The sequence below is a fragment of the Aquarana catesbeiana genome, linkage group LG04, assembly GCF_042186555.1.
Source record: "Aquarana catesbeiana isolate 2022-GZ linkage group LG04, ASM4218655v1, whole genome shotgun sequence".
Taxonomy (NCBI): Eukaryota; Metazoa; Chordata; class Amphibia; order Anura; family Ranidae; genus Aquarana; species Aquarana catesbeiana.
In genome coordinates this window covers 489,917,819-490,206,176 of record NC_133327.1, presented here as the reverse complement: position 1 = coordinate 490,206,176, position 288,358 = coordinate 489,917,819, and the positions used below count along the sequence as shown (strand labels likewise).

The window sequence follows — 288,358 nt, the reverse complement described above, 5'->3', positions numbered from 1 at the left end:
AGGGGGCACCAGGAGTCACTCAGCACAGGTGAGAGAGGTGAACCATATTCTAGCTTGGGCAGAAAGGAATATTCCGTGCCTATCGGCAGTCTTCATTCTGGGAATAGAGAATTGGCAGGCGGACTACTTAAGTTGCCAGCAGTTATTTCCAGGGGAATGGTCTCTGCACCCCAACATTTTTCGGGCTATTTGCCAAAGATGGGGGACTCCGGATGTAGATCTTCTAGCGTCCAGATTCAACATGAAGTTAGTCAACTTTGTGTCCAAGACAAGGGATCCACTCGCATGCGGAACAGATGCGTTGATGACTCCGTGGGGTCAGTTCTCACTGATCTATGCATTCCCCCCTATTCAGTTGCTGCCACGACTTCTTTGCAGGATCAAGCTGGAAAGAAAACCAGTAATTCTGTTAGCACCACCATGGCCCAGAAGGTCATGGTATGCAGAAATCCTAAAGATGGCAGTGGCGGATCCATGGTCCCTTCCACTAAGGCCAGACCTGCTCTCACAGGGACCGATATTCCATCCTACTTTATGAATGCTAATTTTAACAGCCTGGCTATTGAAACCCACATTCTGAAGAAAGGTGGGCTTTCCGGGTCAGTTATATCTACTTTGATTAATGCAAGGAAGCCAGCGTCCAGAGCTATATATTATAGAGTCTGGAAGGCTTATGTTTCTTGGTGTGAATCCAAGGGTTGGCACCCTCGGAGATATATCATAGGCAGAATTCTTGCCTTTCTACAATTAGGTGTAGAGATGAAATTGGCCGTGAGCACTATTAAGGGCCAAGTCTCAGCCTTATCGATTTTATTTCAAAGACTGCTTGCTACGCATTCTTTAGTCCGGGGTTTTATGCAAGGGGTGATGTGTTAGGAAATGTAGATGGTCTAGGGTTATATTTAGACCCTCGATACCTCTGCATAAGGTGTACCTTACAATCCCCACAGGCCTGTGAGATTAGCCCATCGAGACAATTATAAAAAACAATGACAAGGTCTCTCCAAGCAAATCTAAATCTTTATTCTTTCTCTGTGAATATAAAGGGTGTATTATCAGAAAGTGCAACCCCCTGAACGTCATTACAAATTATCCAATCAAACAGAAGCAAAGCCTGTGACAAAACTGAATCTAAGCAAAAGCGTAATTTCTGGGAAATCACGTGCTTTACACGAAATTGGAAGATAACTTATGAGAAACGAATCTAGAAAGAAAGATAACAGGAACAATGAACAGTACATGCACACAGCTGTTTGTGAAATGGAGTACAGGAAAAAGCACAAAATGGAAACCGATTATTGTAAAATAGATGCAGTTAATCTAAATATCCCTTCAATCCCCTCTTAGATAATATAAGATGATCTCTACATTATATCCAGTGTTCTAGTACTTCTTTGGGATTGTGGCATAGATTGCCTGATGTTTCTTCACGTATGTCATGTAGGACAGAACCTTATCATCAGGAGATTGAAGGCGTGCAATTATGCAGGTACAACACTTAAAACAGAGGTAAAGAATCAGAACAAGGATAAATATCATAACAATGACAAGGACAATGTCTTTTAACCATGAAAATACACCTCCAAGCTCAAATCCTGCATTGTCAAATGGGCTCCATGTTTTAGCAATGTCCCTAGCTTCCTGAGTTAGCCTACTTCTTTTCGGTGTTGTGCAATAATATCATAGTAGTCAGGCACCTTGGCACTTGTGTTAGAGATCCAAGTACAGCATTCGTAGTCCTCAGTCATTTCACATAAACCTGTGAGAGCTGCACTCATGCTTTCTATAGCCAACTCATGTAGTTCTAGCTGTTTTCTAATTGCTCTAGTTTCTATGTTTAACATAGCAATGTCTTCTGAATTCCTCTCCATTATCTCATCCAATATACTTGAATAATTGTTCAACGTTTTCTTCATGTCTATACCCCATCCTGTCCAAGAAGGAAACCATGCCCAGGCCATATCTTGTTTATAGAACAATTCCCTTTTGTCGCGTTGTTTGAGGGGGTATCTGGGGTGTATACTGGCCTCCTAGGGGATATCCCCTTTTATCATCCCCTACCACTCCCATTACAGGTACCAAGGATGCAAAATAAGACCATCCCTTAACATGGAGGGGCACCCAGGGATAACACACTTTCCCACAAAATACATAGATACTTTGTCGTGAATTAAAGAGCAGGGAAAATGGGATTATCGCGGTGCCATAAACAAATTAGAACACAGTTACTATAAAATTGTATTTTTATTAATATAGAAAGCTAAAAAGTATATATAATTCATACATATACATCATAAACAAAAAAAAATCGGGGGGGGGCGAAATACACTATACAATTTCAGATATTGACCGTCACCAGAGATGTTGAAAGGTGATCAGTAGTCAATTCATCCCAACTAGTTTCGCCAATACATTGGCTTCATCAGGGGAATAAACAAAATAATGCAGGGAGATAAAAACACTAAAGAGAAAAAAATAGAGAGAAAATATATTATTTATAGAATCCAAATATCATAGCATAATTCAAGTGAGCAGTCATGTCATAGAGTAATCACAGTTTTGTCCAGCCTAGACCACCAGCACCCAGCTCCCACATCAAGGACATACCTTGCAAAACTCCCAAGACACGGAGTGAACACCACCAAGCGGCTGGGGACAGTGGTCACACCCAACCCTGTAATTGGCTACGGGGGACCCAGAAGGGTGCCTAAAAAAAGCTAGAAATGAACATATTGGTAATGAGTATTTAATTATTTATTGATTAATCATATGGGCGAAGCCTCAATTACATACCCTGTTTGAAGACAGAAGAAGCACTCGAAAATGCACTGGGTAGATAGCAATACGATGCCTGAATGTAGAAATCAGGGAATATATATATATATATATATATATATATAACCAAGCAAACTAAAAGTAACATAGTGCATAATGATGGTATTAATGGGATAATCGTGGTGTTTTAAATAAAAAACATGTTATTAACGAACGCAAATTATAAAGAGTTGACTATTTAAGTGTATATAAACGCTTACCATAAAGATGCAAACACCAATGATGGTAATAGGATGCACACTATGCATAGGGTCCCGCCGTTAGGAAAGCTGAACACGGGAACCTCACCAAGATAGCCTCCAAATCAGTTCAGCAGACTTGGTTATCTAAGTATGAATTCAACATATATATATAATGTCAGCATAGGAACTTCCAAGCGATATGTAACTAAACATCAGTAGAGGAGACAAAAGCTCCCAAATAATGTAAAGGAAAAAACGGGAAGTTTTTAGTTTTACCTTAATCAGACACCGCCGGGCCACAGCGCATATCCAGCAACAAGTGAATGAAAAGATGAAGAGATGTGGCAGCCTTATAAGTACCCCACCCGATCGGCATAATCAATCGGGAGCGGACAAAGAGCGGTCGGGGCGCATGCGCAGTGACCTGAGTCAGCCGTCTACAATGCCCAGAATGCCGTGTGCGGCCATATCACGTGGTGAAATTACCAGTGATACGGTCTAGATGGTGTGATAGAGGCATCGGACCTAGCAGAGGAAGGGGGGAGGGAGGATCGAAACCACTCCGCCCATCCAATGAGGGAGGAAAAAGAGGCAGAAGTGATGACAAGCGGATACACTGCGAAGGCCCCAGCCGAAGGGGTGGGCTGACTAATAAGTCAGCCCTTGGGTGTCCATGCAGCCAAAGGCTGTAGTAGGACAAATTCCCCAGGTAGCATGAAAGCACAACTCCGATGACACCTGGGTCGGCTAGGCAGACCAGAAATGGGAACAGGGAATACAAGGAGGCATAGAGGAGGACGAGCAATCCAGTGGACATATGTTACCATGACCACCAGAAGGTGACTGCTTAGACATGACACTCACAATGAATAGGAAAAATGAATTAAAATGAAAAAAAAACTATACAGTGTTATTGTATGATTCAACATGTTACATTGAAACTCATATTATACTGTATGTAAATAACAAATATTGTGACAAGGTACATTACAATCAACAATGGTGATACAAAATACCGGTAACACCGTGAAAAGAATATAAAATAGGATAAATAAAGCAATTCATCATCTTATCATATGAAATACGTCCCTGGTTGAAGAGACAATATAGCAGTGGGTACTAGGTGGAGGCAGGAAATGAGGACAAGATGGAAGCAAGATTCTGAAAGCCTGAATGACAAAAGACGATCAAGCAATAAGGAGACATAAAAGGGGTAGACTGGTCGGACAAAAAGGAATTGATTAAAAGTAATCAAATTTCCAATTTTAAAGAAAGGAGTAAAAGCTAATATATTCATTTAACCCAGGAAATTTCACAGCGTCCAACAGGTGTATCCATTTAGTCTCCATTTGGAGCAAAATATTGTCAATGTTGCCACCTCAAGCATGTGGAGGAACATGCTCCAGAGCAGCAAAGCGAATGACATCAGGGTCGTAATTGTGTTCCTGAGCAATATGTCTTTTCAGAGCAGTGGTGGTTAGATGTTTATATAGGGGTGCAATATGGTCCTTGATACGTTTAAGGAACGGGCGCTTAGTCTTCCCCACATAAAAGCAACCGCATAAGCATGAAGCCAAATATACTACTCCAATTGTCTTGCAAGTAACTCTGTGTCTCAAACGGTGAGTCCTGCCATTAGGGAGAGCAATATCCCTATAATTGAGAATGAAAGGGCAAATGTCACAAGCACCACATGGGAAGGTGCCCACATTGGAATAATCCACCGGATATCGAACCATGTGGTGGCTGTGAACTAGAAGATCCCTCATAGAAGGGGCACGTCTGTATGTAATTTCAGGATATGGTTTCAGAAATTTTTTAATGGTGTTGTCGGCCGTCAGAAGTGGCCAATAATTCTGAAAAATACCTCTCATTTGGCTATGTTGTTTGGAAAACTGAGTAATGATCCTGACTGATGAGTTTGATTTCAAAGATTTGGTTGAATGAATAAGATCGTGTCTATTTCGTTTCGTGACTCTATTGAAGAACCAAACATAAACACGTTTCTAGTCAAGATGAACTCAAGCAGCCGAAGGACAAACTGGTTATAGCTATCAAATGAGGGTCCCCGCTCCTGAAGATGGGTACGGATGACTTTGGTACCTTTAGTATGTGGGATTGAGTTATATAAACTCTCAACGTCTAAGGCCACCAGCCAAGTATTGGGAGGGACCTGTTTTCCGTCTATGTGACGAAGCAAGTCAATCGTATCCTGAATGTAGGAAAAAAGGGCAGTTACATGAGGTATTAAATATTTGTCCACCAGAGCGCTAGCATTCTCTGTTAAACTTTGGCAGCCAGAAACGATTGACCAATTTTTTATATAACTCAATCCCACATACTAAAGGTATTGAAGTCAACCGTACCCATCTTCAGGAGCGGGGACCCTCATTTGATAGCTATAGCCGGTTTGTCCTTCAGCTGCTTGAGTTCATCTTGACTAGAAACGTGTTTATGTTTGGTTCCTCCCACTTCCTCCAGGTGCAGGGGGTGGCTATGGGGACCAATTGTGCCCCCTCTTATGCCAACCTGTACCTGGGGGGGTGGGAGAGGGACCTGTTTTCCCAAGAATCTCTATCAGGGCTGCTTTCACACTTTGTAGCCTGGTATAGGTACATCGATGATGTTTTCATTTTGTGGTCGGGTAGTCCAGATGAACTCTCTCGGCTGATGGACTCACTGGCTATAAATGTCTACAACTTAAGTTTCACAATGGAATGTAGTCAATCCAAAATAAGCTTTTTGGTTTTGAAAATACATGTGGGTAAGGATGGTGTCTTGCACTCATCTTTGTACCGCAAGCCCTCTTCTGGTAACACGATACTACATGCGGCCAGTGCACACCCCCAGCCCTTGCTAGATAGCATACCCTATAGTCAATTTTTGAGACTTAGGAGGAACTGTACTCAGGACTTGGACTTTCACTTGGCAGCTAATGACCTATATGGCAGACTTCTCCAGCGGGGATATAGTCGTTCCCTGCTGAAGAGGTCCTTCAATAGAGTCACGAAACAAAATAGACACGATCTTATTCATTCAACCAAATCTGTGAAATCAAACTCATCGGTCAGGATCATTACTCAGTTTTCCAAACAACATAGCCAAATGAGAGGTATTTTTCAGAAATATTGGCCACTTCTGACGGCCGACAACACCATTAAAAAATTTCTGAAACCATATGCTGAAATTACATACAGACGTGCCCCTTCTATGAGGGATCTTCTAGTTCACAGCCACCACATGATTCGATATCCGGTGGATTATTCCAATGCGGGCACCTTCCCATGTGGTGCTTGTGACATTTGCCCTTTCATTCTCAATTATAGGGATATTGCTCTCCCTAATGGCAGGACTCACCGTTTGAGACACAGAGTTACTTGCAAGACAATTGGAGTAGTATATTTGGCTTCATGCTTATGCGGTTGCTTTTATGTGGGGAAGACTAAGCGCCCGTTCCTTAAACGTATCAAGGACCATATTGCACCCCTATATAAACATCTAACCACCACTGCTCTGAATAGACATATTGCTCAGGAACACAATTACGACCCTGATGTCGTTCGCTTTGCTGCCATGGAGCATGTTCCTCCACATGTTCGAGGTGGCAACATTGACAATATTTTGCTCCAAATATAGACTAGATGGATACACTTGTTGGGCGCTGTGAAATTTCCTGGGTTAAATGAATATATTAGCTTTAAATCCTTTCTTTAAAATTGGAAATTTGATTACCTTTAATCAATTCCTTTTTGTCCGACCAGTCTACCCGTTTTATGTCTCCTTATTGCTTGATCGTCTTTTGTCATTCAGGCTTTCAGAATCTTGCTTCCATCTTGTCCTCATTTCCTGCCTCCACCTAGTACCCACTGCTATATTGTCTCTTCAACCAGGGACGTATTTCATATGATAAGATGATGAATTGCTTTATTTATCCTATTTTATATTCTTTTCACGGTGTTACCGGTATTTTGTATCACCATTGTTGATTGTAATGTACCTTGTCACAATATTTGTTATTTACATACAGTATAATATGAGTTTCAATGTAACATGTTGAATCATACAATAACACTGTATAGTTTTTTTAATTTTAATTCATTTTTCCTATTCATTGTGAGTGTCATGTCTAAGCTGTCACCTTCTGGTGGTCATGGTAACATATGTCCACTGGATTGCTCATCCTCCTCTATGCCTCCTTGTATTCCCTGTTCCCATTTCTGGTCTGCCTAGCCGGCCCAGGTGTCATCGGAGTTGCGCCTTCATGTTACCTTGGGAATTTGTCCTACTACAGCCTTTGGCTGCATGGACACCCAAGGGCTGACTTATTAGTCAGCCCGCCCCTTCGGCCAGGGCCTTCGCAGTGTATCCACTTGTCATCACTTCTGCCTCTTTTTCCTCCCTCATTGGATGGGCGGAGTGGTTTCGATCCTCCCTCCCCCCTTCCTCTGCTAGGTCCGATGCCTCTATCACACCATCTAGACCATATCACTGGTAATTTCACCACGTGATATGGCTGCACACGGCATTCTGGGCATTGTAGGCGGCTGACTCAGGTCACTGCGCATGCGCCCCGACCGCTCTTTGTCCGCTCCCGATTGGTTATGCCGATCGGGTGGGGGACTTATAAGGCTGCCACATCTCTTCATCTTTTCATTCACTTGTTGCTGGATATGCGCTGTGGCCCGGCGATGTCTGATTAAGGTAAAACTAAAAACTTCCCCTTTTTTCCTTTACATTATTTGGGAGCTTTTGTCTCCTCTACTGATGTTTAGTTACATATCGCTTGGAAGTTCCTATGCTGACATTATATATATATGTTGAATTCATACTTAGATAACCAAGTCTGCTGAACTGATTTGGAGGCTATCTTGGTGAGGTTCCCGTGTTCAGCTTTCCTAACGGCGGGACCCTATGCATAGTGTGCATCCTATTACCATCATTGGTGTTTGCATCTTTATGGTAAGCGTTTATATACACTTAAATAGTCAACTCTTTATAATTTGCGTTTGTTAATAACATGTTTTTTATTTAAAACACCACGATTATCCCATTAATACCATCATTATGCACTATGTTACTTTTAGTTTGCTTGGTTATATATATATATATATATATATATATATATATATTCCCTGATTTCTACATTCAAGCATCGTATTGCTATCTACCCAGTGCATTTTCGTGTGCTTCTTCTGTCTTCAACCAGGGTATGTAATTGAGGCTTCGCTCATATGATTAATCAATAAATAATTAAATACTCATTACCAATATGTTAATTTCTAGCTTTTTTTAGGCACCCTTCTGTGTCCCCTGTAGCCAATTACAGGGTTGAGTGTGACCACTGTCCCCAGCCGCTTGGTGGTGTTCACTCTGTGTCTTGGGAGTTTTGCACGGTATGTCCTTGATGTGGGAGCTGGGGGCTGGTGGTCTAGGCTGGACAAAACTGTGATTCCTCTATGACATGACTGCTCACTTGAATTATGCTATGATATTTGGATTCTATAAATAATATATTTTCTCTCTATTTTTTTCTCTTTAGTGTTTTTATCTCCCTGCATTATTTTGTTTATTTCCCTGATATAGCCAATGTATTGGCGAAACTAGTTGGGATGAATTGACTACTGATCACCTTTCAACATCTCTGGTGACGGTCAATATCTGAAATTGTATAGTGTATTTTCCCCTCCGATTTTTTTTTTGTTTATGATGTATATGTATGAATTATATATACTTTTTAGCTTTCTATATTAATAAAAATACAATTTTATAGTAACTGTGTTCTAATTTGTTTATGGCACCGCGATAATCCAATTTTCCCTACTCTTTAAATCATTACTTCTCAGGGATGAGGTGCCGTATCTACCAGGACATTCCACCTACCACCTGTTTATAGATAGTTTGTCCTAATGCAAAAGGTCTCTTAGCGACAATCTCATGAGTGTACTTGTCCTGTGTTGTGATTATAAATTGGTGGAATATATCACGTACATTATCAGAGAAGGAGGAAAAGTTATGCAAAGCACGGTTTAGCTTTGGGTCAGATACTTAAAACAGTGAGCAGGCAGGGGCAGAGCCTTTGGATTTGCACATGGAAATATTAAATATTGACCTGCTGCAAGTGGAGGCGTTAGTTTGTGTCTCATTCCCTAAATTAAAACACCAATCAGGGGAATGACTTTTACCTGCTATTGAAAAGGTAACAGTGTTGTTTATGTACAGAGTGGATATGTTAGTTAAGAAGACAGGAGGAGTCTCATTGAGGAAGGAGGAAATATTTAAAGAGGAATTCTGGCAGTACTAGGATGTAATTTGCTACATATTCAACATTATTCATACCCTGATTTTTGAGCATAAGCATACTTAAATTTTAGCAACAACATCTTATCAGTAAAACTATCTCCAATTTCTCTCTTTGTTCTAGCTTGTGTCACTGTAGTGTTCTCTTGTGTGTGTGTGTTCCCACAGATACTTTTAATTGCACCCAAATCTTCAGGGTGGTAGATACAGTTAGTGATGATCCAGGTGGGTAGGAACACTATCAGAGAGATCAGGATCAGGAGGCAAAATGCCTTGCCAGAAGTCTGTGGTGAAATAAGCGAGGTCATCTTCTCTGGCCAGACCTGGTTTCCCAGGAACTCCTCCTTCGTCTGCTTGGACTTCTGCTTGAGGGTCTCCTGTATCCAAGATCTCCTTCCTGCTCTTGGGGCTTTGGGCAACCTTTTTCACTCAACTGGCATGGATCCAGGACTGGCAATTTTCCACCAGGATAGCTGTTCTGGTCACTGCAGCCACCGTAGTAGGAGGTCCAAAGGGATACTCTTGCTTCTTATTTCTGTTCAGCTGTTGGACCCCCACAGTGTCTCCCACCTTGAAAGGGTGAGTAGCTTCCTGTGAAGAAAAAGGAGAGGTGCGAGCAACATTTCTTTCAACTGTATCCAATGTTTCGACCAGCTTTCTTACATATTCTTCCTGTATTAAGTCTAAATCTTCCTTTTCTACCATCAGGGGTGCTCTGGCCCATGGGATGGGGAAAGGTCTACCCATAAAAACTTCAAAAGGTGAATACCCTGTTGTTTTGGAAGGGGTCATTCTTATTTCTGCCAGGACTGCTGAGAGGACCTTCTTCCAATTGGCAAAGGTTCCTCCTGTCGCCTTTCTTATTTTGTCTTTTATTGTTCTGTTCATTCTTTCTACTATCCCTGAGCTTTGAGGGTGGTAGGGAATGTGAAACTTCCATTCTATCTTGAGAGTTTTTACCAGGTCCTGGCAGACTCTGGCCATGAAAGCTGGACCATTGTCTGATTTTATTGGAAGTGGGCATCCCCATGGAGGAATGATTTCCTAAGTGAGGAGCTCCTCACTACTGTTTGTGCATCTTCTTTTGTAGTTACAAAAAGTTCAACCCATCTTGAGAACATGTCCACAATTACCAAAAGATATTCCTGTCGTTTGCCTAGTTTGGGCATGTGTGTGACGTCAATCTGCAAATGTGTAAAAGGAGTTGTTGGATATATCAGGTGTTCATGTTTGGCCTTGTGTGTGATGTTTGGATTGTTCCTAATACATCTAATGCATCTTGATACATAATCCTTTACCAGCAAGATGCATTCTGTGATATAAAAATCTCTACTCAGAAGATCAGCATGACCTATATACCTGCGTGGCCTATTCTGTGGTACTGTGAGATGAAGAGTGATGCACTTGCCGCTGGTATACACGGTTTCCACTCTTTGCAGAGAAGTCCAGTTTTTGGATCTTTCTGCACACCCTTTTTATCCAAGTCCCTTAACTCATAATTTGATGCATAATCCTGAAGATCTGCAAGTGACTGTTCAAATGGGGATAGGTCAGGTATCAGCATAGCCATTTGGATATCTGCTGTCTGTGAGATAGCAGCTTGTTTAGCAGCAAGGTCAGCCAGAGCATTTCCCTTGGCTATCTCTGTTGGCCTGTGTGTGCTCTACAGTGTACTATAGCCAGTGTTTTAGGTAGCTGGATAGCTTTTACCAGTGACAAGAAGAATGTGAAATGTTCTTTCCATCTGCTGCCATGAAACTATGCCTGCTCCATATCACACCGAAGTTGTGTACCACACCGTACCCATACTTCGAGTCAGTGTAAATGTTTACATCCTGACCTTCAAAGAGCTGGCATGCTCTAGTGAGTGCAATTAATTCAGCAGCCTGTGCTGATTGATATGGGATAGGCTTAGCCTCAAGTATAACATCCGGAAGCTGCACAACTGCATACCCTGCATGGTATGTGTGATCATTTGGCCTACAACAAGAACCATCTACAAAAACATTCTGTGTGTCTGGCAGTGCTGTGGAAGATAAATCAGACCTGAGTGATGTGTCTTGGTGAATGAGGTTTATGCAGTCATGTTGTGGCCAACCTCATCCTGCTCTCCTTTTAATCCTAAAAGGGCGTTTAAGATTGGCGCTGGGCCTGCAGTGGGAGAAGCATATTTGATGTGCAATTTTGGATTGGACAGCAAGATCACCTCATAGCTGCTCAACCTCTGAGCAGACATGTGCTGTGTATGTACATTTTTCAACAGGATTGATACATTGTGGGTGGTGTGAAGTGTGGTGTCGTGTCCCAGAGTAAAAGAAATGGCCATCTCAACCACCATCACACAGGATGCTAGAGCTCTGAGACACGCGGGCATGCCTTGCACCTGTACTGGAATATATAAAAACGAAAAAGTGCAGCGCTAAATATAAAGTATATAGGATCTCTACCAATATGTGATCCTACCATGTGACTTGACATACATTAGTGAGCAAAATATCAAATAACAAAAAAAAAATGTATCCAATAATACAACAAACAGCATGTATTGTGAAAAAAAAGAAAGGTCTGAAGAAAATCCAAGCAGGGATAATTAATCCGTAGGTAGATACAACAAAGCACCCATCCAAGGAAAATGTGAAGAAAAAACATCAATAGATGATCCACCACGAAGTGAGTATATAGATTCTGCTTACCGGACGGCGATGACTGCTAATGGCAGTCTCGCCCAGCATAGGGATTAGGGTCTCCCAAAACCAAGGATGCAATACAGGACCAGCAGCTTTAGCAATCGGTCATTACCGGAAATATAACACAAAATACTCCCATACCGTAAAACCGTATGATAAAAGGGGATTTATTAAGATAAAAGGAATCGCACTTACAATGTTTGTGGAAAACGTACAGCGTAAGGGATATCATATAAGCAGCGGTGCCTCCGTGTGCAGCGATTCACTTCCTATACTCGTAAGCCCATCCAAGAACGTGATGACGTCACCGTCGTAGGCTCCTCCCTACGCGTTTCGTCATGATAGGACGTCGTCTTGGCCAAGCGACGAGTCATCACGTTTGGGCATATAAATACATTGTAAGCGCCATTTTGACTACTGGCAGTATGTAATAGGTAATGGCATGTAATAGGAGTGAGCACAGATGAGCCATATTAACTTCTGGCAGTCTATAATAGGCTTATGTGCAATCAGGAAGTGAGGAAGAAAGATCGCCATCTTGTGGCAATAAAGGATATTTGTGGATGGAACTCTGTATAGGAAGGGAAAAGGGGCACAGCAGACGCACTTAACATAAACAAAAATTACATAGGTCACATCTATATAAAAAAAATGGTTTTATACGTAGATATGACGTCTCACCATAAACCAAAAAGTTTTCTCTTTGTATATAGTAAGTTATTGAAACATAGATAAAAAATTATTATAACATATTACATAAGAATTGAAAATGAAAGTAAAAATGAAAATAAAATAAAAATTAAAAACAAACGCAGAGGAGGCTGTATTCATGCATTGTTTTATAAAACAGTTTATATCCCACTCAACGTTTAACCCTTGTGGTCTGGAGGATACCATGTCAAAGATCCATCTGGTCTCAAGTCTGGAGATGGATCTGACCATATTATTACCTCTCCAGTGGGGACGTATTCTATCAATAGCTAGAAAGAGAGTGCCTTTTAATTTTTTATTGTGGTACTTAGCATAGTGCCTAGAAAGGTTGTGTTTAGTAAATCCTCGCTTGATGTTAGCGACGTGTTCAGAGAGACGCACGTGTAGTTCGCGTTTGGTGCGTCCAATATACTGTTTTGAACAAGGACATTGGATAAGATAAACAACATACTGGGTGGAGCATGTAATGAAGGACTCAATGTTGTACATCTTATTTGTGACTGTTGAACTGAAGGTTTCACACTTCCTACCTCTGAAGGAATTGATCTGGCAGATTTTGCACCTGCAGCAGGGAAAAAAACCTTTCATATTTTGAAAGAAAGAGATGGTTCTCAGGGGATCAACAACATTAGAAGCCACACTGTGTCTTAGGGAGGGGGCCCCCCTATAAATCAAAACAGGTTTATCTGGAATAACAGTGCTAAGTATTGTATCATTCTTAAGGATGTTCCAATGTCTACGGAAATTTTTTTTGATAGAGTAATATTGATTGGAATAGCCCGTAATCATGGACCACTCAAATTTATTAGTAGGCCTTAGATTACATTCTCTTTCTCTGTGTAACATCAGGGATCTGTCCATATTGGCAACTTTGTTAATAGTAATGTCAATATCTCTCCCTAGATAGCCTTTATCCAAAAAACGTTGTTTTAGTAATGAAGTTTGTGAGTAGTAGTCTGAAATATCAGTACAATTGCGTCTAATGCGCTGGAACTGACTTTGAGGGACGGCACCTAACCATGATGGGTGGTGACAACTAGAGAGTGGTATATATGCGTTCCGATCCGTCTCTTTAAAATGTGTATTAGTAGTTAAATGACCATTGACAACCATAATGTTTAGGTCAAGAAAATGAATCTTGGATTGACTGGCTTCAAACTGCAAAGATATACCCCTGTTGTTAGAATTGAGTTTAGAGAAGAAATTGTGGAGAGAGGGTGTATCTCCGTCCCACACAAGAAGGACATCATCGATATATCTTCTCCATAAGCGCAATTCTTTGGGGGGATTGGTGTCTGACTTCTATCTCCCATCTGGCCATAAATAAATTGGCCAGACTGGGCGCGAACTTCGCGCCCATAGCCACACCGCATGTTTGCAAGAAGAAATCCCCACCAAACCAGAAATAGTTATGGCTTGTAGCGAAGTTTAGAAGTGCCATAATAAACTGTTTCTGTAATAATGACAATGAGAGATCTTGGTCTAAGCAGTAATTGACTGCTTCAAAACCCTGTTGGTGGGAAATAATAGTATAGAGAGAGGCCACATCCGCCGTAGCTTAGATGTAGCCGTCTCTCCATTCAAAACCCCCAAATAAGTTTATAACCTGAGTTGTATCCTTCAGATATGAGGGAGTGGAAACTACTAGGGGTTGAAGGAAATTATCCACATACCTGCCAATTCTTGCTGTAATAGAGTCTATGCCACTAATGATCGGGCGGCCTGGTGGTTGGGTCAGGTTCTTATGTATTTTTGGTAGATAATACATGACTGGGACCCTCGGAGCTGAGGGGACAAGGTATGTCTTTTCCTTCTTATTTAAAATTCCTTGTTGACATCCCCCTGTCAACAAGGCTCTGTAGCTCTTTTTTAAACTTAGTTGTGGGATTAGACGCTAAAGGGGAATAAGTAGTTCGATCGGATAAGAGTCTATTCATTTCTTCTAGATAACTGGATTTATCTAGAATGACCACCCCTCCACCCTTATCTGCGGGGCGTATTACTATCTCATTTCGCTCGCAGATTTGTTTGAGGTGATGTTGGAGATCATTATTGGTGTTGCTCCTGGGGATGTTAAGTGCCATCAAATCCTTAATGACCATCTCCTTAAAGACCTGTACTGATGGAGCGACAGGGCCTGGGGGGTTGAATAATAAGGCATTTGAAAAATTTGTGTGTCTGATAGGGTTGTTATTCACATTTGTAATGGTATTAGAACTGGTATGATTAGTTGCAGAAGAGGATATATTGGTAGATAAGATCTGACTCCTATTGCCAATAGGGTTAAGGATAAAATGTCTTTTAATATTAATCTTCCTTATGAATTTATGTATATCGATAAAAGTCTCAAATTTATTCAGCCGGTGGGGGGGTGCAAACTTGAGACCTAGACTGAGGACTTTCTGTTCACCCTCAGATAGTTGAACTTGACTCAAGTTGAAAACACCACTAATATCTACTGTTTTCTTTTTTTGGACCTGATCCTCCTTCCCCCTCTGGTACCTCTCTTTCGTCGTAACCCCTTTTGGTTTTGTGGTTGCCCTGGGGAAAAAAACGAGTCTGATTAGCCTCCATGTAATTTTGGGGAGAGTTTTGATACTCGTCTCTAGGAGGACCTTTAAATTGGTTAGGGTGCCTGGAGATAATAGGATTATCCTCAAAATAAGGATCTGGGTGGTAGGAGAGAGGAGCAAATCTATTTTGCAGAGGGATCTGTCTCTCTTGGGGGTAATAGATTTGTGACGTGGATGGAGAGTTTGCATAAGTCACCCTATCGTCATAAGGTCTTTGATAATAATCCCTGGGGTCATCCTGATATTCCCGTTGTTCCTGTCGTGGGTGATTAACCTTGGGATTTCTTTTAGGAGGGTAATTACCCCGGTTATTATTCCTGAAGGATGATCTTTTTTGTTGGAATCCCTCAGGAATACCCTGGGAAGGGATTTTATGAGAAATCGATCTGTCATTATTTCTAGAAGTTTTGGGTCTGACAGTGGGTTGTCTTCGTGGATTGGCCCGGGGAGAAGAAATAGAGGAAACTCTCACTCTATTATCACTAAATGGAGGTGGGGGCCATGTGTCTCCGTCAGAGATAGATAGAGGAGGTTGTGATGGAAAAGACTGGTGATTAGCCGTCATTAAACCACCTGTAGATTCCTCTACAAAAATTTGCCATTTAAAAACTGCTTTATTAGAATAGTCCGCAAGGTCGCGATTATACTTTTTCTTTTTTTTCTTTTTTTGATCGCTATCCTCTTTCTCAAGGAATTGTCTCAAATGGTCAGACTTCTGCTTGTACGCTTCATGGTCCTTGTAAATCAAGAGTTTATCTCGGACAGAAGAAATCTCATCATTCAAGTTTTTTAATTTATTCCGTTTTTTATCTAATAAAAAAACAAGAAATTTTATACCAGTGTCGTTAAAATAAACGAACCAGCCCTCTAGATCTGTTTCCCCTTTCTGGGGATTGACCTCCCATCTAAGGCTGCGGGGTACCATCTTTTGAGCGACATATTGTTCTAAGTAGGCCACATCCCAACTGGTATGTAATTCCGATGTTAGCAAGTTTTTAAGTCTAAGGAACAGACCGCTAAGTTCATCAGTCTGTTCAACATGACCATTAAAGACCCCCTCAGTATTGATACTGTATTGCGATCTATAGTCAAAAATATCCATGATAATTATCCAGCAGCAACTTCTTGATACAAAAAATGGTATATATAGAGAAACCCAGGGGGGTAAAACCTGTACTGGAACCACCTTTGAGAAAAAAACTACAGGGCGCAGTCTCCCACCATGTTCCTAGGTCAGTACTCCCGTCATGGTTCTACAATTTTCCCTGGCAAAATTTTCCATTGGCGGCAGTAACCAATCATTCCAAGAAAGATGAGCATGTCTTTCTTTGTAAGTGGGCGAGGCAGACCCACTAGAGCCACAGCTCTTTTGTGACTGACTTTCCTAACTCCCGGAAACAACACAAACCCTAGATACTCAGCCTCCTGTTTACACCATTTCAACTTTTTCTTAGATACTTAGTGACTACATACATGTAACCATTTCAATAAGGATAGGCTATCAGCTTGGCAGTCCTCCTCTGAAGAACTACAAATCCAAAGATCATCAACATATTGCAACAGTACAGAACCATGAGGGGCAGTCCAAGGCCCGAGGGTGGCTTGGAGTACAATAGAATAGACCACAGGTGAGTCTATGTAACCCTGGGGCATTCTACACCAGGTAAACTGACGATTGTGTTGGTCAATCGACACAGTAAAAGCAAAGAGTGGCCGCGTCTCCTCGTCTACAAGGACGGAGAAAAAAACATTCTTTAAATCAATCACAGTAAAATATTCTGCATTGTATGATATGGCGGTAAGTATTGATGGCACATCAGGCACTATTAGGGCAATCGGTACCACTAGGCTATTGATGGCCCTTAGGTCTTGTACGAACCTATAGTCACCATTTGCCTTCTTTACCGGGTTAATGGGAGTATTGTAGGGTGAGACAATTTCCCTTAAGATTCCTTTTCTTAAGAAATCCTCGACTATTGGCTGTAAGCCATCCTCTTTTTCTCTAGCTATGGGGTATTGTCTGTGATATACAGGTTGGGCCCCTTGTTTAAGGTGGCTTTGTAAGGTGTACAAGGGATAAATCCTACATCCAGTAAATTTTCTACCCAAACTGCCTCCTCTATTCCTCCCTCAATCACATCTTCTGTCAAGGAGATGGATGGAAAAAGGGGGAGGATGTTTATCCTATCAGATTCTACATATAAACCTCCTTGCTTTGTGACTTTGATTGTAATTCCCAGTTTTCCTAGTAAATCTCTGCCCAAAAGATTCACCAGACAGCCAGGTATTATTCTGAAACAGTGTTGAATCACTGATCCCGTTCCAGTCTGGTCAATGATTGAAAGGGGTGGTGTTTTAAAAGAGACTGTGCATGTTATCCTGAACACTAAGTTCCGCCTCTTGTGTCCAAATTTCTAGAAATCTTTTCCAAAATTCTAATACAGATTCTGCTGGCTTTTGTTTGCAAGCTGGTAGGGAAGATTTGTTGCTGCGTGTCCTCATGTGATGAGGTCCTTATCTGGTTGTGGAATATAAGGGGGAGGAGGCGGGGCACATGATACAGGCATAGAGAAGGTTGATTTAACCCTTAAATTTACCATCCCATGACTCTGCTAAACCCATCATGGACAATGTTTGGGCTAGGATGCTATAGGGAGCCTCGGTCCAGCCGGGGATCTCCACAGCATGCATTTTTATTTTTCTTTCTAAACATTCTGATTAGATTATTGTAGATACTGAGTTTTTTTTTTCTTGGCAAAATGCCAATAAGCACTCCTTATGGCCAGAGGTTCCCCTGATCATAAGCAAGCTTTGTACGTTATTACTTTTCTCTTTTTTATAACCAAAGAATTTTTATTAATATTTCAAATTTTTTGGCAGAGTGCCAATAGGTTCAAACAGTGCCTTCAATTGCGGTAGTACTAATGCCGCAAACAATTCCCCACTATCTATTACGGTCAGTGAGATATTGAACCCTGTTGGCAAAAAGCCAAATATCCAAATTTTGCACCTGACTTCCCTTGCGCAAGAGATGTCAGTAGCAAAAAGAATTTTTCAAATAGCATGTTTTGATCAAAAGTTAGCCTCAGAATATCCTGCCGACTACAATACGATACAGGTTATATCTTATACTTTAGAGTCAAAGCATTCATATGTAAATCATTAAGCATCAATACATCACCGGATATTGAAGCATCACTCTATGTTTCGATTGGGAGACTTCCATCAATCACAAAAAGGAGCCGGGAGTTCACCGTAAGATGCGTCTGTCGCCTTTTAAGTCCCGTTATAAGACAGTGCAGTGGAAGGCGTCGTCTTACCTTACGACGCTTGACAAATTCCACACAGACAGATTACAAAGTATCTTAACTTCTACGGCAATAGGAAGATAAGCAAAGAGATCGGGTTTTGTCCGGCATACCTTATCAGACTTTTTCTTATAATTACTGTGTAAATCATAGTTTTCTCAGAATTTACGGACTTCACAGAGCCCTTTAAAACTCTCCCAGAGTTTCTCGCTGTTCACCCAGAACAGGTGCTACTTCTCAGAGTAGTCTTATTTTATGGACTTCTCAGAATCCTTAAAGCCCTCCCAGGGCTTATCTCGCTGTTAACTCAGAACAGCCTTTATTACTGCTTCTCAGAGCAGTTAAACTTATCGAGGTCTAAAAACGAATTACAAGTCCCTTTAAAAGAATCAATCTCTAAATAAAAATCAGGGCAAGAGAAAATAGATATAAATCTAACTCACCAGACTTATTATGATCGATCACGGACGAGCACCCAACTGTTAGGAAATGTACATGGTCTAGGGGTATATTTAGACCCTCGATACCTCTGCATAAGGTGTACCTTACAATTCCCACAGGCCTGTGAGATTAGCCCATCGAGATAATGATAAAAAACAATGACAAGGTCTCTCCGAGCAAATCTAAATCTTTATTCTTTCTCTGTGAATATAAAGGGGGTATTATCAGAAAGTACAGCCCCCTGAACGTCATTACAAATGATCCAATCAAACAGAAGCAAAACCTGTGACAAAACCGAATCTAAGCAAAAGCGTAATTTCTGGGAAATCACGTGCTTTACAAGAAATTGGAAGATAACTTATGAGAAATGAATCTAGAAAGAAAGATAACAGGAACAATGAACAGTACGTGCACACAGCTGTTTGTGAAATGGAGTACAGGAAAAAGCACAAAATGGATCTGATTATCATAAAATAGATGCAGTTAATCTAAATATCCCTTCAGTGATGTGGATTAATCAGCCAGTTAAATCACCTTTGAGCCCTTGGGACTTGAACTTAGTTTTGTCAGTGTTACAAAAACAGCCGTTTGAACCGATACAGCATATTCCCTTAGTCCTTCTGACAAGGAAGCTGGTATTTTTGGTTGCTATATCCTCAGCAAGGAGGGTTTCGGAATTGGCTGCTCTTTCTTGTAAAGAGCCATATTTGATTTTTCATGAGGGCGGGGTGGTGTTACGCCCCCGTCCAGGTTTTTTTTACCAAAAGTAGTCTCAGGTTTCCACCTGAACCAAGATATTGTCCTGCCATCGTTTTTTCCAAAACCATGTTCCAGGGAAGAAAAGTCACTACATTGTCTTGATGTGGTGAGAGCAGTGAAAATCTATATAAAGGCAAATGCTTAGATTCGTAAGACTGATGTCTTATTTATTCTGCCAGAGGGTCCTAAGAAAGGACAGGCAGTGTCGAAATCCACTGTCGCTAAGTGGATTCGGCAAGTTATAATTCAAATGTATTATTTAAGGGGTAAGATTCCCCCTTTTCAAGTTAAGGCGCACTCTACCAGGTCGGTTAATGCTTCTTGGGCAGTGCGTCACCAGGCCTCCATGGCTCAGATCTGCAAGGCCGCAACTTGGTCTTCAGTACATACATTCACAAAATTTTATCAGGTGGATGTAAGGAGGTATGAGGATATCGCCTTTGGGCACAGTGTGCTGCAAGCAGCAGTATAAGTCCTCAGGTCTGGGGGTGCCCTACAGGTTGTCTCTCCCTCCCCTCAAATAGCATTGCTATGGGACCTCCCATTAAGTTATTACTTAGGCTCTGTGTCCCATGATGTACGATAAAGAAAATAGGATTTTTATAACAGCTTACCTGTAAAATCCTTTTCTTGGAGTACATCATGGGACACAGAGGTCCCTCCCCTCTTTTATGGGGTTTAAGTATATTGCTTTGCTACAAAAACTGAGGTACTCCTGGAAGGAGGAGGGGTTATATAGGGAGTGAACTTCCTGGATTGGGTACACCAGTGTCCATCACCTGAAGGTGGCCCATAACCCATTAAGTTATTACTTAGGTTCTGTGTCCCATGATGTACTCCAAGAAAAGGATTTTACAGGTAAGCTGTTATAAAAATCCTATTTTTAACCACTTCAGCCCTGGAAGATTTGGATCCGGATGCATTTCAGGTGCTTTTCTGCATAAGCGATTTTGATGCGTTCCAGTGCATTTTTGATGCAGTCCAGTGCTTTTTCCCCCCCTCCTTCGGCTGTCGTTGAGGTGCAAGAACCGCAGGGCTCTCGTATAGTTCAGAGAGCCAATACAAGTGCACGTGGCACCGTGCGATCTAATTGCCGGGGCTTCCCTCAACAGCTTGTAGAATCCCGACTTAGACGGGGGGAGAGAGCCTGCTTGAAGTGTAATAATTTGTTAGCAGTGAAGTAGAGGGATTCACGGAATGTTTTCGTTCTGTCCTCCCTTCACACAGATACGACAGTCCAAATTTCTACGGCGACTGGTGTTGTGGAGAAACCCCTCTGTGTCCACGAATACAACCTTAATATGGGAAGGGTGGACCTCAACGACCAGTTGTTGGCGCTGTACCTAATTGCCCGTAAGGCCAGACGCTGGTACACTAAAGTGTCTGTATACTTATTTCAATTGGCTCTGCTGAACGCTTTTGTGCTATACAAAGCTTCAGGACGGACTGGATCCTTCCTCAAATTCCAGGAAGAGATCATCACAGCCATTCTGTTTCCAGACGGTGCTATGGCCTACCTTCCCAACACAAATGCAGTGAGCCTTCTGCATGAGAGGCATTTTCCGTATGTCCTCCCTGGTACCCCTACCCAAAGAACACCCCAAAGAAGATGTCATGTCTGCAGAAAACGCGGATTTAGGCGTGACACCTGCTTTTATTGTCCCTCCTGTCCTGACCAACTTGGTCTCTGCATCGGTGACTGTTTCAAATGCTACCACACACTAGTGGAGTATTAGCCTAGGGTACAGCACTACACAGTCCTAGGGCACACTAACACAGGGTCTCGAAAGATGTGATGGCCATCACATTTTGAGAGACCCTAATCTGCAACGATCAGTTTACAGTTTTTTTACAGTTTTTGTAAAAGTGAAAAAAGTGAAAAAAAAACAAAAAAACACCACACACACAAAAAATTAAAAAAAAAAAAGCCAAAAATAGTTGTGGTTTAATTTTTCTTCTCTATCTCTATTGTTCTCTCTCTTATTTTCACTCTCTACTGTCTGCTCTATTGTTCGCTCTCCATTGTTCTCTCTCCATTGTTCTCTCTCTGTTTTATTTTTACTATGTTTTATTGTATTTGCTTTGCAGGTATGGTATGTCTTACTGTTATACTGTAATGTCACTTTGTTTTATTGTTAACCATCCTTTGCTTAGCAGGTACGCCATTCAGCTGCAGCACTGATTTATTTATCCTGACAGCAACAGCGTTTGCTCCCACGATACGTAAATCAGCTACACCAGCGCTGTAGGAGGTTATTTCACCACCACAGTTAAAAAATAATGGTGCATGTATGCCCATCATTAGAAGTGGGTGGATGAAGGGCGGTATTCTAATGGTGGGCATACCCACTGATCAATCTTTTTCGTTCAGCCCACAGGCTGCATGAAAAAAGAACATTACAATGTATGCCCAACAAGGACCAGCAACGTACTGGTGTGTTCCTGGACTTTGAGTGGTTATACCAGAATGATGCCTGCAGGTTCAGGTATCATCTTGGTATCATTCTTTTCAGCCAGCGGTTTGTTCATGTAAAAGCAATCCTAGCAGCTAATTGGCCTCTAGACTGCTTTTACAAGCAGTGAGAGGGAATGTCCCCTCCCACGGTCTTTTATGGTTTTCTCGGGCTCTCCTGTCTCAACAGGGAACCCAAGAATGCAGCCGGTGGTTCCGCCAGCTGACCGTAGAGCTGATCAGAGACCAGAATGGCTCCAATCATCTCTATAGCCTAAGAAATCATAAGCTATGAGCATTTTATGACTTTGGTTTCACCAGATATAAACAGCACTATTGGGAAATTGGGAAAGCATTTTATCACACCGACCTAGGTGTGGTCAGATGCTTTGAGGGCAGAGGAGAGATCTAGAGTCTAATAGACCCCAATTTTTTCAAAAAAGAGTACCTGTCACTAACTATTGCTACCATAGTGGATATTTACATTCCCTGAGATAACTATAAAAAAAAAAAAACGAAAGGAACAGTTTAAAAATAAAAGAAAAAAGCAAAATAAATAATTAAAAAAAAGCACCCCTGCCCCCCCGTGCAAGCGTCGGTCCGGTGTCATATGTAAAGAGCAATTGCACCATGCATATGAGGTATCACCGCAAAGGTCAGATCGAAGGCAGTAATTTTAGCAATAGATCTCCTCTGTAAATCTAAAGTGGTAACTGTAGTGATATAGTATAGTGGGTAGATAATTAGTAGTTATTATAATCTTCTGCAGCAACCCAGTTCTTCCAGAGAGATGCACTTTATTGACTTCCAACACAGAACAAAGTCTTGCAACAGATGACAAAATCCAACAGAGTAAATGTGACAACGAATACTAGCCTTCGGAGTCCCATGTTTCCTAGACCTTTGCCTTCATAATCACACAGAGTGAATAGACTGAACGCCAGGTTGTATAACCTATACACTGAATGGCTGAGCAATTTGATTGGCTGTTTCCATTAGGCCTTTGATCTGCTTCTGTCTTTCAGAGTGACAGGCAATGACCCCTAGCCATAAATAGCTACAGTCATAAACTGCCCTAATTTGCATTCTTGCATATTAACATTAACATAGCCCAGAGTCACTATCCTTCCCCTTTGATATGTGGAGTAAATCTTGCTTGGCCACTTCCCCTTTGATCAACAAGTCCCCTTTGATATGTGTAATTAAGTTGGCTCGGACAACTCAACCATTGTCAACTGAAATCTGGCCTTGTCAATCTTGTACTGTATGTGTACATATAAATAATAATAATAATATTAAATCCTACATAAATCTACCAACATATTACAACATATACCCCCACTTGGGTCGGTTCTAACTACTAGAACTGACCCATAAATCAAACAACAAAAAAATATCATTATGATTTAAGGTACTGAATGCTTTACAATGGCTCATATAAAATATGAAGTTGAAACTGGTTACATCTCTCTTCACCAGAGTCTAAAATATCCCCATGAAACAGTTATTAGATAATATAACTTTTAGACAATGACTGGAAAAGGATTTGGTAAACATCAGTGGCCCATATAGCTGTTAGGCCCTATTATATCACATCAAGATCTTGAATATTGTGCAAAGACGAGCTGGTGTCACAGTCCATTCTTCGGTCTGACTTCACATCTCTCACCATCTCACTGAAAGTAAACTTGGTATACTCTGGGAGCTCCAATCCACATAAGTCCAGGATTCTCTCATCTCCAGGCTCAAGCTTTTCATTTTTAAAGATGCTTTTACACATGCATTCTACTTTCATCTTTATAATAAGAACCATCAATGTACCAGCACTCACTTTCAAGGTCAAAAGGTTTGGATAGTAAAAACTCTGTGCTGCAAACTATTTCCTTGCACTTGACATTCATGAGCTTAAAGCTGTAGTCCATCTTGCAAGCATTTTACAATTCACATCTGCTTATTTCCATTTCCTATTTGAGCAATGATGACCTGTTGTGTACCTGTCAAGTACCAGAACTTGTTGATTGCCAGCCACAATTTGCTTTTGTAATTTGCTGTAGGCTGACCCCACATTGCCTTCAATAGAGCAGTTACTTGGATCATTCAGTCCATAATTCCACCTGAATGGGACCACAAGATGGTTTAGATAGTATCAGCTTCACATCCGTGTTTATCAGATCATGTGTCCAGACAAGGCGGCAGTGGAAATTCATCCATATACAGTGGGGACGGAAAGTATTCAGACCCCCTTAAATTTTTCACTCTTTGTTATATTGCAGCCATTTGCTAAAATCTTTTAAGTTAATTTTTTTCCTCATTAATGTACACAAAGTGCCCCATATTGACAGAAAAACACAGAATTGTTGACATGTTTGCAGATTTATTAAAAAAGAAATATCACACTAAGTATTCAGACCCTTTGCTGTGACACTCATATATTTAACGCAGATGCTGTCCATTTCTTCTGATCATCCTTGAGATGGTTCTACACCTTCCAGTCCAGCTGTGTTTGATTATACTGATTGGACCAGGGGCGGATGCAGAGTCTAGTCTCTGGAGGGGCACTGCCAGAAAATAAGGCTACTTTCACACTGGGGCGGGTGTCGGCGGTAAAGCGGCGCTATTTTTAGCGCTGTTTTAGTGCCGCTATTTTGCCGCTGCGGGGTGGTTTTATCCCATTTATTTCTACTGAGACACACAGCCACTATATCCCAATATGACATGCTGGTGCGGGTCCTTGAATAAACCCTGCCTGCATTCTGGGATCCGCACGCATGACATATTGGGATATAGCGGCTGTGTGTCTCAGTAGAAATAAATGGGATGCTTGTATTGGGATGCATGTAACACTTTATGCATCCCTAAGCCAGTAAAAGACAGCCTTGCATGTTAGGCGCATGTCTGCTGCACGCCCTGTGTGACTGAAGCCTAAAGATGAATTTTTCTGTCATTCTATATCATCATTATTATCATGATAATCACACAATACAGGTGCTGTGGCTCAACGCACCTGTACTGTGTGGTTATCATGATGATAATGATGATGATTGGTAATTGTAATATGACACATGGAGGGGGTTGATGTACTCACTGATGTATTACTGACCAGTGGCAATTAATTAACCCCTTTGTGCTGCATTAGTGGCACTAGTGGCAGTGTTTATAAACCCCTTCATGCTGTAGCATAAAGGGGTTAATTAACATTGATGGTGCCACTGTCATTAATGCTGCACAAAGGGGTTAATTGCCACTGGTCAGTAATACATCAGTGAGTACATTAACCCCCTCCATGTGCCATATTACAATTACCATTGTAAATTATTTAACCCCCCTCCCCTTCCCCAAAGCGTTAACCTCTTCACAAGGTGTTAACTCATTAACATAAGAATGCCCACCGTAGCTCATTACATAACAATGCCCACCATAACTAATTAACATAACAATTCCTTAGCTAAGTGCTCACTCACTTGCAATGCACTGAGCTCTGGCTACAAGTCCATCTTGTCTTCAATCCTGCGCGCCTCTGAATCGTGACGTCACACCAGCCGGGACCAGGAAGCTCCTGTCGGGTGGAGATCACTCCGCCTGACAGGGAAGTGAAGTGACACTCGCACCGCTGTGCTACAAATCTGCCAGCATGTAGCAGCGGCCCCAGTGTCACATCGCTTCCAGACCCCCATAGTGATGCCATTGGCCCCCTCTAAATGAACTGATGGGGCCCAGGGAATATATTTTAGGCCACCTGGGACTTTGGTAGAGCCAGGGGAAGCTGAAATAAAGTCCCTGCAGCTGCATTTAGAAGCCTCGTAACGCAAATCTGGTGAAGTGGCGCAGGGAGAAAGCCTTGGAGTCAGTACTATTTTCTGGGGGGGGGCAATTGCCCCGTTGACCCCCACCCCGGATCCGCCCCTGGATTGGACTTGATTAGGAAAGCCACACACCTGTCTATATAAGACCTTACAGCTCACAGTGCATTTCAGAGCAAATGAGAATTAATTGGGTCAAAGGAACTGCCTGAAGAGCTCAGAGACATAATTCTGGCAAGGCACAGATCTGGCCAAGGTTACAAAAAAATTTCTGCTGCACTTAAGGTTACTAAGAGCACAGTGGCCTCCATAATCCTTAAATGGAAGATGTTTGGGATGACCAGAACCCTTCCTAGAGCTGGCCGTCTGGCCAAATTGAGCTATCGGGGGAGAAGAGCCTTGGTGAGAGAGGTAAAGAAGAACCCAAAGATCACTGTGGTTGAGCTCCAGAGATGCGGACGGGAGATGGGAGAAAGTTGTAGAAAGTCAACCATCACTGCAGCCCTCCACCAGTCAGGACTTTATGGATGAGTGGCCCGACGGAAGCCTCTCCTCAGTGCAAGACACATGAAAGCCTGCATGGAGTTTGCTAAAAAAATACCTGAAGGACTCCAAGCTGGTGAGAAATAAGATTCATTGGTCTGATGAGACCAAGATAGAACTTTTTGGCCTTAATTCTAAGCGGTATGTGTGGAGAAAAGGCACTGCTCATCCCCTGTCCACTACAGTCCCAACAGTGAAGCATGGTGGTGGCAGCATCATGCTGTGGGGGTGTTTTTCAGCTGCAGGGACAGGACGACTGGTTGCAATCTTCCATTAAAAAGAAAAGAAAAAAAATAAAAAAAGAAATTTGAATGTCCCAAAAAAATAAATCCATTGCTTGATGAATATTGAGAGAGTCCATGAATTCTTTATAATTCCTTGTATAGTGGTATATTGTCTATTCAGCGTTTCTCACTAGCCAGCAATGTCAGATACTTCTAGTGCTTCTGCTATTCACATGAAAATGAGCATCTCCGGCAATATCTGAAAGACAAAAACGCATTAGCAAATTCATTCCTTAAATGTTGTTTGAAGTTAAAACAAAGCACTATTTACATGTTTACAGTTTGAAGCTAATTCACCCCCACTGCTACAGAAGTGTCATTTGCATTCAAAAACAGATCTGGAGAATGTACATCTTCTGCATTTATGACACCCTGTACCCCCTTCAACTGCTCTAATAATGTATCACGTTCCCCTCTCATCTTGTCCTACTCAATCTTCAGGTGGTCATATTTCTGTTTTAACTAAGAAAACGGTATCCAGGTCTTGGACCTTTTCTTCTTATTATTTTGGTCAGCTCTGTTTTTCATATTAATATCACCTATATTTCTGTGGAGGAATCCCAATCTGCCCCAATTATTCACCTTTGAAGATCCAGTGGTCTGGACCAAATTTGGGATTAAAAAGCTTGGTGATGTCTCCACAGATGGGCGACTGAAAACCTTTGACGAACTGAAGTCTCTCTACCACTTACCAAACACCCATTTTTTCCGCTATATACAGTTAAGACATGCATACCAGAAGCAATTTAAACAGGTCACCGCTCCCTTTTCTGAGTCTGTCATAGAATCCATGTTGAGGGATGATGACCTTCAAAAACCCTTATCTAACATTTACAAATCCCTCTTCCCTGAGACTAATCGCTTGTTAGCTAGGTGTAAATCTAAATGGGAGTTGGTGGTTCCTGATCTGGACGCGGAGGACTGGGAGGATGTCTGGGATGCACCCTTTACCAGGCTAATCTCAGCTCACGACCAGCTAATACACTATAAATTTCTGCACAGGGTGTACCTGACCCCAGCGAAGATAGCCAGAATTTATGATTCAGTCGCCTCTACTTGCTGGCGATGTTCCACAAGTGGAGCTGATTTTATGCATGTCTTCTGGGATTGTCCTGGTATTCAGAACAATTGGAGGGCAGTTTTGCAGTGTGTACAGGAGGTGACCACCATTCCTTTAAATCCTTCTGTAAAACACTGCCTGCTCAGGTTGGTGGACGACCTGGCCCCTACTACGGCTATACGAACCCTACGCACCTTATTATTTTTCCATGCTAGGAAACTCATAGTTTTGTCTTGGAGGGGTACTACGCCCCCATCAGTAGAGTCCTGGAAGGCTTCTGTGAATAAGAATCTGCCATTTTATCAAGCTACATATTTGAACAGGGGGGCCCTTCTTAAATTTGATAAAATCTGGGGGGGATGGATGGCCTCACCTCTCACTGTAACAGATTAAATTGTATAATTGTTTGAAGTTATCCTTTCTCCCTTACTAGCAGGTGAGATATGCATATTATCCATGAAGGAGCGGATATGTGGTTCTCCTGTGTTAAAAGTTTTGTGGGTTTGATATCTTGTAGCCTCTTGATGGAACAGGTGGAGGTTTTTTTTTTTTTTGTTTTCACATGAAGCATTATATTTTGGTTAAAGTATGTAAATGCGGGGTTGAGAGGTGGTGTAGGTTGAGTAGACAAACTTCACGGGCAATGTTAGTAGTGGCATCTTAATGTAATGCACCTTGTTTTCTGTTTTCTTTTCATTCTTTATTTTTAGGACGGCTCACTGTATTATAGTGAATGGTCTTTATTGTTTGTTGTATATTGTAATTTCCTTGTACACACGGTCGGATTTTCCGACGGAAAATGTGCGATCGGAGCTTGTTATCGTAAATTCCGACCGTGTGTGGGCTCCATCGGACTTTTTCCATCGGATTTTCCGACACACAAAGTTTGAGAGCAGGCTATAAAATTTTCTGACAACAAAATCCGATTGCGTCAATTCCGACCGTGTGTGGACAGTTCCGACGCACAGTGCCACGCATGCTCAGAATAAAATCCGAGACGGAACTGCTCGGTCTGGTAAAATTAGCGTTCGCAATGGATATAGCACTTTCGTCACGCTGCAATGTTTTAAATTGTTTAATGCAGCGCACTCTCTTCTTCTTTATAATGCTAGAAGAATGAAGTTGTTTTGCTGCTCATATTCACACAGACTTCTCACAAACTTCTTTCTTTATTATTTATCGTGATTTCATCAATATATTATTTTTATTTGTCACATCAACCAAAATAAAATTTTTTGTTATGTTTTTAGATTTAAATTTTGTCGTTATGATTTTTTTAAATCCTGATCTTTTTTTTTTTATAACTCCAGAATAGTTTTGTGTGTCAAGTTACCACAACACCATTATTATCTTGTATTATTTAATCTCAAGGAGGTTGCTTGGTGTTGGTGTCTCTTGTTAATCTGACATTGTATTTTTGAAATGTACCTGCCTCCTCAAAAACAAACTGTCCTTTTTGAAGGAAAACACACATAGGCGAGTATAATAAAAAAAAATACCTTTATTAAGGGGTCATAACCAAACAAAGAGGGTGGCAACGCTGGATAAACTGCAGAAATTGGCGAAGCCTTTAGCCCCCAGGGCACACATCAACTATTTGACTGCAAAATTAGTGGCCTGAGGAGTCCATATATAAGGGAGTACAATCTGGTCCAGAAGTCCAAGAGATTATGAACAGCTGCAGATGACATGTATGTCCCCAGGCTGTGGTCATACAAGAGCCTGCATCTTTTTTTTAGGTGATCGTGATGTTGTGGATGAAGGTCATTTCACCAGTGAAAGTGCCCAGATCCTGATCGGGGAGATCATGGGGTGTAATAGGGACTTGGAAAACATCAAGCAAAACATCAATGATGTTCAAAACAAAATGAAGAACATCACTGATGCTTTAGGGAGAGTTTAAAACCCCTCGAAATCCCTACCTTATTTCTGCTTTGTTTTTCAGACAATTTTTTTAACATTTTTTGACATATTATAGAAAAGCCAAATTTTAAAGATGCACACAGTGTGTCAACATGTGCCATCTGCCATCACGGGAGATCAATGTACGCATTTTGGGGGTGCAACCCCTTCCTCAATAATAAAGTAGCTGAGAGGAAGGGGTTGCACCCACAAAACACGTCCTTTGATCCCCCATGATGGCAGCTAGCACATATTGACATTCAGCAATTTGTGTGCATCTTCAAAATTTTAGCTTTTCCAGGGGTGACTTTACCCCATCTGCTGAACGCAATATCAAACACAGTTTATAAATACTCATGTCTGATATTGCCTTCACTTTCTACAAAAGTTGAACTTTGTAAGTTCCAGAGTTGTGTATTTCTTGTTGGTTTGAAACATGCCTGTTTTACCTTGAAAGGAAATGTCTACTTTTATTGTGACCTAAAAAATTGTTATACAGCAAACATGTTGGTTTATTTTAAAAACCTTTTATAAATGCACATGTGATTGTGCTTTGATTAATAAGATTGAGAATCAACAATGTGTGGCTTCTTCTTTCAATGCTCAAAAGCATTTTTTTGTTGGAAAGTTGGTGTTTTCAGTGACAATGGGTGTTTTTTACTAAAGGCAAATCCACTTTGCACTACAAGTGCAGTTTCAGTGCAGTCTCAAGTGCACTTGTAGTGCAAAGTGTATTTTCCTTTAGTAAATAACACCCAACAGTGCTTTCTATTTTTATACAATCACGCCATTTTCAGGACTCCCCAAATTTCAGTCAAGGTCAGCTAAAAGAAAGACAAGCAGTAAATCTAAGCAAATATTTGTTCAGTTTAAAATATTTTTTTATTTAAAAAATGTCTCAGACATTGTCTGGCATATCGATGGCCCCCCTACCCGCAAAGTATTCCATGTATCTTAGATGGACCTCGCGGGCACTCTGGGGGGCAAGCCAGGACAGCCAGCTTCAAGCGCCGTCAGGGTTGGTTCATTTAGATTAATTCCTGATTCAGGCCCAACTGAGCCAGCATAGTTCAGAGAATTTCTCCTTAAAAAGTTGTGGAGAACACAGCAAGCCAGGATGACGTGATTGAGTTTATATTCCGCCATGTGTATCGGTGTAAGAAATAGGCAGAACCGGGTGGCCATTATTTCAAACGTGTTCTCCACCACTCTTCTGGCTCTGGCCAGCCGGTAATTAAAAACCCTCTGGTCCGGGGTGAGGGTCCTCATAGGGAATGGCCACATAAGATGGTCCCCAAGTGCAAACGCTTCATCCACAACGAAAACAAATGGGAGTCCTTCTGCATTGTCTTCTGGAGGTGGCAAGTCCAAGCTGCCATTCTGGAGACTCCTGTAGAACTCCGTGTGGGGGATGAGTCCACCATCTGACATCCGGCCATTCTTCCCCACGTCCACATACAGGAACTCGTAAGTAGCCGACACCACGGCCAACATCACAATACTATTGAACCCCTTGTAGTTGTAATAGTATGACCCAGAGTTGGGTGGTGGGACGATGTGGATGTGTTTCCCATCAATTGCCCCGATGCAGTTAGGAAAGTCCCACCGCTGGGCAAAGTGGGAGGCCACAGTCTGCCATTCCTGTGGGTTGGAAGGAAACTGTGGAGTCAAACAAGAAAAAAAAATTAATCATTTTGCACATAAACAGGGAAAGCAGATTAGACACAAACATTCTTGGCCAACATCAGTATAACATTTATTTTAGGGAGTATTTAAAGACAAAGGTATGAGGTCCACCTATCAGATCCCCCCCCCCCTCTCATGGGCCATTTTATAAATTTTTATAAATATACATAAATAATTAATGTGTGTTACTTTGGCCAGCCCCTCCTTACTTACACTATTGGCAGCCCACTGGACAGGTAAGAAGTGTCATAATACAAAGATATAAATACACACTGTACACATTTTAGCACATTTTTACATTCTGATATTACCTATCAAGATAATAATAGGATACAAAAACTTTGAACATTACCATTTGAAAGTATTCAGGCAGGCCCTTGCACTACATGCTTTGGGGAATTCATCCATAAATCTGACCACAAAAGAGGTGGGTATAGTGTGTATGGGTTTGGCAAAGTCAGCAGATAGAGGATCGAGGATAGATAGAGGATTGGTATCAGCCGAGTTAGCAGTTGGGGGGAGGGTTCATGATTTTGTACCCAAAAAAAATACTATGGCACTCTGCCAGAATTTCAAACACAAATCACATTTTTACACATTTTAGGGGGTATTTAGGGTAAAGCACTACTATGGAGCTGACAAAATACATTGTTAATTGAGTAGACGAGGTAGATATAGGCCCAGGAGAGCATGCTGGGGAGGTTAGTGAAGGCAAATATGTATGAAGGACAAAAAAAATTCCAAAAAAATACAGCATGCATGAGGACAAAGGGGACATTTACAGCATATTACAATCATGGTAATTAGGGAATTAGGAAAGAAATACAATATATTATCAAACATTAAATACAATAAAATGTGATGTTAAAGGATAAAAATCTTACCTTAATATACTCCTTCTGCAGGAACTGGATGATGGCAGAACAAGTCTCCGGGATAATGATCCCCAGAGCCTGGGGGGAGATGCCTGTCGAGAACTTGAGGTCCTGCAGGCTTCTCCCCATCGCCAAGTACCGCAGGGTGGCGACGAGCCTCTGCTCCGGAGTGATGGCTTGCCTCATGCAGGTATCCTGCCTGCTGATATAAGGGGTCAGCAAAGCTAACAAACGGTGAAATACAGGGGCCGTCATCCGGAGAAAGTTCTTGAAATCGTCAGGATTATTCTCACGGAGCAAAGGCATGTGACAGAACTGGTCATGCTGGAGCAACCAATTCTTGGTCCATGAACTCCTCCTCGCCTTGTTCATGGACTGGGCTTGTGTCAAAGTAAGGACCCCAACACCAAGCCCGCACAAACTTTACGATGAGTATGTACACGCAACATGGCTAGAAAACGGTTGGCTGGTCAGAGCGAGGTAACAGAACGCACTGAAGAACAGCAAGGCCTGTGAAGAGCGACCTGAAAATCAGTAACGAACGGACAAGAACACAATGACAAAGTCAATGGTAACTCGCTGCATGCACTGAAGACCAGATACAAACCCACAAGCACAAACTGAACAGCAGAAATACGATCTGAAAACCACGAGTCTGAAAAAGCGAGAATCATCTCTCACCAAACTTTTACTAACACGAGATTAGCAAAAGGAGCCCAAAGGGTGCCACACTTGGTACTGAACTGCCCTTTTATAGCCTCGTCGTACGTGATGTACGTCACTGCGTTCTGGGCGTTCGGAAATTCCGACAACTTTGTGCGACTGTGTGTATGCAAGACAAGTTTGAGCCAACATCCGTTGGAAAAAATCCATGGATTTTGTTGTCGGAATGTCCGATCAATGTCCGACCGTACATAAGTGTTTTTCTAAAAATAATAAAAAAAAATTTTTCAAAAAAAAAATATCACCTATATTTGACCCGGTATCTCCTCTCTGGGTGTTATCATAAGATATTATCTTTTGATCTTTATGTTCAGTATTTGTCCTAAACAATGTGGCTAAATCAATTTTGACAGCCTGCTCATTTGATTTTCTACATAAATGGTCTGCTCTCAACAATATGTCTTTTAAATCATGAGGATTTGGGGTAACTAAAAAAATATTTTGTTTGATATCTTCATGCAAAGCATCTAGAAACATACTCATATGTATCAAGCCATCACGCTCAAATGCAAGATTAGTATCGACCAATAATTCCATAATAGTTGCTATCCTGTGTGACAATTCATAGAGAGATTCACTTTGCATTTGTTGGATCTTTCCATGAATAGTAACATCAGAACGTACACCATGCAAAACACATAATAATTCCAGTAATATGTCCCTTGTCCTCAGAGGCTGAATACAGATTTGTTTAATTCTCATCTAAAGACCACTTCCTATAGAATGTTGTATGACTCTCGTGGTCAAACATTTGGGCAATATAGTGTGTTTTAGTGCATTAAAATTTAAAAAAGTGTGTTTTCAAAATCGCAACACCCACCATTTTAATCTGTAGGGCCTTTGCTTTAAAAAAATATATAATGTTTGGGGGTTCAAAGTAATTTTCTTGCAAAAAGAAAATATTTTTTAATGTAAACAAAAAGTTTCAGAAAGGGCTTTATTTTCAAGTGGTTAGAAGAGTAGGTGATGTGTGACAGACATAAGCTTCTAAATTTGTTTGTGACAAAGAGTGAGATCTGCAAAATACTCACCATGCCTCTTAGCAAATACCTTGAGGTGTCTACTTTCCAAAATTGGGTAATTTGGGGGGGTTTTGTGCTATCTGGACATTTCAGGACCTCCGTAACTGTGATAGGTAGTGAGGAGTAAAATAACCATTTTACACCCTTAGAAAGCCTGAAGGCAGTGATTGGTTTCCGGGGTCCTTTACACGGCTAGGCTCCCAAAAAGTCTCACACATGTGGTATCTCTGTACTCAGGAGAAGCAGTAGAATGTATTTTGGGGTGTAATTCCACATATGCCCATGGCATGTTTGAGCAATATTTCATTTAGTGACAACTTTGTGCAAAAAAATAAATAGATAAAAAGTTTGTTATTTCCCTGCAACTTGTGGCAAAATATAAAATATTCCATGGACTCACCATGCCTCTCTCTACTTTCCAAAATGGGGTCATTTGGGGAGGTTTTGTGCTATCTCGGCATTTTATAGCCTTCGAAACTGTGATAGGCAGTGAGGAGTGAAATCAAAAATGTACGCCCTTAAAAAGCCTGAAGGTGGTGATTGGTTTTCGGGGTCCTGTACGCGGTTAGGCTCCCAAAAAGTCTCACACATGTGGTATTCCTGCTCATCTTTGAGTCTGCTGGAACTATCTCTAAGTCGAACTGGTCTAAGTGGTGAGTTAAAAACCAGAGTTGAAAACAGGAGGTTAAAACAGGAGTCATAGTACCTGTGCAGTGTGAGTACCTGAGTATTGTTTGAGTAGTGTGTGTGGATCGTTAGTATTTGTGTATTGTGTATTGTGAGTGCACGTAGTTCTGCGAGTGCGCGTAGTTCTGCGTGTGTGCGTAGGTCTGTGAGTGCGCCTAGGTCTGCGAGTGCGCATAGTTCTGCGAGTGCGCATAGTTCTGCGAGTGCACGTAGTTCTGCGAGTGGTCTGCGAGTGCACATGGTTCTGCAAGTGCATGTAGTTCTGCGAGTGGTTTGTGAGTGCATGTAGGTCTGTGAGTGCACGTAGTTCTGCGAGTAAATGTAGGTCTGCGAGTGTTCCGCGAGTGCACATAGTTCTGCGAGTGTTCTGCGAATGGACGTAGTTCGGCGAGTGCACGTAGGTCTGCAAATGCACGTAGGTCTGCAAGTGCATGTAGTTCTGCGAGTGGTTTGTGAGTGCACGTAGGTCTGCGAGTGCACGTAGTTCTGCGAGTGCACGTAGGTCTGCGAGTGTTCCGCGAGTGCACGTAGTTCTGCGAGTGTTCTGCGAATGGACGTAGTTCGGCGAGTGCACGTAGGTCTGCGAGCGCATGTAGTTCTGCGAGTGGTCTACGAGTGCACATAGGTCTGCGAGTGCACGTAGGTCTGCGAGTATTAGTGTCAAGAAGCTAGTTGTTAGTTAATTTGGACAGGGTGTAATCCCCAATCCTCATTAAATTTATTAGGTACGATGCCTGGCGGGTGTGGAGAGGCGACTCGTTGTACATCTTGCAGCATGTATGCATTCCTTGATCATCCGATCGAGGGTGAATACTGCTGTGCAAAATGTAAGCGCATTGTTTCCCTGGAAGCCCAGGTTCTGAATCTGGGGAAGCAACTGTCAGCACTGAGAAGTCCCTCCATACTAAAGGAGAGCCAGGAATGTACATGTCAGGTGCTGGCAGGGGCCAGCACAGAGGAGACAAAGAGGTGAAGGCACTAGCAAAGAGTAGATGGGTGACAGCCAGGAGGGGTAGAGGGGGAAGTGCCAGGGAGGCCGATCCAGGGCTGGAACATCCTAATAAGTACACTTCATTGAGTGACATTGGTGAAACCATTCAGGGACCAGCACTGCTGGAGCTGAGGGACTCTCCTAGCTGCGGGGGGAAGAACTCCTCCAGTGAGAGTGGGGGGGAAGCAAAGGGAAAGGAAAGACAGATTCTGATGGTAGGGGACTCAATTCTTAGAAGGACAGAGAGGCCAATCTGTAACAAAGACCTGAAGCACCGAACAGAATGTTGTCTATCGGGCGCTCAGGTTCGGCACATCACGAATCTGGTGGATATATTACTGGGAGGGGCTGGGGAAGACCCGGCTGTCATGGTGCACGTTGGCACCAATGACAAAGTCAAAGGCAGATGGAGTGTCCTAAAGAACAATTTTAGGGACTTAGGAGCTAAATTGAGGAAAAGGACCTTCAAGGTAGTATTCTCAGAATACTACCGGTACATCGAGCTACACCAGAAAGGCAGAGGGAGATTAGGGAAGTAAACAAGTGGCTGAAGAGCTTGTGTAGTAAAGTGGGGTTTGGGTTCCTGGAGGACTGGGCCGACTTCTCAGTCGATAACCGGTACTATAGAAGGGAAGGACTGCACCTAAATGAGGAGGGTGCAGATCAGCTGGGAATGAAGATGGCCAAAAAGTTAGAGGGGTTTTTAAACTAGGCGATAGGGGGGAGGGTCCAGAGGTAGAGGTAGTCAGCGCAGAACATATTCCAGAGGGTAGTACTGGGGGCATTAGTGGTAGGTTGACCAAAGCACATAAACCCAAGGTAGGTATAGTAGAAAGTCCTAGTTGCAATAAGAGGATAATTTGTGACCGGTCTAAACTACGTCGCATGTTCACCAATGCCAGGAGCCTGGCGGACAAGATGGGTGAACTAGAGATACTGTTGTACGAGGAGGATTTGGATTTTGTGGGAATTTCAGAGACCTGGTTTAACAGCTCTCATGATTGGCTGGCAAACATTCAAGGGTATACCCTTTATTGCAAGCATAGAGAGGGTAAAAAAGGGGGAGGGGTATGCCTATATATCAAGAATAATGTACAAGTGAATGTGAGAGATGACATCGCTAAGGGAGCTAGGGAGGAGGTGGAATCCTTATGGGTAGAGCCAGTGCCGGGACAAGGTCATTCAGCACCCAGGGCGAAAATGCCAAACTGCGCCCCCCCTGGGTTGTGCATGGGTTAAATGCTCATTAATGCTTAGTACACATGATGAGAACATTGGATGAAAACAAGGGCATTTGGAGCGATTGTGATTCTGATAATCTGATCAATAGTACACAGCTTTCAAGAGCTGATTACACCAGTTCATGTGATAGTTCCAGTTCAATATCACAAAATAAGCACAATAAATTCTTGTAAGAGAACAGAACGAACGATTTTCGTGTAATTAATATGGTATTTGCACAAAAAAGCAAAATATGGAAAAGTTCTGTAATTTCTCAGGTTGCCAGTAAAAAAACGTGTTACGCCAGTAAATTTCCCATGTTTTGTCAATAAAAAATGCTGCGGGAGGTTGGCAACCCTGGTTTCTGGTCCGAATTCAGCCAAAATTTAAGACCAAAATCAGATCTGAAACGGAGAACAGGGACGCACAGGACCCCCTGCTTTGAGCCGCTCCGCACAGCAGTGCGAACCCAGCCTAACAGATTCATCCATCCACACAAGGGAGGTAGATGCATAAATCCCCTTTACCGAGACATATTCTGACAGTGGGGTCTCTCTGTCAGAATACATTGCTCAACGCTGCAGCTGATTGGCTGCAAGCCGCTGGTTGAACAAGGTTTTCCAGCAGTCCCATTCTACAGAAGCTGATTTGATGGGGCGGCTTCATATAGACAGGGCCACACATAGATCAAAATTCAGCTGGTCCCTGCTAAACCGAAAGAATTGTGATCTGTGTGTACCCAGCTTTACCTTTTTTCTCGGTCCACTAGGCTCTCCCAGTGCTGTGACTGGTCCTGTGGAGCTCCTGGGTGAATTGTGAGTGGCTGTGGTCACGCTCCAGCCTCATCATACCATACAGGGTTAATGTTCCTATTTGGTATATGATAATGCTGAGGTCTGGGTGGAGGGAGGAGAGCACTGCAGCTGGCTGGAGCAAGTACAAGTTTTCTACCAGCGCTGCAAGGCATTAGAAGAATTTTAATTTCTGACCTTTTAGTCCAAACAAGACTACCTCTTACTCTATAATTCCTCTAGCGCCGTTCTATGGAAGCAGTAGGTTTAAAGAGCACATCAAACCTTTATGATATCTTCTTTATTAACTTCGGCTTTTCTTCATATATAACACTGACAATTTAGGTATATATGAGGCTTAAGAAATAGTTTTACTTGTTTGATATTGAAATTTGCAATTTGCACGCTTGTTTGCTTGTTTGAACGTTTGCTATGATGTTTGAATGTTTGTTTGGTTTGGGTTGGTTTGGTGGAACTACAAGTGAACACATAACTAGTTCAGTATACAGTTCTAATCACATTATTTAACAATAGTAACATATATAACTGTATTAGATACCTATTTTGGCCACTTGCTTCCATAAAACTGAACTCTGGCTGGATCTGCAATCTGTTCAGCTGCACTCTCTCTGATGTAATGAGATCTAGTAATGTGCTGGGTAATTTCCAGACAAAATAATAGGTGTAAGGCTGGTTGTGATTGGCCAAGATTCTTGCTCAGTGTGAAATTGGCTGTGACTGGCCAAAACTCCTGAGAGTCACAAAGGCTTAACTCTATGCTTTCTGGTTTTCTTCTGTGAACACAATATACAACTGTTATATGACATCCATATATAAAGTGACAGTAAATAACTGCTTTTTATCTCTCACATGTGAACATATAAACTGTATTAAGGTTATTAACAGGTCTAGCTGTATATGCATGTAAGTTACATTAGCAACCTAGGACAGGTCTTAGCTGGCCAGCTAAACTCCCACCAAATTATCTATAATTCTTTGTTCTCTATAGTAGGGTTTGAACATGAATTTAGGGAATTTTCCATCAGATTCTCAACTTCCAAGTGTCTTTTATCACTTTCAAGTAGAACAACTAACTTCTGTATAGGACGTTCCAACCTAAGTGGAATAGTGAGACGTTTTCCCTCTTTGTCAAGTTTTGAGTCTCCTATTTGTAACAATGCTCTTATTACTAGTCTGTCCTTATCTTTTTGAACTTCTAGAACTTTGGCCAATTTCCATTGACTTCTAGGTAAATCTTCTTCTTTCACGAATACTATGTCACCAACTTGTACATTTCTTCTGGGTGTTTGCTATTTACTTTTTAACGTAACATTGGCTAAGTACTCTTTCCTCCATCTATTCCAAAACTGTTCTGATAGATATTTAATTCTTCGCCATCTCTTTTTGGGTGAAGTAGATGGTTGGGAGTTAAAGGTTCCAAACTTGTTGGATCATTAATGTTGTCAACTGTAAGTGGACGATTGTTAACCATAGACATTACTTCATAGAATAGGGTCTTAAGTGAAGCATCATCTATTCTTCCGGAGCTCTTTCTCAACACTCAACTTAACACATTTCTTACAGTTCTGATGTGTCTTTCTCAAACTCCCCCTGTGTGGCTTTCATGCGGAGCATTCATATAAAAATCACATTGATTCTGTGACAAATATTCAGTTACCTTTTCTTTATCAATCTCTTTTAGAGCTTTTTTCAATTCATTCTTTGCTCCGACAAAACTAGATCCTTGGTCAGATCTAAGCTTTCTGACAGTACCTCTAATGGCTATGAAACAACCCAAGGCATTAATGAATGCGTCAGTTGACATATCTTCTAACATTTCCAGATGAATTGCTCTGGAGCTTAGACATGTAAATATTAGTCCATATCTCTTGTACTCCTTGCGGTTTTGCTTGGTGATGAATGGGCTGAAACAACCCATTCCACTATAAAGAAATGGTGGCGATGGGTTTACACAATCTAGCGGTAAATCTGCCATTCTTTGTTCTTCGGTAGGTCTACGTGCCTTTCTACAGGTTACGCATTTACTTATATACTTTGCTATAACTTTGCTTCCCTTTACTATCCAGTAACCACCTTCTCTCAAACAGTTCTGGGTAAAGCATCTTCCTTGATTCGAGGATTTGTTCTGGTAGTGATCGATAATTAATCTTGTGAAGATAGAATTTTTGGGTAGAATTGCTGGATGCTCTTCACTCTGCTGGGTAATGATGCATTTTCCAGTCTCCCTCCCACCTTCAGTATACCATCCTGTAGAACAAGATTAAGCTTTTACAATGGGTGGTTGTTGGGAAGCCTTTTGGGTTCTTGACTAAGTTTCTTTAACTCTTCACTATAGAATCTCTGTTGAATGAGTCTTATGACTGTTTCTTTGGCTTTCATCCTTTCCTCTACATTCAATGATTCCTTCTTTCTGATTCCCTTTGCCAAACGTTGAATTCGAGCTACTACGTTTATGACTGTATTCCATTTTGAACATCTGGCTAGTCTTTCAAGTATGTCATCTTGACACTTGGTGGCAGTGCTCAATGTTTGTACAATTTTTACTTCTGGATCACCCATAGACAATTCTGTGTGACTTTCACTGGGTATTTCTTTAGAACTTATGTCTGCAATGTCAGATTCAAGGATCTTGATTACTGCCGCTGAACTTACAGCTGGTAACTCTTGGACAGATATTCGATGACACAATCCTGTCACCTGTCTTGAGTTTGCAATCTGCTGTTTTCCTCCAACAATGCCCCTTCCTAGATCAGTTTGAACAGCGTAGGGTTCACCCTTTCCTCCTGTGATTACCCTTCGTGGCACCAAAGCTTCGGGACAATCATAACCTATCAACAGTCCAACACCAAACTCCTTCAGCAGGGACATTTCATGAGATATGACAGATAAGTGTTCCCATTTATTGGCTGTTTTACAGGTAGGTATGCGATCTCGATCTAGAGGTATATCGTCTTTCGTATAAGCTGGAGGTAGATCCAATGTGAGGTTTGAATGAAGTCCTCTAACTCTCAATCCTTTGACCCTTTGACTGTTCACTAATGTGTCTCTCCCCGTCATTGTGGTGAGTTTGAGCTTCACTGGTTCTGTAGCCACTTGTAATTTCTTTCAGATTTCTTGATCAATGAAGGTGACATCGCTTTGGGCATCCAGTAGTGCACAGGCATATACCTTCTTATTCTTCTTTTTAGGATTTGAAATGCACACTGGTACAACCATTGATGTGCCGTTGCTTTCCCTCACTCTGCAAGAGAATACCGATGCTTTCTTTTCTTCCTCAGCATCTTTAGGTATTGAGGATTTATCCTTCTTTGGACGTTCTTCATGTAGTGGTGTAGGATGGCGTCCTTTGCACACGCTGCATGTGGCCCTTTTCTTACACTCCTTAGTAATATGGCCTTTTTTTTAGGCACCCAAAACACAGTTGGGTATCAAGTACAAACTTTTTCTTTTCATTTGAGGATTTCTCCTTCAATTGTTGGCACTTGTGTATAGAGTGGTTCTCTCCACAGAACATACACTTAAAGGTAGTCTGAGGATTTGTCGGTTCTGTCTCTCTACTGATCCCAGTAGTGACTTTGAACTTGCTCTCGTAGGTATCTAGACCTTTAGCTGTTGTGTCGGTTGCAAAGCTAGTTGCTCTTGCACGTCTTATATCTGTAGTGATTTAAATATATGTATCGGGTGATATGATATGATGTAGAGTGGGTATGATAATTAATTAGTAAGTACTCTTCCGCAGCAACCCAATTCTTCCAGAGAGATGCACTTTATTAACTTCCAACACAGAACAAAGTCCAAAGTCCACAGATGACAAAAAAATCCGACAGAGTATATAATTCAGAGACCCATGTTCCTAGGTCTGTGTGTCCATACACAAACAAGCCTCACTTAAAACTATAGACTGAACACCATGTTATATTCACTAGATATTGAATGGCTGAGCAATTTGATTGGCCGTCTCCATTCAGGTCTTTTATATACTTTAGTCTTTCAGATAGACAACAACTCCCAGCCGTGAACAGCTGTAGTCATAAACCACCCCAATTTGCACTCCCGCATATCAACATCAACAAGTCCCCTTAGATATGTGTAATTAGATTAGATTAACAGATACTACCTGAACACCCTTTGAGATGTTCAAATAGACTTGCATAAGATTAACACATCAAAGGGTCTTCAGCTGTCCCCTTGCTATGTTAAAATTCAGTTGACTTGGACAATTCAACTAAATTTTTGGTCAACATGGCACTCCAATACAATATTATACATAAATTGGCCAACATATTACAACTTATACCCCCACTTGGGTCGGTTCTAACTACTAGAACTGACCCATAAATCAAACAACAAAAAATATCATTATGATTTAAGGTACTGGATGCTTTACAATGGCATATATAAAATATGAAGTTGAAACTGGTTACATCTCTCTTCGCCAGCCTCTAAAATATCCCCATGAAACAGTTATTAGATAATATAACTTTTAGACCATGACTAGAAAAGGATTTGGTAAACATCAGTGGCCCATATAGCTGTTAGGCCTTATTATATCACATCAAGATCTTGAATATTGCGCAAAGATGAGCTGATGTCACAGTCCATTCTTCCTCACATCTCTCACCATCTCACTGAAAGTAAACTTGGTATGCTCTGGGAACTCCAATCCACATAAGTCCAGGATTTTTTTCATCTCCAGGCTCAAGCTTTCCATTTTTAAAGATGCTTTTATGCAAACACTCTACTTTCATCTTTACAGTAAGAAGAACCATCAATGTACCAGCACTCACTTTCAAGGTCAAAAGGTTGGGATATGGCAGTAAAAACTGTGCTGTAAACTATTTCCTTGCACTTGACATTCATGAGTCCATCTTTGTTGATTGCCAGCCACAATTTGCTTTTGTAATTTGCTGTAGGCCGACCCCTCATTGCCTTCAATAGAGCAGTTACTTGGATCATTCAGTCCACAATTACACCTGAATGGTATACCAACATATACATATAGATATACCCCCACAGGATGGTTCAGATAAAGTCATCAGTGTTTATCAGATCTTCTATCCAGACAAGGCGGCAGTGGAAATTCTTGCCAGTATCCTCACCATGAAAGGTAGAAAGGTATTTTTCATCCATATATGTCATAGCCTTTAGCATATTATAAACAACTGAATCAACAAAGTTTCAAATCATGACTAGAGTGATGAATTTCACTCACCCCTCTTATAAATTTAGGAAAACCACCCAACATACTATAATTTATGCTATGCCAAGCCATTGTGCAGCATCTCACCTTAGATGTCAAATATATTGATCCAATACACATTATGTAATATGTACAGATGTTATGAAAATCATTTTAGGTTTAAATGCTTCTCTTTGGTTTTAAGATAACGTTCAAGAAATAAAACATAAAGAAAATAAAAAAATGAAAAGCAAAATATATCAGGAAAAGGGAGAAAAATTAAAAATTAGGGCGTTGAAGAAAAAAGAAAAAAAGGTCCATTGCTTGATGAATTTCGAGAGAGTCCATGAATACTTTATAATTCCATGTATAGTGATATATTGTCTATTCAGCATTTCTCCCATAATTCTCCCCCACTAGCCAGCAATTTCAGACTGTGCTTCTGCTATTCACATGCAAGCATCTTCAGACGTCCCTGAAAGACAAAACTCTCCAACAAAACTAATTAGCAAGGTCTTTAAACGTAGTTTGAAGTTAAAACAAAACACTATTTACACATATACAGTTTAAAGCTAATTCACCCCCACTGCTAGAGAAGTGTCATTTGCATTCAAAAACCGATCTGGAGAATGTACATCTTGTACATTCATGACGCCCTGTACCTCCTTCAACTGCTCTAATAATTTATCACGTTCCCCTCTCATCTTGTCATACTCAATCTTCAGGTGGTCATATTTCTGTTTTAACTGAGAAAATGGTATCCAAGTCTTGGACCTTTTCTTATTATTATTTTGTTCAGCTCTGTTTTTCATATTAATATCACCTATGTATGACCCGGTGTGTCCTCTCTGGGTGTTATCATAGGATGTTATCTTCTGATCTTTATGCTCAGTATTTGTCCTAAACAATGTGGCTAAATCAATTTTGACAGCCTGCTCATTTGACTTTCTCCATAAATGGTCTGCTCTCAACAATATGTCTTTTAAATCATGAGGATTTGGGGTAACTAATAAAATATTTTGATTGATATCTTCATGCAAAGCATCTAGAAACATACTCATATGTATCAAGCCCCCATGCTCAAATGCAAGATTATTACCGACCAATAATTCCATAATAGTTGCTATTATTTTAAAAATCTGTTTAAATCATGGTATGGAACCATTCCTATTTCTTTAAGAATTGCGTCTAATAATTTTGGTTTCAAAGGCTTCATTACAAGCTGAACTTCACCCGTATTATTATTATTGTTATAAACTGTGGTAGTCACAGTGGGGGCAGCTGGTAATGAATTATCAGATTTAATATGAGGTTCTGTTTCATTTGATAGAGAGTCTGTGTCTGTATTTTGCTGCAGATAGCTGAATCCAAGATTTGATGCATATCTGCATTCCTGAGATCTCTTCTCTAATTCCATAATCCTTAATTTTAATCTCTCATTTTCCTCTAATAATTCATCACAACGTTTAGATTTCTCAATTAAGGCTTCACCAATGGTAACCGCATGCAACTTTAAATTTACTGTCTCAGTGTCTGATTGGTTTTGTAACCTCTCACAAACATTGTTGCTATTATCAACTGCCTTCTGTAACTGGGTAATTTCCTCAACCTTACCTTTTAAAGAACTTTCCATTGTTAAACAGCAAGATCAGCAAGATAATAAGCCCTGTATAATACAACCTTTTCTTTTACTTTCTGAAATTTTGCTATCAAAAACATTTTTCTCTAAAAACTCCTTCATCATCGTCCATGTCTGCTTACATTTTTCTGGAATTTCATAAGGACCACCATGGCGCTTAATACATTTTAATACCCATCTGTTAACTTTATCAGAACTGACACTAGCTTCACACTGAGTAAGCATTTTGACTATATTACTAATAATTAAAAAAAAAAGGAAATATTTTACTCACCGCATTACTTATTCCTTCAGCTTCCCGGTCTTCTGGTACACGACACAGTCCTTTTTTTTTTGTTGTTTCCAGTCTCCAGAGAATAATTCTGGGGTTCCCAACTTGTTTAAATTTTGTAGATCAAACTCTCTTATGTCACAACCAGACATTAGAGTCACAGCACAGCTTTTGGTTCTTCATCAGACTTCTGTCCCCCTCACAGGATTGTTATTGTTGTCACCACCGACTTCTGCTACTAAGTCCGAAAATGCTCTTCTGGTCACTTGAACGGCACCAATGTAGTGATTTAATATGTATCGGGTGGATATAGTGGTATCGTGGGTATGATAATTAATTAGTAAGTACTCTTCCGCAGCAACCCAATTCTTCCAGAGAGATGCACTTTATTGACTTCCAACACAGAACAAAGTCCAAAGTCCACAGATGACAAAAAAAATCCGACAGAGTATATAATTCAGTATATAATTCATGTTCCTAGGTCTGTGTGTCCATACACAGACAAGCCTCACTTAAAACTATAGACTGAACACCATGTTATATTCACTAGATATTGAATGGCTGAGCAATTTGATTGGCCGTCTCCATTCAGGTCTTTTATATACTTTAGTCTTTCAGATAGGCAACAACTCCCAGCCGTGAACAGCTGCAGTCATAAACCACCCCAATTTGCACTCCCGCATATCAACATCAACAAGTCCCCTTAGATATGTGTAATTAGATTAGATTAACAGATACTACCTGAACACCCTTGCAAAGGATTAACACATCAAAGGGTCTTCAGCTGTCCCCTTGCTATGTTAAAATTCAGTTGACTTGGACAATTCAACTGAATTTTTGGTCAACATGGCACTCCAATACAACATTATACATAAATTGGCCAACATATTACAACAATATCTCTCGCAGGCCTTTCTTCTAAGGATTTTAGGGCATAAGATGCTGTTACTGGATTACATGCTATTCGTGCTTCCTTATTAACGAACTCAGAGAACTTTTCAAAACTTGGGAAGTTCTTACTTAGATCTAACTGTTCAGTCACATAGCGATTCCATCTAGAAGCCACTTCTTCAGGTAGCTTAGCTAGCATCCTGTGATTTTCTAGATAGTCATTAAGTACTTCTAGTCCTCGTACATGTGGGATGGCATTGCTGCATGCTTGCAGGAAGTCACCATACTCTTGGAGTTTGAAATGTTCTTTAGGACCTATTTTAGGCCAGTTATTCAATTTCTCCCTAAAGGCTCTTTGTACTAAGAAAGGATGACCATATCTTGCATTTAACTTTTCCCAAGCTTGCTTGTAGGCTTCTTTGTCTGTTCTATAGAAGTTACCTTCAAGAACTTTCTTTGCTTCTCCACCAACATATTTCTGAAGGTAGAATAACTTGTCAACTGGCCTGGAGCAATAATACTCAATGATCATTTCAAAACTTGCCTTCCACTCTATGAACTTCAGTATGTCTCCTGAAAATACAGTAGGTTTTGGAACAGGAAGTCTTGCTGGGACTGTTCTCTGTTATCTTGCTAGGACAATAGTCGCAACATTCTCCTGATCATTGCAGTGACATCTAGGAACAGAATTATCCTGCTTTATTTTTTCACTTAGTTCTGAATTGGGTGAGTCTCTCTTTTTATGTTTTTCTGAGCAGGGATGGAAGGGCAATGACTTTCTCCTTCATTACATGCTGGTGATTTCCTTCCATTCTCCTGGGCATATGAAAGGAAGTAGGAGTCTGCATCTTCACTTAGTACAGATTTGGACTTATGATTACTATTCGTGTCCTCTTCGTGTACTCTGAGTCTGGCTTCTATAATCTTAACCTCCTTCAGACTTTACATTTCTGCTATTCATATATGCTGCGCCTCGATTGCAGATTCCATCTCAATTTCTGCTTTCTTGACAGCAAGTTGTTCGACAAGTTCCTTTCATTTTGCTATTAAAGTACTTGAGGACTCTGATATGTTACTGGTACTTTTGCTAGTGGAAGAAGTCCTACTTGTGATTGTGGTTCCTCCTAAAGACCTAGCATAGTCTCTCATAAAAAGCTTGTTCATTCTCTTTCTTGCCTTAACTTCATCATATTTAGCTTAAGATGATAGTTCTCTCATGAGCTTTACTAAATCTTTAGTGACTGCAGTACATGTGTCCATGTTCCTTACAATAACCTGGGGAGGTGTCGTAGATGACCGCAGGTTGACATATGCTGCCATAATCTCTGATTCAGATTCTTCTACCGTCTCTATCATGTCACTCAAGTTTCCTTTTATACTTTCTTGCTTTGGCTTTCTACGAACATCTTTAATGTAAGATTTCCACTTATCATCCATTCTATTGAACTTTTTTCCTTGTAATGCTGCTTCTTGCTCCAATATTTCCAGCATCTTTAGGGTCGGTTTTCTGATATGTTTTGAGCATCTTAGTTCATTTGTTTGGGATATATTTGTTTGGGCCATAGCTAATGCTGCATCAGACTCTTCTACCTCAGACAGGTTCACTTGCTCTTCACCTTCTATCTCATCTATCTTTGTATCCTCTAACAATGGCATAACAATACTAGACTTAGACATTTTACTTTAAGTGCTATAACAATCAATACGACTATTAAGGAGACTTTCACTTTAAATGCAATAGCAATAGGTACAGGCAGTAAAAATGACTTTCACTTTAATTTTCAATATTTTTATTGAAGTATCAATGTTGTATAAAGCACAAGTGACAAAAATAGGACTGAGTATCGAGCACCCACGAATAGTGCTCCTTTTCAAATAATCATAAACTTAGGACCTTTAGATAATAAACAGAGCAAACTTAATGCAAAATGTGTTTGGCGGAAATGCCAATGAACTTAACCATGTAACATAATATATAACCCAAAATATTAAGTCATTCACTGTAGACTCAAATGAAAAGAAAAAATAATACATTTCTAACCGAGTAGGGACCTGTTACAGGTTGATTCAAGCTACTTTAACTTATATCATTAGGAATGACTTGTACAGGGGAAATAATGTATGTTGTAAGGAACAGAGGGGAGGGAAGAAAGAGGAGGGGGGAGGGGATTGGGAAGGGTAGGGAGGGGAGGGAAAAAGGGAACCCCGTATACATTTCTACTAGTACCATGTCAGCATAGAGATATATGTTCTGTCATAGCATCTCATAGTTAGCAACAATAACCAGGTCAACATGAATTTTAAGAAAAGGGGAATGAAGAAAAAAGAGAGAAGAAAGAAAGAAAGAAAGAAAGAAAGAAAGAAAGAAAGAAAGAAAGAAAGAAAGAAAGAAAGAAAGAAAGAAAGAGAGAAAGAGAGAGAGAAAGAGAGAGAGAGAAAGAAGAGGGTCAGCCGGAATTGCTTTAAGGTGTAAATAGATAGCGAATCCAAGGGTCCCAGGTTGCATCGAACTTCTTGGTAGAATTACGAAGGACACAGGTAAGTTTGTCGTTAACCATGATCCAGTTAAGTTTATTCTTCATGTAATCAAGAGGAACCATCGACTGCTTCCAGTAATCAGCAACAGTAATTCTAGCTGCCAGAAAAATATATGCTATTAATTTTGTCGATTTTTTTGGGGACCTTATCAGGTCATTTGTGAAAAAGCGCTGGTTCCGGGGATCTCAGTATATTAACCCCCGTCACAGAATATACTAGATTAAATATACGAATCCAAAATCTAGTGACCACAGGGCATTGCCACCAAACATGGAACATTGTACCCATCTGGCCGCAACGCCTGAAGCAGGTGGGCGACACAGATGGGTGCATCTTTGCAACTCTTGTCGGGACCAAATACCAACGCAGAAGTGTTTTATAATTTGCTTCAATTAAAGTTGTATTGATTGATATTTTGAATAAAGCATAGGCAATATCTTGCCAATCCGATAATTCCAATGTGGTGTTCAAGTCCCGTTCACCATTGATTCATGTAAGGGAGCTTAGTCCCCGGGTCAGTAAGGATAATGTATATTGTAGATATCCTTCCCTGTAAAAGGCCCCTCGTTTGGCAAGATAATTCAAAATTTGTAAGTACCAGGGGTCTATCCAAACGGTTCAGTTTAAATCTTACAAAGGAAATAATTTGATTATATCTGAATAGTTCGACGGAAGGCATCTGGAATGTGTCTTTAAGATATTGTATCGAGTGCGGTTGATCTCCATTAAGGTAGTCTCCTATCCTAAGGAGCCCTTTATTGAGCCACCATAGAAACAGCATTGGTGCCATTCCAGGGGAGAATTCAGGGTTAAAGAATATGGGAGCTAATGGAGTATGTGGGGAGGACAGAGGTTTACGGTGTCGTACTCTGTCCCAGACCGCCAGTGAATGAAACAGGGTAGGACACAAAATAGGAGGGCGAAGACGGCAAGGGAGCCACATTAAAGAACCTATAGCGAAAGGGTGGCACGAGAGGGCCTTAATAGAGACCCAGAGGGGTGTAGATCCTTTGGCCGTTGTGTAAGAAAGCTGGGTTATTTGAGCCCCTTGGTAATAAGCTTGTAGATTAGGGAGGCCAAGGCCACCAGAACGTTTTGAGACATACAGTGTCAATTTATTCATTCGAGGTTTCTTATTATTCCAAATAAAATGGAGGACATCCGTTTCCAATCGCTGAATATCTCCCCTCAGAACTGCAATCGGTAAAGTCCTAAAATAATAGAGAAACCTAGGTTAAAAAGTCATCTTAATAGAATTGATTCTACCAAACCAGGATAAGGGATAGTCTGCCCATCGCTGAAGATCTTCCCGGAGACAACGGAAAAGTGGGGGATAATTAGCCCGATAGAGAGTATCAATTGAAGGTGTCAGTTGGATACCTAAATATGGAAGGGAGTTTTGTGCCCATTGGAAATTATAGGTGTTTCGTAAAGTCGAGACCGTCGAGGGGGGTAAAGAAATATTAAGGGCCGTCGTCTTTTGATTATTTAAAGAGAGCCCTGAAATCTGGGAAAATTGGTGGAACAGGGTCAAAACATTAGGTAAGGTTGATTGAGGATTTGTGACATACATGAGGATGTCGTCGGCAAACAGGGAGCACTTGTTCTCCCGCTGCCCACAACATATGCCATGTATATTAGGATGAGATCGAATTGCTTCAGCCAGGGGTTCAATTGCTAGGGCAAATAACAATGGGGAAAGCGGGCAACCCTGTCTTGTAGTCTGATTTTTGGAAGAGCTACGTGTGAATGTTTGGGAGTAAGCTTACTCGCCAACAATGAACCCGGTCAGTCTCGCCAAGTGAAAAACGTATGATTAGTCCAGCGTAAATGTTTCTCAGCCTTTGTGGTGAGACAAATATTAGGTTCTGTACGTGCCTGTTCAAGTTTAGTCAACAAATCAATGTGTGGGGAACGTTATGTTGAGTAGCTAAATCTTCATATTCCCTAATCTTGGTACGGAGTACTTCGTCATGAGCTTTTTTAAGTTTAGATGCTAACTGGATCAAAAAGCCCCGTACAGAGGCCTTATGGGCCGCCCAATTGATGGCAGGGGTGGTATCTTCTGCTTTATTATTATAAAAATACTTTTTCAGGTGGGTAAGGATGTCCAAACAGTAAGATTCATTACTAAGTATAGATTCATTCAATCGCCAGTGGGACTTAGCCAATCTGATAGATAAATTAGTGAACATCAGTATTACGGGGTCGTGGTCAGACCAGAGCGTCAAAATAATTTTAGCCGATATCAATTTGGGCAGAAGACCCGAGGGGAGAAACACATGATCAATACACGAATAACGATTGTGAGCTCTGGAAAAGTGGGAATAATCTCGAGTGGTAGGGTTGGCCTCCCTCCAAGCATCAATAAGGTCATGATGGTGTAACAGCTGAGCAAATTTGCAGCTTTGTTTAGAAGGGAGTTGAAGATGGGAAAGATGGGACTTATCTAATATGTGGTCCAGCGCCAAGTTAGGGTCCCCAGCTAAAATGACATCTCCCTCGAATTCCGGAGCCAAAGAACGAAGCAAAGAATGACAAAAGACCACCTGGTTTGCATTGGGGGCATAATACACCAGGATTGTAACCAAATTTTCCCCCAAGTGCCCTTTTACTAATAAGTAATGCCCTTCTTTGTCCCACAATATTTTGGATTCAGTAAACGAAAGCCGTCTTGACAGACAGAGCGCCACCCCTCGTTTTTTCTCTGTGGCATTGGCAAAATAACAAACAGGATAGTTCTTATGTATATACTGGGGAGTAAAAGTAGAGGTACCACAATATCAGCACCTATACATTTAGAATAATTAAACATTTTAATACGTTTAGACGGAGAACCCAATCCCTGGACATTATGGGAAAGCAGTCGTATGGTTCCAACGGAATCAGTTAACTTGGACATGGACAAGGAAAAAAACAACTGTAAACTGACAGACTCACCCACCAACGCACGGACATCATGGAAGTCCAGGCAAAATTCCGGCTGACCCTCAGGAAGGAAAAGGAGAAAAGGTTAAAAAGAGAGAAAAGAGTAGAAAGAGAAAGAAGGATAAAATTATACAAGGGCTGAAAAACGGCCAGTACCAAAAGGTGTTACATAAAGAAATAAGAAAACAATGGAAAACACAAAATAGCGCAACCACGTAGCCCAGAACTAAGTTCTGGAAGTGTGGGAGTCTCCACCAAAGGTAACCAATGGGAAGAGTCCAACAGGTTAAGAGAGAGCATAGCCACCTCCCGGCACAAGTATAAAGTAGCAAATAAAATGCCCTCCCAGACATACTCCCCCCCCCCAAAAAAAAAAAACACCCCACAAGTCCCAATATCACCAAGGCCAAGATGTCCCAGAGAACAAAAGCACCAGGCTCAGAGACATACAGAATAAGAACAAAAACATAGGCAGTGGCTACTGTCCCGCTAAAGGACCACCGAGAAGCCGCCACCAAAAAACTAAAACAAATAATAAAAAATAAAAAAAACCACGATCATCCGGTGCCAAGCAGAGAGTTCTCAATAACTCGGCGTGAAGTTGCAGATTTCCGTGACGATGGGGAAGACCAGAGGTGTGAAGGCGGAGGACCGCCAGGTCCTGGTTGGTTCTGAGGCAAGGGATCGTGTGAGATGAATCCCAACTTCAGTAAGATTTTTTCACCGTCTGCGAACGTGAAAAAAGAATATGATCTATTGTTGTAGGTAAATTGTAGGCGAAAAGAGTAGTTCCATCGGTAGCGAATGTCACGTTGAACCAAAGATGAAAGTAAAGGTTTAAACGCTTTCCGTTTTTGAATGGTAGCCTGGGAGACATCTGTGAAGATCTGAATTTTGTAGCCTTCAATTGCCAGGTCTGGATGTTCCCTGGCATACCGCATGACCGATTCTATGATCCTAAAGAAGTGAGGTTTCACGATCACATCTCTGGGAGGCCCGTCAGGTTTCGGAGGAACTAGAGCCCTGTGAATACAGTCAATTTCCAGATGGATTTCGTCAATATCCGGGATAGCAGATTGCATCAAAGAGTGGGTGATAGAGGAGAGATCTTTAACCGTTTCCGGTAAACCACAAATATGGAAGTTGTATCGCCTTGCACTACAAACTGTCCCTTGTTTTTTACTTACAGTCCTTTTATTTCTGAACACGAAAATGTCTCTTTCTTGTCAAACCTATGTGCAATGATAGTAATAAAGGAAAGTTCTGACCTTATTCTGAAGAGCAGGATAGTCTTAATGGAGACTTGTCTTTCTTGATCTGATGCTCTATTCTGACTTGCAATGCTTTGTGCTGACTTGCGATGCTTTGCGCTGACTTGCGATGCTTTGTACTGACTTGCGATGCTTTGTGCTGACTTGCGATGCTTTGTGCTGACTTGCGATGCTTTGTGCTGCAGGCTTTGGGCCTACTGGTGGGAAACTAGCTGGCTGCAGTACGTAATCTCTTCGTGCGTAGCAGTGTAGGCTCTGTAACTGTCTTGCCTTTGCTGTTCTGCCACTTTAAGAGTCGGCTGCAGATTGACTAAAAACACACGTTCTATGGCCTCTATGGTAGCTCCGCTGCTCAAATGCGCTCTTTTTTGTGCAAGTTGAGGAGCACTATCGCTTCGCCCTCAAAGGCAACAAATAGTTCCACTGTGGCAGGCGCAGCACTATAACGTGCCTTATGCGCTGTGGCATTAGAAGTATTTTAATTTCTGACATTTTAGTCCAAACAAGACTATCTCTTACTCTATAATTCCTCTAGCGCCGTTCTATGGAAGCAGTAGGTTTAAAGAGCACACCAAAAATCTATGATAGCTTCTTTATTAACTTCAGATTTTCTTCATATATAACACTGACAATTTATCAGCAGGCAGTGCATGTACAAACATGTGTTGAATAAAGTATAACAAAATGGCGATTCAATTATTCAATCTTAGCATTTTACATAAAATGGTAGATGTATTTCTCTCTTCAGTATCTGTACTTTCACTTTAAAGTACCTCAGACAATTTATGATCTCTCTGAGAGGTATATCTGAGGCTTAAGAAATAGATTTGCTTGTTAGATATTGCAATTTGCAGTTTGCACGCTTGTTTGCTTGTTTGAACGTTTGCTATGATGTTTGAACGTTTGTTGGTTTGGTGGAACTACAAGTGAACACATAACTAGTTCAGTATACAGTTCTAATCACATTATTTAACAATAGTAACATATAACTGTATTAAATACAGGGCCGATCCTAGGGTCACAGACGCCTGGGTGCAGAAATATTTCTGGCGCCCCCACATGGGCGTGGTCATCTTACCAACTCCTCCCCTTTACAAATGTTTCTATGGCAATGACTCAAACACAGAGATGCTCCCCTTAGAAGTCTTCGTTACCTTGGGATCCTCCCATGATCTCTTAACAATAAAGAAAATACAGGAAGAGAGTACACTAAGAGACCTGGAGGGGAGTCTCTCTGATGCACACACAGAGGGCTGTCTGTTAGAAAGAGCCCCTAGACATAATACGGTCAAAGACTGCAGACATCATACAAGAGATGGACAGAGACTGCAGACATAATACAGGAGATGGTCAGAGACTGCAGACATAATACAGAAGATGGTCAGAGATTGCAGACCTGATACAAGAGATGGACAGAAACTGCAATTATAGTACAGGAGATGGTCAGAGACTGCAGACATAATACAGGAGATGGTCAGGGACTGCAGACATAATACAGGAGATGGTCAGAGACTGCAGACCTGATACAAGAGATGGACAGAGACTGCAGACATGATACAAGAGACGGTCAGAGACTGCAATCATAGTACAGGAGATGGTCAGAGACTGCAGACATGGTACAGGAGATGGTCAGAGACTGCAGACATGGTACAGGAGATGGTCAGAGACTGCAGACATAGTACAGGAGATGGTCAGAGACTGAAGACATAATACAGGAGATGGTCAGAGACTGCAGACATAATACAGGAGATGGTCAGAGACTGCAGACATGGTACAGGAGATGGTCAGAGACTGCAGACATGGTACAGGAGACGGTCAGAGACAGCAGACATGATACAGGAGATGGTCAGTGACTGCAGTTCCTATGGACGTTAGTAGATAATGGCTGATCAGCCCTCTCACCTGACCCAGCGATACAGCAATGGTTCCTCTGATCAGGAGTCAGCTCACTCTGAATTGCCCGTGGCAACTCCGCTGGGTAGCACCCAGATCTGTATTCCTGCAATGGCTCCATTCCTTTCTCGGCTAGGGATGGCACTAGGCTGTGTGGCTTTCCCTCTGGTGACGCAGGGCAGCGGGTTCACTCTCTGATGGTGTTCTCTCAGCACTGCCCTCTCCCTCTGGAGTCCTGGGTGTACTTTCCTGGGTGTAGACCCCCCCAGGACAAACCACCCCTCCTCCATTAGTACAGACCCCCACCAGGACAAACCCCCCTCCATTAGTACAGATCCCCCCAGGACAAACCCCCCATCCATTAGTACAGACCCCCCAGGACAAACCCCCTCCATTAGTACAAACCCCCCAGGACAAACCCCCCTCCATTAGTACAGAACCCCCAGGACAACCCCCCTCCATTAGTACAGGCCCCCCCAGGACAACCCCCCCTCCATTAGTACAGACCCCCCAAGACAAACACCCCTACATTAGTACAGACCCCAGGACAAACCGCCCCCCCTCCATTAGTACAGACCCCCCAGGAAAAACTGCCCCCCCTCCATTAGTACAGACCCCCCCAGGACAAACCCCCCTCCATTAGTACAGACCCCCCTCTCCATTAGTACAGCCCCCCCAGGACAAACCCCCCCTCCATTAGTACAGACCCCCCTAGGACAACCCCCCTCCATTAGTACAGACCCCCAGGACAAAGCCCCCCTCCATTAGTACAGACCCCCAGGACAAACCGCCCACCCTCCATTAGTACAGACCCTCCCAGGACAAACCCCCCCTCCATTAGTACAGACCCCCCAGGAGAAGCCCCCCTCCATTAGTACAGACCCCCAGGACAAATCGCCCCCTCCATTAGTACAGACCCCCCAGGACAAACCACCCCCTCCATTAGTAAAGACCCCCCCAGTACAACCCCCCCATTAGTACAGACCCCCCCAGGACAAACCCCCTCCATTAGTACAGACCCCCCAGACAAACCGCCCCCCCTCCATTAGTACAGACCCCCCAGGACAAACCCTCCTCCATTAGTACAGACCCCCAGGACAAATCGCCCCCTCCATTAGTACAGACCCCCCCAGGACAAACCGCCCCCTCCATTAGTACAGACCCCCCAGTACAACCCCCCATTAGTACAGACCCCCCCAGGACAAACCCCCTCCATTAGTACAGACCCCCCAGGACAACCCCCCCTCCATTAGTACAGACCCGCCAGGATAACCCCCCTCCATTAGTACAAACCCCCCAGGACAAACCCCCCTCCATTAGTACAAAACCCCCCAGGACAACCCTCCCATTAGTACAGACCCCCCCAGGATAAACCGACCCCCCTCCATTAGTATAGACCCCCCAGGACAAACCCCCTCCATTAGTACAGACCCCCCAGGACAAACCCCCTCCATTAGTACAAACCCCCCTCCATTAGTACATAACCCCCAGGACAACCCCCCTCCATTAGTACAGGCCCCCCCAGGACAACCCCCCTCCATTAGTACAGACCCCCACGACAAACACCCCTCCATTAGTACAGACCCCAGGACAAACCGCCCCCCCTCCATTAGTACAGACCCCCCAGGAAAAACCGCCCCCCCTCCATTAGTACAGACCCCCCAGGACAAACCGCCCCCCTCCATTAGTACAGACCCCCCCAGGACAAACCCCCCTCCATTAGTACAGACCCCCCTCTCCATTAGTACAGCCCCCCCAGGACAAACACCCCTCCATTAGTACAGACCCCCTAGGACAACCCCCCTCCATTAGTACAGACCCCCAGGACAAAGCCCCCCTCCATTAGTACAGACCCCCCAGGACAAACCGCCCACCCTCCATTAGTACAGAGCCTCCCAGGATAAACCCCTCTCCATTAGTACAGACCCCCCAGGAGAAACCCCCCTCCATTAGTACAGACCCCCAGGACAAATCGCCCCCTCCATTAGTACAGACCCCCCAGGACAAACCGCCCCCTCCATTAGTAAAGACCCCCCCAGTACAACCCCCCCATTAGTACAGACCCCCCCAGGACAAACCCCCTCCATTAGTACAGACCCCCCAGACAAACCGCCCCCCCTCCATTAGTACAGACCCCCCAGGACGAACCCCCCTCCATTAGGACAGACCCCCAGGACAAATCGCCCCCTCCATTAGTACAGACCCCCCCAGGACAAACCGCCCCTTCCATTAGTACAGACCCCCCCAGTACAACCCCCCATTAGTACAGACCCCCCCAGGACAAACCCCCTCCATTAGTACAGACCCCCCAGGACAACCCCCCTCCATTAGTACAGACCCGCCAGGATAACCCCCCTCCATTAGTACAAACCCCCCAGGACAAACCCCCCTCCATTAGTACAAAACCCCCCCAGGACAACCCTCCCATTAGTACAGACCCCCCAGGACAAACCGACCCCCCTCAATTAGTATAGACCCCCAGGACAAACCCCCTCCATTAGTACAGACCCCCCAGGACAAACCGCCCCCCCTCCATTAGTACAGACCCCCCAGGACAAACCCCCCCTCCATTAGTACAGACCCCCCAGGACAAACCCCCTCCATTAGTACAGACCCCCCCAGGACAAACCCCCTCCATTAGTACAGACCCCCTCTCCATTAGTACAGACCCCCAGGACAAACCCCCCTCCATTAGTACAGACCCCCCTAGGACAACCCCCCCGCCATTAGTACAGACCCCCCAGGACAAAGCCCACCCTCCATTAGTACAGACCCCCCCTAGGACAACCCCCCTCCATTAGTACAGACCCCCCTCCATTAGTACAGACCTCCCCAGGACAAAGCCCCCCCTCCATTAGTACAGACCCCCCAGGACAAACCCCCCCCCTCCATTAGTACAGCCCCCCCAGAACAAACCACCCCTCCATTAGTACAGACCCCCCAGGAAAAAACCGCCCCCCTATTAGTACAGACCCCCCCCCAGGACAACCCCCCCTCCATTAGTACAGACCCCCCAGGACAAACCATCCCTCCATTAGTACAGACCCCCCAGGACAAACTGCCCCCCTCCATTAGTACAGACCCCCCCAGGAAACCCCCCCTTCATTAGTACAGACCCCCCAGGACAAAGCCCCCCTCTATTAGTACAGACCCCCCTCCATTAGTACAGACCCCCCCAGGAAACCCCCCCTTCATTAGTACAGACCCCCAGGACAAACCCCCCTCCATTAGTACAGACCCCCCCAGGACAAACCCCCCTCCATTAGGATAGACCCCCAGGACAAACCCCCCCTCCATTAGTACAGACCCCCCTCCTCCATTAGCGTACATAAAAACACCCGGGCAGCAGCTAGTGAGGAGAGAACAGTGTGCAGCAGCCCGGGTGGAAAGCAGTTGGTGACAGGCTTGGGCGGGAGTGAGAGACAGTGGAGGAGATCACGTCAGGCATGGACCACCCCCCCAGCAATGTCACTGCACGGCTGGTCTCTCTCCACACAGAGACCAGCCACTCCGATCTCCGATGCTGCTCTCCTTCTATGATAGGGAGGGGGGATGGGCTTGAGCCTCGAAAGATACAGCGGCGGCGGTGGCCTGCGGAGGGAGCCGCCTCTGGACACAGAGAGGAGGAGGAGGGAGGGGAGCACTCTGGCGCTTCAGCGCCCCCACCTCTCTGGCGCCCGGGTGCCCTGCACCCCGTCTGGGATCGGCCCTGATTAAATACCTATTTTGGCCACTTGCTTCCATAAAACTGAACTCTGGCTGGATCTGCAATCTGTTCAACTGCACTCTCTCTGATGTAATGAGATCTAGCAATGTGCTGGGTAATTTCCAGACAAAATAATAGGTGTAAGGCTGGTTGTGATTGGCCAAGACTCTTGCTCAGTGTGAGATTGGCTGTGACTGGCCAAAACTCCTGAGAGTCACAAAGGTTTAACTATATGCTTTCTGGTTTTCTTCTGTGAACACAACCATATATAAAGTCACAGTAAATAACTCTGCTTTTTATCTCTCACATGTGAGCATATAAACTGTATTATGGTTATTAGCAGGTCTAGCTGTATATGCATGTAAGTTACATTAGCAGCCTAGGACAGGTCTTAGCTGGCCAGCTACACAGCATTGCACAGTGTGGATAGCAGAACAGGTCTGTATTTACAGGAGGAGAAAATCAGTCTGTTATATGTCACTTCTTATCTTCAGTTGGCTGGAGGAAAGAGGAAAGCTCTGATGTCAGCTGAGCAGAAAGCAGTGATCAGGGCTTCAGTGTAGTGCTGTCTGCCTGCTCCGCCCACCTGTACTGGAGCTCTCACTGTCCGATCCAGCCGCCCAGCCTGTCAGGGATCTGTGCCCAGGAGAGTGTCTCTGTCCTTTCTGGGGAAGCCTGCAGCAGGTATGAGCACGTTCTCGGCTCTGTTTTTGGACAGAATAAGCATCACAGAGGCTGAGACAAAGCATGATGCTCCAGTGTTTTGGCGCCCCCTCCCACACTCCGCCCAGGGCAGCGGTCCCTCCCACCCCTGCCTTGTACTGGCCCTGGGTAGACCCCCAAAGGGATGAAGCTAAGGGGAAAATAATACTGGGAGTATGCTATAGGCCCCCTAACCTGAGGGAGGAAGGGGAGACAGATCTCCTATCACAATTTGGATTAGCAGCAAAGATGGGAAGTGTTATCATTATGGGGGATTTTAACTATCCAGACATAGACTGGGCAGAGGGAACCGCGCATTCATCTAAGGCTCGCCAGTTCCTAAATGTCTTGCAGGACAATTTTATGGGTCAGATGGTAGACGCACCAACTAGAAATAAAGCGTTACTGGATCTACTGATTACAAACAATACAGACCTGATCACGGATGTGGAAAGACTGGGCAATTTAGGCAACAGCGATCACAGGTCAATTGGCTTCAGTATAAATCACACAAATAGGAAACATAAGGGGAATACAAAGACACTGAATTTCAAAAGAGCCAACTTCCCTAAACTACGGACCTTGCTAGAAGGCATAAATTGGGATAAAATCTTAGGAACAAAGAAAACGGAGGAGAGATGGGTTTGCTTTAAGTGCATATTAAACAAGGGCATTAGCCAATGCATCCCGTTGGGTAATAAATTTAAAAGAGCTAACAAAAGTCCTGGATGGCTTAACTCCAATATAAAAATGCATATAAAAGCAAAGGAGAAGGCCTTCAAAAATATAAGGTTGAGGGATCATCATCAGCATTCAGACTTTATAAAGAATGCAACAAGAAATGTAAGCGTGCAATAAGGACGGCTAATATAGAACATGAAAGACACATAGTGGAGGTGAGCAAAAAAAATCCCAAGAAATTCTTTACGTAAAAAAGGGAGGACAGACCATATTGGCCCCATAAAGAATGAGGAAGGACAGCTCGTTACAAAGGATGGGGAGATGACGAAGGTATTGAATTTATTCTTCTCCTCAGTCTTCACGAGGGAATCGGGGGGCTTCAGTAACCAAACCAGAATTAAAATTAGACTTGGGAAGCGTAACATTAATAAATCACCGGGCCCAGATGGCTTGCACCTGAGGGTACCTAGGGAACTCAGTCAAGTAATTGCCAGACCATTGTTCCTAATTTTTACTGACAGTCTACTGACTGGAATGGTACCAGCTGATTGGAGAAAAGCCAATGTAGCACCGATATTTAAAAAGGGCCCAAAATACATCCCAGGGAATTACAGACCAGTTAGCCTAACATCAATAGTATGTAAACTCTTGGAGGGGATGATAAGGGTCTATATACAACATTTTAGTAATGAGAACGGTATCATTAGCAGTAATCAGCATGGATTCATGAGGAATCGTTCTTGCCAAACCAATCTATTAACCTTCTATGAGGAGGTAAGTTGCCATCTAGATAAAAGAAGGCCTGTAGATATGTTTCCCCTATACCACAACTAATTACCACAATAAGGCAATAGGAAACGGCATAAATAGATATCCCAGGCTATAGAAATTATACTGTATTATATATACTGATTTATTATTTTATATATTTGGAAGGCTGCGTCCTCCGCACAAATGTAAGACGTTGTAAATATCCTCTGTTTCTCTTTATTCTATGAACTTTGTTCGTTCCTTAAAAAAACCTTAATAGAGATATATTTGGAAAAGAAAAAAAAAGAAGGCCCGTAGACGTGGTGTATCTGGATTTTGCAAAAGCATTTGACACAGTTTCCCATAAACATTCACTGTACAAAAAAAGGTCAGTCGGCATGGACCATAGGGTGAGTACATGGATTGAAAACTGGCTACAAGGGCAAGTTTAGAGGGTGGTGATAAATGGGGAGTACTCTGAATGGTCAGGGGTGGGTAGTGGGGTCCCCCAGGGTTCTGTGCTGGGACCAATCCTATTTAATTTGTTCATAAACGACCTGGAGGGTGGGGTAAACAGTTCAATCTCTGTATTTGCAGATGAAACCTTGCAAAAAGATCTGAACAAATTAATGGGGTGGGCAACTACATGGCAAATGAGGTTCAATGTAGAAAAATGTAAAATAATGCATTTGGGTGGCAAAAATATGAATGCAATCTATACACTGGGGGGAGAACCTCTGGGGGAATCTAGGATAGAAAAGGACCTGGGGGTACTAGTAGATGATAGGCTCAGCAATGGCATGCAATGCCAAGCTGCTGCTAACAGCTAACAAAGCAAATAGAATATTGGCATGCATTAAAAAGGGGATCAACTCCAGAGATAAAACGATAATTCTCCCACTCTACAAGACTCTAGTCCGGCTGCACGTAGAGTATGCTGTCCAGTTCTGGGCACCAGTCCTCAGGAAGGATGTACTGGAAATGGAGTACAAAGAAGGGCAACAAAGCTAATAAAGGGTCTGGAGAATATTAGTTATGAGGAAAGGTTGCGAGCACTGAACTTATTCTCTCTGGAGAAGAGACGCTTGAGAGGGGATATGATTTCAATAAACAAATCCCATACTGGTGACTCCACAATAGGGATAAAACTTTTTCGCAGAAGGGAGTTTAACAAGGCTTGTGGCCACTCATTAAAATTAGAAGAAAAGAGGTTTAACTGTCATGACCTTGCAGTAATACATTCATGACCTGTCTGTCTCTTACCTGGTCTGTGTATCAGCCTTGAGGCTTGTACTCTCACACCTGCATGCTTAAGTAATCTTCCCTCTGTGTGGCTCCACCCTAGCCTCAACAAGAACAACTATTTAACACCGTATTCTCCAAGCCTGCCTTGCCGTGCAATATTGTGTGTTTGGCTTCCTGTTTGCCGTGTGCTCTAAGTTTGTCTCTGTTACCGATCTTGGCGTGTTCCCGACTATTTCTGTCTGCTTGTGACCCTGACCTTTGGCGCATTCTCGACTATCCCTGTTTGCCTGTGACCCTGACTTTTGGCGTGTTCTCTGTTATCCTGGTCTGCTAGTCGCCCCGACATTTGGCTACCTCCTTACTATCCCTTGCTGTCCTGGGCTGCTGTTTCCTCTCCATCCTCCTGTAGCCTACCGTGAGGGTGAGCTGGGAGACCCTGGGGGCCGCGACCTGGAGTCAGTTGCAGCCCAGACCATCCTCACCACTAGAGGCTCTGGTGAACACCTGCTGGCTCTTGGACTCCGCGCCCTGGGAAATCTATGCTCTAACTCACTGTGGGATCCGTGTTGGTGCTCCAGGGGACCTGCCTTCCTGAACCACCCTGAGTTCTATCCGCAGCAGTCAGCCTTAGAGTCCACTATCATAGCAGTGCACTCCTGACCCCAACGGGGTGCATCTGTCACCTGGTACAGGTGACCTGACATTAACCTTAAACTGCGTAGAGGGTTCTTTACTGTAAGAGCGGAAAGGATGTGGAACTCCCTTCCACAGGCGGTGGTCTCAGCGGGGGGCATTGATAGCTTCCAGAAACTATTAGATAAGCACCTGAATGACCACAACATACAGGGATATACAATGTAATACTGACAGATATACATACACATAGGTTGGACTTGATGAACTTGTGTCTTTTTTCAACCTCACCTACTATGTAACTATGAAATTGTGATAGGTAGTGAGGAATGAAATAAAAAATGTATGTCCTCAGAAAGCCTGAAGGCGGTGCTTGGTTTTCGGGGTCCTGTACACGGATAGGCTCTCAAAGTCTCACCCATGTGGTATCCCAGTACTCAGGAGAAGCAGCAGAATGTATTTTGAGGTGTAATTCCACATATGCCCATGGCATGTTTGAGCAATATATCCTTTAGTGACAACTTTGTGCAAAAAAAAAAAAAAAAGTTTGTCATTTTCCCACAACTTGTGGCAAAATATAAAATATTCAGTGGACTCAACATGCCTCTCAGCAAATAGTTTTGGGTGTCTACTTTCCAAAATGGGGTCATTTGGGGGGGTTTGTGTTTATCTGGGCATTTTATGGCCTTTGAAACTGTGATAAGTAGTGAGGAGTGAAATCACTACTCAGGAGAAGCAGTAGAATGTATTTTGGGGTGTAATTCCACAAATAACCATGGCATGTGTGAGTAATATATCATTTAGTTACAACTTTATGTACATTTTTTTTGTCATTTTTCAATCACTCGTGACAAAAAATAAAATATTCAATGGGCTCAACAAGCCTCTCAGCAATTTCCGTGGGGTGTCTACTTTCCAAAATGGGGTCATTTTGGGGGGGGGGGTTGTACTGCCCTGCCATTTTAGCACCTCAAGAAATGAGATAGGCAGTCATAAACTAAAAGCTGCGTAAAATCCAGAAGATGTACCATAGTTTGTAGATGCTATAACTTTTGCTCAAACCCATAAATATACGCTTATTGACATTTTTTTTACCAAAGACATGTGGCTGAATACATTTTGGCCTAAATGTATGACTAAAATTGAGTTTGTTGGATTTTTCTTATAACAAAAAGTAGAAAATATTTTTTTTTTCAAAATTTTCGGTATTTTTCCATTTATATCGCAAACAATAAAAATCGCAGAGGCAATCAGATACCATCAAAAGAAAGCTCTATTTGTGGGGAAAAAAGGACGCAAATTTTGTTTGGGTAAAACATTGCATGACCGCGCAATTACCAGTTAAAGCAGCGCAGTGCCAAATTGTAAAACTGCTCTGGTCATTGAGCAGCCATATTTCCAGGGCTGAAATGGTTAACTTCTATAGTTGGGAAGATAGAGAGTTTAATAAAAGACCATATGGATGAGTTCTTGCCGGAAAAAAGTATTTTAGGCAAAACAGCATGGGTTCATAAAAGAAAGAAGTTGTCATACAAATCTGATTTCTTTTTATGAGGAGGTAAGTAAAACCTTGGACAGAGGGGTGGCTGTGTAGGTAGTGTACTTGGATTTTGCAAAAGCGCTTGAGTTCTCCACGCACAGTTCTCCACACATAACTGATGTGTAAGGTAAATTCTACAGGCTTTAAAAATCAGTTTGTAAATGGATAGAAAACTGGCTAAAAGACCGAATTTAGAGAGTAGTGGTTAAAGTGGTTGTAAAAAGCGAGAGAAAAAATAATCAACACCCCAGAAAAAAGAAAAAACATTTGAAATAAACAAACCAGTATCCTTTCAATATAATGTATATATTCCTTCACAGTCCCAGAATAAGTACAACAATCACTGTTTCTGTTCAAGGAAAACAATGATTATTAAATGACTGGGTGCTTAGGACTGCACAGTATGTACCAAAGGGCCTCAAAAGATTGGGCACCAGGGTTATAAATTATACACACATTTTTATTTCTTGGGTGCCATTATTAAATAATAATAATAGGGTATGACATAACAATAAAAAAAATTGTGGCTTTTCATTTGTCATCTTATAATAAAAGTATTTTATCCAATCACTTCAAAAATAAGATTAATTAACAGCAATTAGTGATGAGATCTCCACCGTACAGATATCTCCCCCACTTAGCATTCCATGTCCACAGGTACACTCAATACTTCTCTCATTCAACCCTGCTACTATCGACAAGGTTTCTACATTTTTTTCTAATGCCCAGCTAACTGCATGCCCCTGGACCCTGTTCCCTTGCAAGTACTATGGTCACCCTCTGGCTCTATCTATGGGTGAAGAGGGTCTCACTGATGACCTCTTGGCCCTTAGGTCAAATAGTTGGACCACAATTTAGGATGGATGTCAGCGAGAGGGCTGGGGGCCCACTGTAAGGCCATCCATGCCTAAAGATGATGGAAGTTCTGGGAAAAGAGAACGGTCTCCAATATCCTGGAGATTCAGGCAGCTTATTTGGCCCTTATAGCCCATGCTGCCAGGATCGAGATGAAGTCAATCCTTTAGCAGATTGATAAAGGGGCAGCAGTTGCCTACATTCAAAGACATAGGGCACTCGCCAAAACACAATTCTGAGGGAAGTCGAGCCAATCATGGTCTAGGTAGAATTACATCTTAAGGATTTGAGGACAGTCTACTTGCCAGGCAGGCTAAACACTGTTGTGGAAATTTTATGAAGATGTATTTTAATATGTATTGTCATAGTGTCTCCCAGTGTTAGTTCTCCCGCAACCCACTCTAAAGAGCTGACTGGGCAGACTGGCACTGGTTGAGATCCGTTTGGTAGTGAAAAGCTCCTTGGGGATGTAGAGAAGTGTTTGCAGCGTGAGGATATGTCCGCCAGTGAAGAGCCCCTGTGCGATGCACAGAACGATCATCTGGGGGGGGGTGTGTTTGCTCTGCAGAAACATTATCAGTTTAGTGGATGTGCGCTTGTGTCACCCCTGTATGCCTGATCACATATTTGGGGTGCCATGGTGTGCACCTGCAGATAATCTCCTATCCACAGTGGACGGTAGTATAGTCTGGGTATGCTTTGTTCTCTGAACAAAGCAGAATAAGGATTCACGAAAAACTGTAAAAATGGGAGTCTTTGAATCGTTGTGGTCGGGAACAGTGTTCATAGTTGTTAGCCATGCGGCTTCCTTTGTTTAGTTGAAGAGCATGGCTTCCAGGTAAAACATACACGTTGTCCCTGCCCAGACACGCCCATAAGACTCCCCTAGTCATTATTCATTGGTTGTTGTAGTAACTCATCCTGTTGGAAGGATTTCCCGTGTTGACATTTATATCCTGTGAGGTCATAACCTGTGAGGTCATTTCCCATGGAGGAAGCGATTGGCTGTTGGGGCCAGGGCTTCCTGTTGGTCATTGCTTTTGCTGTCTTTGAATAAAAGAGCCAGTGCGGTGCTCAGTGGACGGCAGTCATGCTGAGATGAGGATGCAAGATGGTGATTATGCCCGTTTACTGGGGAAATGCGGGAGACGTGGGTTATTTAAAGATGTATTATACTACAGGAGATGAAGGACTCGGGAGGATTGGCAGTCCCAAACCCATTTTATTATTTTATAGCGGCTCAGCTGCAACATTTAACGGACTGGCTTCACCCTGAGTCTTCTGATCCTATTCGGAACATTGTGAGTACACAGTTATCTTGTGATGGCCTTGTGGGGTGCATAGAGGCAGGTGAGTTAGGAGCATTGATACAGTTCCCCACGCTAACGCTCATAGACAAAATTTGGAACAAATCCAAACAGCATCTGCAGTATGACGGATACACAAACTGGTCACGAATATGGAATAATCGTAACTATCCAGAACTGAATAATTTGGAGAACTTCTCTAATTGGTGGAGAAAGGGAGTACAATACATTCCACAATTGTATTTTGGGGGGGTTCTCCGAGATTTCCAATCAATACGCACAGAATTTAATTTGCCAAACACCTCATTCTATCAGTATTTACAGCTTAGACATGCCATAGCAGCACAATCCAAAACATCCAAATGGGAGCTGGTTAAACCCGGGGTGCTCACACAACTAGTTATGTCATCATCCCGGAAGGGACAAATCTCTGCTATATATGGCTCACTTACTAACCATGTATCTAAGGCAATGACTTTTGGCTGTAGAAGGGGTTGGGGAGAGGACGTAGGGGAAATTTCAGATGAGGAATGGAGCAACATACTGGAGAATGTGCTTAAAGTGTCCATATGCTCCTCTCAGAGACTCACTCAACTATTTATTATTCACCGTACATATCGCACACCCGAAAAACTACATAAGTGGCACAGGAGAGATGATCCACTATGTCCTCGCTGTCTTATTGACAACGGTAGACTTTTTCACATGCTTTGGAAGTGCCTGAAGCTACAGAGGTACTGGGCTGCGGTGATGGACACTATTAACAGTATATGGAAAATAAAACTTACAAATGACCCTAAATTATGTTTACTGGGATGGTTGGATGAAGAACAATACACTCCTCACACATACATTGCCATTTTGAGGACACTATTCTTAGCTAGGAAGCTTATTGCCAGAAAGTGGTTATCCACAATGACTCCCACAGTGGCGGAATGGATGGCAGCGGTAAATGATTCTCTTATTAGAGAACAACTTACATATAAACATAGAGGTTGTCCAAACAAATTTCAAAATATATGGGATCCATGGCTAGACACACCTGGACTGGCTCCATTGAGCTTGGTCCATAATAGAATCTTGGGCGGTAGAGTCCATACAGTAGGAGCACCACCCTAGATTATACTAGAGAGCAGGATACACTGATGTTGGAGCTGGGGACGAAAAACCTTATCCCGTATATGTACTGATTTTATTGGAACAGATGTGAGGTGGCAGCCGGGTACTGCAGAGGTCAATATGTACATAGTTAATCACTGCGTAGTCTAATAGTTATACCCTGTGTTGATTGTTGACCCAGTTGGGTCTGGCAGAAGGGAGAAAGAGGAGAGGGAAAGGGAACAAATAAAAAATGTAACTGGAAAATGACCAATAGAAGTTATGTAGAACAAATAGCGACCTGTAAAAGCCATAAATATAATGAATGTATCGCACAAATATATCTAATTCAAAGATTGTGATTGCTAATTGCCCTATGCGGACTGTGTTGATGCATTTAGTCATGTAATATTAACGTTGATTGTTCTCATGTAATATGGCATTGAACTCGATCTGTATGCTGGAATGTAACCATTTGACTTATTGTATTCAATGAAGTTATTACGTTGATTACGTTTAGCATATAGAGAAATCTCCATGTCAATACAGAAACACATCTTTTTTCTTGCAATTTTCCATATCCAAAGAAATGGTCACTTCACCCATCAGTCTTTCTTTGTTCACCTATACAGTATGTGTTTTTTTGCATCCTTCAGTAATCATAAACTTACAAGGTTTCTGACTTGATCCCCCCCCCGAGTGGAGGGAGTGGATGCTCTTTCCTCACAGTGGAATTTCAGCTTGGCATATACCTTCCCTTCATTGGCCCTCATAATGAGATTCTTGTCAAGACTGATGAGAGAGGAGGTCATTATAATAGCCATCCTGCCATACTGGCTGTGCAGACCCCGGTTTCCTCTATCAATTCACCTCAGCACTCAAGCCCTGGTTCCTCTTCCGGCCCTGCCAAACCTGCTGTCACAGGGAAACCTGGCTTATTTGAACTTTTGCAGGCTTTGCCTTCGAGCGTGGCTGTTGAAAGGGGGAGACTGGAGGGCCTAGGATGTTCATTCATTCAAGTAATCTTGACATTGCTAAAGTCCAGAAAGCCCTCTACTAATAATATCTGTTCTAAAATCGCTTTTGCAACAGGAAGAGACTTTTCTCCTACCTTTCTATTCTGTTTCACATCCGCTGGACTCTCTACAGACCGGATTAGACCTGAGTCTGAGCCTAAACTCCTTGAAAGTACAGGTGGCAGCCATCTCACCAATAACTAAGGTCAAGTGGGCAGAGGATCCGCAAGTAATCCAATTCCTGTTGTGCTCAAAATCCATCTCCCAGGAAGAGATCTTTTCCCCAATGGGATCTGTTCTGTGCCTTATTTGAACTTGTTGTTCAGAACATTGAAGGAATATTTCTTGGCCACATCTTCATTTTGGGTATCAGAAAGTCTGTTTGTCACACCAAGTGGAAATAACTGAGCATAGGAGGCTACCTCAAGAACTTTAGCTGGATGTAGATCTTATCCAAAGGGCATGCAGGGCTGTAGGAGTGGACCTGCCAGCGGTGGTGAAGGCATAATCGACAAGGTCTGTTGCAGCTTCCTGGGCAGATTATTTCAGGGTCTTCATGGAGACAACTTACAGGGCTGCCTCTTGGTCACCACATTATACCTTTCTGAGGCATTACAAAGTGGATCCAGTAATCTTGTCTACAGTAATTTTTGGCAGGAAAGCTATCAGAGCCTCTGTTTCCAATAAATAATTTACAATAAATGTTTCTGTTTTGGCATCTGCCCTCCCTGTTAGCTAATTATTTATCACAGGTCTGGGGTATCGCAGTGATTAGGATGCTGGTATGGTGTATGGTGGTGATCATGATGCTGGTATGGGGTGTGGCGATGATCAGAATGCTGGTATGGTGTGTGGCGGTAATCAGGTATGCTTATATCGGTGATCAGGTTGCTGGTTTGGGTTATGGCTGTGATCAGGACGCTTGTATGGGGTATGGCGGTGATCAGGATGCTGGTATGGCATATGACAGTGATGATGCTGATATGGTGTAAAGTGGTTGTGATTATGACGCTGATATGGTGTATAGTGGTGGTAATTAAGATGCTGGTATGAGGTATGTGGCGGTGATTAGGATGCTGGTATGGGGTATGGCGGTGATCCGGACACTGGTATGGGATACGGAGGTGATCAGGATGTTGGTATGAAGTATGGCGGTGATCAAGATGCTGGTATGGGGTATGGCAGTGATTATGATGCTGATATAGCATAGGGCAGTGATTGGGATGCTGGTATGGCGGTTGGCAGGAAAGCTTTCAGAGCCTCTGTTTCCAATAAATAATTTACAATAAATGTTTCTGTTTTGGCATCAGCCCTCCCTGTCAGCTAATTATTTATCACAGGTATGGGGTATCGCAGTGATTAGGATGCTGGTATGGTGTATGGTGGTGATCATGATGCTGGTATGGGGTGTGGCGATGATCAGAATGCTGGTATGGTGTGTGGCGGTGATCAGGATGTTGGTATGGGGTATGGCAGTAATCAGGACACTGTATGTGGTATGGCAGTGATCAGGATGCTGGTATGGGGTATGGCAGTGATTTTGGCACTGATATGGTATATGGCGGTGATCAGGACATTGGTATAGGGCATGGTGGTAATTATGACGCTGATATGGTGTATAGCGGTTATCAAGATGCTGGTATGAGGTATGGCGGTTATCAGGATGCTGGTACAGGGTATGGTGCTGAACAGGATGCTGGTATGGGGTATGGCACAGATCAGGATGCTGGTATGGGGTATGGCGGTAATCAGGATGCTGGTATACCGTATGGCGGTGATTATTATTATTATACAGGATTTATATAGCGCCAACAGTTTGCGCAGCGCTTTACAACATCGGGGAAGACAGTACAGTAGTATTACAATACAATTCAATACAGGAGGGATCAGAGGGCCCTGCTCGTTAGAGCTTACAATGTAGAAGGGAGGGTCAAGTGGAACAAAGGGTAGTAGCTGTGGTGGATGATCAGATGAACAAAATGAAGCTGATATGGTATAAAGTGGTTATCAGGACATTGGTATGAGGTATGGCAGTGATCAGGATGCTGGTATGGGCTGTGACGGTGAACAGGATGCTGGTAGACATCAGGACGCTGGGTTGAAATATGGCGGTGATCAGGACACTGCTATGTGGTATGTCAATGATCAAGATTCTGATATGGTGTATGGCGGTGATCAAGACGCTGGTATGGGGTATGGCAGTGATCAGGACACTTGTTTGGCATATGGCAATAATCAGGACACTGGTATGGGGTGTGGAGGTGATCGGGATGCTGGTATGAGGTATGGCTGTGATTATGACACTAATAGGGTGTATAGTGGTTATCAGGATGCTGGTATGAGGTATGGCGGTGATCAGGACACTGGTACGGGAAATGGCGGTGATCAGGATGCTGGTATGGGGTATGGCGGGGATTATGATGCTGATATAGCATAGGGCGGTGATTTGGATCCTGGTATGGAGTGTGGCGGTGATCAGGATGCTGGTATGGTGTATAGCGGTGATCGAGATGCTGGTATGGGGTGTGGCAGTGATCAGGACGCTGGTATGGGGTGTGATGATGATTAGGATGCTATATGGCATATGGCAGTGATCGGGACGCTGGGTTGAAATATGGCGGTGATCAGGACACTGCTATGTGGTAGAACAGTGATCAGGACACTTGTATGGCATATGGTGATAATCAGGACACCGGAATGGGGTATGGCAGTGATCAGGATGCTGGTATGAGGTATGGCGGTGATTATGACGCTGATAAGGTGTATAGCGGTTATCAGGGTGCTGGTATGAGGTATGGCAGTGATCAGGACACTGGTATGGGGTATGGTGGTGATCTGGATACTGGTTTGGCATATGGCGGTGATTAGGGTGCTATTATGGAGTATGGCGATGATCAGGATGCTGGTATGGGGTATGACAGTGATCAGGATGCTGGTATAGGGTATGGCGTTGATTATGATGCTAATTTGGTGTATGGCTATGATTAGGTTGTTGGTATGGCATGATCAGGACACTGGTATGGCATATGGCGGTGATCAGGACAATGGTATGGGGTATGACAGTGATCAGGGTATAGGTATGGGGTATGGCGGTGATCAGGATGCTGGTGTGGCATATAGCGGTGATCAGGACGCTGGTTCAGGGGAAGGTGGTGATCAGGACACTTCTGTGGGGTATTGGCGGTGACCAGGATGCTGGTATGCTTATATCGGTGATCATGATGCTGGTTTGGGGTATGGTGGTGATCAGGACGCTTGTATGGGGTATGGTGGTGATCAGGACATTGGTTTGGGGTATGGTGGTGATCAGGATGCTGGTATGGCATATGACAGTGATTATGATGCTGATATGGTGTAAAGTGGTTGTGATTATGACGCTGATATGGTGTATAGTGGTGGTAATTAAGACGCTGGTATGAGGTATGTGGCGGTGATTAGGATGCTGGTATGGGGTATGGCGGTGATCCGGACACTGGTATGGGATACGGAGGTGATCAGGATGTTGATATGGCATATGGCGGTGATCAAGATGCTGGTATGGGGGTATGGCAGTGATTATGATGCTGATATAGCATAGGGCAGTGATTGGGATGCTGGTATGGGGTATGGCGGTGATAAGGATGCTGGTGTGGGGTGTGATGTATAGCGGTGATCAGGATGCTGGTATGGGGTGTGGCGGTGATCAGGATGCTGGTATGGTGTATGGCCGTTATTATGACGCTGATATGGTGTATAGTGGTTTCAGGACGTTGGTATGAGCTATGGCGATGATCAGGACGCTTGTATGAGGTGTGTGGCGGTGATTAGGATGCTGATATGGGGTGTGACGGTGATTATGATGCTGGTATGATGTATGGCGGTGATCAGAAAGCTGGTATGGGGTGTGGTGGTGATCAGGATGCTGGTATGGGGTGTGATGATCAGGATAATGTATGGCATATGGCAGTGATCCAGACGTTGGGTTGAAATATGGCAGTGATCAGGACACTGCTATGTGGTATGTCAGTGATCAGGATGCTGCTATGTTGCCTGGGGGTGTCCAGGACGCTGGTATGGGGTATGACAGTGATCAAGATACTTGTATGGCATATGGTGATAATCAGAACACCGGAATGGGGTATGGCAGTGAGGTATGGCAGTGAGGTATGGCGGTGATCAGGACACTGGTATGGGATATGGAGGTGATCAGGACACTGGTATGGGGTATGGTGGTGATCTGGACACTGGTTTGGCATATGGCGGTGATCAGGGCACTAGTATTAGGTATGGTGGTGATCAGGATGCTGGTATGGGGTATGGCGGTAATCAGGTTGCTGGTATGGGGTATGGCGGTGGTTATGATGCTGATTTGGTGTATGGCTGTGATTAGGTTGTTGGTATGGGGTATGGCGTGATCAGGGCACTGGTATGGCATATGGCAGTGATCAGGACAATGGTATGGGGTATGGCGGTGATCAGGATGCTGGTATGGCGTATATCAGTGATCAGGACGCTGGTTCAGGGGAAGGCAGTGATCAGGACAATGGTGTGCAAAGCTCTCAACTGTCCCTGATTTCGAGGGACTGTCCCTGATTTGGAGCAATGTCCCTCTGTCCCTCTTTCCTCCTCATTTGTCCCTCATTTTGGTCTGATCTATATAGTTGTGTATAAAATGCACTTTTTATCTTTCAAAAAGAGTTTCCCGGTGCTAAACCTTTCATCCAATTTCTAAATTGCTGCATTTGTACATTTTACAAGCCAATATAAAGGAAAAGTAGTGGTGGATTTAATTAACTTTTTTTTAGTTAATTCTCCTTTAAAGGGTTGTGACAGGGGGCAAGTCCTATGCCTACATACGTTTGTTAATAGGTGTCCCTCATTCCTATCTCAAAATGTCGGGAGGTATGCTGGTGTGGGGTATGGTGGTGATCAGGATGCTGGTATGGCTTATAGCAGTGATCAGGACGCTGGTTTGGGGTATGGCGGTGATCAGGACGCTGGTATGGGGTATGGCGGTGATAAGGACGCTGGTATGGGGTATGAGGGTGATTAGGATGCTGGTATGGGGTGTGACAGTGATCAGGATGCTGGTATGGGTATGAGGGTGATCAGGATACTGTATGGCATATGGCAGAGATCAGGACGCTGGGTTGAAGTATGGCGGTGATCAGGACGCTGCCATGTGGTATGTCAGTGATCAGGATGCTGGTATGGGGTATGGCAGTGATCAGGACACTTGTATGGCATTAAGCAATAATCAGGACACTGGTATGGGGTATGGCGGTGATTAGGATGTAGGTATGGTGGCGATCAGGACGCTTGTATGGCAATGATCAGGACACTGGTATGGGTATGGCGGTTTTCAGGATGCTTGTATGTTGTATGGCAGAGATCAGGATGCTGGTATGGGGTATGGGGGTGATCAGGACGCTGGTATTTGGTATGCCTGTGATCAGGACGCTGGTATGAGTTATAGCGGTGATCAGGACACTGGTATGCCAAATGGCGGTGATCAGGAGGACACTGGTATGGGGCATGGCGGTGATGAGGATGTTGGTATGCTGTATAGAGGTGATCAGGACACTGATATGCATATATATTAGTGATCAGGATGCTGCTTTGGCATACGGCGGTGATGAGGGTGCTAGTATGAGCTATGGTAGCGTTACTAGCAGCACTGGTGACACTGAGACAGGTGTGAAAGATGACAGCTGGCTGCACTGTTTCTTAGCATTACACTGGTGACAGTGATCAGCAACACTGTGGGCAGGCTGGTACTGGTGTGTGTGTACTTACATGCAGTGTGACAGGCAGAGTACACTTACAGGCTCCTGTTTCCTCTTGTGATCTCTGTGAGAGGAGAGAGAACTAATGTTTGCTTTCACTTTCTTTGTTTGCTATGTGATCGCTGTAATTGGACACAGTGATTGCATGGTTCAGGACCAATTTCATTGGTCCTGTAGCTGATAATGTGATCCGCTGTGTCCGGGGGACATAGTGATGACTGGGCTGCTGGGTGCATGATCTGTTAGGTGTGCACGAGCCCCCTATGCGGTGGGACGTACAGATATGCATCTGCGCTGCTAACAGAGCACACACCCAAAAGCCCCGTGATTGCTGAGTCTGGGCTCCTGGGTGCATACTCTGCTAGGCACGCAGAAGCCTCTGATGCAGAGAGATGTACGTGTACGCATCTGCGCTGCTCCAATCCAGCTGTTTATATACAGTATGAATGCAAACATAGCACGCTATAAGAACTCAAGCAAAATATTAATAATTTTATTCAACAAAGTTCTCCTTGATCAAAGGTAACAGACCACATAAATTGTCTAGGACAAGGGTGGGACAAAGGGGGAGCTCGCTGAGCTGTCGCTGACCCACTGAAGACACACTTTAGAACGAGTCCTTTATATTGTTCATAGCTCCCAACTGTCCCTGATTTCAAGGGACTGTCCCTGATTTGGAACTGAGTCCATCTGTCTGTCTTTACCCCTCATTTGTCCCTCAATTTGGTCTGATCTATATAGTTGTATATAAAATGCACTTTTATATCTTTCAAAAAGTGTTTCCCAGTTCTAAATCTTTCATCCAGTTTCTAAATTGCTGCATTTGTAAATTTCAAAAGCCAGTATAAAGGAATAGTAGTGGTAAAAAAAAAGAAGCATGTGTGGGTACCCAATCATTTTTTGTGTGATTCTCCTTTTAAGGGGACGTGGCAGGGGATGTGTCCTATGCCTACATACTTTTGCTAATACCCTGTTTCCCTGAAAATAAGCCCTGCCCTGAAAATAGGCCTTATTTTCAGGGATGGCTGCAATATAAGACCCCTTTCACACTGAGGCAGTTTTCAGGCATTTTAGCGCTAGAAATAGTGCCTGTAAAGCTACTGAAAACTGCCTTCCATGCCACCTGAATGTGAAAGCCGGAGTGCTTTCACACTGGGGCGGTGCGCTTGTGGGATGTTAGAAAAAGTCCTGCAAGCAGCATCTTTGGGGCGGTTTGGGGGCGCTGTATACAGCACTCCCAAAACGCCCCTGCCCATTGCAATAAATGGGCAGCGCTTCCGAACCGCCGCAAGACGGGCGGTTTTTAACCCCTTCTTCGGTCGCTAGCGGGGGGGTTAAAAGCGTCCTGCTAGCGGTCAAAAAGTGCCGCTTAAACAGCGCTAAAATGAGCAGTGCTTTAGCGCTAACGCAAGGACGGCCCTAGTGTGAAAGGGGTCTATGCCCTACCCTGAAAATAAGCCCTAGTTAAAGTTGTTGTAAAAATGTAATCCATTTTGTAAAAAGATTATATAATGTGCAGTGTGTCTCCTTTTGTAACTTTTTTTTTGTGGAAAATACCTTATTTACAGTGCCGCTGGGTGCTCACGTGAACCTCTGGATGACATGACTGTATTTGAATAAATGTAGATTATTGTACATTACCGTTAACAAATAAGGCATCCCAGACATCCCAACCTGCAAAAACTAATCTCAGGGAGGTGGCGCTCCGCGCCCGCATAACCACCCCCCCCCCCACGGCAAATTTTTTTAAAAATCACCTTTCAATATTTTTTCACAATGCTCCTGGGGATGGGGGTATGTTGTAGTGGATGGTGTCGGTAATTTTTTATTTTTACATATTGATTTTTTTTACAATTGAATTTGTTTTTACTTTTTTTCACAATTCTTTTTGAGGGGAGGGGGTTGAGGCAGTGGACAGTGTTGGTAGGGCAGGGGGGAGTGGTGTCAGTTTTTTTTTTTTTTTTTTTACAGACCCCTGACATCTCCCCTTTGAGACAGAGAAATGACTGAGGACACAGATTCCCCAGTTCCTTTCTCATCACTGAAGATAACTGGAGAGGAGACAGTGGCTCCTGTCCATTCATAAACTGAAGCAGAGTAACACACAGTTTACTCTGCTCGGTTATCACAGGACACGGGAGCGATCTCGCTCACTGTGTCCAATTCAGACAAGGAAGGGGTTGGCAAATTACATATTTACCCAGCCCCTTGCTCCGCTCTCCATCCTAACAGATCCCCCTTAGCCAGCGGGAGAGGAGAGGAGGGAACCCGGATGCAGGAGGCAGAGGAGAAGGGGGGGGGGGGGGGCAGGGGGATCAGAGGAGCAGGGGAGCAGCACACAGGGAACAGTGGGGAATGATCAGTGCTGTGGGGAACAGCTCTGAACACCAATCTCCCTGTATAGATTTTTAGCTGCCAGCCGTGGGAGGGAGAAACACAGTAGGTGTCCCTCATTCCCATCTCAAAAAGTTGGGAGGTATGCTAATATAGTGTACCCCACGCACTGTGAAAAGTTCTTGAAGCTGCATGAGGAGCACCATTTTCCCACTGAGAAGTCACAGGACATAAAGGTCCAGTAACTTATTTAGTAATGGTGAACTGTCGAGAATATTTAGCAAGAGAACTTAGAGAAAGAGGCAGCCACAAGCCCAAGTAATTTGTGTCCCCTTTTGTCATTCTGATTTTTTTTTGCCCACATATATGTGCCTAGATGTTTATACGTGTAGTAATGCAAGCACTATATATGACCTTACTCTAGTTTTTCTCTAGAACGTTCTGCCAGCAAGATCCAATGTAAATAAATACCGGCACGGTGTGCAAGGATAACAACTGTTATACTTAGGAATAAATGTCTATCTGTGTGTGATCACAAGCACTGGCGAGATGTTGGGCGCATAGCGTACTTTACAATATAGGGGCAGAAATACGCTGCAAATCCAGGCATATTTTATGCTGTATCCAGTAACTGTTCTATCTGTTTTTCAGTCTTGAAAAAAACGTGAATGTATAATAAAAAGTATTTTTAGCATATAATAACTGCCACAGCTTACACATCTCTCCCTTGTGGAATGTGTACTATTTTTACACACTATACACGGAGAACTAACTGACGGAAAATATTTATAGCCGGGTGTGAAGACACTCGAACACCAACAAAACTTTACAGCTTGTACACATTTATCTGAGCTTCCCTGTTCTAACTGCTTCTTGATCCGTGTACAGTACCTGGCGGTACCCAAAACAAACATGGCTTCCGGCCACGTCAAGCATACTTGTCACGTGATAGGAAGAAGCATGTGCAACTCCTTCCTTGCAGGCCAATCAAAGTGGCTGAATGTAGTTACCATACCGACGTGTTCCTCCTCCAATGAGAGGCTCTTCCTGCTGTGGGGATTCTAGCCATGGTGAGTTTTTGTGTGCTTGGTTGGGCTCGCCTGTTGTATTTCTGGTGTCATTAGACGTTTGGTGGTGAGGAATTGGTGCTTTACGGATGTCATGACTACTGCAGATCACTGGCTTGTGTGCCACACAGGGCATGCCATGGGGCTGGGAGGTTTTCTTGTCTGATGTCCCGTCTTCCCTAAAACATCTCCCTACATAGATTAAAGTGCTGCTATCTGATGTTCAACAACGTGCTTGGATCTTTGTTGTTGTCTCTGGAATGTTTTTGTTTTTCTTTTGGGTGGTAATGTTTTTTTGTATCCTCACATTTTTTTATCAGCTTGCTCTAACTAAACTGATGTGACTTATCCTGACAGTCTTGATTAAGGGCATTGTAGCTGTTTGAGTGCATTTGCAACAGAAACAACTACTGTCTGTGATACTTTTTTACTTTTTTTTTATCAACATTTCCATTTTTAGGACACGCTTTGTTTCCCTCTTCTTGGTCCAAACACAAAAGGGTTGTTCACACTAGTGCTTGGGGCAGAGAAACCTAGTGGTTGAACTGCGCTTTTACTGCTCACCAACCACTACCCCCTTTAGCTGCAGAGGCAGCAGCCAGGGGTGTACACATGCCCAGGGCCAGTACAAGGGGGGGCGGAAGGGGCAGATGCCCTGGGCGGGACCATTTACTGGATGAAGGGGGGCGCAGTAGAAGTCCATCTGTGTTATAGAAGGAGTCCTTTAGTTCTCCCATATAGAGGAGTGTATTTCTCCTATGGTTGAGTAGCAACATCTTTCATTCTATGAATAGCGTAGGACCCATTGATAATGGGGTACTTTGATGCAGTAGTGGGCTTAAGCAATATGTGGTCATATAGTGTGATCAAATCCCTATATTTTTTACTTATTTGCTGAATATGTTCAGGTGCTTTAAATAGCCTTGCAGGATTTAAATGTAATTTTAGTATATGTGCGCTGTAATCTTTTCCTTTGTATAATACAGGAGGCGGTTACTGACCCGGTGAAAACAGAGGGGGGAAAAAAATTCTAAAAAAAAAAAGAAAACTAATGCAGCCACCACATCTAATGATTGGTGAGCTGCAATATATTACATTTTTGGTTTTGGGTTTAATACCGCTTTGGGTGAGGTCACCACCTGGCCATGCCCCATACTTATATAAGAACTGTCAGACACCAGAGCAGCAGGAATGTTCGTCGGGGGAAAAAGCATTTTTTTTTTTTTTTTTTTTTAGTTTTGTATTTTATCGGGGAGGTGGCCATCGTGATTGACCTTAGAGCTCCCACGGGGGGGACATTATTCTTTTTTAATAAAGAACTTGTCAAAAACAAGTTTTTCTTATGCTATACCGTTTACTTTTTTTTGGTGAATGGTTAGGGGTACTACCCCACACTCATTTACGTGGGGGACAGGATCTGGGGGCCTTCTAGATTCCGATAAGCCCTCTGACAAGCACAGTCCAGGGTTGTGGGGAAGAGGCTCTTGTCCCCATGTTGAAAGCCCTCCCCCCCCCCCCCAATGTTGAGGGCACGTGGTACAGATTTTTTTTGGGGGGGGGTCAGAGCGCATGTCACAGCAGTGTGAACTGGGCCTGTTTCACAGTGGATTCTTATTGTTTACACCTGGGACTTTCACTGAATGCATTCACGTGGATGTTTGGATATTGGTGTAAAACGGGTGCTCAACCTTTTAAAGAGCGAGGGCTACTTTAGCGACTTAGTAACTGGTTGTGGGCCACAATAAGCAGAGCGGACAGATTACAGATCCGTGTTTGCTCTGCATATGCAGAGCGGACACGGACACAGCCCACTCTACTCTATGGGCCCTCTAGTCCGATCAGATTGGAGGTAGGTGGGTGCAAAAGTCTGTTTACATCTGCCGCTCCATAGAGATGAATTGGGGGTCTGATTGGGTTGGACCGACTGGCAGTTTACCTGCAACATGAGTGCAGCGCAGTGCACCTGTGGGTTTGCTGCACTTATCCATAGATCTCTATTATATCCTGCAGGTGTGACGCACTTTTTGTAAGTGCACCAAACCCGCAGGTAAGAACAGAAGTCTATGACTCAGCACAGATAACCCGATGGTGCACTGCGCTGCACCTGTCGATCAGTTTGGAAGTAGCCCAGTAACCATTGCAGAACAGATATACCCATATAAACACTGAATTTAGTAACCAGAACTTACCTTTAACCACTTGCCGCCTGCCATATAGCAAAATGACGGCGGCAAAGTGGTTTTGATATCCTAACCGGACGTCATATGACGTCGCCAGCATATCAAGCTGCTGCACGCCTCGGGGGCGCGCATCGCGGCGATCAGTGGTATGTCAGTCTGACACACCGCAACTCCGACCTAGGTAAAGAGTCTCTGACAGAGACTCTTTACCACGTGATCAGCCTTGTCCAGTCACGGCTAATCATGATGTAAACAGGAAGAGCCGTTGATTGGCTTTACCTCACTCGCGTTTGTCAGACGCGAGTAGAGGAGAGCCAATCGGCTGCTCCTCTGACAGGGTTGTCTGTGCTGATTGATTATCAGTGCAGCCCCCCTGAGGATACCCACACTGGACCACCAGGGACACCACCAGGACCAGCAGAGGTGTCACCCTAGACCACCAGGCATTATTGTTTGGCACTGATTGGCATCCATCAGTAACATCTATTAGAGTACATCAGTGTCACCTATCCATGCCGCCTTTCAGTGCCACCTATGTGTACCCATCAGTGCCGTATATCAGTGCCCATCATCAGTGCCACCTCATCGGTGCCCATCAGTGCAGCCCCATCAGTACCCATCAGTGAAGGAGAAAACTTACTTATTTACAAGCTTTTGTAACAGAAACAAAAAAAAAACATTTATTTTTTCAAAATTTTTGCTCTTTTTTTATTTGTTTAGCAGAAAATTAAAATCCCAGAGGTGATCAGATACCACCAAAAGAAAGCTCTATTTGTGGGAACAAAAGAATAAACATTTAGTTTGGGAACAGTGTTGTATGACTGCGCAATTGTCAGTCAAAATGTGACAGCGCTGAAAGCTGAAAATTGGTCTGGGCAGGAAGGTGTATAAGTGCCTTGTATTGAAGTGGTTAATAACAGACTTCCATTCAGGTACCACCGGTTATTGGTGTCCCAGGCAGAGTACATTTGGTATCACTCTGCTTGTGACAGGAGTCGGCGCTATATATAGGAAGCATCAGCATATGCGGCTCTGCTCCCTCCAAATCCACTTGCTTCCTCTACTGCCTGCTTCATTCAGAACACTGATGCTCTGGGATGGCGGGTTGGCAACCCGCGATCTGGGCTTGCCAACCTGCTATCCCAGAGCAGGAGGTCGCAGGCCACATCCTTGGGCTCCGCGGGCCACTGGTTGGGCACCCCTGGTGTAAAATAATAATGAGTGCTGCTGTCAATTTCATTTCACACTGATTGGCCTGCACTCTATCTACTCTGGGATACACTGTACATGTATTATTGGTTTGAGGTTTACATGTAAATGCTCAGTGACTTTATCTAGTCTTCCTACAAATGGGCTGGTATTGCGGTTTTCCCAACATCCATGCTCAATCTAAAATGACTGTTTCTACATTCTGGACAGAGAGCGCAAGAGCTTATCTTTTAGCCTATGAGTGCATGGATACATAGGATAACATGCTGGGGAGTTTATTGACTGTAGAAAAAATGTCTGAAGCCAAAAACAGCAGCTGTAAAAATGTCCAGTGTGCATGAGGCCTAATACTGTTGCACAAGAGACTCGGCTGTCCGGGACGCCCCTCCTCATTGGCTGAGACAGCAGCATGGCGCCATTGGCTCCCACTGGTGTCAATCAAAGTCAGTGAGCCAGTGAGAAGAGAAAGGGGGTGGGGCCGTGATGCAGCTTCGTGTCTGAATGGACACAGGGAGCTGTGGCTTGGGTACCCCCATAGCAAGCTGCTTGGGGGGGAGGGGCCAGGAGCACCAAAGAGGAACCCGAAAAGAGGAGGATCTGGGCTGCTCTGTGCAAGACCACTGACAGAGCAGGTAAGTATGACATATTTGTTATTTTTGGCGAATAAAAAAAACAAGACTTTAGTATCACTTTAAGTTTATCAAACATTACAGGCTGGAAATGCTAGCTAACCAAGATGTTTCTTTTATCCATAAAGTTCTTCAAACCATTATCCAAGCCTCTTCTGATAATTTTCTTGTTAATCATCTCTGGAATATGCCCCCTATGAAGCATGAGATTAAACTGACTGGTAGCATCTTTTCAGCACCCCTTTACTGTCCCCCCCCCAAAGTTATTTTTTAGCATTTTTTTTTTTTTCTTTTATTGCTGACCAAGTGGTAGTTTTATCTCCTCTTCACTCTAATTTGAGCTGGTATTTCCTGTCCAGGTCAGGTGGATGGGGATATTTTTTAGTTGCTGTCCTGTGCAATCCGTAACAAAATTTCACAACCACACAACGTTTGTTTTATAGATTAGATAATCAGTATCTGCTGCATGAAGATTGACTCATCACTGCATGTGTAGTTGAATCTGAAATATAGGAAAGCTCTACCAAAGTGGTCTCCTGGAGATCTAGAAATATATTGATTGATTTGGTCTACCAGTACTCATCCTTTGATGATCAGTTTGTTTGGGGTGAACTGATCCCCAAAAGCAAATCTCATTTGTGTACTTAGGCTCTGATAGTAGTATGCAAACCCTGGCTCAAGTGCCATATTTTTTATGAGGTGATACGCAGGAGGAAAAGGGGTGAGCGTTCAGGTAGTGTGCTGATATTCACAGAAAGGGGATGCAGTGGCATAGACTGGGTGCACTTCAGGCTCTGGTAAATCCTTTCATGTCAGCTTTATAGGTCAGCAGTGGCAAGTGGACCACATATGTGCAATACATTTTGGGTGTGGTTATTTTTTTTTGAGCTGTTAAACAATTCCCTTATACAAGGTGTGTCTAAAAAGTTGGTGGATGGTATCAGAAAAAACAGAAGATACAAACATATTACCTTTATTGGCCTTCAAAATAATTGCCATCCTTCACAACACACACTTTGGCAACGTTCATAAAGCTTCTGAAAACCATCAGCAAAGGACTCTTTAGGAATTGATCACAGAACCGCTGTCACACATTCTTGGATTACTGCCATGTCTGAAAAAGCCTTTCATGACGCTCTTTAGGCAGGGAATTTTTGGGTCACGAGCAAGATGGTGAATGCCATTCCATCGGTTGCCGCTTGGATTCTGGATCAAACTGGTAGCCCCAGGTCTCATCCCTTATGACGATGGTTCGCAGAAAAGATGGATCCTGTTCACACATGGTAATGAAATCTCCAGAGGTTTCCATCTATTTTGCTTTCTGTTCGTCTGTCAGCTTGTTCAGCACAAACTGGGAACAGATCTTCTGCTTACCCAGATCTTCATGAATGATGGTTGAGCATTGTGTCCTTGCTAATGCCCAATTCCTCCACCATCAATTGTAGAGTCAGTCGCTGATCTCGTGCCAGCATTTATCGTACTCGCTCGATCTTGTCTGGGGTTCTGCTTGTCAACGGCCGACTCAAACAAGGCTCATCCTCAGTCATTTCATCCTGTCACGAAAGCTTTTGAACCATGCGTAAACACATTTTCTGCTCATGGTTTCCATCCCGTCAGCAACATATGCATCTCCGTCACTGTTTTACCTAATTTGTAGCAGAACTTGATGTTCACTCGTTGCTACTTCTCAGACTTACTGCGTTCGACTGTCCACAGCGGGTTTACCCTGACGGTCACGTGTACCCCACGTGGTGGCGCTTCTCAACGTATCTATAAATAGCCATGTGCAGGCAACTGGCCGATGTTGCCATCGAGATTTCGGACCATTCACTGGACTTTTTAGACACACCCCGTATGTATTTTAAATGCTCATTTAGCTGTTTAAAGTTTTTCCCTTTGAATAACTGTTTTTGTTTATTGCATTAACCATCAAATTTTCTTTTTCATAATGATATATGCTTATCTTATTTACTAAAGGGGTCCATACACCTTTTCCGAAAGACACAGCGCTCCCTGCTTGGCAAACTAATGCAGGAGTTTCGTCTAGTTACCGCAGACCGCAGAGTAAGTGTACCCTATAAAGATCATCATACTAAGGGCAGACTTTGGAGATAAAATGTTGCTATCCCGCACAATATTATTAATTTGACAGTACAATAACATTTTCACAGTTGTAACCTGTGTTCTGAAAAAATTACACTGTTTCATGGTCTACAGGCCAAAGGCACATTACCACTTCTGGTCATAGCTTTGCATTATATTAACAAATACTAAATATGTCTCAATATCTGAGAAAACAATGTACATTACATCTATTCCTCTCTTCAAAGATTTTGTACCTTTCTTCCTTTCTTTCAAAATAAAATATGTTCCTTAAATGCAACGTTATGTTATTTTTTTTTATTCAACATTTCTTTTAGTACAGCATATAATGTTTGATATTTCATGTTCCATTATTTTAACAAGGAATATGCTTTCTGCTTTAGTCATGGAAGATTTTGCTGTTTGGTGCTATAAATGTGGTTTGCACAGGATTCTTACTCACGTGGTGCAATTCTACAAACAGTATGGGTATGTTATTATTTACACACATTTATTTGTGTCAGGGATATTGATTAAACAGCCAATTTTCTCATCTTAAAATGTGTATTTTTTAGTTTTCGAGAAAAACATTGTCAGGTAAGTTGTCTGTGTACTTTCTGTCCAGGAGACACAACCAAAAAAATAAAAGGAAATCTTTCCCATCAGTTACTCGCATTGCTAAAACACTCAGTCAACTCTTTGCTTTATGCAAATCTAAAAAAATGTTTTGCTTTTACATAAACTTTAGTTGAAAATTTTTGTATGCCAATATCCTATGTCCTCTAATACATCTTTCCACCTAAAGACATAATATAGTTGCACTTCTATTGTATAAGTGTCAGCTTTTCCCTAAGGATAGTGATGAGCTATTGTCTTCTAGTACTGTGTTTTGTTTTTGTTTTTTTTCTTTTTGCATCTTACTCACTATAATCTGTTTTCTTTCTTTTCAGCCCTTACTGCTTATACCTATTTGACAATCTTTGATCTCTTCAGGTAAGATCCTCACTTAGGTTAAAACCACTAAGCATTGAGTGGTGGAAAAGGTGGAGGTGATTGTAACACTGACATAAAAATGCTTAGCTCCATCTTCCTGTCTTTTGATGTACTAATTTAAAATTAGCCTCTCTCTTTACCCATAATGGACAAAGTAACAAGTTAGTGTGTAAGTGTCCTCGGAAATACCTGGTATGTGTGGGAGCATATGACCTTCTCCTTCATCTCCCAGGATGCAGTGGTCAGTCGCTAGGCCCAAACGCTATCAAGAGAAATTGTAATTTTGCCCTGATGTAACACACCCACAAGAACATAAAATTAAACAAAACCCCCCCCCAAAAATGTAATATAGTGCAGCTTACGGTACCAATCCTTAGAAGTGTTGGCTGCATTAAAGTCATTGTAAAGGAAACATTTTTAATTAAAAAACAAACATTTTATACTTACCTGCTGTTTTGCACAGAGCAGTCCCGATTTTCCTCTTCTCGGGTCCCCTGCTGGCGCTCTGGGCTGCTCCTCCTTGCCGAGTGCCCCAAGCCGCTTGCTGTGGGGGAACTCGTGCCTGCTTGGTCCCTGCATCCATAAGACTCAGAGCATGGCTCAGCCCTGCTACAGCCTCACTGGCCATGATTGACAGCAGTGGGAGCCAATGGATCCTGCTTCTGCATCTCAGTCAATCAGGAGGGAGTATCAGAAACCATGAAATCAGACTGAGACTGAAGTACAGTTAAATCACACTTGTTTAATAATAAAAGTAAAAAGAACAAACGTAGTCAAAACATAGCCAGAGTTCAGTAACCGGAACGGATAGTCAGCCAAGCCAGAAGTCAGGGATGAAAGTAGTGGAACAGCAAGCAGGATCTGGAGCCAGAAGGGATGTCAGCAAAACCAGTCTTTAAACAGGAATACAGGAGATAGTTTCTTGTGATGTGACCAAGGCGAAGGCAGAGACCCTCTGGACTGGACGGCTTAAGTAGGCAGGACTGACGAGCAGGATATGAACAACAGCTGAGTAACTGTGGAGAGAGATGGGAGCTGGCAATTAGCCGACAGCTGAGCGGCCAGCTCACAGAAGGAAGGGCTGAGCCCAGCCCTGACAGAGCGAAACCCGGGAGAGCCTCGGGTCTCGTGCACGTTACTAGATTGAGATCGGGCTTAGGTAAGTATTAGGGGGGCTGAGGGGGAAGCTGCTCACTGAGGGTTTTTTACCTTCATGCATAGAATGGTAAAAAACCTCCAGCCTTTACAACCACTTTCATTTTCATTTTTAGGCTTTTTTTTTCCTCCCTTTTATTACACCTGGTGATCCTACCAATAACAAACAGCCTTGTCTTGGTGGGTTTGCAGTTGTGCCATATGTATTCCATTTTTGGATGATGGATTGAACAGTGCTCTGTGAGATGTTCAAAGCTTGGGATATTTTGTATAACCTAACCCTGCTTTTAAACTTCTTCACAACTTTATACCTAACCTGTCTGGTGTGTTCCTTGGCCTTTATGATGCTGTTTGTTCACTAAGGTTCTCTAACAAACCTCTGAGGGCTTCACAGAACAGCTGTATTTATACTGAGATTAAATTACACACAGGTGGACTCTATTTACTAAGTAGGTGACTTCTGAAGGCAATTGGTTCCACTAGATTTTAGTTAGTGGTATCAGAGTAAAAGGGGCTGAATACAAATGCACACCACACTTTTCAGACATTTATTTGTTAACAATTTTGAAAACCATTTATCATTTTCCTTCTACTTCACAATTATGTGCCACTTTGTGTTGGTCTATCAAATAAAGTCCCAATAAAATACATTTATGGTTTTTGGTTGTAACATGACAAAATGTGGAAAATTTCAAGGGGTGTGAATACTTTTTCAAGACACTGTATGATCATATACCAGGTGATCTTTTCCCGCTGTTATAGTTACCTCTTGAATTTCTTATTCAAGCCAATGATATATAAAGCATAAGAATTGAAACCATCAGACGGTTTTCTAGTTACTATAAGGTGTGGGCCCTATAAAAAAAATTGCTTTAGTGGATAAATGTTTTCTACCTTTTTTACCTCTCCTTCAACTGGTTAGACTTGGTAAAAGATTTTGGGGTTGATTTACTAAAACTTTTTTGGCAAAGCTTAATTGAACAAGCTGAAGTTACAAGCTGGCTTCTTTGCTGTGCCAGATTTTGCAATCTCCAGTTTTAGTAAATCAATCCCATTATTTCTAGGCAGATGAGATCGGACAAAGTTTCATGTTTGAGATGGAGTTTGATAGATTTGATGACATATTTTTGATGACATAGATTTGATGACCTAGGAGGCCATAGCTAAACTCTGTGAAAACAACTCATAACATATCCTAACATTTGGCATTATTAACCGCTTGCCGACCGCCTCACACAGATATACTGCGGCAGAAGGACTCGTACAGGCGGAATCACGTGCCTGTATGTTCCCCTTTAATAGGCGGCCAGCGGGCGCCCACACGCCGAGGCAAGCTCTATGAGTCGGGTCGCGGGTCCACGGACCCGATCGCCTCACGGGGAGGAAGAACGGGGAGATGCTAATGTAAACAAGCATCTCCCTGTTCTGCCTAGTGACAGTGTCACTGATCTCTGCTCCCTGTCATCGTAGCAGAGATCAGTAACATGTCACACACAGTCATGCCCCCCACAGTTTGAAACACGCTCCTAGGACACACTTAACCCCTATACTATCACCTAGTGGTTAACCCCTTCACTGCCAGTGTCATTTACACAGGAATCGGTGCATTTGTATAGCACTGATTGCTGTATAAATGATAGTGGTCCCAAAAATGTGTCAAAAATGTCCGATGTGTCCGCCATAATGTCGCAGTCACAATAAAAATCGCTGATCGCCACCATTTAAAAAAAAAAATATATATGTTAATAAAAATGCCATAAAACTATCCCCTATTTTGTGATTTATTTATTTATTTATTTTTACCAAAAGTATGTAGAAGAATACGTATCAGCCTAAACTGAGGAAAAAAATAGTTTTTTTTTATATATTTTTGGGGGATATTTATTATTGCAAAAAGTAAAAAATAATGCGTTTTTTTTCATAATTGTCGCTCTTTTTTTGTTTATAGCGCAAAAAATAAAAACCGCAGGGGTGATCAAATACCACCAAAAGAAAGTTGTTTGTGGGGAAAAAAAGGACGCAGTGCCGAATCACAAAAAGTGCTCTGGTCAGGAAGGGGGTAAATTCTTCCGGGGCTGACGTGGTTAAATTAAATCACCTTTTTTAGCCTCTTTGTTGTCTCTCATTACTGGTGGTCATCTGCAACCACTTATTGTATACATAGATGCGCTAGAGGAATGGTAGCATTGCATTTCTCTGGACAGGTTTCTCGATGGTGACCACAGTGTACCATGCTTATATAATGTGTGTTAAAATAGCCGATTGCAGTCTCCATCGGAAGTACACCTGGCTGGGTGACTACACAAAAGCACAATAGAGAGGCAGAGACCACATGCTGTCACCCTATAACCGGAGATTAGATTACCTTTGTTTAAGTTTATGTGATATTTTAGTTTATCACATAGGTAAGGTCATCTATAATACATTAAGAATGTAAAGGTTGATGGGTGCTTTTAGCATTTGACCCATAGAATGGTTTCATACAGTGTTTATTCTATTAGAGTTCTTAAAATGTCTGTTATTTTCAGTTGAAGGTTTAGGAAAGCCAGATTTAGCACCGTCGTATACTAATCCAGACTTTCTTTTTGTTCCAGTTTATTAACATGTTTGATAAGCTATTGGGTAATGATGAAAAAACACAGTCCCACGTATTCCTTTGGGTATGTATTTGTTTTGTTTATTTTATTTGAAAATTATTTTTATTGGTTAAAAAAATGGGTATGACATACAACACAGAGCCTTTTGGGCATACCCAGGTTCAACAGGTCTCAAAGACCAGAACTATCTATACATAGATCGCTATCTATAAACACCCCCCTCCACACCCCTCATATATTAGGATATAGACATCGGCATGAAGCTAGCAAGATCAGGTACATCCTTTGACAAGCACCTTCCCTGGCCAAAACTACTTGTAAGAGCTACAGAAAGCCTCATCCAAACGGTTGACAAATCTGCCAGCCAACCCTGCCAAACCTTTTCAAAATTGCCCTGGCATCCTCGAGTCGCATATGTTGCTTTATAAAAAGGTTATGATTTATTAACCATACCCTTCCAAAATGCTAGTGATGGTGCCTCTGATTTTTTCCAAAATAAAATAATGGATTTACGTGCATAAAATAATGTGGTGGATAGAAACATCCTCTGCGCATGTATCGGTACCATGTCTTCAAGTGACCCCAAGAGGCAAACTGGAACGATTAAAGGGACTGGCATCGATAGAAGCTCCAGCAAAGTGCAGGTAACCACCAACCAAACAATTTGTATTTCCAGGCAATGCCAAAAGATGTGGTCAAAGTCAGCTGGCAAGTCGGTACTTCTCCAACATTCCACTGAAGCGGATCCATAAATAGAGGCTAGCCTAGCCACAGTATAATTGATTCTATGTAACAGTTTAAATTGGATGAGGCAATCTCTAGCCAATACCAGTGCCTTTTAAATGGAACCTCCCAAATGTCATCCCAGTCCACTCCCTGAAAATCGGGAATAAGCATCTCTACATTTTATTAAGAGCCTTTGGCAGAACTGTAAATAGTTCTTTATACACTACAGACATAGGCTTAACCAAGGAGTCCTCATATAAAAGGAGCTCCAATGCCGAAGGTCCAGGGCAGCAGAGGCAACCTGAAGCAGGTCTATCTGCTTAGTTAATGTGGCACATGCCACTTCAGACAGGTATAATGGCACAGGAAGCTTAGTTGATTCTCCGTACAGAATTGAGACATTGCAGAAAGGGGAAAATAAAAGCTCTGACACTGGGGGGGAAAGGGCCTGGGAATGGAGCACCACCTGCCTAAATACTTACTGTACCTTCTGCCCTATTAGAGCAATATTCATTGAAGCACCATCTAGAACCCCACAGCCTTTCCCATATCCCAAACATCCCTGTCTAGCCCTGTTCAACCTGTGCCTATGTTCTGCAGCCCCTTCCTTCATTCAGGAGAGCGGTATTCCCCTGGAGGCTACCATGAGTACAGCTTTCACATAGGAGTGAATGGGCAACGGCATGCATGCACAGGAAAAAAACGCACTCTTGAGACTATTTTCTGTGAAAGACTGTGCAGTGCCCTGCGGGGTCTCACAGTGAATATCACTGGAAGGGGAGGAGAACAATAAATATTTACCCAGGGTGGCTGCACTTGGGGGGAGTAGGTGCAATAATTGAAGGATAACTGTGTGAAAGGGAATGCTACTAATATTTCTTGATATTCAGGTGACCACTAGAGAGAGCATTTACAAATATCTGTCTCTCACAAAGTAATCAAAATTTGGAATACCCAAGCAAATAAAATGCGAAAGTCGCATAAAAATTACTTTCTGGTAAACATTATGTTAACTATTTCTGTAAAAATACACCATATAACTCGCTACGTTATATTCTTAATCATTTTTAGGTTTGAACGATTTGAAGTGCTTGCAGTCTTTGCCTCTACAGTTTTGGCCCAGCTTGGTGCACTGTTTATATTAAAAGAAAGGTGAGGTGACTCAAAAGTATTTTTCAGCTATGATAGAACATTTATACTAACAATATTACCTATATTACCATAATGCCAAAAGCATTTTACAGCTAACTGAATGATTTTTGTTAGTCCCTACCCTGATAGAGGTCATGATACAGTGTCCCTAACACAGTCCTAAAAATACACAGCAAACTCCTTGCATATAGTGTCTCCAACTGTAATTAACCTCAGGTTGCCAGAGCTGCAAGGCAACAGTTTCAAATATTTAGCCTTGGTGTAATCTCATTCATTTATTTTTTTAAAGGCCTAATGTGGTAAATCATTGTAGCTAGTCACAACAAAGATTAGTGGACCCCTGTAACGTCCTCTCAGGTCTTCAGGTCCAAGGTGTAGTTGCCACAAGTTCTGTGGCAGGATAGTGTCAATAATTTTACTCCAGCCTTTTCACCGTTGCCATATCCAAGACCATCCACCCCGACCTGTATCTCAAAACACTGAATGTCTTCATTCAAACTTAAAAATTCTGCATGGAATCCACCAGGTCTGTCATCGGCTTCTATATCTATATATATATATATATATATATATATATATATATATATATATATATATATCTAACAATAAACAATAACAGATACATGCAGGTGGCAGTCACCCATAGTCTACATTTAGATTACAAAGAGGATGATTCACTTATAAAACCACAAAATTAGAGCACGTATATATATCCCAGATGTTGGCATACAAATGGTACTTTTATGGAACCATATTAAAGATACACAGCTTCCAATGTGTTATTCGCCATACCTAGCTTATTCCAAACTGGTCTGTCTTGATATAGGACATTGTATAAGCTGCATCTGAGCAAGTTCAACCAGGCTAAGTCCAGGGGTGTCCAGCCACGGTGCCCATAACCTTTCAAACTTTCCTGAGCATCCCCTGTGTTACTACACATATTTTTTTTTTTTTTTTTTTAGATAAGGGTATGTCCCATGTGCGTTACCCACATTTGGTGTGAAGGAGGGTCAGGTGATTTCCAGAGCAAAACAAGTATTTTGCGGGCTTGGTAGAGAGCACGATTAACCACTACTCTCGTGGGTTCCTCTGGTATGAGATCCTCTTAACATACCTAACAGACAATATTTAGGGTCTAGCGGGACAGAGGATTGGAATAACCTATTAAAAGGTACCCAAGACAGCTGTTAAATAATAATGTAGTTTAGGGCTTTTCCAGAAAAGGTGGCTGGGGTCCCCCCTTTCCCATTTACATCTACAGTATGGTGTCCTTTTATGAAACTGCGGAAAAATACCGCAATTCAGTTCTCAGGCATTCTCAGAGGAGATCGCTCTCCTCTGAGTGCCTGTTTATGAAAGTGTGTAGATCGCTTCTCATGTTGAGTTGAGAAGCGATCTACAAACGCCAGGGACTCCTCAGAACGGCTCCTCTCACTGTAATCTCGCGTGATGTAGCAGGATTACAGTATGAGGAAGCGTAAAATACAAAAGTTTGACACGAATCAGCACACATTATTCCCCAACATATTAATAAAATAATAAAGTTAAATTCCCCCTACACAATATACATTAACCTAATTATTAAAAAAAAATGTTGTTTTTATAAATATTTAAAGATCATACATGTCCCTATTTAAATGTGAATGGTGTATAGTAAATGAATGTAATCGACATATGTAATGCAGCTATACACCATTCATATAAATGCAAAATACATTTATAATCATTTAAAAATAATTTTAATAAAGTATACAAGTATAATATTAAATTAAAATTAAATATATTTCATAATTGATAAGCTTAAAAATTGATAAACTGGTGCGATGCGAGAACACTGCAAATCCACTGCGGGTTCCCGCATCGCACCGACTCGCATGTCAGTTCACACTGCCATATGCGAATCGCTGGGGAGTGTCAATACATTAACGACACCCCCAGTTCAGCTTCCATATCGCACTGCGAACTGACAGTTCGGACATGAATCGGATCGCATATGTGTGAACACACATGCGATCTGATTCTGGTCAGAACAGAAAAAAGGGTCCTGTGCGTGTTTGCACTGAATGTGGTGCGATATCAGCCATGCTATCTGTACGGCTGATATCGCACCGCACAGACATTGCATGTAATGTGAACAGCAGTGTGCTGCGAATTACATGCCTGTCTGGCATCGCACAAGTGTGAACTGGGCCTAAAAGTTAACGACACCCCCAAATCAGTTCGCGTATCACAGTGCGATCTGCAAACTCGGACAGAAATCGGATCGCGTGGGTGTGAACACCCATGCGATCCGATTCTGCTGTGGACCAAAAAAATGGTCCTGTACGAGTTTGGTCCGAATGCAATGCAAATTCAGCCATACTATCTGTATGGCTGAAATTGCATCGCACAGAGATCGGATGTGATTTGCACTGCAGTGTGGTGCGAATCACATCCGATCTCGGACACCGCAGTAGTGGGAACCGGCCCTAAATCATATTGCATTTGCACCAAAATGGTACAGGACCCTTTATTTGGTCCGCACTGGAATCAAAACACCCATGCGATCCGATTCCTGCACCATTACATGGTTCGCACTGTGATCTGTGAAATGATCTGGGGGTGTCATTAACTTTACATCGACACCCGCAGTGGTGCGCAGATGTCAATGTAGGCGCGATATGGAAACCCGCACAGGAATCACGCATCGCACAAGTGTGAACCCAGCCAGATGTCTCTCTCTCTCTCTCTCTCTCTCTCTCTCTCTCTCTCTCTCTCTCTCTCTCTCTCACTAGATCTAGATCTATTCAGAAAGTGAGAATTCTGTCACAGATCACCAGTGAGGTGCCGAGATCGCACCTTCATAAACTGTCCGTTTCTGTGACAGTACGTTACAGATTCTCACTGTGCTGAGATAATCAGCGGAGAACATGTTCTCCACTGATTACCTCAGTTTCATAAACTGGTAATGACCTGAGATCAGCGTCGAGACTCGGGATTGCAGCTGATCTCAGTTTCATAAAAGGACACCTATAGCACAAGGGATCAGTGAGTATGCCCATTTTATGCAGTTTAGCAAGTGTGAGATGGGATCTCAGTACTATGTACAACTGCAATAGTTTTTGTGACCAGATTAAGGCGCTAGTTACCACCACCTGCAGCGCATCTCCTCACTCATCACCAGGCAATGATCCCCCGCCCCCCTCCCATCTCTCTCTCGAGCCTTGGTGAGATAGCTATCCAAATAGTCACTCAATAACATATTGCAGCACTGAGAAATAAGACCTTTAGCATGCTCTACTGAGGAAATCAATGTGAAAATAGGGGTTGGCGATAAGGTCCATGGAGTTTTGTCACCCTGAGTCCAAACCACGTGCTGCAATTGAATGTAATAACATTGGATATAGGAGGGGAGGCTAAATCTCCCTTGGAGGGTTGAAAAGGGGAGAAGGCTCCCATTGTGAAAACTGTGTTTCAAATGAGTCACCACATATGTCCTCTTATAAAAATACTTTAAGGACAAATCAATAGATACATATACTTTCTAGGTACAACATATGTACAGTACTCAATTGTTAAAAGTTGTACAATCGTCTCCAATAAATTAAGTTATCCACACTCCATAAATCTAACATGCACCTTGTGCTTAGACTAAAGATATTTCTGGGTTGTGATTACTTCTCTATAGACTCCTTAGTTGGTCCACAAAGATTAGGTGTTGACTGCCCCTTATGCTTGGGTAAAAGTTGATGTTACTGGGTTTTGTTATCCTTCACCCATGTATAAACCTTAGTTGGTATCTGGAATGCTGGAATGCAAGTGTAATCAGTTGCTGCAAACATTAGTCCCCTGGCCACTGCCACCACATGGAATATACCCAGTCTGCCATTGCCTTCCTTCATCACGGAGACTTTTTGGCTTCAGTACATCATTGTTTCCTATCCTCTGCTGTGGGGCCCCTAAACTACCAGTCTGCAGCTAGGTATTCACCCAGGTGCTGGTCCCAGTATTAGTCCTACTGCTCTTGTGACATCCCCACTGTGGGATACTTAGATGACATCCTATTGAGGAATAGACAGTGCAGTCTCTGTTGGACAATGTGGCTTTAACTGTCCAGACTAAAGAGCGGCTTGAATGGATCTGGACCTTCAGACACTGGTGCTGGATTATGCGTCATGTCTGAGTCAAGTCCTGGATATTGCTCAGGCCAGGACTAAGTTCAAACCCATGTCAAATTTATTTTCCCAAATGTTTTGACAGACTGATAGTCGTTTCTGCCTTTAACCTCAACCAGGAAATAGGTCTCCCATCCCTTCCCATCCCTTTTGTCCAGCTTTTTTTTATTTAAAGGGAACTTTCAATCCATTGTGTGGATGTGGTTTAGGGTGTGAGAGGCTATCCCTCAGCCCCTCCTTCCATTAGTTAGAATGATTCCCTTTTTGTTATCCTGGATTGACTCTGAAAGGTTCCCCCATCTCTAGGTGGCTCAGGCAGACCATCATCTAAGCTTATGGTCTCAAAGATTGTGTTCCACCCTTTTTTCTGTCAAGGTTCTTTCTGCTAGATCTGTGAGTGCTTCTGGGCCTTTTGACAATTAAATTAGGTGTTGCCCAGATTTGCAAGGATGCCACCTGCTCAAGCTCTGGCAAGTGGACATTTCAGCCTCATCTGATGCCAGCCTTGGAAATAGGATCCTTCAGGCAGCTCAGTTTGTTTGCCAGTGTCCAGTCCTCCTGTAGGTGGCAGTATACCCCAAAGGCGAAAGACTTTCTGTGCCCCTCAATAGAATCCAAGAAAAGGATTTTTATTGGAAGTAAAAAAAACCCTATTTTTTTTTTTCTCTATCGAAAACAAAAAGAAAAAGTTGAATATTTAGATACATTTTACATTTTCTTACAGTGTTCTGCAAAGTTGGCAGAATGCCATATGTCATAAGAGTCTTCTATGCTTTTTTTTGACTCTGGAGGTTACTGCAGTCTTCTTTCCAGCTTAGTTTTTGCCAATAACATCTGAAGCTTTAATGAAAAGTTAGGTTCTGCTTTTCACTGCTATGCCTAATAAGGTAGAACGCTCCAGTTGGTACTGGAGATTTCTGACTATCCAGCGGGGTATTGAAACTTGCTGCCTTTAACAAAGTGAAAAAAATAAATTTTGGTGGAATTTTGTTACAATAAAATATTGCAATGAATGAAAATTAAAACTAGAGTTAAACAAAGAAACATTGTTAATCCATCTGATTCATGTCTTCTGAAAATATCTTATTTTTAGTGCTGAAAGATTTGTGGAACAGCCAGAGATACACACGTAAGTATTTGGTGGATTTAATTTTCTGTCTTAAATACAATGTTTATTCATTTGTATTTGTATAATTTGTATATATTAATACTATTTGTATGTATTTGCAAAAATTAAAAATAATAAAATATAATGCAGAGATATTCAATGTGTGTGTGTGTGTGTGTGTGTATATCTATATATATATATATATATATATATATATATATATATATATATATATATATATATATATATATATATATATATATATATATACATACATACATACATACATACATACATACATACATACATACATACATACATATACACAAACCATGGCTCCGTACTAAGAAAGTTGCAGAGATGTAATGTATAGGGCATAGTCTGTGGAGTGATGTCACTACTCTGCAAATAAGAAGTGGGCTGAACCGCAATTGATCCGATGATGCATCCGTCCCCCGCCAGCTTTACAGTGAGAACTGAGCGATTAAACACTGCTGATTTCTCAATTCTCTCCCTCCGCTCTGAGCAGAGAGCTGTGACTGTCAGTCAGTCACTTCTCCTTTTAGGAAAAATTTATAAATGCACATCTTTTTGCAGGAAAAAAATATGCCTTTTTTTTTTTTTCATTTCCCAGTGGAGCCTGCAAAGCAATGCACCCGCAAACAGTGGATCATGGGTGCATTTTCAGGCTCCTGCACACTCTTCCTCCAGCTTTCTGCCTGTATCTGTGTACAGCCTTTCAGTAAGAAAGCTGGGGGAAGTGTCAATGGACTACGTTGGCAGACGGGTCTTGTAGTTTATTCGTTCATAGATCCGATTTTAAATGTGACAGCACCTGCAGGGGAGAAGAACCCCCGCTCCCTGTCACAGAGGGGCTCTGGAGGTTCCCCTGGTGTACCATATAACACTTTCCTAAAGGTGAACTTAGCCTTTAACTTTTTTAGGCTTGCCTATAAAAGTATATGCTTACCATGAGACATTTCTGCAGTGTAAATAGGGCTCGCATCTGTTACAAACCTTTAGGTTATTGCCCCTGTATGTTTGCATACATTTGAAACAAAATTTAGACCCCTTTCACACTGGGGCGGTTTGCAGGCGGTATTGCGCTAAAAATACCTCCTTCAAACCGCCCCTAAACAGCCTCCGCTGTTTGTTCAGTGTGAAAGCCCGAGGGCTTTCACACTGAAGCGGTGCGCAGGCAGGGCGGTGAAAAAAGTCCTGCAAACCGCTTTTTTGGAGCGGTATATTCACCGCTCCTTCACCGCTCCTGCCCATTGAAATCAATGGGACAGCGCGGCTATACCGCGGCAATACCGCGGCTATAGCCGCGCTGTACGAGGGATTTTAACCCTTTTTCGGCCGCCAGTGGGGGGTTAAAACCGCACCGCTAGCGGCCGAATACAGCTACAAGAACGACGGTACAGCAGCGCTAAAAATAGCGCTGTTGTACCGCCGACGCCCCTACCGCCCCAGTGTGAAAGGGGCCTTATGGCAACACGTGCATTATTTTTGTCTTGACACATGAGCCCAGCTCGGCTCCTAAAATGCATATAGATTAAACCAATGCATAACTTCTTATGGCCACAAGAGGGGGATTTATAAAAGAAGTTGAAAGCTGGTAGTACATTTAGCTTAAAGCAGATCTAAACCCTAACTGGAGGAAATTTAGTTTGCTAAAGTACTGTGTATACTAAACCATTGCATGTTTTTTTTTTTCCATAAAAAAATTCCTTTCCTTTTTTCTCCCTTTCCTGAGTCTTAGGGCTGTTCCTCTTCTCCAGCCAATTCATCTCTACATATACTTGCTGCTCAGCTGCCCTTCATTGCTCTGGACTGGTTTCCTTGTGGAAATAATGGTAGACCATGTCTATGCAATGAGATTTGGCATGGCCACATGTAGTCTTCACCAGGGTGATATGTGACTTGGTGACAAAACAGGAACACAATTGAAACAGTTGTCACCCCATAACAAAAAGTGTGTGAACATGGATTATTATGGCAAGATTACCAGCTACTATTTAACTTCTTACTGATCGTCCCACATAAATTTACTGCGGGGGGGCGGCGGCTCCTGTGCGCAGAATCATGTACAGGTACGTGATTCTGCACTTCCGGGTCAGGGGCATGGCGATGTTTTACGGGACCCACCAATTGCTCCTGAGAGAGGCAGAACGGCGTAAACAAGGCAGATTTCTGTGACAAGGAAAGTTAGAGATCCTGTGTTTCTGCTAAGCAGGAACAAGGATCTCTGTCTTCCCACAGTTAAAGCACACCCCCACACAGTTAGTAAACACTCCCTAGGTACACATTTAACCCTTTGATTGCCCCTGATGTTCACCCCTTCCCTGCCAGTGTCATTAGTACAGAGATAGTGAGTATGTTTTAGCACTCGTCACTGTATTGGTGTCACTGGTCTCCAAAAAAGTGTCACTTAGTGTCCGATTTGTCCGCTGCAATGTCGCAGTCCTGCTATAAGTCGCTGATCGCCACCATTACTAGTAAAAAAATAAATAAGTAAAAATTCCATAAGAATATCCCATAGTTTGTAGACACTATAACTTTTGTGCAAACCAATCAATATACACTTATTGGGATTTTTTTTTACCAAAAACATGTAGCAGAATACATATTGGCCTAAATTTATGAAGAAAATTAAAAAGAAAAAAAAATATTGGATGTGTTTTATAGCAGAAAGTAAAAGATATTGTTTTCTTTTGTTTTTTTCAAAATTGTCAGTCCTTTTTTGTTTATAGCGCAAAAAATAAAAACTGCAGAGGTGATCAAATACCACCAAAAGAAAGCTCTATTTGTGGGGGAAAAAAGACATCAATTTTATTTGGGTACAGCGTTGCACGACCGCGCATTTGTCAATTAAAATATTGCAGTGCTGTATACAAGAAATGGCCTGGTCATGAAGGGGGGTAAACCATCCGGAACAGAAGTGGTTAAATGAAAGCTCGATATTTAAAAAGAGCAAAAACTTTAAATTACATTAACAGGTAAAAAGAAAAACAGTGCCTTGAAAAAGTATTCATACCCCTTGAAATTTTTGCACATTTTGTCATGTTACAACCAAAAACGTAAATGTATTTTATTGGGATTTTATGTGATAAACCAACACAAAGTGGCAAATAATTGTAAAGTGGAAGAAAATGATAAATGGTTTTCAATATTTTTACAAATATCCGAAAAGTGTGGCGTGCATTTGTATTCAGCCCCCCTGAGTCAATACTTTGTAGAACCACCTTTTGCTGCAATTACAGCTGAAAGTCTTTTTGGGTATCTCTATCAGCTTTTCACATCTAGAGAGTGACATTTTTGCCCATTCATCTTTGCAAAATAGCTCAAGCTCTGTCAGATTGAATGGAGAGAAATTGTCAAGTCTTGCCACAGATTCTCAATTGGATTTAGGTCTGGACTTTGACTGGGCCATTCTAAAACATGAATATGCTTTGATCTAAACCATTCCATTGTAGCTCTGACTGTATGTTTAGGGTTGTTGTCCTGCTGGAAGGTGAACCTCAGCCCCAGTCTTAAGTCTTTTGCAGACTCTAACAGGTTTTCTTCTAAGATTGCCCTGTATTTGGCTCCGTCCATCTTCCCATCAACTCTGACCAGCTTCCCTGTCTCTGCTGAAGAAAAGCATCCCCACAACATGATGCTGCCACCACCATGTTTCATGATGGGAATGGTGTGTTCAGGTTACATAGTTAGGTTTAAAAAAGACACAAGTCCATTTAGTTCATCTAGGTTGATGTGCAGTGTTCGGTTTCTGCCACACACAGCGTTTTGCTTTTAGGCCAGAACGTTCAATTTTGGTCTCATCTGACCAGAGCACCTTCTTCCACATGTTTGCTGTGTCCTCCACATGGCTTCTCGCAAACTGCAAACGGACTTCTTATGGATTTCTTTCAACAATGGCTTTCTTCTTGCCACTCTTCCATAAACGCCAGATTTGTGGAGTGCATGACTAATAGTTGTCCTGTGGACAAATTCTCCCACCTGAGCTGTGGATCTCTGCAGCTCCTCCAGAGTTACCATGGGCCTCTGGGCTGCTTTTCAGAATAATGCTCTCCTTGCCTGGCCTGTCAGTTTAGGTGGACGGCCATGTCTTGGTAGGTTTACAGTTGTGCCATACTCTTTCCATTTTAAGACGATGGATTGAACAGTGCTCAATGAGATGTTCAAAGCTTGGGATATTTTTATTTAACCTAACCATGCTTTAAACTTTTCCACTTTTCAACTTTATCCCTGACCTGTCTGATATTCTCCTTGGCCCTTATGATGCTGTTTGTTCACTAAGGTTCTCTAGCAAACCTCTGAGGGCTTCACAGAACAGCTGTATTCATACTGAGATTAAATTACACACATGTGGACTCTATTTACTAATTAGGTGACTTTTGAAGGCAATCGGTTCCACTAGATTTTAGTTAGGGGTATCGGAGTAAAAGGGGCTGAATACAAATGCATGTCACACTTTTCAGTTATTTATTTGTAAACAATTTGTAAAACCATTTATCATTTTCCTTCCACTTCACAATTATGTACCACTTTGTGTTGTTCTATAACATAAAATCCAAAAAAAAACACATTTACATTTTGGTTGTAACATGACAAAATGTGGAAAATTTCAAGGGGTATGAATACTTTTTCAAGGCACTGTATATTAGCAATTGGTTTAGTTCTACTAAGATCTACCTATATAAAACTTAACTGAATTACATTTAGTTTTTTAACGCACTGTGTATCATTAATAATTCCTATATTTTTTTTTTTTATAATAAAATATTTGATTTGACCTTTTTTTTTTTTTTTTTTTTTTTTTTCCTTTCATCTCTTTGTTGCATCTCAATGTAGCGAATCTCCTGTAGCTTTTTGCAGCCACCTCCCAATTACAGGCATGCAGTTCAGCGCTGGCTGCATTGCATTTCTCAGGGCATGTTTTCTCATGTGGACAATGGTGGCCCATGCCTACATAATGTGTATCGAAACTGACTCTTGCATTCTCTTTCTAAAATCTGTGTGACAGGGTAACAACACAGGAGCACAATTAGGAGACCAAGACAGAGCATTATCACCTAATAACAAGTGCTTAAACAAATACCATCATGGCAGGATCACCAAGTAGTTAAAGAGGCGCTCCAGAATACTTAAGAAAAAAATAAAACTCAGCAGCTACAAATACTGTAGCTGCTGACTTTTAATATTAGGACACTCACCTGTCCAGGCATCCAGCAGTGTCCTCACCTAAGCCGATTTTTTAATGGACTATCAAGTGCTGGCGGCGCCATCAGCAAAGAGCACTGTGCTTTGTCAATGGGCTGCAGTCTTTTGGGACCTGGGAAGTGTCCTAGAAGGTTGCGGGGGGCGAACTTCCAGCTCGGTTTGTCACGACAAATTGAACTGGAAGTGGGAGATGGTACCTGTCAAAACCAGGTACCCCCCCCAAAGGTGCCAAATGTGGCAGTGGAGGGGGAGAGGAAGCAGACCAGCGGAGCTTTACATTTTTGAGTGGAGCTCTGCTTTAATGAATTAAGAGTTGCTTTTCAAATTACATTACCATGTAATACTTGTATGAGATTATAATGTGTGGGTTTAGATCTACTTTAGAAGAAATATGTTCTAATAGAAATAAGAAGGCTGCTATTGCTGATCTCTTTATGAAAATGCTAGTTGCCTAGCTGGCCCTTGCTTCAACTAATTGGTTTGCAATAGTTTTTAGTAGAAATTTCAAGAAAGAGTATAAGCAGCAGTATAAGATGCTTCACAAGGGTTACAAAGCCACAAGTCCTCCCCATATAAAAGATATTTACAGATGTAGGTAACAGGAAGTCTTTACTATCCAAAATGCCAAAAAAGAAAAAAAAAGAAAAAAAACTGAGTATACATAAGTACATTTACGCAGATAGGTGAAAGCATTCACAAGCAATATCAAGAGATGTCCAAAACTCTAACATAGCATCAGAGCCAGGAGCAAGGGACCAAAAGGACCCACTCGCCATTTGAACACAGGGTCACATACAACCTCTGACTAGTGGGAGAACGGTCTCGCATTCCGCATAGATCTAATAGAGACAGGCCACTCCAGATAAGGTAGACAGATGGAGAGTAGCAAAGAAAATAAGATAAAAAGAAAGAAATAGGGAGAGTTATCACGTGCCAACCCTCCAAATGTAAGCAGTTCAAAAATCGCTGGTTAAATATTTGATCCAGCAGTTCCAAGATTTCTCAAACAATTTCGCTTTGTCGTTCAAAATGGCAGAAAGATGACCATGAGCCAAGATGGTATAGCCTTGAACAGATCAAAAGGTACGGTGGCAGATTTCAAAGGATCTGGCTATGTTTGTTTTGGCTTCCACAAAAATAATTGTAATCAGTCTTTGCGATTGTCTCGGGGCACTTTCCACCTGACTGCATAATAGTTCATGTTTCGAGGATTTTATTAAATGAACCTGGGTGAGGGAATAAATGAGATTATACACTCAAATCCAAAATCACCTCACCTTGAGGCATTGCCACCATATATGAAACGCCATCCCCTTCTGTCCACAGCCTCTAAAACAGAGTGGATAAGCACTTGGGACATCGAAAGCTATCCTTATAATGCTTCAATAATTTGAAAAGCTGAATTACAACAAGCATAGAGATCGGGAAAGTCCTACATCCTAATCTGTATATTTGATACAGGTTAGTGATTTTAAAAAGTACTCTAGTCAATAAAAAACAATAAAAGTTTGGCATGTCAGAAGGCTTTTTAGAAGGGGGAAGTAGTGGCACTGGACTTCCGCGTAAGTGTTTTGGTAATTTGCCTTCTTTATTCCTTCAGTATAGTATTTTGTTAAGGCTAACGGCAGCTTAATAAAAAAAATAATATAAAAGTTGTATTTGAGGATTTAAACACAGAGTGAAGCACATGTAAGTCAAACTTTAATTAAAGTGTCTCTCTTTTACTATTCCTATATATTTTTACTATTGCTTATAGTATAATGCATAGTATAATCATAAAAAAACTCACACAGATTCTTTGTAAGCGTTGAAAGTTTGTAAGTTATAATAATGGTAACTCTGATTTTTTTTTCCAGAGGCCGTCTGCTGGTGGGGACTTTTGTGGCTCTGTTTTTCAATCTGTTCACCATGCTTTCTGTTAGAAATAAACCATTTAGTTATGTTTCAGAAGGTAAGTTTACTTTCAGTATATTGTGATTTTTATGCAAACCTAGAGTAGTGTTTCTAAACAGTATAACTGCAGTTAGAAATTAGACACCACAAGGTGCCACATCACCCCTCTACTGTAACAGCCTGCTAGAGCCCCCATATTTCTTGTTGCAAATACCAACTTTTGCAGTTGGTATTTTAAAGATATATGCTTCATGTGGGCTTGCTTGGTTGTATAAAGTTGTGTTTATGTAGTCTGGTTTTTCAAGGGGTTTCCTTTTCTGCAGCACTCTGCAGAAGCTAGTTCTCATCATATGAGCTATTGTACACTGGCAGTAGTGCCTACCACCCTCTGAATAGCGATTCACAGTTGATTGCTTTTTAGGGGGTAGTCTAGCAGCGACTGACAAGTTGGTGGTCCTGCTGCCTCCTGACTGTATGTGTTTTTTTTTTATTTAAAATGCACCACAACTACAAGCCAAGTGTTTGCCATGTTTCACCCCTAATAACACACACATTTATCGCTGGTGGTCAGTGGTTAATTAACCAGTATATTTCACACATATTTATACTTCCTACATACTAAAAATGTTATCAATATTTTTTTTGTGTGTCTGGGAACTACGCTTATATTTAATCTAAAGTGCACATTTTAGTCTGCAGTTTTCCCTTTTTATAATGACCCTAATTTATGTCTTTAATACAAAGCATAGAAAAGTTATTTCCTCACAGGCTCCATGGCAGCATACATTTGTGTAGCCCCGCCCTCGCTCCTACTCCATAGGACCTTACTCCCATAAATTTTCAGGCTGAGCCAGAGGCCGTGTTCCTTTTTTTTTTTGTCCTCCTCACTCATAGACCCATTTCGTATAAAGTTTCCTACCTTTTGGAAGACATGGCAACAGGGGTCTCATGCAGGACAGCTGTGTGGAAATTGGGAGCATCCTGTGGTGTCCAGAATTTTCCGGGGTGGCTCCAGTAGTCACTGAGTCCCTAGCTAGCAGCGGGGTGGTGAATGGCACACATGCGCCATGGAAGCTCTGCCAACGGCGAGCAGTTGCGTCAGGTCGGATGCCCTGCTAACAGCGGGTGACCTCTAAAGTGTGCCCAACATGATGGTGTGCTCTGCTGTTCCTACCTTTGAGATCTGAGTTGCCCTGCGGATGCATCGATTGTCCTGTGGAATTTGTCCAGGTTACGTGTGTAAGTTTGGCTTGAGGTCAGCAAAAGGGACCAGATGCCATGCGGGCTGCTAGGGAGTAACTCCACTTATGTTAAAAAATAAATAATAACCAAAATGAAACCTATTGAGATGACTATGCTCTGATGTACATTGCACCATTTTCTTAAAGATTGGTGCCGTTGCCTTCTGTCCTGAACAGATAACTGTTTGTTCAAGCAAGGTTTTTCTTTGTGTTGGAGGCTCTGCTTAATGAATTACCTGTGTAGTGATGCTCTGATGTGAGAACCTGCAGTATTGCTTTAGCAGTAGTTAAACCCTTAGGGTTTTTTCTTACCTAATAAACATACAACTTACATTATCTCTCTGGATAGCTTAGGAAACTTCAGCAGCTGCAGTTTGAACTGGGAAAGTTATTTAATAAATTACTGCATGGCTTGAGTGGCAATTGTACATGTTATAATTTTTCTCTTTTTTTCTTAAAAAGGTGACGTTCTCCCTTAGACTTGCAGGGATTTATTTATTTCTGCAACAGGTCCTTGTGCTGCTGCCTAATCCTTCTATGCAGGCGACTTCTATGCTGGTTATAGCTGGAGGGGGGCAGTGTCTTCCTTACTGTTACTGTTCCTGGATTGTCAGCCCTTCTGCAGGCCTCTTAAAGCTGGTGTATGGGAATCTGACTAATGGACACTTGCTATTAAGCCCCTCAAGATCTGCATGTATTATGCACACTGTAAACTGGGCCTTTACTGCTCATGCCCTGGCTGGTAAAACCCTGTATGAATTTTCTGCTGCGTTCAGGCATCCAAGGAGCAAGATTACAGCGACCAACAGGTTCCCATGGGTAGTCAAGACACTTTAAAAGAGTTTGTTACAACTTTCCCTGTGCAAGGATTCTTTACTCTGACAACGTCAAGCTTTTTCCTTGCAGGACCAGTCGACTGGCTAATTCAATCCTCTTCAAACAGTTACTAAAAGGAAGATGGATGAAAGATGGAAGTGGATGAGGAAGATTTTTAAGCAGGTTTCTGTACCTCCCTTTTGTAAGGCTGTTCAGATTAAGGCACTTATGAGGAAGAGGTTTTCCAGCATAATGAGTCACCTGTCTGGTTGACATGGACTTCATGAGCTTAACTGTATACATGGAGTTGTCATTGGAGGATGCCGTGTACTTCGGGGGTATACTCAATCATGATGATTGGGTCTATGGGTCTATCCTTGAGGGGTGTAGTGATTCTGGTGGTAACCTTGTGTTGGACTTGTCCCCAAGGGATATATTTGTCTACAGTTGCAGCCTGGGAACGTGCCTTAAAGTGGATGTAAACCCGAAATGTATTTATTTATTTATTTTTTGATGTCATAATGTAGAGCAGGGTTTCTCAACTCCAGTCCTCAAGGCGCCCCAACAGGTCATGTTTTCAGGATTTCCATTATTTCGCACAGGTGATTTGATCAGTTTCACTGCCTTAGTAATTACCACAGCTGTTTCATCTGAGGGAAATCCTGAAACCATGACCTGTTGGGGCGCCTTGAGGACTGGAGTTGAGAAACACTGATGTAGAGTATAAGATTTCCTATCATTTGAGCCCAGTCTTGCCACACAGAGTTAATCCAGCTCTGAGCAATCCTTTTTTATTGTTCATTCAGATAAATCTTGACAAACAGAGAAAAACTTTGTCAAATCCTCCCCCTTGCTGTGAGTGACAGGTGATTTACATATCTCGTGCACTATCCTAAGACATGCATTGTTTTTTAATTCCCACCCCCACTCCTTTCCTCAGCAGCTCTGCAAGGATCGGCTGTTCCACACCTCAGCATGATTTGGCATGCTGAAGTCGTGTGGTTACTTTTCTGTCTTTTCACTGGATGTTAGAGATCATAGCAGAAGTTCAGTGTAAGAAATACACAGAAGAAAATGCTTATTGACAAGGGGAGTGTAGAGATGGGCGGGCAGTCTACTGATATCACGACTCCTCCCACCGAGCTCCAGACAACAGACCCACCCACAGAATCTGCAGTTTTTCGGCTCTCATAACAGACAGAGGGGAGACATTTAACAGGTAAAGATACATGCAGGAGGCATGTATATCCTTATAGATAACCCCTGTGGCAGTAGTTTAGAAAGGATGGCATTGGGTTTACATCCACTTTAAGCATTGCCTCACTTCCAGTGTAATAGAAGTTGGTCTGCATTGTGAGAGTTTAAACTGTCCCCTTCAAGGGCTAGCTTCATTTGATGGCAAAAAGGTGGGAATAATTCTACAAGTGGGACAATCTTGTCTGAATTGCGAGTGTCTAAACAGTCTTCTTCAAGGGCTAGCTTCATTTGATAGCAAAGAGCTGTGTTTAGTCTGGCCTCCTGCCTCAAAGTAACGTCTGTTGAATGAAAGAAGACTGCAGTTCAAGAGTCAGTGCCTAACTCCAAAAAGGTTTGCTCCTGCAGTTCCGGCTTTGAGTCCAGAAAGAGTTGTAGAGAGAGAGTCCTCAACCAGCAAAGAGCTCCACTTCTGGGGGTGAGGTTGCTTGCTGGCCTTTTTCGGATTGTGCCACCTATACATATCTTATGGGTACCTGGTTGCTCCTCTTCTGATAGGAAGATACAGCTTTGGTCTTGGACAGTTGTACCCTCAGGACAAGCACTTTAAGCCATGTTGGTCAATCATTCACCTTCAAGCCTCTGACTGTGCCAAGAGGAATCCTTTGCTCCAGCAACAATAGACAAGTTCTGTTAGCCCATGTTGTTGTTACCAACTCTAGGGATGGCAATTCCAATTCCAGCAGATGCGATTTTTAAGAGGAGTACTATTGTTGCTCAGAGTGATGTCTATTTCCAACTCCCAGAGCTGTCTTCTGACATACCTCTGTTTCTACATGCGTCAAGATGTAATGCAGCATACGTGTCTGCTGGTTGGGTTCTCGATCAACTCCTTGTCTAGACAGGGATCCCTGTCAAGTATACAGAGGCAGTTCTCAGAACCCTACAAGAGATTGGCTGGCTAGTTTTTCAAAAAAGGTCACATGACTCCTACGCAATTCCTTGTGTATCTGAGAGCTTAATCCATCACAGTTCAGGATACATTGTTTTTGCCACTAGAGTATACTGGTGGTAGGATGCTGGGTAAGCCTGGCTTTACTCTATTCACCTGTCAGCATCTCAATACCCAATGATCGGGACCATGGTCTCTCCCATCCCTATATTGAGGTGTGCTCAATGGAAATGGCCTCCTGTCCTGAAAGGGTTTTTTCTCCAATGTTTATCGTGCACCCAGCAATTCATGTCTCACAAACAGGCAGATGAAGCCTTGGGTGCTTTCACAGTACTACATTTTCTGTGCTGCTGAGTTATTGCCAGTGTAACTCCCCTGTTGGAAAGGTGTTTTTCCAGTAGAACTCCCCAGTTGGGAAGTTGTTTTAAACATCCTGTTTTTCTGGCAAGCTCTTTTATGCTCCCTTTGCCTTTTGTCACTGGACAGCAGGCTTTTTAGTCTCCAGTGAGGCTGAACAACATCACAGTGGTGTACTACATCAGAGGACAGGTCAGAGCCTGCAGGGTCAGTCCATTGAGAAGAGGTAGAGATGACTGTGATCTGGGTGGAGTTGAATTTCTCTATCCTCTCATTTGAGTCTACATTCAGAACTTCTGGGTAGAATCCATATCCTGTGGCTCAATTGGGCAATAACTGGTTCCTACATCTAGGTTCCTCCAAGTGAATTTAAGCTCTGGACAAGATTTCAGATTTAAAACTGCTAGCATTTCCTTACTTTTACAAGCTGGAAATCTTTTCCCTAGGGGCCTAGGCATGGATGCTGTGACAGATCAGGAAAGGTCTCACAAGCCATATGCTTTCCAGTCCAATCCATATGCAGTTTCTTTTGGGGGTCTGTTGCTAAAGACCGTGGCAATTTTTGCAGTAATTTATATTGGCCAAACAGGCTTGGTTCCTGCCTTTGATACCGGGTTATGAGATTGAAGTCCTTTGTCTTGGATGAGATCTTCTGTCACAGAAGGCAATACTGCACACTTGTTCATCTCTTCCAGTTTCTTATCCTGGCAGGAAGAGACTGATCAGGCTTGGCTGTAAATCCTACAAAAGGATTTGAATAAAGCTTGTTCCGTTTGGACTGCTTTTTTTTCTTTTGCTTCAGTCCTCTGGTCAGGTGCATTCCGGACTTCAACTGATCCTAAAGTTCTCTTGAAGGCAGGATCTCTGCAGTCCCCATCATATCGAATGTCTCATGGGTAGAAATAAAATGGGTAGACATTGGATATCCCTTACTCATCCAATACTTTGATGTGGGGCTGCATCTGAGATTCAAAGGAGAGCCAAGACTCTCTAGGTGGGATTCACTACTTGCTCTAGACTTCCTTGCCAGCTCCAGATGGGATCTCTTTTCAGTCCAGCTTGGGTAAAGACTGAGCTATTTCTTTAGCCAGGAAATTTGCCAAGATCAAAGCTTGAGGCTAGGAAGGAACCTTTGGGGACTTACAGCTTCAGGTGGGATCACCCTTAGTCCAGTTTGAGTAAGCATTGAGCCATGTTGTCGTTCTCTCTAAGGGCTACATCTTCAGCAGGAAGTTTGCCAGAATCAGGACCTTTAGGACCCTTTGGCAGTTTGCTGCTCCAGATGGGGTCTCTTTCAGTCGAGATTTAAGTAAAGGTTTGGTCATGAATGTAGCCTCTCTAAGGGTTTGTTTTTCCTCAGTCAGGAGGATCTAGACCTTGTTGCCATGAGGGATCCTCGTTGGCATTCTGCCTATTATGGGGAGTGTTTATATCCATACTGGGTTGCAATCTGAGATGGCTTCGGCATCCCATGAGAATAAAAGTTTTGTTCCTTTCATATGCAGCACCACCAAGGATAACTGGTTCCATACCCATGGATATTGGGATACTTTGAGCATGCTCTCAAGCTATAGCTTTGCTTAGCGTTTTAGGACATCTCTCTCTCTCTAACAGAACCAGGGGGATGGAGGTATCATCCAGCATCATCCCTGGATGAGTCATTCCAGCTAGCAAATAGGCTTATAGAACTTAGAGCTTGATTCCTATGGAAGCAGTGACAACACACAAAACCGGGAGTGTGTAGACTTTGTGGGCTCCCTGTGAAAGGGCGCCAGGAATATTTGTAGGGGGATGGCATGTCTTCTATTAAGGCTATTCTGACTCATAGCTAGCTTCCTTATACTGTTAGTATCTATCCATAAGGTTTCTGTTGGCTAAGTGCTATGTTGGAAACCTTACCTTTTTTGGCATGCCACCCTTGTATTTTTGGGCTAGTTAGTTCCCAAAAGTATGCTGCCATGGAGCCTTTCTGGAAAACTGAAAATTTCCTATCAAGTACTTACCTGAATTTTCCTTTTCCTGATGGGCTCCATGGCAGCAGGAGTTTCCTCCCAGTGTCATGAGTAGGCTAGTTGCGGAACATGGCCTCTGGCTCAGGCTGAAAATTTATGGGAGTAGGAATGAGTGCAGGGCTACCCAAACATATGTTGCCATGGAGCCCATCAGCAAAGGAAAATTATGGTAAGTATTTGATGGGAAATTTTCCGTTTTACCAATGAACTGTGAGCTTTTTTTAATGCAACTGACAAAATGGACAAAAATAAAAAATAATTATATACAAATGTTAAAAGAAGTATGGCCCAAGATTGTTTTGCCCATACTTCTCTTCTGGGTAACAGGAGTGCACTTTTTCTCTTATGTGACCCAGAGTCAGCTTATAGTGGGCTGTTGCCTGCTATCAGCTGAGGTCAGAGTCACCCCAGGCTCTGGAAGGTTTGCTTAGTTCTCAGTCTTAGAGCTGACATGGCACGGCTGCAGCATCACACCGATGCTGCAGCATAGAGGTGAGTAAGGATGAGCTCCGGCGTGTTCGCACAGCCCACGTGCAGAGGCCGCCAGGAAGTCGGCGTTGCGCTAATCACAGGCAGCAATCACAGCGTGGCTGCAGAGATTGGGAAATGTCTCACTGCCTGTGATTAGCACAGTGCTGACTTCCTGGCGGGCTCTGCATGTGGGCTGTGCGCCGGAGCTCATCCTTAGAGGTGAGTATGAATGTTTGTCTTTTTTTTTTCTGCCCCAAACCTGGCGGAAGAAAAGAGTTAATGAAAACTAATTATGGTTAAATAAGGGTTAATACATATCCTAAAAAGTTGTGTAAACTGGGAGCCACATATGATGTGCCACAGTATATGTACCTAGCAGATGCCACAGGCACCAAAAATGCTTACATATTTATATTGAACCATTCATCTCAGCACACCCTTTCAGAACCAGCACCCGAGGAGGGCCTACAGTGGGGCAAAAAAGTATTTAGTCAGCCACCAATTGTGCAAGTTCTCCCACTTAAAAAGATGAGAGGCCTGTTATTGTCCTCATAGGTATACCTCAACTATGAGAGACAAAATGTGGAAACAAATCCAGACAATCACATTGTCCTGATTTTTGAAATAATTTATTTGCAAATTATGGTGGAAAATAAGTATTTGGTCAATATCAAAAGTTCATCTCAATACTTTGTTATATATCCTTTGTTGGCAATGACAGAGCTCAAACGTTTTTCTGTAAGTCTTCACAAGGTTGTCACACACTGTTGCTGGTATGTTGGTCTATTCCTCCATGCAGATCTCCTCTAGAGCAGTGATGTTTTTGGGCTGTCGCTGGGCAACACAGACTTTCAACTCCCTCCAAGGGTTTTCTATAGGGTTGAGATCTGGAGACTGGCTAGGCCACTCCAGGACCTTTGAAATGCTTCTTGTGAAACCACTCCTTCGTTGCCCGGGTGGTGTGTTTGGGATCATTGTCATGCTGAAAGACCCAGCCACGTTTCATCTTCAATACCCTTGCTGATGGGAAGAGGTTTGCACTCAAAATCTCATGATACATGGCCCCATTCATTCTTTCATGTACACGGATCAGTCGTCCTGTTCCCTTTGCAGAGAAACAGCCCCAAGGCATGATGTTGCCACCCCCATGCTTCACAGTAGGTATGGTGTTCTTTGGTTGCAACTGAGCATTCTCTCTCCTCCAAACACGACGAGTTGTGTTTCTACCAAACAGTTCTACTTTGGTTTCATCTGACCATATGACATTCTCCCAATCCTCTTCTGGATCATCCAAATGCTCTCTAGCAAACCTCAGACGGGCCCGGACATGTACTGGCTTAAGCAGGGGGACACGTCTGGCACTGCAGGTCCCTGGCGGCAAAATGTGTTACTGATGGTAGCCTTTGTTATGTTGGTCCCAGCTCTCTGCAGGTCATTCACTAGGTCCCCCCGTGTGATTCTGGGATTTTTTGCTCACCGTTTTTGTGATCATTTTGACCCCACGGGGTGAGATTTTGCGTAGAGTCCCAGATCGAGGGAGATTATCAGTGGTCTTGTATGTCTTCCATTTTCTAATTATTGCTCCCACAGTTGATTTCTTCACACCAAGCTGCTTGCTTATTACAGATTCAGTCTTCCCAGCCTGTTGTGGGTCTACAATTTTGTTTCTGGTGTCCTTCAACAGCTCTTTGGTCTTCACCATAGTGGAGTTTGAAGTGTGACTGTTTGAGGTTGTGGACAGGTGTCTTTTATACTGATAACAAGTTCAAACAGGTGCCATTAATACAGGTAATGAGTGGAGGACAGAGGAGCCTCTTAAAGAAGAAGAAGATACAGGACTGTGAGAGCCAGAAATCTTGCTTGTTTGTAGGTGACCAAATACTTATTTTCCACCATAATTTGCAAATAAATTCTTTCAAAAATCAGACAATGTGATTGTCTGGATTTGTTTCCACATTTTGTTTCTCATAGTTGAGGTATACCTATGATGACAATTACAGGCCTCTCTCATCTTTTTTAAGTGGGAGAACTTGCACAATTGGTGGCTGACTAAATACTTTTTTGCCCCACTGTATATGGCATTTGGGATGCAGAACCATATACCCCATTTTTGTTCTTGGGCTTGAGAACTTGGAGATTCCTCCTAATTGACTACCATTAGAGAGGACATCTGCACAGTATTATTTAGCAGAAGTTTCTTCTGAAGAACACTGGTAAAGAATACAATTTGATATTAGAATATAATTGTAGCAGCAAGTTGTTCTGCATTTTCTATAACAGGGGTCAGCAACCAGTAGATCACAATCTACCAATAGATTGCGACCAGGTAACTGGTAGATCGCTGTCTGGGCTTGCTGACCCACCATCCCAGAGCATCAAACAGTGCAATACAGAGGGACTACTTGTAAAGTTGGAGCTGTAATAGGGAGCAAGAGCCACACAAACCGATGCCTCCTCTATGGTGCTGGAGCGATACAAACTGTACTCCACCTTATGTCAGCTAGCAGTCTCCAGAATGGTGCCAGCAGCAGGAAAGAAGAGATCTTCAAATCAGTGTGAAGCAATGCACTGAGCATATTATAGGGCTGCTTTTACATTGATGCTCTGCGGTTTACCCACACTGCTGGTGCAGTGCAGTGTACCTGCAGCTTTCCTGCTTTTATATCCTGCTGGTTTGGTGCACTTTCTGAATGCAGGAGTTTTGGTGCACTTTCTGAAAGTGCACCACACCTGCAGGATATAATAGAAGTCTATGGCAAAGCACAGCTAACCCAGGAAAGTTGCACTGCGCTGTACCCATGGTGCAGGTAAATTGCAGCACATCAGTGTGAAAGCAGCCTTATAGGGGGCTCAGAACAGTAAGAGTTAATTTACGTTTGGGGGGTGGTAAAACCCCATAGTTAAGACGTGTTTTTATCAACGCCGCCCCAACCCTCTTTAGCTGCAGTGGCCAGGGGTGTACACATGTCGCAGCAGGAGTTATACACCCTGTCTTGGTTGGTGGGGGTAGCACCTGCCAAGCATGACCTATTCAAGTGAATGAGGTCACTCTGCAAGTGCCCTGCAACCTTGTGCAGTACAGCAAACAAGGGGTTAGAGCAAGCAGCTTTGTGTTTCTTTCTGACTACCTGCTTTAACCCTTTGGACCCTGCAGAAGCATGCAGATGCGAGGCACTTGCAGAGTGGCCCCATTTACTTGAATGGGCCACGATTGGCAGGCAGTAACACCCACCAAAAGCAACAGGGGCTTAATTCCTGCTGCTGCATGTGTACAACTTAGGCTGCTGCCTCAGCAGTTAAAGGGGCGGGGGGGTAGGGTAGGGATTTGGGGCGGTACAACCGTGATTCAACTGCAGGGTTTTACCACCCCTCCAACTTTGTGTTAATGACTACAAAAGGTGTCGCTGTTGCATGCAACTAAAGGCACAGTCACAAGTGCAGCAGGCACTGCTTCTCCCCTGAAAAGGGAACCGAGTGTATTTGACAGGTGGTGAGGAGGCGTTGTTGCCTCCTCACCACCTGATTTAAACCAATGATTGCCGTGTAATGTATGTGTTTGTGACACGGCATTTCGAGGTTTAAATCGGGTGTGAGGAGGTGACAATGTGCCCGGTGATTTTTGACTTCCCCCCCAAGTTGTTCAGGTAGCTCTCCACCTCTTTAATGTTGCCTACCCCTGTTCTATACTATGGATATGTATATATAACAGAGCGGAGGCTGTGGGAAATTAATTTAATTAATTAAAGTAAAATGTGAATATGAATTACCACTACTTCAATAATGCTCTGTTGTAAGTATGCCACAAGTATCCCCCCCCCCCCCCCATCTTTCCTCCAACCACTCTATAGCACACATTGGGCTCATCAAAGCTTTTACACGTAGTTAAGGATCGTTCTTTTCAACCTTGTGACTGTAATTTTCACATCTCATTGGACTTTTTCTCGTATGTTTGCTTTGCAGATTGAGTTTATTGTGTTACAAGAGACATCTCATATTATTGCAGTTACCACATGTTATTATTCATTATTTAGTTTAATGTTTTCTCTGAAGTAGTTATAGACAGAACATGTGTCTTTATATGTTTTATTGCTTTTGTTTGATAAGAGCACATTTAGACTGTTGCAGTGCATCATTTTGAATGGACTGTTAAAAGTACTGAAACTCATATTTTAACAGACATGCAACAGTTTTTTGAATGCAGTGAGCTACAACACACATATGATTCACAACTGAATGCAAGTGCATTACCATGTGTTAGAGCAACGCACAAATCTGAATAAAACCTTAATATGTAACGCAATTTCAGATTATCTTGTTTTATTTCACCTATTAAACTCACAGCTGCAAGTACAAGTTGGCTTCAGGAACATGTAGCAGATCTGAGCCGAAGGTACTGTATATCATTTATCATATCTGCTAAACATACATTTTAAAATCTTTTTGTAATGGTGTACAGAAAGTGATAACCATGAATGGTTACATGAGGTGGGTGTATATATGTGGGTATATCTATATCTATAGCGATATGTGGATATATATATATATATATATATATATATATATATATAATTTGGATACAGGCACAATTTAAATTTTTTCAGGTATTTATCAAAACATATTCAAGCTATAGTTATATAATGGATATGGGCTGATAGTACACACTCTCAGGTTTGATTTGAGGGTATGTACATCCAAATCAGAGGAAGGGTTTAGGAATTACAGCTCTTAAAAATAGCCATCCCACCACCCCTTTTACAAGGGGCCAAAAGTAATTGGACAATTGAGTTTAAAAGCTGTTTCATGGCCAGGTGTGGGCTACTCCTTCGTTAGTTCTTCATCAATTAAGCAGGTAAAAGGTCTGAAGTTGATTCTAAGGCCCCATACACACTATTAGATTTTCTGCAGATTTTTGTCTTCAGATTTACCAAAACCATGTAGTGCAAAGGCCTGCCTGATTGCATACAAATTGAAACTCTTAAGGTTTGACCTCATATTATATGGTTTTGGTAAATCTGAAGACAAAAATCTGCAGAAAATCAAATAGTGTGTATGGGGTCTAAAGCCTCGTACACACACTAATGCCCTGTACACACGACCAGACTTTCCGGCAGACTAGGTCCGACGGTCTTCCCGATGGACTTCCGGCGGACTTTCTGGACGGACGGACTTGCCTACACACGACCGGACTTTCCAGCAGACTAGGTCTTCCCGACGGACTTTCGACGGAGTTACGGCGGACTTTGAACGTGACTCGGGTACGATGGGTCTAGAAAAGGAAGTCAATCTCACCGCTTTTATTGGCGAAATTGACACCTTGCGGGCCCCGTCGCAGAGCTTACCAGGCCCTTAGGTCGAAAAGTCCGCTTGTGTGTACGCGGCATAAGACTTTCGGTTGACCGAACGTCTGATTTTTGTGGCATGCTAGTCTCATGTCGAAAGTGAAGAGGTTACTGAGAATACGAAAATTTTCGGACAACAGAATACAATATCAGAAGTGATGTAATGTGTTGAATAGTTTTGTATGTATTTTTTCATTTCTGAACATGCGTAGTCTTGCTCTTTTTTTTTTTTTTCCGTACAAAAACCGTACTAATGAAATGAAAACCGTACGTTGAGTTCACATCCGACAAAAATGTTATAGTCTGCACATCCAATCTTTGGTAATGTCCATGGGTTCCAGACTTCAGGTGGTCATTGACAGTAAAGGATTCTCAACAAAATATTAAAAATGAACATTTTATTTATGATTTATATTTATTTGTCCAATTACATTTGAGCCCTGAAAATGAGGGGACTGTGTATAAAAATGGATGCAGTTCCTAAAATTTGTACTTGATATTTGTGTTCAACCCCCTGAATTAAAGCTGAAAGACTGCACTTCAAATTCATTTGGATTGTTTTGTTTTAATTTTATTCTGGTGGCAAACAGAGCCAAAAGTATGAAAATTGTGCCCGTGTCCAAATATAAATGGACCAAACTGTATACCTTTCGATATTTACATTCTAGGTTTAACTTGCCTGAAAATATGCTGTTCTACTACCTACAGTTTAAAATATGCGGTCTCCACTCAGGGACTGTCTGACCTCTGGCGTTCCTCCCCTACCCCTTTTTTTTTAAACACTTGCAAACAGGGGGTTTATGTCCCACTGCTATAGTATGCTACTGTCGGACTTTTTGGAGGGACACCCGAGCAGGGCGAGTGAGAAATGGGAACGAGATGTTGGGCCCTCTGAGGAGGACCAATGGGAATCCGCACTACAGTCAGTTCAGCTCAGCTCTTTAAATGTTTCTAATCGCCTATCCATAGGCGTGTGCACAGCCCAAATCATCTTGTGCGCATTAGCATTATCACTTCAGGGTGAGTTTACCAGAGGCAAATAGACTGCGCAGTTTGCAAAGTGCACTTGCACTCTGCTAGAGCAGTTGCTCCAGAGCTTGGTATTTGAGGTAAATCTTCATGTTGCAAAGAATACCTAATTAAGTGCAAGGAAAATTTGAAAAAAAGCATTTTTGCTTGCACGTGATTGAATGATGGAAGTCAGCAGAGCTTTTGCTCATTTACTAAGCTCTGGAGCAACTGCTCTTGCAGAGTGCAACTGCACTTTATTTGCACTTTAGTAAATCCACCCCTTTGTGTGCAGGCAGGGAGATGGGAAAGATATTCTTTTTATCTGCTCTGCCATAAGAGAAGTGCTGTTGCATTTCTCTTTCACTGCATCGGCAGGGAGATCAATATGTCAGTGTTCTATATATGTAGACACACACACGCATGCGTGTTTGAGCTTTGGGGTGTACACCCTAATGCAATATGAATATGCTGTGCACGCCTATGCGCATATCACAATTATGTATGCTGCTTAGGGCACGCCGCTAAACTGTATACTATGGGGGTGGAACTGGATCCAATTTGTAGCAGGTGCAAACAGAACATGGGGATCTCATCCATATGCTATGCTGCTGCCCAAAATTACACTAGTATTGGACTACTCTTAACCCGGTGTTTCAAACCACCTTTTCTCTTGACCCAAAGCAGTGCCTATTGGGAATCCTAGACAATGTTACCCAAGATGCTTTTGTATTGGAAGCCCTCTCCAAGGCCCTGTTTAAGGCGCCCAAGGCCTTTCTCTTATCTTGGAAGTTGGAGGTTCTCACGATTTGTGGAGGACTGGAGGTGGAATATGGGAACTGTCTTGTGATATGATAGGTTAATGTATTTACACTGTTGGTGCCCTAGCAGGTTTGATAAACTTTGGGAAGCCTGGTTGGCTACCCCTGGCCTTGCCCCGCTCGACTTGGTACTATATAAATTTGTTATATTTACCTTCACACTTAGGCTCGGTTCACACTGGGGCAACACGACTTCAGCGCGACTTTGCACGGCGACTTCGACGCGACTTCGACGCGACTTCGACGCGACTTTAGCAAATTACAAGGCGACTTGAAGTCGCCTGCATGACAGGCGACTTTGCCTGTGGCCAATCAGCTCTCTAGGAGGGAGGGGGGGAGGGAGGGGTTTTCCCTGCAAAGTCGCTTGACTTTACAGAGAGATCCGACTTGGAGGCGACTTCCATTGATTTCTATGGTACAGGTCGCCTACCAAGTCGGATCCAAGTAGTACAGGGAGTACGCTCTGAAGTCGGAGCGACTTCAGTAGTGTCATTTAAGACGCTCCCATTCACTCTCATGTGAATCTCTTTCTGGGGCGACTTGGGGCGACTTGAGGGGCGACAAGTCGGATCCCAAGTCGTCCCAGTGTGAACCGAGCCTAAGGGGCAAATTTTCTAAACCTGGAGCACTTAGAATCTCTGGTGCAGCTGTGTATGGCAACCAATCAGCTTCTAACTTCAGCTTGTTCAATTAAAACCTGTAAGATGATTGGTTTATATGCAGAGTTGCCCCAGAGTTTGCACCCGTCAACCGCCTAAGTCTCATGAGTGCAGTGCTCCATAGTCGCACAGATCTGTCTGCCATGTCTATATTATAGGGTGGTCTTTTCTCTGATCTTTTTTGAAAGCTTATGTCCAAGCAGATCTACTGTCTTACATATGGTCTTATATGACTTTATTGCTACATTTTCCCACTTTTACTCTTTTGTAGTTTATTTGGCTGTACACACTGATCATTCTTTTCTCTGTCTGTTGATTGCTCTGGTTTGCATATTTTGAATGTCAATAAACATTTTACCTCCTGATAGAAAAAAAAAAGAAAAAACTTGATTTCGGGGTGATGCACAGTAGAGGCTTTTTTAAACAGAATGTATCCGTTTGTCTCCATAAATACAAAGAAAGTTTACAATTTTTCATTGCTTCCAAAGCCTCTCAATAGAGAGACCCTGGTTTCCATGCGCTGTACTGATGGCTAGCAAAGCTTAGATAACTGTATGTAATCTGTATTGCTGAATCTTGGCTTCATTACTCACATGACTGGGCTATTATTATTCCTGGCTATGCACTCTTTTGGAGAGACAGGGTAAAAAGGAAAGGTGGCGGTGTCTGTCTCTATGTGATCTCAAAGCGAGTGTGAATGAGGACGTAATTGATGGAGAGTGTGATGTAGCTGAAGCATTATGGGTGGAACTGCATATAGATGTGCGTAATTCAAAGTTAATCATTGGAGTTTGTTATAGACCACCCAATGTTAATGAGGAGGTGGAGACTCAGCTCCTTGCACAGATCGAAAGGGCTGGGACGGTGATAATAATGGGGGATTTTAACTACCCGGAAATTGACTGGAGTAATGGCATTGCTGGCACAGTTAAAGGGTAAAAATTTATAAACCTATTACAGGACAATTTTCTGGTCCAGTTTATTGAGGCCCCAACTAGGAATGAAGCTGTGTTGGACATGGCAATCTCAAACCATATAGAGCTTATTACTAATGTTCATATAAAGGAACATCTGGGTAGCAGTGACCATAACATGATTTCATTTTTTGTTAGCTGTAAGCAAAAAACACATATGGGAAAGATAAAAACATTTATGCTGCGTACACACAGTCAGATTTTCCGAGGGGAAATGTTCTATGTAAGCTTGTTGTCGGAAAGTCCGACCATGTGTATGCTCCATAGAAAATTTGCTGTCGGAATTTCTGCACACAATTGTTTGAGAGCAGGTTCTCAAATTTTCCGACAACAAGTCCGATCGTGTGTACACAAGTCCGTCGCACAAACGTTCATGCATGCTCTGAATCAAGCAGAAGGAGCCGCACTGGCTATTGAACTTCCTTTTTCACGGCTTGTGGTACGTCTTGTACGTCACCACGTTCAGAATTTTGGGCTAACATTTGTGTGACCGTGTGTATGCAAGGCAAGTTTGAGCCAACATCCTTCAGAAAAAAATCCACGGTTTTGTTGTCGGAAAATCCAATCGTGTGTAAGCGGCATTAACCTTAACAGAGCAACTTTTCCAAGGATGAGGGCTGCTCTCCAGGACGTAGACTTGGAGGGAATATTGACATCGATGAACACAGAACAGAAATGGGAATTCTTCAAAAAGACTGTATGTGAACTCACTTCAAAGTATATTCCCATGGGCAATAAGTTTAAAAGGCTAAAAATAAAACCTATGTGGCTCACGGCCCAAGTTAAATATAATAAGAAAAGAGCTTTCAAAAAATCTTAAAATGAAGGAACACTCATCATTTAAATGTTACAAAGAATATAACCGAATATGTAAAAAGGAAATCAAGGATGCAAAAATTCAAAACGAATGACAGATTGCAAAAGGTAGTAGGACAAACCCCCAAAAATTCTTCAAATATATTAATAGTAAAAAGGTCAGGTCTAAGCATGTAGGCCCTTTACAAAATAATCTAGAGTGGGTGACTGGGGACAGAGAGAAGGCAATATTTATTACTTTCTTCAGCTCTGTGTATTCAAAGGAGCATGGATAAAGGTGGATAAAGCACCTGGACCAGATGGCATCCACCCACGGATCCTAAAAGAATTGTTTGTTGACACAAGCCTGATTGTAGGCGATAGCCATTAGACTGACCCGTTGTCCCATTCTACCATTGAATGCCCTGCCTATATACAGTGGGGCAAAAAAGTATTTAGTCAGCCACCAATTGTGCAAGTTCTCCCACTTAAAAAGATGAGAGAGGCCTGTAATTGTCATCATAGGTATACCTCAACTATGAGAGACAAAATGTGGAAACAAATCCAGACAATCACATTGTCTATTTTTTTAAAGAATTCATTTGCAAATTATGGTGGAAAATAAGTATTTGGTCACCTACAAACAAGCAAGATTTCTGGCTCTCACAGAGCTGTATCTTCTTCAAGGGGCTCCTCTGTCCTCCACTCATTACCTGTATTAATGGCACCTGTTTGAACTTGTTATCAGTATAAAAGACACCTGTCCACAACCTAAAACAGTCACACTCCAAACTCCACTATGGTAAAGACCAAAGAGCTGTCGAAGGACACCAGAAACAAAATTGTAGACCTGCACCAGGCTGGGAAGACTGAATCTGCAATAGGCAAGCAGCTTGGTGTGAAGAAATCAACTGTGGGAGAAATAATTAGAAAATGGAAGATATACAAGACCACTGATAATCTCTCTCGATCTGGGGCTCCACGCAAGATCTCACCCCGTGGGCTCAAAATGGTCACAAGAACGGTGAGCAATCCCAGAACCACACGGGGGACCTAGTGAATGACCTGCAGAGAGCTGGGACCAACGTAACAAAGGCTACCATCAGTAACACACTACGGCGCCAGGGACTCAGATCCTGCAGTGCCAGACGTGTCCCCCTGCTTAAGCCAGTACATGTCCGGGCCCGTCTGAGGTTTGCTAGAGAGCATTTGGATGATCCAGAAGAGGATTGGGAGAAAGTCATATGGTCAGATGAAACCAAAGTAGAACTGTTTGGTAGAAACACAACTCGTCGTGTTTTGGAGGAGAAAGAATGCTGAGTTGCAACCAAAGAACACCATACCTACTGTGAAGCATGGGGGTGGCAACATTATGCCTTGGGGCTGTTTCTCTGCAAAGGGAACAGGACGACTGATCGGTGTACATGAAAGAATGAATGGGGCCATGTATCGTAAGATTTTGAGTGCAAACCTCCTCCCATCAGCATGGGCATTGAAGATGAAACGTGGCTGGGTCTTTCAGCTTAACAATGATCCCAAACACATGGCCCAGGCAATGGAGTGGCTTCATAAGAAGCATTTCAAGGTCCTGAAGTGGCCTAGCCAGTCTCCAGATCTCAACCCCATAGAAAACCTTTGGAGGGAGTTGAAAGTCCGTGTTGCCCAGCGACAGCCCCAAAACATCACTGCTCTAGAGGAGATCTGCATGGAGAAATGGGCCAACATACCAGCAACAGTGTGTGACAACCTTGTGAAGACTTACAGAAAATGTTTGACCTCTGTCATTGCCAACAAAGGATATATAACAAAGTATTGAGATGAACTTTTGATATTGACAAAATACTTATTTTCCACCATAATTTACAAATAAATTCTTTCAAAAATCAGACAATGTGATTGTCTGGATTTGTTTCCACATTTTGTCTCTCATAGTTGAGGTATACCTATGATGACAATTACAGGCCTCTCTCATCTTTTTAAGTGGGAGAACTTGCACAATTGGTGGCTGACTAAATACTTTTTTGCCCCACTGTATATTGATTGTTCTTAATAAAAATATTTTCAACCCTAAAAGAATTGAGCTCTGTCATTTCAAAGCCATTGTATCTAATTTTGAGGGACTCATTAATGACTGGAATAGTACCACTGGATTGGCGTAGGGCCAATGCGGTGCCTATATTTAAAAAGGTTAAAAAAATGGGTAGTGACGCTGCTAAATAATATGAGATTTAATACATTAGTCCACCAATAAGTCCTTGAAGTGGATACTCAGTATATGTGGAGGGGGAGAGATGAAGAGGGGAGACCTGTATAGATTACTTTTAGCAGTCCAAGACAACCTTGGCAGCCTTTGAGGGGGAAGTTGAAAGCAGACTCCAGATATGCAAATGAGAAGAGAAACACAGGCGCCTCTAGGTTAGAACTTCAAACATTTTAATGCGATACAGGTGCATTATCCACTTACATGGAGGTTAAAGAAGTAAGGCACGAGTCCATCCACACTGGCGTGGCATTCACTGCAGTGCGGCGTTCTGAACAGCTGATTTTTCTGCTTGTGGGGGAGAAATCCTAGCCAGCAGGATCTCTGGGACCACGGCGATAAAACCGAGGCTTGGATCAGGCCGATGGTGAGGGCTGGAACACGGTGCCGGGTGTGATGACGTCACTGATTGGTTGCAACGGTGTTTCGTAGCATGAGCACTGGCAGATGGGACTCAGGACACGCTAGTGAGACTTGGCTGATAACAGCCTTATATATGCCTTGGAACACTGCCATCTAGTGGAAAGGATGTGACATACTTTCCAACATGAAATACCCAGAGCTAAAATAATATAGATATCAACAGACTGTTAACCGCCTGTGGTTCAACAGAACTAACATGACATTACATATCAACTTCAGTTCTTGAGGTAATTCCATATAAGAATAGAATCTGTTAGCCAAAGTCTCACTAGCTTGACAAAGGAGCACGCCCTGAGTCCCATCTGCCAGTGCGCATGCTCCGAAAAGCCGTTACAACCCACCAGTGACGTCATCACGCCCAGCGCCAAGTTCCAGCCCTCACCATCAGCCTGATCCAAGCCTCGGACCCCAGAAGATGAGGTTCGGGCCCTACTGTGCAAAACGAACTGCACAGTGGAGGTAAGTATGATATTAAAGCAAAGAGGAGGTCAGGAAAACTCCTAGTAAATGTACGTGTCAGAGTAGGCTATCGGTGTGTGTGCAATCAGCACAATTTGCACAATAATTACATACCTATTAGCAGACACTAAGCCAAATACTTGATTGCTAAAATAAAACTATAGCAAGTAGGTAGGTTCCTCTGAACCAATGCATAACGTGAAAAAAAAGGACCAGAGGGTCTAGAGACAGGATTCTTCAGAGAGGAACACACAGGCTGTGAAAAATTAGAAAATGGAACAATTGATTTGGTGAATATAAATTATTTCCACCCACAATGGTAAGTAGACATACATTACCTCCACCGCTGGATGAAGTAACATAAATAAGTAACAACAGACACACCACCAAACACCCTCCTCATTAACTCCCAAACACCCCCCCCCCCCCCCCCCTATTTAAACCAGCTACTAAGGCAAGACCCAGGCTACAGAGCAGTAATAATAAGGTATTGGGAAACCAAAATGCAAGTTCCATATGCCCTAAAAACCTGGGATGTATGTGCCACTTGTGACGTAGTTTCACTTGAAAAAGTAGATGTAGTAGATCCTGCCAAAAACAATGAATGTAAATGAAACCACTGAAGCCGCTGACCAGTTATTCAGCATGTTTGTATAAATTATTCCTGCGCTACCTTGGAGAACAGTGGTGCATATGGACAGCTGCAAACACTGAATGGGATCAAACAAAACCCATAGATGATGTAAAAAATATATAAACGAAAGTGCTGCGCTAATCCAGTAAAGTGTAACTATGTGGTAGTGTGCAGTAAGACAAGATATAGAGAAAAATATGTGGAGGGGTATACGGGTAATGTGTCTGTCTGCACAGTATCCTGTGAAAAAAATTTGACTCAAACGATGTAAAGAGGTGGATATCTATTCTGTATCAGTGCAGTGTGTGCAGGGAACCAATAGGTATATTCCTCTTGCACACCTAGTGCTAATAGAGCTTGTGCAAATGAACCTTAAAGTGCTATAGTGTCACTGTGCAACCCGTATCAAAAAATGTAATCCTTAAAACATGTGTATACCAACAATATGTGTATACAGACAACAAATAATAAATATCACAAAAATAGCATATCCAAAAAAATTTTAAATAAAATATATGGATAAAGAAAGTGCAAATATTGCAAGGTGTATATATATGGACACAAAGTGAAAAACTATATAAAATAAATAATGTGCAAAAAACGCATCAGTGCAACATAAGTGTGTGGCATCACTATATATGACCCAAATAGAAAATGCCACTAGAAATATAGCTGCGTGAAGTCCAAACCAAATCTTTGCAAATACAATGAAGCATATGTGCCAGTGCAGACTCAGAGGAAATATTCAGTGATCCTTTTAAAATCCAAATGTGCAACAAACACTCGGTGGGGTGCCGAAAGAGAGAGGGTGTTTGTCCTCTTCGTGCTCAAACACACGCAGATAAGTAGTGGCCCCTTACCTTGCGGCAATAGGACAACCGCATAGAGTGTAAATGGAGGAGATGGTCTCTCTTTGAGGTCCCCGGGGCCGGAGCCGATGGTCCCTGCGCTTTAATCCCTCAGTACCAGCATCAACAATAGCAGAGTTAACATATGGAGGAACAAAAAAGGGGGATGCCAGATAGTGTAGTATTTTGAGCAAGATGATACTTTTATTCAAATTAACAGCATGTACTCACATGGAGCAGTTGTATATCACGTGTATATCCTACGAGCGGCGAGCTCATCAATCCAGATCTGTGTCAGTGCCTATCCCGTCCCTACGCGTGACGTCACTCAATCTACAATGAAGCATATGTGCCAGTGCAGACTCAGAGGAAATATTCAGTGATCCTTTTAAAATCCAAATGTGCAACAAACACTCGGTGGGGTGCTGAAAGAGAGAGGGTGTTTGTCCTCTTCGTCATCAGGGGATGAAGTCACGTGATTGAGTGACGTCACGCGTAGGGACGGGATAGGCACTGACACAGATCTGGATTGATGAGCTCGCCGCTCGTAGGATATACACGTGATGTACAACTGCTCCATGTGAGTACATGCTGTTAACTTGAATAAAAGTATCATCTTGCTCAAAATACTACACTATCTGGCATCCCCCTTTTTTGTTCCTCCATATGTTAACTCTGCTATTGTTGATGCTGGTACTGAGGGATTAAAGCGCAGGGACCATCGGCTCCGGCCCCGGGGACCTCAAAGAGAGACCATCTCCTCCATTTACACTCTATGCGGTTGTCCCATTAGAAAACGTATATGGTGGTGTTCTGCGCTTAGGACGGGCTTGTGACTGAACTGCAGCCCCCCAGATAAAGAAAGCCCCAAAGGTGTGATCCAGTAGTTATAAAATCTGAATTAGGGGATTGGCGCTGTTCACTAGTATGAGATAAAGAGATCCACTATAAACAAACTGCTACTCCAAGGAAAACATTTTACCCCAATTATAAATGAATGAAAAATGTAGCACAGTGTAAATGCTGTTAGAAAAATAAAAATAAGTGCTAGGAATGGTCACCAAAATGTGCAGACTACCCAAAGTAAAAAAGAATATAATACATAAAAGATATGTAAAAAATGGAACTCCAAACAATGAGTGATCGGTCAAGTGTGTGTAGAAAGTGGTTGTCAGAGTCCACTGAGAATGAATGATGTTTATGCAATAAAAAGTGCGATAAAAAATATAAGTGAGTTATACCTAAGAGTGGGGGCAAACACACTGTTGCCCACTATAAATAAGTGTGTATACTGGTGTAGCCAAATATTAAAAAATTATATTGTTTGGAAAAAATGTGTTGAAAAAAAGTGAAAAAACACAAAACAAAAATAAAAAACAAAAAAACAAAAAAACATAGGAAAAAAACAAAGTCCAGGTAACCACAAAATTGTTATCAAAAAGCAACACAAAAACAACAAGTGCCGTGAATATTAGTTCTGTCGTTCAGTAAAACAGTTCTAGTGCAACAGGCTAGTGCATCTTCAGAGGTTACAGGTAAGTCCGTCCCAATAGTTGTATACTGTCCAGGGTGGAGTCCCCTCTAGTGCCCCCACTCACCAGAGCGCCCAACCCCTGCAGGGGTAATGAGCATGTAGATCCAAATCTGATGATCCAATCGGTCGGTGTCCCCCTCACCACCTTTTATCACTTGTGTCACCAGATCGTTCTCAGAGGACATCCATCCGGAACAGTTATCATGTGCAGGGAGAAGAGAAGAGCCTCATAGTGTAATTCCGAAAGTAAATTTATTAAACTTAAGCTCACAACAGGAATAAATAAAATCCGAAGATTAAAACAAATAGAAACAAATGGCACTCTGCCGGCTGACTCCACGTGAGAAGCCGCAGACAGAGCAGTGTGAGCGGCGTGCGTTCCACAGCCGTCTGCCGATGCCGGAAGTGCAGGACAACAACGAAAGGATAAAAAGACGTATGCGTACCAAGAGACCACGCCTTTCGTTGTTGTCCTGCACTTCCGGCATCGGCAGACGGCTGTGGAACGCACGCCGCTCACACTGCTCTGTCTGCGGCTTCTCACGTGGAGTCAGCCGGCAGAGTGCCATTTGTTTCTATTTGTTTTAATCTTCGGATTTTATTTATTCCTGTTGTGAGCTTAAGTTTAATAAATTTACTTTCGGAATTACACTATGAGGCTCTTCTCTTCTCCCTGCACATGATAACTGTTCCGGATGGATGTCCTCTGAGAACGATCTGGTGACACAAGTGATAAAAGGTGGTGAGGGGGACACCGACCGATTGGATCATCAGATTTGGATCTACATGCTCATTACCCCTGCAGGGGTTGGGCGCTCTGGTGAGTGGGGGCACTAGAGGGGACTCCACCCTGGACAGTATACAACTATTGGGACGGACTTACCTGTAACCTCTGAAGATGCACTAGCCTGTTGCACTAGAACTGTTTTACTGAACGACAGAACTAATATTCACGGCACTTGTTGTTTTTGTGTTGCTTTTTGATAACAATTTTGTGGTTACCTGGACTTTGTTTTTTTCCTATGTTTTTTTGTTTTTTTGTTTTTTATTTTTGTTTTGTGTTTTTTCACTTTTTTTCAACACATTTTTTCCAAACAATATAATTTTTTAATATTTGGCTACACCAGTATACACACTTATTTATAGTGGGCAACAGTGTGTTTGCCCCCACTCTTAGGTATAACTCACTTATATTTTTTATCGCACTTTTTATTGCATAAACATCATTCATTCTCAGTGGACTCTGACAACCACTTTCTACACACACTTGACCGATCACTCATTGTTTGGAGTTCCATTTTTTACATATCTTTTATGTATTATATTCTTTTTTACTTTGGGTAGTCTGCACATTTTGGTGACCATTCCTAGCACTTATTTTTATTTTTCTAACAGCATTTACACTGTGCTACATTTTTCATTCATTTATAATTGGGGTAAAATGTTTTCCTTGGAGTAGCAGTTTGTTTATAGTGGATCTCTTTATCTCATACTAGTGAACAGCGCCAATCCCCTAATTCAGATTTTATAACTACGGTTGTCCCATTGCCGCAAGGTAAGGGGCCACTACTTATCTGCGTGTGTTTGAGCACGAAGAGGACAAACACCCTCTCTCTTTCGGCACCCCACCGAGTGTTTGTTGCACATTTGGATTTTAAAAGGATCACTGAATATTTCCTCTGAGTCTGCACTGGCACATATGCTTCATTGTATTTGCAAAGATTTGGTTTGGACTTCACGCAGCTATATTTCTAGTGGCATTTTCTATTTGGGTCATATATAGTGATGCCACACACTTATGTTGCACTGATGCGTTTTTTGCACATTATTTATTTTATATAGTTTTTCACTTTGTGTCCATATATATACACCTTGCAATATTTGCACTTTCTTTATCCATATATTTTATTTAAAATTTTTTTGGATATGCTATTTTTGTGATATTTATTATTTGTTGTCTGTATACACATATTGTTGGTATACACATGTTTTAACGATTACATTTTTTGATACGGGTTGCACAGTGACACTATAGCACTTTAAGGTTCATTTGCACAAGCTCTATTAGCACTAGGTGTGCAAGAGGACTATACCTATTGGTTCCCTGCACACACTGCACTGATACAGAATAGATATCCACCTCTTTACATCGTTTGAGTCGAATTTTTTTCACAGGATACTGTGCAGACAGACACATTACCCGTATACCCCCCCAGTTATTCAGCATGGATCCTTGGAAAAAATACTGGAAGTTCTCTAGCTTGCCGTACCATCATTATATTACAAAGTCAGTGAGAGAAGTCAATATGAACGGCATGAGGTAGAGCATTTGGACGGAACATAAAACATACCTTCACTGCACTCCTGCAATGGTAGTCCTGTGTGTAGGAGGAAGTACAGCTTATCTCTTCAATTTGCAGGAGCCACTGGTGAAAGGTAAACACATCCCTCTGAGCAACGATCCCCTAGTGGTGGCGGAGTAGGAGAGCCTTTCTAGTAATTACAGCACACAAGTGGGCAGCCAAGTCCAGATCCAGGAATCGCCGGCCGGCCAAAGCGGCCTGTAAAACTTCGCTGGGCTAACACACACTGCTCTATGGACGCTTCCTCTCAGACACCAGGCACTGCAGCCATACAGCGTTGGGAGCAGAGCTTGTGTGAAAGAGGTCAGAGCGGAGGTATGGCACTCCGTGATCGTACCCAGATTGCTGTGTATGGGGATAAATGAATGAATGTCTGTTTGGGCAGCCGCTGTTAAGAATGTGTGAAGATCCCAAGGGTCCACACTCTTCCAGTGGAGACATCCATGCCTCTGGCAGCAGAGAAAAAGTGGGGGGGGGGATGAAAAATAGGGCAAGAGGGGGTATGGAATGGTTTCCAGGTGGGTGCTGTGAATGTAGGGGCGTCTAGTTGACGCGTTTCAATTGACAGGCGATTTTCTTCAGAGCTAGAGATGCACTGGAAAACAGGAAGCTAAATACTGAAGTAATTTAATCTAATTAGCTACCAGGAGATCCAGTCATACTGCCCACATTCAGAAGTTAACCCTAAAAACTCAGTGATACTGTGAAAATGAAGACACCTAATACACACACAAAACTGTCAGACACACAGTCAATAGGTGAATGAGAGAAAAGATAATAATAATGAAACAAAGGCTGGAAATGGGCTAAAGGTCCTAAGAACTGCATAATAATATCTCTTCATATCTCAAACACAATGAGTTCTATATGGTTGTTGAGACAGTAAAGAGGAAAATGGGGGTCAGAAGATCATATAAAAAAGGGGAGAGACGAGCAAGACTATATTTAGGTCTAGTTGTGCACTAAAGAGGGGCTATCCAATACCGCATAGTATGAACATAGCAAAAACAGAGGTTTCTATCCATAAATCCCTAATAATAATTAGGGTTCTAAAAAGACTGCAAGATTACATTCATTATTTAAGCCACCAGGCTGAAGACTATTTAGAAGATAAATCCACATTTTTTCTTTTTGGTATAGTATATGATCAAAATCACCCCTTCTGAGGGGGAGGTTCAGTCTGTAGAAACCTTTGACTCGAAGACCACTTGGATCTCCTCCATGTTCAGTTAGAAAGTGTAGAGGTAGTGGTCGTTCGTTGTCTTTTTTGAGGATACTTTGTATGTGTTCACTGATCCTAATTTTGAGTTGTCTTTTAGTTTTACCAAAATAGATTTTACCACAAGGGCAAGTGACCATATAGATCACCCGTGTGGTAGAACAGTTGATAAATTCTTTGATTTTAAATTCTTTTTGGCCTGCAGAATCAGTGAACACATCTGTCCTCGCCACGTATCTACAGATAGAGCATTTACCACAAGGGAAACTACCATGCGGGGGGGGGGAGATCAGTCAACCAATTTTTGCTGGGAGATCTTATATATTCAGAATGCGAAAGGTTATCTCCAAGATTTTGAGACCTACGTGCTGTCATCACTGGGCGGTCGCCAATAAATCTCCCCAGAATTGGGGCATCAGATAAAATATTCCAGTGTTTGGTGAGAACCTCTTTGACCTGGTCCCACTGAGATCCAAACCTAGTAATAATTCTGATGGGATTTTGGGGGCTATGTTCACATTTTTCCTTAGGTGCATCGGTCAACAGGTCCTCTCTTTTGGTATTTATGGCCCTATTTTTCGCCCTTCTGATAGACCTATGTGAATAACCTCTTTCCCTAAATAGTGTATAGAGCTCAGAGGCCTCTTCTCGGAAGTCAGCGTCCGAGGAGCAGTTTCGTCTGATCCTCAGGAACTGACCAATTGGAATTCCCTGGATCAAAGTTTGGGAATGATGGCTAGACGCCTGTAAAAGGGTGTTGGCAGTTGTTTTTTTACGGAATGTCTTTGTCACCAGTCGATTAGCCTGTATACTGAATTTTAGGTCCAGAAATGAAATGGTGTTAGGATGGTACGTGTATGTAAAATGCAAGTTTCTGTCATTAATGTAAACATGTCCAGCTGATGCGAGGTGCTCCCCCAAATCATGAAAACATCGTCAATGTACCTACAATTTACTGTGGCTGAGGTACAGTGGCGAAGGATAAATCACCACCTCCTTCCATAATCCCAGGTGAAGGCATGCAAAGGAGGGGGCCCAAGGGGCGCCCATTGAGGTGCCCCTCCTCTACTGGAAGTAGGAGCCCAAAAACTGGAAACAATTGTTGGTCAGCGTGAACTCCAGTAGTTCGAGAATGAACTCATTTTGAGCAGCAAGTAATGGATAACTTTTTTCCAAAAAGTGGCCCACCGCGCGGAGACCCAACTCATGGGGAATTGACGTGTAGAGAGACTCCACGTTGATCCCCACGAGGAATGCACCCACCGGGAAGACCACCTCCCGAATTTCCCTAAGTACATCCCTCGTGTCCCTAACAAAGGATGGCAGATCACTAACAAGTGGTTTAATCAGTGCGTCTGTATATCTGCCAATCCTCTCCGGGGTCCCTTAATAGCAGAGACTATAGGTCTACCTGGGGGTTTGGTGAGGGATTTGTGCAGCTTGGGAATGATATAAAATATCGGTGTATTAAATTCCTGTACTGTTAAATAGTGAAGTTCTTTCTTGGAAATAAGGTTGCTCTCTGATGCAAATGTCAGTTTTTCATTGAGGGTCTGAACAATCCCAGGAAAAGGATTCTCACTGAGTTTACTATAGGTAGAAGTATCCATCAATTGACGCATCACTTCTTCGTATTTCTGTCCCGACATAAGGACTATGTTCCCCCCCTTATCACTTCCCTTTATGACTAGATCGGGTGCTTCCTGGAGTTCTTTAAGCACATGCCTTTCCTTTGTAGATAAATTATCTAGGCCCCTCCAGTCCCAATTTATTTTCCTAAGGTCCTTTTTTACTTGGTCAAATAATCTTATCCATTTATTTTTGGAGATGGGGGGCATTTTTAAGGATTTTATAATCCGATTTGAAGGTCTGTTAGTCATGTCTGGGTGTATGGAGGCCTCCGAATCAGAGTCTGAGTTCTCATGCAGCAAGGATATTAAGTCATTTAGTGCTTCCTGTTCTTGATTGGCTGGAACAGCCTTCTGTGTATTTTCACGACTGGCATGCCAGGATCTGAATATCACCTTTCGCAGGAAAAGATTAATATCCTTAAATACTTCGAATTCTTTCATAGCTGATTTCGGAGAAAAGGACAGACCCCTCTTAAGTAGGGAGTTATGATGTTTATTAAGGGGAAAATCAGTCAGGTTAATGACATTCAGATCCTGGGATTCCACAGAAGGGGCCTCGAGTGCAGTATCAGAGACAGGCCCCTCTATCTTCTTCGTGAATTGGCTCTTAGCTCCCTTGGGTTCTTTTTTGTTCTTTTCCCTTTTCTTTTTCTTTTTGTGTTGGAAGTTTGCGCCTCGCTTGCTGAATACTGGGATTCTGGCCCTGCGAAGTGTCTGAGGTGTCTATCTCTCCCATGTCTCTTTCTGAAAAACTGACTGACTTGGCTGGGGTATCCTCTTCGCTGTCTGTGGACTGGGTATGTTTAGAGGCTGGCAGATTCCTTCTGCTTCTACTTCTACGTGTTTGACTTCTTCCCCTCTGTAGAGTAGGGTCAAAAACGTTATCTTTTTCCCAGTCTGCAATATTTTGCTTGAACTTTTCCTGTTTATTGATTTTTTTTTTTTTGAGTCCTCTTCACTTCTTTTTTTAGGGATTCATTGAATTTCTCAAATTCCTGATCCTGTTTATAGGGTTCGAGAAGTTGAGTACTTTTCTCAATCTCAGTTTGAATCTCACATAATTGCGCTAGTTCCTCTTCTACTATGAGACGCATGACCTCAAGTCCCCAAGTCCCTTATCTATGCAGCTCTGTCTCCATAAATCAAGGAATCTCGGTGTATTGAGATGGGCGGCAGGTTACTACTCTCTCCCTGAGACCTTGTGTTAGCCCAGCAAAGTTTTACAGCCCGCTTTGGCCGGCCGGCGATTCCTGGATCTGGACTTGGCTGACCACTTGTGTGCTGTAATTACTAGAAAGGCTCTCCTGCTCCGCCACCACTAGGGGATCGCCGCTCAGAGGGTAAGTATGATATGTTTGTTATTTAGAAAAAACAAAGGTTTGCAATCACTTTAATGATTCCTTCTCTGAATGGTCTAGGGTTATCAGTGGTGTACCCCAAGGTTCAGTGTTGTGACCCCTACTATAAATGATATACGGTCTGGGATTAAAAGTACCATTTCAGTCTTTGCAGATGACACTAAACTATGCAGTGGAATAACGTCCTTAGAGGAAGCCGACCTCAATGCACTGTTTAATTGGGCAACTGTATGGCAAATGAGGTTTAATATAGATAAATGTAAAGTTATGCACTTGGGGGCTAAGAATATGCATGCATCATACATACTAGGGGGAGTACAACTGGGGGGATCCGTAGTAGGAGGGATCCTACTGGGGGGATCCGTAGTAGGAGAAGGTTCAGTGTTGTGACCCCTACTATAAATGATATACGGTCTGGGATTAAAAGTACCATTTCAGTCTTTGCAGATGACACTAAACTATGCAGTGGAATAACGTCCTTAGAGGAAGCCGACCTCAATGCACTGTTTAATTGGGCAACTGTATGGCAAATGAGGTTTAATATAGATAAATGTAAAGTTATGCACTTGGGGGCTAAGAATATGCATGCATCATACATACTAGGGGGAGTACAACTGGGGGGATCCGTAGTGGAGAAGGATCTGGGGATTTTGGTAACTCATAAGCTCAACAATAGCATGCAATGCCAAGTTGCGGTTTCCAAAGCGAGCAAAATCCTTTCTTGTATTAAGAGGTATGGACTCCAGAGAGAGCGATATAATTTTGCCCCTGTACAAATCATTAGTAAGACCTCATCTGGAATATGCAGTTCAGTTTTGGGCACCAGTTCACAAACAAAATATCGGAGAAAGTGCAGAGAAGGGCAACCAAACTAATAAGAGGCATTGAGGAGCTCAGCTATGAGGAAAGATTAGAGCCACTGATTCTATTCCCTCTTGAGAAGAGGAGATTAAGGGGGGATATGATCAACATGTACAAATACATAAGTGGTCCATATAGTGAACTTGGTGTTGAGTTATTCTCTTTAAGGTCATCACAGAGGACAAGGGGGCACTTTTCTTTATCGTACATCACGGGACACAGAGCCATAGTAATTACTATGTGGGTTATAGGCCACCTGTAGGTGATGGACACTGGCACACCCCAAGACAGGAAGTCCACTCCCTATATAACCCCTCCCACTACTGGCAGTACCTCCGTTTTTTCACCAGTGTCTTAGGTGTTGGTCACGAGTAAAGATGTGCTATGCTCCACTGGAATATTCCTTGCTGGGGCAGGCTATGCAACTAGGTCCATTCAAAGTGTCTTTTTTAGGCCGAATTGAATGGTACCCGGGCCTCGTGGTGGAAGAAACGAGGCTTAGCCCGTAACGCTTCTCTTTTTTAGAGAGCTGGATCCCTGTATCCAGTGCTTTGGTTTTTTCAGCTATAAAGTTTTCCTGGGGAGGTGCTTTACAGGTCCAGGGGTGTGGATCCCCCTATAAAAAGGAGCTCTCCCCCTCTCCTTGGATAAATAGGGGGAAGCCAGAACGATCGGCGGATGCCGCTCCATTCTCCACCGCCCCTGCACGGCGGTTTGTCACTAGCTCTTCTTCTCGCCGCCCCCTCCCCCCACACACACGCCGATCCCGTCGGATCGGTAGCCTGCTCTCACGTGGGAAAATGCTCTTTTTGAAAAGAGGAAGGGGGGCGCGGTGGGAGGACGAAGGGGGGTGTGGCTTGGTGCAGTGTAAGCGTGCGACAACACCCAGAGCGGGAGTAAATTTACTGACAGCAGCTGACAGGAACACAAGAGCAGAAGGAGGCATGTAAGTGGTGACACAGGCATTCCCTTGGCACATTTACCGAAGCATCAGGCTGAGCATTATTAGCAACGGCAGTTGCTGGACTATTTGCTCAAGCAGTGGGTGCAATTCCTTCTGGTAGTACCTCTGCATTTATGCATCAGGCTATGGTCAAAAGGGGAGGTAGAAACACCCCAAAAAAGAGTTCAAAAGTGTCTCCCTCAATCTCTGAGAAGCTTAGTCTCATCTCTACAATGGCATCTTCCCCTGAGAGATCTGAGGTGGATGGTTAGAGTGAGCCATCGGGGCCGTCAAATGTTGCAACTGTTTCCAACACTGCAGCCCATGTCTATATTACTGAAGAGTTTTTTTTCCTCAGCCATGATAGGTTTGGAGGAAAGGTTAGCGACCTTAATCGCATCTTCCCAGAGTGGGACAAAATGCGACAGGTCCCCTTCCACTACCCGGGACCTTCAAACAGAGGAACTGGGGGCGGGAGAAGACAAATTTCTCACAGGGGACCATGAAGAGGCTGATGACTCCTCTTCTGAGGGGTCAAATGCGGATGGACCTCCTTCAGCTTCACAATCTGAGGTTGATGGTCCAATCTCGAAAAAATGGAGGGGACACTAGGGAGAAGAAAAGAGGATTGCTGCTCACCCCTTAAAAATTAGAACAAAAGAAGGAAGGTTTCCCCACATTGGGGTTTTTAGGCAGCACAATAACAGATATAGTCAAAGTTGAAAAAAGTATAACAATTTTATTGAATAATAATAAACCATCAATGTTAAAAACAATGAGCTTCAGTGGGAATTATTTAAAAGAATAATAAGCTGAACATACATATGCAGACATTTGTTCATAACAATACTTTATATCATGAACATTAAACCTGACGCGTTTCAACCCCTATACTTGGGGTCTTCTTCAGAGGATCAGTCTGCTAGGGAGAACACGAAAGTAGAGTTGATATACATATACATGTTCCATTCATATAGATATAGTATAAACTACATTGATTATATAATACATCAATACAGTATAGTTACCAAGTAAAGGTATGTCCAACAGAAAACACAGATTCCCACATGGAGATCCCTTTAAAAGATATATTGCTTTGTCCCCTTCTCCAGTGGAGGATTCCAACCTCCTCTACCGCCGCCACAACCCAGACCAGGATGGTGAGAAGCAACGTGGCTTACGAGAGGTCACACTTTTGAGCACCGCCCGCTAATGTAGACGACCGGCCGGGAAGCATCAAATCACCTATGATGAAGATTTGCAAGGAATAATAAATAAAAGCCCATATTGGGATAGTCAGATTTAATCTGTGGGCTAAGAAAGCCACTAAAGGATCAAGGGCATTGTAAATATGATATATATGGCCCAAACCAAAAGGGGTTCTGAACCATATTCATCTGATGTATATTTAAAAAGAAATACCATATACGGAGCAAAACTGCAAAGATATTAATACGTATTCTGTCTGTGCTAAAGAGAAGTGATGGTGACGGAGTGAAAAGAAAGTGAAAGAGAAGAAGTGAGGGGGTGAGAAGAAGCATGCAATCTAGATGTGATGGAATATAAAAGAGCATGATAAGTGCAAGTGAGTGCCAGTGAGGGGGGGGAAAGGGAATAGGGGGAGGGGGAGGGAGGGAAAAGAAAAAGGGAGAAAGGGAAAAGGGGACCGTTGGGGGGGTGATAGTGTGAAAAAACAAGATATTATTATTACCTCAGAGAGTGCTAAATAGCGCATGTGGATGCATCAGATTGTCCCATATAACTAGACTGTTGCTTGTTAGCCAACCCGGGATTGGTCATAAGCTGTATAAGACTCAGGTGGTGGTATCCAAACCTGAGTCAACCAGTCTAAGAATAAACAAAGTATATAATTGTAAAGTATGTGACCACATATATTATCAGTGGTCAAAAAGTATATTAGCAATCATAGGGGTCGGTAAACCCCGACTGTTTGGGGCAAAACGATGCTATAGCAACACATGGCTTAGAGAGTGTACTTACTATGTGATGGCCAAAAGTCACAGCAGGAGTGATGGCAGACAGCAGGATGTGATTGCAGTTCACCAGATAGGAGGAGATTGAGAACATACATCAAGTATAGGTTTTTATACCCATAATTAAGGGGGTGTGTATACCTTGCATTTATCCATCAGGTGTGCGCAATCCGCTGATGATCCCACGATGGGCGGCAAGGCGGCCATCATGGCAGCCAAGTGTGGTCTCCCCGGCGTTCCGGAAGAGCAAGGCTCCGAAATCTCGTCATCCTCGCCGAAATCTCGCGATGTCTATGACGTCACGTCGCTTGCGCGGGGCCCCGTGCAAGCGCAGTGACGGAAGGCATCCGAGGATGTTCCGGAATGCCGCCGGCAAGGAGGGAAAAATCCCCAACGCGGCGCCCGGTGGCCAACCAAGCGCCCAATGGGGAAACATGGGGGGGGGGGGGAGGAGCCGCCAAACACGGGCAGGTCCGTTCCCCCCCCCCCCACCTTGCCGGGAAGAAACGTCACAGGTCGCTCCCGCCCCGGGGATGACAGCAGAGAGAGTGCCAGAGCTCCCCCAGTGGGGGGAAAAAAAAAAAAAGCAAATTCAAAAAGGGGAAAAAAAACACAAATACAGATTGTGAGGATGACATTTCCTCACAGTTCAAAGTTAACATAATTGTTGCATATCTTAAATATATCTAACCATGTAAGGAGCTTCAGTAAAAAATAGGAAAAAATCAGTCACATGCATAGATATCTTCACACCATCAATTTAAGAATAGAAAAGAACAGCAATATCAAAAACGATAGAATATAGTAGAAGGTGCAATTGGATCAGCACAGGGGGAGGAGAGGAGAGAGGGGAGGGATTGAAAGAAAAGGGGGGGGACGGGACATGGTCAATAGTGCCAATTGTTTTTATTATTTTGGACTGTATTGTATTATAGTCAATCCAACGAGGGACAAGACTATTGTGTTTTGCCAGAGACAAAGCCTTTTAAGAATGGAGCAAACGAAATGGCCTCGTTTAATCCTGGGAACAAGGTGGAATTTAATTTAAATATCCACCTCTGCTCGTGCTGCAATAGAATTTTGTTCCAGTCTCCGCCTCGCACTGGTATATGAATTCGATCGAGCGCGACGAAGGATACTATGGGCATTCTATAGTTGTGAATTTCCATCACATGTCGCCCAAGTGGCACATATGGGTTACCAATTTGCATATGGTAAATGTGTTTAGATATGCGCTGGTGAAACTCTTGTTTGGTCTTTCCAACGTAGTGTGCTCCACATTCGCAGGACATGAGGTACACTACGCCACGTGTTTGACAGTTGGTAAAATGTGACGGTTTAAAGGTTGTCCCATTTGGGTGGGTGAAAATCTTTTCACGTCTTATATATGGGCAGCAGGAGCAGTGTCCACAAGGGAAGGATCCCAGGATAGAACAATGCCTACATTGTTTTTGTGCAGTTTTGAACTCACTCTGAACTAATTTATCCTTTAGTGAGGTTGCTCATCTAAAGGTGATTGAGGGGGTATCAGCAATGAACCTACTAACTTTCGGGTCATCTCGAAGTATGGGCCAGTGCTTACGGATAATGTTTCTGATCTCGTTATGAGGTCCACTCCACTTTTATGCTACCCTTAACTGAGTCGGTTGATAAGTCCACTTCTTGTTTGAGTTCGCTAAAGCCTCCTCAAGCTGTGCATGCCTTTCCTGTCTATTCACTGCTGGAACAGCTTATGTATTCTTAGTGAGATCACCCAGATAAGCATTTTTTTCCTCCCAAAAAGTTTTCAACACTTTATCCTATGAAGGAAAAATTTACTAAAAAGTGGGAGATACCAGCAATTGACGCTGCTATATCCTCTGTGAATAAAAGTTTGATTTGTCTGGTAGACAATGCTCAAATGCTTAGGGATCCATCGGATACAAAATTGGAATTCCTGTTTAAAAAACAAATTTTCTCTGGCAGGTTCAGTGACTCAACTTGCGGTGGCAGCAATTGGTGCATGTCAATCCTTGACCAGTTTAAACAGGTGCTCAAGGTTATCCCTGATCACCAGGCACAGGATTTAGCCGAGCTACCAGGTGCCTTATGTTTTGCAATAGACGCTATGAGAGATTCTATTCTTCAGGCCTTGCGCCTTACACTTGGGCTGGTACATATGCTTAGAATACTATGGCTGAAAAATTGGTCAGCCGAAGCGCCTTGCAAAAAGCTCCTGGCTAGTTTACCTTTCCGCGGTGAACGGCTGTTTGGGGATGATTTGCATAAATACATCCAAAAAATTTCTAGTGGGAAAAGTACCCTTTTGCCAGTTAGGAAAAGGAGTAAACGTATTTCATTTAAACGAGCTCCTTCGCCAGTGCCAGGGGCATCAGCCTCCAGGCAGTCACGACGGCCTCCGCCATCAGGTTCAAGAGGTAAACCTCAGGGTCAACCCCAAGGACAAAAGAAGTCCTGGGGGAGGAAACCTACAAAACAGAATTCTAAAGCCTCCCTATGAAGGGGAGCCCCCACTCGCTCAAGTGGGGGCAAGACTTTGGCAGTTCTCAAGGGGCTGTCAGGAAGAGTGTCGGGACAAATGGGTGACTTCCTCAATAGCTCAAGTGTACAAGCTAGAGTTCCAATAGGCCTTGTCTCCTCGTTTTCTCAGATCAAACGTTCCCAAGGATCCAGAGAAAAAGAAGTCTCTCTTTCAAGCATTGGACCGTCTTTTGTCTCAAAAAGTGATCTCAGTGGTCCCCATGCAAGAGCAGGGATTGGGGTTATTCAAACCTTTTCACAGTGCCAAAACCAAATGGAGATGTCAGACCCATTCTAGATCTCAAAGATCTAAACCGGTTCCTGAATATCCGCTCTTTTCGCATGGAGTCAATCCGATCAGTAGTCTCAAGGAGGAGAACTTCTGGCGTTAATCGACATCAAGGATGCATACCTCCATGTGCCGATCTTCCCCACTCCCCAGAAATGTCTACGTTGCGAGGTAGAAAATCTTCATTTTCAGTTTGTAGCTCTGCCTTTCGGTCTAGCTACTGCACCTACAAAGGTCCTGGCTCCTCCTCTAGCCATATTAAGGGCCCAAGGTATAACGATTATAGCTTATCTAGGCGATCTGCTCTTGATTGACCAGTCGGTAGCCCGCTTAGACCAAAGTATGATCACCACAGTCAACTACCTGGAATACCAAAGTTGGATTCTCAACCTGGAGAAATCCTCCTTAAAACCGTCAAGGAGATTAGAATACTTAGGTCTGATCATAGATACAGCCCAGAAAAGGGTATTCTTTCCCCAGGCAAAGATCCTTCTATTCGGCTTTGCATGAGGTTGTTGAGAAAGATGGTGGCTTCATTCAAAGCCGTTCCTTATGCTCAGTTTCATTCGAGGCTGCTGCAAAACAGTATCCTATTAGCTTAGAACAAGAAAGTCCAAGCTCTAGATTTCCCAATGTATCTGTCTCCAAAGGTGCGGTTGGTGGTTGATAACCAAGAATCTGCAAAAGGGAAAATCCTTCCAGTTACCTGGAAGGTGGTAACAGATGCCAGCCTTTTGGGTTGGGGAGCAGTCCTGGAGGAAGCAACTGTCCAAGGAAAATGGTCCAAATCAGAAATGGCCTTGCCCATCAACATTCTACAGGTTCGGGCAGTGCGCTTGGCCCTGAGGGCCTGGACGTTCAGGTTACGTAATTGTCCTGTCAGGATCCAATCCAACAATGCCACAGCCGTGGCTTATATCAATCACCAAGGGGGCACAAGACGTCGTGCGGCCCAGAGAGAGGTGAATCTTATCCTAACTTGGGCAGAAAACAATGTACCTTGCCTATCGGCAGTCTTCATTCCAGGGATAGAAAATTGGCAGGCGGACTATTTGAGTCACCAGCAGTTGTTCATGGGAGAATGGTCCCTTCACCCCGAGATTTTCCTGGCAATATGCCGAAGATGGGGGATTCCAGACGTAGATCTGTTTGCGTCCAGGTTCAACAAGAAGATCAACAACTTTGTGTCAAGAACAAGAGATCCGCTAGCATGCAGAACAGATGGCTTGGTGGTCCCGTGGAATCAGTTCTCACTGATTTATGCATTCTCTCCTATTCTGCTTCCACAACTTCTTCGCAGGATCAAGCAGGAAGGGAAGTCTGTGATTCTTGTGGCCCAGAAGATCTTGGTATGCTATTTCTAAATGGATTCGGCAAGTAATTGTTCAAGCTTATGGTTTGAAGAGGAAGATTCCACCCTCTCAAATCAAAGCGCACTCCCCCAGGACTGTTAGTGCTTCATGGGCAGTACATCACCAAGCCTCCATGGCTCAAATCTGCAAGGCCGCAACTTGGTCTTCAGCACATACATTTACCAGATTCTATCAGGTTGATGTAAAAAGGCATGAGGATATCGCCTTTGGGCGCAGTGTGCTTCAGGCAGCAGTATAAGTCCTCTGGTCTTATGGTGCCCTACTTTTGTTGTCTCCCTCCCCTCAGTTGGCATTGCTCTGGGACACCCCACATAGATTACTATGGCTCTGTGTCCCGTGATGTACGATAAAGAAAATAGGATTTTTTTTTCAGCTTATCTGTAAAATCCTTTTCTTGGAGTACATCACGAGACACAGAGGTCCCTCCCCTCTTTTAATACATGTATATTGCTTTGCTACAAAAACTGAGGTACTCCCAGTAGTGGGAGGGATTATATAGGGAGTGGACTTCCTGTATTAGGGTGTGCCAGTGTCCATCACCTAAAGGTGGCCTATAACCCACATAGTAATTACTATGGCTCTGTGTCCCGTGATGTACTCCAAGAAAAGGATTTTACAGGTAAGCTGTTAAAAAAATTCTATTTTTACGTCTAGAGGAAACAAGATTTCATCTCCAAATATGGAAAGGTTTCTTCACAGTAATGCCCTGTACACGCGATAGGATTTTCCGACAACAAAACCGTGGATTTTTTTCTGACGGACGTTGGCTCAAACTTGTCTTGTGTACACACGGTCACACAAATCTTGTCGGAAATTCCGAACGTCAAGAACGCGGTGACGAGCCGAGAAAGATGAAGTTCAATAGCCAGTGCGGCTCTTCTGCTTGATTCCGAGCATGCATGGAATTTTGTTCGTCGGAATTGTTTACACATGATCAGAATTTCCAACACGGATTTTGTTGTCGGAAAATTTGAGATCCAGATCTCAAATTTTGTTTGTCGGAAATTCCGATGGAAAATGTCTGATGGAGCCTACACACAGTCAGTATTTCCGACAACATGCTCCCATCAAACATTTGTTGTCGGAACATCCTATCGTGTGTACAGGACATAAGAGCTATGAAAATGTGGAATAGACTCCCTCCAGAGGTGGTTCTGGCAAGCTCCGTAGATTGCTTTAAAAAAGGCCTAGATTCTTTCCTAAACATAAGCCCCGTACACACGAAAATCGTACGAAAAATGCCGCATTCGAATCGATCGTATGATAATCGGAACGTTAGTACAGAGCTTTTGAGAGCTGATCAGGACAGTTCATCTGATATTATTCTATCGGACATGCGCGGAAATTTTTTTCGTACGATGCCAGATCGTACGATTTTCGTTTAATCAGTACGCCTATCGTTCGAAAATGCAATACAAGTGCATTACAACACATGACATCACTTCCGAATTTTTATGCTGTCGTACGGGAATTTTCGTGACTTTATTAAACTCATGAGATTCGACATGAGATAAGCATGCAAAAAAAAAACGAAGATCATTTGTCTGTTAATCGGACTGTGTGTACCAAGCATTACAGAATATAACACGGTACTAACATTTATAGGTAAAGATCATCCAGGGTAAATCCGATTGCCTCTAGGGGGATCAGGAAGGAATTTTTTCCCCTGCAGTAGCAAGTTGGAGCATACTTTGCTGGGGTTTTTTGCCTTCCTCTGGATTAACTGTGGGTATAGAATTGTGCATATGGGATTTTATTATTATTAATAATAATAATATTATTATATTTTTTTTTTTTTGCTTGAACTAGATGGACTTGTGGCTTTTTTCAACCTATGTAAATATATAAGGGGTCCATATACTGAACTTGGTGTTGAGTTATTCACTTTACGGTAAACACAGAGGACAAGGGGGCACTCTTTACACCTAGAGGAAAAAAGATTGCATCTCCAAATACGGAAAGGTTTCTTCACAGTAATGCCGCGTACACATGATCAGAAATGCCGCCAGCAAAACTCTGATGAGAGCTTTTTGTCGGAAAATGCAACCGTGTGTATGCTCCATCGGTCTTTTGCTGGCGAAATTCCAGCCAGCAAAAGATTGAGAGCATGTTCTCTATTTTTTGGTCGGGAAAAGTTCCTATCCGGAAATACGTTAGTTTGTATGCAATTCGGACGCGCAAAAAATCACGCATGCTCAGAAGCATTGAACTTCACTTTCTTGGCTCGTCGTAGTGTTGTATGTCACCGCGTTCTTGACGGTCGAAAGTTCAGAGAACTTTTGTGTGACCGTGTGTATGCAAGGCAAGCTTGAGCAGAATTCCATCAGAAAAACCATCCAAATTTTTTCTGACGGAAATTCCGATCGTGTGTACGGTACGGTGTGTACGGCATTAGAGCTGTGAAAATGTAAAATAGACTCCCTCCAGAGGTGGTCCTGGCCAGCTCAGTAGATTGCTTTAAGAAAGGCCTGGATTCTTTCCTAAATGTACATAATATATAGCTGGGTACTATTATTTATAGGTAAAGTTCCTGGGGGATCAGGAAGGAATTTTTTTCCCCTGCTGTAGCAAATTGGATCATGCTTTGCTGGGGTTTATCGCCTTCCTCTGGATCAACTGTGGGTGAAGGACTGGCTATATGGGATTGTATGATTTTATTTATATATTTTTATGGTTGAACTGGATGGACTTGTGTCTTTTTTTTTTTTTCTTTCAACCTAACTATGTTTTTAGTTTGAAGTTAATGGCTGTATAAGATAAGGCTGCATGTCTTCCTAAAATGCAGACTGAATATTCTTGTTTTTGGGATTTGTGATAGAAGTAAAACACGCAAGATACCATTTGTTTTAAGAAGGTTGTACTTTGCATCAGTTTTCAGGAGGGTTTTTGGTTTGTTTTAGCTCATCTCAAATCCTTTTTTTTTTTTTTCCTTTGCTTTTAAAAATCCAAAATTGCAGGCAGATTTGCACACAGAAAATGTTGTCCTATTGGTTTAATGTGGTTGTTTTTGTTTTTCTTTCTGCAGTTTATGTGGTATTATCCCTGGGCTGAGTAGTATCTTCCTACCTCGGATGAATCCTTTTGTGTTAATTGACATTGCTGGAGCGTTAGCACTTTGCATTACTTACATGTTGATTGAAATTAAGTAAGTAAAAGGTGGTTACCTCAGGTATGGGTGTGTACATTTTTATAAATGTATTTATCTTTCAATGTGTGTAAATTTATGTTTATATGTATTCTTTTTTTTCTTATCAACAAAAACTGGTATATAGCTCATCTTCATACATCAATGAGCCAGGGCTAGCAGACCTAAAACTGGTATTCAGCACAAAGCTATACAGATGGTGCCCTACAGTCCAAACCATACAGGTTAATTAACTAAAGGCAAGTAGACTGTGCACTTTGCAAATGCAGCTGCACTCATTTTCCTGAGAGCTCTGTAAATGTGGTGAAGCTCTGCTGATTTCCATCATCCACTCATGAACAAGTAAAACTTATGATGTTGTTTTTTTTTTTTTTTTTTTCTAATTTTCCTTTCACATGATTGGGTATCCTTTACAAAGCGAAACTTCACCACATTCTCTAAGCTCTGGGGAAAATGAGTGCCACTGCACTTGCAAAGTGCACAGTCTATTTGCTTTTAGTAAATCAAACCCCATAGTGTGTGCTTAATTGGCTTATTCTCAAAATTACACTTAGTATGTGTAAGATAATGTTAAAGTGTAAGTTCACCTTTACAGAAAAATCTGTCGGCACAAGCATAAAAAAAAAGTCGATTACCTTTTGTTTACATCACGTGAGTAGCTGTCGTTGGCTGACAGCTGATCACGTGGAAAGGGGCCAAGTTCGGCCCCCTTCTCCGATCTGTCATCAGCCGAATCTCATTGACTTTGTGATCACAGAGCATGTCCCACTCGCCCCGCAGGGCAGCTCATATACAGGAGGACGTCTATTGACAGCCTCCCGGCAATTAAGGTCCACGCTGTAGCCGTCATTCGGCTATAGCATGGACGGGAAGCGGTTAAAGTACAGCTAAAGGCAACATACACATTTTAGTAAGTCCTCATATACCTGAAAGTTACAGATGGTAATTAACAGAATAACTGAAATTATTATTTTCCTACCATATAGCTGAAATTGGGGTCTCTAATCCTCTCCACCATTCCTCCTCTACTAGATAATGCTAGTGATGGTGGGAGGAGTTCTGCGGAGTTGGCATGTCATTTCCTTCCACTGTGCTGGCATCTGCATCTCCCACAGGTAACTACAGTTCCCATGACTTCTTATGCCTTCTATCATGCTCGGTCTATTTTACATAACACACGGCCATCTGTTAATTGATAGCTGGGCCTGTGCTATGTAACACAGTCAGCACAAGTTTGCTAGTGCTGCTGCAGCAATGCTCTCAGTGGAAGATGGAAAAGTTGTCACTGATCCTTATGTTTTATAATGTCAATTTTTTTATTGGTATTTGACCTAATATTTTTAAAGGTTTAAATATGTTTTATGTAATTTTAGAGAGAGAAGGTAGAGGGAAAATAAGAGAGGGATAAAGGAGAGCAAGACAGAGAGAGGGAAGGAGAGAAACATGAAAAGAAGAGGGAGAGAAAAAAAAAAGAGCATCCCTTGTGACCACAGATCCCCTGATCATCTGGTGTCCCCAAAGTTCCCTAATCATCTGGTGTCAACTGTGACCCTTGAATCTCAATCACCCTGTGTCCCCTGTGCCCCTAATCATCCTGTGTCCAATGTGACCCAGAGCCCCTAATCATGCATTGTCCCCTGTAACTTCTGATCATCCTGTGTCCCCCATGACCCCTAATCATCCTGTGATTCCTGTGCCCCTAATCATTGTGTCCCTTGTGACTCCTGAGTTCCATGATTATCCTGTGACTCCTGATCATCCGGTGGCCCCTCTACCCCTAATCGTCCTGTGTCCCCTGTGACCCCCGAGCCCCTAATCATGCAGTGTCCCCTGTAACTCCTGAGTCTCCTGATCATCCTGTGTCCCCCGTGCCCCTAATCATCCGGCGTCCCCTGTGTCGCAGAGAGTGGGAGTTGCTGCCAGGTGGAGGGGTGGAAGGAGCCAGGTGCACAGAGGAGAGGAGGGGATGCAGCCTTGTCCTCCAGCACCACTCACATGGTAGGGCTCTGCCTCCGATGCTCTGCTGTGAGTCACAGCCTGTGACAAGCAAAGAGATCCAGAGCAGAGGCCCAGACAGCAAGATAGGGGCTGTGGGGGCAAGCAGCCCCTATCAGCCACCACAGCCAGTTCTGTCCACCGCCGTACCACATCATGTTACCCAGTGTGGCCAATCGCAGTCAGCGCTCATCACTAAACCGCTCCAGGGCTCAGGCTGCTAATGGGATGCTGGGAAAGTGGCAGCACATTCAGGAGTTGGGGCGGGAGTTTGGGCTTTCCTGTTCTCCTCTAGATCTTGCTCATGGGGTGACTGACCTGACTACCCCCCCCCCCACGCTACGCCACGCCACTGGTCACCCTTTTACCTCTGTGAGTAATAGGTACCCTGAGGTGACACAGAATGTTCAGGGTGCTCTGGAACCAAAGCGGTTATAAGTGCAAGCATAAGTATCTTTTTCACAATGTGATTTGGATATGTGATGTGAAAAAAAAAAAATGATGTGCTCATTAATGTGTAAAATATATCTTTAATTTTGTTGGATTAAAAAAAATTCTCACAAAGGATTTTTAACTGTGTAAGCATTATATATATATATTTTTTATTTTTTAATAATTATATCGTTATTATTAGTTTTTAAATCCCAGGTAACTTTGCACACAGATTTTTCAGTTTGTCTGTATGTTTCTTGCTGCATGTTTTCTTCTATAAGCTTATGAGAGGAGAAGCCAAGTCGACAGGAAGAGCTTGTATAATATAGAGAAAAAGCAGTGGGCAGGCACAGATGGGGCAAAGGTGGGAGTGGGTGGGGCTTTACGGGCCAATCGTGAGGGGAGAGTGGGTGGGATTTTTGTGACGCCGAAGCTTTTCATAGACTAAGCAACTCTCCTAGTGATGTGATGACGGCACGTTGTAGTCTGTTCAGAGCAGCATCACACAAAAGGGGACAACTGAGTTATTTAGAAACAGAGGAAGCAGCGTTGTCTCCTCATTAAATGAAGTGAACATGAGGGCTTTCAACTGTGGGGAAAAAGGTAAATATTTCAATATCCTTATTGTTATTTGCAGAACAACCAGATATGTTTAACAGATTATGGCGTTACATCACATATAGATTTTTTCACTTTGACCATAGTTCTTCTTTAAAACAATCTACTGAGCTGGCCAGAACCACCTCTTGAGAGAGTCTATTCCACATTTTCACAGCTCTTACCGGGAAGAAACTTTTCCGTATCTTATGGTGAAACAGGCAGATACCATGGTTCGCATTTGGTGAGTGAAAATAAGCAGGAGGGAGAGCTTTCCTCCTCCTGGCCGGGCAGCCGCTGCTATCAATAGGTTCACAGCATGGGAGACGCAGCAGGTTTGTCCCTTCTATAACATTGCAGCACTCCCCCCCCCCCCCCCCCCCCATGCTGCCCTACCTTATTCACACAAGATGGGAAGCACGGCAGGTCAGGACATTGGGCGGAACTTTTCAAGTTAAGAAATGGGTTATTGATTGCTAGGCAGCAGGGCGGTCCCAGCAGCCAGTCACCTGCCTTTCACATGAAAAGTTCTGCCCTTTGTTCGGACCTGCCGTGTTTCCCTTCTTGTGTGAATAAGGTAGGGCAGTGTGAGGAGGGTGGGGGGGGGAAATACTGCAATGTTATGGAAGGGATCGTCTGTAATATCAAGGGAGGACTGTGATGGAGGGGTCTGTGGTTAGGGATCTGTGATGGGAGGGGGGGTCTGTGATGAGGGATCTGGGGGGTCTGTGATAAGGGAGGAATCTGTGATGGGGGGGGTCTGTAATGGGTAGGGATCTATGATGGGATGGTCTGTGATGAGGGGGTCTGTGATGGGGGGGGTCTGTGATTGAGGGGCATGTAAAGGGGGGTCTGTAATAGGGAGGGATCTGTGATGGAATGGTCTGTGATGGAGGGCGGTGGTCTGTGATGAGGGGTCTATGATAGGGGTGTGTTTTTAGGGACGGGGCAAGTTAGTGGTTGGGTGGAGCAGTTGGTGGTGAGTAACTCTTAAGGTCTGACCAGTAGCTCAGAACTTGATGTGTAGCCTTGCCTTTACATATTGAGTTAGGGCCTATACAGTGGGGCACCTGAAAGGGCACCGACATAAATATTTGTCGCCTTTTAGTCAATCTTTTGGCTGCACATGACAGTGCTGGCACAAGGGTGGTGGCCTCGTTGGACGCAGAGAAGGCCTTTGACTCTATCGAATTGCCTTTTCTCTGGGGCTTGCTGCGCAGGTTTTGATTCGAGCTTAGATTTCTCCAATGGTTAGACATGCTTTACCAAACTCCTAAGGCACGTGTTCATACTAACGATAGGATTTCAGCATTATTTCCCCTGGGCAGAGGTACCCGACCAGGGTGTCCTCTATCGCTGAGCTCATTTGCTTTGGCACTTTAGCCTCTGGCCATTCTCATACGGGACTCCTGGCACCTTGGAGATTGGTGGATCGGCCCCCTGGAGGATAAGATCTCATATATGCCGATGACACCCTACTTTACTTAAGCGATGAGAGCTCCTCTCTACAGACTGCCCTGGCAATCTTTGATGAATTTGGCCATTTTTTCAGCATACGGATTAAGTGAAAGAAGTCGGTCCTCTTTCCGTTGGATTCTAAGGCCAAGGTCTTGGCAGCTCCTACCCCTACTTTGGGTTGAAGAATTTAAATATTTGGTCATACAAGTGTCAACGAGATTTGAGTAGGTTGTACCTCTTGGACTAACTTACCCCTTTAATATACTGGGTCGCATCAACATACTTAAAATAATTTTCCTCCCTACATTTATTTATGTATTCCGCAACTGCCCCATGTGGCTGAAAAGCTCCTTCTTAAGGGAACTTGAAAGTTGTGTGAGCTCATTCTTATGGGCAGGTGCTGCTTCGCGTCTGGTGAGGTCTACCCTTCAGCTGCCACTTCGATGTGGTGGGTTGGTTCTCCCTAACTACTTAATCTATTACTGGGATGCTTTGTTGGGAACCCTTATCGAGCTCAGAAACTTGGTATACAAGGGTTTGGCAGCATACCCATCCCTCCCGCACCCAACTAGAGTTCCATTAAAGTTTGGATATCTGCTAGGGCACGTTTCAAGAAACCCGATCGGTGGTCCCCCTATCAGCCCTAATGGGGTAATCCTTCTCTTCCCCACATCTGGATGATCCCTGACTCGCAGGTCTGGAACAGATTTGGTGTTCATAGATTGCAGGATATTATGCCTGCAGGGACACTTCTGCCCTTTAGGGAATTATCTGCTAGATTTGATTTGCCCCCGATGGATGTACTTTGGATATTGCCAGTTACAACCTGCGGTTTGCCCCCAATTCCCTGGCTCATCCACGTTCAAGACTGATCTGATTGAGGAGCTTTTGGAGCAGGAGTCACTGACTATACCCTTATCGATGCTGTATATAGCTCTTCCTAGTGTAGAGTCTCCTAAGGTGGATAGGCTGTGGAAACAATGGCAAGCGGATATACCTGCACTACATAGGCATGTCTGGGAGGATTGCTTTGAGGACATTTTCAAGCTGGTTATAGCTTCCAGGGATAAATTGATCGAGACAAAGTTCTTGCATAGAGTGTACTTTACGCCACAGAGGTTACACAGAATCTATCCACAGCGGTCCTCTGACTCTGACACACTGTGTCTTATGGCTGAGGGTACATATTTTTACATGTTTTGGACCTGCCCTCAGGTGGCACAGTTTTGGAACACCCGTTTACAACTGTCTCTCCCCAGTACTCCAGAGTTGGTGCTGCTGGGCATACGTGATGAGCAAAGATGAGCAAAGACCCAGATTTATAGGTTACTGATAACCTACCTATTGTATTATGCGGAAAAAAAAAAAAACTTTTGAAGTGGGCTTCCCCCTCCCATGCTCCCCATCCCCTTGGGAATCTACCACAAATGGCGTATTGCCTATGTACAAATTGACATATATCAATAGCAACTGCCACCAGAAATATGAAAAAAATCATATGCTGAATGTTTGTCCCCGCATGGGAGGAGTTTATACTGGTTTTATTTTCTTTGCTGGTAGTTGTAAGTCTGTGTTCCTTATGTATCTCCTTGTGATGTATTGTTACGTCTTAATTGTTGGAATTACTTCCCCCCCCCTTTTTTTTTTCTTTGCTATGTTTCATTATCTGGATGCCTGTTGTGTATGTATCGCTTATGTATTCAATAAAAAGCAATCCTGCTTGTTAAAAAATAAAAAAATAAATACAGTGGGGCACATGTAAGTCTGTAACTTGACCACAGAAATGAATGTAACAGTGAGGAACGTTTATGAAAACTGTCTTTATTCCTTGTTCCTTGAGGGACACGTGAATTCAGAAACTGTTGGGTTATACTACCGCATACAGTACACTAGAAATTGGCAAACAAAATACAGGGACTAGCCTTTTTTCTTTTTCCATAAAGATCCTTTTTTCTCCGATTAAAATTTCCCTGCACGCTGCTTAGGCTGATCTGCGTATCCTGAGCAATAGCTTTACCCTGCTGGACTGGGTGAGTGTGGGGCTTGCCTGGAATGTAACCTTCAGCACTGGGTCCACATTGTGGCGCTTTCAATACCTGTGTTAGTCATAGAGTGCTTTCTGGGTCCCTAGCTGTTGGCACAGCTTCTAGTGTGACCCTGTCACTGAAAACCCACTTTGTGAGTAGGCAATTTGGTCTGTGCATTGGAAGCTATCTTGCTAATAGGACTGTTGGGCACCATTATCATCCATTTATGTTTCTGTCAGTTTACTATGAAAAGCTTAACACTGAGCTCTCCAAGTGCTGATGTCATTCATTAGATGGAGTGTCATGCTCGAGCTTTGCACTCTTTTCTGCCATTCAGCATTGAGGAAGCGCCTTCTCACCACTGACCCTGATTGCATGTGACACGTGGATTATTCTCAATTGGTCGTAGCTGCCTGCCTACAGTGACCTGGTCACCTCCAGCTGTCTGAACCTTTCCTGCTTCCACAGCTGAATCATGAATATTCATTCTTCTAATATGATTGTGTTATACTGCCACCTTCAGGAGGAATTGGACATGCTAGTGTCCTAGGAGTGTCCTGCTTACAAAGTTTTCCCCCTTTTTTTGTTAGCTTTTTTTTGTTTTTTTCTCGAACATTTTACTTTAATCAAGACCTTATCTACATGCTGCTGAGCTAATTTAAGCTGAGCAGCTATCCAGATTGGCAAATCTTTGGTGCAGCCTTGGAGGTTGTACCTGGACCCTGCTGGAACAAAAATTGCAAGTTTACCTTGAAACAGACTCTGCCAGTGACTCTATCCAGTGTTTCAGGTCCTGTGATAGGTAAAGTGGTTGTACTGTAAAGGCTGAAGGTTTTTTACCTTCATGCATTCTATGCATGAAGATAAAAAACCTTCTGTGTGCATAAGCCCCCCTAGTACTCACCTGAGCCCCATGGCGAACCAGCGAGGTGCATGACAGCCTCAGCTATCTGCTGTCAATCACAGCCAGTCAGCCAATGAGAAGAGAGAGGGGGTGGGGCTGAGCCGCGGCTCTGTGTGTGAATAGACTGACAGAGCAGAGGCTCTGCTCGAGTGCCCCCCACAGCAAGCTGTTTGCTCTGGAGCAGGAGAGAGGGGCCTGGAGTGCTGGTAGGGGATCCAAGAAGAGGAGAATAAGGGCATTCTGTGCAAAACCAATGCACAGAGCAGGTAATTATAACGTTTGTTATTTGTTTTGAAGAAAAAACGTGCCTTTTAATAATAACCGCAAAGCACAATCAGAATACAGTGCCATGGCACTGCCTATGATGTACCCAGTCTCTCTGTTGCCTCTGATTAGTTAACTGTATGGTGCTGAATGTCAGAGGGCTACTAAACTTTGGGATCTTTTTACTGCTCCTATTATTTCTCATTATGTTTATTGCTCTGAGAAACTATTGCTGTGTCATCAGCTGGTCACCTATGAGGCTAAAAGCTAGGAAGTGTACTTTTCTCAAGGTCTACCATCGCACATGGGCATAATTCACTGGTGCAAGGAAAGAGATTTTCATCCCAGTAAAATTTACAGTGGCACTCCTAATTGCTTTTCTGAAAATGGACCTGAATCCCTCTTTGGCCCTGAGCACCATCAAGGGGCAGATCTGTCAGTTTTTTTCTGGAGACTGTTAGCTTCCCATGCTTTAAGACTCTTGTGCAGGGTGTCTCGCATGTGGCTCTCCCTGTGCACTCCCCCTTGACTCTGTGACATTTGAAATTTGTTTTTCTTTGAAAACTGCCCCATGAACCTGTTGGGAATATTTCCTCATCCACTTTCACCCACAAGGTTGTGTTCCTTGTTGCCATCACTTCTGTGAGAAGCGTGTCTAAAACTGGCAGCTTTGACCTGTAGAGAATCCTTTCTGGTCTTACACAGGGACTAGGTGGTGTTCAGCCCTAGCGTCTCCTTTCTTCCTAAGGTGGTTTCAGCCTTTCACTTCAACCAGGAAATTGTTATCTTGTCTCTCTAGCCAACTCAAAAGATCTACTTCCCTTCCGCATATACAGTGGGGATGGAAAGTATTCAGACCCCCTTACATTTTTCACTCTTTGTTATATTGCAGCCATTTGCTAAAATAATTTAAGTTAATTTTTTTTCCACATTAATGTACACACAGCACCCTATATTTATAGAAAAACGCATAATTGTTGTCATTTTTGCAGATTTATTAAAAAAGAAAAACTGAAATATCACATGGTCCTAAGTATTCAGACCTTTTGCTGTGACACTCATATATTTAACTCAGGTGCTGTCCATTGCTTCCGATCATCTTTGAGATGGTTCTACACCTTCATTTGAGTCCAGCTGTGTTTGATTATACTGATTGGACTTGATTAGGAAAGCCACACACCTGTCTATATAAGACCTTACAGCGCACAGTGCATGTCAGAGCAATGAGGTCAAAGGAACTGCCTGAAGAGCTCAGAGACAGAATTGTGACAAGGCACAGATCTGGCCAAGGTTACAAAAACATTTCTGCTGCACTTAAGGTTCCTAAGAGCACAGTGGCCTCCATAATCCTTAAATGGAAGATGTTTGGGATGACCAGAACCCTTCCTAGAGCTGGCCGTCCGGCTAAACTGAGCTATCAGGGGAGAAGAGCCTTGGTGAGAGAGGTAAAGAAAAGAACCCAAAGATCACTGTGGCTGAGCTCCAGAGATGCAGTCGGGAGATGGGAGAAAGTTGTAGAAAGTCAACCATCACTGCAGCCCTCCACCAGTCTGGGATTTATGGCAGAGTGGCCCGATGGAAGCCTCTCCTCAGTGCAAGACACATGAAAGCCTGCATGGAGTTTGCTAAAAAAAACACCTGAAGGACTCCAAGATGGTGATAAATAAGATTCTCTGGTCTGATGAGACCAAGATAGAACTTTTGGCCTTAATTCTAAGCGGTATGTGTGGAGAAAACCAGGCACTCATCACCTGTCCAATACAGTCCCAACAGTGATGGTGGTGGCAGCATCATGCTGTGGGGGTGTTTTTCAGCTGCAGGGACAGGACGACTGGTTGCAATTGAGGGAAAGATGAGACTGGGCCGAAGGTTTACCTTCCAACAAGACAATAACCCTAAGCAGACAGCTAAAATAATTTTTGAATGGCCCAGCCAGAGCCCTGACTTAAACCCAATTGAGCATCTCTGGAGAGACCTAAAAATGGCTGTCCACAAACGTTTACCATCCAACCTGACAGAACTGGATCTGCAAGGAGGAATGGCAGAGGATCCCCAAATCCAGGTGTGAAAAAACTTGTTGCATCTTTCCAAAAAAGACTCATGGCTGTATTAGATCAAAAGGGTGCTTCTACTAAATACTGAGCAAAGGGTCTGAATACTTAGGACCATGTGATATTTCAGTTTTTCTTTTTTAACAAATCTGTAAAAATGTCAACAATTCTGTTTTTCTGTCAATATGGGGTGCTGTGTGTACATTAATGAGGAAAAAAATTAACTTAAATGATTTTAGCAAATGGCTGCAATATAACAAAGAGTGAAAAAATTTAAGGGGGTCTGAATACTTTCCGTCCCCACTGTATTTCAATGTAATTAGCAGCTGCTCTTGAGATATTAAGAAATTTGCTCTAATCATCCTGCTTTTATTTATATTTTATATAGAGAAAATGTGCAAAATCTGGTGCAGCTCTGCATAGAATCCAACCAATTTCCTAGTTTTATTGTCAAAGTTTAATTGAATAAGTTGAAGTTAGAAGCTGATTGGCTACCATGCACAGCTGTACCAGATCTTGTGTGCACCAGTTTTATTAAATCTCCCCCATAGATTGCATGCTTGGTGCCCTTATGCAGAACAGAAAACAATAAGCCTGTGTAGAAATAAAAGTCTAAAAAAAATTCCCATGTGCTGTGGTGCAATTCTTGCTGAAATGGATATATGATCTACTAATAGTTTTCTAAACTTGTGTGAGCCTGTGCAAGGTAGTATAATTGTCTCTTTTTGTATCTGCAGCAATTATTTTGCCATGGATACCGCCTCAGCTGTTGCCATTGCTGTGATGACATTTGGTACAATGTATCCAATGAGTGTTTACAGTGGTAAAGTTCTACTCCAGGTAAGTAATTTGGGTTATGTTGGTATCAAGTCCAGAAACTGTTGAAACTAAATTCCCTAAACAAATTGTTACTGATACTCTTGCATTGCCTTTTCCCACACCAAAACTCCTGCCTGGATTTAATATTTTCACCCTTACATAGTACACCAACTTTACATCAGCGTTTAAGAATAATAGTGCAAATCCTACAAGTTTAGAAAGCTGTTCAAGTGAGGAGGTGCCCAGTCAAAGACTGTTATATCTGTCTATTATAGTGCAAGAAGAGGGAGGCATTGGAAGTAGACCCTGGTAAACAAATAGAGAACTGGTAAAGGACAGTACTTAGTATAATTAGACAAGATTCAGCTGACAGGTCAACCTATGTAGTGCATCAATACTAAATTAGGTAGACAGATCATGGGACACAGAACCATAGTAGTTACTATGTGGGTTATTGGCCACCTTCAGGTGATGGACACTGGCACACCCTAAGACAAAAAAGTGCCCTCCCTATATGACCCATCCCACTACTGGAAGTACCTCAGTTCTTTCGCCAGTGTCTAAGGCAGGGGTCTTCAAACTACGGCCCTCCAGTTGTTCAGAAACTACAATTCCCATCATGCCTAGTCATGTCTCTGAATGTCAGAGTTTTACAATGCCTCATGGTATGTGTAGTTCTGCAAAAGCTGGAGAGCCGTAGTTTGAAGATTCCTGGTCTAAGGTGTTTGTCACAAGTAAAGATGTGCTGTGCTGAGCTCCACTGGAGCAATCCTTGCTGGGGCTAGCCATGCTGACCGGATCCATTCAAAGTGTCTCTTCTGGCCAAATTGAATGGTACCCGGGCCTCGTATCTGAAGAAACAAGGTTTTTGCCTGTGAATGCTTCTCTTTTTAGAGAGCTGGACCCCGGGATCCAGTACTTTTTGGTAGTAAGGCCATAAAGTTTTACTGGTGGGGTGCTGTTGCAGGTCCAGGATTGTGGGTTTCCGCAAGGTTCCCCAGCTCCTGAAGGTTTAACGGAACCCACTGTGAAGGGTGAAGATTGGGTCTGTTGGTTTACCGCAGAAAACCCTGCGGCGGGAAAGGTAAGTGGAGTTTTCTAAGAAATTTTTTGAATTTGCTTATGAATGTCTCCTTTAAAATCAGTAAAATGTTGTCATGCCTATGTGTCACCACTGGGGGCTGTATTGAGCACTCACCGTCTCATGCTGGAAACAGCGTTGTGTCAGAGAGCTGAAATGCTTCCTCCTCCTCCAGACGGACAGCAGGAACTCCGGTAAGCTTGAGGGGGGTTTCTCCCCTTTTTATAAAAGTGGGAGGAGCCGTAGGCAACACGGGGCGGGGCTTAACGGTGTTGGCTTTCTCCGACACCCCAAACACGAGGATGAAAGTTTTTAAAAGCACACTGTATTACTGCAGGCTGTGGAGGGACACGAGCAAAGAGGTGGCATTAACAGGTTTGGTGACGCAGGCATTTCCTTTGACACATTTTTTACTGCTGCATCAGGCTGGGCATTAATAGCAGCAATTGTACTGGACTATAGACCTAGCAGTGTATGCATTCCTTCTGGTAGTGCCTCTGCTTTGTGCATCAGGCTATGAGCAGAAGGGGGACAAGGAACACCTCAAAGGGTTCTAGAGGATCGATTGTTTCACGACAACCTAAATCCATGTCTAAAAAGGTGGCATCCTCCTCTGAGAGTGGGGCAGGAGATGGTTTTCTATTAAGAGCTTTGTAAATTATTCATCATAGTTTGTGAAAAGAATGGGTCAGCTCTTCTTCAGTATTATTGACTGTACATTCACAGTTTGAGAAGAGAAAGGTGTAAAAAGAAAAACATTCCATTCTGTTCCTCTGCTTTGGTGGCAACACAGTGAGAATTAACTGCCGCATCTCCTTCCTAAACACCTGCCCAGCATTTCTATATCACTGGTAGGATGCCAGAGAAACACAAGCAGGCTAAGGGTGTGATGGACAGTGGCTCGCAAGATTGCGGCTGAACAGCATGGCAGCAAACAGGGACAGGGTAAATGAAGCGGTAGCGCAATTAAATAGCTTCAAACAGAAACTGAGCCTCATACACCTGGCTTTTGCTCTGTTCCTGTCTCTTCTGCCAGGCATACTGATGGCGCTGAAGTATATCTGCCTGCTGAGGGGCCAACAGCTGTGATAGATCCTAGAGACTCCATTAGACCTGCTACTGCCCAACACGATCTGTACCTCTGCTGCCTAGAGTGATATGTAGAACCCGCCTTAAAAGATGTGTACTTTTCTGTTCAGCTCTGCAGTAGTTCCTTAGTTAGTCTGTCATCACAAGTATATGCAATGAGGCTTGATATTTCTTTTATTTTACCATGATTTACAGAAGTAGTACAAGTATGTTGTTCTGATTACTTACAGAAGGTCAGGGAATGCACTACTGCTGTTGAAAGTAGAGTCAGTGATATTGAGGATGCCATTCCTGCAGTAAAAATTATTCTAATGCAGCTTTTCTCCCACCTAAAACCTGCAAATGCAACTGGTTTTATGAAAGTAGTTCTTGGACACTATGGGCAGAGAAACATTGCAGCCCTTTTTAAACCCCTCTTACTGGCAGTCCTTCGTGTCCTATCCTGATATGTCTGTTAAATGATATAGTATAAAATCATACTGCGCAAGATCTTAAGCATATCTCTTTCTATGGCTCAAGATGTATGCTTCTCCCTGATTTCTCACAAGAGATCCGAAAGCATAAGTTTGAATTCTTAAACATCAAAAAGAGATTTAAGAGTTTGCATTTGCAGTACTCCATGTTAAAACCGTATGTAAGGAATTCCCCAGTCCCTGAATGACTTCTCATATGACACGCGTCAAGTGGAGCTTGATGGTCTTTCTCTATAATAAATTGAATACTCTAAAAATTCTACATTATGGAGTATTTCTGTTCTTCTTGGAATGTTGTTTAATTGGTTGAAGAGACCTTGCATGGTGATTTATACTAATGGATTCACGGTTATCCTCACAAGCATTGTTAGACCTTCTGGTATCAGGGCTCTAACCCTTCGGTAAGGAGCAATAGTGTGCATTGGTGGTGAATCACTGTTGGGATCATATTGGAGTGGAGTACTGTGTTTTTCATCAACTTTTTAATGAACACGTTTTGGTCACTATTTGATACACGTTAGCACCTATGTTTTTTTTTAGTTATTTGTGTTGGATATTTTTCAGTCACTTCTTTTGTGTAACATGGGTGGGTTTTATGCCTATTTGTCACTGTATACGTATATTATTAGTAACTCATTGAATTTTTTATTTATACACCATGGATTTACGATTATATTCACCTTAAAGCAGTGGTTCCCAACCTTTTAGGCTCCAGAGACCGGTAGAACCAGGGGGGAGGGCTGTGATGCAAAAGGGGGACTGCACTGTTATCAGTCCGTGTGTCCATTCCCAGCTCTTCCATCCACGAGCGCGGCCGACAATGTCATCCTATCAGCAGGGCAGGATGAGCTCTCCATTCCGATCTGCATCTCCTCCCTCTCCCTGCCCTGCTAATAGGATGAAATTGTTGGCCAGGCAGGTGGGCAGAGGAGCCAGGAGAGGACACACGGACATGGCTGCACAACTGGAGTTGAGTGTCGACCGCATTCTGAGATAACCCTGTGCGGACTGTGGTCACCGATTTTCTCCGGGATGTGCGGCCTGGTCAGCAACAGGTCGCGAGTTGGGGACCCCTGCCTTAAAAGAACAGGACAACATTTTTTTTATTTTCTGACAGGATATGCCTCTCATTTTAAAACTTTAGCTCAGGTACAGTGGAGGTTCCTCCTTATGTAAGATTTGTCACCATGGAGGCTAAGGGCACCTAGTTACAGAGTTGGTAAGGTTGAATAACAACAGTGGTCCAAAAAGTTCAACCTGAGTGTGTGCCTGTGTGTGTGTGTGTGTGACTACTGTTCTCCATATCCCTGTACACTGTGTTTGCTATGGAACACATCTAAAAGCTTTTTGAACTTTTCTACTCTTCGCTGAAACCACCAAATGTGGAAGGGTGTGAAAACTGGATCGCTTTTCATCCAACTTCATTGTGTGGCCACATTTTTTTTTTTAGAGAACTAAGATTAAAAAGTTCCCTCTAATGTATCATAATTCAAGGATTTGTATATTGCAATCATATCTCCTCTTAGCGGTTTCCCATAACTGAGGTCTTTCAGCCCACTTATTAGCTTTGGGGGGGGGGGGGGGGGGGGTTGTTGTCAGTTTGCTAGCTTGGCCTCAAGGAAAAAAAAAAGTTTGGTTGCTGATACTGATGGTACACTGCTCACGGCTCCTAATATAATATAATATGGGTTTTATAACCCATATAAATATAATAATATAATATAATATGGGATTTTCGAGACTTCTCAGTCCCCACACACTCAGGCCCCGTACACACGATCGGACATTCCGACAACAAAATCCATGGATTTTTTTTCTCAAACTTGTCTTGCATACACACGGTCACACAAATCCAGTCCGAAATTCCAAACGTCAAGAACGCGGTGATGCACAACACATACGAAGAGCCGAGAAAAATGAAGTTCAATAGCCAGAGCGGCTCTTCTGCTTGATTCCGAGCATGCGTGGAACTTTGTGCATCGGAATTGTGTACACACGATCGGAATTTACGGCATCGGATTTTGTTGTCGGAAAATTTGAGATCCAAATCTCAAATTTTGTGTGATGGAAATTCCGCTGGAAAATGTCTGATGGAGCCTGCACGTGGTTGGAATATCCGACAACAAGCTCCCATCGAACATTTTCCTTCGGAAAATCTGACCATGTGTACGGGGCAGTAGTCAAGTTCTCTTGAGAGCCACTAAAGTGGCTGTGTTTGGTTGAGTTGGAGACTGCAGTTGCCAGCTTCCCCATTAGGAAGGCCCCAATTACAGATGGCCTGCCAATAGAGGTATATTTCCTGTGCCGAAGAAGACTTGTATTGATACTAAAGGTTCCCTGTTCAAAGATGGAGTTTTGAAATGATTTAAGCAGCTCCAGATTGAATTTTAGCTTGATCTGTTCTTCCATCAATTCCTGCAGCTTAGGTAAGCCTAACAGGCTCGTGACAGAATAAGAACCATAAGGGTAGTTCCTTCACAGCTGTTTTCTATTGCCTGCTCTTATTAGAAAATTCTGATTTAGCACCTTCACAACTATTTTATAACTAAACGCTTTGAGTATTTCCCTCAACAAATTAAAAGCTGGTGGAATGAGAGACTTGGTGACATTTCAGAGGATAAGTGGGAGGAGTTGTTGCTTGGGTTTCGCTATCACACTCTTAACAGACTGTCTCCACAGAGCTTATATAAACCCAACATTTTGTTTCAAATAAGTCTGCATGGGTTGCAGAAAAAGAATTTGCATGTTTCCCCACTCAACACAGACAGACAGTGCTGACTGGAATCGCCAATTGTCTTTTCACGGCGGGTGAAGCCAACCCCGTCAGGAGAAGACCGTGATTATCCCTAGCGGCTATAGTAGCCGCTAGCGATAATTGCAGGAGAATCTGGCAGGCTGGTTGGTACATTCAGCCTGCCCATTAACGGTTCAAGTTTAGCTGGTTTCTGCTGAGCTGGCTGAGCTTCAAACCGTGTAGGTCTCTAACTGTGACAAATGTGGCAGGGATCCAGGAGATATGTTCCCTCATCTTACCTGAATGGTGTAATTCTAACCTTGAATGCAGCGTTTGCCGTGTCATTACATCACAATCATATTATGTGTATACTGGTGGTGCTTTTAACACAGTGCTGTTAACTGCAAAAAAACTGAAAGCCAGAAAATGGGTATCTGTCTCCTACTGTAGGAGTGGCTTGGAGAGATAGATTCCATGTTGCCCCTCAAGAAACTGTTATATAGCAGAAAAGGATGCCCGTTAAAATTCCAGGCTCTATAAGCTTGTTGGATAGACAAAATGAATAATGCCCTATAACTGGTTCAATTCCTGCCATCTACTAACGTTTTGCTAGTTTGAAGGTCGTTTTTTTTTTACCTAAAAAGGTACCGTACTTCAGTGGTGGAAAATAAAAACATTAGTACACTAGTCACTTTGATACATATTAAGTTTATTCAAAGTTACTAGAATACTAAGATGTGTTTGAGTGGAGTGTTTAGAGCAGGGGTCTCAAACTCAAATTACCTGAGGGCCACATGACACGTTTTCATATCTCATGGGGGCTGCATGCAAACTTTCAAACTTCAAAAACAATAAACTATATGCAGTTGTAGTTACTGCTTGCTACCAGTCACTGCTTACTGCCAGATGCTTGGCAGTGTTTGCTCTGTGTTAGATGAGCCAAGTTTGCTTTAAGTGAGTTAGCAGTTGAGACCCTAACAACAGCCTGAAGGTGGGCATCAGTTAGCCTAGACCTGGTTCTAGATTTATTAAAGCTCATAGTGGAGAATAATTTTTCACACAGGTATGTACTTCCAAATAAGCACATGACACGTTTGAACAGTTTGTACAGCTCTGGAAAAGTAGCTGGTAACTCTCTCAAAAACTGAGCTATCATTTCTGTGTTTCCCTGTGCATCTCTGAACTTGGTTTTGAGGTCAGTACTGCATTGCAGATCTACAAGTTCCATTTGCAGCACATTTGGTGCACTGTTCACATCAAAGGAAAATGGGTCTGCAAACATCTGGAAAGTTGCATTGTGGATAGCGAAGTCAGAAAACCGCTGATCAAATTCCTGTTGAAGGTTCTCCATGGCAGCGACATATTTATCGATACAAAGCACATAAAGATCTTCACCCCTTTCTTCAAATACAGACTTGAATGTTGGAAAATGGCTGAGGTTTTTTTGGGTGAACTGTGTTCTCCATAATTGCAGCTTTAAGGTGAATGCTTTCACATTGTCAAAAATCACAGTGAACAATTGGTTTGGGCCCTGCAGATTCAGATTCAGTTTGTTGAGCACCTGTGTCATATCAACCAAAAATGCTAAGTCCATGATCCACTTGGGATCATCAAGTTCAGGAACATCCAGTCTTCCATCCATCAGAAATGTATTGATTTCCTGCCTTAGTTCAAAAAACCTCTTTAAGACATTGCCTCTGCTCAACCAGCGTACCTCTGTAAAGTACAGGACATCACCATAAGCTGCTCCAATTTCCTCCAAAAAAGCACGAAATTGGCGGTGCTGTAAGCCCCTTGACCTGATGTAATTAATACATTTCACCACAACTGGCATAACATTGTCAACTTTCAAGCATTTGCTGCAAAGTGCCTGTTGATGAATAATGCAGTGTAAAGCAATAGCGGGATCTGCATTCTCTTCTTCCAGTTTTCTTTGTGTCAGCGCCACTAGGCCATTTCTTTTCCCAATCATTGATGGGGCACCATCTGTGGTTATTCCAACCAATTTATCCCAAGGCAGGGCAGCACCATTAATTACATCACAGAGATGCTGAAATATGTTGCTGCCTGTAGTTTGTCCATGTATTGCAATTAAACTGAGCAACTCTTCAGTCACTTCAAACTGGTCATTAATTCCTCTGACAAATACAGCAAGCTGAGCAGTGTCATTTATGTCAGTGCTCTCATCAAGAGCCAGTGAATAGAAACAGAACTTTGTACCTTTTATCAATTGATCATATATGTTATCTGACAACTCACTGATCCTCTCTGCCACTGTATTTGCTGATAGGCTGATGTTTCTGAACAAACTTGCCTTCTCAGGACAAAGGATATCGGCAACCTTTACCATGCAATTTTTAAGAAACTGCCCTTCAGTAAATGGCTTTCCAGCTTTTGCAACTTGCTCACAAACCACATAGCTAGCTTCAACTGCTGCATCACATTCCTTTTTTGCACGCTTAAAGAGATTTTGCTGCATGGACAGTGCTTTTCTGAAGTTGGCCAATTTGTCTCTCCTTTTCTTTTCACTCATACTTTGCATAGTGATCACCATGTTTAGTATTATAATGCCGCTTAAGGTTATATCTTTCAGAACAGCAACCTTTTCATTGCAGATCAGGCAAGTAGCCATCTTATTAAACGCCACAAAAAAATAATCACTTGTCCACCTCTCTTGAAATTTCCTCTGTTCAGCATCAACTTTTCTTTTAGATTTAACGGACATGATTATGGCCTTTTAACAAGGTCAGAGAAGACTGTCCACTTCCAGATGTAATTTGCACTTTGTGCAATACAAGCTAAGGATGTAATTAAAAAGAAAAACATATGTCAGTAATCACTGTGTGTCATATGTTATCATTACACATTGGGGTTGGTTTACTAAAGGCAAATCCACTCTGCACTGCAAGTACACTTGAAAGTAAAATTGTAAGTGCAGTAGCTGTAGATCGCTGTAGATCTGAGGAGAAGCTCTGCTGATTTTATCATCCAATCATGTACAAGCTAAAATGCTGCTTTTATTTTCCTTGCATATCCCCCTCGGATCTACAGCGACTGCACTTCCACGGGCACTTGTAGTGCAAAGTGGATTTGCCTTTAGTAAGTAACCTCTAATGTGTGTATATTTGTGTGCTGAGCTTACAGTTCCCCTTCTTAGAACTATTAACCCCTAGTACTGGTGTCAGCAAACGCATTATTAAACGCAGCACTGGTGTCAGCAAACGCATTATTAAACGCAGCACTGGTGTCAGCAAAACGCATTATTAAACGCAGCACTGGTGTCAGCAAAACGCATTATTAAACGCAGCACTGGTGTCAGCAAAACGCATTATTAAACGCAGCACTGGTGTCAGCAAAACGCATTATTAAACGCAGCACTGGTGTCAGCAAAACGCATTATTAAACGCAGCACTGGTGTCAGCAAACGCATTATTAACCCCCAACACTGGTGTCAGCAAACGCATTATTAACCCCCAGCACTGGTGTCGGCAAACGCATTATTAACCCCCCAGCACTGGTGTCAGCAAAACGCATTATTAACCCCCAGCACTGGTGTCAGCAAACGCATTATTAACCCCCAGCACTGGTGTCAGCAAACACATTATTAACCCCCAGCACTGGTGTCTGCAAGCACATTATTAAACTCAGCACTGGTGTCAGCAAAACGCATTATTAAACGCAGCACTGGTGTCAGCAAATGCATTATTAAATGCAGCACTGGTGTCAGCATTATTAAACGCATTAACCCAGCAATACCCCCCACACTGTACAAATACCCCCCACACTGTACAAATACCCCCCACACTCCATAAATACCCCCACAAATACCCCTCACACTCCATAAATACCCCCCACACACAAATTTCTACCCCAGTCACCCCACTAAGGACTTGCCTCAGTGTGATGGCTCACTCACCTCTCCAGGACCCTGGATCCGGCGCTCTGAACGATCACCAGTGCCTAGGTGGGCGGGCGATGGGCGGATCCTTCCTCCACTCCTTCCTCCACTCCTTCCTCTGCTCTGTTCTCTCTCTGGGCTGCAGCAGCGTGCAGCAGAGAGGACACGGAGACAAAGCTCTTCGGCGCCTCCCCCTCTGCAAACCCGTCCAGGCTCGGCGGGCCATTTATAACCAGTCCTTTGAGACTGGTACTTTGAGACCACTGGTTTAGAGCAAAATTATTTTTATAAAATACTACCGTTTTTTAATGTTTATTGTGGGGATGCATATGTGGTCCATTCTGTCGTAGAAAAGGCAGGAGCTTTCTATTAGTGCTCTTGTACACGACCATACATTAGGTTGTATAGCTGTACAGAGTAAAATACACCTGTAAACTACAGTGATGAAAATTAAATATTTGATCCCCTGCAGATTTTGTAAGTTTGCCCACTTATAAAGAAATTAAGTGTCTATAATTTTTATCATAAGTGTATTTTAAATTATAGAGACAGGATATCAACCAAAAATACAGAAAAAAAACACATGATACAAGTGTTATAAATGTAGTTGCTGTTCAGTGAGTAAAATAAGTATTTGATCCCCAAGCAAAGCATGACTTACTACTTGGTGGAGAAAACCTTGTTGGCACGCACAGAGGTAAGACGTTTTTGTAGTTGGTGACCAGGTTTGCACACATCTCAGGAGGGATTTTGGTCCACTCTTCTTTACAGATCTTCTCTAAATCCTTAAGGTTTCTTGGCTGTCGCTTGGCAACTCGAAGTTTCAGCTCCCTCCATAAATTTTTTATAGGATTAAAGTCTGAAGACTCCATGACCTTAATGTGCTTCTTCTTGAGCCACTCCTTTGTTGCCTTGTTGGTATGTTTTGGGTCATTGTCATGCTGAGAGACCCATCCATGACCCATCTTCGGTGTTCTGGATGAGGGAAGAAGGTTCTCATCCAAGATTTTAGACTGATGAAGTGTATCAATGCTTTACTAAACAGGGAAAAATCTGCACATACAAACTGTAGGATGAACAATACAACACAACTTATAGCTTACAAAATATGCCTACAAATATAAGCATGTACAATATGTACACATTAAGTAAACTAAACAGTTACTCAACTTAGGGGTCAAGATGTCCTTCATAGTTCCAACTCACGAAAGCGTCTCCAAAGTTATCGAGCTCCTCGCATCCATGTCTTCCTCTTTGTCCTTCCAAACACATCTCTCCAACTCTCTCCAAGCCCCTCCCACTCATTTCCTGCATACACCAACTTCCTCTGCTCAGCTCCAAAACCATCCTTCTGGTTTATTTACATATCAATGGAGGGGGAAGGGCTTCTGTAAACATATGCTCTTACCAAACCTAACTCTATATTATTGCTATCAAGACAATACATATGGCCATAGCAACACAATCACTGTGAGTTTGCACGAACACACAAATTGCACCCCCTGTCACAGTGACACCAATAGCAGTTTTAATTTTTTTACTGATCACTGCATTGGTGTCATTTGTGACTGTTATAAGTGTTAGGGCTGTTAGTGGTAGGTCTAATAGAGGTTTAACCCCTTGATCGCCCCCCAGTTAACCCTTTCAGCCCCTGTCGCCAGTGTCACTAAGTGATCATTTTTCTGATCGCCGTATAAGTGCCACGGGTGATGCTAGTTAGCCAGTTATTTAGGTTCACCGTCGGCTTTTTATAGCGTCAGGTACCCCCTTATTCTACCTAATAAAGGTTTTAACCCCCTGATTCCCCCCTTGTTAACCCTTTCACTAGTGATCACCGTATAAGTGTTATGGGTGACGCTGGTTAGTTAGTTTGTTTTTTATACCCGTCGTTTATTACCCAAAAAAGTTTAACCCCCTGATCGCCCGGCGGGTGATATCAGCTAGGTTTTAGTGTCAGAGGTTATGGGTCTGCATCGCCCCAGGCAGCGTCAGATTAGTGCCAGTAGCGCTAAAATCCACGCACGCAGCATACACCTCCCTTAGTGGTATAGTATCTGAACGGATCACTATCTGATCTGATCAGATCTATACTAGCGTCCCCAGCAGTTTAGGGTTCCCAAAAATGCAGTGTTAGCGGGATCAGCCCAGATACCTGCTAGCACAGTGACTCCAGTGCTGTAGTAGTTGATTTCACCACCACAATTAATAAAAGAGCATATATGCCGAAGCATGGGGGCAGCAGGGGTGGAGGAGCGATTTTGCTCCTAACTTTTCGGGCGGATGCCCCCATGCTTCGGCATATATATATATTTTAGGCACAGGTTGCGTTAAAAAATGTTCTATTTTTTACTATGTTTTTTCTGTATTTGCTTTGGAGGTATGTAATGTCTTACTGTTATACTGTAATGTTACTTTGTTTTTTTGTTACCATCAGGTACACCATTCAGCTGCAGCGCGGATTTATTTATCTTGACAGAAACATCGTTTGCTCCCACGATACATAAAGCCGTGACCCAACAATAAAACTTTTTCACAGAAGAGAGTTTAACAAGACTCATGGCCACTCATTAAAATTAGAAGAAAAGAGGTTTAACCTTAATCACTTCAGCCCCGGAAGGTTTTACCCCCTTCCTGACCAGAGCACTTTTTACAATTTGGCACTGCGTCGCTTTAACTGTTAATTGCACGGTCATGCAATGTTGTACCCAAACAAAAAAACAAAAAAAAGAGATTGATCGGTGGGTATGCCCACCATTAGAATACCTCCCTTCATCCACCCACTTCTAATGATGGGTATACATGCACCATTTATATATGCCGAAGCCCAACAATAAAACTTTTTCACAGAAGAGAGTTTAACAAGACTCATGGCCACTCATTAAAATTAGAAGAAAAGATGTTTAACCTTAACCACTTCAGCCCCGGAAGGTTTTACCCCCTTCCTGACCAGAGCACTTTTTACTATTTGGCACTGCGTCACTTTAACTGTTAATTGCACGGTCATGCAATGTTGTACCCAAAGGAAATTTGCGTTCTTTTTTTCCCACAAATAGAGCTTTCTTTTGATGGTATTTGATCACCTCTGCGGTTTTTATTTTTTGCGCTATAAACGGAAAAAGACCGAAAATTTTGAAAAAAAACATTTTCTACTTTTTGTTATTAAAAAAAAATACAATAAACTCAGTTTTAGTCCTACATTTAGGCCAAAATGTATTCAGCCACATGTCTTTGGTAAAAAAAAAGTCAATAAGCGTATATTTATTGGTTTGTGCAAAAGTTGTAGCGTCTACAAACTAGGGTACATTTTCTGGAATTTACACTGCTTTTAGTTTGACTGCCTATCTCATTTCTTGAGGTGCTAAAATGGCGCTGTTTACATCCGGCTAAATCTAAGTCATGAAATGCTCGTAGCGTCCTGTTTCTTAGGCCATAGAGATGTTTGGAGCCATTCTGGTCTCTGATCAGCTCTATGGTCAGCTGGCCGAATCACCGGCTGCATTCTCGGGTTCCCTGTTGGGACAGGAGAGCCAGAGAAAACCATGGAAGACGGTGGGGGGGGGACATTCCCTCCCACTGCTTGTAAAAGCAGTCTACAAGCTAATTAACCACTAGGACTGCTTATACATGAAAGCCGACCGCTGGCGGAAAAGAATGATACCAAGATGATACCTAAACCTGCAGGCATCATTCTGGTATAACCACTCAAAGTCCAGGAACATATCAGTACGTTGCTGGTCCTTGTTGGGCATATATTGTAATCTTTTTTTTCATGTAACCTGTGGGCTGAACAAAAAAAAGAGATTGATCGGTGGGTATGCCCACCATTAGAATACCTCCCTTCATCCACCCACTTCTAATGATGGGTATACATGCACCATTTATATATGCCGAAGCATGGGGGCATCCGCCCCAAAAGTTGGGAGCAAATCGCTCCTCCGCCCCTGATGCCCCCATGCTTCGGCATATATGCTCTTTTTTTTAACTGTGGTGGTGAAATCACCCCCTACAGCGCTGGATAACGGCTTTATGTATCGCGGGAGCAAACGCTGTTGCTGTCAAGATAAATAAATCCATGCTGCAACTGAATGGCGTACCTGCTAACCAAATGATGGTTAACAATAAAACAAAGTAACATTGCAGTATAACAGTAAGACATACCCTACCTGCAAAGCAAATACAAAAAAAATAGTAAAAAATAAAACATTTTTTAACGCAACCTGTGCCTAAAATATATATATGCCGAAGCATGGGGGCATCCACCCGCAAAAGGTAGGAGCAAATTGCTCCTCCGCCCCTGCTGCCCCCATGCTTCGGCATATATGCTCTTTTTTTTTTTTTAACTGTGGTGGTGAAATCACCTCCGACAGCGCTGGAGTCACGGCTTTGTGTATCGTGGGAGCAAACGCTGTTGCTGTCAAGGTAAACAAATCTGCGCTGCAGCTGAATGGCGTACCTGAAAACAAAAAAATGATTAACAATAAAACACAGTAAACAGTAAAGTATAAACAAATTACATACCTGAAAAGCAAACATGATAAAACATAATAACAATAAAACATTGCAGAATAGAATACAGTATAAAAGAGCAGAAGAATAGAGAGAGAGAGAACAATAAAACGACAACTATTTTTGTTTTTTTTATTTTATATTTTTTTGTGTTTTTTTATTTTTTACATTTTTTTTTTAATAACTGTAAGTTTTGTAACTAACCGGTTCCAGGTTCGGGTCTCTCAAAATGCGATGGCATCTTGGGAGACCCTGTGAAAGTGTGCCTAGTCTGTGCAATGCTGTACCCTATGCTAAAACTCAACTAGTGTATGGTAGCATTTCAAAAACTTAAACGATGCAAAGACCAGGATTGTCAGGACAGGAGGGACAATAATAGCGGGTTTCACGCCTATATCTGCGCTTTCTACAGACACAACATTTTCTTTGGGGGGCTCGTTGGGTAGGGGTACTCGGAGGACATAAGGAAAATGCCTCTCATGCAGCCGGCTTACTGCATTTGGTTGGGGAAGGTGAGGTGGAGCACCGTCTGGAAACCGAAAGGCTCTGACGATCTCTTCCTGGAATTTAAGGAAGGATCCAGTCCATCCTGAAGCTCTGTATAGCACATGTGCATTCAGCAAAGCCAATTGAAATAAGTATACAGACACTTTTTTATACCAGTGTCTGGACTTACGGGTAACTAGGTACGGCGCCAACAACTGGTCGTTGAGGTCCACCCCTCCCATATTTTGGTTATATTCGTGGACACAGAGGGGTTTCTCCACAACACCAGTCGCCGTAGTAATTTGGGACAGTCGTGTCTGCATGAAGGGAGGTAAGAACAAAAACATTCTTATTATCCCTCCACTTCATAGCGAGCAAGTTATTACACTTCAAGCAGGCTCTCTCCCCCAGCCTAAGACGGGAATCTACAAGCCGCTGGGGAAAGCCCCGGCGATTAGATCGCACGGTGCTACATGCTCCAATCTGATGATGAAACAAGTGACTAAAAAGTGGCACGCTCGTGTAATAATTGTCCACGTACAGGTGGTACCCCTTTCCGAATAAGGGTGACAATAAGTCCCACACAATCTTGCCAGCGCTTTCTATGTAGTCAGGGCAGTTTGTCTCTTGCCTCGTAAACCATAAAACTACATGTGTAGCCTGTGGCCCTGTCACAGAGCTTATACATCTTGACCCCGTATCTGGCACGATTGCTGGGAAGGTACTGTTTGAATGACAAGCGGCCAGAAAACTTAATCAGGGACTCATCAACGCAGACAACTTGATGGGGAGTAAACAAGTCTGCAAAAAGTTGGTTGAAGTGGTTTACGAGGGGCCGATTTTTGTTAAGCCGATCGTATCCAGGGTCTCCATGAGGACGACCGAGTTCATTGTTGTTGAAGTGCATGAACCGCAAAATCTGCTTGTATCGTGCCCTGGTCAAGGAAGCAGAGAACACGGGCATATGGTGAATTGGGTCAGTGGACCAATATGACTGCAACTCACTCTTTTTGGTTATGCCCATGAGGAGGGATAGGCCCAGAAAGATCTTAAGTTCGGAAACCATAATTGGTTTCCAATCTCTGGCAAGGGAGGACTGGGGAATAGTGGAGATGTGTTGACCAGCGTACAAATTGCTTTGGTCCACAATAGTTCTATAGAGATCTTCGGTGAAAAACGGCAAATAAAAATCAAGTGACGTAAAATCAACTGTTTCCACCTGAATGCTGGGTTGGCCAGTGAATGGAGGAAGTATGGGTACTGCAGAAGTGGTGGGTTCCCAATTAGGATTGGTGAATGCAGCAGGAAGGGCACTATGGGCACGACGGGCCTGTGTTCGTCCTCTTGGTGGCAGCGGGACACTACTTGTGCTTGCTGCCTCGCCAGCTTGAACTGCACTTATGGGACTCGCTACGTCACCATGTGTTACTGCAGTGCTGGATGTACGACCAGGGTGTATTAGGCCGCCGGTGCTTGCCAGTTCACCAGAAGGAATAGCGGCGTTAGTACTTCTCTGCTCCATACGAGAGCCCTGCGGTTCTTGCACCTCAACAGCAGAAGAAGATTGGGGTCTGGTACGTCTGACCTTAGCAGGGACCACAACTCTGTTGTCAGAGCTATCTGTCATGGAGCCGCTGCTGTCTACAGGTTCGTATTCTGAGCCTGAATCTGACAGATGAGTGACTTCCTCTTCACTATCTGTCATGCTCAGAAACGTGTAGGCCTCTTCACTAGTGTACCTTCGATTTGCCGTTTTGGGCTCTAAATTTAGTGGTACAGTAGTGAGGCTCACAGGTAAAAAAGCTCCTGACTGTTAGCAACTGTATCAAAACGCTACCAAAAAACTGTTAGCGATTGCAGGGGTCAGGCCTGACTCTGCAAACACTGCAGTTGTTTAGTGTTTTGTAAGTGACAGTGATCGATCGATACTGCACTTGGGTGGGCTGGGCTGAGCGGAGGGGCAAAACGCAGGTGCTAGCAGGTATCTGGGCTGATCCCACTAATACTGCGTTTTTGGGAACCCTAAACTGCTGGGGACGCTACTATAGATCTGATCGGATCAGATACTGTAGCACTAAGGGAGGTGCATGCTGCGTGCGAGGGTGTTAGCGGTACTGGCACTAACCTGATGCTGCCTGGGGCGACGCAGACCCTATCTGATCCTAAAATCTAACTTATATCACCCGCCGGGCGATTAGGGGGTTAAACCTTTATTAGGTAATAAACGGCGGGTGCAATGACACTATAAAAAAACTAACTAACCAGCGTCACCCGTAACAGTTATACGGTGATCACTGGTGAAAGGGTTAACTAGGGGGCAATCAGGGGGTTAAAACCTTTACTAGGTAGTATATGGGGGTACCTGACGGCAAACCTAGATACTTACCTGCCTAACTAGCGTCACCTGTGACACTAATACAGTGATCAGATAAATGATCGCTTAGTGACACTGGCGATGGGGGGGGGGGGGGAATCAAGGGATTAAAACTTTATTAGGGGGGGCTAAGGGGGGTACCCTAGACCTAAAGGGGCCTACCACTAACTGCCCTACCACTTATAACTGTCACAAAATGACACCAATACAATAATCAGAAAAAGAAACTGGTGTTGGTGTCACTCTGACAGAGGGTACAGGGGTGTGATCGGGGGTGAAAAGTGTGCCTGCGTTTTCTACTGGAAGTGTAGTGTTTGGTGCAAACTTACTTGATGTCTTCTCTCCTCGGAAGCCGGAACGAAAAGGCTTCACGAGGAGCGATGCCACCACTTCCTCTGCCGCTGTTTACATTACAGCAGCAGAGGAAGATTCTCATTCGCCAGGAGCGATCGTGAGGGGGTGGCCATGAATCAGTGGCCTCCCTCTCAGCTCGGATTGCTCCTGATGGTAATCCGACCACCGCAGGCACCGCGGGCAGGCAGGGACGTACAGGTAAACCCTTATGCCTGCCCGTGCCATTGTGCCGACGTACATCGGCGTGCGGCGGTTGGCAACTGGTTAAACTACATAGAAGTTTCTTTACTGTAAGAACGGCAAGGATGTGGAATTCCCTTCCACAGGCAGTGGTCTCAGCGGTGGGCATTGATAGTTTCAAGAAACTATTAGATAAGCACCTGAATGACCGCAACACACAGGGATATACAATCTAATACTAACATATAATCACACACATAGGTTGGACTTGATGGACTTGTGTCTTTTTTCAACCTCACCTACTATGTAATTGTGTATGTAACTATGTGACTCCAGCGCTGTAGGAGGTGATTTCACCACCACAGTTAAACAAAATGGTGCATGTATGCCCATCATTAGAAGTGGGTGGATGAAGGGAGGTATTCTAATGGTGGGCATTCCCACCGATCAATCTCTTTTTTTCTTTTAGCCCACAGGCTGCATGAAAAAAAGATTACTATATATGCCCAACAAGGACCAGCAACGTACTGGTATGTTGCTGGACTTTGAGTGGTTATACCAGAATAATGCCTGCGGGTTTAGGTATCATCTTGGTATCATTCTTTTCAGCCAGCGGTCGGGTTACATGTAAAAGCAATCCTAGCGGCTAATTAGCCTCTAGACTGCTTTTACAAGCAGTGGGAGGGAACGTCCCCCTCCCACCGTCTTCCATTGGTTTTCTCTGGCTCTCCTGTCCCAACAGGGAACCAGAGAATGCAGCCGGTGGTTCCGCCAGATGAGCATAGAGCTCATCAGAGACTAGAATGGCTCCAATCATCTCTATGGCCTAAGAAACCAGAAGCTACGAGCATTTCATGACTTAGGTTTCGCAGGATATAAACATCGCCATTGTGAAATTGGGAAAGCATTTTATCACACCGATCTTGATGTGGTCAGATGCTTTGAGGGCAGAGGAGAGATCTAGGGTCTAATAGACCCCAATTTTTTCAAAAAAGAGTACCTGTCGCTACCTATTGCTATCATAGTGGATATTTACATTCCCTGAGATAACAATAAAAATGATTAAAAAAAAAAATGAAAGGAACAGTTTAAAAAAGCACCCCTGCCCCCCCCCTGCTCTCGCGCAAAGACGAATGCAGGCATCTGTCTGGCGTCATATGTAAACAGCAATTGTACCATGCATGTGAGGTATCACCGCGAAGGTCAGATCGAGGGCAGTAACTTTAGCAGTAGACCTCCTCTGTAAATCTAAAGTGGTAACCTGTAAAGGCTTTAAAAATGTATGTAGTTTGTCGCCGCTCCACGTTAGTGCGCAATTTTAAAGCATGTCGTGTTTGGTATCCATGTACTCGGCCTAAGATCATCTTTTTTATTTCAGCAAACATTTGGGCAATATAGTGTTTTTTCCGAAAAAAATGCGTTTGAAAAAACGCTGCGCAAATACTGTGTGTAAAAAAACAAAAAACAAAAACATCATTTTAATCTGTAGGGCCTTTGCTTTAAGAAAAAATATAATGTTTGGGGGTTCAAAGAAAAGCAAAAAAAAAATGTATTTTTTCATGTAAACAAAAAGTGTCAGAAAGGGCTTTGTCTTCAAGTGGTTAGAAGAGTGGGTGATGTGTGACATAAGCTTCTAAATGTTGTGCATAAAATGCCAGGACAGTTCAAACCCCCCCCCCAAATGACCCCATTTTGGAAAGTAGACACCCCAAGCTATTTGCAGAGAGGCATGTCGAGTCCATGGAATATTTTGTATTTTGACACAAGTTGCGGGAAAAAGACAAGTTTTTTTTTTAATTTTTTTTTTTTTTTTTTGCGCAAAGTTGTTACTAAATGATATATTGCTCAAACATGCCATGTGCATATCTGAAATTACACCCCAAAATATATTCTGTTGCTTCTCCTGAGTACGAGGATACCACATGTGTGAGATTTTTTGGGAGCCTAGCCGCGTACGGGACCCCGAAAACCAAGCACCGCCTTCAGGCTTTCTAAGGGCGTACATTTTTGATTTCACTCCTCACTGCCTATCACAGTTTCGGAGGCCATGGAATGCCCAGATGGCACAACCCCCCCCCAAAAGACCCCATTTTGGAAAGTAGACACCCCAAGCTATTTGCTGAGAGGTATGGTGAGTATTGTGCAGACCTTGCTTTTTGTCACAAAGTTTTGAAAAAAGAAAAAAAAAAATTTCTTTTCTTTCTTCATTTTCAAAAACAAACGAGAGCTGCAAAATACTCACCATGCCACTCAGCAAATAGCTTGGGGTCTACTTTCCAAAATGGGGTCATGGGGGGGGGGGGTTGTGCTATCTTGGCATTTTATGACCTTCAAAACTGTGATAGGTAGTGAGGATTGAAAAATTTACGCCCTTAGAAATCCTGAAGGCGGTGATTGGTTTCGGGGCCCCGTACGCAGCTAGGCTCCCAAAACATCCCACACATGTGGTATCCCCTTACTCGGGAGAGGCAGCAGAATGTATTTTGGGGTGTAATTCCACATATGCCCATAGCATGTTTGAGCAATATATCATTTAGTGACAACTTTGTGCAAAAAAAAAAAAGTTTGTAATTTTCCCACAACTTGTGGCAAAATATAAAATATTCCATGGACTCAAACATGCCTCTCAGAAAATAGCTTGGGGTGTCTACTTTCCAAAATGGGGTCATTTAGGGGGGTTCTGTGCCATCTTTGGCATTTTATGGCCTTCAAAACTGTGATAGGTAGAGTAGTGAAATAAAAAATGTACGCCCTTAGAAATCCTGAAGGCGGTGATTGGATTTCGGAGCCCCGTAAGTGGTTAGGCTCCCAAAAAGTCCCACACATGTGGTATCTTCGTACTCAGGAGAAGCAGCAAAATTTATTTTGGGGTGCAATTCCACATATAATTATGGCATGTGTGAGCAAAATATCATTTAGTGACAACTTTTTGTAAAAATTTTTTTTTTTTTTTTGTCATTCAATCACTTGGGACAGAAAAAATAAATATTCAATGGGCTCAACATGCCTCTCAGCAATTTCCTTGCAGTGTCTACTTTCCAAAATGGGGTGATATGGGGGGGGGGGGGTTTGTACTGCCCTGCCATTTTAGCATCTCAAGAAATGAGATAGGCAGTCAAAAACTAAAAGCTGCGTAAATTCCAGTAAATGTACCATAGTTTGTAAACGCGCTAACTTTTGCGCAAACCAATAAATATACGCTTATTGACATTTTTTTTTTACCAAAGACATGTGGCTGAATACGTTTTGGCCTAAATGTATGACTAAAATTAAGTTTATTGTTTTTTACCTTTTAACAAAAAGTAGTAAATTTCATTTTTTTCAAAATTTTTGGTCTTTTTCTGTTTATATCGTAAAAAATGAAAATAGCAGAGACAAGCAAATACCATCAAAAGAAAGCTCTATTTGTGGGAAAAAAGGACGTAAATTTTGTTTGGGTACAACATTGCATGCCCGCGCAATTACCAGTTAAAGCAGCGCAGTGCCAAATTGTAAAACGTCCTCTGGTCTTTAGGTAGCCACATGGTCCGGGGCTGAAGTGGTTAATAACCATTTTTTTTTCACTTTTTGATTTTTGTTACATGCTAAGGCCCCTATGACACTGGGTGAAGTCCGCCAGCTGAGCGGGAAATCGCTCTGTTGATCTCCACTGAGCCGTTGGATGGCAGGTCCGTTTCTGTTCACTGAGCAGGGCAGGACCTGTCAGAGCCCCACTGATTCCTATGGGGAGATCGGACGAAAACGGACAGCATGTAGGTTTTCATCAGATCTCATCCGATCCGCCAGCCGGATAGCTGAAGGTATCCCCATCTCTGCTGTCATCCGCTTGCCCATAGGAATCAATGGGTGGCCCGCTCGGATCCACCTGAAAAACGGACAGGCAGATGATCCGAGCGGGCTTATCGTCTGAAAGGGGCCTTAAAGAAAAAGTCTCATGAGCACTTAAATGTAATGCTGGTCCATTGATTCATTTATAAATACATATTTTTGCTTCTGTAGGGAAATGATAAATGATATTTTAGAAAATGTCTTCTTTTATTCATTCCCGCTGGTCAGCTCCTCCCTAGCCTGAAACCCAATTTGTATTCATATTGTTGAGCTCAGGAAAAGCTCAAGCGCATCATATGTTGCTGACAGTCCTCTGCATATGTACCTCAATGGAAAATGGAGGCGAGTGCTTTGCTATTGTAGAGCTCAGGCAGAGTTCACATTCTCCTCTGCTGTGAACATGCCTGTGGATTTTTTCACAGGCAATTGCTCTGTCGCGCCTTGTCCCTTTGCATTTGTTGTGGTAGCGCTAGTTTTGGGCAAGTGCATGCAACCGGAGACCAGTGCTGTCAATCAGTGCAAATTAATTTTGTCTCCTACAAAGCAGCATTGTTCGACAGCAGTAAGGGGGGAGGAGGGGGTCATGTGTTGACCAAGGCTAGATCAGATGCCTCTGCACCTTTCAAAACAGGACATAGTGTTGCATGCAATTGTGCCCTAGGGGACAGGATAAAAAAAAGTGTATGGTAAAACTTCTTCCTCCTCTTCCTTATCTGTAATAAAAGCAGACATAGGTATGAGTTAGTCCCTGCAACAATAAAAAAAAAAAAAGAAACATACAAGACATTTTATCTGTCACAGATTAGCAGATTAGCAGCTCTTCTCTCTATTCCCAAAGACCAGCAGGCATGCTGGCATATGTAGTTCCATAGCTTTAACATGCAAGGTTCTTGTTAGACCAAAAGACCTTTTCAAGACTCGTATTTCACCTGCTGTTGTTTCAATCAACTACGCGCCCAGTCCCAGCCCAGCCAGGTCCTCTCCCTTTCTATTTAAACTGGGCTCATTCCCTCAGGCAATGCCTGAACAACAGCTAGTGTTCTAGTGCCAGGTCCCCCAGTGTTTCCTAAAGTCTCCCACCTTTGCTGTACATGCAGCACCTGGATTCTCCCCCATCGGTACCAACAGATGTCCTAGACTCATCCTGTACCTCAACTGTATCTTGTGTACCTGCATTCTCTGGGACCTCTGTGCATCTCCTTGTTCCTTGAACGTACTGTTACCCCTGTGTTCCTGTTAGCCCAGCATCCCACTGATGTAATATACCTGTCAGGGACATGTCGGTGGCCGTTGCGCTAACACGCGTGTGCGCAGGTGCACGAGGGGCTTTTCCAGGGCAGTTCAGCTGAATTCCCCACTGGGGGGCGCTGGCGCACTCGCCCGTGCGCGCGCCCGTTCGCGCTAGCGCTGTTTGGCGCCAAAGACCCTTTAAAAGGTTGTCAGATGCTTCCATCAGGTGCTGTTCGTCTGCAGCTCTGCACCTGAGTTCCTGTATCCTGCCTGTTGTTGTTATCTGCTATTAACCCGGCTACGTCTGACCATTCTTCTGTCTCCAATCTGACCCGGCCTGCCTGACCTTGCTTATATCTTGTGACCTGTTGCCGAACGCCTGCCTGTCTGACTATTCTGTGATCATTCCCTCTGCCATATACCTGCCTGATCTCCTGCCAAATATGGACTGTTTGACTCTGCTTTGCCTGCTTTTCTGCTTTTCCAGCTTGCTCTTCCAGCTCCTGGTTCTGCTGCTGCCATATCATCCACCTGTCTGCTTACGGATCCGCTTCTGCCTGTCAGCATCCGCAGCTCAGCCATCCCGGAGGGACGTCTTCTCCAGCTCCTGTGTTGGCCACCGCAAGAACCCGCATCAGGCATTCCTACCCACTGTGCTCAGGAGACCACTGTTCCCACTCCAGTGGCTCCTGAACCAGTGCTTAAGAAAAGGTCTCCTTCCACCAGTCGGGCTCAACTTCCAGGTACCTAACCGTACAAACAGCCATGACTGAGCCCGCAGGAGAGACCTCTCCCATTAAGGAGATCTGTACGCATTTAGCGGCACTCACCCAGGCCGTAAAGACTTTGCAAGACAGCTACACCAGACTGGAAGGTCAAGTCCTGAACCTCAGTGGCCCGGGAGGTGTGTCTCCTGCCTCAGCAGCTGCTCCAGTACAGGCTGCTGCATCTCCCTCTGTGGTTATGCTTCCACCCGAACCAAGGGTCCCTATCCCTGAAAGGTTTTCTGGTGACCGAACCAAGTTCCTGGCCTTCCGCAGCGCCTGTCAACTTTACTTCGCCCTACAACCATGGACTTTTTCTTTAGAGGTTACCAAAGTGGGATTTGTTATATCCCTCCTACAAGGGGAACCTCAGACCTGGGCCCACCGCCTGCTTGAAACTAATTCTGCACAGATCCAGTCCTTGCCCGCTTTCTTCGAAGCCATGGCTCAGTTATATGAGGATCCTCAGTGGACTGCCACAGCTGAGTCAGCTTTGTTCGCGCTCCAGCAAGGCCGCAGGCCGGCCGATGACTATGTCAAGGACTTCCGACGCTGGAGCGCGGACACACAATGGAACAATGCAGCTTTACGCCATCAATTCTGCATGGGGTTATCTGAAAGTCTAAAAGATGAGCTTGCCCGGGTAGGAATGCCCGATACCCTTGAAGAACTTATTGCCTTAACAATCCAGATCGACTGACGTCTTTGTGAACGCCGGTCTTAACGTTCCTCCCAGCAAACGCGCCCTATGTGGATGACTGCAAGAGTTCCGGCTCCTGCCTCCCGATACCTACCTTCCACTTGCTCTAATCCGGCTACCCCAACACCCGATGTTCCTGAGCCAATGCAGCTGGGTCTAATGCGTTCTACTCTGCCCCCAGAAGAACGGGCGCGTAGACGCCAGCTAAGCCTCTGCCTCTACTGTGGTGGGGCAGGCCACTACGTGAACAACTGTCCGGTCAAGACCCGTAAGTGTGTTTCTTCTACTCCGGCCAGTTTATCCGCTTTAACCGCCAATGCAACTCAACTTGCTCTCCCTCTCTCGTTACAGCTCCAGGGAAGAACAATCCAAGTCAACGCCATTATTGATTCTGGGGCATGTAGCTGCTTTATTGACTCTGCCTTTTCTATCCAACAAGGCCTTCCCCTGAAAGACAAAACTCACAAACTCTGTTTTTCTGGCCGATGGGTCCCATATAAGATCGGGACAAGTCTCTCAAGAAACCCTTCCTCTGTCTGCCACCTGTTTATCTCAGCTTAAAGAGATCCTAACTCTGGACGTCATCTCCTCTCCACTATTTCCGATCATTTTGGGCATGCCCTGGCTTCAGGCCTATAACCCCCACGTTAATTGGGCCACTGGTGAAGTCAAGTTTCTATCACACTGTTGTCAAAGACATTGTTTACCTGAACCTTCCAAATCTGCTGCCACCTTACTTTGCATGGATGTGGATCAAGATCTGCTTCAAACCATACCAGAGGTGTACTGGGAATTTGCAGATGTATTCAGCAAGAAGGGAGCGGACTCCCTGCCACCCCATCGTCCTTATGATTGCCCAATTGAGCTGCTCCCTGGGGCCGAGATTCCTTTCGGGCGCATCTTTCCGCTATCTGAAAGAGAACAAGAGGCACTTAAGCTATACATTAATGAAAACCTCGAAAAGGGCTTTATTCGACCTTCTACCTCCCCAGCTGGGGCCGGAATATTTTTTGTCTCTAAAAAAGATCAGACTCTTCGTCCATGTGTGGACTATCGGGAGTTAAACAAAGTCACGGTTAAAAACCGCTGCCCGTTGCCCCTGATACCTGAATTGTTTCAGAAATTGAGGTCTGCCATCATCTTCACCAAGTTGGATCTAAGAGGGGCCTACAACCTGGGCCGCATTCGGGCCGGGGATGAATGGAAGACGGCTTTCCGGACCTGTTTCGGGCACTATGAGTATCTAGTCATGCCCTTCGGCCTTTGCAATGCCCCTGCCACATTCCAGCATCTGGTCAACGATGTATTCAGAGACTTCCTGGACATCTTTGTAATTGTCTACTTGGACGACATTTTAATTTTCTCCAGTTCTCTTAATCAGCATCAGGAACATGTTTGCAGAGTCTTGGGCCGTCTTCGTTTGCATGGACTGTACGCTAAAGCGGAGAAGTGCGAATTCGAACAAAAGGACATTCAGTTTTTGGGACTAGTGCTCTCCCCAACCGGCATCAAAATGGACCCTCAGAAGGTGTCCGCTGTGTTAGATTGGCCAGCTCCTCTGGACAAGAAAGGCGTGCAGCGCTTCATTGGATTCGCAAATTTCTATAGGAAATTTATTAAGGGATTTTCTGCCATCATTTCACCCATCACGCAGCTAACCAAGCAGAACTGTCGTTTTCACTGGAGCCCGGGGGCTCAGGAGGCCTTTGAAGAACTAAAAAGGCGTTTCACTTCAGCTCCGATCATCAGTCATCCTGATCCATCTTTACCCTTTATCCTGGAGGTTGATGCTTCCGAAGTGGCCGTGGGTGCAGTCATCTCTCAACGGTGGGGCAACAAGGATCTGATGCACCCCGTGGGATTCTTCTCCAGGAAACTCTCGCCGGCTGAGCGAAATTACGTCGTGGGTGATCGGGAACTACTTGCCATCAAAAAAGCATTAGAAGAGTGGAGGTATCTGTTAGAGGGCGCAGTTCATCCGGTTCTAATATATACTGATCACAAGAATCTCGAATACTTAAGATCTGCTAAGAGACTGAAACCCCGACAAGCCCGGTGGGCCCTATTCTTTACTCGTTTCTGCTTCCACGTTACTTACCGGGCAGGAACTAAAAACATAAAACCAGACGCGCTATCGCGCATGTTTGACAATCCTAAAGACCTTTCTGTACCCGACACCATTCTGCCGGCTAATAGCTTCTTGCTCCTTCAGACGGATCTCCTGTCCTTGATCAGAGAAGCATCGCCAGAACCTTCAAGTCTCCAGGGATCCTCCTTAACATCTCGAGATGGGTTATTGTGGAGAGAAAGTCAAATATTTGTACCGGAAAACGTCCGAGTCAAGGTGCTAACTTTATGCATGACCATCCGCTTGCAGGACATTTTGGGGTTCATAAGACCCTTGAACTCGTGCAACGCACGTTCTGGTGGCCTAACCTGAAAGAATTTTGCAGGAAGTACGTCAACTCTTGTTCTGTTTGCATCCAAAATAAGACTTCCAGGAACCGAGCCTGGGGACTGTTGAGGCCGTTGCCCATACCAGATAGGCCCTGGAGGATGATAGCAATGGAATTTATAGTTGAGCTACCATGCTCTGAAGGATGTTCGGCGATCTTTGTGGTCGTCGATTGTCTGTCCAAGATGGCCCATTTTGTGCCCTTAAAGGGGATGCCTTCTGCCGTAGAAACGGCCCGTGTGTTCATCAAAGAGATTGTTGGGCTGCAGTCCCCGCAAATATAGTGTCTGATAGGGGGGTGCAGTTTACTTCACGCTTCTGGAAAGCCCTGTGTGAGATCTTGAAAATTGAACTAGCCCTGTCCTCAGCATACCATCCCCAAACTAACGGGCAAACAGAAAGGACAAATCAGACGCTGGAGCAATACATTAGGTGTTTTACATCTTTTGTACAAGATGATTGGGTGTCCATGCTGCCCCTAGCGGAATTCGCTTATAATAATGCTAGCCACTCTGCCACCGGTCAGTCTCCTTTCTTTGCCAATTATGGTTTTCATGTATCTTTCTTACCAGATTTTCTTCCAGAATCCTCAATTCCAGCTGTCCAGGACACAGTACAGTTCCTCAGTCAAAATAATCAGATGTTACAGGAAGCGGTATCCAAGGAACAAGCAGACAGTAAAAGGATCTTCGATCAAAAAAAAAAGGAGATCTGAACCTGCAGCTTGGTGATAAGGTATGGCTGTCTACCAATAACATTAAGTTGACTTGTCCTTCCAAAAAGTTTGCTCCTAAGTTTATTGGGCCCTTCCCGGTGAAAAGGAAGATTAATGAGGTATCTTATGAACTGTGTTTACCTGACTCACTTAAAATCCATCCTGTATTCCATGTGTCGCTATTGAAGCCTGCTGTAGCCGACCCCTTTCCTGATAGGGGCACCAGGGTCCCTGAACCTGTTTTGGTGGACGGAAACGAGGGATACGAAGTAGAGGCCGTCCTCGATTGCAGGAAGAGATTGGGGCAGGTACAGTTTTTGATTAAATGGAAAGGGTATGGCCCAGAGAATAATTCATGGGAACCTGACAGCAATATTCATGCTAAACGTTTGATCCATGCCGATTTCTCTGCTCATCCTGAAAAGAGGACTTATCTGGGCATCCGGAGGCTGCCCGTTGGGAGGGGGCAATGTCAGGGACATGTCAGTGGCCATCGGGCTAACATGTGTGTGCGCAGGTGCACGAGGGGCTTTTCCAGGGCAGTTCAGCTGAATTCCCCACTGGGGGGTGCCGGCACGCTCCCGCGCGCGCGCCCGTTCGCGCTAGCGCTGTTTGACGCCAAAGACCCTTTAAAAGGTTGTCAGATGCTTCCATCAGGTGCTGTTCGTCTGCAGCTCTGCACCTGAGTTCCTGTATCCTGCCTGTTGTTGTTATCTGCTATTGACCTGGCTACGTCTGACCATTCTTCTGTCTCCAATCCGACCCGGCCTGCCTGACCTTGCTTATATCTTGTGACCTGTTGCCGAACACCTGCCTGCCTGACTATTCTGTGATCATTCCCTCTGCCATATACCTGCCTGATCTCCTGCCAAATACGAACTGTTTGACTCTGCTTTGCCTGTGTCCTGTGACGCTGCTTCCAGCCTGCTCTTCCAGCTCCTGGTTCTGCTGCTGCCATATCATCCACCTGTCTGCTTCCGGATCCGCTTCTGCCTGTCAGCATCCGCAGCTCAGCCATCCCGGAGGGACGTCTTCTCCAGCTCCTGTGTTGGCCACCGCAAGAACCCACATCAGGCACTCCTACCCACTGTGCTCAGGAGACCACTGTTCCCACTCCAGTGGCTCCTGAACCAGCACTTAAGAGAGGTCTCCTTCCACCATTCGGGCTCAACTACCAGGTACCTAACAATACCAGTACTTTTTTCTCCCCATGATCCCAGCACCCCTGTGCTGTAAGTGTTTTTTACTAGTGCTCCTGCCTGCTCTTAAGGCTAGGACCACTATACTTCTGAGTCCTTCCTATGAGTCCAGTATTTCATGCATTCCCAGATCCTCATATTTTGTGCTTATGTGGTACCTGTAGCTTGCACAGCTGTATGTAGGCTGATGGAGAGGGTCCACGATCCCCAACCATTTGTGACATTATCTGCAACAACTACAATTCTCAACCAGGAAGCTATATACATACTTTCATGTTTTAAGAGACACACTTGACACAAACTTATACTATATAACTATTTGCCACGGAAAATATTTATCCTCAAAAAGCAACATGCCTGACTCTTAAACATAGTACACACTACTAAGTTTTTATTTCGTTCAACACAGCAGGCTGACCAGAAAAAAAAATGAAGCACTCGGGAAAAGCCGCTGTACTATCTGATGCTAGTACAGTGATCTCCCCGCTGAGCTATTGTGTTCTGACAGGGGGATGTCGTCCCACACCACACGCGCACACACACCATTGGCTGAGCGGATGCCAATCAGCAGACCTTTTTTGGTTTCTTTTGCTGTAGCCCATATTTGGCAATGCTTTACATAATTCACACTGCGGCGGTGCACTTGTGGGATGGGAAAAAAGTCCTGCAAGCAGCATCTTTGGGGGCGGTGTAGGAGCACTGTATACTGCGTTCCTACACCGTCCCTGCCCATTGAAATGAATGGGCAGCGCTTCTGAAGCACCTATAAAGCGCTACGGAAGCGTTGCAACACGGGCGGTTTTAACTCTTTCTTCGGCCGCTAGCGGGGGTTAAAAGCCCCCCCGCTAGTGGACGAAAAGTGCCGCTTAAACAGCGGTAAAGCGCCGCTAAAATGAGCAGCGCTTTACCACTAACGGAACCACTGCCGCAGTGTGAAAGCAGCCTAATGCAGATGCTCTGACAGGTTTTCTTGTATTTTTCTATATACTCCAATAAAGTAGTCAGAGGTACAGTAGCTATATAAGTCCACGTCCGTAGAGAATGAAGATTGTTGATCCTCCTTGTCGTGGTCTATGAAACTCACAGCAATTTTTATTCTGACCTCCTGATAATCTGTCTGTACAAAATTTGTTTCATATAGCAACAACTGTAAAATTAAGAATTTTTTTCCAGGGAGTTTCACACACAGTAATATAATGCTTAAAAGCAACCCTGTCGGGTAAAAAATAATCTGCACAAAGGTGCCCCTTGAAAAGAAGAATGTACATTTTCCACTGACCCTAAACTGGCCATACGCCATACGGTCTGATACAATCTGATTGTACAATGTCTATACAATAATCTTTAGATCTGCCAAAACTGTCTAATATGAGGACACGCCTAAACAATCAATTTCTGTCAAACTAGGCGGGTTCTTGCACTACATAATTGATGGTAGATCTAAAGGAGCGTATATAAACAGGTTGTATAGTGTATGGCTGGCCTTGACATCATTAACTGCTTCAGCCCCGGAAGATTTTACCCCCTTCCTGACCAGAGCGTTTTTTGCGATTTGGCACTGCGTCGCTTTAACTGACAATTGCGCGGTCGTGCAACGTGGCTCCCAAACAAAATTGACGTCCTTTTTTTTCCCACAAATAGAGCTTTCTTTTGGTGGTATTTGATCACCTCTGCGATTTTTATTTTATGCGCTATAAACAATATAAGAGCGACAATTTTGAAAAAAACGCATTATTTTTTACATTTTGCTATAATAAATATCCCCCAAAAATATATAAAAAAACATTTTTTTCCTCAGTTTAGGCCGATCGTATTCTTCTACATAGTTTTAGTAAAAAAAAATCGCAATAAGCGTTGATTGATTGGTTTGCACAAAAGTTATAGCGTTTACTAAATAGGGGATAGTTTTGCAGCATTTATATAAAAATTTTTTTTTTTTTTACTAGTAATGGCGGCGATCAGCGATTTTTATTGTGACTGCGATGTTATGGCGGACATGTCGGACATTTTTGACACATTTTTGGGACCATTGTCATTTATACAGCGATCAGTGCGATTAAAAATGCATTGATTACTGTGTAAATGACACTGGCAGTGAAGGGGTTAACCACTAGGGGGCGGGGTTAAGTGTGTCCTAGGGGCGTGATTACTAACTGTCAGGGGGATGGGCTGGTGTGTGACGTCACTGATCTCTGCTCCCAATGACAGGGAGCAGAGATCGAGTGACACTTGTCACTAGGCAGAACGGGGAGATGCTGTTTACATCAGCATCTCCCCGTTCGTCCTCTCTGTGAGGCGATCGCGGGTATCCCCGCGGCGATCGAGTCCGCGGGACCCGTGACCCGACTCACGGAGCTCCCGGCCGGCACGCACGCAATGGCACGGCGGGCAATTCAAATGGACGTACAGATACGCCCATTTGCCCAGCCGTGCCATTCTGCCGACGTACATCGGCGTGCGCTGGTCGGGAACCGGTTACTGTGTCCTTCAGTGACGTGGAGGTCATCAGGTGGAACCATTGACCTCTGTGCAGGAAATGAATACACTTGGAAGTGTTGGTTTATCTGCAGACTTCACAAAAGAATGTTTCTTCATTGGAGTAGCGCTTGACTGTCCCACAGGTGAGTATTTACAGATTTGTGTAGATTTTTATTTTATTTTTTGCCCCAACATAGCAACAGTGCCACAAAGTCTGTCATAACAGTACTAGTATGGCAGATATTAATACAGCTTTAAGCAAATAAAATATTTTTAGTGGCTATACAGACGATAGCCTGACAGGGGCTAAAATTCCTGCAAAACATTAGTTGTGATTTGATTGTTGTGTGACATCCTTAGAAAGTATGTGCCTTGGCATACTGGTTGGATTGAAAGTATATTCTTGCATTCCACTGTCTTTGGTTTGACCACATTTTTGTGTGGGGATAGGAAAGGAGTCAAAACACAAGCATGTCACTGCTTTAAGGCCAGTACACACAATACGAAAATCGGAAGTAAAATTTTATCCGACGAATGATCTGCCAATTTTCGGATCATTACTATGGTGCTTTCGACAGCCGATACCGATTTTTCGTACGACAAAAGCTGGATGTGCAGACTATAAAACTTTTGTCGGATGTGAACACGTCTGATTTTCATTTAATTAGTACAGTTTTTGTCTGAAAAAAATCGTAAGAGCAAAACTATGCATACTATGCAAACGAAAGAACACATAACAAAACTATTCAACACATTACGTAACTTCTGATGTTGAATTCTGTCATACGAGAATTTTCATATGGTGAGTAACCTCTTCACTTTCGACATGAGACTAGCATGTAACAAAAAAATGCATGACCGTTTGTCCGAAAATCTGATCGTGTGTACGCGAGACTTTAGATTCTCTTTTAACTCTAGCATGCTAGCAACAAGCGTTTGAAAAGTTTGGGATACTCTTACTTATGAGACACCTATATGTATATGATACGGGAGTATTTCCCAATACTACAGGTAGTGTTGTTTTTAGAGACTTGTAGTAATTATTTGTGGGTGTGAATGGAGCAAGGATATAGGAATGTAAATCTGTCATGTTTACAATTGCATTGACTTGGTCTCAGTAGCAACTACAAACATTGTGTTTGTTTTGTAATTTTATGGACTAGGAAATAAAAATTGCTACTCATAAATGGTAACGTGTGTATATAGGGCGGTCAATGGTATATTTGTAATGATGCCAAAAACAGTGGAATTGATTTATTAAAGGCAAATAGACACTGCACTTTTTCAAGTGCAGCTGCACTAGTTTTCCCCAGAGCTTAGTGGATGTGGTCAGCTCTGCTGATTTCCATCATCCAATCATGTGCAAGCAAAAATGCTGTTTTTTATTTTCCTTGCATCTGATGGGTATTTTTTACAAAATGAAAGTTCGCCACATTAAAGCGGAGTTCCACCCTAAAGTGGAACTTCCGCTCATCGGATTCCTCCCCCCCTCCGGTGTCACAATTGGCACCTTTCAGGGGGGAGGGGGGTGCAGATACCTGTATAATACAGGTATCTGCACCCACTTCCGGGTATAGCTAGCCGCAGCTAACCACAGAGTCACCGCCCACCCCCCGTGTTGTGGGAAATACACAGTTCCCACAACACAACGGGGACCAGTGTAGACGCGCAGCGCGACTCGCGCATGCGCAGTAGGGAACCGGGCAGTGAAGCCGCAACGCTTTACTTCCCGATTCCCTCAGTGGGAATGGAGGCGGCAGCACCCGAGGATCGAGGAACGGTTCGGCCTCGGGTGCCGACATCGCTGGACCCCGTGACAGGTGAGTGTCCTTATTTTAAAAGTCAGCAGCTGCAGTATTTGCAGCTGCTGACATCTAAAAAAAAATTTTTCGCGAAACTCCGCTTTAACTAAGCTTTGGGGAAAATTAGTGTTACTGCACTTGCAAATGGCATAGTCTATTTGCCTTTAGTAAATCAATCCCTTGTTTCTTCTAAACTGGACATGATTATTTCATCTTGGGCAGCACAGTGGCTAATTTGTTAGCACTTCTGCCGGGAATCACCAGATTCAGTTTGAGTTTCAGTTTAGCAAAAGACACATAAAAAAATAAGAAACATAAATAAATTATAAAAGTCCTATTAAATGTGACTTGTTGCTATGCAATATGTTGAATCTTCTCCAAAAAAATACTTGACAAGTAGCCTTCACCAGATCACCCAAGGTGCTCAAGGAAAATTGCCTGCTTAGCAACTGGAGTTGCAAAAAAGTAGGTCTGATACGCTAAAGTGCAGAACCTTGTCTGCTGACAGTAGTAGATGATGGACAAAATAACAAGCCGGGAATCAAGGTTGGAATATATGCAGAAAGAATGATCGAGGAATCGGAAATAAAAAAAAAAAGATTAAGAAACTAAAAAGCCAAGCGGCTTGCTTACATATGTAGTGCCTTAGCCCGGCACAGAGGCTGCATGCGTATCTAGGGGTCGAATGATGGTCGAATGACACCTCGCAGCTTTCACCCGTAACTGTACAAAACACGCGGTTTTCACCCGTAACTGGCATGCGTTCCATCTCACTCGGCACACAGACCAAAGGGACCGGAAGTGAACCTGAATAAAAGCTCGCCTCGACATACGTTTCGTATATTCTACGTCATCAGGAAGCGTTCATTGGTCACTAAAGTTGTAGGAGTTATGTAACGTGAGTGGGCATCTCACTTTGGGGTAAATAGCTTGGATAAACACTTTATCAGCCACAGTGCCGATTCACATAAGGTAGTAAAGAAATAAGGATTTCTCACTAAAAAGATACATAGATTTAAAGCATATAGATACATGTTTAAAAAAATGTTTTGGTTTCCACCAAATATCCAGCTATACCCAGACCTCTCTCGCAACACTCTCCACATGCGCCGCATGGTCCGCCCACTGCTAGACCTGATACGTCAAGCCAGAGCAACCTACACGTGGGGACACCCCTTCAGTATTAAGGTGACCAGGGCTGGGCATAAATTTGTCCTCTCCAACCCGGATCAACTCCCAGCCTTTTTCAGCTTTCTGGAGCAAGATCCAACTGATGTACCGAACTGGCTAGACCCGCCAGATTTCCGCGCCAGGGTGCAAACACGAGACCCTCTCCCACAAAGGCACCCGAGGTACGGATCACATTCTATTGACCCTAGACCACGTCATCCTACCTCTCCAGAAGATTGAGGTAACTCTAAGAAGTTGCTTGAAGCCATTTCAACTCTCCCCATATGACTAGCACCATCCCAGTACACTGCTTATCTCTTGTCTCCGGGACAGGTCGATGTTTGGAACCCCTCCCCCCATAAGAATTTTTGGGGGCAGTTTTTTTTCTTTTTTACATTTTTCCTCATCTGTTCCACGTGATTACAGCTGGATATGTTATGATGGGAGACAAGATGGCCTGCTACATACTGTAATGCCTCAGGACAGCTGGTGCACCAAATTGGCAGACCTTCTCCCTGCCATTTGCTAGTGTGCTGTACCTAGCTGGGGTTCGGGAGAGGCTATGGGACGGCAAATTTCTAATGTTTGATTTGGATATGCAATTGTTGAGCTATCTCGAATTATGTCCCTTTACTCCTCCCCTGCTAGAATTCGGGTGAATGGTTCATTGTCACCTACATTTTCCATCCATAATGGGACACGACAAAGGCTGTCCTCTATCTCCCCTTCTTTATGTCCTTGTCATGGAACACCTGGCAATTGCCTTGCGCAATAACCCTAATATCTCAGGTGTATCGATAGGCCCCACTCATTCCAAACTGGCTCTCTTTGCAGTAGACCTGTTAATGTTTGTAACCCAACCCCATCTATCCTTACCATATACAATGTGGGAATTCATGAGGTTTGGGAAGCTGAGCAATTTCAAAGTGAACCATACTAAGTCAGAAATCCTGAACATCTCACTGTCCACAGAAGGATCCCAATTGTTCTCTCTGAACTATGCTTCCCTTCTGCTTAGAACCAAGACGGATCTCTCAAACTACATGAAGAAACTCCTATCGTGGCTAGGAAGGGTGAATGCTCTAAAAATGGACGTCCTCCCTCGGCTTCTCTATTTATTCCAGACAATTCCCATTTCCATACCCTCCTGGTTCTTTAAGATGCTCTGCCAACTATTCTCCTCCTTTATCTGGGGAGGGGCTCGTCCTCAGATACGCTATGAGACTCTCTTGCTCCCCAAGATTTGTGGCGGAGCTGGAGCTCCAGATGCCTCTATATACTATAGAGCAGCAGTACTCACGCGTATACTTAACTGGTTCCATCATTCCCCCCACCAAATTATGGGTACAAATAGAGAGCCATCTCAATTCAATAGATATCCGTGCCTTACCGTGGACGCCTACCGAATCCCTGAAAGGAGGGATACCCCTGAGCGACCTCACCCGACAAACCATACAAATTTGGACCCGACTTAATTCCTCCAAGATCCTATCTCCTCTGAAAGGACCCATGACTCCACTGTTTGGGACTTCGGCTTTTCCACCGGCCCTACAGGGAGCGAGTTTTGGACCTTGGTGTAAGGAGGACCACAGACGACTTGCCCAAGTCCTGCGTTCAGACTCTTCTCTGATTCATGACATTCCCTCCAGCCCATCTTCCCATACCTCCACGCATTGGCTGCAGAGGTAACAGGTGATATCCTTCATTCGCACCTTCCCATCCCTGCCTGATATACTTACTGACTTAACAGACTTGGAGAGCATGCTGCTCCAGACCGCCCCCCCTGCACATGTGGTCTCTCAACTATACTCTGTCATACATATGGCTTATAATCCTGACCTCCCCCCATACACACAGGCCTGGAAGGAAGATTTGGGTCACTCCATTTCACCTGTAGACTGGCAAAAGTGCTTCATTCTGACTCACAAAATATCCTTGGCCTCCAAAGCTCAAGAAAAAGTATTCAGGTTGTTGACCCATTGGTACAGATGCCCTTCAACTTTGCACTGGATATACCCGGCGCTCCCTGATACCTGCTGGCGTTGTTTGTCATCCAAGGGAACCTTACTTCACATTTGATGGGAATGCCCCCCTGTGTGGAGGTTCTGGCAAAGGATCCTCGACTTGTACTGCAGACTCATGGCGACCTCAATCACACCCTCTCCTGAGGTAGTTCTGCTATCTTTGCTCCCTGGACCACTTAAATCGGTGAGAAAAGACGTTTTGCGTCACTTTGTGGTGGCTGCTAGAACGGTTCTGCCCAGACATTGGATGTCGACGAGCATGCCTTCCCTGGGGGATTGAGCAATTGAAGTGGATCAGATCAATAGCTTGGAACGAATGTTGTCGCAGGAAACGGGTAAAGAGGAGCTATTCTCCAAGACCTGGACCTCGTGGTCTATGTTGCGATACTCCTCAGAATTTATTCCATGGGCCACAGAGGACTCCTCCGACGCACCTGTGTAGCCAGAGTGGAATGTCTATCTCTTAATTTCTAAATTCCTTACTGCTTTGACCCCTCTATCCCCACTCTCTTTCTCCTTTCCCTTTAAATGTTGCAGTGTTACACGATCACCTAAATCACAATCTCTAGTCTCATCAGACCGGAACAGTGGCACACACAGATTTTCCCCCTGAGAGAAAACGCGTTCAGCACAGACACAAATGCCCTAGCCTACTTGTAATGAGTGGGCACCACTCGTTGAGTAGATAGTGGTGCTCACCTACCCTTAATAAGCCAGGTTAGACGCTGTAGGTATACAGGCTTATATACCACACTAAATCAATTGAAACTCACAAATTATCTAAACCATGAGATGGTATGACACCAGTGTTGCAAGGATGTATATTTTTGTTTATGTGATATTGAATGACATATATGTCTACTGTACAATTTTTCTATCTCTATTTTCTATCTCAATAAAATAAGATTGAATTAAAAGGTTTAAAATTTGCACCAGTTAACAATGTCAATAAGTTTGAGTTATTTGTTGTTGAAAAATACATTAGAAAATTAAATATTAAACACTTTTCTTTGCATATGTCTGTTTCTCCTATGGGGTGGGGGGCGACACCACCAACCAACACAGTGGTTTGAAAAACAATTCCGTGTTTAACCCTAAAAAGGGTACACGCCACTTCATTGAGGTGTTTAAAAACATGATTCAGGATGAAGTAAAAACTTTAGAAGTAAACAAACTTAGGAATAACCAATAATCGATATGCCAGGGGATTAAACAGTTGGAAAAAATAAACAGATAGTCAGGCCAGCTGACAAGGGGGGAGGGTTGGTGGTACTCACCAAAGACAATTATAATAAAGAAATTCAGAGATTACTTGACGATACTGCCATTTACCAAAAACTCACACATGACCCCACTTTTGGGTTAAAACATGAACTCATATGTTGGTTCAAAAAAGGACTAGATGGTCGGCTTCTAGTCAAAAAAAAGGCTGACTATCTGGTCACACGTGCTCCTAGAATCCCTGTGTTCTATATTGTCCCCAAAATTCACAAGTGTAAAGACAATCCACCAGGGCGACCCATAGTGAAATTGGCTCTTTTTATATTCCAGAGTGGGTGAATATTTGGACATATATTTCATACCACTTGTGGAACAGAGCCCATCCTATCTCAAGGACAGTTGGGATCTTATCCTATTGCTCCAAGAAATAAAAGTCACAGAACATACCATATTGGTTACAGTGGACATTGAGTCTCTCTATACTAATATTCAACAGTCAGATGCCCTTGATGCGATAAAATGGGCTCTCCCTAAATTTTCCAACCTTAAGAAGACCCAAATTAATTTTTTGATAGAAGGAATCAATTTAGCCATGGTGAATAATTATTTTTGGGCCCTTAATAGTTTTTTCAAACAAAAGGGGTTGCAATGGGGGCACGTTATGTACCCAGTGTTGCAAATATAGTTCTCAACAAATGGGAACAGGAAACCATATTTAATAATGGGAATCAAGCGTTAACCTTTTACAAAAGGTACATAGATGATGGTATCCTACTCTGGGAGGGCTCACAGGGCGATTTACAATCATTTCTCCAACAAATCATTATTAATAATTATGGTTTAAAATTCACAGCGGAATGGAGCATATCGTCAATAAATTATCTAGACCTAACATTAACAAGATATCAAGACAAAATTGGGATAAGAACATTCTTCAAAGAGACTGATAGAAATGGTTTTGTCCCCACTCAGAGTTGCCACCACCCCCAATGGTTGGGAGTAATCCCTAAGAGACAATATATGAGGATCAGACGAAATTGTGACAATCTTGATGATTTTCACAACCAAGCGCAGATTCAGACAGATAAGTTTCAAGAAAAAGTCTGTGCAATAGAAACTTTACACAAAGCTAAAAACCAAGTACTAGCAATTACTTTTGATTACAAAAAAGAAAAAGCTATCCCCTAGAGGAGATTCAGCATTTGTATATCAGGCTTTCATCTGCAGTATAAACAAGTAGAACCAATTTTTTAAAAACATTGGCCTATCCTTTTAAAGGATAAAGACCTTAAGTTATTTTACCCCAAAAAAACTAAATTCATTTACAGAAGAGCCCCAGGGTTGAGGAATATGATAGCCCCAAATGTTCCTGACCCCCCCAAAAAACTAGGAACTTTCCTTGATCGATCAGGTTTCCATTATTGTACGAGATGCAAGGCATGTAACATTATTAAAAGATCTGGTAAAAAGAAATAGCAAATTTCGTTCCAAAGTGACAGGAGAAGAATTTACCATTAAGCCCCTAATTACGTGTAATTCTAAATATGTTACATATATTTTGACATGACCTTGTTCGTTACAATATGTTGGCAGAACTACACGCAAACTTAGGGTTAGAATTAATGAACGTATCACCAACATAAAAAAATGTTTTTTTTTTTTTTTAAATCATAGTGTGTCTAAACACTTCCGACTACATCATAATGGGGACCCCCGTCATTTTAACGTTTTATGGGATCGATAAAATAACCAGACATTGGAGAGGTACCCATATGACCAGAGCAGTATCTCAGAATGAAACCCAATGTCTGTACAGAATGCAGACTATGCAGCCTTGGGGTATGAATATAGAGTTAGACCTTAATTGCTTCTTAGCTAAATTAAAACCATTCTTTTCCTCATTAGTGTTTAACAAATTTACCCCACTACCTTTTTCTTTGCCAATACAGGGGTCCCCGGGTTAGGAACAAGATAGGGACTGTAGGTTTGTTCTTAAGTCCAATTTGTAAGTCGGAACAGTACCTTTTTTTTCAGTGCAAATCCAGTCTTTTATTTATTTTTTGTATAATTTTCTTATTTTTAATATTATTTTTCTTATTCTTTACTTTTTTAATTACTACTTTTTTATTTTATTAATTTAATTATTACTGTATTTCTTATTTTTTTTTATTCTTATCAATTTTCTTTCATTTAAACTTTATTGCTATCACACAGGAGAGAACAATTCCCTGTGTGATAGCAATTGGAGGTGACAGGTTCTCTTTATTGACCCTGTCACCTCCAAAACAGGAGTCCCAGCACTGTGCTAGATTTCCACAGCACAGCACAGCTCTCCCCTCTCACTGTTTACATGGCAGCAGGGACAGGAGACACCAGAGAGAGGGAAGCTGATGTGTGATGGCACAGCAGGGAGATGGATGGATGGTGACAGCAGCAGTGTCTGTGATCCGAGTCCGGGCGGGCAGGCCGGCCGCAGTGCACCTCCACGGGGCAGCGGCGCAGGAAAGACCGGGGATCCTGGAGGCTTCACTAGGCCGCGGCCACGACGGGCAGTTTTAGCGGCCTGGCAGGCCACCGGACCATACCAGGCCTGTGGATGGGCAGGCAGCATGACAAGGGGGGCCCGCAGCCAGGCTAGGAACGGAGGGACGGCTCAGTCAAGCAAGAAGAGGAAGATTTGGCGGGCAGTGACGTCATTCGGGCCCCGTTCGTAAGTAGGAGTTGTTCGCAACTCGGATGTTCGTAAGTCGGGGACCCCCTGTATAGGGGAAATTATATCTGTTATTTAATAAATTATATTGTTTTTGGTATTGTCAATATATATATTTATTTATCTTTTTAATACAAAGGCTCCTTTATTATTTAAAATAATTACCATGCAAGATGAAACCAAAAAATCTTTTTAAACATGTATCTATATGCTTTAAATCTATGTATCTTTTTAGTGAGAATTCGTTATTTCTTTATTATCTTATGTGAACCGGCACCGTGGCTGATAAAGTGTTAATCCAATCTATTTCCCTCAAAGTGAGACGCCCACTCATGTTATATAACTCCTACAACTTTAGTGACCAATGAACGCTTCCTGATGACGTAGAATATACGAAACGTACGTCGAGGCAAGCGTTTGGTCACGTTCACTTCCGGTCCCTTTGGTCTGTGTGCCGAGCGAGGTGGAACGCACGCCAGTTACGGGTGAAAGCCGCGAGGTGTCATTCGACCCCTAGATACGCATGCAGCCTCTGTGCCGGGCTAAGGCACTACATATGTAAGCAAGCCGCTTGGCTTTTTAGTTTCCTAATCTTTTTTAAATAAACAGGATTACACTATTTCCGATTCCTCTATCATTCTTTCTGCATATATTCCACCCTTGATTCCCGGTGGGAGGATGTTACTTTGTCTAGCATCTACTACTGTCAGCAGACCGGGTTCTACACTTAAGCATCAGACCTACTTTTTAGTTAAAGTGGTCAACTCCAGTTGCTAAGCAGGCAATTTTCCTTGAGCACCTTGGGTGATCTGGTGAAGGCTACTTGTCAAGTATTTTTTTGAGAAGATTCATCATATTGCACAGCAACAAGTCACATTTAATAGGACTTTTATTATTTATTTATGTTTCTTATTTTTTTTTTTTTTTGTGTCTTTTGCTAACTTGTACACACTCAATTGTGGTTTAAGCTTTCAATTTTTATTGATTGAAATCAAATATTTTGTTAATGGTTACTATATTTCACTAGTGTTATCACGGTATATGCCATAATTATCATGATTTTTGTTATGATGGTTTTAAAGACGTGCTGGTAGGTTGTCTCCTGTCTAAATTGGCCCTAGTATGGGTATTGTAAACTCCTTGAGGGCAGGGACCGATGTGAATGTACAATATAATGTAAAGTGCTGCCTAAATTGTCCGTGCTATAATAAAAAAATAAAAAAATCTCAAGGCCAGACAGATTTGGTCAACAGGGTCAGTAATTGTGAAACGGACAATTAGATATGACATGACTTTCTGTTGCCAAATATGGGAACCATTTCAATCAATTATATTTTCATTGATACAGGCAGACTAACTGGATTTCTTAATAGAATAATAGAATAGCTTGATGATATGTGGGGTAGGAGTATTTTTTTTTTTTTTTTTTTTTTTTAGAAATTTTATTTTATCCCAGTGGTCTAATGATTTTATTTTCCATTGAGGATTACATCAAATGTATTTCTGTTGAGAGCATTAAACCAATACAGATATAGCACTAAATCTTATCATGTGGTTAATTGTAGTTTCTTTTGTTGATAATAAGGATGCTGTCACTGTTTACAAGTGCTATGAAAAACAGGATGGATAAAAAATTATTTGAAATCCGCATAGAGATTGCATAGGAGTCAGTAAAATGCATATCTTCATTACTGAAATCCATGTGGCTGCATTACCAAATCCCAGTATTAGTGTAAGTTAAAGCAGAACTAAATCCTCCCAATGAGGCCAATGAAGCTTGATCCACAGTTGCCATGTTGATGCACATGTGATCAGTTATGACACCACCTTGGCAGTTCAGTTGAGAGCACAAGCAACTGTGACCGTTATCGTTTACAGCTTGCCTTGAATGTAACGGTTTTGGAGAACTGTTAATTTGATGGGTTTAAGTCTGCTTTAATAGTCATTACTCTAAAACAGTACTTTGTATTTTGTATAATCTACAGTCCTTCTTTGAATTTGTCCTTCTTTAAAGTGGTTCTATAAGCTAAATATTTTTTTTTTACCTTAAAGGGGTTGTAAACCATTCTATGCATTAAGGTGAAAAACCTTCTGTCATTCAGCAGCCCCCAAAGCCTCCCTTATACTTAACTGAGCCCTGTGTTTCCCACCACGGGAAGGAGAACACCAGCTCCGGCCGGTGTCTCGTGTACTGATTGGATAGAATGATAGCAGCGCCGCCATTGGCTCCAGCTGCTGTCAATCAAATCCAATGACGTGGGCGCCGGGGGGCAATGCAGAGTCCTGCTGTCTGTGTCTACGGACGCAGCAGCAGGACACGGGAGCACACCCGCACGGTTGTCCCGAAGGAGAGCACTTCTCCGATGGGACACTCGAGAAGAGAAGCAACCTGAAATGCCACGGAGGGACCCCGGAAGAGGAGGATCGGGGCCACTCTGTGCAAAAGCCTTGCACAGAAGAGGTAAGTATGACATGTTTGTTTTTGTTTTTTTTAAACCCTGAACCTTTACAACCCCTTTAATGCATTCCTTGCATTAGGGTTAAAAAATGTTTAGGTAAAAATATTTCTCCCTCGCTCACCCTTATACTTACCTGAGCCCCCACTTGATCCAGAGCTGTGTCCGTCTGCAGCAGCTCTCTTCTCTCACTTCCCGATCTCCCGGGCTTTGCCAATAGCTCCTGCTGCTGTCCAAAATGGGAAGTGGCTTCCTATGGTGGCTCACTGAGAAGAGGAGGAGCCAGGAGCACCAGCGGGGAAGCCGAAAAGAGGAAGTTCGGGGCCACTCTGCAATTCTATTGCACAGAGAAGGCAAGTATTTACCCTTTTTTTTAATTTTTTTTATACAATCATTTTAAAGGGAAAGAATGTGTGTGTGTGTATATGTGTATATATATATATATATATATATATATATATATATATATATATATATATATATATATATATAAGGTGAGGTAATCGACAATCAATATATTTCACCTCGCATACGTTCTATTGTAAGAGACTGAAGTGGAATCTGGCCTGGGTTTTCCAGCCTCTGTGGCAGGCTTGGTTCCGGTCCAGATGTTGTGGTCCACTTAAGTCCACGCTCACGGGGACAGGGGCACTTTAAAAATTTTTTTTTTTTTTTTTTAATTTATTTTATTTATTTTTTTACTTTATAAATTGTGTTTTAAAAAAAATTTTTTTTTTTTTTTACTTTTATTGCTGTCACAAGGAATGTAAACATCCCTTGTGACAGTAATAGGTGGTGACAGGTACTCTTTATGGAGGGATTGGGCCCCATCCCTCCTTTACACTTCAAAGTATTCAGATCGCCGAAAACGGCGATTCTGAATACTGTGTACTTTTTTAAATTCGGCGCCATTGGCAGCCGAGTAAACGGGAAGTGACGTCATGACGTCGCTTCCGCGTTTATAACAAGAAGGCTGGAACGAAGCCGCTCACAGCTTCGTTCCAGCCCGCCCCCAGCCGCCGAAGGTACCCGATTGGACACCGGGCCTCCCAATCGCACGGGAGGCCCGGTAACAGCGGCGGGAGGCGGCAGGAGGGGGTGGATGTCCCCTCCCGCTCCTCCGGTATAACAACCGAGCGGCTTTTAGCCGCATCGGTTGTTATACACGGGTAGCCGATCGCCCGCTGTAAACAACGGTACCGGGATGATGCCTGCAGCTGCGGGCATCATCCCGGTATAACCCCGGAAAGCCGAGTACGCATATCTGCGTACGGTCAGCGGGAAGGGGTTAAATGAGCAGGAAGAGAGCACAGGAGAGCTCTGGCCTGAGACTCAGAAGAGAATCAGAGAGAGAGGAGCTCTGTTTGGATTTAAAAAGAAGGTTTGCTTTATCACATGTTTTGTGGGTGACGGGGACCAGCCCCGCATCGCATAGAGAGGAGACTACTTTAAAGTTTAGCCCCGGACAGCAAGGATTTACTGGTTTTTTTTTTTTGTTTTTTTTTTTTGTTTTGTTTTTCATGACTTTGCAAACCTCTGATAAATAAACCTGGCAACCCACCAGATGATAAAGAAATTGCCTCTACGCTGACCTTATTTTCCAGAAAAGGGGATTCCCCACAAGCTAATCTCCCAAAATAAATAAATATATAAAATATACTATTTTACCAAAAGTATTGGGGCGCCTGCCTTTACACGCACATGAACTTTTAAGGCATCCTTAGTCTATAGGGTTCAATATTGAGTTGGCCCACCCTTTGCAGCTATAACAGCTTCAACTCTTCTGGGAAGGCTGTCCACAAGGTTTAGGAGTGTGTCTATGGGGATGTTTGACCATTCTTCCAGAAGCACATTTGTGAATTCAGGCACTGATGTGGACGAGAAGGCCTGGCTCGCAGTCTTCGCTCGAATTCATCCCAAAGATGTTCTATCGGGTTGAGGCCAGTCAAGTCCCTCCACCCCAAACTCGCTCATGTCCAAGTCCATCACAGCCAGTCAGGAGAGATGGGGGGGCGGGACTCAGCCACCCTCTGTGTGTCAATAGACACACACAGCTGGCTCGGGAGCAAGCCCACACAAGTGCCCCCCAGAGCAAGTAGCTTGCTATGGTGGGCACTCAGCAGGGGGGGGGAACCAGAAGAGGAGGATCAAGGTTGCTCTGTGCAAAACCATTGCACAGAACAGGTAAATATGACATGTTTGTTGTTTAAAAAAAAAATGTGCCTTTTAGAATCACTTTGAGTTGATTTCTTTGACTTGGATCTAAAAATTGCTAGTACTTAGAATAAGATGTTTTTGTAGATGTCCGAAACCTTTAAGAGCAGATTCACACATACACACATTGGAATTTTTCTAATTTTGTTATGCTACAACCAAAAACGTAAAGGTATTTTATTGGGATTTTATGTGATGGACCAACACAAAGTGGCGCATAATTGTGAAGTGGAAGGAAAATGATAAATGTGATAAATGGTTTTTAAGTTTTTTTACAAATAAATATGTGAAAAGTGTGGCGTGCATTTGTATTCAGCCCCCCTAAGTCGATACTTTGTAGAACCATCTTTCGCTGCAATTACAGCTGCAAGTCTTTTTTGGTATGTCTCTACGAGCTTTGCACATCTAGAGAGTGAAACTTTAGACCATTCTTCTTTGCAAAATAGCTCAAGTTCTGTCAGATTGGATGGAGAGCGTCTGTGAACAGCAATTTTCAAGTCTGGTCACAGATTCTCAATTGGATTTAGGTCTGGACTTTGACTGGGCCATTCTAACACATGAATATGCTTTGATCTAAACCATTTCATTGTAGCTCTGGCTGTATGTTTAGGGTTGTTGTTCTGTTGGAAGGTGAACCTCTGCCCCAGTCTCAAGTCTTTTGCAGACTCTAACAGGTTTTCTTCTAAGATTTCCCTGTATTTGGCTCCATTCATCTTCCCATCAACTCTGACCAGCTTCCCTGTCCCTGCTGAAGAAAAGCATCCACACAACATCATGCTGCCACCATCATGTTTCACGATGGAGGTGGTGTATTCAGGGTGATGTGCAGTGTTAGTTTTCCGCCACACATAGCGTTTTTGCTTTTAGGCCAAAAAATAAAATTTTGGTCTCATCTGACCAGAGCACCTTCTTCCACATGTTTGCTGTGTCCCCCACATAGCTTTTCACAAACTGCAAATGGGAATTATTTTGGCTTTCTTCCAACAATAGCTTTCTTCTTGCCACTCTTCCATAAAGGCCAGATTTGTGGAGTGCACGACACAAATCTGTCCTGTGGGCTGATTCTCCCATCTGAGCTGTGGATCTCTGCAGCTCCTCCAGAGTTACCATGGGCCTCTTGGCTACTTCTCTGATTATTGGTCTCCTTGTCTAGCCTGTCAGTTTAGATGGACAGCTATGTCTTGTTAGGTTTGCAGTTGTAGCATACGCTTTATATTTTCGTATGATGGATTGAACAGTGCCCTGTGAGATGTTCAAAGCTTTGGGTAATTTTTATAACCCAACCCTGCTTTAACCACTTACCAACCCGGCCAATTCTGACACTTTGCTCCTACATGTAAAATTACACAGAACCCTCAAACATATTATATATATATTATGTGTTTTTTTTAGCAGAGACCCTAGAGAATACATTGGCGGTCATTGCAACTTTTTATCTCGCAATTTTCGAACGCGCTTTTTTTGGGGGAAAAAAAACTGTTTCATGCTTTAAAAAAAAAAACTAAACAGTAAAGTTAGCCCAATTTTTTTGCATAATGTGAAAGATGAAGTTGCGCCGAGTAAATAGAAACCTAACATGTCACGTTTCAAAATTGCACATGCTCGTGGAATGGCACCAAACTTTGGTGCTTAAAAATCCCCATAGGCGATGATTTAACATTTTTACTGCTTACATTTTTTGAGTTACAGAGGAGGTCTACGGCTAGAATTATTGCTCTCGCTGTAGCGTTTGCGGCGACACCTCACGTGTGGTTTCAACACTGTTTTCATATGTGGGCAAGACTTACGTATGCATTCGCGTCTGCGTGCGAGCACATGGGGACAGGGGCACTTTAAAAATGTTTATTTTTTTTTAATCATTAATTTTATTTTTAAAAATTTAATTTGACACTTTTAAAAAAAAAATAAATTTTGATCACTTTTATTTCTATTACAAGGAATATAAACATCCCTTGTAATAGGAATATGGCATGATCGGACCTCTTTACAGTGAGATATGGGGTCAATAAGACCCCACATCTCACCACTAGGCTGGGAAGCCTAAAATAAAAAAAAATAAAATAAAATGATCACCGTTTCCCAGCTGAAGCGGCGCAGGTTTTTTGAATGCAGAGGCCGGGCGTGACGTCGTAACATCGCACCCGGCCTCCGACGATCATAGAGACTCCGGCGACCATTTGGTCCGCCGGAAATCTCTATGGTGTACATCCGGCGCCGGCGGATCCGTTCTCTGACTCACCGATCGCAGAGGTGAGTCGGTAGAAGCACCTGCGGGAGGGGGGAGACTTCCCCTCTCGCTGCCCGTAAGAACGATCAAGCGGCTGACCTGCCGCTATGATCATTTTTATGGTGTAGGGAATCGCCGGCTGAAAACGGCAATATCTGAATGATGCCTCTAGCTGCAGGCATCATTCAGATATACCCCCACAAACCCAGGACATCCTAGGACGTCCCATGGTCGGCAAGTGGTTAAACTTCTCCACAACTTTATCCCTGACCTGTCTGGTGTGTTCCTTGGCCTTCGTGATGCTGTTTTGTTCACTAAGGTTCCCTGGCAAACCTCTGAGGGCTTCACAGAACAGCTGTTTTTTTACTGAGATTCAATTACACACAAGTGGACTCTGTTTACCAATTAGGTGACTTATAAAGGCAATTGGTTCCACTAGATTTTAGTTGGGGGTATCAAAGTAAAGGGGGATGAATACAAATGCACGCCACACTTTTCGGATATTTATTTGTAAAAAAAACATTGAAAACCATTTATCATTTTTCTTCCACTTCACTTCCACTTTGTGTTGGCCTATCACCAAAAAAAAAAATACACTACGTTTTTGGTTGTAACATGACAAAATCTGGAAAATTTCAATGAGGATGAATACTTATTCAAGGCACTGAATGTTATCTATTGTGTTGCATATGTTAGGGCAGCCCATTCATTATAAATAAGCTGCCAACGCACAGCAGCAGGTCTTAAAACGCATGACCATCTTTTTTACGGCGCAGTGCACAATAATGCACATTGTATGCTTTGTGGTGCACTGGCTGCTACTGTACTATGCATTAAAGTGTCATTCATATGCAATGCATAGGTCAGAATGAGCCCTTAATCTGAAAATTAAAGGATGCATAAAAACTTTTTTGCCTATTAACATGTATTCCTGTTTTCTTTTGAAGACTACGCCTCCTCATGTGATTGGCCAGCTAGATAAGCTTCTCCGAGAGGTATGTGAACTCAAACTGGGGGAAAACCATAATGTAAACTACCGTATATACAGATTTCAACCATTTATACATCAAGACACAAGATTGTCCTAGGAAATTGGCAAAAGAATCTATCAAATGGCAGTGTGCCAGATGCCTTGTGACTTTTGGCCATTTATTAGCGTTTCCCCTACAGTATAGTCTTATGGAACAAGGCGGTTTTTACAGCTCAAATATGGCTTCTTGATTCAGCAATAATGTTACTATTTATATTACTAAAGCACATAGTATTCCGAACAAAATGGTCTTTCTTTTAACAATATTGTCTTAAGAAAATGCACTGTTTTTTCTTTTTAATTTAGTTTATTTATGCTAGTTTACAATGCCCAAAATTAGATTTCTGGTGCAAAACACGGCAGAGCTAATAAAAGCTTTTCTTTTTAAAACCGTGTACAAAAAATAATAAAATCTGACTTTGATGAAACTAAAATGTAAAAAAAAAGCAGAACAATAAGTTAAAGGCAGAAAGGAGGAAAGGTGTTTTTTGGTTTTAGTTTTTGTTTTTTAAGAGTGGTTTAAACCCAAAAACCAACCGACTTCTTCTTTTTTGAGCTTTTTTTCACCTGGTAAACCAGCCAGTAACCACTGTTAATTTCGTTGTCAAAAATATTTTCATCATAGTTTTCTTCAGCTGCATGTTTTAAGTGGCGAAAACTAAACAAAAATAAAATTCTATTTCAATTCAGACGACTAAAATATGACTAAAACTAAAATGGCATTTTAGTCAAAAAACAATGACTAAAACTAAATCGAAATTTGACATCAAAATTAACAGTGATCAAAAACAATATGCTGGTTTTATTTACGAAGATGTTACCGTACTTGTTTTCATTATTAACAAAGAACTGTTAAAGTTTTTATAATCAGTTAATATGTGCAATGGCTTTACAGCTTTGGAGTTTAAAGCTTTAGTTTTTTTAACGTTGTTAAAGTTGCACTTCTGTTTGTCAAAAAGCAATATTTTTGTTTGTTTATGATACTGGAGATTTTAGTCGACTAAAACAAAAACATTTCAGATGACTAAAACTAAAATGGCATTTTAGTCAAAAGACTATGACTAAAACTAAATTGAAAATTGATGTCAAAATGAACACCGCCAGTAACACACTTTGTCTGAGTGTGGCTTCATTGTAACAATGGAGAAGCAACATAGCCACCCTTGGGCAGCAGCATTGTCAACAACTCGGGGAGAGGGAGGGAAGTGTTAGATGAACTAGTAGATTTAGATGGACTTTACATAAGTGATTAACAAATTAAAGCTTAAGTTCAGCTAATGCTTTTTAAGCAGTTACAGAATCAGTTTTTGTTCCTCTTGTAGTAAAGGTTTTAACTATATGAATACAAGCTGACCATTGTAAACACCCCTGTCAGTGTTAAATGGTTTGCCTCAACCCTCTAATTGTGGCTTTAGGTGGACAGCTAAGTCTATTAAAGGAAGTTGGAAATAAATTACACTTATTGGCAAGATCGCCAGGTGAAAAAAAAGCCTCAAAATAAGAAAACTAATAAAGCCACCACGTCTAAGGACTGGTAAGCTGCAGTATATTGCATTTTTGCTTTTGGGTTTATGTTTTGTTTTTGTGTTAATCCTACTGACAGACTGTATCATAATAGTAATTTTTGATTTTGGCCTTGGTGTCCCTTTTAAAGCTTTGTGAATTGAGCTATTATGTGCCTATATCTTACAATGTACAGTATCTCACAAAAGTGAGTACACCCCTCACATTTTTGTAAATAATTTATTATATCTTTTCATGTGACAACACTGAAGAAATGACACTTTGCTACAATGTAAAGTGGTGAGTGTACAGCTTGTATAGCAGTGTAAATTTGCTGTCTCCTCAAAATAACTCAACACACAGCCACTCATGTCTAAACCGCTGGCAACAAAATTGAGTACACCCCTAAGTGAAAATGTCCAAATTGGGCCCAATTAGCCATTTTCCCTCCCTGGTGTCATGTGACTTGTTAGTGTTACAAGGTCTCAGGTGTGAATGGGGAGCAGGCGTGTTAAATTTGGTGTTATTCCTCTCACTCTCTCATATTGGTCACTGGAAGTTCAACATGGCACCTCATGGCAAAGAACTCTGAGGAAAAAAAAGAATTGTTGCTCTACATGAAGTTTACCTAGGCTATAAGAAGATTGCCAAGACCCTGAAACTGAGCTACAGCACAGTGGCCAAACCATATAGCGGTTTAACAGGACAGGTTCCACTCAGAACAGGCCTTACCATGGTCGACCAAAGAAGTTGAGTGCATGTGCTCAGCGTCATATCCAGAGGTTGTCTTTGGGAAATAGACTTATGAGTGCTGCCAGCATTGCTTCAGAGGTTGAAGGGGTGGGGGGTCAGCCTGTCATTGCTCAGACCATACACCGCAACATATTGGTCTGCATGGCTGTCATCCCAAAAGGAAGCCTCTTCTAAATATGATGCACAAGAAAGCTTGCAGTTTGCTGAAGACAAGCAGACTAAGGACATGGATTACTGGAACCATGCCCTGTGGTCTGATGAGACCAAGATAAACTTATTTGGTTCAGAAGGTGTCAAGCGTGTGTGGTGGCAGCTAGGTGAGGAGTACAAAGACAAGTGTGTCTTGCCTACAGTTAAGCATGGTGGTGGGAATGTCATGTTCTGCGGCTCGATGAGTGCTGCCGACACTGGGCAGCTACAGTTCATTGAGGGAACCATGAATGCCAACATTTACTGTGACATACTGAAGCAGAGCATGATCCTCTCCCTTTGGAGACTAGGCCGCACAGCAGTATTTCAACATAACGACCCCAAACACACCTCCAAGAGGACCACTGCCTTGCTTAAGAAGCTGAGGGTAAAGGTAATGGACTGGGCAAGCCTGTCTCCAGACCTAAACCCTATTGAGCATCTGTGGGGCATCCTCAAATGGAAGGTGGAGGAGCGCAAGGTCTCAAACATCCACCAGCTCTGTGATGTCATCATGGAAGAGTGGAAGAGGACTCCTGTGGCAACCTGTAAAGCTCTGGTGAACTCCATGCCCAAGAGGGTTAAGGCAGTGCTGGAAAATAATGGTGACCACACAAAATATTGACACTTTGGGACTAGGGGTGTACTCACTTTTGTTGCCAGTGGTTTAGACATTAATGGCTGTGTGTTGAGTTATTTTGAGGGGACAGCAAATGTACACTGTTATACAAGCTGTACACTCGCTACTTTACTTTGTAGCAAAGTGTCATTTCTTCAGTGTTCACTTTTGTAAGATACTGTATTTGTCAATAAAATTAAGTTTTACCAGGAGTTTTTGTCTGCATTTCTGAGACACAGACTGTGACTTGGCTATCCAACTACAATCTCGGCAAACTCTGCTTACACAATGGCTGCAGGGGGGAAAAAGTCATTTGATTACGTTTTTGGTGTTCTTTATATGCTTCGGGTCCAAAACTGGGTAATGATTTTCTTTTTTCATGTTGAACAGGTTTCAACTCTGGATGGAGTTCTGGAAGTTCGCAATGAGCATTTTTGGACTCTTGGTTTTGATAGCATGGTATGTGTATGATGGTTTGGGCATTTGCAGAACTTGTTATGGAAAATTATTTTCTTAATTATTCTTTAAGTTATACAGGATGAGTAGAATTCAGGAACTTCGGGTTATACTGCTGTCTTTAGAAGGAATTGAACAATGGTATATGTCACAGACCCCCGTACTCATGAAAAGTCTGTCTGCTGTATATGCTTCCTTGCCCGATACCAGCAAGATCCAAAACCCCTTAGCCCACCCAGTCACTTGTCAAAACATTAGTGTAGGGTGAAAAAACATGAGACTGTTTTTCAAACACAGGCACAAAGATATATATACACTCAGGGACAATTCCCCTGCTTTGCATAATGACACAGGGCGGGGTAAATTACATTCAGTTACAAGAGATACACAGGTATATTCAACTTTCCAGCAGTAGACCGTCTTGTCAGCAGGGATGGCTGTTGTAGGAATTCCCCCCTCCCTCCACCCTGCCCCCGGTCTACATGCTAGAAACACATATACATCGCATAATATGTTGCTCCAAAGGCAGACAAACAATAGAACAATGGGATACAGCCACACCTCAAACGATCTAGTAAAAAGTCTACAACAGTTTATGAGACCAACTCATACAATATTCCAGCAGTTGGAACGGTGGAATTAATTTATCTTCACATATTTCTTGAGGGATATTGTTCAGAAATACCATTGTCCCATGTGAGAGAGCCCTTTCATTCTTTCAAACACAAACAACACATTAAAGACCCTGGATAACAGGGAATGCTGAGTCCAGTGTGGTTGTATGGTGAGTCTGATTAGTACAGAGCAGACTGGGGTTCTCGGTTACCCTGTGCCCCTAATAGACACGGTGACTTACACATAGGCACCGGGGGCGCTGGATAAGGAGTTTCCAGAGCTTTCTAAGGTAAGCTGGGTTCCACAAGCCCTCTGCCCAAAGTGACTCCCGTCACACATCTCCCCTTTCAGCGGAAGACTAACACAGAGGGAGGCCCCCAAATGGGTTGACTTCAAAGTTATTCCATAGTTCCAGTCCCCAAATGCCTGTACCCACACAGTATCCAAAACACATTGTCCTAAACAAAGCATTACTCACCCAGCCAACCTCTGCCTCTCTCATAGAACATACCCGCTGCTAGGGAGAAGTGCGGACTGATCCTTCTCCCTGGAGTAATTTCAGCCACTGGAGAGATGACAGTGTGGCTGTGCTCACTCTGTCATGCTGTTGGGTAGGGTATACAGGCTGAGACTGAAGTCCCTTCCACTTTTGCTAGATGAAAATCCCCCAGTGCTTGCAGAGCAAGGCTGACATCCTCCTGTCCGAATGCCGGACCTTTTTCTGGGGTTGTGTCAGTGTTGACCGGAGTCCCTTCCACTACCACAGGAATTCCATCTTCTGTTAGTTGAGGGCAGAGGCCAGCAGCACTCTGCCCTGTTGCTAGCTCTTCTGCTGGGTTGCTGTCAGTGGAGACCAAAGTCCCAGTTACCAATATCAGCTGAAGCTGCAGTTTTGAGGTGCTGATTGCATTCTGTCCCTGGAGCTCCTGCGGAGTTGATTGTTTTGGGCAGAGGTCAACAGCACCATGCTTTGAAGCCAGCTCTTCTGCTCAAGGCTCATCGGGTTGTTCCTCCTCCAGCAGAAATGTCTAATAAATCCCCAGTCTCTGGAACTGGTGTCTGGGGATAGAGGTTCACCATCTCCTGTCTGTAGAATGGAGATTTTACTGGTGCTGGGTAGAGGCTGGCAGAGCTCTGCCCTGTTGTTAGCACTTCAGTTTGAATTTCAGTAAATGTTACATCCTTCAATGAAAAGTCAATTAAATCCATACTTTCTGTGATCTGCCGCTGGAGAATGAGGAATGCTTCCTTTTATCCTGAGCCCTTAAACCGCAAATGGCAAGATGAGCGAGTTGCTCCATCTCCCATACCCTTATCTGGCTGCTGGACGAACGTATTCCTCCATCCAAGCTCGTCCTGTGCAAAAACAGGTTCGTGCAGATGAGTTAAAACTTGCTGCATCTGCCATAAGAGCTCCACTTCCATAGCTGGAGGTGAACAAAGCACAGTTACTCTGCCCCATTGCCGACACTTCAGCCGTGATTTCAGGACTGTTGACTGGTACTTCTGGATAGTCCCAGGCAAAGGGAGCCCTGCCCTGCTGCTGAGCAGAGTCTAGCATCTGTCTGTAGGTGATCTCCAGCTCCCATTCCTGAACAGCGAGAAATTCCAAATCTTCCTGTGCCCAGAGCACTTCTGCGACATTCAGTCTTCGGTCTCTGTACTCCATGATTTCCTCCAAACGCCACTCCAGATCACTCCCAAAGCCAGGGTCCATGATCAGCCTCCAGTACAATAGTCCCAGGCCGCCATAGTCAAAGCCTTCAGTGGGGCTGTCATCCGCTGTCCACGGGCACACATGTGCTACATACTACTGGAGGGCTCTGTAGCTCTCGTCCAACCGCATCTCTGCCCGGATCAGCCTGCTTAACTCAGCTGTCCACTCCTTGTTCGGTTGTTCCCCCAATAACAGCAGTCGCACTGCATACTGAAACCAATACCTTATATGGATGGAGGGGACAGACTGGGAATCTGGTTCACCCTGTGCCCCTAATAGACTCAGGGTCACTTACACATAGGAGGCGCCGGGCGAGCTGGACAAGGAGTTTCCAGAGCTCTCTAAGGTAAGCTTGGTTCCACAAGCCCTCCGCCCAAAGTGACTTCCATCACAGCATACATGCATGCCATTGACTAGTCAATTATAACACCTCCCACTGCTGTGATGTTTATTTGCTAGTGGATGGACATGTTTATTTCAGAGAAAGGTATACCCATTTATTCTAGACCGTTTTATAAATACTTTTTTTTTCTTCAGTCAATATTTTTCATTATGCTTCAGAACTGGGACTTGGCACCTCCCATCAAGCACAGGGTCTTCTTGTGGCGCTACCCAGACACCTGTAGTGTGTCCTGGGGCTTGTTCCTATAAGTACATAGCATGTTTCCTCACACTAGAGAATCGAGAGCTGTGTCAGGTGTGCACTCACATTGTTTCTTCCTGCCATTCAGTAATGACACTACGCATTCATGGTATTTTCCTTCCATTGCTCTCCTCACAAGGACACAAGTTTAGGTTTGGATTGTTCTTCTGCTGTGTATAATGTTGCCTTAATTGTACAGCAGTGTGTCAAGTCCTAAGCACAAAGTCTCTCTGAGTCTCTCTCCTCTGCTGTCTGCAGGGTTGGGTTTTTTTCTGCTATGAAGGATTTTATGACCAAAATCTCTGAAATGATGGCAGACTCAAAACACAGGGGCTGTAAGCGTACTTCTCCTTCCGAGCCTGACTCTCACATTCATGCAGCTGCTGCAGTCATGGCACAGTTGGCTGTGGATAAGGAGAAATACCAGGATTATTTTTTGGATGAATTTGGGCTTGAGGAGCCTCAGTCTGATGACATGACTCATAGACTGTAAAGATACCATTTCAGTTCTTATTGACATGGAGGGTACATGTTTAAAACTGGAGCAGCCTGTGTCTGAAACCATCCCTGTTGTCAGTCTGGCCTCCCTTACAGGTTCTAAGACTGTCAAAACCTTGCCAGTACATTCGTTACTGACACTTAATTTGTATGGAGACTTGATTACTCCTGACAAAGTATTTGTTCTCCTAAAATGTTTTATTCTGCAATCTCCCATGAAAGAAGAGTTTACTGGGGAGTTTGCTGTTCCCTTTGTGGACCCAACCATTTCCTGCTTAACCACATCAAATGACGGCTGGGCGGCACGGATCTCGTTCTGGGTGGACGTCATATGACGGCCCTCCAGAACGTCCGCTCTCGCGCGCCTGTGCGCATCGCGGCGATCGGTGGTGCGGTGTGTCTATGTGACACACCGCTACACCGATCTCGGTAAAGAGCCTCTGACAGAAACAAAAGAAAAACTTTTTTTTTTTTTTTTTTCAAAATTTTAGGTCTTTTTTTATTTGTTTACCAAAAAATAAAAACCGCAGAGGTGATCAAAAAAAAAAAAATAAAGCTCTATTTGTGACAACAAAATGCTAAAAATTCTGTTTGGGTACAGTGTAGCATGACCGCGCAATTGTCATTTAAACAGCGACAGAGATGAAAGCTGAAAATTGGCTTGGGCAGGAAGGGGGTGTAAGTGCCCTTTAGTTAAGTAGTTAAACAAGACTGTTTCTGTTGAGGACTTTCTAGTGTTTAAAGACCAATATTACATTTCCTTTTAATCCTTTTTTTCTTTAGTAGGCTCTGCCATGCAAATAATTATTGTGTTGATAGCTGTTTGCTAAACCCTGGGGATGTGGTCCAAGAACATATCGAAAGAACTTAAATCAATCTTAAGTGATCGTTCAGTTCTGGAATGTTTGAAGCTTATGCCCACTGCATTACACTATTGTGTTGATCAGTTGGTGGACATTGTCCATCTAATTTTTAGAATTGGTCTCTTGTCTATAAATATGTGCAAGACTCTCTGTTTCAACTAGTCCAGAGAATAACAATGTAAAATGCAATTACTCTGCATGTCCTTCAGTGGAGAATGTATTGGTGCTTCCCTCAACAAGCTTGTCAAAGAGGTCAGTGGTGGTACCTTTTTTCACACTACAAACTAAACCTAAGCCCACAACTGGTAATTTCCATTCAAACTTTGAAGGCAAAAAGATTTTTTTTTAATTTATGCAGGCATCGAAGTGTAGGCCAAAATCTGAGACCCAGTTCAGTCCTAAATCCTGGGGTCCCAAGTCCTTTAGTGTGCGGACGCGTCCTCCTCACAATTAGGGATCACCACCAGCTTTAAAAAATAGGAGAAGGTCTGTTAGCCTTTGTAGACAGGTGGGCCAACAGTATTTCCAATGCATTGATAAAAGATGTGGTGTCCTTGTCCTACAAGCTAGCTTTTCTCTGGCTCCGCTCCCCCCCCAGTCCATCTAGTTCAACCAATAAAAGGGAAAAAAAAAAAAATATATATATATATTTATACTTTCTTAAACGTTTACATGTATAGTCCTATATATGCAATCCTATACCTACAGCTGATCCAGTGGAAGGCTAAAAAAAAAAAAAAAAACAATAAAGCATGATCCAATTTGCTCCAGCGGGGGGGGGGGGGGGGGGGTGTCTTCTCACCCAAAGGTGTTCCAGAACCTGTATCTCAGATGAAGGATATTGGATACGGACCTCTTGGCCTCCAGATTTAACAAACTGGATAGGTTTGTCTCCAGATGCAAGTATACCCTGGCAGAAGCTGTGGCTGCCCTGGTGGCTCAGTGGGATCATTGCAACCTGGCTTATGCCTGTCCTCCTCTGAAGCTCCTTTTTTGTCAGCACCACAGGCTCAAGATGGAGGGCATTCTGGTTCAACCTGACATCCACCTTCTGTTCCAAGGTCCAGCTTGCCGCTCTGCTTTACAGTTAATGGTTTTAATGGATTGGTTATTGAAACACATTTCGTAAGAGATATAGGGATCTTTCTGAATTTATTACAGTTAGGTCCATAAATATTGGGACATCAACACAATTCTAAATTTTTTGGCTCTATACACCACAACAATGGATTTGAATTGAAACAAACAAGATGTGCTTTAACTGCAGACTTTCAGCTTTAATTTGAGGGCATTTACATCCAAATCAGGTGAACGGTGTAGGAATTACAGCAGTTAGTATATGTGCCTCACACTTTTTAAGGGACCAAAAGTAATGGGACAGATTAACAATCATCCATCAAACTTTCACTTTTTAATACTTGGTTGCAAATCCTTTGCAGTCAATTACAGCATGAAGTCTGGAATGGATAGACATCACCAGACGCTGGGTTTCATCCCTGGTGATGCTCTGCCAGGCCTCTACTACAACTGTCTTCAGTTCCTGCTTGTTCTTGGGGCATTGTCCCTTCAGTTTTGTCTTCAGCAAGTGAAATGCATGCTCAAGCAGATTCAGGTCAGGTGATTGACTTGGCCATTGCATAACATTCCACTTCTTTCCCTTAAAAAAACTCTTTGGTTGCTTTCACAGTATGCTTCGGGTCATTGTCCATCTGCACTGTAAAGCGCCGTCCAATGAGTTCTGAAGCATTTTGCTGAATATGAGCAGATAACATTGCCCGAAACACTTCAGAATTCATCCTGCTGCTTTTGTCAGCAGTCACATCATCAATAAATACAAGAGAACCAGTTCCATTGGCAGCCATACATGCCCACGCCATGACACTACCACCACCATGCTTCACTGATGAGGTGGCATGCTTTGGATCATGAGCAGTTCCTTTCATTCTCCATACTCTTCTCTTCCCATCATTCTGATACAAGTTGATCTTGGTCTCATCTGTCCATAGGATGTTTTTCCAGACCTGTGAAGGCTTTTTTAGATGTTTGGCAAACTCTCTAATCTGGCCTTCCTGTTTTTGAGGCTCACCAATGGTTTACATCTTGTGGTGAACCCTCTGTATTCACTCTGAAGTCTTCTCTTGATTGTTAACTTTGACACACAATACACCTACCTCCTGGAGAGTGTTCTTGATCTGGCCAACTGTGGTGAAGGGTGTTTTCTTCACCAGGGAAAAAATTCTTCGGTCATCCACCACAGTTGTTTTCCGTGGTCTTCCAGGTCTTTTGGTATTGCTGAGCTTCCCCGGTGCGTTCTTACTTTTTAAGCATGTTCCAAACAGTTGATTTGGCCACACCTAATGTTTTTGCTATCTCTCTGATGGGTTTGTTTTGTTTTTTCAGCCTAATGATGGCTTGCTTCACTGATAGTGACAGCTCTTTGGATCTCATATTGAGAGTTGACAGCAACAGTTTCCAAATGCAAATAGCACACTTGAAATGAACTCTGGACATTTTATCTGCTCCTTGTAAATGGGATAATGAGGGAATAACACACACCTGGCCATGGAACAGCTGAGCAGCCAATTGTCCCATTACTTTTGTTCCCTTAAAAAGTGGGAGGCACATATACAAACTGTTGTAATTCGTACACCGTTCACCTGATTTGGATGTAAATACCCTCAAATTAAAGCTGAAAGTCTGCAGTTAAAGCACATCTTGTTCATTCCATTGTGGTGGTGTATAGAGCCAAAAAGATTAGAATTGTGTTGATGTCCCAATATTTATGGACCTGACTGTATGCCTTTGCTCCTAAAAGCTAGGAAGTCCACATCATGTAGGGTCTACCATCGCACATGGAAGGCTTACTTTGCCTGATTCAAGGTGAAAAAAATTTCATCCCAGGAAATACTCTGTGGGATGGAACCTTTCTACAGTCTGGACTGATATTCCAGATCAACATTTAGATTTGAATACCATCAAGGGACAAATTTCAGTTCTTACCATTGTATTCCAAAGGCCTGTTGCTTTGCATCTCCTCATCAGGGCCTGTGTACAAGTAGTAGCTCACCTAATGCCACCTGTACAGTCTCCAATGACAATTAGGTTCGCTGGGCTCTTCAAAGGCCCCCTTTTGAACCTATTAGAGATCTCCCTTTGTCTACTCTACCTCTTAAATGTAGTTTTCCTCTTTGTCATCACCCCGCTAGATAAGGGTCTGAGCTGGCTGCCTTATCTTGTAAAGAATCTTTTCTTAATCCTCATAAGTATGAGGCCTCTTTCAACCAAGACATTGATTATCCATCTCTGTCCTATTCTGGTTCATCCTAAAGACAAGTTCCTGGATAATGTTAGAGCTGTTCCTGTCTACCTATTAGCTAGCTCTTCTGTCAGACAAATTGACTCTTTTTCATCATTCCAGATGGTCTCCTTTGACTAATATTTCTTTCACTTAATTGGTATTGGGAAAGGTCTGCGTCCCCCTGTTCCCAGGTTTTCTTGTGGATGCCTTTCCTCTCCACCTGCGGTCTGTAGGAGCTTCATCGCCTGCCTTGATCAAATCTAATTTCCAGATTATGGCTGCTTCTCGGTTATTTCCTAGGTTGGTACATCCTGATCCTTGAGTTGGATGTCCCCCTTATTTTTCAACCATTCAGGTCAGTTTTCCCCTGCTCTGTAGTCTCTGGTAAAGTGATTTGACCTAGTGGGCTGATAGGGAACCTCATTCTGGGGGTGGTGCTTGTTACATAGTTATAGTTGGGTTGAAAAAAACACACAAGTCCATCTAGTTCAACCAATAAAAGGGAAGAAAAAAATCATACAATCCCATATCCTCATTTTACCTTTTTCAGCCTAGTACTTCTTATGGCATGTCACTTGGTAGGTCTTATTTTACCTTGTATATCCTCTTCCTTTCTCCTTCTGAAGATGGCCTTGTTGCCTGTGGGGGCTCCTGCAGGACCTCTTGCCAACCAGAGCTGTGTTTTTTGTTCTAAGGGGTTATCCCTTTTGTTGATTCTTTATGCATACTAATCTGTTAACACCGACAGTCGTGGTTTTTGTCTTGGCCTTCTTCCTTCTTCTACCACTTGTAGGCTGGTTAACGTGGAATCAAGTTTTCTCATTGTTTCCCTAGTGCTCTTCTTATCACCCTTACGGGATTTTCTGGTTTTCTCTACCACGTTTTTCTGGACAGCATGACACATTCTTCACTCCCCTTAGGGTATAAGGGTCAGGTATGACCTCCACGTCTTCCTTTAGGTCCTGACCCTCTTCTCTTTAATTCCTTGCAGGAATGAACCAACTTGGGTCGTCTTCCACCCAGCTGGTTAGCCCCGTTTCCTCTTTTGTTTTATAGGTCTTCAGCCCTCAGGGAATGAATCCTTTCTTCCCTGCCTGAGACAATTCTCCAGTTGAGGTCATGTTCTTGGGCTTGTACCTTCCCCCTTGTGTGGAGCTACCGACTGAATTTCTGTTCATGTGTCTACTAAACTGTTTGTTCCCAGGTGGCTATTTGAGCCTTCTCTATTGCTTGCTCAGGCTGCAAGGTGATTCTACATTTAACAGTGTGTTTCGGTCAGTTAGCCCTTTCTGTTTTTTCTTGTGCGCCTGTTGCTACTGTTGTCCAGCCACAATTATTGTTTGGGGATGTCCCATGGCCTATGAATCAATTCCTGTGTCTTGTACTGTATAATAAATATAATAGGAATTTTGATGTGCTTGTAAATTCTATATCTTGGAGTACAGTACAGACACGGGCCCCTTGCCTCACTTTTCTGTGATCTCTTTATTGCTTGCTAACAAAACTGGAGCCTCACAAAGCAAGCAGGGCTATATGGGTAGACTAGGGGGCTGACCCAGGGAAGCTTTTGCCAGTGTCCAATCAACTGAAAGTAGTGGCAGATGATCCGTGGTCTATTAATTGAATTCTGTGTCCTGTACTGTGCTGCATGATATGGAATATACAGGCACAGGTCAAAAGTCCTATTTTTTTGGGATTCATCAAAGGACATACTGTAGGTCCAATCTCTCAATGTTTATGATCTACTCCTAATACTGCTTTTCTAAAAACTGAAGGTTCCCAGGCATGAGGAGGGTTGTACTTGACCAGACAATGGATATTTTTATTTCCTAGTGTCCAGTTCCTCTTAAAGGCAATAGTATGGTGCGTTGGCATGGACCATAGGGTGAGTACATGGATTGAAAACTGGCTAGAAGGGCGTGTTCAGAGGGTGGTGATAAATGGGGAGTACTCAGAATGGTCAGGGGTGGGTAGTGGGGTTCCCCAGGGTTCTGTGCTGGGACCAATCCTATTTAATTTGTTCATAAACGACCTGGAGGATGGGATAAACAGTTCAATCTCTGTATTTGCAGACGATACTAAGCTAAGCAGGGCAATAACTTCTCCGCAGGATGTGGAAATCTTGCAAAAAGACCTGAACAAATTAATGGGGTGGGCGACTACATGGTAAATGAGGTTCAATGTAGAAAAATGTAAAATAATGCATTTGGTGGCAAAAATATGAATGCAATCTATACACTGGGGGGAGAACCTCTGGGGGAATCTAGGATGGAAAAGGACCTGGGGGTCCTAGTGGATGATAGGCTCAGCAATGGCATGCAATGCCAAGCTGCTGCTAATAAAGCAAACAGAATATTGGCATGCATTAAAAGGGGGATCAACTGCAGAGATAAAACGATAATTCTCCCGCTCTACAAGACTCTGGTCCGCCCGCACCTGGAGTATGCTGTCCAGTTCTGGGCACCAGTCCTCAGGAGGGACGTACTGGAAATGGAGCGAGTACAAAGAAGGGCAACAAAGCTAATAAAGGGTCTGGAGGATCTTAGTTATGAGGAAAGGTTGCGAGCACTGAACTTATTCTCTCTGGAGAAGAGACGCTTGAGAGGGGATATGATTTCAATTTACAAATACTGTACTGGTGACCCCACAATAGGGATAAAACTTTTTCGCAGAAGAGAGTTTAATAAGACTCGTGGCCACTCATTACAATTAGAAGAAAAGAGGTTTAACCTTAAACTACGTAGAGGGTTCTTTACTGTAAGAGCGGCAAGGATGTGGAATTCCCTTCCACAGGCGGTGGTCTCAGCGGGGAGCATTGATAGCTTCAAGAAACTATTAGATAATCACCTGAATGACCGCAATATACAGGGATATGTAATGTAATACTGACACATAATCACACACATAGGTTGGACTTGTGTCTTTTTTCAACCTCACCTACTATGTAACTATGTATAACCCAATCTTTCTGAATTCCACTGATCTTATGTCCCTTGATGACAATAAAGAATGTTAGAAAATTCCTAATTTATTAGCCTTTGTGCAAATATAAATTTAAAAATGCAATACTTGACTCACAACTCAGGACAAAATAGGTAAGTGCTGATGGGTTGGGGATATTTGAAGAATACATTTTAATGCAACATAATTATATTTCATAATTTCTATATTTTTTGCATTTCAGGCAGGATCAGTTCATGTCAGGATTAGAAGGGATGCCAATGAGCAGATGGTACTCGCTCATGTCACAAACCGACTTAGCACTTTGATTTCAACTCTGACTGTTCAGATCTTCAAAGATGAATGGGCAAGGCCAGTTTTGTCTTCTGGTTCCATGCCACCCAATATGTTGAACATTCCAGACCATCACATTATTCAGATGCCATCTTTGAAGACATCCAGTGATGAGCTAAGTCCAATGACCTCCACACCATCCAAACCTTGTAGCCCACCTCCAGAATTTGCCTTCAATACACCAGGCAAAAACATTAACCCTGTCATACTTTCAAATACACAAGCAAAGTCATATGGCCTTGGAATTTATGGATCTGCTCCATACGGTGGTACATTTAGCCAAGGATTTGGAATACCTGGGCTTGGCAGCACACAGGGTTTGCGAACTGGTTTCACCAATGTTGCCAACAGATATGGAACATACACTCCATCACAGTCATCTCAGTTCAAACAATGACAATTGTGTTTTGAGTTTCTCACCTATTTTTTGGGCTCTACTTGTTTTATGTTTGAGAATTATCTTCACCATGATGCAAAGACTCTTTGGACCTGTAAAAACCTAAAATTATCTTGTGCCTGCATACCACTGATACATTCCTAATGATATTTTCTTCATTATGTATGTTGTCTTGTTCTTAAAGTGTATGTCTTGGCAAAATAAAAAGAAACACATGTTTAGTATATATGCATATTTGCCAGAATTCCAGTCTTCTTGTTTGAGCTGACAACACAGTTCCTCTGCTGCTGCACTAAAATCGCAGTCTGGGTAGGCAGGTCTGCCCAGTTCCCCTTTGCTGGACAACAGAACACCTTCCCACTCCTAATCTCAATTGCATAAAGGAAAGGTGTTCTGTAGTCCAGCAGGGAAAATCTGATGGCTTCAGCGCATGAAGAGGCAGGGATATCTGCTCAAACAAGATGTTAAGAACACCCTGGTTTTTCTGACAGAACAGGAAAAAATAAAAAAAATAAAATGTAGCTTTATTGCAGGGATGAACTGAATGTGTTTTTTCTTTGTTTTGCCCAGACCCATGCTGTAAAACTCTTAAAACCAGCTGAGATGAAAGGCATTAAATATTGTTTTTTTATTAAAGCATCTGGCAGCCTTTTGGTTTATTGTCGTTGTCCCCATCTATTTAAAGTGATTTGTGATGTACTCATTGGTTATCCATTATCGAACTGCCTAGGGGAGATGACATTCACTGTGGGGCCCCTAGTGCCACCCTGGATTCCCTTTACTGCTAAACTGTTCATGCAGGGCCATACCATAAATGTGCAAGATTGATGTTAACACTGCCCTGTCTGGCCAGAGTAGACACAGTGTTTCTCTCCAGTGATAGAACCTGCTGCTTTAAAATCTTGTGCCTGGCTTCATAAATTGCATGTTTGAAGCTCAGGACATAGAGTCATTCAATATGGCCAGACCTGGGGCATGCACAGTCTGTTGGGATACCTAAAGGAGAGAGACATTTTGTGAGCCCTAGGTAGATCAGGCAGCGTGAACATCACCTTCCACCCCGCTTTCTGCATGGCTGAGGTATGTACTTTATTGACATTTGTGCTGTGGAGAGTGGGAATTTGGAATTAGGGGTACATGTACCCTTGGAAAACCTATGGTGTACCTGTAAAGAGTTACTTGTCAGAACATCTGCACTGTCACCTGGAAGTGCAAGAAAGCATAACCTGTTGGTTGTGCCTAAGCAATTGAGCTGGGAAACCCATGTGTTAGAAGTGACATGTCCAGTCATCATGATGCCTTTCTATTTCAGAGAAAGCTTTAGGGGTAAACTGTATTATACTGCATTAATTTACATACACTCCCTGATTACGGGGATAATTATAGAAGGGTGGTTAGTACTGTTGATTCTATTAGGATATGGTGAACATGTGAAAATAGGCTTTTAATTAGGTTGACACAAAGCTAAGTAACCAATCTAACAGGATAAGTTGCAAAGCTGTTTTTGTTTAAAAGAATACTACAGCTAGACTACATTACAGTACTGTAAAAAGACAATGATGCTGCACTGTCCTAATACACCTAAATAAATGGAGCTCTAATGTGAATGAAGTATGAATATGTCATCTAGAGCTGCACGATTAATCGTTAAATCGTTATCACGATTCAACCCCCTCACGATCTTAATACAGCATTTCCCCAATTCATGTTAAACAAGTGGAGAGCCAAGCAGAGCTGTCAAAAGAAAAAAAAAAAACTCAGCCGACAAATGTTTATCAACAGTGATAAAGAGTAACAATGCATCTCTCGGTTCTTTAGATCAAAGGAATGAACTCTCTGTAAATGAATCAGTTTAACCACTTAAAGACTAAACCTTTTCTGACATTTGTTGCTTACAAGTAAGAAATCAGTATTTTTTGTTCGAAAATTACTTGGAAACCCCAAACATTGTGTGTGTGTGTGTGTGTGTGTGTGTGTATATATATATATATATATATATATATATATATATATATATATATATATATATATATCTTTAGCAGAGACCCTAGAGAATAAAATGGAGATCTGGAATGGAGATATTTTATGTCATACTGTATTTGCGCAGCGGTCTTTCAAAAGCAATTTTTTTAGGAAAAAATGTACTTCAATTAAATAGAAAAAAACTAAACAGTAAAGTTAGCCCAATTTTTTTTGTATAATGTGAAAGATGATGTTATGCCGCGAGAATTGTGAGAAAATCGTAATCTTTATTCTAAGCAAAAAAAATTGTGTTTCTCATTTTATCCAGAATCGTGCAGCTCTAATGTGATCCAATAATAAAATATTATGGTGCTGAACCAAAATGATAATGATTAATATAAAGCGCTAAACATATGCAAACATAAGCTTATATAAAAAGTGACATTGCAATCTTAGTGCAAAAAACAAGTGTAAAAAGTCTCTCCAATAACTTCCAAAATAGACAATTGTGGTGAATAAATATCTTCTTTCTGGTTAAAATAACACCCAACACCAGGTCTATTACTGTAGTGCCTTTAAAGCAGATCTTCACTGCATCTGAGCACCACAAACCAAGAACACAATTTACATTATTTTTAATATTCAAAGCAAACTCCCTCATCCAAACATGTCCCCATGCTTTATTTGTTGAGAAATCGCTTGGAAAAACACCCCTCTCGCATTTCTGGTCGTGGCCATCTTGAGTAAGGGCAAATGATTCACATAGTATTTACTTCCTGGAATCCATCTGCTCTTATCTCAAACATGCATATAGAAGATTGTGCTTAGCTGAGAAAACCCCTCCTCCTCTCCTCTCCTCCTGAAGACTCCTAGAATGTATGGCATAATTTGCTTAAGCAGGAAACTAGGAAGTAACCGAAAAATGTTTTAAAAAGTTTAAAACAAGTAAATATGATATACTTTCCTATCTATTTACTAATGCAAGCAGCATGAGGTATTAAAATAATGCTGATTTGGAGAGTGAAGTTTCTCTTTAACGATAACCATTTGTACCACCTCTGTGCTCACAGAACTCTCCCCTCAAGATGAATATATACACGCATTAATATCACTTTCAGTTGCATTTGCCTCTGCTCACACCCTACACAATGTGTCGGATGATCCTAAGCTGATGTTACCTTGGTGGATTGAGATTATTAATGCGCGTATACATCCATCTAGAGGTAAGAGTTCTGAGAGCACAGAGGTAGTACAATTGGTTAACTTTAAAGGGACAACAGTAATGGACCTAGTGTTGGGTGTTAGTTTAACAAGAAAGAAGATGTGCAGTCTGAGGCTTTGGAACTCGGAGTAAGTGGAGCTGGTATAAGTGGGAGTTAAAAACCAGAGTTAGAGTGAATAAGTCTTACTTGTTGATTGCTGGGTTGCATTTTTGGGGCTTTTCCTTTTAGTTTTTCATTTGCCTTTTTCTGTCACTTTTTAAATAGCTTTTTTTTTTTTTCTGGTTCCTTCAGTCTATCAATTAAGGGGGGTGGTTAATTGCTCACAGGTGCCTATTTAACTGGGTGTAGGACTCAGTCTGAGCGTGCTCAGTCTGAGGCTGTGGAACTCGGTGTAAGTGGAGCTGGTATAAGTGGGAGTTAAAAACCAGAGTTAGAGTGAATAAGTCTTGCTTGTTGATTGCTGGGTTGCATTTTTGGGGCTTTTCCTTTTAGTTTTTCATTTGTCTTTTTCTGTCACTTTTTAAATAGCTTTTTTTTTTTTTTTTTCTGGTTCCTTCAGTCTATCAATTAAGGGGGGTGGTTAATTGCTCACAGGTGCCTATTTAACTGGGTGTAGGACTCAGTCTGAGCGTGCTCAGTCTGAGGCTGTGGAACTCTGTAGGTGGAGCTGGTATAAGTGGGAGTTAAAAACCAGAGTTTAAAACAGGAGGTTATAACAGGGGTCATGGTACCTGTGTAGTGTGAGTATCTGAGTGTTCTCTGAGTAGTGTGTGTGGATCGTTAGTACTTGTGTATTGTGTACTGTATACTTGAGTATTGCGAGTGCACGTAGGTCTGCGACTGTTCTGCGATTGCATGTAGGTCTGTGAGTACCTGTGTATTGTCTTGTTGTGTACCTGTGTATTGTCTTGAGTATTAGTGCCAGGAAGCTAGCTGTTAGGTAATTTGGACAGGGTAAAATCCCCAAATCCTCACTAAATTTAATAGGTACGATGCCCGGCGGGTGTGGAGAGGCGACTCTTTGTACATCTTGCCGCATGTATGCGTTCCTTGATCATCCGATCGAGGGCGAATACTGCTGTGCAAAATGTAAGCACATTGTTTCCCTGGAAGCCCAGGTTCTGAATCTGGGGAAGCAACTGTCAGCACTGAGAAGTCCTTCCATACTAAAGGTGAGCCAGGAACGTACACGGCAGGGGCCGGCAGGGGCCAGCACAGAGACGGGTGGAGACAAAGAGGTGCAGGCACTAGCAAAGAGTAGATTGGTGACAGTCAGGACTGGTAGAGGGGGAAGTGCCAGAGAGGCCGATCCAGGACTGGAGCATCCCAATAAGTACACTCCATTGAGTGACATTGGTGAAACCAGTCAGGGACCAGCACTGCTGGAGATGAGGGACTCTCCTAGCTGCCAGGGGAAGAACTCCTCCAGTGAGAGTGGGGGGGCAGCAAAGGGAAAGGAAAGACAGATTCTGGTGGTAGGGGACTCAATTCTTAGAAGGACAGAGAGGGCAATCTGTAACCAAGACCTGAAGCGCCGAACAGTATGTTGTCTACCGGGCGCTCGGGTTCGGCACATCACGGATCTTGTGGACAGATTACTGGGAGGGGCTGGGGAAGACCCGTCTGTCATGGTGCACGTTGGCACCAATGACAAAGTCAGAGGCAGATGGAGTGTCCTAAAGAACGATTTTAGGGACTTAGGTGCTAAATTGAGGAAAAGGACCTCCAAGGTAGTATTCTCAGGAATACTACCGGTACATCGAGCCACACCAGAAAGGCAGGGGGAGATTAGGGAAGTAAACAAGTGGCTGAAGAGCTGGTGCAGTAAGGAGGGGTTTGGGTTCCTGGAGGACTGGGCCGACTTCTCAGTCGGTAACCGGTACTATAGAAGGGACGGACTGCACCTAAATGAGGAGGGTGCAGATCTGCTGGGAATGAAGATGGCCAAAAAGTTAGAGGGGTTTTTAAACTAGGCGATGGGGGGGAGGGTCCAGAGACAGTGATAGCCAGCGCGGAAGATATTCCAGAGGGTAGTATTGGGGGCATTAGTGGTAGGTTAACCAAAGCACAAAAACACAAGGTGAGTATAGTAGCAAGTCCTAGTTGCAATCTTGAAACACCCAATACGAGGACAATATGCGACCGATCTAAACTATGTGGCATGTTCACCAATGCCAGGAGCATGGCGGACAAGATGGGTGAACTAGAGATACTGTTGTACAAGGAGGATTTGGATTTTGTGGGAATTTCAGAGACCTGGTTCAACAGCTCTCATGATTGGCTGGCAAACATTCAAGGGTATACCCTATACCGCAAGGATAGAGAGGGTAAAAAAGAGGGAGGGGTATGCCTATATATCAAGAATAAGAGCCCTTGCACACTGGGGCGGGGGGCGGCGTCGGCGGTAAAACGCTGCTATTATTAGCGGCGTTTTACCGTCGGTATGCGGCCGCTAGCGGGGCGGTTTTACCCCCCGCTAGCGGCCGAGAAAGGCTTAAATACCACCGCAAAGCGCCTCTGCAGAGGCGCTTTGCCGGCGGTATAGCCGCGCTGTCACATTGATTTCAATGGGCAGGAGCGGTAAGGGAGCGGTATACACACCGCTCCTTCACCGCTCCGAAGATGCTACTGGCAGGACTTTTTTTACCGTCCTGCCAGCGCATCGCTCCAGTGTGCAATCCCTCGGGGCTTTCACACTGGAATGAAAGCAGCGGCACTTTCAGGGCGGTTTGCAGGCTCTATTATTAGCGCAATAGCACCTGCAAACCGCCCCAGTGTGCAAGGGCTCTAATGTACAAGCGAATGTGAGAGATGACATCACTGAGGGACCTAGAGAGGAGGTGGAATCCTTATGGGTAGAGCTCCAAAGGGATGAAGCTAAGGGGAAAATAATACTGGGAGTATGCTATAGGCCCCCTAACCTGAGGGAGGAACTGGAGACGGATCTCCTATCACAAATTGGATTAGCAGCAAGGATGGGAAGTGTTATCATAATGGGGGATTTTAATTATCCAGACATAGACTGGGCGGAGGGAACCGCGCATTCATTTAAGGCTCGCCAGTTCCTTAATGTTTTGCAGGACAATTTTATGGGTCAGATGGTAGACGCACCAACTAGAAATAAAACATTACTGGATCTACTGATTACCAACAATACAGACCTGATCACAGATGTGGAAATACGGGGCAATTTAGGTAACAGCGATCACAGGTCAATTAGTCTCAGTATACATCACACAAATAGGAAACATGAAGGAAACACAAAGACACTGAATTTCAAAAGAGCCAACTTCCCTAAACTACAAACCTTGCTAAAAAGCATAAATTGGAATATAATATTAGGAACAAAGAATACGGAGGAGAGATGGGTTTGCTTTAAGAGCATATTAAATAAGGGCATTAGCCAATGTATCCCATTGGGTAATAAATTTAAAAGCGCGAACAAAAATCCTGGATGGCTTAACTCCAATGTAAAAATGCATATAAAAGCAAAGGAGAAGGCCTTCAAAAAATACAAGGTTGAGGGATCATCCTCAGCATTCAGACTTTATAAAGAATGCAATAAGAAATGTAAGGGTGCAATTAGGATGGCTAAGATAGAACATGAAAGACACATAGTGGAGGAGAGCAAAAAAAATCCCAAGAAATTCTTTAAGTATGTAAACAGTAAAAAAGGGAGGACAGACCATATTGGCCCCATAAAGAATGAGGAAGGACAGCTGGTTAAAAAGGATGGGGAGATGGCAAAGGTATTGAATTTATTCTTCTCCTCAGTCTTCACGAGTGAATCGGGGGGCTTCAGTAACCAAAACTGCAGTGTTTATCCTCATGACACAACACAGGAAGCACCTCCATGGTTAACAGAGGACGGAATTAAAATTCGACTTGAGAAACTTAACATTAATAAATCACCGGGACCAGATGGCTTGCATCCGAGGGTACTTAGGGAACTCAGTCAGGTGATTGCCAGACCGTTGTTCCTAATTTTTACAGACAGTCTATTGACTGGAATGGTACCAGCTGATTGGAGAAAAGGAAATGTAGCACCAATATTTAAAAAGGGCCCAAAAAACATCCCTGGGAATTACAGACCAGTTAGCCTAACATCAATAGTATGTAAACTCTTGGAGGGGATGATAAGGGACTATATACAAGATTTTAGTAATAAGAACGATATCATTAGCAGTAATCAGCATGGATTCATGAAGAATCGTTCTTGCCAAACCAATCTATTAACCTTCTATGAGGAGGTGAGTTGCCATCTAGATAAAGGAAGGCCCGTAGACATGGTGTATCTGGATTTTGCAAAAGCATTTGACACACTTCCCCATAAACGTTTACTGTACAAAATAAGGTCCGTTGGCATGGACCATAGGGTGAGTACATGGATTGAAAACTGGCTACAAGGGCATGTTCAGAGGGTGGTGATAAATGGGGAGTAATCAGAATGGTCAGGGGTGGGTAGTGGGGTTCCCCAGGGTTCTGTGCTGGGACCAATCTTATTTAATTTGTTTATAAACGACCTGGAGGATGGGATAAACAGTTCAATCTCTGTATTTGCACACGATACTAAGCTAAGCAGGGCAATAACTTCTCCGCAGGATGTGGAAACCTTGCAAAAAGACCTGAACAAATTAATGGGGTGGGCGACTACATGGTAAATGAGGTTCAATGTAGAAAAATGTAAAATAATGCATTTGGGTGGCAAAAATATGAATGCAATCTATACACTGGGGGGAGAACCTCTGGGGGAATCTAGGATGGAAAAGGACCTGGGGGTCCTAGTAGATGATAGGCTCAGCAATGGCATGCAATGCCAAACTGCTGCTAATAAAGCAAACAGAATATTGGCATGCATTAAAAGGGGGATCAACTCCAGAGATAAAACGATAATTCTCCCGCTCTACAAGACTCTGGTCCGGCCGCACCTGGAGTATGCTGTCCAGTTCTGGGCACCAGTCCTCAGGAAGGATGTACTGGAAATGGAGCGAGTACAAAGAAGGTCAACAAAGCTAATAAAGGGTCTGGAGAATCTTAGTTATGAGGAAAGGTTGCGAGCGCTGAACTTATTCTCTCTGGAGAAGAGACGCTTGAGAGGGGATATGATTTCAATTTACAAATACTGTACTGGTGACCCCACAATAGGGATAAAACTTTTTCGCAGAAGAGAGTTTAATAAGACTCGTGGTCACTCATTACAATTAGAAGAAAAGAGGTTTAACCTTAAACTACGTAGAGGGTTCTTTACTGTAAGAGCGGCAAGGATGTAGAATTCCCTTCCACAGGCGGTGGTCTCAGCGGGGAGCATTGATAGCTTCAAGAAACTATTAGATAATCACCTGAATGACCGCAACATACAGGGATATGTAATGTAATACTGACACATAATCACACACATAGGTTGGACTTGATGGACGTGTGTCTTTTTTCAACCTCACCTACTATGTAACTATGTAAGATATTTATTCACCACTATTGTCCATTTTGGAAGTTATTGGAGAAACTTTTTACACTTGATTTTGCACTAAGTTTGTAGCGTTACTTTTTATATAAGCTTATGTTTGCATATGTTTGGAGCTTTATATTAATCATTATCACTTTGGTACAGCACCATTATATTTTATTATTGTATCATATATTCATACTTCTTTCACATTAGAGCTGCATTTATTTAGGTGTTTTGGGACAGCCAACCAAAATGGAGAGCTGGACAGAGTGCAAAAGAATCCAACCCAATAGAAGCATGCAGTAGCCAGCAGGGTTAGTGGTGTTTGACAAGTACTGTGTAATAGCTGACCACATATATAGCACCATGGCAACTACAGATCAAACAGAGCTTCCTTGGCTGTAAAGGATAGGAGGGTTTAGTTTCACTTTTATTTATCAGCCCAGGGAATAGTGACGAGGAGAGAATCGCACAATGTTCCAATTGGATTAAGCTTTAAATATCATAAACGTGAGCTGACATTATATATTTTTCTGAAAGCATATATGTACATGTTAGAAGTATTCTTAACTGACAAAAAAGGTGCACATTAAACTTGCGATGCAGAAAAAAGCATGTCAAGCATTTAACAGTAGAACTTGTTTTTGAAGCTGACCAGGGGGTTTCCTGACATCATTTTTTATTTTTTTTTTGGGAAGGGTTTTTTTTTGTTTTCGATGTTTTTTATTTCAATTTTCACATTTTCCATAGTAAACATAAGCACAAAATATGTAAACCATTTCGTACTAAAATTTATAACTTGACACTGAAGGTGATTATAAACTATCTATGATATGGTGCTGACATATCAACCTCCAAGCTGTGATTAATATAGTTATTGCTACATTCGTGTTATTCTATTGGGGTCTGTATCGAAGTTAACATTACGTTTCTAGATTTCAGCAAGATGACCCACTTTATTTCGTCAGCCCAATTAGAAGTATTGAAGAAGAAAGTTGTACCCAATGTTCTTAGGAAGAAAGAAAGAGAGAGAAAATTAGAAGTTTAGAAAGTGACCCCCATGCCCCGTCTCCCGCCCCCCACCGGTCCCCCTATATCAGTGCAGCCCTAGAGCCTCCCGTTAAGTACTGAATCCAGGGGCTCCATATCTTTTCAAACTGTTGCATTTTATCATTTAGAGTTGCTGTCATTCGTTTGTTGAGCACGAACCAGGAGAGTTTATGTTTGAGCTGGACTGTCACGTACCTGGTAGGTTTTGAGCCTGAAGTGCAGAGAGAGGCCTCCTCTACGGCTCCCACTCTCGTCCCTCTGGAGTGGAGACAGGGGACACAGGAGTAAGGAGTGTATGGGTGCCTGGCAGGATCAACAGTCACCAGAAGTTCAGGAGTGGTGGGAACCTCTGGAACCAGGAACTGAAGAGAAGACTGGAGACTGGAACGCAGCCTGAACCAGGAACCACAGCAGGTAAGTAGGCAGGAACTGGAGCGCTGGACTGGAACCAGGAACAGCAGGTAGCAGGCTGGACACTGGAGTGCTGGACTGGAACCAGGAACAAGCAGCAGGTAACAGACTGGATACTGGAGCACTGGACCGGAACCAGGAACAACAGCAGGTAGCAGGCTGGACACTGGAGTGCTGGACTGGAACCAGGAACAAGCAGCAGGTAACAGACTGGTAACAGGTATCAGGCAGAGGAATAGTCAAACAGGCCGGTGGTCGATATCAGGCGGACAGCAGAGGTACCAGGGATCAAACAGGAGAATGGTCAAGCAAGCCAAAGGGGTCAGATGCAGGCGGATAGCTAGATAGTCACAACAGGAAGCCGGGTCAGATAACAGAAGGGTTCAGATCAGATCTGATTTGGCACACGGAATGCTGTAGAGCAGACAGCGGCGATTGAGTGTGACAGGCAGATTTAAATAGCCCGCCTGACACCAACGGGAGCGCGCGCTTGCCCGTGCGTGAAAGCACCCGTGAGCGCACACGCATGTGCGGTAGCGCCCGTGGCCGTGTTCCAGTGCGCCTTGAGCGCCGATTACTGGCAGGATCTTCATGACATTGCCCCCCCCCCCCCAAGGGGAAACTTCGGATGCCCCTTCGGGCAAATTTTTCTGGATGGGACCTTTTAAAAGATTGCAACAGACCTTCAGCATGAATATTATCCTCAGGTTCCCAAGAATTCTCTTCGGGTCCAAACCCCTTCCATTTTATCAGGAATTGATTCCAATTACCTCTCCTCCTGTGGTCCAAGATAGATTCCACCTCGAATTCTTCCTCGCCATCTACCAAAATTGGATCAGGAGGTTCCGTACTTCGACCTGGAAATGGATTGAGAATTGAAGGTTTGAGTAAAGACACTTGGAACACTGGGTGAACCTTTAACAAATCAGGGAGTGCTAGTTCATATGCTACCTCATTAATTTTCCGTCTGACAGGAAATGGTCCTAAGAACTTGGGACCCAATTTCTTTGAAGGGCAGGCCAGCCTGAGGTTCATTGTAGACAACCATACCTGGTCACCGGGTGCAAGTAACAGTTCACCTCGCCTTCTTTTTTCGAAAGTTGTCTTGTATTTCTGGGTCCTGGTCATGGTCTCCTGCAAAACTTCATTATTGGAGGTAAAGAAATTCAATTTCTCCTGAACTGCGGGTACTGTACATTCTGGAAGAGAATTGGGTAGAAATGAAGGGTGGAAGCCGTAATTTGCAAAAAATGGAGTCTGTTTGATAGCGGAATGAATGGAATTGTTGTAGGCAAATTCAGCCAATGGAAGTACAGAAATCCAATCATCTTGGGCAAAAGAAGAAAAACAGCGCAGGTATTGTTCAAGAGTTTGGTTTGTTCTCTCTGTTTGCCCATTAGTCTGGGGATGGTAGGCAGATGAAAATAAAAGCTCAATGTTCAGCGTTTTACACAGAGACTTCCAGAATTGGGAGGTAAACTGTACCCCCCAATCTGAAACAATATTGACCGGCACCCCGTGGAGTCTGATGACTTCTTTAATGAACATTTGTGCTGTTTCTGCAGCTGAGGGGGTACCCTTCACTGGGACAAAGTGGGCCATCTTTGATAACCGATCCACTATTACAAAGATCGTGGTGTAGCCCCCTGCCGGAGGTAGTTCAACAATAAAGTCTATGGATAACATCTTCCATGGCCTGTCTGGGACAGGCAAAGGTCTTAGTAGTCCCCATGCCTTGGTTTTGTAACCCTTGTTCCTAATACAGGTGGTACAGGATTCCACAAATCTCTTGCAATCCTCACGTAACTGAGGCCACCAGAAGGTACGTTGTACCAAATCAGTGGTCTTGGCCACACCAAAATGCCCAGCCAGTGCATGATCATGACAGAGCTCCAATATAGGTACTCGTAGAACTTTGGGTATAAAAATCCTATTCTCGTGCCAAAGTAGCCCATCCTTAACCTGAAGTTCTGGCCCAACAGAAGATCCCAGTCCCGCGGACGCCTGCTTAATTTGGGAAAGCAGGTTCCCCTGAAGCAGGAGAAAATTCCCCGGGGACAGGATGGTGTCTGGAGGGGAAACTTCTTGGGGTTTGTGGAACATCCTGGATAGGACATCGAGTTTAGTGTTCTTGGAGCCGGGCGGTAAGTGACATGAAAAGAACCTGGAGAAAAAGAGAGCCTACCTGGCCTGTCGTGGCTTCAGCCTCTTTGCAGATCTCAAATACTCCTGGTTCTTATGATCTGTAAAAATTAAGACTGGATGAGCGGCTCCTTCCAGAAGATAGCGCCACTCCTCTAATGCTGATTTAATTGCCAACAACTCTCTGTCTCCCACATCATAATTTCTCTCTGCCGTGGACAACTTATGAGAGAAGAAGGCCACCGGGTATAACAGGGCCTTGGTTCCCTGTCTTTGGGACAACACTGCCCCTACCGCAATTTCAGATGTGTCTACTTCAAGTACAAACGGCAGAGAGGAATCTGGATGTTTTAGTACGGAAGCAGAAGTAAAGAGGGCCTTGAGGGTCTCAAAAGCCTTTTGGGCTTCAGCAGACCAGTGAAAGTGTGTTCCCTGTTTAGTTAACTGGGTAATGGGTGTAATAATGGCTGAAAACCCCTTAATAAATTTTCGGTAAAAATTGGCAAATCCAACGAATCGTTGGATTCCCTTTTTGTCTGTTGGAACTGGCCAATCTAGTATTGCAGCGATTTTTTTGAGGGTCCATCTTAATGCCCTTACTAGAGATGATTAACCCCAAAAATGGAATACTTTCCTGTTCAAATTCACACTTCTCTGCCTTTGCATATAAGCCATGTTGTCGAAGCCGAGCCAGCACACTTCTGACGTGCCTGCGGTGAGATTCAAGGGAAACAGAGAAGATTAGTATATCGTCTAGATAGACGATAACAAACAGATCTAGAAAGTCTTGCAAAACATCATTGATGAAGTATTGGAACGTAGCAGGGGCATTGCACAATCCGAAGGGCATCACCAGGTATTCGAAATGCCCATAGCGGGTAGGAAAAGCAGTCTTCCACTCGTCTCCGCCCCTGATACGGACCAAATGGTAGGCTCCGCGGAGGTCAAGCTTAGTGAATACAGTGGCAGTTCCAAGTCTTTGGAATAATTCTGGTACCAGGGGAAGAGGATAGCGTTTTTTTACTGTAATTTTATTTAGTTCACGGTAGTCCACGCATGGTCTAAGAGTATTATCCTTTTTCTGTACAAAGAAGATGCCCGCACCTGCTGGAGACGTGGACGGGTGAATGAAGCCTTTCTTTAAGTTCTCATCGATTATACTCTTTTAATGCCCCTTGTTCTACCTCTGTCAGAGGGAAAATCCTTCCGAATGGAATCTCTGCTCCAGGAACCAACTCGATAGGACAGTCATAGGCCCGGTGGGGAGGTAAGGCCTCTGCCCCCTGTTTACTAAACACATCTAAGAAGTCATGATAAGCCACGGGAATGGATTGATGTAGGTTGGAATCTGTGTCTAGGCAGAGCAAGGTAGAGGCCTCATGAACATCTTGAAATCTGCAGAACTGCTGACAATAAGAAGAAGAAAAGGTAACCTCTCCTGTGGCCCAGTTGATGTCAGGGTTGTGTGCTTGCAACCAAGGCATGCCGAGGATTATGGAAAACAAGGTCGAAGCAATGATATCCAAGCATAATAATTCTTGATGAGAGTTAAGTATAGAAACAGGTATAGGAACAGTCTCTTGAGTGACGGGTCCAGATTTGATGGCGGTCCCATCAGCCAGATGAATGGAGAGTCCATGGGCCTTAGGCAACAGGGGAATCTGATTTTTTGCAGCAAAAAGGGAGTCCATGAAACAGCTGCAAGCTCCAGAGTCAATAATGGTGGTTATTTGCAGAGTCTTTCCTGGGAGCTGTAATAGGATAGAGAGAGCAAGGTGAGTAGTGTTCTTGGCCAGAGGTACAACATAGTCAGTGGACAGGGAGAGGCACTTACGGAGCTTAAGAGGGCAGTTCCTGACGTAGTGTCCAGGCTCCCCGCAGTACAGACACAAATTATTCATCCGACGACGTTGACGCTCCTCCTGGGTGAGAGAAGGCCGAAGGACCCCCAGCTGCATAGGCTCAGGTGGGTTAAACGTGGAGGTAGGTGGTGTCGGTGAAGTATGATTTGGAACTTTTGGAAGCACCCAGGTTGGGCGAGAAGGTCCCATAGCGCTTTCTGCCCTACGTTCCCTTAAGCGTCGATCGATCTGAATGGCTAGATCGATCAAGGCATTCAGAGTCTGTGGTATACCAACCCTGGCAAACTCATCCTTTAAAGAATCAGAAAGTCCCATTCGAAATTGATAGTGGAGAGCCGCATCATTCCAGTTTGTGTCTGCACTCCACCTTCTGAATTCAGCCACATAGTCCTCTGCTGCCCTGCGACCCTGTTGAAGGGTATGCAGAGCAGTTTCTGCAGTCACAGAAAGCTGGGGGTCTTCATACAACTGGGCCAACGCGTTGAAGAAGGTGGTGAGGTTGGTCAGAGATACATCCTTTTGCTCCAAGAGGCGATGGGCCCAGGTTTGGGGGTCGCCTGCAAGTAGGGAAATCACAAAGCCCACCTTGGTGGCCTCCAGGGAAAAGGTACGTGGCTGAAGAGCGAAGAATAGTCCACAGGAATTGCGAAAGGCCCTGAATTTATGTCGATCTCCGGAGAATCGTTCAGGTGTCGGAACTCTGGGTTCTGGAGGGAGCATCACCACCATTGAGGAAGGCGCAACTGAAGAAGCAGGAGGGACTCCCTGGACCCCGGTAGGGTTAGACAAGGTTAGTACCCGTTCTTCCAGCCGGGTGTATCCTTGCTGCAGATTCTTGACTGCTTCAGTCAATCCTGCCAGGTGTGCACATAGTTCCTCCAAGGGAGAGGTTCCCTGCTCAGGCTCAGACATGGCTGTCTGCTACTGTTACGTACCTGGTAGGTTTTGAGCCTGAAGTGCAGAAAGAGGCCTCCCCTACGGCTCCCACTCTCGTCCCTCTGGAGTGGAGACACAGGAGTAAGGAGTGGTATGGGTGCCTCACAGGATCAACAGTCACCAGAAGTTCAGGAGTGGTGGGAACCTCTGGAACCAGGAACTGAAGAGAAGACTGGAGACTGGAATGCAGACTGAACCAGGAACCACAGCAGGTAAGTAGGCAGGAAATGGAGCGCTGGACCGGAACCAGGAACAACAGCAGGTAGCAGGCTGGACACTGGAGTGCTGGACTGGAACCAGGAACAAGCAGCAGGTAACAGACTGGACACTGGAGTGCTGGACTGGAACCAGAAACAAGCAGCAGGTAACAGACTAGATAATGGAGCGCTGGACCAGAACCAGGAACAACAGCAGGTAGCAGGCTGGACACTGGAGAGCTGGACTGGAACCAGGAATAAGCAGCAGGTAACAGACTGGTAACAGGTATCAGGCAGAGGAATAGTCAAACAGGCCGGTGATCGATATCAGGCAGACAGCAGAGGTACCAGGGATCAAACAGGAGAATGGTTAAGCAAGCCAAAGGGGTCAGATGCAGGCGGATAGCTGGATAGTCACAACAGGAAGCCGGGTCAGATAACAGAAGGGTTCAGATCAGGTTTGGCACACGGAACGCTGTAGAGCAGACAGCGGGGATTGAGTGTGACAGGCAGGTTTAATTAGCCCGCCTGACGCCAACAGGAGCGCGCGTACCCGTGCGTGACAGCACCCGTGAGTGCGCGCGCATGAGCGGTAGCGCCCGTGGCCGTGTTCCAGTGCGCCTGGAACGCCGATTACTGGCAGGATCTTCATGACATGGCCGAACGGAATCACCACCAATTTCCAAGATTTCGCTATTGTAATTTTTGCTGCTATAAATATAAACCTTATAAGGCGCCTTTGGGACTTTGAGGTTGACTTGACCTCGGCACCCAGTAATGCCTGTCCCGGGGATTTAATCAAGTTTACCTGGGTGAGGGTGTACACAAAGTTGTACACCCTGATCCAGTAGCGCCTCACCTTTGGACACTGCCACCATATGTGGTACATCGTCCTCAGTTGTCCACATCCACAAAAACATCGAGGGAATGCTTCTGGTATGAAGGTCGCCAATCTTGCCGGGACCATATACCATCTCATGAGGACTTTGAAATTTGCTTCTATTAATGAGGTAATTATCAGTAGCCCCTTGTTCCTCCACCATTCAAACGTTCTGGGGGTGGGGCCCGGGGTGAATTTCGCGTTTCCCAGAAGTGGGGCTAATGTAGTGTGTGGGGATTGGAGCTTGTGAGATTTAAGTAGTCTGTCCCAAATGCTCAGAGAAATAGAAAGTGCCGGACATAAAATCAGGGGTCTTTGCTTAGGAGATAGTCAAAGTATAGAGGAAATTGGGTATGACTTACAGGCTTCGGCCTCTATTTGCATCCAAATTGGATGAGGTCGTGAGCTGTGGAATCTAGTAATATGTGCCAGCGGTGCAGCATAGTAGTACTTTAGTAGGTCTGGGAAACCTAGTCCACCTTTTCTCTTGGGAGTGTATAACGTATGTATGTTCACCCTAGGCCTCTTATTCCCCCAAATGAATGACAAGAGTTTAGTTTGAAATGATTTTAGGTCAAGTTTGACTAATGCCACTGGTAGTGTTCTGAAGAGATATAATATCCTCGATAGCACATTCATTTTAACCGAGTGTAATCTGCCAAACCACGACGGCGGGTGAAGTGACCATTTTGTCAGATCTGTTCCTAAATTTTTAAACAATGCAGGGTAATTTTGGGAGTATAGTGTATTCCATGATGGGGTGAGGTTTATTCCCAAATAGGGGAGGGCGTTTGTTTTCCATATGTAAGACCGTTTTAGAGTGGAGATCATGGATTCTTCCAAGGAAATGTTCATAGCCTGAGATTTATCATGATTGATTTTTAGACCTGAGATTTTGGAGAATGGTTTCAGTATAGCGTATAGATTGGGGAGGGTAGTGATAGGGGATGAGATAACCATTAATATATCATCTGCAAAAAGGATGCATTTATGTTCAGTTACCCCCACATGCTATACCTTTGACATCTAATGAGGCTCGTATCTGATTTGCTAGCGGTTCTAATGCCAACACAAAAAGTAACGGGGATAGTGGGCAGCCTTGGCGTGTTCCTCTTTGGATGCTAATTGGACCTGAAAAATAACCTTTCACCATTAGTGCTGCCGTCGGGGAGCTATAAAGTGTTTAAAGTGTGGTTAGGAAGTGAGTTCCAAACCCCAGTCGATCCAGGACGAAGAAGAGGTAGTCCCAAGACAGGGAATCAAATGTCTTATATATGTCTAGGGAGAGCAGCATTCCCTGCCTTGGGCCCCCTCCGTCCCAGTCCATAGCTGATATAATATCTATGACCCTTCTTGTTTGATCAGTTGTCTAAAAGTCCCGGTATAAAGCCCGCCTGGTCTGGGTGGATATAATTTGCTAAAAATTTGTTCATTCTGACCGCCAGGATCTTTGTCATGATTTTTAGGTCTGTGTTGATCAATGAAATGGGGCGATAGTTTTCGCAGCTTCCATGATCTTTTCCCGGTTTTGGAAGAATATGTACAAATGCTTTATTTTCCTGGTCAGGGAGGGCAGTGCCCTGTCTGATTGCATTAAAAAATGTACAAAGATGTGGGGTCAGAATATCTTGGAATTTTCTGTAGTAAAGACCTGAGAACCCATCTGGACCTGGTGCTTTGGAAGGATTTAGGCTCTTGATTGCCTGTATTATCTCTGTTTCAGTGAATGTTTGATCCGTTAGTTCTAGATGTTCCTTCTGTAGTTTAGGAAGAGAGATGTGTCTAAAGAATTCCTCCATTTCTTCTGATCTTACTTTCCCTGAGGCCTTATATAGCTTGGTATAAAATTTCATAAATCCAGTGACTATTCTTTCCGGGTTCTGACTCAGTTGACCATTTGTTAATCACAGCTTAGGTAACGCTGGTGTGTAGGGTCTGGGCACTAACCTCCTCGCTAATAATGTGGTGGGTTTATCTCCCATCGTGTAAAATCTGTGTTGTGACCAGCGTATTCTTTTTTTCTGCCTGTGTTGTAAGACTTAAGTTTAGTGCTAGTCTAGCCTCATTTATTTTGTGCCTGATGTCTATGTGTGGGAACTCTTTTTGTTCTTTAAGAAGGTTGCGCAATATCTGTTCCTGTTGTAACACTGTGCTTTCTCTGGACCGCTTGTGTCGTGCCGCCAATTGAAGTAGTTTGCCTCTAATTGTGGCCTTGTGTGCTGCCCAGTTTATTATAGGGGAGGTTGTTGCTGGAAAGTTTTCCCTAAAGAACAGGCGTATCTCCTCTATTTCTGCTACCGTTATCGGGTCATTTAATAATGTAGAGTTAAGTCTCCACTGGGACGGATGAGGTTTTTTTCCATAAATCGGAGAGAGAGAGTCTGACCGGCGAATGATCTGACCATGGTGTATTAAGTATTTCAGCAGAGATTACATATGGAGATAGTGGGGTCCCGATAAAAATGTGATCTATTCTGGAATACGTGTGATGGACATGAGAATAGAAGGTGTAGTCCCTAGCTGAGGGATTATCCTCTCTCTCCATGCGTCTATAAGGTCGTTGTTATGTAGCAGCTTTGCAAGACTACTGCTGCTTCTAGGTATACTTTTGTATGTTGGTTTACTGTGTGATGATTTATCTAGTGTTTGGTCCAACGGCTGTCCCCTCCTAAGATTACCTGTCCCTGCACTTTAGGGAGTAATGCCGAGAACATGCTACAGAAGAATTCTATTTGATCTGTATTGGGGGCGTAGTAAGAGATTAAAGTAAGTACCTGATCGTTTATGAGGCCTACTTCCATTATGTATCTATGCTGTTTATCCTTGATTATAGTGATAGGGACAAATGGTACTTTACGAGAGAAACATAAAGCTACACCAAGTTTTTTCTCTGGGCCCAATGAAGTATAAAACTGTGGGTATTTTGTGCTAAGATATCTTGGGGTTGAGGTTTTAGAAAAACGAGTCTCCTGTAACATCAGGATATCTGCCTTTTGTTTGTGATAATAGGTGAAGGCTTTCGTTCTCTTAGTGGGGGAGTTGAAGCCCTGCACGTTGTGTGGGATGATGGTGTATTTTGTTTGGTGATCAATCGCCATAGTGGTTCTGCAGAGCACACTTACCCAGTCCTAGACACGGGATCCACTGTTTACCCGACCTGGAGGTTGAGGAGGCTTCAGTGGTCCACAGGGGCAAAGCCGGCCCGGGGAGGGGGGGTCACCACCCCATAGGAAAAGATAAAAAGAAAGAAAAGATTAAGAAAGATTAGTGATTTCTGGGGAGAATTCCAGAACATAACTATTAGCATAGAATACAACATTTTAGCAAACAGCCCTGTCTCTTTAGGGACAGGGTCCACTCCAGGTAAAATTACTGGGGATTGTGTGTGAGGTTGCTCTCATCTGAAATGAGATCACTAAAGTGGCACGCGTGTCCACTTCGGCTTCAAACCTTAATCCTAAAAAAAAAAAAAAACCTTTTTGCAGGAAATGAACCAAACAGGAAAATTGGTGACAACCGAATGGTTTAGTAAGAGTCCACCATGTGCATCCAAGGCTTTCCAGCCTCTTCTCGCCCCATACTGTGTATATGGTGTGTCAGCCGACCCCTCTTCTGTATGGTGAATCAGTTCGCTCACTCCATTTAAACTGTGAGATATGTAACCTAGTGAACAAGAAAGATCAGGTTGTGACCTGTAACCCCTCATCAACAATATAGTAACTGTCATAATTTTAAAGCCTTGTTTTCCTTCTAGGAGGGTAGACTCCACAGGTGGGCTTAATTTGCCTTCATTAGACCTTGTTCCCATTGTGGGTAAAGGGGGAAAGATATCCCATGGGTAGAAGCGAGTCCCCTTGTTGGGGGGGGCTCAAGCTGTTCTATTCAGGTTGGCGTCGGTGTTCTTCCGGTGTTCCTGGGCCGTTGGGAGGACCAAATGGGGGATAAAGCTCTGTCCTGGTGATTGGAGGGTGGCGTGGGCGAATGATCTCTTGAAATGATTCCCAGATCCAGTAAGAGTCCCTCTCCATAGTGATAATTTGAGAAGGAATGATTCTTACCTCTGTATGTAAAGGAGAGACGGAAGGGGAAAGACCACCTGTACTTAATTTGGCAGTTCTGTAATTGCTGTAATAGTGGCTTTAGGGTGCGGCGTCTTTGCACTGTGGATGGGGCGAGGTCCGTGAATAATTGGATCGGGGATCCCAGTAGGTTTAAATCCTGTTTGTACCTGGAAGCTGACATTAGTTTCTCTTTGATCTTATAATAGTGCGGTTTCACTATTATGTCTCTAGGAAGACCGTAGGACCTCAGGGCTCTCAAGGCTCTGTGAATTCGGTAGATTTCTAGGTACTGTGGTAAGATATCAGGTATCAGCTCCTTCATGAGGATGTGCATGGCTTCCTCCAGGTTCGTGTGGGTTTCAGGAAGTCCTCGTATATGGATATTATTAACGGCGGGACCTGTTCTCTAAATCTTCGATTTTAGCATAGGCCTCATCTAAGCGCCCCTGTATTTCTGCTGCCGTCCTGGAATTTTGGTTAATTCTGTGTACCGTTTTGTCAACCTTTGATTCAATCATATCCAACCTGAGTCCAAAGCTTTGTATGTCTTGTTTAATTAGTTATGATGGAGCATGCTTTAGATAGCTCCTGTTGCAGCATGGCTGAGAATCTTGCTAGCAGTACTGCATCTCCTGCCTAAGGGGCCTGTGGGGTCAGCCAGTTCTGCCATGTTCCTGTCCATGGATGAGCCCGGTGACCCTGCCCGATCTGGGTGTCCCAGGGATGCTCCGGTGGACAGGGACAGGGAGGGAGATACCGCTCCCTGTAGCTCCTCATCTGGGTCTCCAGATGACTGAGAGGAGAAGGGGTCCCTCGGTGCTGCCATGGGAGAAGAGTGGGATTGCTGTGGGGAGTCAGGCTGTTCTGGTCCCTGGCTTCCTCATGCGTTTTGCTTACCTGGCGCCATCTTGGGAGAGTCAGACTTGTAGAGGGAAGCCTCTGCGGCTGATTTCTCTTTGTCGTCTGCTTATATGGACTTCTGGCGTCTCATCTCAGTCCCCGCAGGTTCCAGTTCTCTGGTGGGTCGGTGTCCGGGCTGTATGGCAATTCCTGCGCTGTATATAGCTGTTTAAAGCCGGCGGTGTGTGGAGCTCGGCTACAGCATTACCGTCTCGGGTGCCGCGCACATGCGCACTGGAAGGGGGTTTTTTTTAATATTTTTTTTTTACAAACCAAAATGTCAAATGTTCTTTAATCCATTCTTTCACAGGGTGGGAAAAATGAGGTGACTTTTTTTTCTTGCTATAAAGTTTGGTTGCTGTGTCACATGCTCATCTAATTCATTGTTTCTGAGATGTTCAAGCATAGCTCAATAAAATGATCTTTTTCCAATAGCTTACTGGAGAATAAAGAGATGAGCTAATGTGTGGGTGAGAGTTACATTTACAGAATTGGCTGCAAAATGTCTTCCCATTGATCAATTTATTTAGGTCCCACATCCCATTCCTCTGTACATTTTAAAGGCAATTTGCTAAAATATTTAGTAAGCAGTCTTCAGCCGAGTGTTGAGACTAGGCCTCCAGTACTTTGTCTCTAAATAGCTTTACAATGACAGGCCAGGAGTAAATTCCAATAGTTATTTTTCACTGGACTTTTAGAGCATGTCTTAGCTTTATGTATTTCAAGAATATTTTATTAGATAAATATAGTCTGAATCTTTTGGAATGTCTTGACGTTTAAGTATAAGGACACATCCATTTTCTGCACATGTGAGAGGTGTGGTACCGTGTCATTGGCGGAATTGCTGCAGGACTAGGAAGAAACCACTAACTCTTCATGATGTAAACAAACAAAAGGTCAGAATGGGAAGGGACCTGTAGCAAGACTTGGAGGCGAGCAAAGAGGAGAACACTGGATTCACTGGGCTTGTATGTATGTTATTACAGCTCGAGAAGACCATCAAAGTTAAGGGGGGTAAATAAATGTATATTTTTGTGTAAAGTTCCTTTTTAATTTTTTGAAAAAATGAAGCTACAGTTCAGTTTTAATATTCTTCACATAGTTAAAGCGGAGTTCCACCCAAAAGTGGAACTTCCACTTATTTGTTTCCTCCCCCTCTCCGGTGCCACAATTGGCACTTTTCAGGGGGGATGGGGGACAGGATACCTGTCTTTGACAGGTTTCCTTTTCTGAGAGCCACAGCCGAGGATATTGACGTCACGGCTCAGCTCCCTCCTCTTCCCCCTGTCGCCGGGCCCGTAGGAGTGAGGAGCGGAGCTTCGTACATGCGCAGTAGGGTTCCCAGAGTGAAGCCGTAAGGCTACACTGCCAGGGTACCCTTACCCGAAATGACGGCAGCAGCACCAGACAGCTGATGAAAACAGCTGCAGTGCCGACATCGCTGGACTCCAGGACAGGTAAGTGTCCTATTATTAAAAGCCAGCAGCTGCAGTGTGTGTAGTTGCTGGCTTTTCATTTTTGCAGCGGTGAGCGGACCTCCGCTTTAAGAAATTGTAACACTGCCTGTTTCCAAGGACCATAACCATTTAATTTTGATACTTCAATAAACTAAACATTATCCCATAATGTGGTATATCTAGTTTAGCCTCTGACACTAGTATAGGTGTCGAATAGTTAAAAAGGATGTGACCACGCTTTGCACTGATTTAGGATGCAATTTGAAATATTTCCCTGATTCTAAACTAGAAACTAAGAGAGTGTACATAATGACTATATACACTGAAGAATAATCACTGTTACATTTTCACCCAGCTAAGTATTGTAGTCAAGGCAAGGAAATGGAAGCAGGGATTAGGAACTGTCAGACCACCAAGTCTCATATAAGAATGTTTCTGTGTCAATAGTTTTTATTCGTTTTTTATGGTTAACATGCAAAGGTTCTGCCCATGCAGGGGGCTAGCACTGAGATTGAAACAGGGATTTGCTCACAAGAAGGGCAAAAATAAGGTGACACATAAAAAGAAGAAATTAGAGCCAACACAACAGCAGTAAATATAAATGTTAATGATACCGTCAGGACCAAGGGGTCCCAGAGAAGTTCCCCACAACTACAGGACACCCGTTAGGTCTATCAAAATCCAAAAGGTGGTGCAACGTACAGCCTAAACTGGAATGAAAAGGAAAGAGGAGTGGAAAACAAAAGAAAGTTAGACAGAAAGGTGAAGCTAGAGGGAGGGAGTTTGCTCACCTACCGAGTAGGGAGCTAGAGAGGGATAGGGGAGCCAAGGAAAGAAAGGGAAGCCAGAAGGATAGAGACCAAGGGATGGGGAAAAGAGATGGGTTCGGGAACATCTGGACCATCCGTCACAGGTGACTCAAGCTAGTTGGGGGGAGGGTAGGAAAGGAATATTACAGCCATGGTTTCCAAATTTTGAGGTACTTGGCATTGTGGATGCTTGACATCTGTTCATTAAGAATCAATTCAGTAATGCGATCTTTCACCCCCTGAAAGTGGACAGATGTTTTTTTACAGGTTTGAACAATCGTTATTTTGGCTGACAGAAATAGGTAGGAGTAAGTTTCCGGTAATAAGCGAATAGGACTGCAATTGGATAGTGTAATAAGGCAATCTTGGCTTCTTTTGGTATAGGCAGGTGAAACAATGTAAATAGGAAGCCAAATGCACAAGACCAAAAGCCAATTAGTCTACAGCGTTTCCACCATATATGTGTAACATCACCCTGATGGCCAACACCCCAGAAACAGCAGTCACTGCAGGATTGATTGGCATGAGCAATGCCAGCAGGGACCCAATACCAACGTAGGAGCACCTTATACTGTATGCCACCTCCATGGTGGCTGTATTAAACAAGCATTTGGACATGGAAGACCAGGCCCCGCTCCAGTCCGCTAATTCTTGTTCCCTCTGAGCTACATAAGTGAGAGAAGTAGGAGATGAACGATTATTCAAAGAAGCATTAAGAGACGAGATGAGGCCTAGAGATCCCGGGGAGTGTAGGCAGATGTTTGGGTACGTAGCAGTTTGTGCAGCGAGGTGAGCCAATGTTGAAGTTGGAGGTAGCGGAAGAGCTTTGCTTCTGGTATGTCATGGGTCACGTGGAAAATTATCTGGCGGTTAGGAAGTGTTGAACATGTGAAAACCCATTAGTAACCCACCAAGAGAAGATTATTAGTGATTTAGCGCAAGGGTAGAAAGGGCGACATGAGGCAAGTGGAGTACCGCACAGAGTCTATGATGCATGAGTGGATGGGCAAAGATTATGGGGTAGCCAAAGGAGGGTTGGCATGGCGATGGGGGCACAGTTGGGTAATTCCAAGTGTGATATCTACCGAGACATGAAGCAGGAATAATTGGGCGATCTGGGTGGCCAGGTAGTATTTGGTAATATTGGGAACCCCTCAGACCCTTCGGTAGCCTGTGTGTCAAAAGGGTCCCTTTGGATATCCTTGGGCATTTATTGACCCAGATAAATCAGATTCTGTTTTGGAGCAGCCAGAGAAAGTGACACGGAACTTGCACAGGTAGAGTGCGGAAGTAATATAAAAGTTTAGGCAAGATAGTCATTTTCACAGAATAATAACAACCTATCTATGATAAGTGCGGGAATATAATATATATATATATATATATATATATATATATATATATGTAATAATTATAAGCAAATAAGGAGGAGTAGAAGGGGGTCAGCCGGATCCTGAGGTAGTCAGTGTGGGAGGATGTGCAGTGGAAAGAGAAATGGGAATGTATCTGAGTGACTGGGTCAGGAGCCAAGGTCACGTAAAGGGCAACCGTTTTATTTAGGTTAATACACAAGCCTGAAATTGATGAGGATTGGGAAGTGTGATGAGAGAATTGGTCAGGGTCAATAGGGCATCATCTGCAAAGAGGTTATACTCATTGCTGCATAGGGAATTCCTGGGATATTCCGGTCAGCCCGGAGGGCCATCGCCAGGGGTTCCAGTGCCAGAATGAAGAGAGTTGGAGACAGGGGGCATCCCTGTCTCATGCACTGGAAAAGAGGACAAGAAGAGAAGAACCCTGCATATTTTACTGAAGCAGAAGGGGTCAAGTACAGAGCCTAGATCCAGGCTAAGATGGCTTCTGTTATATCCTCTGAGTTGTGAGAGACACAAGACTCTGGTCTGGAACAACTAATGTTTATTTCAGTACTCACTGCACACTCCAACATACATTTTAGGACAGGTATATCTTATTATGCATCCTTACATGTGCTCTAAGATGGCTATTATGCCTCTCGACCCTTGTCATCACTCCTGGATGGAGCCAGCCTTAAAGTGACAGTACATGTGGCACCCTTCAGGTATAACAACTTCCATCCATCCCTAAAAACAAAAACAAAAAAACACAACAAAAAAAGAGCAGGCACAAAACAGTAACTAATAACTGTCCAATAACAGTCCTCCATGCGTCCATGGACAGCTGCGGGGATAAAATGGCATTGGATCACTTTTGGCGACCCCGTCGAAAGTCTCGTAATTGGTCTTGTAGCTGAAACCGGTCAGAAGGGCGACAGAGTCGTTGAGGGCGGGCACCCAGCGACTCGGGCCTGGAGGAAAGAGGGCTGGCCAGAATGGGCACCGTCGGAGCCAAGAAGGGATCCACCAGCTCAGAGGGTGAACAGACATCTGGACCAGGGCTGGAGGGCTCTGTTGGAGCTGAGTTCAAAAGTTCAGAGTCTCCCCAATCAGTCCCCGGTGCATCTTGAGCCACTGGGCGCAGACCCTTGAGACACTGGTGATTCAGCCGGTGTCAGGGATTCGGGCAGCTGAGAACGAGGACGCAGTTGGTCCGCATGCCGTCTGCAAATGGAACCATCTTCCAGGCGGGACTGCAGTACATGTTCCTGGACTGTTGGAGGGCAGAGCATGTCCAAAACAGTCCATGGCTGCCGACCCAGAAGGCGTTCAGCTGGAGTTTTCCCGGTGGTTGCATGTGATGTGTTTCTGTAAGCAGAAAGGAAGGAGTCCAGCTGAGGGGGTGACAGGGACTGTTGTTTACTTGCAGACATTGTATCTTTGAAATAGCGTTTGAAAGTCTGCACAAACCGTTCTGCTTGACCATTTGTAGCCAGGTGCGGTCAACTTGTGCTTGATGTTTTGGGCAGTCAGGAAACTCTGAAACTCCTGACTGGTGAATTGTGCACTGTTGTCTGTGACGATTTCTTTGGGGTATCCAAACGTAGCAGCTAGATGTAACAGTATAGAAATTGTCGCCTTAGTCATTGGCTGAGTAACAGGAATGACCTCAGGCCACTTTGAATAGGCGTCCACTATGATCAAGAAGGTGTGTCCTCTGATCGGGCCTGCAAAGTCCAAGTGTAGGCGAAACCAAGGAACCGTGGGCCAAGTCCAGGGCTGGATGCACCCTCGAGGAGGGTCTCTTGCAGTTTGTGCACATCCAGCACAAGCATTCACATATGTTGTGATATCTGAGTCTAGGTTCGAACACCACACATAGCCTCGGGCTTTTTGTTTCATACGTGTGGCCCCTGGATGACCAGTATGTAGCAAGTCCAGAATGTGTCTCCGGAGGGTCTGTGAAATGATCACTCCGTCTCCCCATAAAACACAGTTGCCAGTCACAGTTAATTCCATAGGCCTATGGAGATAAGGTTCATAATCCTGTGTGACAGTTGTAGGCCAACCGGACCGTACCCAGGAGAGTATTGTTTTCAGGAAGGTATCCTTGGCTGTATGGGCTGCTATCTCCCCAGAAGACAAGAAGGACAGGCTGGTGTAACGACAACTCTTGATTGATGGAGAAGAGTCCGTCTACATCACTGTCAGTCGGGGCATTGCGTCTGCATTAGCATTGGCATCATGACCGCGATACTGGATTTTGTAGCTGTATGCTCCCAAGAATAGGGCATAGCGTTGGAGGAGGGCTGAAGTCGTCTAAGAGATGCCTTTGTCAGGGCTAAAGATCTGAAGGAGTGGTTTATGGCCCGTCAGCATGGGGAATTCCCTACCATACAGGTAAAGATGAAAGTTCTTAATTGCCCATATCAGCGCAAGAGCCTCTTTGTCAATGTGTGAATAATTGCTTTCTGCTTTTGTCTAAGACCTGGAGGCAAATGCCACTGGTTTTTCTGACCCATCTGGTAAGATATGAGATAGTACAGCCCCCAGACCATAGGGTGAGGCATCACAAGCCAAGGTGAGAGGCTTCTGGAGGATATAGTGCACGAGCATGCGTGACGCCAACAGCTTCCGCTTAGAAACTTCGAAAGCACGTTGACATGCAGCCGACCAGTCCCATCTGGAGTGCTTCGCCAAAAGCTTGTTCAACAGAAACAAGATGTGTGCAAGATCTGACAGGAATTTCTGGTAATAGTTCAGCAAGCCAAGGTATGATCGCAGCTGCTGGACGTTGGTTGGGTCTGGAGCTTTGACTAAAGCATCAAACTTGGCTTCCATGGTGTGTATACCCTCCGCATCCACAAGGTGGCCACAAAACTCCAATTTAGGCACCATGAATTGGCATTTTGCTAAGTTCACTTTTAGACCCTGCTCTTGGAGTCTCGCCAACACAAGCTCCACGTTCCGCTTGTGTTCCTGGTCCGTCCGTTCTGTGATGAGCATGTCATCTAGCAGGCACTGCGTGAAAGGAATGTCCGCCAAAATCTCATCCATTTTTCGTTGCCAAATGGCTGGGGCGGACGATACACCAAACACCATCCGATGTTATTCATACAGTCCCTTGTGGGTGTTGATGGTTAGAAACTTGCGGGAAGAAGGATGGACCTCAAACTGTAAATATGCTTGTTTGAGATCAAGTTTGGTGAACTTTTGACCCCCTGCAAGAGAGGCAAAAATGTCATCTACTCTGGGTAGGGGATACTGGTCTATCTCCAGTTGAAAGTTCAGTGCCATGTGGAAATCGCCACAAATGCGTAAGTCCCCATTCGCTTTCTTTACTGGTACAGCTGGTGATGCCCACTGGCTGTGTTCTACCTTTGAGATGACACCTTGTTCCTCCAGCCGACTTAGTTCAGCTTCCACTCCTGCTCGGAGTGCGAAAGGTACTGTCCGAGCTTTGAAGAACTTAGGTTGAGCGTTGGGTTTCAGCTTGAGTCTCACACAGTCATGCTTTATTTTCCCCAACTGGTTATCAAAGATCTTTGGGAACCGCTGCTTCAGGGACACCACCCATCCCTCATCTTCTAATGGAATTGTAATGGTGTAATGCCCCGTACACACGGTCGGACTTTGTTCGGACATTCCGACAACAAAATCCTAGGATTTTTTCCGACGGATGTTGGCTCAAACCTGTCTTGCATACACACGGTCACACAAAGTTGTCGGAAAATCCGATCAGTCTGAACACGGTGACGTAAAACACGTACGTCGGGACTATAAACGGGGCAGTGGCCAATAGCTTTCATCTCTTTATTTATTCTGAGCATGCGTGGCACTTTGTCCGTCGGATTTGTGTACACACGATCGGAATTTCCGACAACGGATTTTGTTGTCGGAAAATTTTATATCCTGCTCTCAAACTTTGTGTGTCGGAAAATCCGATGGAAAATGTGTGATGGAGCCTACACACGGTCGGAATTTCCGACAACAAGGTCCTATCACACATTTTCCATCGGAAAATCCGACCGTGTGTACGGGGCATTAGAGGTTCATGGCAATGTCTGGCATACCAAAGTGAGCAATCCAGTCTCTCCCAAAGAGAGGGGGTCCCCCATTTTCTAGGATATATAATGCCAGTCTCTTTGTCTGACCCTTGTACAATACCTGTATTTTCACGTAACCCAGTGGGTGGAGTATCTGCTTTGAGTATGTCTGCAGTTTGGTGTTGGGCAGACAGTTTGGGTCTGAAGTTGTCTCCATTGTTTCTGGGTGATAAATGAAACTGCTGCTCCTGTGTCTACATCCATCTTGAGTTTCTTTCCCTCAATGGTTACCTCTACAGTCATTGCAGAGGGTGCTGAATGCATATGATGTATGTTCAATCTCTCATCCTCTGACTCAGATGATGTATATCTTCCCACCATATATGTCTTTGTCTTGGGGTTCAGAGGTTGTTTATCTCTCACCTTCTTGCTACGGCACACTTGTTTAAGTTGGCCTGTCTTATGACAGGTCTGATCCTTAAATTGGCAGACTTTGTGGTCATGGTCTGTTTTCCCACAACGGTAGCAGGCTGAATCCCGGCTTGGTGGGGGTCTGTATTTCCAGCTTACAGCAGTTGGCTTGACTGCTGTTCTGAAAACTTTCTGTTTCACCTCTTCCCTTCTGCCCTGGGGATTCAATTCCTCTGTATCCTTCACAGCCATTTCCATCACTGAAGCTATCTCAATTGCCTTTGTAAGGGTAAGGTCTTTCTCTGTTTACAGTCTCTTTTGGCTAGACTCACAATTCAGTCCCATGACAAACTTATCTCTTAGTGCAGTAGGTAAGTACTCCCCAAAATAACAGCTAGAGGCTAGTCTGCGAAGGTCAAGCACATAAGCTTTAATTTCTTCACCTGGCTGCTGCTGCCGCTGATAGAACCAGAATCTTTCTGCAATCTCTAGTGATTTAGGCTGGAAGTGATCCTCTAACAGTGTCAGGTGCTCTGCCAATTAGTTGCTGGCTTTACAGGGGAAAGGAGATCCCTAAGAGTGTCATATGTCTTAGCACCAACCACTGTCAGACATACTGCTACTTGCCTGTTGTCTGGGATGGCATTTGCACTGAAATACTGTTCCAGTCTCTCTCAACCCAGGAACTCCAGGATGTCTGTTCTCCATCAAATTCACTTAATGTCCCGATCAATGATATTTTTCTGCTAGGCTCTGTGAGTGCTTTTATCCAGGTGACAATCCACACTGCCTTTCTCTCTCTCTCTCTCACTGATACACTTTGTAAATCCCATCCTCGCCACTGTTATATTCTCTGAGTTGTGTGAGAGACACATGACTGGTCTGGAACAACTGATGTTTATTTCAGTACTCACTGTACACCCCAACATGCATCTCAGGACAGATATATCTTATTATGCATCCTTACATGTGCTCTAAGATGGCTACTATGCCCCTTGACCCTTGTCATCACTCCTGGGTGAAGTCAGCCTTAAAGTGACAGTACATGTGGAACCCTTCAGGTATAACCGCTTCCTCAAACCTTCAGCGTACAAAGCGCAAATATTCCCATGACAGGGAGTCAAAAGCTTTGTAGGGGTCCAAAGAGAGTAGGAACCCAGGAATTTTCTGCTGATGTAGGAGCTGTATGAAGAGGACCACTTTGCAGACATTGTCACTGGTCTGTAGACCTGGGACAAAGCCCACCTGGTCTTTATGGACCAGGTGGCGCAGATATTGATACGGAGGCTTAAGATCTTCCCCAAAATCTTTATATCTTCATTTAGGAGAGAGAGATTGGATGGAAGGCTTGTGGTTCTGGAGTGTCCCCTGATGATTTAGGGAGCATAGTAATGTGTGCCCTGACCACGTCTGAAGAAGGCAGGGACCACTGTTTCAAGGCATTGAAATAATTGGTTAGGCGAGGCACTAGAGGCCCAGCAAATTTCTTGTAATAAAGGCCAGAGAAGCCACCCGAGCCAGGAGCCGAAGAAGGCCTCAAAGATTGATAGCCTAAAGGACTTCAGCCTCTGTGATGCTAGCATTTAGAGTGTCACGTGCTGCCTCAGACAACGCGGGGAGATTCAGGTCACAGAAAAAGGCTTCTGCTTGGTCTAAGGGGAATGGGCCAGGCTTAGCATAACGTTTTGATTGAAAGTCTGCGAATGTCGGCGTGATCCATTGGGGGTTGGAGGTATAATCTCCCGCACACAATCATAACCGAACCGGCCTATAAGGCTTCACCACGGGTTTGTTTGCACAAGTATAATATTTGTGTTTGGTCCAGCACAGGGCCTTTTCGGCCTCTGAGGTGGAAATTGGCTCCAGTTCTGTGGACAGTGCATCACGGGCCTTTCTGTGGGCTGAGGTAGGGTGTGCCTTCCAGCGTGCCTCAGTGTCAGCTAAAAGGGAATGGAGCTCCAACACATGACATTCCCGCTTTCGCTTCCATGAAGAGGTCAGCTGGATACGTACAGTGGCCTTATGGGCGTTCCACAAGGACATCACCAAAGAGACCGAACCAACTTTATCTGCAAAGTAAGTGTTGAATGAGGACTGAATGCATTGGCATGTGGCCTGGGTAGTCAGCAAAGACTAATTAATAAGCCAGTGGGTAGGGCACTGTGATGGAGATATTGGATATCATATTTATATCAATGAGATTCAAGTGGACCATTGCAAGGACTCCAATTTAAACTGCCTTGACCCTTAGGATGTATGTATGTGTATATATGTATATATATATATATCTACGTGTATATGTGTGTATCTATGTGTGGGTATATATATTTTATATATGGGTATATGTTTCTTAATATCATGATAGAATATTGCTCACTTTAGGAATGTAGTTACATTGATGTGAACCCGAGAAGCCCTACAGGTGTTGATTGGATCAAAGGGTATTGGCAGACCTTAAGGCATTCATTCTTCAGGGGGCCATTAACATGCTTCCAATACACGGGTGGAAACCAGGAAAGGTCCCCAGGTGGTAATCAACTCACCAGGGGGCCATTAACATACTACTGTCGGGACTGTTTGGGCTGGGAGATCAAAGGAGGTTGTTCATTAATTCATAGACTGTTAGGCACCGAGGGGGTCGCAATGTAACAGCAATGTCTGAGCATGAACTTTCAGACAGCTTCAGATTTGACCAATCAGAAGTTAAGGCATCTGTAAACCAATTAGCAAAGAGGCTTCAAAATGTAGCCAACCAGACTTTGAGACATCTCTGACCCAATCAATATGTTGCATCTGTTGATTGGTGGAGAATGCATATAAAAGAGAGAGGGCTAAATGGTTTTGAGACTGTCCAGCCCGAGACCATCTAGGAGATATGCAGTCTGCGTAATGTATACTGGAATCTCTGTCTATCTTTCTTTCTAACCTTTTTGTATCCTAAGGATTTGTCTTATGAGTCTGTATATCTTGTATATGTCCATATACAAGATATATATATATCTTGTATATGTCCATTGCAAACATTTATGAGTTCGGCCTAAATTAACTTTGCAGCCTAGAGTAACAATGTACTTATGACATCACTGGAGATATATGACGAATTTGAATTATTCTAACTTTCTTTTCTGTGTAAATAAATGTAATTGTTTATCTTTTTTCCCTGTTATCGTTTGTTTTTATTCTTATATAGACAAAGGTTTAATCACTTATATTTGTATCGTTAATCGTTTAAGTGAGGTATAAATATTTCCGAAACAGCACCTAATCCCAAAAGGGCAATCAGTAGGCCTAAGAGGTCATGATCAGACCGAGGAGAGATGGGGATAGGTCGTGAGAAGGAGGCATGCCTTGTGCACAACGTCTGTCTAAGGCTGAATTTAGGGTCACATTAGAGTCTCTCATAAGTAGAAGGTATTTTTGATGTTGTGAGATCACCTTGCATAAGTGAGAAAATAATCTGTGTTGAAACCTATTGGGGGGCATAATAAGTGACAAGGGTGTCTTTGTGATCCCAAATGGTGCCCTGCAGGAGCAGGTATCTGTCAGCGATTTCTAGGGCACAAGTGAGGGGGGGGTTACGCCGAAAGGCGATCAGGACGCACCTATGCATCTTAGCAGCCGAGGCTGTGTAAAATGTGGGATAATGTGGCGATAGATATCTTGGTGTGGATGATAGTGCAAACCTGGTCTCCTGAAGACCAACAACATCTACTTGCTGAGATTTAAGGTGGTGGAAAACCTTAAGCCCCATACACACTATCAGATTTTCTGCTGAGATTTTACTTCAGATTTACCAAAACCATGTACTGCAAGGGCCTGCCTGATTGCATACACATTAAAACTCCTAAGGTTTGACCTCATATTATATAGTTTTGGTAAATCTGAAGGAAAAAACTCAGCAGAAAATCTGATAGTGTGTATGGGGCTTTCGACCGCTTGAGAGATGAATTAAAGCCATGAATGTTGTGGAAGTAGATCTACAATGGGGTGGTGGCCATGGTGGAGAGAGGTGGAGATGCTCAGAGGCTGCAGCGTGTCAGCCAATGTGTCTCGTATAAGAATTTTTGGTAGAATTATAGATGTTTATTAAGCCTGGTTCTCTGAATCTATTATTAACATTTTGTATTTATTTGTAATCCAGCATGGGAGGTTATTTAGAAAGTATAGTAATTGGGGCATCTATATAATTTTAAGTAGGTTAGTTCTTCCTAGTACAGAAATTGGTAGCTTGCACCATATAAAATATTTGGTTCTAAGTTTCTGTAAGAGCAGGAAGTAAATGTAACCAAATTAGTGCACTAGTAACTTTTTTTTTTTTTTTTATTTGGACCAACAGTTCTATTTGTTGGGAGAAGCTTTTATAAGATATACTCCCTTCATCTGGTCCAAGCAGTACTGATGCCCGTTTTCCTCTGTATCAGTACTACTTGGACCAAAAGCAATGAGTGCAATCATTTTTTTTAGGTTGCACAGACTGGATCAGAATTTGCAGATGTGTATTTTGATTCAAGGGTATTCCCCAGATATTGCCTAAATGTTACATATTTTTCCTGTTTTTATTTAGTGACTAATTAATTAGTATTATGTTTTCACTTATGCCATCAAATTACACAACCTTTTTTACAAAGTGTCTTTGTGTTATAATAATACTCATCATGTTCTTTTGCACAGTAGAAGCTGTTCCCTATTTAATACCCAAAAACATCTACCTAATCACACTTATGTTATATAATGTTAGCTGTTCAAAGCATAATTATTTGTATGTTTTTTTGTATATAAAGATCTTTTTCATTTATGTCATAATAGTTTCTATGAAACTAGAAAGTATGTAGTAACACCCACTGTGTCAGCGATCTGGTTAGTCTTGTCTATAAATATCAGTAGACAACTTCTCAACTCCCTTTAATGCTGAGAAACATGTTCTGGTGTATTGTAGCTTTCTTTTCCAGAGCTTCAGAGTTCAGAGACACTAAATTGTATTATCAATGAGCAAATATTCTGAGTTGTTATTGTAACTAGTAAATGTGTGCTCATGTGGAAAAAGGAAGATTCTGCTGATGCTTATCAGATTTCAATGATTACACAGCAAAGTCACAGTTCTGTAAAAAGTACATGCTTTTTATTTCTTATCCTTCCCTGGGTGCTGGGGTGCCAACGTTGCCGTAATTAACAGGTACGCTATCTTGGGGAATGGTCTGTTAAGTAACACCTTCCTGGTTTGCCAATGTTCACCCTGAGATACACTACTAGTTTTAGAGCACCCCTTTTTTCTTAAAACGTATGCAGTTTTCATGTATCAATGTGCTCTGAAGTTAATACATAGAACACAACTAAAAATGAAACAATGAACATGGATCAATTCTAAGGAAACTGTGCAATCTGACACTTAAAGTGGGGTTTAAAAAAATAAAAGTCAGCAGCTACAAATACTGCAGCTGCTGACTTTTAATTGGACACTTACCTGTCCCAGGGTCCAGCGATGTGGGGGATCGAAGCCCCACTCGTCTCCCCCTCCATTCGGCGGCGCCGGCATTGCAATTGTGGGCGCTGGGCTGTGGCTTCACAGCCGGGCACCCACTGTGCATGCGCGAGCGGCGCCGCACGCCGTGATTGGCCGCTTAGTCATCTGGGACCTCTAATGGGTCCCAGATGATTGACAAGAGGGAGGGAGCAGAGCTGAGCCCTTCCTGTGCGACTGGAAGTGATGTCACCAGCCCAGGCACTGAAAGAGGCAGACTACGAGGGACCCCCTAGCAACAGGCATTTAGAGGTAAGTTTAAAAAAAAAAAAAAATTCCAATTTTTTTTTTCATTTTTTTTTAGGCACATTCATGCATTTTTTTTTTTTAGGGTGGAACACCACTTTAAGTAAACTCTCTAATGACAATGTTGGGGGAAACTGATATACTTTGAACGAAATAACTGCAAGATCATGGTAATAGATGGAGAACAGCACACAGCGCATTCATTTTATGGAGGAGGTTATCTCCAGTTTGTTAATTTGATATTGAACTATGGTAAAGATATATCTGTTTGAGAATGTGAAGCACAGGGTAGGACTGATGGTTTGATTAAAAGAAAAACGAAGCTGATTGTACAATTGAATGACATCATAGAGATTGAAAACAATCTTGTATCTTTGTTATATTATATATACTGTATATGTTATTCTGCACCCTGTTTACTGCAGTAATTGACTTGTATGTGCATTTGGCAAATAAAAACCCTTTATAAAAAAAAAAAATAAAACAATAGAATCGTTTCTAAATTTTGACTTTTTTAATCAAAGTAGCCAGCTATTGCAGCTACAGGCCGCAACGGGTCCGACGACCCCACTCTCGCGCCCCTAGTCGCGAGTCTGCCAGATCCCATCCAATGTCCTTTGAGGCCTGACTCACCCATCTACCCTGGTGACCGGTAAGACATTACGGCAGCTGTTCCTGTGGACCTTCCCTGGGCTGTTCCACAAGTTTTCTGGGCTCCGGAAGTACCTGGATCCCGACTACTTTGACCCTTTGGGGCTGCCTTGATAGGCACTTCCATCGGCCCCTGGCGACCCCAGTGCATAATACATCACTCGGACTATTGTACATGGGGGGGATTCCTTTACTACATTAGGGGGGATTTGCTTGTCTGTTTAACTGACTATGGCATTAGGCCATGGATGGCGCTGTGCTGCACTGTTTGGTGCACCGCTCTCTTCTGCTCGACTGCCCTTTGGGTGGGCGGTAGGGGAGAGGGGTGGGAATGTTGGAGACCTACGGGTGGGCACCAAGTCCCAATTGTCCGGGCCCCTCCCAACTATCACTGGCCATGGTTACACTGGCCCCCCTGGCATGGCCCCTAAGGGACTCTGTCCCCTTTGTGATTTCCACCGCCACTGGGTTCCCCCCCCCTTTCTCCCCCACCATGCCTATGCTGCTGCTGATGCTCTCTGATTGTGGAGCTCTTACTGGGGCCTGCCCGCCGGCTCTCCATAGGTTATAGTAAATGTAGGTGATGTCAAAGCTGCTAACACTGCCTCTGTCTCCCCTACTGTGTGTTTTGTTATTTTTAAATGCAGCTTCATTACAGGTATACTTGTGGATCCTCGGTTCTGGTGCTATGGGAAACGGTGCGGTATCCCTATATGCGTTCTATTCTTTCATATCTGTCGCCCACTCAGAGCTCCTATGATTTACTCACCCCACCCAGCGCACCATTACTGTACAGTCCCAGTTGCTAGTACAGCCCTTCAGCACACTGTTTACTGTTTGTAATGTTGTTATATTGTTTTGTTGGCTCTTACACTGCTTATAATACGGTTTTCAATATTCTCTCCCATGTATCTCCAGTTATATTGTTTGCTTTCTTTGTTGATTTATTGCTGCTCTACTTGAGCAGGCTCTACCACTCCAACCACCCCCCATTAGGGCGGACCCCTGTGCGGGCACCTTAGTGCTTAGCGGGGGACCACAACATACCTACGTTAGAAACTGATTATTTCCTCCCCTCACTCTTTTCTCCCTCTTCTTTCCTCCCTCCCTTCCCACCCTCCCTCTTTCCTCCCTCCTCTTTCCTCCCTCCTCTTTCCTCTCTCCCTTTCTCTCTCCTCTCTCACTCCTCTCTCTCTCTCTCTCTACTTTTTCTATCACCTTGCCTACTGCCCCCACCCGGGGGGAATCCCCGCTGGGGGACCTCTCGCGAATCCCACTATTGCCACCCCTGCACCAGGCGCAAGTATGGGTCTCCTCAAGGTCACCTCCCTTAGCGTGTGTGGCCTAAATGTACCAGAAAAGCGCTCTCAGTTCCTAGCTGATTTGCGCAAAGGCAAAACTCAAGTAGCTTTTTTGCAGGAAACGCACTTTTGAGGTGATAGTATTCCTAAACTGACCAATGGGGCCTTCCCAACGGCATACTACAGTGTCTCTCCGATCTCCGAATCTAAGGGTGGTCAGCATCCTGTTGGCTACGTTCGAGGCTCTGCTAGCGGACGCACAGGGCCATTTTCTTCTTCTGAAGGGGACGGTGTTTGATATGCGGGTCACCTTCGCCAATGTATACTTCCCCAATGTGGACCACCCACAATTCCTGCGGAAACTTCTCCCTGAGCTCCTGGAATTTTCTGAGGGAATGCTTGTTTTTAGGGGGACCTAAGTTTCCATATGGATCCGTCCCTTGACGTCTCTCGTGGCACCTCCCATCTCTCCTATTCGCGTCTTAAGCGAATGAAGGCAGATCTACACACTCTACGTCTGGTGAACCCCTGGCGGCTGCTTAATCCACAGGACCGAGACTATACTTTGTTTTCGCAGGTTCACCACACGTATTTGCGTTTAGACTATCTCTTGCTGTCACATAAAAACTTATCCAGGGTAGTGTCCACCTCTATAGACGTCATGGTCTTTTCAGATCATGCGCCGGTTCACCTGACACTCCAATTGGGACCGATGACCTGGACCCCCCCCCCATCTTGGAGACTAAACAAAGCTTTGCTTCAATCAGAGGAAATCTGTTCTGAGTTACTGTCCACCATTCGGGAGTACTTCGCCATCAATGGGGAGTCAGTATCCAACCCTTTGGTGGTCTGGGAGGCTCATAAGACGGTTGTCAGGCGGACTCTGATCAGGATAGGAGCCTGCCTTAAGCGGGAAAGGACCCGTCGCACGGAAGAACTCCTAGCTTTGATCCGTAGCCTGGAGTGCACGCACAAGGCTAGTCTTGCGCACTCAACCTTTCAGGACCTTCTTAAAGCACATGAAGAACTTCGCTCGCTGTTATTCTACAAGACAAAACAAAAATTGGCATGGGCGCACCGTACCATGTACGAATTCTCAAACAAACCTGGTGCACTGCTGGCGAGACGCTATGTATGACGACATACATCTCTCATATCCTGGCCTCCTCTGGTTGGAAGCTGACCACGTCATCTGACATGGCAACGGAGTTTAGGTCCTTCTACGAAGGCCTTTACAACCTGGACAGACCCTCCACTGATGAACCCTCCACTACGGGTGGTTTCACCCCTTGGTGATATCTAGCCTCGTCTGGTTTGCTATCAATTCCTATTGCTGTCCAGGAAGAGCTGGAAGAGCCCATCAAGGCAGCAGAGCTGGGAGTGGCCCTGGCCAATTCCGAACCGAAGAAGGCCCCCGGCCCCGATGTCCTTACATCGACATACAGGACTATAAGGTCTTCTTTGACATGCTTTCCCAGCCCCTGGTCTCTGCCCTCAACTCCATCACAGAAGGTAAATCTTTCCCGGTAGACACTCTGAGAGCCTATATTTCACTTATCCCAAAGGAGGGGAAAGACCCACTGCAATGCGAGAACTATCGCCCGATAGCGCTCCTGAACACAGACTTGAAATTGCCAAAATATTGGCCAACAGACTGCTCTCACATATACCAAGTCTCATCCACAGAGATCAAGTGGGCTTTGTGCCACAATGGGAACCGCAAGACAACACCATCCGGGTGGTGAACTTGATCCACGCGGCTAGGAAATCTAAGCGGGCCCTTCTGCTGTCTACTGACACAGAGAAGGCCTTCGACCGAGTGGATTTGACCTTCATTCGGGCCACTTTAGAACACATTGGCCTCCGGTCCTCTATGCTGAGTTGGATTCTATCTCTTTACTCCCAACCCACTGCAGCGGTCAAAGTCAATGAGACGAGGTCCAACTTCTTCAACATCTACAACGGCACACAGCAGGGCTGTCACCGTCTCCTCTGATCTTTATATTTTCCTTGGAGCCCTTTTTATGCAGAATAAGGGGGGTGCGGGTATCACTGGTTACCAAAAATCTTCAGGGTCCCACAAGGTGGTCGCACTAGCGGACGACCTAATTTTTTCCTTACAGAACTGCTCACATCCCTACCAAACCTGCTGCAATCCCTTCAGGAATATGGACCTCACTCCCAATTCCAAATTAATCTATCCAAATCCTCCATTCTCAACATAACAGTGGGTAGAGATATTGCTCATCGCCTACGATCAGAGTTTCCTCTGAGATGGGTGACTAACCTTATCCGTTATCTGAGAGTTGACGTTACCTCTGACCCTTCGGATCTGTATTAAGGCAGACCTCCGCCAGTGGCACTCTCTCACGTTGACATGGTTTGGTCGGTGCAATGCCCTCAAGATGACCCTGTTGCTGAAGGTTTTATATCTGCTGCAGGCACTTCCAATTCGCCTCCCCCCGGTATTTTTCAAACGGATAGAATCTATGTTCCGCGACTTCGTCTGGTCTTACCGTAAGTCACGCATCAGGCTTCAACTTCTCCATCTCGCGAAACATAGGGGCGGGGTTGGCCTCCCAGATCTGAAATCCTCTTATAGAGCAACTTACTTAAACAGGTTAGTGGACTGGCATTGCCATGCAGAGGCAAAGCACTGGGTGGCCATGGAAATTGAGGATTCCGGAGACACGGGTAAAAGCTGGCCCTGGATCAACGCACCTTTGCCGAGGGACCTTGTTGAACACCTTACATTAGGCAGCACGTTATTGATAGTCAGAGATGCCTTCAGGCACTCCTCAGTCTCCCTTCTTCGCTCTCCGATGGTAACAGTTCTGGGAAATCCAGAATTCACACCTGGTCTCCAGAATGCCCATTTCAAGCAGCTGTCCACGGTTAATCGGTCTTGCCTGTGTGACTTTTTGGGGCCTGACTGTCAACTCTCCTCTGCAGTTGGGGTGTCTGCTACGGACCCCCCTCTAGACTTTTGGAGTGGCCTACAGCTGCAAAACTTTCTTCGCAGATGCCTGCGGTCGCCGGGCATTTGCCGTCAGCTTACTGAAATAGAACGCATCTGTCACCGTGGGGAGCCAGTTCGCCACAGTCTTTCGCTAATCTACTCCTCCCTGATTCAACCCGCGGAAGGATACATCCCCCCGTTCCTCGCCAAGTGGGAGACGGATCTCGGCATCCACTTTACTGATTCTCAGAGGGAGAAGATTCTCCACTTCACCCAGAAGTCCTCCATAGCCACGAGAGTCCAAGAAACTTGTTACAAAATCATGACCCGTGGTATAGGGTACCCACTACTCTGCACCGTTTATTTCCGCAAGTCCCAAGTCTATGTTGGCGCTGTGGTACCGCAGAGTGGTACCATGTTACACATTTTCTGGGACAGTCCCAAACTCAGACCCTTTTGGCTCGAGGTGGCCCGCACGATCAAGCATCTGACCAACGTTTCTCTGGAGGGGAACCACGCAGCCTGTCTACTTCACCTTACAGAGCGACCCATCAAGAAATACAAAGCCTCCCTCACCATCCAGCTGTTAAATGCTACCAAGGCTTGCATTCCCTTCTGCTGGAGATCAGAGAATCCCCCATCGAAATCCCTTTGGTTTTCTAAAGTGAATGACTTGAGAGATATAGAACATCTCACCGCCACCTTGCACAACAGGGAAGAGGCCTTTCGGGAGACCTGGAGACCTTGGCAAAACTTTATATATATATATATATAAAATGGACGACTACCTCCGTGAGGTGGCACAGTCTGATCCATTGGGTCTGCTTTGCTCCCTGGTCAGGGGCGCTACTCTACACTGTGCTACTCTACTCCGCTCTGCCTCACCTCCCTATTCCTCCTTCTTCCTATACTCCCCTTTATCCTTCCCCTCCCCTTCACCCACCCCTGGACCTTACCCCCCCTCTCGTCCTGAGAGTTGCCTTACCTATCACCCTCTCTCCTCCTCTGTATGTATCCTGTCCCCATAATTTCTATCCAGTCATGGGCTGTTTTGATCAGATATTGTGAATATCATAATGTCCATCACCCAAGTCATGTATCTCATGTCTGGACCCAGCTGGTCTTTGGGATGCCCAGCCTCCCGAGCAGCTGTGCGAGTTTTCTGTTAGCTATAACTCAGCATTTGTTATTATAATGTTCTGGGTCGCGCTAGTGATTGTTTGGATGCCATCCCGGCTCCGCACACTGATCGTCTTTCAACAGTGCTTTCTTATTGTGCCTCCCTCATTGTGTACTGCCGGGGTCTGAGATATATTTGATATTTTTGATATGTTTGATATATTTGATACTTGATGTTTGATTTTTTTATGTTTGAGCTGCTTATTACCTTATACGACCCTTTCTGTTCCTTATGTTAGTGCTATTAACTTGTATCCCTGCTGTCTATTTCTGACTGTTAAATGCACCTTCTTTGAAAATAAAAGAATTACAAAAAAAAAAAAACACCAGCAGGGGTTCCGAGCCATTAGCTGTGGGAAGCAGCCCCATTGCAAAAAAATAGAAGCTGTCAGCTCCCAGAGCTAATCACAGACGCTCGCATGTAATCGCTATGCAGCAATCGCCTGCGAATGATTGGCCCTGGACATAGACGGTCTGCATGGAAGGCCCAATAACTTACAGATAATTGTTGCATAACGATTACATATGAGTGTTGTGATTATCTATGGTAGCTGGCAACTTCTCATTCCTTTCAATGGGGCTGCCTCCCACAGCTAATCGCTGGGAACCCCCGCTGGGATTCTCCCATGTAAACGCTGTTGTGCACATTCGCAAGTGTAAATGTAGCTTTAAACGACAAACTATAACACCCACACACATTTAGTTCTACAAAATGCAATTTAACCACTATCCGCCTGCCATATAGCAGAATGATGGCTGGAAAGTGTTTGCATTATCCTGACTGGGCGTCATATTACGTCCAGCAGGATAAGCTGCTCGCAAGAGGGCACACAGTGTGTCAGTCTAACACACTTCATCTCTGATCCCTGTAAAGAGCCTGACATAGGCTCTTTACCATGTGATCAGCTGTGTCAAATCACAGCTCATCACATGTTAACTAGGAAGTGTCGTTGATTGGCTTTTCCTCTACTCGTAGAGTAGAGGAGAGCTGATCGGTTGCTCCCCTGACAGGGGGGTCTGCGCTGATGATCAGAGCATTGCTTATCAGTGCAGACCCATCAAGGGTGCCCACTAGAGACCACCAGGGATGCCAATTAGTACCCATTGAGATGCAAATCTGTGCCCATCAGTAATTGCCTGTCAGTGCTGCCTATGATTGCCCATCATGGCCACCCTTCAGTGCTGCATATCAGTGCCCATCAATGCCACCTATCAGGGCTGCATATAAGTGACTCATCCTCAGTGCCCATAAGTGAAGGAGAAAACTTGCTTATTGACATAGGTTTTATTTACAAAGTTTTTTAACAGAAACAATGAAAAACTTTTTTTTTTTTTTTCAAAATTTTAAGTCTTTTTTTTTTTATTTGTAGCACAAAAAATAAAAACCCCAGTGGTGATCAAATAACACCAAAAGAAAGCTCTATTTATGGGGAAAAAATAACAATTTTGCTTGGTTACAGTGTTGTATGACCGCGCAGTTGTCATTCAAAATGCGACAGCGCTGAAAGCTGAAAATTGGCCTGGGCAGGAAGGGTGGAATGTGCCCTGTATTGGTAAGTTTAATATAAGTGGTTTACTATTGTTTTGCCAACTAGGTATAGACAAGAGAGTATTGCATGGCGCTGCAAAATGCTGTGGTATGGCTTTTGGTCCAGATTGCCAGACACTGCAAGAAGCTATCCATTTCAAGAGCCCCAGACCATTATGCTTTTTCCTAAATGTTTTGACATTTACTGGATCACGATAAATGATGGGAGGGATGAATCACAATAGGAGACCTCCTACAACTTAGACATTCAATGTATTGTACCACATCCTTAAAAACTTGTATACAAAAAACCCTTACTATATAGGACTTTAAAGGTACCACATATATGTAAAAAGTCCATGTTTTATTTTACAAATATAAAAAAACATATTTGGCATATAAAAAGACAAGTACTACATATCAACATTACAGGTATGTGGGTTTGTATTATATATCATCACTCATCCCCACCAAACTTGGGTGATGAATTGCTTGCTGTAACTTTGATGCGTTTCACGGGTCCAAGCCCGCTTCAAGGACAATAGCTACAGTCAAGCTCTACAATGAAAGAAGGTACATTGATTAAAACACCTATATAAAACAATTACATCCGACAGATTTGTTATCCCATATAAGCCGTAAGATGCTACATACCTGTACTTAACATGTAAAACATTAATAAACATAGTCATGGCTACTACCACCTATTGCAATCCTCTGGAAGGAATCCATAATTTCCTCTGATATCAGTTCACTCAGAGTCCTAAAGGGACCATGCTTGTGTTAGGACTGAAACTGTCCTATTTATGAATACTAGAAGTAAAAGGACATCACGGTAGTTCTATAAATAAACCTAAATAAAGATATATGTCTGCTTTTAGGGAAGATCAATCTCCCACAATCTCAATGGGTAAATATCAACTATAATATATCAACTACATTATCGGGGGCTCAATTCTTCTGAACTACCTCCCTCCTTGCTGGGCAGATTGATAACATTGGCTCCTGCTGCTTTCAATCAAATTCTGTGACGAAGGAGTGGGTGGTGGGGCCGAGCCACCCTGTCTGTGTTAAACAGGGTGGCTCGGGAGCGAGCCTGCACAAGTGCTCCCATAGAAAAGCGACTTTCTATGGGTGCACTCACCGAAGAGGAAGAGCCCGGAGAACCGTTGGGGGTCCCCAGAAGAAGAGGATCACAGCTGCTCTGTGCAATACCATTACACAGAGCAGGTAAGTATCAAATGTTTATTATTTTAATTTAAAAAAATTAAGCTTTAATATCAGATAGGACTGCATGGTGCACAGGACTGCAGTAGATTTCTGTCAGGATGACGTTATTTTTTGCACTTATTAAACAGATAAAACACTTTTACTAGTATATTTAACAGAACAAGATAGCAAACATGAGAAGCTCATTGTTTGAATGCACTTTAAGGTCTATTAATTTATAAAAATCCATGTTATAAATTGATTTTAAAAAACTTGCCTAAAGACCACACACAAAATTGTAACCAAGTCAAGCTCAGCACAGTGTGATGATGTAAATGGTGTATCCCAAGTTTTTGAGCTATTACTATGCCTAAAAATTATATATTACCACCTGACCACCCCCATTTCTGTAGAGCTATCCTGATATTTAAACAAAATCCCATGGACCTGAGAACCTATCCCATGGCCTGGTGCCGGGTGCTAAAATGTTCTTTTCAGCAGCCAGGCCCATTTACATACCTCCAACTGGTGCTGCCCCTAGACATAAGTGTGAGGAAATCTATTTTATATCTTCCTGCTTTTGGTCATGTAGAGCATTGCATTGGTCAGAGGTCTGAAGGGGTGTTGAATAGTAGCTGTCAGATTAACTGTAGTACTTAGTAACTGTCAGATTAACTGCCCTCTCCTTTTGTTCCTTTTTGTATTTCAAACTGGTAATTTGGTGTATTTGGCTGGCCATAGATGAATTGAGTTGAACGAAAAACACTTATCCGATTGCCCCATCCACACATTCAAACTGGATGGGGGGATCCTCCCCACTGTGTCTTTATATTCTGACAGCGGAAAGACTTCCAAGCCATTAGAATACACTGACTAGTAACTAGTATAGGTTCCTGTTCCTGTTTGTTGGTGTATGTTACTGTGCTTCTGGTTGTTGACTTTGCTTGTTCCTGACTACGCTTCTTGGATTACCCCTTGGATTAACGCTGATTTTTTTGCCGACCCTGCCTGTTCCTGACGCCGCCTGGTTAACCCCCGTGCCCTTCTGCCTTGGATCGTTTAGGATTGCCCTTTCTCCCACCTGGTTCCTGTCTTCGGCCTCTACTAACCCAGTTGCTGATTTTCAACTTTCCCAAGCTTTGACATCATGGACGAAAGTGACCCTATATGCTAGCCTGCCCATAGTTTATAAATAGCTATGTCTTCCTAATCTCTAGCTATAGGCTTGAAGAAGGAACCAATCAGAAGTTCCAAAACGCATCCCTCTTTGATGACCTCACTTCCTGTTTGCGGTCCACGCTGGTTGTAGGCCCCCTTCCGCTGACGTCACTTCCAGGATTCACGTCCAACGCTGATTCTGACAACGCGGCCGCTCCATTGGTGCCTCCAGAGCTGTGGCATCTTCCTGCTGGCCCTGCTGGGACGTTCTTCTGCTGCATAGTGACTTATCTGGGAACCCTTGGTATACACTGGGACCACATGATGCCGGATCACCTTCATTATACATATGATGCATTCCTCTCATCATCCATCCTGTAAGTGTTCTTAATCCCTTTTGAGATAGTAAAAGTTTTTTTAATATTGCACTTAGAGGCTCCTCTTTTTTGTTTATCTCGTTTCTAGAGTTTGCTGTCTCTTTCGAGTGCTGCCCTAAGTGCACTGAAGACTCCTCATTATCCGAACCTCTTCACCTCCAATAAAGACAATATTTTGCTTAGTCTTGTTACTCGGAGCGCCCTTACAAAAAAATTGTAAGCTACAAGACTAGCAGCCTGCAGAGCTGGTCGAGTAGAAATTTTCTAATAAGGTGGTTAAACAGAAGCTGTTCGGTAGATTGCCTTCTGTTCAACCACATTGGCCATACATGGATTGAAATTTGGCCACTTCAGCAGGGACTGGGCAAATTTCGATCTATATATATAGCCAGCTTTTGATTTATAAGATCACAGTTGGGAGTGTGGCTTTCTATGACTATGTGGTTCTCTACAAATCCATCAAATATATTCATATAATTTATCATCAGTAATCTGGATTTAATATCTTCCTTCTTTGCAGGCTTTATGTTTTGCACACACACACACACACACACACACACATATATATATATATATATATATATATATATATATATATATACATACATACACAGTGGGGACGGAAAGAATTCAGACCCCCTTACATTTTTCACTCTTTGTTATATTGCAGCCATTTGCTAAAATCAGTTAAGTTAATTTTTTTCATTTTTTTTCCTCATTCCTAGAGCTGGCCGTCCGACCAAACTGAGGGGGAGAAGAGCCTTGGTGAGCGAGGTAAAGAAGAACCCAAAGATCACTGTGGCTGAGCTCCAGAGATGCAGTCGGGAGATGGGAGAAAGTTGTAGAAGAGAGCAAGGCACATGAAAGCCTGCATGGAGTTTGCTAAAAGACACCTGAAGGACTCCAAGATGGTGAGAAATAAGATTCTCTGGTCTGATGAGACCAAGATAGAACTTTTTGGCCTTAAATTCTAAGCAGTATGTGTGGAGAAAACCAGGCACTGCTCATCACCTGTCCAATACAGTCCCAACAGTGAAGCATGGTGGTGGCAGCATCATGCTGTGGGGATGTTTTTCAGCTGCAGGGACAGGATGACTGGCTGCAATCGAGGGAAAGATGAATGCGGCCAAGTACAAGGATATCCTGGACGAAAACCTTCTCCAGAGTGCTCAGGACCTCAGACTGGGCCGAAGGTTTACCTTCCAACAAGACAATGACCCTAAGCACACAGCTAAAATAACGAAGGAGTGGCTTCACAACAACTCTGTGGCTGTTCTTGAATGGCCCAGCCAGAACCCTGACTTAAACCCAATTGAGCTTCTCTGGAGAGACCTAAAAATGGTTGTCCACTAACATTTACCATCCAACCTGACACAACTGAAGAGGATCTGCAAGGAGGAATGGCAGAGGATCCCCAAATCCAGGTGTGAAAAACTTGTTGCAACTTTCCCAAAAAGACTCATGGCTGTATTAGATGAAAAGGGTGCTTCTACTAAATACTGAGCAAAGGGTCTGAATACTTAGGACCATGTGATATTTCAGTTTTTCTTTTTTAATAAATCTGCAAAAATGTCAACAATTCTGTGTTTTTCTATCAATATGGGGTGCTGTGTGTACATTAACCACCTCAATACAGGGCACTTACACCCCCTTCCTGCCCAAACCATTTTTCAGTTTTCAGCACTGTCGCACTTTGAATGACAATTGCACGGTCATGTTACACTGCACCCTAACTAAAATTTTTATCATTTTTTCCCCACAAATAGAGCTTTCTTTTGGTGGTATTTGATCACCTCTGCGGTTTTTATTTATTGCGCTATAAACAAAAGAAGAGGGACAATTTTGAAAAAACACAATATTTTTTACTTTTTGCTATAATAAATATCCAATTTTTTTTTTTTTGTAACAAATTTTTTCCTCAGTTTAGGCCGATATGTATTCTTCTACATATTTTTGGTAAAAAAAAATTGCGATAAGCGTATATTGATTGGTTTGCGCAAAAGTTATAGCGTCTACAAAATAGGGGATAGATTTATAGCATTTTTATTATTTATTTATTTTTTACTAGTAATGGCGGCGATCTGCAATTTTTATTGTGACTGTGATATTGCGGCGGACACATCGGACACTTTTGACACATTTTTGGGACCATTCACATTTATACAGCGATCAATGCTATAAAATTGCATTGATTACTGTGTAAATGTGACTGGCAGGGAAGGGGTTAACACTAGGGGGCGCTCGAGGGGTTAATGTATGACCTAAGGAGGTGATTCTAACTGTGGGGGGAGGGGACTGACTGGGGGAGGTGACCGATCGCTGTCCCTATGTACAAGGGACACGCCATCGGTCTCCTCTACTCTCTGACAGGACGCCGGGCACGCGCACCGGGTCCCGAGCGACGCAGTGGGCCCGCGCGCCCCCTAGTGACTCGGGAGGGCGAGGACGTCATATGACGTCCTCCCAGAACAACAGAAGCCTCGTCCCGCCGTCATATGACGGTGGGTGGTGGCTTAGTGGTTAATGAGGAAAAAAAATGAACTTAAATGATTTATCAAATGGCTGCAATATAACAAAGAGTGAAAAATTGAAGGGGGTCTGAATACTTTCCGTCCCCACTGTATATACATACACATTAACTGCCAACACAGGGTTTTTTTTGTTTGTTTTTTTTTTCTTCCGCTGACACGAACATCCTTCCCCACACTGTCATTAACACTGTAATTTTTCCTCCCATTTATACCAAGGCATTTTTTTTTTCCTGCAACTGATGCCAAGGTTTTTTTTCTCCCCCCCAGATTGGTCCTTTTTTCCCTACCAATGACCATTAATGTAAGTGTTGCTATGTTATGAATTCCTAACTACTGAACTCTGTAAACTGCGCTAAACATTACATGAAATACATTCCTGATCAAAATGTTTGTCTCAACAGTTGCTGGTTGCTAAGTAGCTCCTAAGTGTTTTTTATAAAGCTGTTCTTAGACTCAGATTAGACTCTTGATGTTTGTGTCTGTAGGACTATTGCATGGGGCACAGTAATTACAGAATATTTTATGAGTAGAAAGAAAGCAGCATGTGTGTCAAGTGTATGCTGTGAGTAGACTTAAGCCTGGTACACACGGGTATTTTTTTTTTTTTTTACGTTCAACCCAGCAGGCTGAACAAAAAAAAAAACGGAGGCGCTCACTGTACTAACTATGCAATGTTAGTACAACAATCTCCCAGCCGAGCTATTGTGTTTTGACAGGCGGACTGCCCCCCCACCAGAAAATTTTGGCCGGCTGCTGGTTTTCCAGCATGCTCGTTTCACATAAGCCAGACAGGCTGCTGTACACACTGTTCAAATGTCAGCCAGTTTCTGTTGAAACAGACAATATTTGGTCCAAGTGTACCAGCCTCTAGACTTAATGGCAGCCCATACATTATGCAATTTTCTTTTCTTCAACCACAAGGTGAAGGAAAGAAAATTGCTAGATTCCCCATCAACACAATCAATGTTAATGGGGGAAGCCCTCCTGAAACACCATTGTGTTCTGTTGGCAAAGAAAGTGGTAAAAAGAAAACAATGATCACTGCTGGTGGCTATAAGTATTGACAGTGATCAGGCAAAAAAAAAAAAACCCAGACAGGCTGGTCTTATTGAAGTCGATCAATGGATCAATCCATGCATGGCTGGCTTAATTATGCCACTTTAAACCTCACCCAATATCGGGTACTATGTAGCCATGTCCACCACGCTGTCCCTCTTTTTGAAATTCTAGAGTTTGAGATTAAAAGTATTGTTTCAGTATCTGCAGATGACACAGAACTACGTCCTGGAATAAAATCTTGCCAAAATGTACCCAATTTACAAGCTGATCTACTGTAGATACACTGTTTGGTCAACTATCTAGGCAAATGAGGTTCACTTTGGTTACCTGTAGAGTTGTGCATTTGGGGGCTAAAAACATGCATGCAACATGCAGTCTGTCCTTAACACTTGAGAATTTGAAACGTATGATATATGACCTAAAAAACATATCTCCAACATTCAGATCTGCTCCCCCTGCCAATATTATGAGCAATTACCAGCTGTCAAAATGACAGCTGGTAATTGCTATATATCACATAGCAGAAGCAGCTGTTAAATTGTAGCCACTCCTGTGTAAAATGACACTTGCTGATAGTCTGCATTGAGTAATACAGTGAAACAATGTATTGCTACATTGAATTTTCTATTTCAGTCTTATGCAGACCAAGGGTGTGACCTTTAACATCAGTTAAAGAAACATTACAGTAAAAAAAAAAAAAAAGAATAAAATGTATTTATTGTATGTATTCAAACTCCTTATTGACCCAAAGTTAAATCTAATCCTCCCTAATTAATTCCTTCCTCCTCCTTTCCTTAACTATTGCTTTTTGCTGATTATTATTATTATACGGGATTTATATTGCGCCAACAGTTTGTGCAGCACTTTACAATATAAAGGGAGACAGTACAATTGCAATACACCTTAATACAAAAGGAATAGGAAGACCCTGCTCATTAGATTAGATTCTATATTTCCATTTTTTTATTAGTTTTGGTTATTTTTTGCATAAATCACGTGCAACATTAAAAATGTCTTCCCCAAGGAACTTTGCCATGCTTTGCACAAAAAAAAAATGCGTTGAACACAGTTCAAAATAGAAAAACTTTTTTTTTTCATTTATTTGTCAATAGATTACTTGGAAAATAAAATAATTTCTGCAAGACAATATCGACAATAGCCTAGTTTGTCCTCCATCGTTACTTGATCTGGATGCTGTGAGACCCTGTTACTGTTATATCATAATGCTTGTTTTAAACCTAATAAATGTGAGTGCATTTCCTTAAGCTTGGCTAGTATTCTCTTATGCATTTTAACCACGATACTGCACTATTGAAGATTGTTTCCTTTATTCTAAAAGTTCTGTGGAGTCATCCAAGCTGGGGAAGTTCTATCATCAGAGGAGGATGTGAGCAGAGGACCCCACTATCTGGTGTACAGGATTGATTACTATTATGCTGTGTTGGTCTTTTTACTGGTCTTGTCCTGAGGTGAGCAAGTATTTCACCTGGAGGGCGGAGCACTCTTGTTATATGGTGAAGCACATGAAATTGAAATTGAAGTGGAGTGCTGAAAGAGAGTGATGCAGAGTGCTGAGAGAGAGTGACGCGGAGTGCTGAGAATGACGCGAGGGGCTGAGAGAGAGTGACGTGGGGTGCTGGGAGGGATGCGGAGTGCTAGAGAGAGAGTTAAGCAAAGTGCTGAGATTGATGAGGGGGGCTGAGAGTGACTGTGAGGAACTTGGAGTAGCTGTAGCACCAGGAGTACGGGTAATAGTGTAGAATGCTATAACAGCTCGCTCTTTATTATGCCCATTAGAGTAGTGGGTAAAATGTCCAACAGGATTGGTGATGTGACCCAGTGCACATCCTGCTCCATGTATGTGTTTCTTGATGAGCCAATTGAGGGCGAGTGCTGCTGTGCGAAATGTCTAGAAGATAAGGTAGCAACACTGCGCAGCATCAACAACCTGGAAAGGAGCTCAGACAATACCCAGTAGGAGGGTATAGAGGGGAAAGGAGGCACAGGAGCCAGAGGTAGGTAGCTGGGGGAGGACCCAGCTGTCTTGGTACACGCTGGAACCAATGACAAAGTGAGAGGAAGGTGGAAAGTACTAAAAAATTATTTCAGGGATTTGGGGAATAGATTGAAGAAAGACCTCCAAGGTGGTTTTCTCAGAAATACTACTTGTGCCTCGAGACACATCAGAGAGGCAGCAGGAGCTTAGGGAACTGAACAAGTGGCTGAGGAACTGGGGTAGGAAGGAGGGGTTCGGGTTCCTTGAGAACTGGGCTGACTTCTCAGTCGGTTTCCGGCTCTTTAGTAAGGACGGGCTGCACCTTAATTGGGATGGTGCAGTTCTATTGGGAAGAAAGATGGCCACAAAGTCAGAGGGGCTTTTAAACTAGGTGTTGGGGAGGAGGGTTCAGAAAAAGCGACAGCCGGCAGTGAGCAAAAGACAGAGGGTAATAGTGGAGACAGTAGTGATGATATAGCCGTAACATTTAATCCTGGGGTGAATGAGTGGACAAACCAAGAACAAAGCCTGAGAAAACCTAAGGAGAAATTAATATGCACTCATACAACACTGAGAGGCGTATACACAAATGGCAGGAGCCTAGCTAACAAAATTGAGGAACTGGAGCTACTATTACACGAGCAGGACGTAGACTTTGTGGGAATAACAAACTTGGTTTGGCAGCTTATATGACTGGCTGGCGAATATCCAGGAGTATTCCTTGTATTCGAAGGACAGGGAAGGGAGAAGAGGGGGGAGGGGTGTGTCTATATATCAAAAATTATGTAAGGGTGATAGAGAGGAGTGACATTGTGAATGGAACAAGGGGGGAGGTGGAATCCTTATGGGTAGAACTCCAAAAGAAAGAAGTATGTGGTAAATTTATAGTGGGGGTATGTTACAGGCCCCCCCAACCTGAAGGAGGAGCTCTACCTCCTATCACAGTTAGAAATGGCAGCAAGGCAGGGAAATGTCATCATAATGGGGGACTTCAATCATCCCGATATTGACTGGGCAGAGAGGACAGCTCACTCATTAAAGGCCTGTCATTTCATGAATGTCTTACAGGACAACTTCATGTCCCAATTGGTGGATTCCCCGACTAGAAAGTTTGACTGGAGTCACTTTGGACGAAGGGTTTGTGGAACCCAGCTTACCTTAGAGAGGTCGGGAAAATCCTTGTCCAGCTCCCCCAGCCCTTCCTATGTGTAAGTTACCCTGTGTCTATTAGGGGCGCAGGGTGACCGAGAACCCCAGTCGGGTCTGCACTAACCAGTACAACCACACAAACTCCGCACAGCCACACCAGTATGTGTGGTTTGTGTTGAAAGAATGAAGGGGCTCTTTCACTTGGGACATTCATATTTCTGAACAAAATCCCTCCAAAAATATATGAAGATAAATAATTTCACCTTTCAGATGGCTAGATCATTTAAAGTGGGGTGGGGGTTGTTATGTGTTTAAGTACCTGTATCCCATTGTTCTATTGTTTCTGTCTGCCTTGGGAGCAAAGTATTATGGGATGTATATGTGGATTGGCTTACATGTTAATTAAACCACTGTCCACTATTAGATGTTAGAGGGGAGGGGGTGGATTTCCAGCAGCCCCTCCTAAAGACCGTCTACTGTTAAAAAGTTGAATATACCTGTGTGTCATGTTACTGGCGGAGGTAAAGTTTACCCCGCCCTGTGTCACTATGCAAAGAAGGGGGGATTGTCCCCTGATTGTATATCTCTTTGTACCTGTGTTTGAATAAACAGTCTTATGTTTGTTACCACCCTACACTGATGTCTTGACAAGTGACTGGGTGGGCTAAGGGATCTTGGATCGTGCTGGTACTGGACAAGGGAAGCTTATATGGCAGACATGCTCCTCTTGAGTACGGGGTCCATCACATTGGAGGCAGCAGTGGGATAGTGCTTCCTAGCTGTGAACACATCCAAACCCCACCGGGATCCAATATCGGGATAGCAGATTTAGCAGATCAGGAGGTCACCCCAGCAGATATATGGACCTGGAATTAGAGTTGCAGGGGCTGCTGTGGATCACCCTTTCAGCAATCGCCAGGACTGTGTCTGTGGATCAGTACCTGGAGATCAGGCAGCAGATTCGGGTGGAGGTCTGAGTTGGACAGGCTGGTCCAGCAGGAGATAGAGCTGGACAATCGATATCTGGCTCTGCAATGGCACAGAGAGCAGGACTATATAGAGGAGACAACAGAATGCTCTCCAGGGGGATATGACTTTGGCGGCCCTGGTTTGCTGTGGGAGAGCCTTACAGATGGTTTTGTGTTTGGCTATGAAGAGGAACCTACCCTTGAGGACCTGTGAGAATATAGAGAGGCTATGCTCAGTCTTGCAGGGGTCTCAGAGCTTAAACCTGATCTGGAATACTTGCTAAGGAAAGAGCAGCACCTGGAAAGGGCATACAGGGAACTGCTAGAACACGTTCAGCAGCATACCCCAGGATTAGCAGCGGAAACTCTGGAGATTGCCATCCCTAAACCTGAATATGGAATTCCTGTGGTAGTGGATGGGACTTCGGTCTCCACTAACCCAACCCCAGAAGGTCTGGTATTGGGAATGGAGGATGTCAGCTTTGCTCTGCAAACACTGGGGGATTTTCATATAGCACACATGCATGGGACTACAGTCTCCACCTGTATATCCCAGGGATGCTGTGCAGTCGGCCTAGATCCCCAACAGCATGATGGACTGAGCCCAGCCACCCTGTCTTCTCTCGGCTAAAAGGACTCCAGGGGGAAGGACCAGTCTGCACTTCTCCCCAGCAGCGGGTATGTTCTACGAGAGAGGCAAAGGTTGCCTGGGTAAGTAAAGCTCTGTTTGGGACAATTTGTTTGGGGTACAGTGTGGGTACAGGTATTGGGGGACTGGAACTACAGACTAACTTTGAAGTCAACCTGTTTGGGGTCTCCTTCTGTGTTAGTCCCCTGCTGAAAGTGGAGATATGTAACGGGAGTCACTTTAGGCGGAGGGCCTGTGGAACCCAGCTTACCTTAGAGAGGTCAGAAAACTCCTTGTCCAGCTCCCCCGGCCTCTCCTACATGTAAGTCATCCTGTGTCTATTAGCTACACAGGGTGACCGAGAACCCCAGTCAGGTCTGCACTAACCAGACTCACCGTACAACCACACTGGACTCAGCATTTCATGTTATCCCAGGTTCTATATGTGTGGTTTGTGTGGCTCTTTCACTTGGGACATTAATATTTCTGAACAATATCACTCAAGAGGTATATGGAGATAAATAATTTCACTTTTCAGACTGCAAGATTGTTTGAGGTGGGGTGGGGGTTGTTATGTGTTTAAGTGCCTGTATCCCAGTGTTCTTTTGTTTTTGTCTGCCTTGGGAACAAAGTATTATGGGATGTATATGTGTATGTGGATTGGCTTACATGTTAATGAAACCACTGTCAGCTATTAGTTGCTGGGGGGGGGGGATTTCTCCATCACCCCCTCCTAAAGACTGTCTACTGTTGGAAAGTTGAATATACCAGTGTCATTGTCAGGGAATTCCTGTGAAACGCCTGGTGCATAGATATGTGCATGCGCATTGTATATTCTGAAGAACGGATAACAGGCACGCGCACGGGAATTCGCGAACGCGCATGCACACGTGTGCAGGCCCCATCCCTCTTGGTGCCAGATGGCTATTTAAAGGGAGCTCATTCCCATATTCTTTGACTGATCTTCAGCTGTATCCTGTGTCCTGATTGATCCTGCATGTTCTCCCCATTGCTGACCTGGCGTGTTCTTGACCTGACCTTGGATTCTGCTTCTCCCTTGCTGTTTACCCTTGACCCGGCTCTGTTCCTGACTTTGGCTCCACATATAATTTGGGACCTCGCTGTCTGCCTGTTGATGACCCCGGGTATTCCTGAGACTCTATTTCTGCCTCTGATGCTGGCTCCTGGTACTGCTTGAGTGCTTGACTGGCTGTCTCTTGCACCAGCTCTGTACACCACTGTATGTTCCAGCCTCCAGAAGCCTGACAAGCCACCTATCCAGAACCAGCAACATAAATGGAGTGCCCTTTTAGTATGGACCAGTCCTTCAAACATTACTGCTGTTCCTGCTCCTCTGGTTCCATAGCCTCCTTGGAGTCGCATGCCCTGCTGGAGTCACATTCCCTGTTGCAAGTTCTGCAACCAACACCCACAGGCACTCATGTTCCTCCTGTCCCTCAGCACCCACTGTCTCATCCTCAGTGGGGCCAGGGCGGGAGATACAAGCGAGGTCGACCTTGTCAAATCATTTTCATATCAGGTACATGACAGTCATATTACTGGAGGAGGTAAAGTTTACCTGCCCTGTGTCATTATGCAAAAAAGGGTGGATTGTCCCCTGATTGTATATCTCTTTGTACCTGTGTTTGAATAAACAGTCTTAGGTTTGTTACCACCCTACACTGATGTCTCGACAAGCGACTGCGTGGGCTAAGGGATCGTAGATCGTGATGGTACCGAACAAGGGAAGCTTATATGGCGGAAATACTCCTCTTGAGTACTGGGGGTCCGTTATAGAATACATTGGTAGATTTATTAATTACGAACAATCCAAGTCTGATCTCAGATGTGGTAATACAGGACAACTTGGGATCTAGCGATCACAGGATGATCACATTTAGCGTAAATCATAGGAAAAGGTGGCACGAGGGTAGCACAAGAACTCTAAAATTCAAACAGGCAGACTTTGCTGAACTGCGCTCAATACTACAAGACATAATTTGGGACCAAATCCCAGAAACATTAAACACAGGAGAAAAATGGGAATGCGTTAGGAACATTTTAAACATCACACACTGCATTTCAATAGGCAATAAATATAGAAGAGTGAAGGTTAAACAAAGTCTTATTAAAGAGAAAAAAAATGGCCTTTAAAAAATATAAAGTAGAGGGGGTATTGTCAACATTCCAACACTACAAGGAATGCAATAAAAAGTGTAAGAATGCAATCAGAGTGGCAAGAGACTACGAGAGACACATAGCGGAAGAGAGTAAAAACAATCCTAAGGGATTTTTTTCAATATATTAACAGTAAAAAAGTGAAATCAGAACACATTGCCCACATAAAAGATGATGAAGGGAGGATGGTTACAGATGACACAGAGAAGGCAACTGTACTAAATGCTTTCTTCTCTTCAGTTTTTACACAGGAAAAGGAGGGGTATACCGACCATGATAGTATTGTTAATAACATGTCACAGGATGTACTCTTGTGGCTAACAGAGGCCAGAGTCAAGTAAAGACTAGATAAGCTTAACACAAATGAATCATGGGGACCAGATGGCCTACACCCGAGAGTCCTCAAAGAACTCAGTCAGGTTAAAGCAAAACCATTATTCCTAATCTATGTGGACAGCATACTGACAGGATTGGTACCAGTGGAGAAAAGGCAATTTGGTACCAATATGCAAAAAAGGGCATAGACATATTCCTGGAAACTACAGGCCAGTCAGCCTAACATCAATAGTAGGTAAATTATTGAAGGGGATGATAAGGGACTATATACAAGAATTTGCTGAAGATAACAGTATCATTAGTAGTAACTACTAACCAGCATGGGTTTACGAAGGGTCGTTCTTGCCAGACCAATCTGTTAACATTCTACGAGGAAGTGAGCTGCCATCTAGATAGGGGGAGGCATGTGGATGTGGTGTTGGATTTTGCAAAAGCATTTCATACAGTTTCCCATAGACGCTTAATCTACAAGCTGTGGTCTGTTCGCATGGACCGTAAGGTTTGTTCTTGGATAGAAAAATGGTTACAGGGGCATGTCCAAAGGGTAGTGATAAATAACGTGTACTGAGACTGGTCTGGAGTGGTAAGTGGGGTACCCCAAGGCTCTGTCTTCATAAATGATATAGAGGATGGGATAATTTAGCTCAATCTCAGTTTTTGCTGAGGACACAAAAATTAGCAGGGTAATACCTTCACAGCAGGATATAGGAATTTTACAAAAACACCAGAACAAAATAATGGAGTGGGCAACTACATGGCAAACAAGGTTTAATGTGGAGAAATGTTAGATAATGCACTTGGGGGCTGTCAGGGACGTGTTGGCCATAGCATTTCTAATGCTCAAAGGCGGACACAAATGCGCAGGCACAATTCCCCAAGTGCCCGTTGTGTCAGTCATGAATGTTCGTAAACACGCACGTGGGTGCCAATAAACGTTGACGCCCAAATGCCATATATAAGTGCCGCAGGTTCACTAGTACTTTTCTGTCTGATCTGCAGCTTGTACCTGTATATCTGTTTCTGTGATCCTTACTTGATTCCTTTGTTTGACCCAGCTTCCTCTGACTACGCTTGCTATCAATTATCTTGACCCTGGCTTGCCTTGTTGACTTTGCTTAACCTCTCCTCTGCTTGATATCCTGTTGTAAACCTTGCCTGCATCCTGACCATTCTGTGCCTACCATCTATGCCTGCATCTGATCGTCTGTTACCAACCCAGCTTGTCTTACAACGCATCCTGTGTCTCTTCTGCTCTGCATGCACCTGACTGGTCCCTGCTGCCTGCTGCCACCAGCCCAGAATCTGCTGGCCTGCCAATGCCTGCCGTTTAACCTGCTGGTCCACCTTTGTGACACATCTACCACACAGAAGACAATCCAGGCACCCATACACCACCACGCTCTTGCAGCCACTGTTACAACATCAGTGGTCCCTGAGCAGGGGTTGTACGTGAGGCTTTCCCTCTGCGCATCAGGTTCAGCCGTCTGGTATGTGACGGGCTAAAAACACACATGCAAACTACTCACTATAGGGAGAACCTCTGGGGAAATCAAGGATGTAGAAAGATCTGGGGGTCCTAGTAGAAGACAGACTGAGCAATAACATGCAATGTCAAGCTGCAGCTACCAAAGCCAGCAGAATATTGGCATGCATAAAAAGGGGGATATACTCCAGAGATAAAGCTATAATCGTGCCACTTTATAAAACTCTGGTTAGGCTGCATCTGGATATTCCATCCAGTTCTGGTCACCAGTCCCCAGAAGGGATGTGCTGGAGCTGGAGAGAGTCCAAAGAAGGACAACTAAATTAATACAGGGATTGGAGGACCTCAATTACGAGGAACAACGCAGGGGGTTTTTCACTGTCAGGGCAATAAGGATGTGGAACTCTCTTCCACGATTGGTGGTGTCCACAGGGAGCATTGATATTTTTAAAAGACTCCTGGACATGCATCTTCGTGAACACAATATACAGGGATATGGGAAACGATTATTGACACTGATGCACGTGCACCAACACAGGTTTACCTGGGTGGACTATTGTCTGTATTCAACCTTACCTACTATGTAACTATGAAATATGAAGATGCACTAGAGCACTTTGTGTGGACTGTTGGGACTTTACCTAATATGTGTTTATGTATTTTTCAATGTGTCAATGTTTATAGCAATTTTATAGCACAGGAATTTGTTACCCAATATTTATGGAAGTCACTATTTTTTGTTTTTTCAATTGATTGAATGATTGTTCACTATCGGGCAGCGCTATCACATTTTTTTCTTTAATGATTGCACTATATGTTTTTACATTTTGTGATAGCAGCAGCCTCACGGTATACAGTTGTGTTCATAAGTTTACATACCCTGGCAAAATTCATGATTTCTTGGCCATTTTTCAGAGAATATGAATGATAACACAAAAACATTTATTTCACTCATGGTTAGTGTTTGGCTGAAGCCATTTATTATCAGTCAACTGTGTTTACTCTTTTAAATCATAATGACAACAGAAACTACCCAAATGACTCTGATCAAAAGTTTACATACCCTGGCGATTATTGCCTGATAACATGCACAAAAGTTGACACAAAGGGGTTTGAATGGCTATTAAATGTAACCATCCTCACCTGTGATCTGTTTGCTTGTAATTAATGTGTGTGTGTGTGTGTGTGTGTGTGTGTGTGTGTATGTGTATAAAAGGTCGAGTTTCTGGACTTCTGACAGACCCTTGCATCTTTCATCCAGTGCTGCACTGACATTTCTGGATTTTGAGTCCTTGGGAAAGCAAAAGAATTGTCAAAGGATTTGCGGGAAAAGGTAGTTGAACTGTATAAAACAGGAAAGGGATATAAAAAGATATCCAAGGAATTGAGCATGCCAATCAGCAGTGTTCAAACTCTAATCAAGAAGTGGAAAATGAGGGGTTCTATTGAAACCAAACCAGGGTCAGGTAGACCAACTAAAATTTCAGCCACAACTGCCAGGAAAATTGTTCGGGATGCAAAGAAGAACCCACAAATAACTTCAGGTGAAATACAGGACTCTCTGAAAACATGTGGCATGGCTGTTTCATGGACAATAAGGAGGCGCTTGAAGAAAGATGGGCTGCATGGTCGAGTCGCCAGAAGAAAGCCATTACTATCCAAATAAATCAGGAAAATACCGCGCCAATCCAACAAGTCAGAACAGCAGCCAACACTACAAAACGACTAGATTTGTGCATGTAAACTGTATATTAAAAGTGTAGCGCTAAAGTGGAAAAATAAATGTAAAGGTATAGGACAGAAAGGATATCTTTTTGAATGGAAAAGCAAATGACCTTATCTGATCCCAAACCTGAAAGGTATGTGTGCTAAATGGTGCAGTGAATAAGGATATGACATCCAATGACAACACACCTGTGACCAAATTAAAAAGCTCTATCTTGTCAGAAAGAGCACAAAAAACGAAAAACATAAATATACTAATAAGCAATCAAAACTCATCTGTGGTGGAAAAGATTATATAATGTCAAAAAAACGTCCACAGTGCAAGTGAGGAGATGTGCCTCCCAAGTGAACCATAAAAACATAATACATTAGTCCATATTATGTATGGCGTGATCGACTCAAATTGAATCCCAGGCGGGTAACATCACAACTACAAATCCGAATCTGAGTAAGGGATGGAATACTCTTACCGACTTGGGTGGACTCACAGGCCGTTGGCGGTGAGTCAGTAAGGCTTGTACTGTCTTAAGATGGATGACAGTGTCGGGACAACTTATACACCGGAGGAGTTCCTCTTCAGATGGGGGGCCAAGATCCTGCCCCAAAGGGTCTGCACAGTCACCGTCTTTCTCAGCATGCATGGACCATATATGAAGAAAAAACAAGGAGCCTCCACATGGTGTAAATCCAAAGATTATTATTCAAATAGTATTTATTAGATCACTCAAGATCATCAGGCAATCCATAGAAATTAAAAATAGGCAGAATCGATTCCAATAATAAAAAGTGAATAAAAATTGGTAAGCGTGGTAAAAGTGGCTAGGATAGCCACTTTTACCACGCTTACCAATTTTTATTCACTTTTTATTATTGGAATCGATTCTGCCTATTTTTAATTTCTATGGATTGCCTGATGATCTTGAGTGATCTAATAAATACTATTTGAATAAAAATCTTTGGATTTACACCATGTGGAGGCTCCTTGTTTTTTCTTCATATATGGTCCATGCATGCTGAGAAAGACGGTGACTGTGCAGACCCTTTGGGGCAGGATCTTGGCCCCCCATCTGAAGAGGAACTCCTCCGGTGTATAAGTTGTCCCGACACTGTCATCCATCTTAAGACAGTACAAGCCTTACTGACTCACCGCCAACGGCCTGTGAGTCCACCCAAGTCGGTAAGAGTATTCCATCCCTTACTCAGATTCGGATTTGTAGTTGTGATGTTACCCGCCTGGGATTCAATTTGAGTCGATCACGCCATACATAATATGGACTAATGTATTATGTTTTTATGGTTCACTTGGGAGGCACATCTCCTCACTTGCACTGTGGACGTTTTTTTGACATTATATAATCTTTTCCACCACAGATGAGTTTTGATTGCTTATTAGTATATTTATGTTTTTCGTTTTTTGTGCTCTTTCTGACAAGATAGAGCTTTTTCATTTGGTCACAGGTGTGTTGTCATTGGATGTCATATCCTTATTCACTGCACCATTTAGCACACATACCTTTCAGGTTTGGGATCAGATAAGGTCATTTGCTTTTCCATTCAAAAAGATATCCTTTCTGTCCTATACCTTTACATTTATTTTTCCACTTTAGCGCTACACTATTACTATCCAAATGCCACAAAATATCCTGCTTACAATACGCCAAACAGCACAGAGACGAGCCTCAAAACTTCTGGCACAAAGTCATTTGGAGTGATGAGACCAAAATTGAGCTTTTTGGCCACAACCCTAATCGCTACATTTGGAGAGGAGTCAACAAGATCTATGATGAAAGGTACACCATTCCTACACGGAGGTGGATCACTGATGTTTTGGGGATGTGTGAATTACAAAGGCACAGGAAATTTGGTTAAATTTGATGGCAAGAAGAATGCAGTAATTAATCAAAAAATACTGGAGGAACATTTGCATTCATCAGCCAGGAAGCTGCGCATGGTACATACATGGACATTCCAACATGACAATAAACCAACACACAAGGCCAAGTCGACCTGTCATTGGCTACAGCAGAATAAAGTGAAGGTTCTGGAGTGGCCATCTCAGTCTCCGGACCTCAATATCATTGAGCCACTCTGGGGAGATCTCAAACGTGCAGTTCATGCAAGACAGCCCAAGAATTTACAGGAACTGGAGGCTTTTTGCCAAACAATATATCATTTAGCGACAACTTTCTGTAAAAAAAAAAAAAAAAAAGTGGCAAAATATAAAATATTCCATGGACTCAAGATGCCTCTCATCAAATAGCTTGTACCATCTTCTTTCCAAAATGGGGTCATTTGGGGGGTTTTGTGCTATCTTGACATTTCATGGCCTCTGAAACTGTGATAAGTAGTGAGGAAGTGAAATCACCATTTTACGCCCTTAGAAAGCCTGAAGGCGGTGCTTGGTTTTTGGGGTCCTGTACACGGCTAGGCTCCCAAAAAGTCTCACACACATGGTATCCCTGTACTCAGGAGAAGAAGCAGAATGTATTTTGGGGTGTTATTTCACATATGCCAATGGCATGTTTGAGCAATATATCATTTAGTGAAGACTTTGTGCAAAAAAAAAAAAAAATAATAATTTTCCCGCAACTTGTGGCAAAATATAAAATATTCTATGAACTTAACATGCCTATCAGCAAAAAGCTTGGGGTGTCCACTTTCCAAAAAGGGGTCATTTGGGGGGGGGGGGGGGGAATTTGAACTGTCCTGGCATTTTATGCACAACATTTAGAAGCTTATGTCACACATCACCCACTCTTCTAACCACTTGAAGACAAAGCCCTTTCTGACACTTTTTGTTTACATGAAAACATTTTTTTTTTTTTTTTGCAAGAAAATTACTTTGAACCCCCAAACATATATTTTTTTTTAAAGCAAAGGCCCTACAGATTAAAATGGTGGGTGTTGAATTTTTTTTTTTTTCACACAGTATTTGCACAGCGATTTTTCAAACACACTATATTGCCCAAATGTTTGATGAAATAAAAAAGGTGATCTTATGCCAAGTACATGGAAACCAAACACGACATGCTTTAAAATTGCACACAAACGTGCAGCGGCGACAAACTACATACATTTTTAAGAGCCTTTAAAAGCCTTCACAGGTTACCACTTTAGATTTACAGAGGAGGTCTACTGCAAAAATGACTGCCCTCAATCTGACCTTCGCAGTGATACCTCACATGCATGTTGCAATTGCTGTTTATCCCCTATGATAGCAATAGTTAGTGACAGGTACTCTTTTTGAAAAAATTGGGGCCTTTTAGACCCTAGATCTCTCCTCTGCCCTCAAAGCATCTGACCACACAAAGATCGGTGTGATTAAATGCTTTGCCAATTTCTTTTTTTTTTTTTTTTTAAACCACGTCAGAGAATAGTGTCTGGAAACTTATTCAGCTTGGCGTTCATTTACAGACCTCTTAAATTCACATCATAGTGGTGAAATTTTATTACCCCCATTCCCCCCCCCCTCCCTTCCCCTCAACATGTTTCCTGAGCCTTGAGCTGAAATTACACAGGAACATAAATTAGAAATTAATTCACTGCCAATTGGTATGGACCTATAGAGTCTCGATGCGGGTACCATGTAGCCAGTCCAAAGCCAATAATAACAGGGACTAAGGCGCTTCCCGCGTCCGCTCCTCTATATATACTTAGTGCCATCACTCTTTCCCCTTACCCTCTCATCCCCCCCTCCCACATCCCACTCCCCTCTACAGAGTACTCAGGGTTAGACTTACAACACCTTTAGTTAACAAACACAGCTTCTATTAACTATTATTTGTCAGATATAGACAAGCACCCAACAGATTATATGCTGATAGACCCAATCCCTGGCTGCCTAGGGCTTTCATTGTTAAATCCCACACTGTTATATTCTTCACTTCCTATTAATAGCCTCGTACCTTCTCCAGCCATGGTCTCCACATTTTATTAAATTCCTTAAGATTGCCTCTCTTAATATACTCTGTTCTTTCCCTACAAAGGGTTTCCTTTAATATAACCATCGAATCTCTCGCTGTGGGGGGTTCCTTTGATTGCCATCTTAATGTGAGTTTTCCTTGTTTGGAATAGACCTCTCAGAATTGCCAGTGTGGTACTCTTCCTCTCCCCCTGTATCTGTCTATACCCCAAGATGCATACTTTAGCCTCTTTCTCCAGTACGATCCCAAATATATCTCTCAAACTATCAATCACCCCCTCCCAGTAGCGAAACAACTTGGGACATCTCCACATCATGTGAATGAGGTCTCCCGTCCCCCGACATCTAGGACATCTATCATCAGATCTTCTTCCAAACTTAGAGACGTTTAGGTGTATAATAAGCTCTGTTTAACAACATCAAGTGTGATATCTTCTGTGGGGGGAGACTGATATCAACGATCCCATCTCTAAGATTCTCTTCCACTGAGCCTGTGTTATAACCCCCACATCCTCTTCCCACCTGGCTTTTACACCGTTGAATAAGTCTTCACTGTTGGCTTCTTCCCTCAGTTGATTGTATATCTTGGATATTAACCCCTTAGTTGGGGCTACCTGCAATATACTATGGAGTAGGGGCGTTTCATTCCATACTAAACTATAGTTCCTGAATTGCGTTTTAAGAGCGTGTTCTAGCCGAAGGTACGTATAGAAGGAGCCGGGGGATAGGTTGAATTCACTTTCCAGCTCTGAGAGTTTCTTCAGAGTATTACCATTATACAGTTGTCTCAACTTTTCAATACATCGGTCTTCCCACTCTCTTACTTTTCCTATCTTATGGATTTCCTGCAAATTTCGGTTGTTCCAAATGGGAGTATATTCATTACACCCATTATATCTCATCTGGTTCTTGACTGTTTTCCATACTTTAGTTAACATTATAATTGTTGGATAGGTGTCGTGGAATGAGTTTGCTTCTAGAGCTTCTATTAATGTATTATGTGAGGCTCCCATTAATGCGATTCTACCTTTTGGGGTACCCCCTTCCGGGGCTCCGCACCCCATTAACTGCTGCAGTTGGGAAGATAAAAAGTATCGCTGAGGATGAGGGAGAGCAAATCCACCCTCCCGTAGCGGGAGCTGAAGTACCCGTAGACGTATTCTAGCTTGTTTTCCTCTCCATATCAGTTCCCTGAACAGGCTCTTGATTTTGTTGAACCACTTCTTGCAAATCCACACTGGAGAATTATGCAAGACATACAGCAATTGTGGCAGCCAAATCATTTTTATCAAACTGCATCTTCCTGCCACTGATAAAGGAAACCGTTTCGATATCCCTATCTTTTGTTTGAATTTCGACAAGAGTGGGAGAAGGTTTTTACTAATGTATTGGTTAGGATCCCTAGTCATGACGATTCCCAGATATTTCAATGCGTCCACTACTACCAGCTGGCGCATTTCTTGCACTGTTATCAAATCAATGGGGTCTATGGGTAATAACTCTGACTTTTCCCAATTTATCTCGAGTCCTGAAAAACTGCCGAACAACTCCATCATTCTCATTGCCTTTAACAGTGATTTGCTCGTATCCCCCAGAAAAAGCAAGATATCGTCCGCGTACAGCGCGATTTTATCCTCACCCGTCCCTCTCTGGAAGCCGACTATCTCAGAACTCGCTCTTATAGATATAGCCAGAGGTTCCATCACCAAGGCAAAGAGCAGGGGGGATAATGGGCACCCCTGTCTGGTTCCCCTCTCTAGTTCAAACCAGTCTGATAGGTCGTTATTAACTTTTAGTCTTGCCTTGGGTCTATCATAAAGCATTTTAATCCATGCAATAAAAACGGGGCCAAAACCAAATTTCTCCAACACTCGCCAGATGTAACCCCATTCCACACTGTCGAATGCTTTAGTCACATCTAACGTCAATATCGCTCTTGAGCCTTCATTATCCATTGGGGACTGTAAGTTTAAGAAGGCCCTTCTAATATTCAAGCTTGTGGATCTGCTGGCAATAAAACCCGCTTGATCTATATGGACCAGCTTAGAGATAACTTTATTTAGTCTAGATGCCAAAACCTTAGCTAAGATCTTGGCATCAGAACACAAAAGAGAAATTGGCCTATAGGCGGACACATCTAGGGGATCCTTCCCCTCTTTCTGAATTACTATGATAGTTGCCTCCAACACTGACACTGGCAAGTGGCCCCCCCTAATCGCCCCTCCCAGGGCTTTTAATAGCTCTGGGATTAATACTTCGCCATACTCTTTATAGGCCTCAATTGGGAGCCCATCAGGGCCAGGGGATTTTTGGTTTGCCATACTGGCTATTGCTTGCTGGAGTTCTACAAGTGTAATTGGCATTTCCAATAAGTCCCTTTCTGCTTGCGAGATGGTCGGTATTACCAGGCCCTCCAAAAACTTCTCCATCACCCCGTCCATACCTTTTTTCTGAGTGGAGGAAAGATTTCTATAATCATCCCTGAATACTTGCAACATCTTTGAAGTCTTTGCTAATATATCTCCACCTAAGGACCTGACAGCAAGAACCGTCGACGGGGCAGAATTGGACTTTACCAACTGCGCCAGCAGCTTTCCCACTCTTTCTCCCTCTACCCAAGAGACCTGTCGTTGTAGGAGGCACCTGGTCTCTGCTTTCTGCATAACAACTACCTTGTAGCCTTGCTGTTTGTCTAGCCATGTTTTTTCCCTCTCAGGAGTTGGATCCATTATATACTTGCTTTCTGCCTCAAACACTTCTTTCTGAATTTTTTCTTCCTCGTTCATAGCCTCTTTATTAAATTTGGCCACCTGCTGAATTAGTACCCCCCTAAGGAAGGCCTTCAGGGCATCCCACAGCACTATAGGTAACACTGTTCCTTCATTGATTTCTATAAAATCTCTCAATTTAGGGAGAACCCCGTTCGTTTCTTTGATTAATTCAAACTACGGGTTAATTTTCTACTCCTTCCGGAGTTTGTTCCCTCCTAATTTCAGTGTCACCACAACCGGAGAGTGATCTGATATACCTCTTGGGAGATATGAAATTCTATCAGTAATCTGTAGTGCTCTATTATTTCCCAGAACCAGGTCTATTCTGGATAGCACGGATAGAAGCGGTACTTGGTTTTTGGGGTCCTGTACACGGCTAGGCTCCCAAAAAGTCTCACACACATGGTATCCCTGTACTCAGGAGAAGAAGCAGAATGTATTTTGGGGTGTTATTTCACATATGCCAATGGCATGTTTGAGAAATATATCATTTAGTGACGACTTTGTGCAAAAAAAAAAAAAAAAATAATTTTCCCCCCAACTTGTGGCAAAATATAAAATATTCTATGAACTTAACATGCCTATCAACAAAAAGCTTGGGGTGTCCACTTTCCAAAAAGGGGTCATTTGGGGGGGGGGGGGGGGGTTTGAACTGTCCTGGCGTTTTATGCACAACATTTAGAAGCTTATGTCACACATCACCCACTCTTCTAACCACTTGAAGACAAAGCCCTTTCTGACACTTTTTGTTTACATGAAAAACATTTTTTTTTTGCAAGAAAATTACTTTGAACCCCCAAACATATATTTTTTTTTAAAGCAAAGGCCCTACAGATTAAAATGGTGGGTGTTGAATTTTTTTTTTTTTTTCCACACAGTATTTGCACAGCGATTTTTCAAACACACTATATTGCCCAAATGTTTGATGAAATAAAAAAGGTGATCTTATACCAAGTACATGGATACCAAACACGACATGCTTTAAAATTGCACACAAACGTGCAGCGGCGACAAACTACATACATTTTTAAGAGCCTTTAAAAGCCTTCACAGGTTACCACTTTAGATTTACAGAGGAGGTCTACTGCAAAAATTACTGCCCTCAATCTGACCTTCGCGGTGATACCTCACATGCATGTTGCAATTGCTGTTTACATATGACACCAGACTGACGCTTGCATTCGTCTTTGCGCGCAAGCACGGGGGGACAGGGGTGCTTTTTTTTTTTATAAATTATATATTTTGCTTTATTTATTTTTAAACTGTTCCTTTCATTTTTTTTATCATGTTTATTGTTATCTCAGGGAATGTAAATATCCCCTATGATAGCAATAGTTAGTGACAGGTACTCTTTTTGAAAATATTGGGGCCTTTTAGACCCTAGATCTCTCCTCTGCCCTCAAAGCATCTGACCACACCAAGATCAGTGTGATAAAATGCTTTGCCAATTTCACAATGGCGCTGTTTATATCCGGCGAAACCTAAGTCATGAAATGCTTGTAGCTTCTGGTTTCTTAGGCCATAGAGATGATTGGAGCCGTTCTGGTCTCTGATCAGCTCTATGCTCAGCTGGCGGAACCACCGGCTGCATTCTCTGGTTACCTGTTGGGACAGGAGAGCCCGAGAAAACCATGGAAGACGGTGGGAGGGGGACGTTCCCTCCCACTGCTTGTAAAAGCAGTCTTGAGGCTAATTAGCTGCTAGGATTGCTTTTACATGAAAGCTGACCGCTGGCTGAAAAGAACGATACCAAAATGATACCTAAACCTGCAGGCATCATTCTGATATAACCACTCAAAATCCAGCAACATACTAGTACGTCGCTGGTCCTTGTTGTGCTTACATTGTAATGTTCTTTTTTTCATGTAGCCTGTGGGCTGCGCGTATCATGGGGGCAGACGCTGTTGCTGTCAAGATAAATAAACCCGTGCTGCAGCTGAATGGTGTACCTGCTAAGCAAATAATGGTTAACCACTTGCCGACCGCCGCACACAATGTACATCGGCAGAATGGCACAGGCAGGCAAATGGGCGTACCTGTACGTCCCTTTAAATTTGCCACCTATCGGGCCCACCGCATGCCCTGGGAGCGTGCCCGCGGGAAGTCGATGTTTGCCGGTGGCCTGCGATTGCGGTGTGGAGCGGTAGAATAGGGAGATGCCTATTTAACAAGGCATTTCCCCGTTCTGCCTAGTGACATGACAGGGATCTACTGCTCCCTGTCATTGAGAGCAGTGATTGCTGTCATGTCAGTGGAAGCCCATCCCCCCCACAGTTAGAACACCTCCCTAGGACACACTTAACCCCTTGCTCGCCCCCTAGTGTTTAACCCCTTCCCTGACATTGTCATTTACACAGCAATCAGTGCATTTTATAGCAGTGATCGCTGTATAAATGACAATGGTCCCAAAATGGTGTCAAGTGTCCAATGTGTCCGCCATAATGTCGCAGTCACGATAAAAATCGCAGATCACCGCTATTGCTAATAAAAATAAATAATTATAGAAATGCTATAAATCTATCCCCTATTTTGTAGACGCTATAACTTTTGTGCAAACCAATCAATATACGCTTACTGCAATTTTTTTTACCAAAAATATGTAGAAGAATACATATCGGCCTAAGCTGAGAAAAAAAAAAAGTTTTTTAGGGGATATTTATTATAGCAAAAAGTGAAAAATATTGCTTTATTTTCAAAATTGTCGCTCTTTTTTTGTTTATAGCGCAAAAAATAAAAAAACTCAGAGGTAATCAAATATCACCAAAAGAAAGCTCTATTTGTGGGAAAAAAAAGGACGTCAAATTTGTTTGAGTGCAACATCGCACGACTGCGCAATTGTTAGTTAAAACGACGCAGTGCCGTATCGCAAAACAGTGCTCTGGTCAGCGGGGTAAATCCTTCCGGGGCTGAAGTGGTTAACAATAAAACAAAGTAACATTACAGTATAACAGTAAGACTCACCATACCTGCAAAGCAAATACAATAAAACATAGTAAAAATAAAAACATTGCAATCTGTGCCTAAAAAATATATGCCGAAGCATGGGGGCAATTCGCCCCTAATGTTAGGAGCAAATTGCTCCTCCACCCCTGTCCCCATGCTTCGGCATATATGCTCTTTTTTTTTTTTTTAACTGTGGTGGTAAAATCACCTCCGACAGCGCTGGAGTCACGGCCTTATGTATCGTGGGAGCAAATGCTGTTGCTGTCAAAATAAATAAACCCATGCTGCAGCTGAATGGCATACCTGCTAAGCAAATGGTTAACAATAAAACAAACATTACAGTGTAACATACCATACCTGCAAAGCAAATACAATAAAACATAGTAAAAATAAAACAGAGAGAACAATAGATATAGAACAATAGTGAGCCGACAGTGGAGAGCGAACATAAGAGAGAGAACAATAGATAGAGAGAAGAAAAATAAAACCACTACTATTTTTGGCTTTTTTATTTATATTTTTTGTTTTTGTGTGTGTATGTTTTTTTTTTCACTTTTATAAAAACTGTAAAAAAACTGTAAACTGAACATTGCAGATTAGGGTCTCTCAAAATGTCATGGCGATCACATCTTTCGAGACCCTGTGTACGTGTGCCTAGGACTGTGTAGTGCTGTACCCTACATTAATACTCAACTAGTGTGTGGTAGCCTTTGAAACAGTCACCGATGCAGAGACCAGGTTGGTCAGGACAGGAGGGACAATAAAAGCAGGTGTCATGCCTAAATCCGCATTTTCTGCAGACGCGACATCTTCTTTAGGGTGTTCTTTGGGTATGGGTACCAGGAAGGACATACGTAAAATGCCTCTCATGCAGCCGGCTCACTGCATTTGCGTTGGGAAGGTGGGCCATAGCACTGTCTGGAAACAGAAGGGCTGTGACGATCTCTTCCTGGAATTTAAGGAAGGATCCAGTCCATCCTAAAGCTTTGTATAGCACAAAAGCGTTCAGCAGAGCTAATTGAAATAAATATACAGACACTTTTTTGTACCAGCGTCTGGCCTTATGGGCAATTAGGTACAGCGCCAACAACTGGTCGTTGAGGTCCACCCCTCCCATATTAAGGTTGTATTCGTGGACATAGAGGGGTTTCTCCACAACACCATTCACTGAAGAAATTTGGACTGTCGTACTCTGCGTGAAGGAAGGACAGAGCCAAAACATTCCGTGAATCCCTCCACTTCACTTCTAACAAATTATAACACTTCAAGCAGGCTCTCTCCCCCCCGTCTAAGTCGGGATTCTGCAAGCCGTTGGGGGAAGCCCCCGGCGATTAGATTGCACTGTGCCACATGTGCCAATTCCATAATCAAAAAGGTGACTAAAAAGTGGCACGCTCATGTAATAATTGTCCCACACAATCTTACCAGCACTCCCTATGTAGTCTGGGCAGTTCTCCCACTCTACGTGACTATCTTTTCCCTCGTAAACCATAAAACTATATGTATAGCCTGTTGCCTTCTCACAGAACTTATACATCTTGACCCGATATCTGGCGTGCTTGCTCGGAAGATACTGTTTGATAGACAAGCAGCCAGAAAACTTAATCAGGGACTCATCAACGCAGACAACTTGATCGGGAGTAAACAAGGCTGCAAACTGTTGGTTGAAGTGGTTTACGAGGGGCCGAATTTTGTAGAGCTGATCATATCCAGGGTCACCCCGAGGAAGACAGAGTTCTCTATCATTGAAGTGCATGAACCACAAGATCTGCTTGTATCGTGTCCTGGTCATGGAGGCAGAGAACACGGGCATATGGTGAATTGGGTCAGTGGACCAATATGACCGCAACTCACTCTTTTTAGTTATGCCCATGAGGAGGGATAGGCCCAGGAAGGTCTTAAATCCAGAGACCGTAATAGGTCTCCAATCCCTGGTAAGGGAAAAACTGGGGATTAGCGGCGATGAATTGATCAGCATACAAATTGCTTTGGTCCACAATAGTTTTTCGGTGGAAAACAGCAAATAAACATCAAGTGACTTTAAAATCAATTGTTTCCACCTTAATTCCGGGTTGGCCAGTGAATAGGGAAAGTACGGGCGCTGCAGAAGTGGTGGGCTCCCAATTAGGATTGGCGAATGCAGCAGGAAGGGCACTATGGGCTCAACGGGCCTGTGTTTTGTCTTCTTGGTTGCAGCGGGGACACTACTCGTGCTAGCCACCTTGCCAGCTTGAACTGCACTTATGGGACTCACCACGTCACCAAGTGTTACTGCAGTGCTGGATGTACAACCAGGATGTACTAGGCCCGCTGGTGTTTGCCAGTTCACCAGAAGGATGAGAGACACTAATACTGCCTCTCTGCTCCATACGAGAGCCCTGTGGTTCTTGCACCTCAATGACAGCAGAAGAACGGGGTTGGGTATGGCTGACCTTGGCAGGGACCACAACTCCATTGTCAGACTATCTGTCAGGGTGCCGCTGCTGTCTACAGGTTCATATTCTGACTTCCTCTTCACTATCTGTCATGCTCAGAAACGTGTAGGTCTCTTCACTAGTGTACCTTCGATTTTACATTTTGGTCTCTAAATTTACTGGTATAGTAGTGAGACTCGCAGGAAAAAAAGCTCCAGACTATCAGCGACTGCTCCAAACGCTGCAAAAAAAACTGTTAGCGTTCGCAGGGATCAGGCCTGACTCTGCCAAAACTGCAGTTATGTGTTTTCTGTTTTTGTAAGTGACAGTGATCGATTGATACTGCACTTGAGTGGGCTGGGCTGGGCGGAGGGGCTAAACACAGGTGCTAGCAGGTATCTGGGCTGATCCCGCTAACACTGCGTTTTTGGGAACCCTAAACTGCTGGGGACGCTAGTATAGATCAGATCAGATATCGATCCGTTCAGACACTATACTACTAAGGGAGGTGTATGGTGCGTGCATCGGTGTTAGTGCTACTGGCACTAATCTAACGCTGCCTGGAGTGACGCGGACCCTATCTGACACTAAAACTGATATCACCCGCCGGGTGATCAGAGGGTTAAACCTTTAGGTAAAATACGACGGGTGCCCTGACGCTATAAAACATAAACTAGCTAACCAGCGTCGCCTGTGACACTTATACAGTGATCACTGGTGACGGGGTGATCAAAGGGTTAAATCTTTCGGGGGGGGTCCCTAGACCTAACGCTGATTTTTGTCACTAATGACACCAGTACAGTGATCAAAAAAAAATCTGAACACTGCACTGGGTGACATAGTGACGGGGTGAAGGGGTTATCTGGGGGGGGGGGGGGGTGATCGGGTGGTGGCAAGTGTACCTACATGGACTGGTGTCAGTGTAGTGTTGGTGCACTTACTCTGAGATGTCTTCTCTCCTCCCTCTGGAAGGAAAAGACTTCCACGAGGAGAGATGATATCACTTCCCCTGCAGTGTTTACACTTACACATGCAGGGGAAGGATCTCATTCGCCAGGAGCGATCACCAGGTCCAGGCCAGATATCATTGGCCTGGGCCTGAGGATTGATCGATTCTGGATCAAGTCCGATCGTAACGGTGTCACCCCTCGGCGACCGAGCGTGCGAGGTGTGTCTACGCAGCCGGGCCAGCCTGCCGCAGTATAACTGTGGCGGCTGGTCCGGAACCAGTTAAAGCGGAGTTCCCCCCACCTCTGCAATGTGGTCTTAAACTAAAGACCACCCCTCCACAAATAGTTTTTGGTTATCTTTAATTTAATTTTTTTTTTCCTTCCTACCTTTTTTCAAGTACATAATGTACTTATGTTCTATCTCAGCCATGGCGCAGGACGTCCTCTGTCCTATTCTGCTTCGAGCCCTGCTCCTTCTCCCCTG

General features: G+C 43.4%; 1 protein-coding gene across 2 annotated transcripts; it reads left to right on the top strand.

Annotated features, from left to right (window-relative positions):
* The first annotated feature begins 77,040 nt into the window (after positions 1–77,040).
* On the top strand, positions 77,041–216,188 carry SLC30A6 (solute carrier family 30 member 6). 2 transcript variants are annotated; one of them, XR_012243944.1, is made up of 14 exons: positions 77,041–77,163; positions 83,156–83,242; positions 83,665–83,749; positions 84,211–84,253; positions 88,003–88,068; positions 89,803–89,883; positions 95,131–95,166; positions 102,228–102,322; positions 113,649–113,697; positions 142,638–142,757; positions 153,223–153,325; positions 200,620–200,667; positions 202,118–202,236; positions 204,157–204,226. XR_012243944.1 is itself a non-coding variant. In XM_073627662.1 (14 exons), the coding sequence occupies exons 1-14, from the start codon at positions 77,161–77,163 to the stop codon at positions 215,545–215,547; spliced, it is 1,392 nt and encodes a 463-aa protein (XP_073483763.1). In that variant the 5' UTR covers positions 77,041–77,160; the 3' UTR covers positions 215,548–216,188. The 2 variants fall into 2 exon arrangements, 1 of the variants encoding a protein (XP_073483763.1); XM_073627662.1 differs by lacking the exon at positions 202,118–202,236 and adding an exon at positions 215,041–216,188 and having other exon boundaries at positions 204,157–204,225.
* The last annotated feature ends 72,170 nt before the right edge of the window (positions 216,189–288,358 follow it).

What these genes read in the sequence shown, in the direction of transcription:
- SLC30A6 (XM_073627662.1), top strand. An exon ending in AGTCCCACGTATTCCTTTGG is followed by an intron (nt 88,069 to 89,802) that starts GTATGTATTTGT and finishes AATCATTTTTAG; the next exon opens with GTTTGAACGATTTGAAGTGC. An exon ending in CTCTTGGTTTTGATAGCATG is followed by an intron (nt 204,226 to 215,040) that starts GTATGTGTATGA and finishes TTTGCATTTCAG; the next exon opens with GCAGGATCAGTTCATGTCAG.